This window comes from Pempheris klunzingeri, chromosome 6 (genome assembly GCF_042242105.1).
Source record: "Pempheris klunzingeri isolate RE-2024b chromosome 6, fPemKlu1.hap1, whole genome shotgun sequence".
Taxonomy (NCBI): Eukaryota; Metazoa; Chordata; class Actinopteri; order Acropomatiformes; family Pempheridae; genus Pempheris; species Pempheris klunzingeri.
In genome coordinates this window covers 11,238,922-11,511,942 of record NC_092017.1, presented here as the reverse complement: position 1 = coordinate 11,511,942, position 273,021 = coordinate 11,238,922, and the positions used below count along the sequence as shown (strand labels likewise).

Genomic DNA, 273,021 nt, shown 5'->3' with positions numbered 1-273,021 from the left:
TTTTCCTCTCAGTGCTTTTGATGTTCCGTAACGCTCTCTTTTCATCCAGGCTATGTAGACAATAAACCGTGCATGCAAGTGACGCTTTGATAGTTTATCTTAACCGCCCGCCAAGACTCTGCTGTAGACTTGTGACTTTTTGTGTTACTATTTACCGTAAACCTTGAATAGAATGTGTAATGATGAATGACAATATCCTCATGATTTAAAAGGAAGGATTCTTAAATTAAAAAGCCATTCAATCAATATCTGTGCTGGTTCAAACTGAAGGTATATCACAAGGGATGTGATATGAATTTCAAAACTGTATTGTTTCCTTTTTACTGGTCTGTTTATTTTCAATGAAATGATACTTACATGATGAACATGATGAAATAAAGTGTTTTCATTGTAAATAAATGACAGAGATTTACATGTTTCCTTTCATCTGCACTTAGAAAAGAATGCAAAAATAAAGATGACCAAAATAAAATCAAATAATTGTGGCCAGTATAATAGCAGGACAGATATTTGATAAATCCTAACAAATCCTAAAATATGAATATAAAAGTATGTGGACACCAGAACATTACACTTTTGTTTGGTTGTGTGAACACCTAACTCTGAAACAACAGGCTTTAGTGCACAGCTGTACCAGCTTCTAGTCCTCTGAGAAAGCTTTGCACAAGATTTAGCACACTGGCTGCAGAGATTACTGAGGTCGGCCACTGATGCTGCGCGATAAGGCTCACACTCAGCAGCCAAACTCATCCCAAAGGTGTTCACCGCGGTTGAGATCAGGCTTCTCAAGTTCCTCCACACCAAACTGAGACAAAACATTTCTTTATGCTCCTTGCATTATGTGCACGGGAGCACTGTCATGCTGAAAGGGGAATGGACTGTTACCAAACCTCTGCCACAATGTTGAAAGCCCCCTATTGTCTAAAACACCATTGGGTGCTAAAGCATCAAGGGTCCAATTCTCTGGAGTCTGAGAATTTGCCTCATGTAAATATGAAAAACAGTCCCAGACCAAATGTACATCCACATATGAAGTGCAGATTTTTCACTTTCTTTTCAAAAGTCATTCAAACTTTCAAAATCTTGAATGTGTAATAAGTGTTTCTGTCCACTTGGTGGCAGCATAGTTTTAGCATTTCTTAAACTACCACAATGAGGAGTTTATTGTAGGTGCTCCTGAATGTGCTTTATGTAAAAGGCTGGAATCCAGTTTATCAGATTATGTGATACATCTAGTGTTTAGGCCTCAGAAACAAGTGCTTTTATTCTCACTTTAACCCAATTTCATGTCAGAGAGAGAAGGTTCTCCGATCATAAACATGTAGCTGCTGCGTGTTCATTGTGCTCATTTGAAAAATAATAATGTGGCTTCTCCATGCAACAGAGCTGCATAAAGAAAGAGCTGATGAGGGCAAAATAGTCAAGAAATACATTTACAATATACATCAATCTCAAAGTTTCTTTACGAAGGGGTGACAAATGGTCACAAAAAGCATGACAGATGAGAGCTGCAGCATCAAGTGAAGGCACATGTTGCTGCTGAGAGAACCAGTGAAGGACCTGGAGACAAAAACATGCAGTGAAGTTGTTGAATTTAGAGAAATCTTAGAGTTGTTGAATTAATTTTGGCTGAAAACAAACATCTCAAAAATGAAATGTTGACCTTTGATCAACTACACACCTAACTTGCTTATTATCTGGTATGTATTGTACCATGTTGTCCTTGTTGGCAAGGCTGAATGGTCCTCAACTAGTAGTAGATTTATCTGCAATACAATCTTGTATCATGGCCAGAAAATGGCCGTGTAAATCAATCCCACTTAGAACAAATTACAACACTGTTCATTCTTCTTTCTGCACTTACCTGTAGCAGATATAATCAAGTCAGTTGTGTTCATTTAAAGAGGCTTCTTCTAAAACAAGGAGAAGAAGAAAAGAGAAGAGAATAAAAAATTTAAAAAACTGATAGAAACTCGCTTTGGCTTCTCCTTCGTTGCATCAACAGAACACAAACAGACCAGATACAGTGAATACATAATCAAACACCACAAACCAGGGGCAACACACCAGAGCTTGCAGTGCATGTGTCCAATTAGCATAACATGCTGGCTGGCTGTGTGAGAGACAGACCGACAGAAGGAAATATCAAAACATGCCTCCTTGTTGTCAGCTGTGACACATAATCAAAGGAAAGAAGCTTCTCTACAAGCGGGTGTTACATTACATTACCCTATGATGTTTTGGCAGGACTGAAAAATTTAAAGTGCAGTGTGGAAAGCTGCTGGTCACCGTGTCTGTGAAGGCAGCACGGATACTCTCCATTAACACTGCAGCCTGTGTCGACAGGTGACGACAGCTTTTAGCAAAGTGAAAGGAACCAGAGGAAGTTAAGGGTTTCTTGCTCTCTGGACGACCACAATTGAAATCAATCGGCCTAAACGGGCTCATCCTTAGACTTTTTGTTGTTTTCTCATACCACGTCAGTTCCTCGAGCTGCTGTGTGGGCAGAGGGTGCAGCTCTGTGTCTTTGACATCCTTTGCACCCAGCACACAGGAGGTGCAGGCTGGGTAAGAGCTCTGATTTGTCTGCCATACATTCAGACACTTTAGGTAAAGAGAGAAAAATTGCCCACTGTAGTGCCACTTCAGTAACTTGACCGAGCCGGCCTTCGTTCTGTGTGCAGTGAATGAGTTTGGCAGCAGCTGGGCTCCCATTGATAACAAACTGGAGAGAGAAAGAGAGAGAGGGGTAGGGGGTCTTGTGTGTGTGTGTGTGTGTGTGTGTGTGTGTGTCTTACTGATCTTACTGACATTGTGGAAGAGGAAGAACTAAAAATGAGAAAGAGCAGGAATGGACTGTACTTTTCTCACTGACATTAATGAAAATGTGCCCTGTTGTCTCACTCTTTTCCTCTCTACCACAATCAGACGTTAACTGTTGACGCAGGGAAAGACAAACTGAGACTTTATGGTCCTCGCAGCGTAACTCTCAGGACAACACTCACAAGCTGACATTTATGACCTGATGAGAGCTCTGTCTGCTCTTTACACGCCGTTGGCTTTGGACCATCAAAGAAATCTGGGTTTAAAATAGCTTTCAGCCACCTGAAATGACTGCTGGAAGGAGTCATTTGCACGAGGAAGGTGTTTTGTTTTTCCTGCCACTAAACAGTGGCTCCAAACAGGGCTTGATTTTATAAATCAGTACTGAGGTCACGAATCCATACTCCACCCACAGCCACAAACACGCAGTCGTCTTTAGAAATTCATGACTAGCCATCATTTCCCCATGTGATTATTTAAATACTGGCTCAATACAAAGTAAGAGCAATTTTTACAAGCAGAGGAATAAAAAAAAATCCTCCATCTGAATCTCCCTACGAACCGCCATCATCTAAAATCATCTGTGTGTGATTGTAAATTGAGTGTGAGTGTAAATTCCTCCTCAAAACCACACATTCCCAGAAAGAAAGAAAAAGACACTATGGCTCCCTTTCTGCTCGGCTGATCTTCATCTTTACATGCTGCTGTACATAGAATAACAGCTGCTGCATCTTTCAGCTAATCAGCCCCCTCAAAAAATGTCACTGGGGGCTCATTCAGAAACGGGGTGCACAGCCACAGCACAGCCAGCAACAAGGTCGCCCCCCCTTCACATTGGCTGTCACTCAGCCGATCGCCCACAGGGGGCGCTATGGATCCAGGTTTGAGTGCTGGTGGCCCCATTATTACAATTTAATGGTTTCTGTGAGTGAAGAGGCAATGTTCCTCTCTCTCCCTCCCAGCAGAAAGCTGTGTGCTGCTCTTATCTGGCCAGACCTGCTGCAGGAGCCAACCTGCAGTGCATTAAACAAGCCACCACCACTGACACACACACACACACACACACATAAACAGGCACATACACACAGAGCTGCATGAGCAGAGTGTGTGTGTGTGTGTGTGTGTGTGTGTGTGTGTGTGTGTGTGTGTGTGTGTGTGTGTGACTGACTGTGGAAATGAACAGAATAATGAGAGAGGAGCGACAGTCGGAGACAGTTAAGGAGAGAGAGAGGGAGAGTTCATCAGGGGGATTGATTGGACAGTCTATTGTAGTGTATATTTGTGAATAATTCATCTCAGAGATAACACTTAGAGAGAAAATGATGAAAATGTAATGTGTTCTTGCTCCGCATAACCTGTGCAGGAAAGTGACCTGCAGATGAGAAGTTTATTAAAGCTGCATAAGGAATGATCCTAATGGGAGTGTGCAAATTTGCCTTTAAAAATATCAATATTAAAGACGCCACAGAGTTAAGTTACACTTCAAGTAGATGCATTTATTTCCCACTTAACACTGGAACATACTGGATTCAGTCATTTTTTAAAAGTATTTTTGACAACTTGGCTCAAATGGTTGGTTAGGTGTTTCCCTAATTTGACAAATCCTTAGTGCTGGCAGACCTTTTTTTTTTTTACCCATGTTTTCATTTGTGCACGTGGACAAATAACAGAGGTAGCCAGGCATGAAACCTGTCAACTTTGCAGCCATCTGAAGCACGCCAACTGTGTGTGACAAGTGTCAAGATGAATGTGATTCTGAGTAAGGTCTGTTTTGCCACGGTGAAAAGTTTGGTGGTGTTTTTTTTTCTTTCTTTTATTTCTGCCTTTGGAGGGGAAAATGCTCACACACACTCTCCACCTCTCTCTCTCTCTCTCTCTCTCTGTGTGTCAGTAGCTTTGTTTTCCACACACACATACATATATAGAGATGGAGGGAAACATCCACCATCCACCAGAGCGGACTTGGTTGGAGCACTAACTTTATTTCACCAGCACATCTGTCATGAACCTCCGCTGCGCCTACAACAAAGATTCAATCAGAGCTTTAACAACATGTCAGATCAGAATACCGGACACATTATTCCCTCTCTCCCTCTGTCTCTCTGTGTGTCTCTCGGTCTTTTACAGCCATGCACGTACACGTGGGGAGACAGACGTGTACATACAGCACGGATGCTATCCGGACTATTAAACTCCAAGCTGCCCGACACGCCACTCTCTCCAAACTAGGCGCACAGGCATGAGCGGCCGGTTTCAAGCTGCCCTTTCTGTGAATTGATTCTACTATGAGCCTACACGAACCTCCGCTCTCACAGGCGGGGGTGAGCGCCAGAGAAGAGCGTGTCCAAACTGGGTGAAAACCTCACTGAGCTTCGCACAAGTAGGACTGCGTATTTTAAGAAAGACCTATAAATGTGTTTGTTTGGCTTCAGCAGCGGGACAACTCTCGTTTTTCGAGGGATTCGTGGCATCTCCCGGGTTGCGCCACCCCCGCGCCGGCAAATGGAACATTCCACAATTTATTCCAGGGAAAGACTGACAGTTTTTTGGGTCATGAAGCAGCTGTTCAAGTCAGCGGCCGGTCCCCCCTCCGCTGGAATAAGAAATTAGTCCATTTTAAAGTAAATAACTAAAGCCTCTGGCCGATAAGAAGGAATTATAGAATGGTGTGCAGGCTCAATTTGACGGAGAGAGAGCCCCCAAAACAGTTAAATCCAATAAATATGATTCCCCCCCCCTCCTCCATCAAATTATTAAACACATTGGTGCTAAAGTTAGGCCAAGTTATTATCAACACAAGGGAAGATGGGCGGCTATACGTAAGCAACTTACTCCCATTATGGAAGAATTACATTTGCAATTACATTATTTGTCCTATGTGTGGCTGCTATTATAGCAGCCTGCTTTCAAAGCAGGATAATGTAGATGCACGCATATGGATGTGAAATAAATTTTTTTGGGGGGTGTTTGAATGAATTTTTAGGCCCCTGAGGGTCATACAGATTATCATCTGTGTGAGGTTTGGATTGTCAAAAGTGATGCTGCTGATGATACTGTTTTGCTTATGTTACCGTCATCGCAGGCTCCATTTGTGTCAGTTATCGCTCCACTTAGTTGGAGTTTGACCATAATTTGCTGTATTGGGGGAATGTATGGCAATGGTGGCGTTCCTTCTACTTCTAAAGTCATTTTCCTGCACTCTGATTTATTAGACATCCTTACACAGAATTAATAAAATTGTTGTACAAAACCTCTGTGTGCCATCGATAAGTCACTTATCTTTTTGACCTTTCACAGCAGGTGCTATGTAAGACTTTCTGTGTAATTAATTCTTCTTGTCTTATACAAACGCCACCTAACACTTTGAATCTATTAGTTCAACATATTCCAGATTTTATATGGCTGCACTTAGAGGCCGTGAGTTAAGTCACATCCAAGTATGAGTGGCATTATTAGTTTTCATGAAGCACAGTACATGCTGTATGAGATTAGCAACATTTCATTGTTTTCATCTCATTTCTGTATGCAGGGGAATGTATTACATCCTCCTCGTTTTCAGTACTGTGAGACTTGCGATATGTTGCTGCTAAATCGTATTCAGTGGAATACTGATGACAAAAAAGACGAGTCAGTTGTAATCTCAGGATATTACTGGACTGAATTATATTTTACTGAGAATTCAAATTTATTTTCATTAAACTATACTGCTGTCATGTGTCACTATCGCTGTAATGGGTGCTATGTTTATGTATCCACGAAATAACTATTGAATTAGAGGAGAAATCATTTAGTAAAATAAGTTTAGAGTGACAAAATGTAGGCAGACAAAAAGACAAGTCCGACATTTACAAAATATCAGCAACACCAACAGCATTAATAGCGATGGCTTTTATCTAATAAGTGAACAGATGGTATATGATGTTCATGTGGGAAGATGTAAACTGTAATCTGCATATCTAAAAGAAAATATACATTTCATTAGTGTCATCGACATCTGTTGTGTGGTCAGTGTAAGACCCTGACATCAAACCAAACCACTGAACATGGATTGCAAAAATTCAAAAAAAGTATTTAAAAAATCTGTATTTTTTTCTGTAGAACTTTGTTGGGACAAACTACAAGTAATAAAGTGTATTGTGTGACACAGGCTTAATTATGTACAGGTAAGCATGAAGGAGTCAATGCCTGGCTGCTATTAAACTGCTTTGTATTTACACCAAACCCCATTCACTTGACTCACTTTTTTGATTTCATTAATTTATTTCTTTCATTCTTCCATTTCATCTTCTCTCCTCATCTCGTCCACCTGATCCATTTGTCTCTCCACCACCCCAACCCCCCCACCCCCCACCCCCAACCCCCAACGCCACTCTCCATCTGTTGGCCTTACTCCATCTCTTCTTCCACCCGCCACCTCCCCACCCACCCTCCCCTCTATCCTGTCTACCCAGAGTCACCAGTCATCCACCAGCATGCGTTCCTCGTCTGGTCATAATGGAGATCATATGTTGAAGCCAGCTCTGAAACCCAACACGGGACGTCCACATCAAATAAAACCTGCTGTCAGCAGCGGGGCCTGGCTCTGCCAAGGGGAGTGAAACCATATCTGTGTCGGCCTCACCAACACACTATAAAATGGAAGCCCAGAAGACCGACAGACATACAGACAGACCACACCTCTCTGGGAAACATTCCTTTCTCCCCCTACAGTGTTTGTCACATACTGGTGGAGGTGTGCTCATACCTTTGAGGTGAAGTTTGCAGCCTTTTTTTACTCTCAAAGGCTTGTAGCTGTCAGTCATTCTGAATACTGTGAGATCGACACCAGTCTGATTGTGGAACTGCATGACGATTCAGCTTGTGTCATCTTAAAAATGTGAAAACTGGCTTTGCAGTTCGGTCATTGTAGCGTCATCATAAGTCATCTGATACTCGTTTAATGCATTACCTGCTTTGCCTGAATACATGGATTTTCCATGCTGCACATAGAGTAACACAGAGTTTATCCTGGTGCACTTAGTTGACTTGTGAAATGTGCTCATCTCTTGCCAATGAACAAATCAGCACTGAAACTGATAACCTGAACTAAGAGCTGGAGCTTATTAAAGCTTATTACTGGACATTCAAGCTGCATCACACTGTAAAAAGAATGTCAATACAAAGGATGATTATTAGCTTGATTTGGCTATGATGATTGATTTTCAACTTAATAGAGAGCCGACACTGATCTGCAGAAAATAGGACAGTTACCATTAAGTGCTTCGCCTTCCAACTGAGCCTCAGACCAGTGAGAGCAGGCACAGTTATATGAAAGATGTTTGACTTTTACTTCTATGTGCACTCGGTGCAATTCCTTGCCATATTTGGGATGGTATCCAGTTGAATCCTTACTCAACCATGTCAAACTATCTATTGTTTTGGAAGTACACAGTCTGTTAAAACACAATTTTACATGCTTGTGTCATGTCAATGGTCTTTTCGCAGTCTTCCTTCATGTGTGGGACTTCCCGAGCAGTATTACATACATGTGGCCCATGACCCACGACCCACTGTATGCAGCGGCGGCGGCAGCATCACCATTTCTCAGCAGATATGACTGAGATTGAATTGCCCTTCCAGTCCCCACGTCTGAGCAGTAGAGATAGAGATCCAGAGTAAGAGCTGGAAGATGGATGGAGCATTGGCGGTGATGGCACTGCTGCTGGGGGAAGGTGGAAGCTGGAGTGTCCTGTTGTTCGTCAAGTAGCTGAGAGATCAGATGCTATCGGGCCAGGAGGTGTCTGCTCTGCTCGGCTCCGTTCTACAGTCCGAGCGCTGCACACAGCAGCTAGTTTACGTAAAGGATAAACAGTGACCCGGGGGTTGTAATCCACTAGCAGGCCGAGCAGAAGCTGTGTGGATTACTGGAGTCTAACTGTAGCCTCTCCACTTGTTTTACACCTCAAGAGGATGCTAATTGAGCTAAATCTCATTATTTATGGCTGGCTATGGAGACTGTAATCAGAGAGGCTGGTGTGTCTTTAAACAGATCAGTCAGGAGCTATGTCTGTTAATGCGAGCGTGTGCGCATTTGCCCGCCTAGCACACACACACACACACACACACACACACACACACACATGCGCACAGGTTCAGTTTCCAGGTTGCTCTCATGAGAAGACTTAGCAGTGGGAGGGGAAATGTTCTGTGGTCATTAGAGGCTCCAGTACACTCATCATCACTCTGTGTTGCACATGTGAGAGTGTGTTTGTGTGTGTGTGTGTGTGTGTGTGTGTGTGTGTGTGTGTGCATGTGAGAGAGGGAGAGAAATCATATGAAGGCATTTTTGCTGGAGACAAAACTTACCTGGAGAAATAAACATCACTGTCACATGTAAATTTCAGATTTAATATTGTCATAAAACAATTCTTAACAAGATATTTGCCACTCTTTTATTTCTTCTTATTTAATGAATCTGGCTGATGTGGATCCAAAATATTCATTGCAAGCAGCTACCAGCAATTTCCCGTGTTATTAAAAAGCAGGGCTCGTTGATATGAAGATATGAAGTTTCATTGCTGGCTGATATGAAAATTATGAATGGCGACAGAGGGCAAGAGCTGACCCTGTGTGGAGCCATGGCGCTGAGAGGTCTGCAGCTCCACTGATACACAATAGGGAAGTGAAACTCCAAGAAGGGTTCATATAAATGTCACGCTTTCTCGACTGCTAATAAAAAATTAAAAAAAAGAACAGGGCTCACAATAAAAGCTGAATTGGAAGAGCAAGAGAAAGAGAAATTAAGCAAGAAAAAAGGGAAAGAAAGATGAGGAGGAGAAGAGGAGTTTGTTAATATATTTCAGACAAAAGGGGAAAAAGATATCAGACAAAATAGCAGTGGAGAGATTTTGCACTGATTTTGAGACTGGCTGGTATGACGCGGAGCAGTCTGAAAGAGAGAGAAAGAAAAAGAAAGAAGATAGATGGTGGTTTGGGAGTTTAGAAACCTCTCAACCATACGCATTTCTATGTCTGCAATATACATGCAAATGGCGGCATGCATGAGCGATAGGAAAGCAAGGAACAGATTTTTTTTTTTTTTTTTTCAGAGCCACATTACCCTGAACGATGCCAAGCTCCAGCCTACATCCACCCATCAACACAAAACACACAGCACTGGACATTTAACTCTTTAATTCAGCATTTTCTCCATCGCTGCAAATCCCAATCTGTATTCATGACTAAAGGTGAAGTCAAAAAAAAAATTGGGGATTTTTTGGTTAACACACAAAAAAGGGGAAGAAAAGAGATAAAAGAAGATACAGAGCCGGGGAGGGACAGTAAAGCAGAGAGACAGGCAGACAGAGCCTGGTGCCTGCAGGAAGAGGGGGACCTGGCTTTGATTTTGGCACAACACAGCTACAAAGTAGCTCCGACGCAGACATGGAAAACCCAGGGAGACATTAAGTCCCAAAAGAAGGAGCTCTGTTTGAGGGTGCAGATCTCCCAGCTGGATGGAGGGAGAACCTGTGTCAAGCAGATGTTTTATTGGGACACGTGAATGCTTGAGAGGACATTTTACTGTTCATTTTACATCAGCTTGGCCAGCAACAACAGAAATACAATATGTCCCAATACCTATGTGTGTTTGTGTGCTCCTGTACTTCAGTCTTTGAGGGGACTTGGAACACATTTGGAAAGTGAAGCATTTTAGCCAATATACACTTTTTTTAAAAGGCTTTTCGTTTTGGGGCAAGATTAGATTAGATTGAAGTTAAGGTTAGTGGCAGGGCTGGAGCTTGTAATGCCTGCTGCCATTAATGGTCCCCACAAGTATAGAAATACTAGTGTGTGTGTGTGTGTGTGTGTGTGTGTGTGTGTGCACATTGGCACCTGTTATTTTGCCAGTACAGTGAACAGAAACCATTCAATGATCACTGAGCCAGTGTTTTGACACAACCTGATATATGCAATGCATTAATCTTCCCACACATAATTTATCAGATGTGGAGTGGGTCTCGATGTGTTTGTGTACTAAAGTAATAGACACATTAGTTCACTGCTCCAGGGATGGTAGTAACGTGGGCCAGTCAGTCCACCACTTTGGTCCGGACGGGAATATCACATCAACTGTGGGATGGATTGTCATACAACTTTCATGGTGCATGATGCAAGTCAAATTGAACTGGCAGGAGGAGTGAAGATGGAGCTCATACCAATAAAGGAGATACAGAGATTTAAATGAGAAGAAAGAAAGTTCAAGAATTTTGAAGTTCTGAGATTGTGATTGATGTATCGAGGTTTCAATTTTGCTACTTTCATTATTTAAATTTTCATTCCTTATGTTCAAAATGAAAAATAATGTATGTGATCAGCACTTTTTCCTGCCTTTTTGGACTTTGGACTTTTGGACTTCAAGTAGCCTCTGCACTACCTTTTAAATGTCATTTCTCCCTCTATTCTGCACATTGAAAAATGAAAAAGAAATCTGTATTTCTCCTCTTTGTCTCAACAATAATGTAATGTAAAATAGTAAAATGTTTTGTGATGTCACTTTCAGCATCACAAATGCACACACACACAAACACAAAGAAATGTGTATTGTGGAACGAGAGCTACGTAAATTTTGTGCTCTCAGAATTTGTTGGCATGGCAACATACAGCACAACTTGTGCTATGAGGGTGTAAACTGTTGTGTGGCAGAGTGTGACATGAGTTGTACAGTATATGGAAGGTTTTACATACAGGAGTGTGTGAGCGTGACTCCATAAACACAGGGGTGTTAGGAGTGGGGTTTAAGAGGGTGGAGAGGTGTAGAAGAAGGGGAGCCAGTGTAAATGTTTGTCTGAGAGTGGGAGCTGTAAAAGCATGAATGTATGTCGCACTGACTGAAAGGTGCACATGCATAATGTGGGTGTGCTTGTGTGCGTGTGGTAGGTCACTGGGTGTGTCAACAGTTCTACTGATCATATCAGATTTTTTTTACTGTGGTAACATGCATGTTCTGTTGTCTGCATTTGTACATACCGTACTGAGCCAGCAAAGAGATTTATTACTGCTCGTTGTATGTGTATGTATGTGCACGTGTATTTGGCGTGTGTGTGTGTGTGTGTGTGTGTGTGTGTGTGTGTGTGTGTGCAGGAGCTGGCAGCAGCCTCCTCTCTCCTCTTCTCTCCTGCAGTAATCAGTAAGAGTGGAGGCCTGGCCTTCTCTACCTCTCCCTGCCTGTGGTTTGTTCACATACCGTCTCAGCCGAGCGGGTAGGAATGTGTGTGTGTCTGTGTGCGTGTGTGTGTGCGTGTGTGTGTGCGTGTGTGTGTGTGTGGATGCATTTCTGTGTGTTCTCATGTGTCATACAGATTGTGTGCACAGTAATGTGTGCATCTTTGTGTGTATGAGAGTGTGTGTGTGTGTGTGTGTATGAGAGAGAGAGAGAGAGAGAGAGAGAGAGAGAGAGAGATTTAGTGTGTTTGTGTGTAAGAAAGAATAGGGGGTGGGGGTTGTGGAGGCCCTGTAAGGGAGAAGACAGAAAACGTGAAGGTAGTTAGTTGGCCTTTTCCCTGCAGGAAACAGCACATGATACACACAAATTTGATCCAGCCTATTGTGAAGTGTATGCGCATCATATAAATATGATAAACATTTAATCGAACTGCTCTGATGGTAGCTGGCTGAATGTCACTCATGAAGGTTAACATTATAATCGGAAGGAGAAAAATATTGAACGCAGATCTGAATTTTCCATCAGGGAGCAGGCGTCTCGTACAATATGTTGGTCTGTTGTATCAAAAGAAATACAGCTGGAGAAGTGTTGTCTGTTTTGGCTTTGTGTGTTACAAAGTAAAGCACACACACAAGCCTGTGAGCTGTGCTGTTTTGCAGTCAGATGCGGGCAGAAGAGGACAGAGGAAAGCATTAAAAACACCACTGTTTATGCCTTTTCCCAGACAGTCTGCGGACTTGGTAAGCCTCTCTGCTGGTTCCCAGAAACTGCTATACACGCACAAAGACACCCGCACACAAACACACTTTCACACAAAAACACGCATGAATTTCTCTCGCAATCTGTCACGCCACACACATGGAAACACACATCTTTCTCTCTGTCTTTTGGTTACGCGCACACACAGACACACACGCTCCTACTATCAAGTTCATTAATGAGTTGCGGCTCTCGAACAAGGCACAACGCAAGGTTTATATTACACGGGCTTGGCATGATCCCTCAGCTGATCTAATCATAATGTGATGAGAGGTTGTGATGACACATGAACAGGGAACATTTGGTACCTCTCCAAAATATGTCACTGTTACGATAACCCACTTAGCGCGATGTTATGATGACTTTGCAATCATGACAAAAATACCTAGCATGTTTCAGTAGCATTTATTCTATTCTGTTCTGTCGGATTATGCAATTTAATTAAACTGTGACCTCATTACCTGAAAATGTTTGGCTAAGCTCGCAAGTTTATGGAGTTTGAGTTACAAACGATGGAGTTATGCTGCTTTATTGTACAAGTCCACTGCACTAAAAGAGAAGGCAGTCAGGGCTGCAGTCTGTTATGTTAGCAAGACACACTTCCTGGAGTTGGTCCATCACTTGTTACTAGACACTGTGCCATTTGCCAGGGTGTTTTTCCAGACATGTAACTGGTTTATGTCATCAAAAACTTATACAACTATGGTGAAGATCAGCACAATTTATGGAAATAAGCGAACAAATTGTTTCAGGTATCAGGTATTTACCCTGTAAAAAATGGCTGAATCTTTTGTATTGACCACAACAGAGAAAAGGCAATTCATCATAAATAAGCTGCCTTTAACTAGGGCAGCTTGATCAGTATTAGACATCTCATCAGTCAGTGTGCACTATGTTGAAAGTGTGTATGCTTGGTTGTGAGGATATACTTTTATATATGTAGCCTCAGGTGTTAACCGGTGGTAAAATGGGCAAGTGAAGTCTCAATATAGAGTTTGCTTTTAAAGAAAACAATCATGAGACTCACTGTTACAAAGGCCGATGTGATCAGGCTCTCACACTGGATCTTGGTAAGTTTGGATGAGCTTTCTAATCTTTGCTGATCTCTGCAGCCGTCTCTGGAGCTCTGTTGAGTCATGCATGTACCTACAGAGCACACACAATCAACGAACATACGTAGCTTACCCAATATTATACAATGCATGGAAAAAATCGGCATGCTGTTTCCAGGATTTCCGTTTTATGAATTCATATCAGATTTCACAGGCTGTTATTAAGCTGTCAGTGGACAAATGCCCGAGATCGTGATAACATCACAGATTTGCATATTTTTCTGTCACACCCTAGTAGCTTTTAGAGAGAGTTGTTCATACTCGCACATGTTTGTGTTGGATTCAAAGATTTGCATATTAAATGAGTATTAGTGTCACATTGTCTGTGGTGTAGATACGATGAGAGGGAGATCACTGACTCTCTTGTACAATCCTTATGCAAAAACGATCCAGCAGAAAAGCAGCACTTCTTACTACACATTTGGGGTAGCAGCAGGTCAACTGGAATGTGATGTCAAATCTATAATTCAGTGTAGAGCATGGCTGGGGTCTTAGACAAGAGCTTAAGACAATGAAAGAAACGAGAGCAATGTCAGCAGGGTGAGATTATTATTTAGCCAGAAAACACAAATTATGCATTTGCCCCAAAAAGTTTTAGAATCTGTACAATTTACAACACCCTCAATACTTCATGGGCGGCCCAGCCAAAAAAAATGCGACATTGGTGGACGTGTGTTTCTCCAGGTATTGGCCAGACAATGAAAATAATCCAAGATGTCCAATTTGAGTAAAAGATTAACGTGTCTGAAGGCTTAACATATTCAAAAACACTGCACAGACGTTTATAATTCTATGAAACACGATTATACAACTGTGGAAAGTTATCGGTGTCAATCATTTAGTTATCTGTGGCTACAATGTTCGTAAGGTAAACAGTGGAATACGACATCCTCACAGAACGACACTAAACCAGTTTTAGCATTTTTGCTGGACGACCCTGTGTTGTTTTGCCAGAGCCGTCAGCATTGGCACCCGCATTGTGTCACTGAACATTTTTCTTTTTTGGAAAAGGGCAAAGTACTTGCATTGCAGTGAACACGACAGACTGGGACCAGTTGATAGCATAATAAAATGACTGTACACAAAATTTACCAGAAAAGTGGATTTGGTTGCATTTCGGTAACTAGAAAAGTGCACTCAGTAGAGTGCAGATCTCCACCAGACAATCTTTGCTATGCCTAACCATAACCTCACCTAAACCTAACCCTTACTGCGGAAGGCACCGCCACAGGAAACACTATCTGATGGGGGAACAGACTTCAACACAACATCTGTTGACACCAGCTAACTTACAGTCAAGATGGTGCAGAGGGTAACAGAAACATGGATTTATTTATGTTGTATCGTGCATAACTTTAGTGGATCATAACATATGGTGTATTGAATTAATCTGCATATTTCTGGTTCAAAACAAGACCAACTTTACCACTTTACTATGGATGTCAGTTGTTAAGCAACGACAAAGGCCAAAATCTGGCCTGAAGGGGTGAGGGGTCAGAGGTCAATGATCGTATAAAGCAGCCAATAAAATAGGCATAAACGTGTACAAAAAATGTAAGGCTGATCAGTCAGGTAGTACGAGAGATTATCTACGGACAAACGGATACATATTAACTCACGCATGCAAGCGCACACACCACCAAACCCGTGATTTTATGTAACATTACATGCATTGTATAATGGAAACTTACGTAACCGTCTTTCTATTGTTTTTACTGTTTCTAGTGGTTAATGATTACAGGACCGGCTCAGGTGCTGCTGGGTACATCTGTATGAAGCTGACCACCTGAGCTGAGCCACCTCAACCCGCTGCCATACATAAATGTGAATGTATCTCACAGTAAACAGGACAGAACGACACGCTCCCATCTCTCATGTTTCTCTCCCCTCTTTGAGTTTATCCTAAGCCACCGCCCAGTCTAATTCCAGCCTGCATCTCAGCGCCTGGAAAAAAAGGAAAACACAGAGTCATAAACACGCCAGATTAGGTCAGAGTTGGTTTCATAACCACTCCATGACCTCTTTACTCTCCCCCTCTTTTTCTTTCTCTTTCCCTTTTTGTCTCTCTCACTCTTTCTCTCTTTTCTGTACTCTTCTGTCCTCTCTCTTTCCTTCCTTCTTCCTTCCCATCCTGCTGCTCTCCACTTTCTGCAGACCAATCTGTCCTCTATTTGGCTTTGCTCTCTTTTCCAATCTTCCCTATCCCCCGCTCTCTTTTTATGTGCTCTATCTTCACACTCTTTTCCCCACTTTATAAGGTCCCGCTGTACCTCTAAACTTCACAAGTCCCGCGCTTCTTGTATTTCCCTTTCCCTTTTTCCTTTCTTCAGTCTTTTCTTTTTCGTTTTCCCTTTTCCTCTTGCACAGAATTTATTTGCCATTTTCTGTGCTATGGCCATCTTACTCACCAATTCTCAGAAGCCCGCGGTCTCAATATGGCAAAAAGACATTTCATAACAGCACCTAAAGCCAAGTCAATACATCGAGGACTTTCAGCAACCATAAAAAAGACAGTGAGATTGATGAAAATAGCATTGTGTTGCAGTGTGTCCTGGTGGGTGAGTGAAAGAAACAGTTGTACATGCAATTCACTTGCAGAGTTGAGTTTGTTGCAATTGCAAAACTTTGTGGTATTTTTAGTTAGTTGGCATATATTTCTCTCATTTTCTTCTTTGTGAGAGTGCTGCCATTGCTAAAAAGGTGCTGCGATCAGTACTACTCAACCTGTGAAAAGAGTTGTATAATGTCTTCTGTAGCTTTATGAAGTCTAACAATATAACCCTGATGATGTCATAGTGATGTTAGCGGGGTTATCTCAGCCTCGGTTTAGAGACTAGAAAGTATGAACATAAAGTCTACATGTCAAATGGTGAGTATGGAGAAAAACTCACTGAGGCACGAAGGGTGTAACGAAACACAGAGTTGCACTGTAGGAAATTTAGGATCCAGTGTTTTTGGAACTTGACTCATACAAGTGACTCAAAGTCAAGATATTTGAGGCGATATACAGTATTTTGAATATGGAGATAATGGTGCACATTTTCACGCAGTCTTCAGAGAGGTATTCTTAGTGTTACACTCTGCTGTTCACACGTGTGCAAAGTGTCGCTCTTGGAAAGTTACAGAAGTGGGAAAACATGGCCCCTCGATTCTGAAATTAGAAAGGTGTTGAGGGGGATGGGGGATCCGAATCTATCTGACCACCCCACAAAGAGCTCTGACTGAGTACACTGGCAGCTTCACCCTCTCTCTCTTCAGTTTTGACCAGTTTGTCACTTTGTCTGTCTTCTGCTGCCTTTGTAAAATGTATTGCGACAGAATCGGGGGTCATAGTTGTGAGCTTAGGTAGTAGCAGAGCTGGATCGACGTCTGTGTAAAAAGGGTAAACTGACGGGACGGGACGCCACTAGACGCTGATTCTGTTCTGTTACACGTTGTGGCCAATATGCTTTTTTGTTTCTCTGGAAAATTCTGTCTTAAGTCAGATACAGCGGCACCAATTTGCTAGTGTTGTTTGATTCAATGTAAAAAATGAAAGCTGGCTTAATGGTGAGTTGTCTGTTTGCCAATATTGCAAAATCTCTGTGTAAAAAGGGCTTAAACTATGAGGGAATAAGAGACCACGGGAATAAAACCATACAGTGCAGCGTAAGCTTGGATAAGACAGGTCAACTAATCTATAGCTGGGCCAAAGGACAGCGTGTACAGTATCAATACTCTGAGAAGAGAATATTAAAATACACCCTGTGCTGTTGCTTATTTGATATCTTTAACATGGTCACTATATCTAAATTCCGTTAATAGCACAAGAAGGATGACCAGCACAGAGAAGTATGTATGCAATATTCTTTGCATATTATATTTCTATTTATCATGAGCATGTGAGAAATTTCACAATCTACACCATCAGCACAAAAACATATTGCATCATACAAGCTAACTGGCTGACTACAATGACATACATTTTGTTATTGGGACAAGTATAATTGAGAATTCTCATGTGTATGTTTTGTAAAGCGGCGTTCTTTGGGAATATATCTTGAATGATTTATTGGCCGTAAAATTCATTGATCACATCACATCAACAGAGTTGAAAACTAAAAGCATGGCTGCAGGGCACGTTTGTGGCCAAATATTCTGTAATCTGTTGTGGTAATTAAATTAGTCAAGAAAGAATGTGATTAATCAAATCAATTAGATTGCCCTATGAAAACATAAATCATGTTTCCCCAGTCTCATTATCAACCTCGGGGTGGACGTGTGAGCGTGTGTGCGTGTGTGTGTGCGTGTGTGTGTGTGCGCGCGTGTGTGCGTGAAAACATGTGTGCGTGTCTCAATGTGGCAATGTGTCCGAGTGTGACAGTGAGAAAACGTGGGTCTATCCTTTAGCAGCGACCATTTTATCTACAGAGGGTAGCTGTCTTTGTGCATGTGTGTGTGTGTGTGTGTGTGTGTGTGTGTGTTGGCGTGTACAGCTAGTGTACACTAGAGAGTAGCTGGAGAGGAGAAAGAGAGGGATAAGCATTTGCAGGCTGCAATTATGGGTAATTTTCCAACAGCAGCAAAATTAAAGCTCCCCAAAACAAAACAAAGAGGGCAAATTTACTCCCTGGACGAGTCTGTCACTGATGCACAGAAGAGATAGATAGAGAGAGAGAGAGAGAGAGAGAGAGAGAGAGAGATGACTGTTACATATAAAACTACATAAAGCTTCAGGCAGCATCTCTACTACTGATATTGACAAGTGATGTCTGTCATGTTGTCGAGTCAGTTTGGTTCATGCAGGGACTCAGGCAGCTTCCTCATCTCTTTCCTTTGGGCCCTAACTGGGAAGAGCCAGTTGGTTGCTATGGCATCACCATAACGCACTGCACCACATTAATCTGACCACTCACGTCCTGTATGCTCATGGTTGTATGTTGAGTGAATATCCAGATTAAACCTGTTGTGTGTACCCAGCTCCAACAGAGCGAATATCTTCATTTGTACGCTAGCTAGTTGTTGCTTTTTCCCCAAAAATCCTAGTTGATCTTGCCCTCGATTTATATGTATTTCTGACATACATATTTTAAAGCTGCATTAACTGTTGCTTCTTTAGACACCTGGGTGTTATGGAACAAGCTGAAAACATGACATTAACAGATAGAGAGCCAAAGTGAACCTGTAATCCAAAAATGAGAAAAAAAGATAATAAAATGTAAAAAGATAGACAAAATATAATAAGACAATTTACTGAAAATCAAGATTTGTGCACTATGTCATATATTTCACTCCATATGACAACAAAGGGAGCTAAAAAGAATTTTTTTTAAATACCATTAGAACAGAGCAATAGTAGATATGAAGGAAGCTATTATACGATGACACGAGTACCCGTGCAACCCTGGTAAACTTTCATGTGAGCTGTAGTTTGCAACATGGCTAAAAAAATTATTATTTTTTAACCATGTTGAAAAGGTTTCAACTTCTAACAGCAAGTCTTTATTAGTCAATGTTCATTTATTTCAACAGTAAAACCCAGGAACACCTTTCATTTCCATTTCAAAAATGCTGAATGAGAGAATTGAGAATTGATTGAAATGAGCTACAGAAGATGAACATGAAGTGAAACAGTGGCTCGCTCAGATGTGACACTGACTTAATTAACTAGTTAACTTTATAAAGTTGAGAGAAAGAGTGTTAGCAAACAACTGATGACTTACACAACCAGCAGATATGAAGCAACATTAAAACTGTTTCAGAGTCATGTTTCTGTTGTCAAATCCAATATTCATTGTACTTTTTGCTCTGATTTGGTCTCACTAATTCCTAAGGGAATTATGTAGGTCTTTCTGCTAAATGCTCATGGGTGAATTGAGCAGAAATTGCAGGCGTAAAACCAAAACAATGGTTGAATGAAAGAGGTTGAATGTACAGTCTGCACTGTACATTTGATTGATAATTCTCTGTGGGTTGCTACCGCCGAGTTTTTTTATCCCTGTGAGTATTTGTTGTGTACGACATTGAACATGACAACATTTGCAAACAATGCGCTATAAGGAAACAGTTTGTCTTCCAAATGCAGATAAATTCAGTCTCAAGTTCTCACAAGCCAGCTCTGAGAAAGAGGAGTAATGGAGGGTGAAGTCAGGTAGGTGTGACTCATCCTGTTCTGAGACTCACCAGAGCTGAAATTATAAGCTGGTATGCATATCAATGAGAATTGAGCTACCATGACAACTCCCAATAATATGAATATTTTTCACAACATGTATGCATTTTAACTCATTTAGTTTTCACACTTTGTTTGGTTGGGGGGGGGGCATCAGCATTTTACACAAGCTCTGGATGTGTAGCAGTGAAAAATGTTAGTATTCTTGTAACAGTATTTTCAGTGAAACATCACTTTAATGCTCTGTGTGTCTCCCAGAGAGAGGTGATAGCAGAGAGCAGTCACGGCGCAGAATAGGGGTTAATTAACTAAACCTCAGTGTCACTGCACATCTCCTTTCCTTTCCTTTCCTTTCCTTTCCTCTCCTCTCTTCTCCTCTCCTGCCCTGGGCCACTCTTATAGTTGATGTTTTTTCCAGTGACACCAGAAAGACCATCATTAAAAGCCAGCCAGCATATCGCCCTCAGTAATCCCATCAAAAGGAAGCAGAGTAACAACCTCTGTCTAATTCTTCATTAGCCAGGCTCCTCCCCTCACATCCACCCCCCCCCCCCCCCCCCACATACACACCCCCCACCCCCCAAGTACCAGTAATTAGCTTAGCACTAACGAGTCGCCAGAGGTAGCAATAGTTCATTTCAGCTGCTACAACTCATGTTAAAGTTCAAAAACGCTGCCTGAACATTGGCATCAATCTATGTCTACTACTCAGTATCACACACTCCCCAACCATTCATTGCAATGACAACTGTAACAAAGTACCTTTTCAATTTTTTAGAAATCATTTTAGCAATCAAAACTTTCTCTTGTCAACCTATCTAAAAATGAGGCTGATTCAGGAACTTAAGATAAAAAAATATAATATGCTCATATATATATATGTATGTATGTACATATATATATCAACCCCTTCAAAACATTTTTAAATGCCACACCCATGTTAGTGATTACATGTCTTCTGTCTTTATTTCTCTGGCAGCTTTCTATTGTTCTTTCTCAGTCCAGTTTTCTTATCTTTGCGCAGTTGGTGGTTTCAGCTGTTTCTTGTATTTCTTGTTTCTGCCTCATTGTAGAGCTCTCTCTCCTGATTGGATAAAGAGGGAACAGGGCGCCAATTTTCTGTTTACTGCTCAGTGGACAGATTTGGAGATCCATGTTACTCTCTTTCAGTGCAGTATTTTAACAAAATCAATGAATGAATCAATGAATAAGTAAGGCTTACAGCTTCACAGCGTAGCTGTGGACTGGTCTTGATTGGGTAGAAACGCCTTCCCAGATTTCTGTTTAAAGTTGATCCACACTCAACAACAGTCTCCTGTTGCATCTTCTCAGATGGGTTGGGGAGGATAAATGACATCGTTTTTACTTTTGCTTTTGAAATGTATAAGTTGAATTGCTGCCTTCACTGTATCTGAAGTGAAAGCGTGAAAGTATTTTCACTGATTAATTATGACCAGAGGCAACACATGGCGTCTCCAACACAGATACAGTCAGTGCAGCAGACAATAACGTCTATTGATTTTGGAAGCCTTGTGCTCACGCTGTGACAACATGTTCAGTTTGGCCTCAGCCAAACAGTCTACTGTCTCTGTCGCACACACGTGCAACATATAAAAGATAGACAGTCACACACACAGTGGTGCCTTAAAGAACAGGTTGGACTTGTATCGCGCCCTGAGTGCAGGGAATGGATGTTAGTGTCAGTGCAGATCTGATGAGAATGACTGAAGGGTTGTTCATAAAAAAAGCTGACAGGACTACATTTAAGTGTTTGGTGTGTCAGTATCATTATATGCTGAGCCATGACCATGCATGAAGACGAGATTACGGACACTGAATGACACTTTGATCAAAACAGCCGTGGAAATACGTCTTGTTCAAGTCAACGGCAAACAGGAAGAGTTTTAATGTTTAAAGGCAGAGGGTCATGACAGAGAAAAATAATAATTTACTTTGAAACGTGTGTTATGAGGTTTGATACAATATTTACGGGGCCATCTCACTGAATTACATTACTGTATCTAGAGTATACTCTCAAACTACAAATGTGTTCATTGTGTGAATACATTTGTTTCAAAAATGTGATCAATGTATGTGAGCTGAAGTTTATTCTTGAGTGATATAAACTAATGAACAGCTTTTATGATTTATTTATGCGAAGTACAAATTATTTAGCTGATACAGTATTATTATGACAGGCTTGGTACAATAAACTCAGCAATCAAAGAGCTGCGGCCATGCCCTGATGTTAATAAACGAATAGCAATAGTGAAAAATCACTGTAATCACTGATGTTAAAAGCAAAAATTGCATGTCTTTGTATTTATTATTGAAATCCTTCAAGGCAAGGACAGTAAAAATCTGCATGATGTACTAAAAAGTTGAAAGATTCTGAGAAATTATTACATTATTTGGTAACAAAATGCCTATTTCAGTAAGGGAAACCTTTGCCAGTATCATTTAATTTAATATAATATTATTCAAACATAATCTGGTAAGTTCTGCTTTCAGATCACAAGTGGAGAGTTAAACAAGGAGAAGCCATTTTGACCTGCGAATCACCAAAACGATGCTTCCTGGTATGATAATAGAAGATTTGCATAATAATTCTAATTTCATGGCAAGTTGTTTGGACAGGTAAACTTGGGTTAAACAGGGCTTGTATAAAACCTGTCTGATTGCTTGTATTTGTGATGACTCACAGGCTCTGTTGCAATACTGTGTTGCGTCCCTGCAACCCTTAAATGAGTAATTTAAGCTGGTAAGTAAACTGTTTTCATACACGACCATATTCTTAATTAATGCAGTGTGAATGCACATGCATCTACAGATAAACTGAAGGACTGTATACTGAGTTTTGTAGCATGACAAAGCTTTAAAACAGTTGATTTGCTCTGTACCCATCAAATGAGAAAACATTTTAAAATCCCACTGCAAATACCAAATAGCCTCTGCAGCCCTCTTCTCTCATGATTTTTTTCTGTTTTGCAGCGGTCAGCGTCCTCACAGATAAAATCACATGTGAGCAGGAAAGCAAAATCTCATCAGAATTGGTCACTGGGGACACATTTGAGATGCACTCTGCAGGCCATCTGAAATGGATCTGGACACGAGATATATCTGGATACAAGCTATTAGGTCCAAACAGGGCCATTGTTCAGTTATGGCGGTTATCAGTGTTCATGCTAAATACACATCGTCTATTGTAACAAACACACAACTTCTGTTTGCCATTTTTCCTCCCACAGACACAACATTAATCTGTGGGAGAAGATTTTAAAAGCTGTCATGAGCTGGCTCCTGTGTCACATCCACTGCTGGGAGAACATGCAACACTTGTGACACAGTTGTGAAGCAGACAGTAAATGTTGGGGGGGGGGGGGGGGTATGATAAATGTCCTGGGCCACACTTGAATTAGGGATGTTGCAGTTTATGTGGTCTTAGCCTCCAGGCCAACGTGACATCTCCAAAACACACTTTCAGTAAGATAAAATTGTGTAAGAATCTTTCTTTGTTAAACTTTTCTCACCTTCGTTTCATTATTTGTTTTATTTCCACACCAGAAGCTAAAACCAAATTTGCAAGATGGAGGATTTATTTTTAAGTAACACTACATGGAATCAAGAAAATATTTAGACAAGAGTTCTATTTTTCGATTGATTTTAAGTATAACAATTTAATGTTTAGGCCAAAATAAAACATCTCACATCCGACCTTCTTGCTAGCTAAAGTAGGAATGGATTTGGAATAACTAGTGACTAACAAGAACTATTTTCATCATTGGGGTTTCTCCACAGTGCTGTTCTTTCATTGTTGAGGTGCTTTGGGGTTCCTGATTTGCAATATTTAAAAAATATAAACCTTTGCTGTTCATGTGGTTTTTTACATGTTAAAATGTGTTATTGCTTTTGTCATATGTAATGTCTTCTTTAAGTGTTTTAAGTACATTTAAGTAGATGTTACATATAATGAATATAAACACGTTTGTGACTGATGTGGCTCCCATTAAACACAACGTTGAGTTGTGTCATCAGAAATGTCTCGCCTTAAAACATCTTTAAATTTGCATCTTTGTCTTTGTTCTGACTTCATATTTAGAGACGTGTATGAGAGCTATGAACGGATAGCTTGAAGATACCACAAATGCTTTTTCAATGGCGAAACGTTGCTTGTAGAAAATGTCACATAACTAGAATTACAAGGTCGTTCGAGGTGGGTTTTTTTTGTTTTTTTTTTACATTTTGAATGGTTATGAGAAATCTCCTATTTTACCAATTCTTTTCCTATATTTTGCAGTTTTTGTTTTGTGCTCTGGCATGAATTAACCTCAAACCTTAATCTGTTCCCTTCCATTAAAACAGATCATGACAACATGTTGGCAGAGGGTTTACCGTCACCTTGGCAACCCAACCTTTTACCATGTAAGCGTTCACACTATGATTTACTACTTTGGTGAACGTACAGTAGGAGGACGTCATCCCTGTGTACTGGTAAATCTCTCTCTTCCCGTCTCCCTCTTTCTTTCTGTCTCTTTCACTCTGTCAGGCTGAACTCAGCTGATCTGTTCAATCACCCAGGAGCACTGAGGCAGGACCCCTGTAAAAGGTGATTCACTCCATTTCAGCCCTCCATACACCATTTGTCCTCTCATCTTGTCTTCTCTCTGTTTATAGTTCCCCTCAGTCAGCCATTGTTGACCTAACACTGCCGCGTGACATTAGAGAAAAACTATTTTTCTGGTTTGCATGAATAGTGTGATTTATATTCTTTAGTTTTCTGTCTAAAACAAAGCGTGAGCAGACACTCCCGTACTTATTTTCTAAGGTAAACACTTCTGTTATGCAACTGTCACTTAAACTAGTTTATTCTGGTTTGGTTTTTGAGAGGTTTTTCTGTAACTTTTGTGACATTTTGAAATTTTTGACAGTTTGAAAAGATGTATAGTGCTAACAGGCTCACTTTCTCTGCTACCAGTGTCTTGTTTGGAACCAAATGACAGACATCACGTTATTGATGCGGACCCAGATCCCAGAGGTTTTCAAACTTTTGTATGTGTCATTACTGCACATGAAGAGTTTGACAGCCACATGTATTCAGTGGCTGATAGGTGAGCCAGGAGTAGCCAAGAAACCTGATAAATAGGACAAAGAGCTCCACATAAACTCCTCCTCTCGGTTGACCAAATTGAGATTTTTACTTGAACAAAAATAAATGGAGAAAAACACTGTCTTTGTCCAAAAATATGGTAAACAATTACCCTATGTTCCCTATTGTTTCAGCCACTGACCCGTGAAGGCTAAGAAGTGACTGATGTCTGATTTTATTGTGTTGCAGCCCCTCATCTCCGTTCAGTGTGGCTAGAAAATGTAGGGGAACTGGGCAATTATTTCTGATTTATCTACTTGGACAAATCCTGGCATATTGAGCAGGGCTCCAGAGTCTAGTTGAGGTTTGTGTCCTCATTATCGATACTCTCCATACTGTTGGCTTTCTTCAAGCTTTGCCAAGATGTCCAGTTTGTTCTTGGGGTCTATGGTGCATGACTGATTTTGAGATGCTTGATTTTCAGTCATGTAAATGAGTTCATGGATGAGCAAGTCATTAAAAGAGGAGAAGCTGGCCTGATTTTGTCGTGGAATTAGACGTCATTGTCCTCTGGTACAATGTACAGTGAGTTTATATTATCCAACAAAAGCAAGCCTTTAGCCACAGTTACAATGAGAAAGGGCCTCACAACATTATAAAACATTTTTTAAATAATCTTCTATCACACCCCTGACACACTAAATCCAAACCCTGAGTCCAAAGAGTTACTGTATTGCAGGCTGTGTGACCTCACATCTAGTGTTAAAACTTTAAACACATAGTGAAGGCTTCAGCAATGGCCCGCTGACAACCAAAGTACACGTACGTTCTGCTTCTGTGTGACAGGGAATAATTACTCAGTGATCTGCATTTGTACTCCAGGGAATGAAAAAGGATAAAAATAAATAAGCCTACCATATGCCACTGTTAAAGGGGTACTATGTCAATTTTCTACCAGCTTTGTATGATTACATTGTCGGTAGTGTATGCCCTGCTCATTTGCCGGCAAAAGTCTTCTGGATGATGCAAGACTTTGCTTTAGGGCTGTTATGCGACTACAGATTGTATTTGCCCACTATGAAAAAATTATTTCAATAGTTTAATGCTGGAATCAGACATATGGGGTTACTTAAATGAGTCAGAATACAGTGTGGAGGAATTACTTCATATGGAGAAAGAAGAGGCCGACTCAGCCAAGAGTCAAGCACCACCTCCCTGCTGCCAGCAGGACAGCAGTGCATTGTGGTTGTTGTATTTTTGCTACCTCTTGAGCAAAAGGGAATACCACAGGTCTTTTTCTCTGGTTTAGCACAAAAATATTTGTGTATGTCCAGAAATGACATACTTCATTAATCTGTTTAAACTGTTACAAACTCAGGAAACAAATTGAAAGTATCTCACAAACACAATGAGCAGATGTGAAAAATAAGAAGAAACAATGGATTTGTTTCGGCTGCAGGTTCAATGTGCTCATTTGGCAAAATGTCCATATCAGGGCTGACAGAGGCAAACGGTGCCGGACGCACTGCAAACACTGCGAGTGATGGTGCGACTGTAGCTGCACAATGGTCCACTGGTGATCGCAATGGTGATCCCCTTTAAGTTTCATCATGCAAGCATTATTTAAGAGATGATTAAATGTTAGAACACAAACAAAATCCATGAAATAAGGAGATGTGAAACATTTTGAACTACTACAGTGACACCAATCAATGGAGTCTGTCCATTCAAAATGCTGTCTGCTGACCAACAAATACAGGAAAAAGAGGAGATTGGTCTATTGTAGATGATCAGGTGTAGACGATTGCCTTGGTGGTATGATAAGTTGTCACACAAAATCAAGTCTATAAAGAACAGATGAGCTCCTCAAGCAGGTCGTCTCAAGGTCTGAAGGCACTGAAAACAATAAAATGGTTACATTTACCTCTCTGAACAGCCTGAACTGTCCTGTCTGATGATCTGAGGCTGTATGCAGGGTTGTGTCGAGGTGAAAAGTCTGTAGGACAGCTCAGGGGTCACAACCTCAGAAGTTAATTTGTAATGTTAATAAAAAGATGAATTATTTTAAATTACTAATTTACGTCAGATTAATCAAATACTTCTGGTTGATGTCAGAAATAAGAGCATAAGCAGCTTATGTTGGGGAAATAAAGCAATAATTGGACCTACGTGTGTGGTGGGTTGCTTCATTCTGGTTGTTATTTGAAAGTCTAGCCCACTGTGAAAGAGAATTAGTCAATTTGCATGCTTCAGACAGTGAATGATTCATATCAATAGGTTCAAGTCTTGTGCAGAGCACTATTTATAAACCAGTGTTACAGTCCTCTGACTCACCAATGCCTCTAGTTAAGGTCTTTTTAAGAAATCCTACGCCAACAATGACCACAGTGCTCATTGTGCTGCTTAATCATCAGTGCGCTGGAGGAGCTGCAAGGTGCCTTGACACACACTAATGCCCAGACACTCACACACAAGCAGAGGCAAAATGCAGAGATGTTATATTTAAGTCTGGATTCTGCGTCACTGTGGTGGAGGCTGTTTACAGAGGACGAGAATATGTGTTTGTGTGTGTCATTTGTAAAAATAAAAAAATAAAAAAATGCAAATATGTGTATTCTTTTGAGCCACTTTTTTTTCAGAAATAAATATGCACAGCACATCTACTGTTTGTACTTAGGCAAAATAGATGGCATTGCTGGTGAGCAAAACATCTATCATTTCTGCCTCTGATTAATAGTTGTCCTGGGGATGGCTGCTCTGCAAAGAGAGAGAGAGGGAGAGAGATGAAATGAAGAATGTGAGGGAGAGGGAGGAGAGGGAGAGAAAACAGCAGTGGAGAGAAAACGAGAGAAGAGGAGGTGAGAGAAACTCATCCTGCTCAGGGGTCTGAAACAGTTAAACACAAAACTGAGCTCAGAGATTTCTGAATGTCTCCTGTTGTGTTGCAGTTGTGTTAAAAAAAGGGTTTATGAATAAAGCCTGTCAGGAGGATGGTGTCATTGTTGGTAAAATGGCGAATCACAAACCTTTTCCCAGTTTCCTTTCCTTCTTTCTCTTAAAATATCAATACTGAAAATGATTAGTTTTGCCTTAAATTTACCTTCAACCCTCATTAATGTGTTACTAAAGCGTCACGGTGGTGATCACGTTCACAGCAGTGTGAGAATTATCATGTCAAACTGTCCTGCAACCATTGAAATTGTAGGCCACAGGGTTTCATACACAATTAACAAGTCCTCCAAACAAAACAGCAAGATGGTTTGTCATTACTTCCCAAAACAACAAATATGAGCATTTTATTTATCTGATGCCCCTACTTTAGAAGACACAGCATTACAAAAAAATATTCATTTGGCCATTGTCTGACCTGCCTCAACTACTGTGGTTAAGGTTTGGTTCTATTCAAGCAAAAGCAAGCAGCAAAAACTACTTAGTGAAGCTCAGGGAGCAATTTTGGCCGTGTTTAAAAGAAGCACTCAGGATCGGGAAAAATCACAGTCAGGGTTCAGGGACAAACATCGCTAGTGTGAAAATCGCCAATCCAATCACAGGTTTAACAGCATCACATTGTTTCACCCTCTAAGAATGAACATTCAGTTTTCGGATGGCCACAAGGAAACTAGACATTTGCAATAGCAAAAACAAACAAAATGTGTGCACCATAATGAGGAAAGTTTCATGCTAAATATATCTGCAGCTTATTTCATTTTATTTGCTAGTGGCAGCTACTGCAGGATTGGCAGTTATATGGTTACGTTTTGGGAGCTCAAAGCACTTGGTGAAGGTTGAAGGAATGATCGTGGTCATGGTTAAATGTTGGAGAAATTTGCGCTGACTTGAAATGAGAGGCAGGACTTGTTTGCTTTTTCAATATTTTACCGAAACCACAATAATTTCTTTAACCAAAGTGTTATTGTAGCCTAAACCTAACCACATGCTGGACTTGTTGATAGCAGAAATTCCTCGAATGGGAAAATATTGCCAGTGAACATAGTCCAGGCAGGAATTACTTCTCTTTCAAAACTTTTGTTGGTGTTATACAGTTTATATGAGACATTTTTGGTTACCAGAGAGCCATACATGTCAGTTGATTTGAGGCGTGCAATAAATGACCAGTGTCGTCATTTTTCTGTTTTGGGGACAGTTGGAGGTTGTTTTTATTTTCCGTCATCTTTTTGTCAGTATATTGGTTTAACATGTGGCTCACCTTCGACTCCCTGTGGTGTCATATATTCATCAGTTTTGACAGCCCTGTATGATCGACTCCACTGCAGAGTCAGCTTCATCATGCAAATTGTTTGTCATGCAATCCTCAAAATGGAAATTGTTGGCCACAGGGTTGCTCACACATTTACCTTTTACTATGCGTGTGTGTGTGTGTGTGTGTGTGTGTGTCAGAGTGCCATCTGCCCTGGTGTTGAGATGGTTAAAGGCAAACAAAGGACACAATGCAAATAATGTAAATAGCCTTCTTCTTAGCTGTCTTATCTGGCGTCTGTGTGTGTGCGTGTGTGTGTGTGTGCATGCCAGTGTCTATGGGAAATATGGGTGTATGCTAATAAGAAGCCACATGGATATGTAGGTCACGTCAACCTATTTTCTGCAAGGCTTACACCGCCTTCCATGTAACTTACACACATGTACTGAAGCGTGCACACACACAGAAATAAAGTCACTGCAAAACACAAAATCCCCCCTCACTTCTTAGAACATCCGTTTTTAGTTTGAGCCACTCTGAGTGAAGGTGAGGTAGAGGGAGGGATGCTACATTCCTGACACACACACACACACACACACATAAACGCACACACTCACCAGGATGCTTTTCTCATATAACCCAAAAAGCCCCGGTGAGCATCTTGCCGAGCCTCCACCTCGGTGTGGAGCCTGCGGTGGCATTCCCCAGGCATCCCATGGTGTTGGCTCGGTTTTGATTTTACTCTTCACAGTGGTGCGCACAAGACAAAAGCTTCAGTGTGCCGTCCCCGCCGCCTTCTTATAGACTTCAAGATTTTACAGTGCAATTTAAAGCAGGAGCAGGGTTCATGCAGGAGACAGGCTCCCGTGGGTCTATCTATCGAGATGTTTAAGTGCAAGGAAGACGGGAGGAGGGAGGAGAGGAGAACCAAGCCATACCTCCATCCTACTCTCCTGACAGCACAAGCAGCTCTAAATTCATCATCCCACTGTGGCTATTTTGGGAGCTTAAAAAATTAGGCAAACTTCATACAGAAGTCTCTCCTGATCTTCTTCTCTGTGTTTGTTACTGTTTCTCTGCCTGCCTCCCACCATCTCTATCTGCCAGTCGGCTGGTGTAGGTGTTAAGAACGTTAAGAATGGCTGTTTACTTTCTTTGTGGTATTAATCATATCACTGAGCCCTCCGCCGCCGCCACCCCCTTCCCCCAGCCTCCTCTGTGCACTGACAGGATCACAATCCAGCGTGCCCGCTCACCCCTACATCCACCCTCGCACGACACACACCTCCAGCTATCGTGTCAGCCACTGTCCCCTGCATGACCCTGTCTTTGCATCACCCACAGTTTAGCCAAGATAGTCAAATGTACAGGCAGCTGACAAGTCCGTTGGAACAAAAAGCAGCTGACAACACATTAGTCTCACTCCATTGTCTCCATCAATCCGTCACTACATTTTTACAAACACCAGTCATATCACTTGGTACCTCCATATTGATTTAATTGATTTTTGATGTTTTAATTTCAGACTGAAAAGATCCCACATTTGGAAAAATCTGAATTGCAGGCAGGAGACAGAGTTGACTCGGGAGTGTTGACTCTGAAATAAAGAGACACACTTGATGGCTGTAAAAGTTGCAGGTTTCATTTTCTCCCCTGTTTGATTGGTAGTTTCATCACTGAAGGTTTGTGTTGTGAAGCTCTGGGAGTGAATGATGTTCATAATGGCACCAGTTCTCTCTAGTAGGGCACAGAGGAGCAGACAACTGTCTATCCCTGACTCCCTGGTGTGACAACCCCCATTACCAGTCTGCTTAGACCCATCCCCCGCTGCAACACACACACGCACGCATACATACACACCCACACGTACATGTACACATAGGCCCTCAGGGCAGTTGGAGGTCACAGTGCTCTGTGCTGCCTGGCAGTGGTGCACCAGAGCGCGTGGGAGACATGCAGCAGAGACAAATTGTGATGCAGAATGTATGCACGCGCTAGTACTGGCACGCACGCTGGCCAGGATCCTCATGTGCATGTTTTGGAACAGAGAATTAATAAATGTGTCCGAGCAGAGGGGGAGGGAAATGAGGGACGGTATCAGAGAGAGGGGTTGCTAAATGGAGAGTGAGGATGGTGGTGGAGGAGGAGGAGGAGGAGGAGGAGTGACTTGGCATGGCATGTTTTTGCGGGTTCCACCGAGGCGTGTTTTTGGCGTGGTGGCTGCCTTCACGCTGATGATGCAATTTCACCGCCTGCCTGCCAGTCGCAGGCGGCGCGTGTTCCTCTGCCATCTCCGGGCTGGTCCTTATCAGAGTGTGACCGTGGTTCGCCATGGCCCTCCAGGTCCAGCTTAGGGGATCACGGTACCACAAAGCCTGTTACAGACACAGCTAGCTGCCACTCTCACTTCTCGCTCACTCCAGTCCGGCTGTGGCCCGTCGTCTTCCTCAGCACTGTCATGGTAATTTGACTCTACGTCTGAGGAAGGCAAAGCCAATACATTGTGGTGGTGGGGAAGTAGAGGATGGTGGGGTGGAGCATGGTGGATAATGGAAGGAGAGAGTGAGCAAGCATAGGATGTAACCACATGTTTTAGTGTGGCTCTGTCGGGTTGGGCCTCGCTGTTTGTGGTTCCCATCTAAAACTAAGCAGGAAGCCGCACTGGAAAAATCCAGAGCAATTCTTCCTCACAGTTATCACCAAGAAATAAAGGGGATCTACTGGTAGTGACATTACAGCCATGTTTGTCTGTGTTGTATCAGCTGTGATGAATCAGTCACAAAGGAAATTCCTCTGGTGAAAGCAACACCAATACTTTCACTGCAGTGGGGCATCTGGGGTCTTTCACTCTCTAAAATACAAACTCAGAAAATCCTCCTTTTCTTTCGTCTCTTCAACCACGCTTTCCTTCATTCTGACATGCAAATATTTCACCCAAGTAACCGTCCCCTCCTGTCCGTCTCTCAAGGTCTCACTTCCTCTCTCTCTCTCTCTCTCTCTCTCTCTGCCGTCCCTTCCTTTTCCATGTCTGCAGGGTATGATGGGATCACAGCTATGGAATATGGTCGTCAACATGACTCTTTCTTCCCCGACTGTGTGAGGATAGGGACCCTCACTCACACGCTGAAAAATGTGTTGCCTTCCTGTGCCTGTGTGTGTGTTTGTACATGGGCAAGCGTGTGTTCGTGCATGTGTGTCTCTATGCTGCGGTGGGGCTGTGCCACTTCCCACAGAAAGGAAACACATGAGAACATTATAGCCGCCTCTCTCTCTCTCTCTCTCTCTCTCTCTCTCTACCTCTGCACTTCTCCCCACTCTCTCTCTCTCACCCCCCCTTCCCTCCCTTCTTCTTCTTCTTAAAGGTACAGGGAATAAAAGTGGAGGAGGAGGAGGACATAGTTATCAAAACACATTCTGTTCTCTACGCCTCATCACGCCATGTTAGTTTTTTTTCCCAAGAACCACCACTTTAAAGCAGGCTCATAAAATAAAATCTGATTCTCTGCTATGTTTTGTATATTTACTTAATGTGCTGTATGTCAAAACACACTGTGCCATCACAGCAATCTTACAGGTTCATTGCATGTCACACTCTGTTTTGAGGCATGTCAAATTGTGTGATGAATGCAAGCAGAGGCACGTCATCAGCTCATGTAATTCCTCTCTGCCACTCTCATGTTTTTGTTTTTTGCATCAATTCATAAATGGTGTTTATGGTATTACTTCAGCAGGTTTATTCTGCAACATTTTGTTTCAGATTCTTGCTTTGCAGAGGTTTGTTGTAGAAGTCACTGAAGCCCTAAGTTGGCAGTCAGAGGCCTTACAGTGGACCACCGCTTTGGAATGAGGACCATAGACTGTGTATTAGAAGTGGACTTAGCCACCATGACATCACCCATTGGATTGTAGACTGTGGTTTTCAAGCCTCAAGTTTAGCATTTTCAAAATCTTGGTTTTACGGTGTTCGCCATCTTGATTTTGGAGGAAGAATTGGTGCTAATTGGTTAGGTTTAGGCATGACTCTGACTGGTTAGTCACAAGGTAGGCCCACCCAAAAGCATACCCTGCTTTATCATCCTTTTTACTCCAAATGGTTTATGAGACCATAAACTCACTAGGAAAGTGTTTACTAAGGTAATAAATTAAGTGAGAGGTAGACTAATTTTCTCATAGACGAAGTGGACTTCCCCTCTGTGTCCCGGAGTCTTGCAAACTGTTGGCTAATTGGTTTGTTTGCAAAGCACAACATGTGGTAAAAACTCCAATTGCGATGCATATATTCCAAATGCACTGTAGCCTATACATGTCCAAAGAATGCTCCTAAAACCTGAATAATATTTGCATATCCCGCATGTCTTAATCGGAAAATGTTACATTCGGAATAAGGCCTAATTCATAATATCCCAGTGGAATATGTTGTTTACATGACCGATATCAAATTTGGAATGTTGTCATATTTGGAATAATATCGGTGTGTATGTAAACATTGTCAATGATGTTGAGGTTCGGGGGTTGTATGGCGGCAAAATTAAAAAAAGACAACTTTCTGCCGTGTCTTACTTTCTCTATGATCACATATTTTAGATGACGACGTAGCCGAACACAGCTGTTATCATAAAACTGTATTTATGTTGATTTTTGTCAGATGACGTTGCTACTATAAAATAATGATTTGCGCAGCAGGGCTGTTTGTCTCAAACCAGATGGTGGCTGTGATGTGCAATGTTGTTCTTGTCAAATAAAGATGACAAAAAAGTTAGCTGTTTTTATGTTGTTCAGGTATTTTGTTGTGGACAGAGATCTCTACTTAAACGACCTGGAAACACAAGTTATTTCACATAAAAGCAGTGTTTTAAAAATGAGATCCTGTAGTATAGATGGACTCTCACTCAACTTTTGATGAAATGTCACATCAGTATTTCTGTTTTCTGTTTATCTTGAAATTGTTGCAACTGAGTATATGATTGACATAGTGACAACTTTCCAGAGTTGTAAAATGCTGTCAGAATTATAAAAAGCTGTGCAGTGTTATATCACAAATTCATGGATCTTTTACTCAGACTGGATCATATTTCTACCTCTCACTGGCACCTGAAAGAACATGATCCCGCCGACGCAGCCCCTTGTGTTTTTTTAATACAGTGGTGTTTTAGATCTAAATGCCCAGTAAGGCCTCATCTCCCCTGGCTTCAAGGTTCGATTGATGGTAAGGTGGCTTTTAGCTGCTGGTAAATCTAAAGTAATGGCACATACACGTTAAAAAGAAAGGGAAAATGGAACACAGATGCCTTTTACCCATTAAGGCTTTTGTGTTGTCAACTGCAATATGTGGAGTAGTGTTTTTAAAGTTTGCAATGACTTTGAACATTTTTACGAGGCGGCCTAGAAAGAAAGATATGGGAGATGGATTTTATTATTATTTCTTTCATGTGTGGCTGCAACCTGTATCTGCAGAGGACATGCACAAACGCAACGAGTGCCAAAGCTTGCTTTCTTTCTTTGTCTCTAATTATGGGAGCGCTGAAGAGCGCAGTCTTTCTTCATCACAGCAGAGGCCCGCAGTAGCCGCTGGGTGTCAGATGGATGAAGCGAAGCGAGGGGGGTTGGGGAGGGTGCCGGGTGTTTGGGAATGGCACAGATGAACTTGGTGACCAAGTGGAGTGACGCAAATCTAAACAGACAAACAGACAGGAAGGCAGGCGGACAGACATAACAGTTGGTAGGTAGGCACGCAGACAGACAGACAGACAGACAGACAGACATAAAAGACAGACGGGTTCATATCTGGGATAACAGAGTGCTTGAAGTTATGTAAGCACGGGCTTACAGCTTCAAAAATCCTTCAGCAGCGGTAGATGTTTATCAAGACTGTGCTGTACAGATGGTTTTTTTTACGCCTGTAAACAATTTCCTACATGCTTATTGTTGTCTTTGGCCTTTGTTGAGAGATGTAGTTTGTGCCATTAGGAAGTAATTACCTTAATCTGAGCATTATTCAAACCTAGCAGCAAGACAAAACTTGTGACTTTGTGGAAACGTGATTTTGAGACACTGGTTTCAATTCAGTGGCCGAGTGACAGCTATGAGCTGAATATCTGTTTCATATTAACAGTGGCTGAAGGATTTATTGATTGAAGTCTCTCCGTGGTTTCCTCTGTAAATTTTACACTTACATGTAAAACAGGATAAGCATCAATGATTTTGCCACATGAGCAAGGCCCCCCATTGACTCCTGCTCACTGTAAGATGCAAACATAAGAGCTTCCTCCGACCTGTTGATCCACTCAGTGACATAAAAAGGGTCAGGAGGTATTTGAGTAGAACCAGGCAGCTCCCCTCCTTCAGGAATCTGGTGCGCCATAATGCATTTAAAAGTGCAATTTCTCTTCTGTAAGTCAAGATATCAAGGAGGAGGAGAGGAATGATGGACTGAGAGTGAAGGAGAAGAGAAGAGGCGGATCAAGGGGCCACCGTGAGTCGAGGCTGACTCATAGGGATTGTAGGGCGGAGGTTTCACTGCTGCCTTGCGTTTGGTTGTTTTGGGGTTGTGTGTTTCTCTTTTTACTGGCCCCGGAGAAGCTCCTCCGCCACACATACGAACAAACATAACCTACACACATGCACGCAGGCTCTGGGGACGCTTCCTGAGACAGGTGCCGAGAAAGGGGTTGAGAAAGGAATCCATTCGCTCTGCGCTGAATTATTCAACCTGTGATTAATTATAATTTGGCCTCACAAAGGCAGGGGCTGGGGGAATTCCTCTGTTGGTCTGGACTGCAACTTATTGTGTTTTTCCTTCCCGTGCAGGCTGATGTCAGGGTGGAGCACAGACCTAACAGGGGTACTGGATGCCTGCACGTCTGACTTGGACCCTCACTGCTGGAGCTGTTGCATAACATGAAAGTCTTTAATGGGGAAGGACTGCACTCTGCAGACTGGAACAGAGCAACAAGAGTTTAACACACATTTCAGAGTAAAGAAAGTCAGTGTGGCCAGAGATGGCTTAGTGGTTCCTGGCTTTGCAACCGCTTTGCTTTCTTGAGTGAAAGAGAGGCCACCCGAAAGAGAGAGCGAGAGAAACAGGAAAAAGCTTAGCTCTCGGTTGCCCCCATGATAGTTAAATAGTGGCACATAATCTTTTTTTGTTTTGTTTTCTTCTCTATTTCTCACATTCATTCCTTTGTTGACAAGACCCAGTGTAACTAAATACGAGTGAAATTTATGCTTCTGCAAGGCGTGATCCTTCTCGGTTACTTGAAATCAGACTGTATTACAGTTATCGCACATCATCACTGCTATTACTCTTAACCTTTGACGTCAAACCTGTATCATTTTATCAGATGGATTAACAGTTTTTACCTTTCACCTCAAACATGGTGCCAGCCTGAGGAAGTATCATCGTATCTATCTTTGTTAGTTGTCCTGACAGGTTATCTTCACTGTTGCCATGTTTTCAAATCATTTTATTTGAGCACACTTGTTTTTTTCAAAGCAAGTAACATTTGTGGCCAAATCCTTGAATCTGCGCTGATTCTGTGTTTTCTATTTAACTGTCAACAAAAGCTACACAGTATATAACTTATGTTTCTTTACATTGATCAGTATAATCTCAAAATTAGATCAACTCACAATAAGTTAAACACAATTAAAGAGACACTCCACCAATTTTGCACACGTCAAATCCAGTTTTCTCCTCACAAGGAGTACTATTGAGCCTGCAAAAACAATTGTGATCTTTAACAGATTGCCTACATTAGAAAGTGGAGCAGTAGAGTTTGAAAAAGGTAGGAAGGGTCAAGTAAACAATGCAGTTTAGTTGCATTATGGGAAATGTAGGATCCAGTGTTTTTGGAGCTTACTATCGAACAAATTAAGAATGTGTTTGCCTCTGCCACTTCAATTTTGCTCATTCTTTTTAAAACAGTTTGTAAAAAGTGCAATACAAAACCACTGGAGTACACCTATAACTACAAATGTAAAATCCAAGCTAATTAATTGCATATGTATTAATCACCATAACTCCCATGTATACTTCAGACCTGTCGTGCGTCTCTTTTCTTGTAGCCAGCACAGTATCATGCCCTGTGAGAGCAGTAAACTAGCCTGATAAGTGAACATGCAATAGGATATTAAAAGTTAAAGATCACAACCACATCCTGCCCATAGGCCAAGCTGACAAATACCATAAATGTGTCTCACTTTAAGGATCTAGTAGCTAATCACAGCTGCTATTATACAGAGCTGGTCACATTTGGTGATACGGAACAACCAGTGTGCCACATCCCTACAGCTGCTTTGTAATTGGAGTCAGAGGTGTAAGAGTGCCAGGGAAAGTGGGTTGCCCTCGGGTCACTGGGGTGTCAGGGTTTGAATTAATAATAATAACCAATCCCCTTTCAGCTAACAAGAAATCAGCAAAAGATGTCATCCGGACTGTGGCCTCTTGCGAAATGTGAAATGTACAGAAGAAACTGTGCTGCGACTGTGGGCTGATCGCTCTCTATGCAGAACAGTGAGACTGACTTGGCACTGGAAACTGCTGCTTAAGCCTCCCTTGTGTTAACCAAGAACGCCCTTGATTAACTCATCGCTTCTGGATCCACATCCAACCCATTCATTTTTGATTTTTTAACAGTCTGAATCACAAAAGATCATGTGTCCATTGCACCTTAGAGCGCAGATTAAGTGAAGTAAGCCTCTGTGGTAAATTGTACTCTGACCAGACTACAACAATTATTATTTCTCAGTATGAGTCAAATGATTGTGAACAAAAAAGGCGCATAAACCGTGAGCCAGTCATCATCATGAGGCAAACGCCCACCGATATAAATACAAATCAATGAAAAGTGTTTCAGACAACCAGTTTATTTTGTTCAAAGGCTCAATCCTCATATCAGTTAGACAGTGCTTGCACCAGTGATCTATACTGTAAACGTTTCTCAGGCAGTTTTCAAGTGTCTGCTCCTTTTACTTTAAGCATGGGTCAAGAGTTAGTGACAAAATGTTTTCCAGTGCCCAGTATAGATGACCCACATCAAGATCAGGGTCTGCGCCACGAGTGTAAAATGGGTAGCTTGATAAAAACGTTTGAAAGGCCCAGTGATAACCGACTGAGCAGAGAACCACCTGACACTTGTTGCAGCCCTGTATGTCCTGAGGAAGGGGCTTGTTGCAGGGAAATCATGGAGTATAGCATCGAGTTTGCTATAAAACAGACACTGTGATGGAGGACGAGCCACCTTGGAGTGTAATATAAGCATGTTTAATATCCTACTTAGCTTTGGCAGAAACAGAGGCTGTGCTCAAAGTGTTATCCATATGTTAATCAATATTATTTGTACTGACAGCGAACAGTGTAATAACGTTGCTATGGCTACCTGCAGGTTAATGCATGCTGATTTAGATGAGCGATTGAACCGACCAGGAAATTATATTCAGTATGGCTGCCTACAAATAGTCAAACAAACGTTTGTCAATGAGAAGAGTCTTAGTTGACCAAGTTTTCATTTGTTAACAATGACTGGTCACAGGAGCACAATTTTAAAAAGTGTGAAATGCAAGGGGATTATTACTAGAGGATTAAGTACGACCCGGAGAAGATGTGTTGTGTGTTGGTTTCTGATGGTGTTAAAAGTTAATTAGTTGTATAATAATACATATTTGAATAATTAAATTAATATTCTAAATACGCAATGGCTAGTCAACTAATGGCTTGAGCTAATCACTACTAAGTGACGAGGAAAGTCTTTGGTCAGGGGCAGCCCTAGTGTTGAGACTGTGCACACGACTGGTTTTAGATGCACCATGATTGTATCCTGTATAAAGTCAAATATTCAAGTGTGAGGAAACACAAACAGATGCAGATACAGTCTGGGCAGTACACAAGTTGAAAATGTTAGCAAAACATTCATGAGGAGATTGGACGAAAAGGAGAGAGACTTGGTTAGTTTTCAGATCAGTCCTTGGATGAGCTTTTATTAAAACGCACAACACAAACACTCACGGTGCTCACGGTTGTAGGTGTCTTGATAGCTAACATCTGTACATTTGGCAAATTGGCTGTTTCAAGCCAAGTTGTTTCAAGAAAGGTTGATATTGGACGACTTTGCAAAACCCCACATGAATGCCCACGTTTTTAAAATAATTTATTTCTACAATATTTTAATATGGCAACACCAGTATACTTCAGGTAAGGAAAAGGTTATGGTAAATCAACATAGATAGATAGATAGATAGATAGATAGATAGATAGATAGATAGATAGATAGATAGATAGATAGATAGACAATCTACCACTCAGAATCTTCCTCTCTGGTGTTTGACTTATCGTTGATGTAGCCTTCATCGCCACCTACTGGCTCCGCATGCTTGTTTGAGAAAATTTTGTAAAACAAAGGACGTGTGGACAGAATTAAATTTTTTTTTAATGGAAAGAAAAAATATCCAGGTGCTTGTCGAAAAGATGTTAAAACGACACCTACCACTGAATTAGCGTATTTCCTGTTGCCACAGAGCACTAAGAAATCAGCATGTTGAAAGAGTAATTTCATGAGTTCAAGCAGTAACAAATGTGAGGAATAATACCGCCCATACCAATGTGTGCAAACATGCTAGTGTCCTCATCGGGATGACTCAAAGTCCCAAAATCTGCTTTGAAGCTGAAGTGCTGGAATGTCTTTTTAGGAGAAGGGGGGAAAAAAAACATAAGGAGTATAGCCAGCCTCCCAAAAGGAGCTGGCATTAGTCGCTTAATGCAGAGCCTGTACCCGGCATGCCTTTCCCCATCTTCCTCCCTTCTCTCCTCATGTTTCTGAGGTCAGTAAACAAGAAGTGTGCGTTTCCCTTTAAGGAGCCCCCACCGCTTGCACAGCGGAGGGAGGAGGAGCGGGCCTGCGGAACAGCGGCTGAGGAGGGGAGAAAAAAAAATCCAACAGAGGACGGTTTCAAGTCCCCCCAATAGAAACTGTGCCTGATTTGTGGCCAATGTTGGAGATGTAAAAAAAAAAAAAAAAGAGAGAAGAAGAGAAAGAGAGGGAGGGAGAGGAGAGAGAGAGGGAGGAGGGAGGAGGAGGGGGAGGAGGAGGAGAAGGGGGGAGGAAAAACACTAAAGGGGTAGCTATGGAGATGGAGCGTTTTCCTGGCTGCTTTCTTTGACAGGTGTTGAGTGGGGCAAAAGTCTTAAAACAGAATCCAGCATGTACGCCAAAGGTAAAGGAGCTGTCGTCCCTTCCGATAGCCAAGCGAGAGAAAAGTAAGTGGATTGTGCGCTATATGTAAGAGTTTACCTGCTTATCATGCGGGGCGAGGGGGGCACAGGAGGGGAGTCCAACTTTCTAAACTAGCTACTGTAATTTAAAAGGAGTGTACTGTGCTAAAGTGCGCTCCTCCGTGCGCTTTCCTCCCCTCCTCCTCCTCCTCCTCCTCCTCCTCCGACCACCTTAGAGGTGCGTCTCTTAAACTTTTCTTTTTTTTTTCCTCTTTTTTTTTTTTTTTTTTTAAATTTCACCTCTTGTTTGCACTTTTGCATTCTCTGACACTGTGTGTTTTGCTCAGCCTGCTCCCGGGAGCAGCCGTGTACTTCATGCCGGGATGCGTTGCAGCGTGCAGGACGCTTCTGCAGCGTCTAAAGTAGCGTTTGAAATGTATTTCTGGTGAAACATGTTCGTCCCCTGCACGGACCGACAGGCAGGCTGCCTGCGCGGTCGCCTCTTGCAAACTTTAGGTGTGAAAGCTGCCGGGTGTGTGAATTGTTCTGTGTTTGAGAAGTAGAGATGTAGCTCGGGATATTTTACTGTGTGGTTGGTGTTTTTTAGGGTGGTGTGGTGTGGTGTGGTGTGTGTGTGTGTGGGGGGGGGGGGAGAGAAAAGCCGGGCGCACACAGACCTGGCGATGAAGGGAAAAGTTTTGTCCCATTCAGCAGTCATCCAGCGGTGGTAAACTTTTTCAGCATCCACTCACACGAAGGAGAGCCTTGCTGCCACGAACATGAAGCTGTTATTTGTACAGGAGCAGACTTTTATTATGAGAGCAGCTGATGAATATCTGACCGCGTCTAATTCTTGGTGCTTGTGTTGCAAAAATTACTGTTTTGTGTCTTAAAATACGGTGCAATCCCATCCTGTGTCTTGCAAGATTTAGTCTTCAATTTTCCTTCTTTTTCTTTTTTTTTTTCCTCCACATAAAAGCACATTTGTGAATAAGTGCATGTTCGTGCTTTTGAATAAAAGATAAAATGCCAGTGTAACTTTTAAATGTCCCTCACAGGCTGCTCTGCTCCTCATGCAGATTTTTTCGATGCTGCTTACAATATTTCAGTGTGGGGCTATTCAAAGATTTGGACCTTCCTCGCATCCCGGCACTTCAGATCAGTGCAGTCTTTTATCATCTTTAGCTATTTTTAAGCACTAAACAGTTTTGAGGTTAGAGGAGTGAGTAGGGATCCCCGCTGAGATACAATTGTAATCTAAAAAACACTGTCAAGTCCTGGGAGGCTGTGCTGCTACACAGCACCTCATACATCCGTAATAGAAGCAAAATTTCTTTAGAGACTCTCCTGTATTTTTTGATGCATTGCCGTGTCATATTCAATTGATTAAGCTTTCTAGAGACGTGGCTTGCTCGTGTGCTTAGTGTAAGCTTCCTCGAATGCTACTTTGTGCACTTCTAGTGCCACTAGCGTTTAATTTCCCTCTGAATTCACATCAGATTATTGGAGAATGGAGCAGCTCCGTGTCTCTGTGTGTGTGTGTGTGTGCATGTGTGTGTGTGTGTGTTTGTGTCTGTGTTGAGGTGGAGGAGTGAATCCTAAATGAAAACAGTCCCATGTGGTTTTTATGAACAGCAGGCAGAGTGACCTTTGAACCAGCATATGATGCTTTAATATTGCATACGAACCATCAGCAGACGTTGGGCTGCGTTCACGCCTGTTTGTGTGCCGTAGCTCCTTTTACTTTATTTACAATACATCCAAAGCAATAGATTATTTAAATGCTGTGCGTTTAGACAGGTTTTAGTTGCACTTTGCTGTTCAGCGAGTGTGGATTATGTTCCGTGTGTTATTGGGAGTGAAATCAGTGCAGAGGCAGCATGTATTTCGAATGATAGTGTAGGAGGAGGATTAATAATTTAACTCAATAAGAAATACAAGTCTTTTGAGATCTGGAAATGATGAATGCTGCTGTGTTGAGGCTGCTTGTTAATAACAGAATTCTTGAATTTGTTTATTCTGGTGTGTTTGTTTGCATTTATTCAATATATCAGAAACTCTACAGTAAATGTAATATTCTTTAAACCTGTGTATACATTTAGTTTAGTTCATGTGCGTGTGTGTGTGTCACAGGCCTATAGGTATTGTCCAGACATAATGGACGCCGCTTGCCCTCTCCCCTCACCTGTCTTGTCACCCTAACCTGCCCCGCAGGGCCAACACATGTTACCTTGTAAATGTGGAGCTCACAACAGCTGCCTCAGTGCATCACCGAATTAGCTCATATTCATATTTACATATTCATATGGCACTTTACATATTCAGATACTAAAATGAGGGCGCCCTGGATGGACTTGTATCAGAATAAAGCAGCTTCAGTCACACAGTATGACACGGTGTTACAGCTGTAGCTCTTGCTTAGAGGACTGATTATCAACTCATGCACTCACTTAATTAGATAAACTATAAATTAACTATATGATTCCTCTGTCATTCTCTTGTTTTTTTGTAAAGTAAGGCTGGAATCAGCACTTTTGTTATGAAATACCAAAGAAAATGTAAAATGCCGACATTACTGTATATAAGCTCTAATTAAATGTGTTAGAGATTTATTCTGCTCATGTTCCACAGACTATTTGCATTATATTATCATTCCTTTGATGCAGACTAACACTGTGGCGCAGGTACATCACATGCTCAAAACTTGTTGAAGGAAAAGTAGAGACTGATGGCAGAGTAGTACAGACTTGAGGAAAATGCAATTTGTCCAGAGCAGTGTTTTCCTTGTATAGTTGAAAGCAATCAGACAATACAAGAGTGTGGGCAGGGCATGTGAGTTACAGCGGACCAGGTGGTGCTACAAGGAAGAAGTTGCAGAGGAGAATATGTATCGATGACCGTATTTCGATTTTTGTGAGTTGCCTTGTTTGTGTTGCTCCCGCAGTGACTTTTGATGCTGTGAGTATTTTGGGGCGTGCGTTGTGTCATTAAATTCCTACCATTTTTCACATGCAGTATTTCAGCGTACGGTTGGTTTCGTTAGCAATCTGTCTGTGATTTTGAGTGATGTTCGGCTGCTGGAGCTTTTCAGTTAAATTGTGGATTAACCTCACGCGTGCAGCCAAAAAAAACTTTTTTTTCAACTCAAAGAAAAGAGTGAATCTTAAAGAATAATCAATAACAGCTGTGATAAAGACTTGTAACTTAGTGTATGTGCTGCAGTGTTGGGTGTTTTTATTAGCTCCTTGTGCTGCAATCCTCCCTTATTTTCACAGGTGATGATCGTCTGTTGATTTCAATGAGGAGTTTGTCAGATTTGGCACAGTCGCTCTTTGTAATCTGATGTGTACGGATGTGCAGTGGTAGGTTTGGAAAGCTCAAAAGTTTATATGAGCAAGTGAACGCTCCTCTATAGTGCAGCACATCCTCCTGTGTTTATAGCATTGAATGCTTCAGTTATCAGTCACCTGAATACTGTACAATAGGTCTCAGGTCATTAGGCTACGCAAAATGTTCCAATTTACAAGCTCAAGTGTGCGTTTAAATGTATTCACAGCACCATGCACAAAGCCATGTGTGTACAGTGCGCGTTTTTATTTCCGTCAAAAGCCTTGAAACCAAGGCTCGAATGCAAACAGTACAGACAGAAATACAGCATTAAGAAAAAAATGGTCACATGTACGTTTCACACTTGTGTGGATTCCTTCACACAGACAGCCAAGGTCTCGCCACACAAGAGGAATTCAGTTGCCTGATTTTGCTTGAGATCACAGGTAGCAAGCATGTGGGGGGAATGAAGTGTTTCTTCATGCAGCCTTTGGAGACATTATTGCGATCAGACATTTTGTAAAAAGAAAACATGCTATTAATAATATTACAGGTAGAGGAAGAACTGGTGCCCTTGCGACAAAATAAATTAATTACACTCCACACCGATTTTATAGAGCTTTATTGAATTTAATGTGAACAGCAGTTATACAGCACTTTCTATATTAATGTCACCTTATTATTTAGTAACTGGAACCTCTTTGAAATATGCACTGATGAATCCGGCATCTTAATTAAAGGTGCCATTCACAAAAATATTCAATAGCTTGATCAAACATCTCATTTTTTTTTAAAAGCATGCTCTTGGTTTCTAAAAAAAAAAAAAAAAAAATCTGTTCCCTGTGCTGTTTCCTAATCCTCCGTGTTTGTTTACAGACATTTTTGTGTGATTTCGAGTGTTTCTAGATTTGTTTGGGAAAAGAACTTCAAGAACTTCAAGTTAATCAGTTTGTTTTGAACACGGGGGTTCTTTACATCCTCCACTCCTCCTCTGGCTCCTCCCACGTATTTACATGCCGTTTAATAGGGATCTTCAGGTCTGAATGCATGGTTTTGATTCTACACAGATGGCTCTGCCATCTGCATTTTAGCCTTTTGAAGGAAGCATAAAGAGCTGCGCACTAACATAGGCAGAAACACTGCACTAAAAGTAAAGAAACCCTTGATTTACCCTCGGCACCCTTTGGCTGACGGTGCTTTCATTCAAATATGTCAACAGTCAATTAATGCCGCCTTTAGTCAGCTGCTTTGGATGCATCCGCACAAATTTGTTAGTTTTCTCACTTGCAATAAAGGAGAGAGTATAAATATTGAGTCTACGTGCCTGAAGTTTCTAATCAGTTACAACAGAGCACACAGAAGAGAAGTGTGTACGTCTTTTATGAGCATACAGAGAAAAGCATCTGTCTGAACAGAGAACACGTACACAAGACCTCGTGTTGTTCCTAAAGATAAAGTTACACCTTATTATTGTCCTCATGAGCTGCTGGGGGAGGCTCCTCTGCTGATAACAAACTATGCCCGCCATGTCAATATAATCTCTCATCACAGAACATTATCAACCTCGCTGAAAAGTTGTTTTTGTGAGTCACGACCAAGCTTTGCTGAAAATGAACAAGTCATCAGTTGAACTCTGAGGGCAGAGGGTGTTCACAGGTGAGCCTGTCGATGAGTAACGTCACAGAGTCGAGCGTTCTGCTGGGAGACAGTGAGAGGAATAAATGTTTGTGTGTGTTTGTGTGTGTGTGTGTGGATGTTTGTACACGCATGTGTGTGACAGTGTGTGGATTAACCCATGGCTAAAGCCATGCGTGTTTACACGCCTATTGACACTGATTTGTTTTGACAAAGGAACTGCCATAACAAAGCCAAGCAAATATAAACAGTGTGTGCAGTGGGAATAAGCTTTAGTGGAGCAGCTTCACAGTATCACAGGTGTCTCAAACAGAATCTCTCATTCACCTTCAAGTGATACATCACTACATTCACCACTATAGTGTCAGATCTATACTGCTTTTATGAATATTTAATATGTAAGAAATAATATTTTGGGTCACATTCATAATGAATGAATAATGAATGCTATACATTTTGATTCTTTTCTGAAAGATGTAGATTATTTATGTGAAAGCAGAGGCAGTAACAGGCCCTGCTTAATCCTTCTCCATCACTTCCTCCATGCACACCTTACCTCACCCTGCCCCTGCTCTGCTGCTGAATTATTGAAGGGAAGACATGAAAGTTAATTTGCTAACTGTCTGTGCTTTAGCTGGCTAAACTCAGCTGAGATGGTCCTGTCTCTGGAGGCGAGCGAAGGAAAGGGAAGGCTGGATGGGGCAGCCTGGGGCTAAATGTCAGGTGTGTTTCCTGGGGACGAGGCAGTGGGAGAGATCTCCTTCATGTGTGGACAGGGAGAAAAGAACAAGTTAGGCTGCACAAGGAAAGAAGATCAGAAATGGTGTTGTAGTTTGTTTTTTTTGCCTCTGTCTTTGTCCCACCAACTTGCTATATGGTGGAAAAACAGTTGCGAATGGTCTTGTAGCTTAAGAGGGGGAGCGTGAGACAACAAACAGGAGACCAGCTTCATATCATGAACTTTGATATCCAGTCAGCAGTCAAAGCACAGGCCAAATGTTCTTCCTCCCACTCAGACTGATCTCCTGCCTCTCATCATGTCATTTTCACCATCATCATACTTTATTGTTTTGAATTTCATCTTTCATCTGGCCGATCTCACCCAATGAAGGAGAGAGTGAAATGTGCAGTGGAGGAAATGCGAGATGTGGAGTGGCCTGGGTGGTTGTGGTTTGTCTTGTAAGCGTCTCATCTTTTATTCCTGAGTGACATGTGTAACTAGTGCAGAGTTCACAGGGAAGGAATTCAGGTTTACAGGATCCGCATAGGAAGAAGTTGAGGCCCTGACCTTCATTTTCCCTCTGACACAGCTCTCCTGTTGTACAGTACAACCCCCCCATGTCTCCTTTATCTACCTGGCCTTCCTCGGGCTCTGCTCCACCAGTGCGCAAAAAAGTCTCCTCCTCAGCCGAGTTACACTTACTGCTTCTGACAGAGTAACAAAAGGTGTCCCCTGAAGCCTGGATTGAATGAGTGTTTTTAAATAATGCATTGCAGCCGGAGCAGGTGCCCATCGCTAGGGCATAGAGCCCCTCAGATCACACCGGGCTCTGCCATGAAAATTTCATTGCCGCAGTGCTCATGGGAATGTCTGTTCGATCCTGTACAGAACGGATGGGGTATATAGGACCTGACGCCTGCTGCTGGGTATTTCACACTGCAAAGAGGGCATCATTTTTACATTTTACACCAATGGACTCCTCACTTTACCCAGAACCCGGGAAACTTAAACATCCCCTCAGCTGTTCAGGCTGATGGATCTAAAATGAAGATAGATGGCTCTGTCACTTCAACCATCTATCAGCCATATTCAATTGTGTAATTTCCACTAGAGAAGAAATGTTTATATTCCCATCTGAGTCGGCTTCAATAATTACCATGCACGATTATTATAGCTATTAAGGTTTATGAGCAGCAGTGAGATGTATGTGGATTTCTTTTGCCCTGGGTTTTGCCCAACAGACAAGAGGCTGCCTTACATTATTGTTTAGAGGGTTTGGCATTGGATATAATGGACGTATTAAAGAGAACCGCATACCACGTCGAATGATGGTGCGTCATTCATTCATGAATGTTTCTCTCTGGGCGCATATGCTGAAAAAGCCTCTGTGGGGTTTCTTACGCTTGTGCTTTTTTGAGCACATAGCGCGTCCGCACTTTAGGCTGAATCCAGGACTTCCTGTTGGCTCCCAGGATAAATTAATTGAATAAAATTGTTTAATCATACGGCTCAGCGAGACATTCCAAATGTTATTTTACCAAATGGATCACATTGATCATAAAGAGTTGAGGAGGTTTGTTATCGTTTTACCTTTTGCAATGGTTGTGTATGGGAAAAATGCTTTTTGGGACAGTGTGCATCATGTGATGATCCCATCAGTTTCCATACCACATGTGGTCACTACATCAGAATAGCTTCATAGCCCAGGACTGTGCCTTGAGGCTTTCCGCACACAGCCTGAGAAGACTGTAGTCACTACTTGAAAAAATCAACTCTTTCTTTATTTTATTTACAGTTAATTTCCTCCCTAAAAACACTAAATTTGTGACAGAAATGAACAGTGCTCCTAATATTTTACACATAAATCTTTTTGTTGAACTGCCATTTTTATGAAAAATGTGAAACTAAAATTTAATCATAGTATGCATAATATACTACGCTACTGTTCCCCCAGACATTTGGTGTAAATAGAAGCCTCTGATGTGAACAATTCACAATGCAATTTAGTTTTTTGTTTTTTTTTCCTCACAACGCGTAATTAAACGTGATGGACTTGTTCCTAAACACAACACTGATCAGTTTCACTTAACGATGCCAGGGCAGTTGCTCCATTTGAGATCAATATTAAACATTTACAACAAGCAGTTTGCTCTGTCTTGTGACTCATGCTTCTCACAATCCTTCTCTGCACATGCACTCCTTTCAGTAGTGACGCGTCTTTACAGAAACACTGACCACCCCTCCGTCACCACACCCCCGCCAAACAAACACACACGCTAATGAAAAACTCTGTCGAACTATAAATCATTGTATTTTAAACAGCGTGTTTACAATATGTATCTGAAACGGGTGTTGATACAGTTGTATCTGATGTAAGAGTGAGAAATAGGAGAGGCGATAGCATCAAGTGTCTAATGCTAGTCGAAACTGGTTTGGACCAGCTGTAGCAGATAATTTTGTTTTAGCAGATGGTTGTCAAGACATTGCAGTGAAATTCAGTGATATCTTTGAGAAGATAAAGAGTCTGGTTGTTCAACTCTGGCCCGGCTCATTATTGATTCATTCAGTATCATCCAGCATCAACCCAAACATCATAACTCTGTGTCTGCTCTGGCCTTGATGTATGTGATCAGCATAAAAACAGTCCCAACGCACATTCCCCTCTACTCTATTTCAGACCTGGAGACAAATGCATACATATGATTGCTGGCTGTGATTTAAGTTCAGGCTTGTCTGCATTGTAGTAAAAATAATGAGTTGCTTGTAGGAGGCAAAGGTTACTTGTCCTGAGATGGTCAGGCTGAGAGGTCCATGCATGTCTTTCTGCAGGTTCTGTTGCAGATGCAGAAGTAGACAATATTGTTGTTTTTAGGTTTTTGAGTTTTGAGTCTGGCTCTGCTGCTGCAGTCTTGATCCCTTCTTGTCTCTAAGGGATCAGCGTTTGCAGAGTTAACAAGGCAAAGACAATGACATGTAACAAGGATGTTGAAAGAAAGGCAGCAATGATCCGGTCACACTCTGTTCTATGGAGATAGTTTGTTTTTAATGGATCAGATACAGAACAATCCACAGTCTTCTGTAAACTTTGTCTTTCTGATTCTTCAGTTAAAAACAGGCCTTTGTTCAGTCTGATTGTAGACTGAAGTGTTTAACAAACTAGTTCAACATTAGGGAAATGCACTTATTAGCTTTCGTGCTGAGAGTTAGATGAGAAGATTGGCACCATTCTCATGTCTGTACGTACATTTTGAGCTAAATCCAGGAGACAGTTAGCGTAGCTTAGCATAATACTGGAAACGGGGAAACAGCTAGCAGGACTCTGTCCAAAGATAACAAAAATGTGCCTACCAGAACCTCTCAAGCTCACTGATTAACACATTGAATTTTGTTTGTATAATTCACAATAATAAATGATAATAGTGCTAAGACGACACATTGTGCTTTTACGTGGGATTAAGTGTTGGACTATTTTGTCGCCCGGAGCAGTGACTTTATGGGGTCTTGTCATCTTGTTGCCAGGCAACCAGATTTGCTATGTGAAAACATTAATTTCACTCTTTACATCAAGCCGTCACTCAAACTCAATGACTTTTCCAATTCAGTCATAGTGAAAGTTAAAATGTATTTAATTCTCTATCAGAAGTTGCATGGCATGACATGAAGATCATATAATAGGAAGCCAGTTTCATAGAAATGATTAGTATTACTTTATAGCTAAGTATTTGTTTTTTGTTCCAAGTGTTGCACTCGCTAACAAAGTAATCACCACATTTCTCCTATCAGCTACAGTTTCTATGTTCTATGTTACAACCTGTATTTAGTAACGGTTGTGTCCAGCCATTTCAGGAGGAAAGCGCATATGCCAACATACAAAATATATTGTTTTGCACCAAAAGACTTATTTGGCTTGATTAAGACATATTTTTATTACTCACACTAAACCAAGTGACTCCTTCTAATCTAAAAAGCGTGTTAGTACAACCAAGCCCACTGAGAGTCAACACCAAACTCCTCTGCCCTTTGCTACTTGTAGCAACATTGCTTTTGTGTTGTTTTAGCATATGGTTGACTCCCAGCAGTTCTTGCCATCACCCCTATGTTTGAGCTGTATTTGCGTGTGATGGACAAAGTCAGAGCTAAATGTGAGTTCTGGACTCCACACGTCAGAGTACGAAATTGAACTGCAATGGGATGCTCTTGTTGCTCTGTGTCACCTTGTTATGTTTCATGTTATCTGCACGTGATAAGCCAATAATATTTGAAAGCTATGTTCCCGTGAGTTAGTTTGGGAATCTTTCATCACCAGAAATTAATTACAGTCTGCTATTCGGCCATTATTTCACCCTCAATTCTGATGGATAGATAGGCATCAACATGTGTACCACACTTGGAAATAAATCCAGCAAGCAGCGTGGTGACATCTGAGAGTCCAACTTCAGCCACGTCTGAGGATATTTTTCGTCTCCTCTGTCCATGTTTCTGTGTCTACACAGTTTTGTTTTCAGCCTCTGTGCCTCAACAGCAGAGTTCCTAAAACCACAGGGATGTGGCTGCGTGCCACAGAGGCTCTTTAGCTCAGAGCTGCAGAGCTTTACATCACACATTTACAACCCCTCCACAGTGTATATGCTCTTCATACTGTAAAATCTTGTTTATCCAAGCTCCATCTAAAATGACACAGTGGTGATTTTCTGCCAATTGTGCACATTTGTTGGACTTTAGTTGAGGGGCTACTTGGAATGAAACATAAAGTGTGACACATTTGGGGATGAGGAGAGAGCATGAGCTTGTTTTTTTTAAATTTTGAAATAATCTTTTATATGAGTGCTCTTTTTGAGAGTGAAATGAGGAGCACATACAGTGTAAAAGATGTGATCATCATTACTGACTTCTTTCTCTTTCTCTTTCTCTCTGTTTTCCAGGTTAGCTTTATATGTGTATGAGTATTTGCTGCATGTCGGCGCACAGAAATCAGCACAGACCTTCCTGTCAGAGGTAAGACGTTCTTTCACTTTGACTTCCTGTGCCTGAAGTGTGGCTGTGATTCCCCCTCTATTGTACGACCAGGCATAGAATTCACATTATAAATAGTTCTGGGTTCAACCAGCTGTTGAGCAATCTTACTAAAGGCTCTGGACACTGAAAACTATGACAATATTAATGCATTAGTGAGCCAAGACTTTCTTCGTATTGTTGCTGAACAACAGCAATGTTCTTTTGACCGTTTATTAATTTGGGACAATGTAAACATGGCATTTGTTGGGCTACTTAATACGATTATCCGCCCTTCATTATTAGCTGTAATTTGTAATCATAAACACTGCATAATTAGAGCAGTTTGACATATTGTAATCATGTGTTGTCGCTCACTTTCTGCCATGACATTTAAGGAGAGAAGCCAGTCCCTGCTAAGTTAAATCAAGTGTACCTTTTGATATTTGAAATCTTTCCAAACACAACCATTTGTCCCTGGTCTGTTAGACTTATTAGTCTCATATTTGGCCCCTGAGCTGTTGAAGACGTAAAGTCTGTAATGTGGTGCATCCTCTTCCTTAATGGACATCCTTCCTGCCAATGGTCCCGTGTCCAGGCCGTCTCCTGTACAACACCTCAGCCCACTGGCTTTATTCAGCTTCTCTCAATACAGTGAGAGGGCTTTGATGGCAAGCAACGGCAGGTCTATGTCATTCAACTTTAATACTGACATCTTTTTTCTGTCATTATATCATGCAAACTCAATGTAGTCACATAGAGATACTGTTGCACCCACATTACCTCACGCATGCATGCTGCACACCTAGAGGTCTAATGAGCTGCACAGTCAACGGATCATCTGTACGAGTGCTAGAACAGTGACTTTGACAAAGTAAGAGAGTTGATTTTAAAGTTTAAATGAGCTTTATTACTGATTTTGTAAAAACTCGTGTTATAATACCCCAGCTTTCTTGTCAAGAGTTAGATGAGAAGATTGATACCACTCTCGCATCTGTACAGTAAATATGTTACTGTCAGCTTAGCTCAGCATAAAGACTGGACACTGGGGCAAACAGCTAGCTTGGCTCAGTTTAAATGTAACAAACGCATCTAAAGCTCACAGTTAAACCATTACGTCTTGCTTGTTTGATCTGTACAAAAATGGAAGTGTAAGAAGTTGTGGTTTTACAGGGGTCATGTCCAGGACTATTTCCTCATCAGGCACATTAACGTCCTGGTGTTTTGCTTTCACCTTGTAGTTGTCAGAAAATCAGTGCATGTAGACTCCCAAGTCTTTTCCAGTCTGTATGCTAAGCTGAGCTAATCGGCTGCTGGCTGCAGCTTCATATTTACAGTACAGACTTCAGACTGGTATCGATTTTCTCATGTAACGCTCAGCAAGAGTGAGAATAAGTATGTTTCCTAAAATGTCATGACTATTACTTTAATGGGCCGGATATTCAGAGTAGTGGCAACAGAGTTTCTCTGAGGTTTGCCTGTTTTCAACCACAACTATTTATTTCATGTCTCACTGGGCAATAAAATTTGCTGTAAAAGTACGTTATCAAAACATTATCAACTTTAGTTGTTAAAAAAAAAGTTATATCTCTTCCGGTTGTGTTGAAAATGCTGTTGCTATTTGAAGAAAAAATGCATCAAAAGAAAAAGTAGAGAAAAAATACTCAAAGAAAGAACAGATACTCGCCCCAAATCACCATTGCTGTTACGTGGATGTATCAATCAGACGCAATCAGACAGAAATTGGTTGCCTTATAGTGTGCAGGCAGGCAGGCAGCAGGGCGGGCGGGCAGGGCTGCTGGAGGCCGGCCCAGCTGCCAACAAGCATGAGCGGACGTCTAAAATATGAAGCAAAGATGGGGTAGCAGCTCAGAGAGATTAAGTGGTTGGGCTACAGAGAGCCTCGCTCTTTTCAGAGCCCTCCTGGGTGAATCTCCTCCCAGAGACTGAGTGTTATTGGTGAGCTGCTGGAAAAGGGTGAAGTTCTGGGTCGCAGGCAACCAGAGGCACATGCACACACAGACCCACGCACGCTTACACAGCCTCAAACAGGAATTAAACCAACATCTACACAGACAGGGATTAAAACAACATACACGCAGACACACACAGACAATCCATGTCCGCAAGGCATGCATGCTAAGACTGCTAAGTCAATTTGACGCCAGTTGTCTCAAATGTTGCGCCTGCAACAGTATATTGCTTAATGATTTTGTTTATTGCACCCACAGCATCGTTTGTATTCACTTGTCTTATATGGTCAGAGTCAGTGTATTTGGATTAGACTCACAGTAATGGGTGCATATCCGAGCAAACACGGCAGCTTGACCTTTCACCTTTTCCCCTTCATGTATTTCTAGCAGTAGGCTTTTAAGTGTTGAGGGATTTCTCACGACTATTTGAACACACATGATTTGTTATACTCCTCTACATCAGTCAGTGTTCAGTTACCATGTTAGCATTCATTCCACGTTCTCCAGATCTTGAATCACGCACCACCTGATCACCCTCTCCTTGCTTTGATTTTTCCTGTGTTCCTTTGTTTTGTACCTCTGCCTTTTCTCTTCTGTTCCTCTCTGTGTCCTCCTCTTCAGCCTCCTCGTTTCCTCCTTTTTCTCCTGCTTGTTTCCCCTCACTACAGCGACCGAGAGTGCTCAGTGCACAAAGAAGAAGAAAACACAAACAAATTATAATACAGTCACTGTTATTTAACACATTCGTGCCATTAAGGAAAAAAAAGCTGCAAATAGATTAAATACAAGCAAACTGAGAAATACATTTTAGAAAACATCAACAGGGCATCAAAAATTCAAACTAACATGCTGCAAATTGGAGACATCAGAACGAGGTCTGAAAGTTTGTGACTGGACATTGTGAACTGTACTTCAAAATGAAGAGATGTGGCTATTTTCATCTGCCAATTAGTTCTGATCAATCAATAATCCATTGTGTTCAATAGTAAAAAATGCCCATTATAATGTTGAATAACCAAAGACGATGTATTCAAATAGCTTCTTTTATAGTCTTTGTTAGGCTAATAGTCCAAAACCTCAAAAGATGCAGTTAACTTACACAAATCACAAAAGCATCAAATCTTCACATTTGACAAGCTGAAGCCATAGAATATTTTCATGTAATCAATTACTTGATGAATTACCGCAGCTCAGGTGGAGGGTTGAAAAGCCAATAGTCTTCAGTAACGTATGAACCATAGAATAGAACTTTAAAACTGAAGTAAACTTTGTTTTTATTGTCTTCAGGATGTCACGCTCAGCTCTCCCCATAAGCCTCCACTGGGTTGTGACGTTTTTGTACTTGTGTGTTTTGTACAATTTGCAGCACGTCTCTGTTTGACTCTGTTTTCTGTATCTGCAGTGTGTTTCTTTATGCTGCACATGTGTTGTCAAATTGGTGAATGTGTTTCTCAGTTTGCTTCTGTTTTATTTCTTTACTGGGTTGTTATACTATACGTGTTATTTAAGGGGTGAAGATGTTTTCTTTGCAACGCATTGAAATTTCTCAATCTCTGCAACTATGTACCTCACAGTCTCTTTGTCATGCACACACACACATGCACACACAGGAAAACACACAGCAATGTTTCAATAGATGAGCGGCTTCTATCCTCAAAGGTAGACTGAAGACACACACACACACACACACACACACACACACACCTGTTCAGTGCGGTCTAATGAGAACGCTATCACCTGGACTCTCCTGCCTCAATTAGCCTCTGTTCCCCTTCAGTGAGGAGCACACACACACACACACACACACACACACACACACACACATACATGCACACTCATATTTATAGTATGCACACAATACACTTCTGTCCCCGAGAGGACTTTGCCACTCTATGCTCTCCTGCACAGTGCAGCTCTCAGCTCTTTAGCAGCATTAAATCAACAGGCCCAACCCACATACAACACATCACATCACTATAAACTGCACTTGGGAAATCTATAGAATAGACACCTAAATAGAAATCTGAAGCTTGGATGTATTTTTCTACACACACACACACACACACACACACACACACACACACACACATATGTATATATAGACAAATATTGCTGCTGCCCTCACGGAATTTGGTGAATCATGTATGTATTCTGCGAACGTGTGTGTTTTTGTGTGCGTAGAGTCATGTCAGTGGGAGTGTGTGAAGCAGGCAGAGTCTGTGCTATCTGCCACTGGATCTTATCTCGGTGTCCAGATACAGGCAGGAGCTCTGCTGGTTTGTGAGGGCAGTGGAGAGGGCCGCTGCTTCAAGACAGTCACAGTTTCTTATCCACAAACTCCGCACTGCACTGCACTTCATTGCGTTGCCCGCTGGCCTATTTTTCTGTTTGACTATCGCTCCATCTGTCTAAAGTTGGAAGGACAGTTGAGCAAAATGATTCCATTATGCATAAAACATGCTGCTGTTTCTAATTTTTCATTTCCCTCTTCCATTTTCTCACTCATCTCCTTTACTCCTGTCTTCCTCTCAGATCCGATGGGAGAAGAACATCACACTTGGGGAACCTCCAGGATTTTTACACTCATGGTGGTGGTATGTATACGTTGATCCTCTCGCTCTCTTGACCACACACACACACACACACACACACACACACACACACACACGTTTTTTCAACAGCTCACATTCATACTGTGAAAGTACTCTTGATGGTCTGTAAGAATGTGCAGGGGTGGAGAGGGACAGTAATTGCAGGGAATGCTAAGTGCATCATCTCACACATGTTTAAGTGCTGTACTCCTGGCGTCCCTCTGATTGACAAGTGAGCTAACTTGCTTTGCTCTGTTATTTAAACTGATCAGTTTTTTTTTGTTCAAACCTCACGTTGAAGTGTGAACTGTCTAATCAAGGTCAAAATCAGAGGCAAATCCTCACAAAACAGGAAGTATAATGTTAAGTTATGCTGTGGGCTATCATTTTAGCTTATATTTCTTAACATTTTGGTAAATTTGCACAATTGTAAGTATGCCGAATTAGCTACCAGCAGTTGTGGTTGGAAATGTACCCATGGACATACTGACAGCTATCGCTGGATTACACTGATACTCAAGAAAACTCAAAAACCCAGTGATTCTCAGGCAAGTTTTAAAATTATAAATAGCGTCTTTTATATATATATTTAAATAGCATGGATCTGTGTATAACAATAATGATATCCTAAAAAAGTTGTCTTGACTGAGTCGTGATTCTGAGATGGCGTGCCATTTTTAAGGAAAGGTTGCTACCATCGGGTGCTAAGTAGTTTAAAGTAGTTTAATTGCAGCTACGTGCTGCTGCAGTTGCTAACAGTGTTGGTGAGCAGTCCAAATCCACGAGCCAAACTATAACAACTAACTTCCAGTTGTTTTTAGGACACTGGCACACACCTGTCAGCGCCTTGCAGCATCTGTGCCACGTGTCTGTTCTGCCTCAACTCCCCTTCAACTCTCCCACTCTAAACATTTACTCCATCGTCAAGATTTAAAGACTTTTCTAACCTGACGCTTTTAACAGAACAATGCTCTGACGTGTGTTATTCTCCTTTTCTTTCTGTGCCTTAAAACAAATCTGTCAGATCTCTTAATGCCAGATAAATAGAGGACAGTGTTTTCTGTCTGGCTAGAAGAACAGGGTCAGTGGGCTGAGTGCCCAACGTGCACACTGTTTTTCTCCATGTCTGAGTTAAAGGGAATGGGAACACCCAAATGTAGGATTCCCTCTTTTCAATTGTCAGGCCAAGAGCTAGAAAATCCAACTTTTAAGGCAAAGAGGGGAGCAGACGGGCTCTAAGGGGGAAGCTGGGCAGCTGGAAAGGATGCAGACAAAGAATCAAGCAGGCAAACAGGCAGGGAGGTTGAGAGGCTGAATTCTCTGCAAGGCAGCACGAGAGGCAAAGACAGCCAGGATAAGAGGTCTGACAGGGCCCGCTTTGTTTGTCATTCATGCTATCCTGCTCATCCCCAAAGCCCCCTGGCCGGCCCTGTGTAATAAACCCGGACATGCGGCTTCGTTCATTCATCCTCTGTGGCCCCAGTGTGTGTTGTAATTGTGCAGCCTGTTGACACGGTTCATAATGGTCCTTAAAGAGCCTGGTTTCTCTCAACCTGACAGTTCTCAATTGGACAGCTACCAGTAATACTGACAGAATGACATACACAAACATACAATGCGGCGTAAGTTTGCTCTCGCCTCTGTCCGAACCAATAAGAGGGCTCAGGGAGCCTGGCCAAGTGTGTGTGTGTTTGTGAGAGAGAGTGCGAATAGAAAGGGAAAGTGCTTATAGTGTGTGTTCTGGCTATATTGATACATTTTAGCACAGTGGGAGATGACCGTGTGTGTGTGTGTGTGTGTGTGTGTGTGTGTGTGTTTGTGTGCGCGCAGTCAAAGAGCAGGCTGCTGATTAGCCAGACTGAGCGGGGCAGGGCTCCACTGTAGTATGACCTAGCTGAGGGGCGTCTGTCTGGGCCACGCAGCACGTGGACATTGAGACTCACTGGGGGTGGGGTCCGGGGGTTGGCTGTGGGGGTAGGAGAGGGGCGGAGTCCCCTGTCCACCCCTACGCCACCCCCTCACCCCCCTCCTCCACCCTGCAGCCTCCCCCAAAACAAAAGCTCCAGATGGTAGGAAAGCCACCAACCTCCCTCATCCCTCACCCTTCGCTCCCCCTCCCTCAACCTTTGTCTGGAGGCCTGTCCCTTTGTTTGCGGAAGAGAGACCCCCGAACGGATTAACTCTTTGCATTCCAGCCTCTTTTGTGTTAAACAGCCAAACCTAAGACCCCGACCCCTCCGCCACCCCAGCCCCGCCCCCGCTGTCCCCTCCTCAGCACCTCATTGGATTGTTTTCTTCCCTCCTGTCTCTGCCTCTGTGGCTGTTTCCTGTAGGCCGGCGTTGGTGGGGGGGGCCTTCAGAATAGGGGATGGGGGGCGTTGGGGGAGGAAGAGGGCGACCGATGGTGGGGGTCACTCATCCACATCTGTTGTTATGGGTGGAAGGATAAAGAAAAGGCTCAGCGAGGGCTGCAGGTGTTGATTGTGTCATTAGCTCCCTCTCTATTGGCTGCTGCTAGTTGTCTCCTCCTTATCCCAAAATCGATTGCTTTAACCAGTTTTCACTGGATGGCTGCTGAATCCTCAATACACCCCCCAACACACACAAACACACACACACACACACTCCCCACACCCCAAGACACAAAACATACACACACGCTTAAAAACCTTAGCACAACAGCAGTATGTAGAGGGATCTCTGTGCAATAGCCTCTAGCTGAAATTCTTGTTTGAGAGGGGCAGAGAAAACAATGAGAGTACAGCCGTCCACTGCTCCTTAATGTCTGGACTGCTCTTTATAAACACAGGTATCAGACAGACTTCTCCACCTCTTTCTCCTTCTCCTTCTCCTCCCCTTGCTCAATCTATCCTTTGAAAAATCAGAGCTCGGTCCGAAAAACTGTTCACATCAGCCTTGTATTTGCAGTCGACAGAGGTGGACCATTGCTGGCATTTAAATACAATCCAATATTGACACTAATACAGTCAATTCAACTGATGTAAGAGGAGCTGTGCACTTTTTGCTTGTATGTGGTTTCACTTGTTAAGGAACTGCTGCAGATACTTAAAAAAAAGCTTAATTAAGGCTATTTGTCTGGTGTGCCTACAAGGCTAGCAAGGGAGCAACCATCTTGGAATAGAGCATTAAGCCAGGGAGGTTTTCCTGTTCTTATATCGAAATCCGATCCAAGTGTAGGAGAAACATGCGCATGCAGATATCAGATAATTTCTGAAATGGCAGATTGCCTCCTGATGGATTTCTTGGCTATTCTAAAATATGAAACTGTGTCTCAACTTTTTCAGCAGTTGCAAAACTACTCTTGGAGGTTCACTGTGAAGAAGTAGTGTTTGGTTACACCACCGTTAATGACAGCAGAATTTCAGACCAAAATCGTAGGCTTTGCTCACGGTAGCGAAGCAAACCTTCGATGCTCATCTTCGATGAGTGAATTCGCATTGTTGTCGAATCACAAAGCCTCTTGGCAGCATTGGCATTTAGGAAGAGAGATTCAGAGAGTCCAAAATAGAAGAAGCTATCTTATTAGCAGCGACTCATGGTGCAGTTTTATGTGACCTATAAGGCATGGTTGGCAGCCAGTTGTGACACCGGAGGAGAAGACACAAACACTTTTGTGTTAACTTGCTGTCCTGTTAACGATTAAGAGTGCAAATATTCACTCAATCACTTCAACTTTGGCCGTCCAAATGGTCTCTCAAATGTGTCTGAATGCAGGATTTCCTCCACATGTATGTGTGAATATCTACCAACACACGCACACACAGCTTTGGTTTATCATTGCTTCCTCTTAAGTCGTCTTAAGTCTTAGTGCGATGACAGTTGCTGTAATTATTAGCCCCAGTCCAAAGGGAATGTTCCTGATTTACATGGCACAGTGATGTTGTAGTTTCCCCCTGCACGCTGAGTGTATTGCTGCTACCAGGAGGATAGCTGGTACTTGAGTCAAGGTAATAAAGACAACTGAAAGGGTTGTGTTTCCCCACCTCCACTCTGTGATTGCAGCATTTTGTCCCATTAAGAAGAGCCTGTTCTGATAAGAGGAGGAGACGGCATGGTCGTCTCTCTGTGACTTTATTTTTTTGGACTCTGTTTCTTTCACTCACGCTCTGTCTGCCTCCTTATCTCCATCTGTCTCCATCTCAGTCTTCATTTCTATGTATATTTCTCTTTCTCCTGACTCACTCACTGACTGACTGACTGGCTAAAGACACACACAGGATTATCATGTAGACCTGCCACCAGCAGCCTGTGTCTCTGTCTTTCTGTGTCTTTGTTTACTCTCCTTATTATAATGGAAAAGCACATTGTAACCACCGGCTTTGTCAGACGGAGAATTGCAAATAATTATCGTGATGGCATTTAATTTTAGTAATTGTCTTCTTCTGGACGGCTGGACGCTAATCCCTTCCTCCTCTGTTCTGGATACAAAGTGTGTTTGTGCGTGTGTGCGCCGACGGTGCCAGCTCATATTTTTGTAGCCTTGTTTCTCATTTGAATGAATAAAAAAAGAGTCTGCGTGACCTTAAGCTGCAATTTAAATCTCTCCTGTGACTCTTCAAAGTAAAAGCAGTTAAAGTTTCCCTCTATACAGTTGTGAGTCGCGTGGCTCCACTACCCATAACACCATAAAGAGCTTCCCATGATGAGATGATTAGATTGAAATGATTAGATAATTGGATAGAAAATGTACTATTACAAGGGTGTGTAGAGTACAAGATGTCTTGCAGATTGCGGGTGCTAATTAACCACGAATGTTGACTTCCCAGATAATTTCTGAAGATTAGTGTATCTGAAAATGAAGCGACAACAACTATGACATGGGCTTTCCCTTTCAAATGTGGGTGGGATTGTCGAATCAGAGCGAACAATGGTTCCCATCCAGACTCTGCCTGGAGTCAGACCCAGTGATACATGAGATGGAAGAGTAGATAGGAAGGGATTTTTCTCCCCCGATTTCACCCTGACCACTGAAAATCTTGTGTTCAGAAAGTCTGACTTTCATTAGTGCGATATTAGTCATTCTAACACCTTCTCATACCTACTTTTCTTCCCATTCTAACTCTACACAGAAGAATTTATCCTAAAATAACATCAGAATAATGAAAGTTTTTTTCCTACGTTTGGTCTCATCCATCAGCGATCCTGCTTCAGATTATGCAGAGACACAGAGAATGAGATTTCCCTGCGCGGCTCAGACAGATGCAGGTCAGCTGTTCAAATCGCAATATATTTCAGACTTCACAAGCCACAAGATGTTAGATCACCTTTCCCCTGCTCCTGCGCCTGTACCTGGCTGTGTCTTTTCGGTAACAAACGGTAACCTGCGTCCCATTTCATTTCCCTGAGAGCTGATTGGATTTGCGATGGTCGCGCCTTTCAACCGCGGCTGGCGTCCGACGGAGCAGCAATCTCTTTAACACCAACGGATAGATATGATAATGTACACCGGCTTTATTGTCAAGTGACAGAAGGCCAGCACAACGCACACACACACCATATGTGTTTGCCGCCGTCCCTTTCTGTTTCCTCAGCGGCCTCCTTGTCTAGAGGGGACCCCAATGCTCGCTGAGTGCCTCAGGGCACCGACCCCATCTTTTAATCTTTAAATACTTTAATAACATGTTTCTATTGTAGCTCATATGCTTGAAATGTATTGTTTATCATACTCATGTTTTCTTGATGCCCTCAAATAACAAAAACCAACAGAACATAATGGAAAATGTAGATCGGTGGACAACAGTATTTAAGAGATAATAACACTAAACCATGAAAACCAGACATGAGAAATGATGAACATGTGACAGGGTGCCAGTGAGCGATTCTCTGACAGTTATGGGCGATCAGCTAATATTTTCTGCTCCATTTCGCAGTCTGTCATATCAAGTGTCACAGCTGTTCCTAACATCAGCACAAAGAATGCATGTAACAGTTTATTTGCACTTTTAAATGACAGCAAGAATTTCCTCTCATGAGTTCAGCAGTTTTTTTTTTAATATGCTGTCCATGAAATCAATATCTTGGTGAAGGAGAAGTCCTTAATGTGGACCGGCTTAGCAGGTACTTAATTTCAGTGCAGTAATTAAGGGTCCATTTGGAGTGGGACCTGGTGGCCTTTGCTGCCCTGCAGGAGTGGGATTGGTCTAATTAACTAATATGAGAACGGCTGATTGGGCAGTAAGTAACATAATCACAGCTGATTGGTCAATAACATGCAGGTCGTCAGGGCAGGCTGAGAGGAACATTTGGTGACCCGTCCTTCCAGGATAAAAGGCTTCAGGCTGGACTGTAGGACTGTGTGGTGGCCAAATGAGAGGCTGCATTGTCTGACTGTGTAGGGCTCCTTTTTTACATGGATTTGTAATAGGCCTTGGTATCGAGTGCCCGTATTTTTGACACTTGGTTTAAACTTGGGTTTTGCAAAATTGTGGGTTTTCACTGAACAGTTAATGGAAAAAAAGTTAGATTTATCAATAATGAAAATAACTGTTTCAGAGTTTCAGCTCTATTGTCAGGTATTGAAAGTTAACAACAAATCTAGGTATTTCCTTATTCATGTCATAATGTTTTATACCTGCGCACTGCTCTTATATTCAAGACATTTATTGAATCTGTACATCTAACTTGTGCTCTTCTTCCAGACTGTTTTATTTTCAATATGGCCCATGTTAAGGCGCCTTTTGATACTGCTGCCACAGCTGTACCCGCGATTACATTAATAGAAACTTAACAAATATTATTGTTTCTGTTTATTAAGTTTCTCAGTGTGTGATAATTCACTTTAGCTTTTGCTGCTATATGGTTCTTACCTACATCAGCCCCCAAAAAGGTGCTCTTGTGACTGCTGAGCACAAAGTAATCCTTTTAAACACTGCTGTCTTAGACGTTTGGCTTGCTTTGATAAAGGAACTTAAACATGTGTCTCAAAAAAGGTTTAGAAAGTGTAATTTTAGCACTGTACTGAATCTCATGTATCAAATCACATCTGAAACACCCAAACCAGAACCATAGTGAGTCTTTGGTTCACACAGTGGAGTGTCTAACTGCTGTCGCTCTCTTGTCCTGTGTGCACAGTGTATTCTGGGATCTGTACTGCGCTGCCCCGGACCGGAGGGAGACATGTGAACATTCCAGCGAGGCCAAGGCTTTCCATGACTATGTGAGTGAACTTAACCAACCCTCCAGTTGTGTACGAGGAGCACAAATATACACACATCCGCATACAGGCACACGCAGAGTGTGTATGAGAGAGAAGGGACTATTCTCTCTGTGATAATACTGCTGGTTCTTGTTTTGACATGTCTGCGTGTCTGGTGTGCCTGCTGCAGCCTCTGCTCTAGGTGGGACAGACTCTCAGCCAGACGTCTGAAATAGCAAGATTTTAAAAATGCAGCACCTATGAACACCACTTCTATATTTTATAGGAAAGCCCTTAGACTCCCATCTTTTAATTTTTAGTCAAATTGAGAGTCTTCACGCATTGCACATGATCAGCCTTGATCAGTTTTCATCATCTGCATCTGCATCAGCAGGGTAGCGCTGTAGCTCATCCGCTGGCTGCACTTCCTCAGATGATGACCCCTGACCCCTCAGGTCTTAGCGAAACTGTCGGCCTGAGGTCAAAGGTCACAGCACTGCCTGGCTATTTATTGGTCCACTCAAGGCTTCAGTAAAGGTCAAAGCACATAAAGCAGCTGGCTGATCACACAAGCACATTAACGCACACATTCACAAGCAATGCATACACACATAATGCACATTTAGAGCTGGACCGCCTTTGCTAGTTGTGGCTGCAGGGGATGGACAGGGTGATGAGGGGTCAGGGTCCACGGCCCCCTTGGCCCTCTCATCCTCTGAAGAGTTGGAGCAGTCGATCAGTAACCTATCGAACCCATGCACACACTCATTTCTGAAGCGCTGGCTGATGTGTGAGTGGATCGACTAATACTGAAAGCCTTTGTTGGTCCAGCTCTCATTACCGCAAATTATCATTTTGATGTCCCTCACAGACTTAACCTCACTGTCAGTTTGGCTTTTAAAATGGATTTCTATGCTTTACCTCGACTGTCTCCCTTTTTGGCTTGTCTTCACTATGTTAAATATGTTGCCTGAGACGTATTTGATGAAGGATTACATGGGATGTTGACTGGACAGACTGCTTCAACTGCTAGATTATGGTTCCACCTGGGCAGAAGTGAAACCTGAAATGGATTAGTGGAGCTATTCTTACCGTACACTTTTCATTCAGGCTGTTTTAGCCCATAGCCAGTCACCCATTCAGCTGAACTCTCTTATGAGGTTTGACAGCAAAAGTGTGAGCACTTGTCAGCTGAACAGATTACATTTGTTGTGCATGTACTATGCATGTGTGTGTGGCCACACGTTGGTGTGTGTGCGCGCATGTGTGTGTCTCCGCTCCCGTCTGTGTGTGTGCATGTGTTGGACCACCATAAGATTAATTACATGGTTAATTAAACCTAGTAGTTAATTAAATCTGACAACTGTGTCTAATTAATCTAAATGCAATATAATTTCCTACACCTTTCTCCAGAGGTAGGCCAGCTGGATACCTGCATGTCAGCTCTTTAACGGCTCCGGTTTGACAGGCCTGGTCAATATATGGCTGAACTTCAAGCTTCAAGTTCTGCTGCTGTAAAAGACACATTTTAAAAGTCCATGTGTTTCTGTGACTGGTTAAATAAATCAGTCAGCGGAGAGTCAGGAACGCTAATGCTGCTGTGTGTTTGTTCATAGGGGGAATGAACCAAATGTAATATCAAACTGTTGTGTAGGAGCTAATCTGTCGGAGTAAAGGAGACACTGTGAGGGCTAGTGCAGCGCACACATAGCTTTGTCGTAGCTCAAGGATTCAGACAGCGTTGTGTGACCTTCGACCTGGGTCAAGTTCAGAAGGTCAGAGCAGTCTGACAGAGAGAGCTGATTTGTTGGAGATGTGTTAGAAACACACATGAATTTAAGAATAAGCTGTTTGCTGATTGCCCCTTATGTTGCATTAAGGTTGAAAGAATCATCTTATTCCATTGTCTAAGTAAAATATTCAAATTTAAGACTCCATGATTGCATTGTTTCACAATTACATCAAATGGGAATATTTATGTGCATAATTTTTTTATACATTTCCCCAAAAATTCAGACTCATTTCAAATTGATTACATTTGCTCTCTTTGGAAAAGGTGGGATCTTCGCTAGAATTCAGAATGAAGTTGAGTGTTTGGCTGCACAGTGTGAGTTGGTAATGACTGACCCAGTAGACTGCTGCTTTTCACTGATGCTATTTTATAATACAGGAAAAATACAGATTGTGCTTTTTTTCTTCCTCTTTGATTCGGCCTGTTCCTCGTTGTAGAGGCTGGAACTTGAACCCAAAGTGACAGTCAACAGTAAAGCATGAGAGTAAAGTGTGTGTGCTGGCACGGAGGGTGTGGCTGAGACTCTGACTACAGGAAAATGCCAGAGTAGGTGTGTGTGTGAGCACTCGCGCCTTTGTGACTGTTACCGTGTGTTTGAGTCTTTGTGCGTTTGTGTGACAGAGAGGGAGTGAGAGTGTCAGGGTAGAAGTGTGTGAATCCCCAGGGTGATGAGGGGTCTGTCTGTCTCTGATTAACTCTGGCTCCTTGGTCCCCGCAGACCGACGGCCTGATCAAGTCTCTATCACGGCCCCTTGCTGATAACGGCTCCCTCATTCCCCCTAGTCCCCCTGGATCACAGAGTGAAAAACAACACGGCTCCCAGGAGTCTCACACAGTCCGCTCTGTGTGTCGTCCAGCAGGAATCGTGAAAGAGGAATGTGTGTGAGATAAATTGGTTTGTTTTTATTTATGTTTTTTTTTTTTTCTTAATACTTCATAGTCTTCTCTGGTAGCTACACTGTGCGTTTGTTGTGGATAACAATGAGAAAATATCAGCTGTGTGCTATAAAATTGATATTTAGAAATACAGTTTGCTTATTTGTTTCGTGGAGCTAATCTGGTTGCCAGGCAACATTGAGCCAGAGTACAGTCTTGGTTACAGATTTGGTTTGGCGCAGCTCAGTTTGGCTCAATTTGGCCCAGTTTGAAGGCACCTCTTACTCAGCCCTGTCTCACTCAGCCCTGTCATACTGGTCCCCACTGTGAACGATGATGTAGACTTTGTGGACTCTCCAGTTTGGGAAAGATAATGGAATATAATGTGCTAATCCTCAGATCTGGGGACTGGTTGACAGCTAATCCAGGGGAATGTGGTGGGATTGGAGCCCTGGCCGCACTCCCAGAACTGGAGGCCTCTGACTAGCTGGATCGATGGTTGGCTTCACCCCTGGATGGTGGATCTACAATCATAGCCACTCGAACTCGCGCGTAAACACTTGCGCATGCAGGCACGCTTGTGTGCATCTCACACACCCACACACATATGCAAATGAATGCACACACTCAAAGTGCGGGAGATGATACTGTAGCATAAAGAGCTGGAACAGCCTGAAGTCTTGTACCTCTGTAAAGTAATTTAAGTGGTCTCTCTTGTCGTCTTAATTGTTGGAGTTGTGTTTCTGTCCTTCCTCTTCACATTGCTTTTTAATCATGTTTATTTCTTAAAAGAGATCAGCACATATAATAGTCTTCTTTTCTGCTGGAATTTGGATGTTCCTCAAACGAGCACTTTGTTGAGGAAATGTGTTTGATTATAAGAACATGGCATGTCTTTAGTAACTCAATATGAATGATTAAAGGACAAGAGCTTTGTGATGAAGAAAGCATACATATTGACGAGTGAGTTGTTCGCGCGCACACACACACACACACACATTCTTGCTCACATTAAAGCAGGCAGAAGAATGAGTCTCTGTTTTCTCCGACTCTGACACACACACACACACACACGCACTTGCAATCACAGACAAACAGTCTTTCACAAAGTGATACACTCGGTCTTGTTGTTTCAGACATTTTGCTTTGCCCCAGCCAGAGGTCGCAACCCCGAACATCTGCGATTCATGCCAGTCCGGGTTCATTGCCCGCGGAGTGTCACAGATTTAGTGCCACAAGTGCGTCACTCACATGGTAGTGCTTCACTGACTCTGCTCAGCTCTCGGCTTATTGACGAGAACTGTCATGATGATGATTGAGATGGAGGAGTCAAATATGGACATTGCAGAATTTTCTTTTAAACGTCACACCTTGTCCAAAAATAGACTGCAGTAGGAAAAACTTGTATGAATATATTTGTGAAGCCGATCTATTTCTGAAATTATCAGTCAAACACTCATGATAATCATTTAATGATGTAAATTTTATGTCAAGAAAAAAAAAGCCAAACATTCACTGGCTCCAGTTTCTCAAATCTGAGAATTTCCAGTTTTTCTCTTTTCTGTTTTCTATAATTCAAGAAACAGGAGTCTTCAGATCATTTTCTCTATTAATCGCTACGTCTACAAAGCGTCAGAAAATAGTGACACATGACAGTGAGGCACTTTCTACAAATGTCTTGTTTTGTTTGACCAACAGGCCAAAACCCAAAGACATTCAGTTTACTATCACATAAGATAACAAAAAGACCAAATCCTCACATTTGAGAAGCTGGAACATGGAAATGTTTGGGATTTTTGCTTTAAAAAAATGACACTAATGATTAATAAATATTCTAAATTGTTGGAGATTCATTTTCTGTCAGTCGACTAAGCGATTAAACAACAAATTATTTTGGCTCTAAATCAGTAAATCTTAATAAAAAGAAAATGAAAATAAGTGTTACAGCCAGGATCCGTTTCCCAGCATGCAGCGTGCAGACAGTAGATAGATGGAGGTGCTCTGTTGGCTGTTGCCTGGGGATTCTTTGAGAGGGTTAAACATTTGTTAGGCTGGACCACAGTAACAGGTGGCACAAGGGGAGGAGCAGCACTCTGTAAACAACCGTTGATGGCCGAGCCTTTGTCTGGACTCTGTGCATGATTTCTTGTGTGTTTTCCGTCCCCACAACTCCCTGTGTTGCCGTACCAGGTGCTTACCCACCTAATTTTAACGCCACGTGTCTGCTGAAACCCTTCCTTCCCTTTCATAGCTGTCTTTGTCTCTGTCCTTTTTGTGGAAGACAGAATTTACTCATCCTGCACCGTTTTTCCTGCTTCAATTCCTCTCAGGTCTTTTTCACCGCCAACACTCCCCCCCCTTCACCATCCTCCACCCCCCCCACCACCCTCCCCTGCTCTTTCTTTCCCTTCCTCTGTGTTCCATGCTCTCTTTTTTTTTATTCCTCCCCCTCTCTCTTTTTGCCTCCCTCCTCCCGCTGCCCTCCCCCTCTCTCAGAGGAGATTGATTGGGTAATCTGGCTGGGTGCCAGTAGTGCCCGCTTTCTTGCTCGGGGGAAGGAGAGAAGCGGGGGCGACATGACGACATGCAGGAATAATAATAACATCCATAATATAGGCAGAGTAGGTATGGATGGAGGGATGGAGAGTAGAAAGGGAGACCGAAGGAATGGAGCCGACGTTGGCAGCGATGTCTTCTTTATACAGATTCTTCTGACCGTTTTCAGTTTAAATATAGCCCACACACAAACGGCATGCCACAACATTGTGTCTCCATTTCTGTCCGTCTTTATCTGTCTTTCTATCTTTCCCTCCACCCCCCACCCCCACCCCTCGCCTCCTCCGTTTGCGCCTGTGTCGTCTTTTAATATCAAACAGTGCGTGGAGTGCAGGCTGCAGGCAGACGGGCGTTGAGCGAGAGGACGCTGTCTTTGTGTGCCGTTGTTTACCTTTGTTACCGTCTAAATGAAAAAGGCCAGTTGGCTCCTCTGTCTGTGTATACCTTTCCCTATCTGAAGGAAGCAACAAAGCCTGAAAGTGCTGCCCTCAAGCTGTGTGTGTGTTCGGCTGGAGGTCTGGAAGTGACAGAAGCAGAAGATCAAATATTGTTTATGATTCCCTTCCTCGCAGGTTCATTCTGGGCAAGCTTAAAATGTACTGTGGTTTAGCATTTGATCTGTACTCTGCAAGCATGGGCTCCCGGATCTGTGTTTGAAAGAGACGGACATGAAGACAGACATATGGAGACGACAAACCAGGGACAGAGACAGAAAGACGAGCAACAGAGGGGAGACGAGGAGGAGAGACGGAAAGCAGGAGGGAGTTGGGGAAGGAGGGAGGGAGATGTGTCAGTGTGCAGGAAGAAAGAGGTGTCTGAAGACACTCGGGACTCTTTTTGAAGTCTGCATTTTTCATAGTTTATCTGAGTTTTGGTACCAGCGATGCATTACATCTTGCAAGCCAGAGCAGCGTAAATGCCATGAATCCGCCCGAGCAAAGTTATTGTAGAAACCAAACACTGCAGCGTTTACTTTCCCTCCTTGCGTGCAGATTTCCAACCCAGTCCCATTTAATTTCCCTAACCCAGTTACCCATGAATGCCCTCTTAGTTGCTACATCATCATCCATAAAATTTAAACGAATGCTTTAAATGAATACTACATTCTGGGAAATAGTGGAAACTCCTCAGGGCATTTGTTTATCTCTCCCAGTGAAACTAGGGTGAAAGCTGCCAATTCTGTTTCAGTGTAGTCATTTTCAGGAAATAAATTATGCTTCAATAATTAAAAAAAGCAACATTCATCACTTTACTGTGGAGAATTGAAGTGAGCAATTTGTCAGGGGGGTTGAAAGTTTGAGGGCGACCTTCCATGCCGGAGGTGTTTGTGTCTGTGGCATCGTGTCTGTGGTGTTTTCTCCTGCCAAGCCTGCATCTCCTGACAGTGCTCAGACATTAACACACACACACACACACACACACACACCCTCTCTCTCACTGTCTTTGAAGTTCCCCAACACTGGTGACTCCCGACCACATCCACTTACAGTATCCATTTATCCATTGTGCACAAAATGGCATAAATTACTGCAATTATGATGCTTCTGCTCAGTTTGAACTTTCCTTTGGCAACCTGCAGTGACTTTGTGCTTTCATAACTTTGTGTCCTAAGTGTGTGAGGAGAGGGCAGAACAACCTGGTTTAATGCTCCAACACGCCAAAGTGACACTGTTGATTTTTTTCGTGAGCATTTTACTGTTTTACCAAGTAAATTTCAAGGAAGGTTTTTCCTCAAAGAGATGCAACGGCGTTCATCTACAGTCGACTTTTCCAGCTGTGGAGCTCCCAGTTCTCTCTTCTTAGAGCAAAGCTTGGAGCTGCACTCCATCACTGCCGTTTCTCATTAGGTTTAAAACACTGACGATGGTTACACGGATTGTCAGGTGGGTCCCAGGGAGCGAAACCTATCTTTAAATATACAGTCCTGTCGGTTAACTCGGGGAGTTGGGAAGTCATTTCGCTCTTTTACGCCAAGTCCCCAAATTAAATCAGCTCACACTGGGGCTGCTGTGGTGGACATAATATGAGAAACATTTGATTTTTTTAAATCAAGCTTGATTGCTTGCTGTTGTACAGGTCCAGGAGCGCACGTTAAGTGTCCGCTGAGGAATTTAATGTTTGGCAAACTGTGCAAGTGGAGAACATGAAGAACTGGTTTGTGAAAGTGTGTGCGGACACCTTAAAGGCTGCAGGATTGTAGATTAAACAGGACTCACGACATTTGAGAACAAGAGTTTCACACACGATTCCTAGACAGTAAAAACCACTGCATATGTATGTCACTCTTTTACATGGCATGAAATGTGTGCTTATCATTCCATAAATATAAAATATGACCCATTATACAAAATATATGTATGTATGTTAAGTTGCGTCAAGTAGAGGGACACATTAAAGCAGATCTGGAGGTAGGCAGGTCGGTTTGGGGTCGAAAGCGTGTGTGTAGATTTCAGAGCGTCCTCACACACCGGCGCTGCTTTGTGTCGCTGCTGCCATCACAAAAGACAAAAGACAGCATTTAGTTTGTGTCCTCATTACCATCACTAACCAGGCTTTGATGACTTGTTTTCATCAAACATTCATGTCATAGATGTCACAACATGAAGTTAGTTTGCAGCTCGTACTCCAGCTCGTACTCCCGCTCTCTTCTGTCACTTCACATGGTCTGCGTGATTATTCTACATGTTGCATGCTTTCGTTTACGTGTCACAATAGTACTTGCCACAGCGAGCTCAGTGGGCATTGCTTTTTTTAATGACCAATGCAAATGCAGCAGATTTGAATTGCTTTGAGAAATGAATCTATATGTTAATTAATAACTAACTTCAGCTTCACTTCCTCCCTCCAGTCAGAGCACTCGGGAGTTTGAGTTTCATCCTTTTAAACACACTAACGATTCTTTTTTTCTAAAAGTCAGTCACTCCTTTCTCTTTTCTTCCTCATGTCTTTGTCCACTCGTACGATCTTTCTCCCTCTCACACACACTCGTACACACTTTGTCCTGCCCTTTCTCCTTTGCCTCTGCCTCTCTTTGTGGCAGTGGGCAGGCTTGTAGTTGGCAAACGTTGCAGCCTGGCACAGTGTGTCCCTGGCACAGCGTGTGTGTGTCTGACTGTGTGTGTGTCTGGTGTCTGCTGCACAGCTCTGCCAGTCCACCAGTCTCAAGTACCAGCTGGGCACCCAAACTCACAACCAAAATAAACTGGCCGCACTATCAATGAGCCCATGTGTTGAAGCGTGTGTGCAGAAGTGTGTTGCTTGTCTTTGTGAGTGCATGTGAATGTTCATGTCTGTGTGTGTGTGTGTGTGTGTGTGTGTGCATGTGCGTGCTTGTGTGCGTGCGTGCTTGTGTGTGTGTGTGTGTGTGTGTGTGTGTGTGTGTGTGTGTGTGTGTGTGTGTGAGGTGCTGATCAGACACCCTGCTTATTAAGTCTCATTGAACCGAGTGGTGAAACAAACACAGTCCTTCCTCAGATGAATGCCTGAGATGTTCGCCTGTCTCAACTTTGCATTACACTGAGGCCCTCCCTGCTAGGATTAAAGACTAAAACAATTACAAAGCCTTATTTGCAATTCAAATTCTCCTAAATGCAGACTTAATCCCCATTTTCCAAAGGCAGCAATACTGAGAGGCAGAAAAAAATGTGTGAGAGAGATCCAGTTCAAGCCTCTGTCGGGGTTTCTGTTGCTAAAATAACACTTATAAGTTATAGGGGGGATAATGAATGTGCTTTGAGCTGGTTGAGTTATATTTGGAGAACAGTTTGTTTCTGTTAAAAGCTTGTCTTTATAATGACAGGATAAATGCACAGAATCGACAGGGGAGTCGCTGATTTTCACGCCGCTTGTGCACTCACATTCTCAGAAATATTTGCATTTTATTTTACGTGCATGAACGTGTATTTTTATATTCATATATGTGTGCATTAAGGTGTGCAAGTGTCTTGATGACGGGGGCCACAGCGAGTGTGCTTTACTGCTGCCCAGGGTATATTTACAGACAGTGACTTTAATGCAGTGTAATGATTATTTTTATTCCGGGTACTTCGGCAGCCCGTTGGCTCTGAGTGGAATGACTCCCCATTGGCCCACTGATTACCTCTGTGGCTGCTGCCACACCTGGCTCCTTCAACTCTCCTCTCTCCACCATTACACCTTCAGAGCCTTCCCCCTTTTATTACAGTACCATCATCTGTTCATTCCTCTACCCATCGTCTACGTTCGACAGTGGGCTACTCCTCTTAGGTCTTTTTCTCTGCTGCAACACCTGCATCAGCGCCTCATCTCCTCTTTCCCTCCTTTCCTTCAATCATTACACCTTTACTCCTCCAACTTTCCCAATTTAACACTATGATTTCAACCTGCTGACTGCATCTACCTCCGCGCCTTCATAGCTTTTCTTTTGCTCCCACTGCTTTAACACGTTAAAGCATGAAATCGTGCTCTTACTTTTGCAAGTCTGTGCAGTTGTCTGCAGAGTTGCGCACAGATGTTGGCCAATATACTTCTATGTAAAGTGTACTAGAGGGCTTATGTCAACTATTTCAAAGCAAAATAGACTTTGTATAGCAAAAAAAATATTTAAAAGTAATTAAAGGCAGCTGCCTGAGTGTGTTTGCAATTTATGTTTTGGACAGTTAGTCATTTGTGAGATGCGAAGAGATCAAATACACACACTGCAACAGTAACCCTGAAAACCTGTTGGTGGTGTGTCTTTTGGTGAGATCCTGCTGCTGCTCTCCTTCTAGACTTATGTGCCTTGTTTGTTTTTTACACCTTCTACATCTGCCCACTATCAGGGTTTTGTCTTCTTGGTTAAAAAGTGACCATCACAAGAGGACACACAGCTACGTTAATGATTACTTTGGGGATAATAAAGGCCATTAAAACAGAAGAACATGGAAATGCATTGTGATGTATTTGAAGGGAAGATGACAGAGGGGTCTGCCAAGCCTGCTTTCCGTTTTACAGAGTCTTTCTCACGGCTCTCACCTCTCACTCTGCTCTACCTCCTTCTTCATGTCCTGTTCCCTTGGTTCTCCTGTTATCCACCCTCAAACTTTTTCCTTTGTAGCTTTCCCTCTGTTTCACTCAGGAGGAAAGCACCTTCAGCAGTTATCATAACATTGCCTTTGGATCACTTCTAACTGGAGCTAGGTTTTAAACTCGCACTCTTACATTGAGTACAAGTTGAAAGTCTGATTTTTCAGACTTAATTAAGAGCAATGTGTCTAATGAGGTCTGTCATTCATAGTAACCTTCGAAAGGCATCTCAAAACTGCTGGCTAATGACAACCTTGAACTTATTTGGAAGGACTAATGAGTTAATGTTTCCTTTGGGTGGAAGAAAACGGCACTTGAGCTTGAGTTGCATATTTCCTTCCACCTCCAACATTTACACATCGACATAGCTGAGCACTTTCAAGCACATCTTTATCCGCCTTTCAGAGACATACCGAAGAATGCTCAGTGTTATGACTTTTTAATTGATTGTTAGCTCAAAAATTGTCATGTGGATATGAAGGGAAAAAAAACATACTCTCCCCGTAAGCTAATCCTTTACAAAGCCAACAGCCAGGCGCAACACTTTGACGCAAATATGTAAGACATGTAGCGTCACAGTGAGTGTCCACATTAGCCTGCGCTCACTATTTTAAACGTGTGCTGTGGAGAACCTGTTAATGGGTCGGACTCTGGGTAGTTGGACAGTGTTACACTAAAAATAAGAGATAAGAATGGACTGGAGTCGCTGCTGTTGTTTGTTTATACTGGACATTAATAATCTCCAATACAGGACAATCATTATCTAGAACAGATGTTGATATACCAACAGATCGATCGACGTATGGAAAGAAAATGTAACACCTTTTCTGTGCAGTGCCTGTCATGCTTCTGTGTGTGGTTTGTCTTTTCCAGAGTAAAGATAATAGAGCTAGATAGAAGTGTTTATATATTAAATATATGTGTGCGCACATATGAGTGTGATGTTTTTGCCCTGAGTGAGCGACACCAAAGCTGTTAGCCGGCCTAAAGTTCAGCGCAGGGTCAGAGGCTGTCTCCGCCGCCATTTAGGGTTTATTCCGCAGAGAGGGCCGGAAAAATCCAAAAACCCCACATCATGCACTTAGTAACAAGTGCAACGTGTGAACTTCCAACCTCGACTCTGCTGTCTGGATGTAAGCCTTCAGATCAGTTATTTATATCTCTCATGATTAAGTTCAGGGGATAAATAGGGCAGCGCATCTGTTTCGTTACTGGCTGAATATTTGGACTTATTTAAGCTTCACTGTGTGATCATGTATGTCTGTGTGCATCCATAAAAAAAAAGAAGGAAAATGACTAAAAGTTCTCCTGTGTATGTGCACATGCTCACATACTGTACATGAGTTCTTCCTCTTGTGTGTCCCGTCTGCGCCGTCTGATCTGTTTTTACCACATCAGATCTCTTCTGTAAAAAGTGACATTTGGAATAGAGAGATTCACAACACCGCACTACACTCTGTTGCACTCTGAAAAGGTCAGCTTTCTCTGAAGGAGTGTGCGCGACCAGCCGACGCTCTGCGAGTGTGAGGGAGAAGAGAGCGTGGTTTCTTCTGGACAGTTGGCTTGGCCAGCTCGGTGTGATTGGATATACTGTAGATTCCTGCTTTGTGTTTACTTTAGTTTGGACGATCGCTTGAGATTCTTCCTCTGTGCTGTGCTCCATCTGAGCTGCTCTCTTCTGTGCTGAACTGTTCTGCTGGATGCTGTAATCTCTTCAGCGCATGGCCAGATTACTGTCTGCTCCATATTGTCTGGTGGTGGGCTGCAGGATGGAGAGATGGCAGGAGGAGGGGAGAGAGGGAGGGATGGAGGAGGCTCTGATTTGCTGCTACATAAGGAAGATTACCTTTTTATTAATGTATCCATCTGGACGTTTGCTATATTTGGTTGTTTGTCCAGTCTGTCTGTTTGTGTATAAGCCTTATGACATTTCACTCTAGATAAATCAAAGCTGAGATTAGACATATGTGTTATTTCCCAAGAGTTGTCAACCAAATGACTAAATCACAATGTAATATAATTATCATTAGCTAGCATTAAAATGTGTGTAGAATCTCCTTTGTGACTAATACTGTAGATGCATTGTACTTTTTATCCAGAACATGAAATTATTATTATTTTTTTAATTGAATGATTCTCGGTAAAGAAAAATAAGGAAATCTGAGTATTCTTTGTAGGCCCCCACCACCACCTCCACCCCCCTCCTCCATGCGTCTTCCTCTCCATCTCTTTCTGTCTCCTGTGCACTCCGTGCAGAAATGATTTCCATTCCTGCTGAATTAATGAGGTTCTGCTGAACTGAGAAAAGGCAAGGGGAGTGTGTATACACACACATACACACACACACACACACACAGAGGCAGGGACACACACACAGATGCTGGCAGGGACGCACACACACAGACACACACACATTCTCACAGGCACATATCTACTACAGCCATATTTAAGTCCATAGTCACACACACACACACACACACACACACACACACAGTGATTCACTGAAGCTTGGCCACTTTTTGCCGTTTGAAAGCACAAACAGTATTTTTTTATAGTACATTTGAGGAAATGTAGACAGAGATAAAGAGATGGACAACAACTACAAATGAAACTGAATCTTAGGCCCAACAAAATCTACATGCAACTGGTGCATTTTCAAGTGGTGGTTTTATAGTGCACACACACACACACACGCACACACACACACACACACACACACACACACACACACACACACACACGCACATAACATAACACACAAACGTGCAGCCTCATGACTTGGGCCCCATAGCTGGGCGCAGTCACCATGGTAACACACTAGTGTGTGTATCAAACACTACAGCGGTTAGAGACTGTTGTGGTTGGGTAGTTGTTAAACACCCCCAACCCTTATCCCATCCTCTCTCTCACACACACACACACACACACACTTACACACAGATAAATGTCAGTGCAGGTTTCCTCCTGTCCTTCCACGACAGTCTCTGTCTTTGCTTGGACTGAGTAGACCTTAAGAAGAATCAACCTTCACTCTGCTCCTGATGCCCATTTTCATTAACTAATGATCTCACACAACACTCGGGTGAACAGCCAAACAGCCACAAAGCTTTCTCTCAATCAAAGGCCTGATGAGCTGAAGGGTGACTCAGGTCTGGTTCGTGCATTGTAAACACAGACAGTCGAAACACACACGTGAAGGAGCACACAGTCAAAAGGATGTAATTGCGGTGCAAGCGGTTGTTGTTATATGCCAGCTTGTGCGCCACTTGAAAGCTCCGTCAAGGCTTGGCTGAACAAAGAGGAGCAGAGAGCACCGGCTAATTCTGCTGAGGTTCTTCCTTGTTGAGCTGATTTTTCCTAAAACACGACTAATGTGTGGAGTTTTCAGGTGTGCGAGAAGCGTGAACACAGAGGTGCACAGACCACATCTGGTCACATGTGACGCTTGAAACAAGTGAGAGAGCCTTTAGATAACGCAAACCGTATGCAGACTGAGCTGTCTGTCTTTCATTCATTCATTCTGGCTTCTTTTTTGTGTGTCTCTGTCTTGCTTCCTTCATTAAATGCAGATGATCATGCACATTCAGCTGCGCACACAAAAAAATGCAACCTCTCTCCTTCTCCCCGCTCTCTGCTGTCTCAGTGTTTTTCTTTCCCATTTATCATCACTGAAGCAAAGGAACCGATTCCAATTTCATGTGTTTTCATTCCATTCCTCTATTTGCTTATTTCTTCATCCCCCCGTCTCTATTTTGATCTCAGGCAACCAGTCAGCAGTCAATAATCTGTTAAATAGCATTGATCGCCACCATTTAGTTTCCTGGCCAGCTACTTAGGTTGTAAAGCTGATCAATGGCTTTGAATGGGAACCACCTAGATAGGGGATTGACTGCTGGGACGCGCACTGCAATCATATCATTTGTCTTCATTTGCTGTTCAATTATTTGTTGTAATGGCTGCTGTCAAAAACAGCCCCATGCTGGCTCACAATGGCACACAGAGCCTAAAACCGGAGAGTGCACACTGCGCCCGTGTGCCCGACTCACTCCGCTCACCTTGACTCTGTGCCCCCCCTCCCTCTTCTTCTGCCTCTGCCTCTCACACTGCTGCTAGAGGAAAGAGATTATATAGTAAACAGCAAGAGAGGAACAGTATCACATGTTGAAATGAGTATAGGAGTGTGTTCCTGTGTGTGTGTGTGGGGGGGGTGGACTTATAGAGTGTGTGTGACTTACGAGTGCATGCAGATGGTGCTCATGCCTGGATGTGTCGATGAAGTCTGACCCAGACTGGACTTCCTCTGCCCAAGAGCCCCTTCCTGAAACCATCAATCACCCCTTGTAGGACACATTTATGTGAGAGAGACCTGTGGTGTGTCTGTGGGATTTTTGGCTTGCTTTGAGTTTCATGTACGGCTGCAACGTTATTTGAATCATCAATAGATAAGACTCATCATAAGAAATCAGGGAATGTATTGGAGTTTATTATGAATATTAAGAGCGGGTGAAAAAAATATAATTGTCCAAACAAAAACAGGATTTTAGAAATACGATTATATATACCGATCTTGTTTTCTTTGATCATTTTCAGGGACTCTGGTGCATGTGGCACATTTTCTCCAGATCTTAACTTTCACTCAGCAGAAGCATTTTCTGAGCTGTGGTGGTGCAAAAGCACCATGTTTACAGTGAACGGCAGCAGTCAGCAGGAACCACAGCCACATTTGGATGCATTTAGAAAAATCGGATGAAAATGACCCCTAAAAAAGGAAACACAAACTAATCTTAGTGTTCGTGAACCCCTGACCAGAAAGAAGTGTTTGGCGTTTTTTCCCTTGATAACTGACTGTTATCAAATGAAACAACAATCAATCTTCTCTCCTACTCATTCACTTGCGATCAGGCCTCATTTCTACATCACAGATGCCCTCCTGACGATTGTTGTCTATAGGGAGTTATAAGGCCTGCTCACCCTTTTCTACTTTTGGGGGTTTTATTGTGTTTTATTGTGTGTGCTATAGTGGGGACATCCTACTCTCATTTCCATTGATCCACTGCTGCTCATCTGGCACCAACTTCCCTCTGACTTTCCTCATTCCTACTGTACCTCCCTCTTTAAATCTCTGCCTCTCTCTCTGACTCCTTTCTTCTCCTCCTTCTACCTCCTCTGGTTTTATTGGAGAAGGAGCGTCCCCCTCCCCCTGCTTGTTTGAAGTGGCCTGCTCATATATCACAGCCTTTCCTCGCAGGATATCCTCCCTCTTCCTGCCTCTCCCTCTCTTTCTCCCTCAATTCCTCCCTCTCACCTCCCCCCCTTTCTGATAGCTGGGGGGTGGAGGAGGGGAATACCTGTTAACTCTATTTCTTTTCCACACTTTAACACTCTTCCTATGTACTCAGTGGACATGCCCCCCCCCACCCACAATAATACTCCAATGAAAAGTTTTAGATATTAAATTAGTATGAATGAATGAATCAGAATGAAACCTGGTCTCGTCTTCAACTTGATAAGTGCATTTTGCTTTATAACTAGACTCAACTGGACTGTAAGTAGAGGATGACAGTACTCTGATTATCCAAACTGTCGTGTACACAGTTTATTATTTTTTTTGTTTATCTTATTTGCATTAAGTTCATAATTGCAGCATAACTTCATTAACAGGGCTGAGATGCTCATCGAACTGCTCAGTGTTTCACATCACTCGTCGTGTGCACAGCTTCGTCTGTTTTCTGTTGTGGGTTTGACTCTGCACACAGTTTGATGAAGAGCATTGTGGCCTGTGGTTGTTCAAGGATAAAACTTTTTGTAGAAACAGTGATTTAGCCTTTATGTGAGTTAACATCTCAAGTCATTTTCCTGATTGTGCTCTGTAAGTTAAGATTGATAGAGTCACTTTAACACTTTCTTCCAGACATTAACATGACTATGAAACAGCTGAAGTAGGCTCACTGGACACTATCTTCTCTGAATAAAGAGTGTTGATCATTTGCTAAAAAAACTAAAACAACTGATGTTTACACTCGCTCGACAAGGTGCCCGTGTGGTCATTCAGATCATGACAGATGCATTTTTTACTGAAACAAAGGGAGAAGTAGACATTGATATAGAACCACAAGCCCACTAAAGGAGGAGAAGAGGTTTGAATGAGTAGACAAAGTGCGCGATTATGATACAGAGCTTTAATAATGACAGTCTGTTGAATAACGACGTGAAACAAGGTGACGCGAAAGGGGTCACTCGCAGTGACGAACCTACAGAGAATCTTCGTCCAAATCAGCGCCTCTCCTCGGCTTTATGCTGGTTCCACACTAGAGGATAATTAGACAGATTTTTGGTTCCGATGCGTCACTCTCGACAACCAAGGGAGCGTTCCAGATTCGAGAGTATCTGCCCAAACGATCCTGTCGTGTGAGGCCTTTACGTAATCTTAATATTACCGGCTGGATCAGAGTCTCCCAGATTTTGAATCCTAAATATGAAACGTTTGAAATCCTGTAGTGTGAACAGAACAGAACAGATTGAAATATTAAGTATCAGTTAAATTTGTTGTTATGTCTATGATCTCCCGTGTCTTTAAAATCAGATAAACTTTGAAAGTCCTCTACGGTGCACCGGGCATTATAGCACAACGTTAATGTTTTGGTTCACTCTCATGGCTCTCATAGTGTTGTTTTTGGCCTCACCAGGCAGCTGTTCACAGCGACAAAGCTCTAAAAATCCACTGCACACTACTTAGTCATCATCAAGCAGCAGGCAGACGCAAATAGTGTGTCGCAGGTGAACAGAGTGGAGCATTTAGAGAACCAGAACCAGATACTTCCTTCAAAAGCAGCTGGAGTGCAAAAACAGAACCGAAATGAGTGCCAGTTAGCTAGAAACACGACTCCAAAGGAATGATAATGTGAATTTGTGTTAGCTGGATGTGTAAATTAGGAAGTCTTTTCTAACAAGTTTGCCATATCAATTTAAACGCGTGGTTTTCAAAACTTGTTTATGCTGCTCCCAAGTGGCCAAAAGAATTAGCAGGTTTGAGCCAGGACGTACACTGCAATGCTAGCACTGCATGAAGATCAAACCAGATAGAAGGAGTCGGTCTAACTAGAGAACATCAACATAACAGAAATGTTTTCTACAGAGCAGAAGTCATTCATCATTATACATGTGGATGAATTAGCCATGCTAGCACAGATCATGCATGCTCTATTAAGGAGCCATGAAAGATCAGACAGTACAATCTATAATCTTTCACATTCAACAGGAGCCAGCTTCATCTGCAACATTTACAACAACACTGCTCATTCATTCACTCATTTTGTCCTTCATGTTTGATCTCTCCGACACCGCTGATGAGATTTGAACGAAACTTGAGGGGGTGGCATATTTCACCACAGATCTCCAGCGCTTTTATTATTACAGTAGTTGGCCCAAGGGGAGTGGGGGGGTACACCACAAGTCCATGTCAGAACGAGATGGCGGGAAGGATTGGTTACTGATTGACCATGAGGGGGGCTGTGTCATTTCCTACAAATTTCATACAAAACAAATTTCGTCATTCCACATTACAATACGAGGGCGTACTTCAACATAGTTTCCTGTTTGGTTCATTATATTCACCACAGAAGCTCTGCTACCAGGATTACCCCACTGTCCTTCATCACTCCCGCTCTTAACACAGTTTATTTGACTCTTATTCGTCCTTAATATCTTTTCTTTATGAGATTCATTATTCACTTCCTCCTTTTCATACTCCTTTAATTCAGCCCTGTACTGCCTCTCTCTCTGCTTTTCTCTCTTTCTGCAGCTTTATCTCATTTTTTTTTCTACTCCTTGTTTTTCTCTCTCCATGCCCTTGTTGTCATTTAGCTACTTCCCCCAGCTCTGCCCTCCCCCTTCATCCTCCTCTCTTTTCTCTCCCTCCCCTCCCTCCGTCTCTCTTCCTTTGCTATCTTACATTTTCTCTCTCCATCTCTGCTTCTCTCTCCATCCCTCTGCCCTTTTACTCCTCCACCCACCCCTCCTCTCTCCCTCTCCATCCCTCCATCAATCTCTCTCTCCGCCTCTCTCTCTCTCCGGCTGAGGACAAGGAGGTGAAAGCCAAGCGGATTACAGTGGCAGTTTAATCTGGCTGACCCACCAAGGGATTGCTCTCTACTTTGCTGTGAGGCTGCAGGGCTGGAGGGCAGTGGGGCTGGGTGGGGTGAGGAGGAGGGGGAGGAGAGGGGGAGTGGGAGTAGGGGAGGAAAGAGGAAGGAGACCAGGTTGTGGAGGGAGGGGTGGGTGGGTCGGGGAAGCAGAGAAGGAGGGAAAGGAAGGAGAGGAGGAGGAGGAGGGATGAGGAGGATGGGAGCTTTTGAATTTGCAGAATTCTCCCTTGTTTGTCTCGGCCTGAGCCGAAATGCTCTCCAGGACAGGACTGTTTGTACACACACAAGCACGTGTGTGTGTGTGTGTGTGTGTGTGTGTGTGTGTGTGTGTGTGTGTGTGTGTTAGTGTGTGTTAGTGTGTGTGCGTGTGTGTTTGGGTGTGACTGTGTGATGCCAGAGGTGGGGGAAGGGCTTTCGTTGTTATTAAGAGATGGAATATTAATGCTACTTTGCCTCTAATTTCTTTCCATCTGTCATCAAGTTGTCCTCTGTGTGTGCGCCTGTCTTAGTCTATGAATAGATACTCTTCAGATATTAACAGACAATTAGTCTGTTCTGTGTTTCAAAGACAAAATGCAAAAACGTCCTTGGTTTGATTTTTCTTTTTCTTTATTCTGAAAACATCAAAATCTCATTTTACTCCATCTTGTCAAAGTCATTCAAACTCACGCGGCTTTCATCCACAGTTAACGCCCAGACTGAGGCCTCGCCAAGTTTATCAGTTCATCGAGTGCCGCAGTAGTTTCTGTCTTTGTCGGCTCCAGGTCATTTGTGTTTGTTTTTTATTGCTATTTTTAATCTCTTGAAATTTGAACATGAAGAGTGAGGATAATGTTGCGATTAACAGTAGGGGTGCACGCAAGGGTTTTGGTTTGGTTTCAGTAGTGAGTGGGTTGGGGGAAGGTGGATGGGGGGTGTTGTTACATGAAGCTAAAAAGCTAAAAAAGAAGAACTATGTGGCCTCCGTTTCCGCTATTTACGTAGATATAACATACAACACATTATGATTATATTATAGAGCTCTCCAAATCAATGATCTTAAGTTCGTCATGGTAGAAAAAACAAAAAAAAAACAATTTGCATCCTTACTAAACACCGTCCTGTCTGTCAATTCAAGCACTGTTTTTCATGAAATATTTATTGTAAAAAAAAAAAAACACCCAAAAAAAAATGTGCGCATGAGTTTGCAGATGTTTTTCAGCCCTGAGTATTTCATGTGGTCTACCTTTCAGGCTGCATTACAATCTCCACCAATTAGAGGCAAGAGCAGTAGCCTGACAGGCAAAATCCAGGGCAAAAAATGTCACACAAGATTCTCATCATCAGTTCATCTCTTCTCTCGTCTGGGTTTTAGCAGCTGGACAGTAAGACGCTATTGTTTAGAGAGACTGTCATGAGTAAACCAAACTGAAACTATATTTGGAAAGGGAGGCAAAAACTTTTGAAACTTGAAGGGGACATTTAGTGGAAATTTCGCTCTTGGGTGCATACACGCACAATCCCACCAGTTTTTTAGTTTTTTCTATTTTGCAGACACCTTTTCAAATAAAAAATGAAGTACTTTTACCTCTTATTTCATTTTTACTGTTAGGGCAGTTGTACTAAAAGATAATTTAGGATGGCCTCGAGGCTTTTCCCTCACATTGGCTTTTTACTCCAATAGAAGCTAATTTTGTTGCGGCACTTCATTGACTGTGAGCGAAATGTAATGTTCCTGTCAAGAGGTTCGGCCTTGAACAAACAGGATGTTAATAGTTGTTAGAGTGCAGTGTGAACACAGTTTAGACTTCAAGAGCTTTAACCTGTGCTTCAAGTGGCACCAGAGTAGAACCGTCCAGCTAAAAGAAGTTGGATGCCAGCCTTGAGCTTGAATAGCGAAATGACTGTGACGATATTGTGCTGTTTTAATGTCCTAAATGGCTTGTTGTACAGTGCTGAACGCAGCGCGGGGGTCTGAGGCAGGCTGTGTCTTCAGCTCTGTTTGCCTCTACAATGCCTTTCATGTCCCTCATATCAGCCTTCCTTTCATCAGTTCACCCCCGCTGTGCCGTTTCGGAGGAGGGGTCCAGTCGGCGAGCCGGATTAGCTTCCAACTGGTGCTTGTCCAGATTCTGATTCTGAAGGGGGGCTTAACCAACCTCGCCTCAGAAAAGACAAGAGGAAGGAACAGGAGGGAGGGAGGAGAGGAGAGGAGAGGAGAGGAAAAGAGCTCCTGTGGGGTTGATGCTCCTCTTCAGTTGTTTACCTTGCAATTAACGTGTTGGATTGTCCTGTGAAAAGGAAGAAGAAGTCAAGTGTGTAGACTATAGAGCAATAGGCCACCACTCGTACAGATACAGGGGCTGACGGGGTTCATAATATAGCAGGAAAGGCCTGGGGTGCTGCTCAACACCTGCTCCATTGGAATAGTTGTGTATCTACACACACACACACACACACACACACACTGTACAGCATTAAAATGTGTGAAAGCAAACCCCCATACTGTGAGTGTCATGGTCAGGGCACAGACGATGGCACCGACCAATCAGCAACAGATGCCCCCTGGAGATAAATGATCTAGACTGTGTGTGTGTGTGTTCAGTGGTCAACACAGACCCTCCACACTGCTGTCATCGTTGCGCCACCCTGCGACATGGCTGCCTGGGGACCTTATTTTGGGCCACACCAGGTGCAAGTGTTTTGGGTTGGTTACATGATCTTGGATGAATGTGTGTGTGTGTGTGTGTGTGTGTGTGTGTGTTTGTGCTCTGAATGTATGTGTGATTGTGTGCTGGGTCAGGCCCGTATGTGTCTGCGTGCTGGAGTCCAGGAAAGGTCAGAGATTGGGTGGAGGTGCCAGGAATAGGGGTGTGAGATGCCTTGGTGTCTACAGGGCCATGTGAGGCACACACACACACGCACACACACGCACACACACACACACGCACACACACACACACGCACATAAACACACACACACACAAGGCCTTCAAACCCAAAGACATAGCAGAACAAAAGCTGGTCAAAGTGGGGCAGTTTTCTCTCCCTCCCTCCACAATCTCCACCTCCTCCTTTTCCTCCTCCTCCTCTCTTTCCCTCACGTCTATCCCCATCACTGTTTTCCTCTCTCCTCCCTCTTCCTCCCAACCCCCTCGTTTTCTCTCCTCTCCTCTCCTCTCCTCTCCTCTCCTCTCCTCTCCTCTCCTCTCTTCTCCTCTCTCACGTAAACACGATGCTGCTTTCTGAATCTGGGATGCCTGAGGGACAGAGCACAGACAGGAGCCCCGTCACCATGACAACAGCTTCTCTGAGCTGCCTGACACCCAGACACCATTGGCTGAGGGCTGTTGGGGGAGGGGGAAGTGGAGAGAGAGAGAGAGAAAGAAGAGTGTGATAGAGAGAAGCGGGACTAAGTTAAGCAAGGAAAGAGAAAAGGGGATGTGGGGGGGTTGTTGTAGAGAAAAGGAGATGACGGAGGCGAACGACCACATTTCACTTCATGGGGGCTGTTCGGCCCGTTCGTGTTCATGTGCAGGTTTGACATAAAGAGGGAGAAAGCAGAGGGAGAGGGGAGAAGGAGGTGGGAGAGACGGGCAGGAGCAGGAGACCAGTGCGTGGTAAAGGGTGTGGAAGCATGTGTGTAAATGATCTTCTCAGGGTCGTATAATTAAGCTGCTGGTCCAGGTTTGTGTGTGAATGTGTGTGCAGCTTATGTGCATACATGTTGTGTGTGTGTATGTATGTATGTTTGTCACACCGCACAGCTCACATTAGTGTTCTCTGACCTGTTTTATATCATGTTAAAATGGCTTGTAACGAGACACCCTCACACACTGAACTCCTTCCCTTAATACCATGTTGAGCCCTAGTGGAAATTTAGGTTTCGACACAAGTACAAATATTGTTGAATAGTTTATCATTTACTACCATACTGTGTTCATTGGGAAGAGTCAGCTCTGTAGCTCTGTAGTGTCAGCATGCTAATGCTCACAGTGACAATGCTAAGTACGTATGTTCAGTACCTTAGTTTAGTGTAGTAGCATGCTAACATTTGCTTATTAGCTTTTGCATAAACCAGAAACAAATTCAAACTTAAATCGGATGATCGCAATTAATGAAAATTCACTGCATCACCAAAGTTGGCCCACTTTATCCTGAGGGGAACATCAATGTCTGTAGAGAATTTCATTGCAATCCATCCAATAATTATCAAGTCTTTTCACTAAAAAACAAAAATGGAAACCTGCTGGTGGTGCTAGAGGGAAAATTGGGGGATCACCATCAGCGTGGGCTCGTGAATGTCTGTACAAAATTTCATTGCTATCCATCAAAAGTTGCTGAGATACTTTACTGTCTCTTCGGGACCACAGAGGTGTGGCTATAAAGCATACTTTTAGCACACAGAGCTGCTGTGACGTAAAAATTCTTGAGTTTTAGTCTTGCAAAAGGGAAGTGACTCTAATTTGACATGAACCTCTGCTGGAGCAGAGATGCTGCAGACTCTGTATGCAGAGGAGAAAATAGTAAGTTAAGTAAAAACTTGTGTTGGTAGAATTCACTTTGCTCATTTATGCACCAAGTGTTCCTGTTTGTGGATCACAGGAGCAAATGATGAAAACGAGTGAAAATATTTGGACCAATGTCACGGCTAGAAAATGCAAGTTTCTATTAACGTCTCTTGTGAACATGGAGGACTGAGAGCGTGTAGATTTACAATGACATCACTTACCCAGTATGCCTTTCCTGTTCAAGTTGAGTTAATCAGTAAAATCATCTGATGTTGTGGTTGGTTTTAGTAAAAACCTGCAGGCTGGTTGCCTTTTCAGCATCCTGCATGGACCTGACAGAGTCACTAAATTGGAATAAACAGAGCACAGGCTGAGTGCTTTCTCTGAACGTGATCATTTTTTCCTTTTCTTAAATTTTTTAAGTAAAACTAAAAAATAAATCCTACAGGAAGAGCTCCTAGGAAGTAGAAAACAGTTTAAGGCTTGTCGTGGTGTCAGGTTTGATTTGAGTTGATCCTGAATGGACTTCCCGATCTACATATTTGTTGAAAGTAAATGGCTGCACCTGTTTAACAAATTTGTAGCTGGTTTTGTGGAGTGCATGAGCTCAGACTGTTATCTCAGCGGATGTATGGCTTCCTCGGCCAGACAAGGAGAAAGCTACAAAGATGTAACAGAGAAGCTGACGGAGAAAAGTTTTATGCAGACAGATTAACAAATAGAAGATGGAGAAGAAGACAGAATCTAGGACAGCGAAGGAGTAAAGTCATCAAGATCTTCACCCAAACAAAACAAATAATGAATATAAAATATATAACAAAGACTAAATGCTTTGCCTCAAACGCTGCAGCAATCTCCAGCTAACAAGCTAACATGTAAGAGAAAACCATTAACATATTTTATCAACTCCCAACGTATTAATAATGAAATATAATCTGGTTCTAGTAGCAGAAGGACACAGAACAGCCGCCAATGTTTTTTCTTCCTTGCTGGTGCGATTTGATGGTAAAAGCATCAGAGTTTCTTGGTTCTGACAGAGAACGAGCTGGCCGCTGATGTGGCTTAAATATTTTCCAGTGTTTGCATTACTGTACCTGCAGAAAGGCTGTGAAATGCAATGCACCATGTTTATGTGTAGCTTGGCAGCCTGCCGGCACTGCTCAGAGGGAAAACAGCAAATGAAAAGTGTGTGTGTTTTGGAGCAGAGAGAGGGAATTGTGTGTGTGTGTGTGTGTGTGTGTGTGTGTGTGGCTCCATGTGTACTGGGTCTTCCTGCCGTTCTGTGATCACTGGCATATTTAGACTAATCATTGAAGAGGGGGAGCATGTGTCTCCATGAATATGATCTTGGGTGCTGCATGCTGTTTGTGTGTACATTGTGTGTGTGTGTGTGTGCGCATACGTGCACATGAGAGTAAAACTCTGTCTCCTGCAAATGGATACACCAACACGTGTGCAAGCACAGCCTGAGACATTTATGCCCCCTGTGTGAGTTGTGGTTACACACACACACACACACACACGGTGTGAGAGAGAGAGAGAGAGAGAGAGAGAGAGAGAGAGAGAGAGGCCAATGAATTGAGGAGACGAAGGGAGAGCGGTGAACGAGAGGAGGTTGTTTCTAAATCAGAACCAGAAGTTGAGACAGAGTGACGGATCAGAGGCTCAGATGGGGGTGTCGTTATGTGTGTTTCCGGAGTGTGTGTCTGTGTGTGTGTGTCTGTGTGTGCAGTGCCACACATCCCGGTCTGGTCCGTCTATCTGTTGGGGAGTGGAGGTGAGGGGGTGAGGGGCGGGGAAAGAAGCAGTCTGACTTGGGCGGGGCGCGATGTGGGGCATTCAGTGTGTGAGAAAATATAATCCCCATCTTCCTGCAAACAGGAGTGAACAGTAAGCATGTTTTACCTCAGCTGTTAATCCTTTCTACTGAATGGAGACCCAGACCAAACAAAAAGAACAGAAGCATCTTCTTTCTCTCCGCTTTGCCTCTCTTCTTCTTCTCCTTGTTTCTGTGTGCTTCTCTTTTCCTCGCTCTGTTTCACTCCTTCTTGTTCTCTTCTCTCTGTTGCTATCTCGCAGAGCCTTTATCTTCACGTCTGTGTGTGTGTGTGTGTGTGTGTGTGTGTGTGTGTGTGTGTGTGTGTGTGTGTGTGTGCGCGTGTGCGTGTGCCTGTCGTCCCCTCTCTGGTTCTCTCTGTGCGTGCCAGTGCTGTGCTACACTGGCTGAGACTATGCTGGGGATATTTCTGTCAGCCTCTATTTATTTATTGATGGCGATGCTGGTGAGAGTTCGCCTGCCTACATGCGTGCTTCTGTTAACGGAAAGTGAGGTGCTCCCTGGAAATCGTTACCTTCTCTTCCTGTTCTTCATCTTCTCTTCTCCATGACTCCTCTAGAGTAAATATTTGTCAATCTCCGTCCTAAAGGCAGTTGCAGGGGCGACCCAGGAAGTGTTGGCTCTTTGACCTCTGAATGGCTGGACGGGAACTAGCTGCTCTGAGCTCTCCGTCTTGTCTCGTGTGGAGGATGAAAGGCCGGTGACACTGAAATGGAGGTTTAAATCATCCCTGATAGAGCACCTCCCTGACGCCGCTGTCTCTGACAACAAGCTATGGCAAGCTGCGGGCCACGCTGCCTGGCAACCAAAATAGTTCCTGGAAGCAAGAATGCAAATAGAGCACATTAATGTCAGATCTCATTGTATGTCGGGGCCTGCTGAACTCTGGGAGCCTGTCGACTGGTGGTCCGGAGGTCACCAGGTCCTACCAAGGCCGTTTATCTCCAAGTGTCTTCCAGGGAAAGACGGAAGGAGGAGATAGTGGAGGTGGGATAGCAGGGAGGGAGGAAGCAGACAGGTTGGTTGGGAGGGTGACGTCTTGTTGTTGGGTGAGCCTGCATCTGCCATCCTCTTGTTCGACTTGGCGGCATGGTGTCTGCTACCTAATGTTGGCCAATCACAGGTCTTCGTCGCGTGGTATTTCGGTAGCTGTCGTGACCTTGACATTTAGTGAGCATTTCAGCTGTGGTGTGGTCTACGCTATAATCCCTTAACATGGAGCAATAAATCAGTCTTAAACGCACACCATGTATTTTCTGCTGCGAGAGTTTCTCATTACAAACAATAATAAAAGATGTAGTTTCATGATGTTGTGAAGTAGCGTGGAAGTTCCGTTCCGTTTCCCCGGAAGTTGTAGCAGCTAGACATAGACTCATAACATGGGTCTAGTCGTTTTTGAAACACAACATAGACATTATTCCAAGATGGTTACCCATTTTCTAGCAACGTAATCGCACCAGATTAAAGGAATGTAGCCTAAATTGGCTATTTTTGACACATTACATACAGTATTTGAAACAATTCACATACAAGTTAAACAAGGCAGCTCTGTTGTAATTAGCTGACTCGACTGTATTAGTGTCAGTTTTAGATTGTATTTCCCATTACTTTGCTGCTTGTTTGGCACTAGTTTTTTGGACTTTGGACTTATTTTTGCCAAGTGGGAGATATCGTAACTGCCAGAAAATCTCCATATCTCCTACTCATGATTACAGCCACAGCAGTGTTTCACAGTGGAGGCGGAACAGCACACCTGAAAAAGAGATAGCCTTCACTACAAGATTAATTCACTTGTATGAAACAAAACACGAACCTTCAGGTGAAAAAAGAGCAGTGGTGTGGTTTTGGGCGTCATCCACTGAGGAATTTGAGTAGCAGACGAGATGTGACAGGATTTGGGTGGCTTACTGCCTTTCTTAAAAAATTTCCTGGGGGAAACCCTGGACTAGGAGGTTGACGTACATGTTTTCCCCAGACGGCTGCTCATATTTATGGTTTGTGGGACGGGACATGAATAAGTTGAAACACAAATACCGACTGAACTTAGTGCTCGTAGGTAAACTAAAGTAATAGCAATAACAGTCAAGTTTTTGTTTCATCTTTTCTCTGTCTTGCTCTCTCCCTGCATAACTGAAAGCAGCACCCCCCCTTATCCCACTTTGTCCTTATCGGTTCGCTACCACTGTGCCAGCACTCCCTTTCTCTCACACCTCCTCCTTATTTGGCAACTCACTCCCTTCATTTTTCCTCCCCATTATTTACTTCTTTCCTCCTTGTCTGACCTCTTGTCTTACACTTCTCAGCACCTTTCTCTCTTTCTTTCTGCCCTTCTCCCTCAATTTTTCCCTCCTTCCTCAACATGCCCCAGGGCCCTCAGAGTCTCAGCAAGTCCCACAGACCGTCCATTGTCTTGGGAATGCGGTTTGCTGTCTCCCCTCACCTCCTCCTCCTCCTGTCTGGCAGGAGACGGGGTTAGGTGGTGTTAGGAGGCTCCTGGGTCCTCAAGGCCACTGGGTTTAAAGACTGGGACCTGACTAACCCCAGTAACCGGACCAGGACAGCTGACCAGGCTAAACTTGGCATTAGACGTGGAAATCCGAATGCAGTTTAGAGAGGATAGGTGATATTTGACATGTCTATTTGTCTGTTGTTACAAGCCTGTAAGTCCAGAGACGTGCACCCTGATCAGCTTTGAACACTGGGTTGTTTAACTGATCATTAAGTGAATCAAAGTGAAGCTCAAATGCTCAGACATAAAAAAGTAGGACATGGGACGAAAAGCTCAAAGAAGTAAAAGTTAGCACAAATGTGTCACAGCAACTAAATGTTGCCAAAGATTGTGGGCTGAACTGACAGCTCAATGTTTGGTCTTTATGTTATGTCAGTGATTTTTACCATGTATGCATTAGTGTAGCTGAGGAGATGATGCAATACGTCACATGAGAATCCCTGTGAGTGCCTCATGTGAATTTCTATATTTATCAAAACATTTGAATCTGATCTCATTGTTTGTGACTTTTGAGGTGGAGGTGGTCCACATGGTGGTGCCTCCGGTAAAGGAAATGGAAATTGGCAGCACGTCTGTATGTGTGTGTGTTTTCGTGTGTGCGTGTGTCTTACACACCCAACCCCCCAGTGTCTGGCGCTCAGGAGGACTGGTCCTATGGGACTGCCTCTTCCTGCCTGGTTCAACACACACACCGACACACACATGCACAGTCTCACGTTCACTCTAAAATTGAAATGGGGTGAGTGGATCAGACTGGTGTGAGATAGATTTAAATGTCTGGTCTGTTTCTGCCGGTTGCTAAAGCTAAGTGTTGGACAGACTGACTCCGAGAATTTAGACCGAAAGTCAAATGTGCAGGCGTGGATCTATTGTTAGAGTAGAACAGAATAAAACTCAGTCGTAGGCTGTGACTGGGCTTTTTTTCCTCAGTATTTCTCTCCTGCTGTCTCCCCAGCACAGTGTTTACTCAGCTCATTTTCACTATTACCACATTATGCAGGATAATATATGGTAATTCTTTAACTGTTTCGAGGTAAAGACGTCTGACTTCAGCTTTGAGGTCCATCATGTTGCTTTAGGCACTAAGGAATGTGTACAGCCCGACTGTAACTCCCTGGCTGCTCTCTCTCCCTTTTCATTTTCTATGTTCACAGTATACAGTACTACCACTTCTCTCTCCTTTTCATCTTGCACCTCTTCAGCTCTGCAGAAGTAAAATCCAGTTGTGTGAGCATAACATGGCAGAGAGAGAGAGAGAGAGAGAGAGAGAAAGAGAGAGAGAGACAGCGAGAGAGACAGAAGAATATGAAAGAATGCCAAAGAATAAGGAGGAGGTAGATATTGCTAACAAGGTTGCCAGAGACTCTTTTCATTTTTAATAGTCCCGTAGGAGGTCTGGCTGATAAAGTGTTATGTTATATTATTAAATCTTGGCAAAGTTTGAGCTGCAACAGATTCCAACAGTAGCAAGTGTGAAAGTAAGTCTGTAGGTTAGATAAACTGCAGCAAACGTAATGGACACAATCATTCAGCCTACAAAGACGCATGTGTGCTTGGAGGTTTTCTATATAGAGGACATTTTAAAGAATGTGTTTCTTTAAAGCTCTACATTTCAGCAATGAATTCATATAAATAAATCAGAATTAATCTGCATCGTTTTCACAAATGCAAGTTTTCATTTTGCAAACCTCCTCTGCTTAAAACCATATTAGTGATTCATTTGGCCACTCTGGAAAGCTTTTTTCACTCATTTGATAACTATGAGAGGTTCTTCCTTTGCTGTAAACATGCGTAAGACCCAACACATATGAACAGGCGGACATGGTCAGCGTCTCAGCAGATGTTCACCAACAATGATGATTCTCAGCATTAGCATTTTCTGCAAAATAGAAGACAAAAAGGTGATTCAGATCGACCCAAAGTGTTTTTGACTGATGCATGTGTGGACAGTGCCCTTATTGTTTTTTTTCGAAAGGTGTTGCAATGAGAACAATTTGCCGATTATCATTCTCCTCTGTTGTCCCTACATGCCATGTAAGTTTTAAAACATTCCTAATTGTTTTATTTTATTGTTATAATAAAGTTATAGTCTTTCCCCCCGTTACAATTTCAGTCTAATCAGATCCTTCGAGAAACATGGCTTAATATGTAATGTTGTTAATGCAGAATACATAGGAGACAGAAAACTATCAAATATTTAAATATATAGAACGTAATCAGTGGAAAATGTGTAAAACATCAGTGGTTTCTGCTATCAACAGTTTGTAGGATGTAGGAATATGAATGCAGATGTCTGAACGTACAGAAAATAAATATTTGCAGATATGTAAATGTCACTTGGTGTTGCTCGCTAAATGTCATTGTGTGTAGCACACACCTATATGTGCTTGTGTGTGTGTGCCTTCATGTATTTGAGTATTTGTGTGTGTTGCATGTGTGATGTGCAGTATGTGTTAAAGGAAAATTCCACCGTTGGATCTAAAGGTGTTATTTGTCATCAGTCTGAGATGTTCAGTGCATTCCTGGAGTCTTTTTTGGTGATGAATCCTTTATAATTTACATACCTTTTGTGGTACCAGCTTTCCCTCAACGCTTCCTAGAATTATATTCTACAAACCCCAGACAGCGGCCGTGGAACTGTTGATTTTCTGCTGTGGTTTTTTATACATGTAGGTGGAAAGAGTAAAAAGTGAGAATGAAAGCGGTGACGGAGGTTGAGGTTTTGTAGCTGAAAATAGTGAGCATTTCGGCTGGCTCGCAAAATGTGACATGTCTTTTGGCTGCATTGCATTTTGGTCTACGGAGGCAGAGCATAAGTTCTCTCTGCCTCTTTTATGATGGATTTCCCTCTGTATGATTGTTGAACGTTGGTGTAAAAGGGCAGCTGATGAAAGACACTCTGGCTCTTTGATTCTGAGGCACTGACACGAGAACCTGCCACTTACCACAGATGTTTTACACTGAGGAATTTTTATTTACATTTGTCCCAGACGGGAAAAAAACAATGAAATGAAGCGCACATAATCGCATACAGTTTTTTTTGACAGTGTCAGAAGTGTCTTAGCGTGCCTGTATGTGTTTATGTGGGTCATCACCTGTGAAGTGGCCTTTCAGGGGATGATCTACCTGCTCTGCCCTGATCTGCAGCCCTCTCTGACCTGCAGAGCTGAAAGGTGACTGAAGCCCCGCTGACTCCACGTCTGGACTCGGTGAATAAGAGCTTTGGTAGCGTGACACCAGCCAGTTATTTCAGAGGACAGGAGGGAGATAGAGCATGATAAAATCATTCTCCCTAACTTTGTCTCTCCTGCCCAGCCTCATCTCTCTCAGATAAACGCTCACACACCTTTCATTCTTCTGTGGTATTCTACACATTAGGTTTTGTCTCCAAGCTCCAAGCATTCTATTATTCCCTAATTAGCAGCATTAATAATCTTCAATTAGGCATATAGCTTTGAGTGCATGTGGAAGTCTGTCTCTTTCAGTCAGTATTTGTGTGTGTGTGTGTGTGTGTGTATGTGTGTATGGAGGAGCGTCATCATGACACCCTGTCCTCTGTTTCTCTTGTGGCTTTCCACCCAACACCAACTGCCTAATGAGGGAGTGAAAGGCCACGGGCGGAGGGGGTGGGGGCTACGTATCAGTGTGTGTGTGTGTGTGTGTGTGTGTGTGTGTGTGTAATTAAAGAGCAGTGCCAGCAGGGGGGACCTGTGTTAGAAAGGGTCACCAGAGCGAGCAGCAGGCCATCGCCAACCTTTGGTCATTATCTACCGACACCGCCAATAAAGGCTTTTGTGTGTGTGTGTGTGTGTGTGCGTGTGTGTGTGCGTGCGTGCGTGCGTGCGTGCGTGCGTGCGTGTGTGCGTGTGTCAGGAGGCCAGCTACTAAATTACTTTACATCAATACTGTATGTGCTTATGCATGTTTGTGTCACTTTCGTTTAGCTTATAGTTAACTGCTGAAGCCCCAAGTAGTTAAACCCTTCCTGCTAACGCCTCCCATTCATTAGTCTTTGTCTTAGTCATGTGATGCTGCAACCAAGCATTTTTTCACAATCGATTAATGCATTGGTTATTTTTCCAATTATTCCAACTAATCGATTCGTCTGTAAACTTTCAGAAAATGATGAAAAAGTGTCCATCACAATTTCCGAAAACCCAAAGGAATAATTTTGATATATGCCTTAAACGATTAACTGATCAACAGAATAGTTGCCAACTAATTGTTTTAGCTCTGCTCTGAACCAATATGGTGATGTGTCACTTGGGTCTTATTTTGGAAGTTTTCCATCATTTTTATTGGTTATGATCGTTTCTCTTGGTTATGATGATGATGGCTGCAGTCACTGAGCTCTGGAAAATCAGAAACGCTGTTACAACAAGTCCAATGGGGCGTGAAATGATCGGTCAGATGATCAGAAAGGTTTTTTACAAGCCAACTGGTTTGTCGGAGCTACAGCAAGTACACTAGGGCAGTGCTGAACCAGGGAGTCAAGGTGAAGAAACACTTTGGGTAAAAGTATTAATGTTTGCCTTTATGTTTTCTCTAAAAAAATGATCGTAGTTAACCTGGAGGTTTGTTTAAATCCTGCCTGCCGCTTCGTGATTCTGAAGATTCCCAGATCTCAGCAATGAACTCTGTTCAATGTCATGATTTTAAATAGGAACAATGACCAAAGATATGAACATAAGACCCAAGTTGTAATAAACCAGAATTGACATTGCTCTCACGTGCACATTAAAAGTGAGATCTTACTTTTAATCGCGGTAAAACGATTTCTCAGTGTTTTTGTTTGCTCGTTTTTCTTTATTTATTTCGGGTTGCTTTGCCTGTCATGTGGTATGGATCCCTTCATTCTGTCAGCTTCCATCCAGCCCACAGAGAATCACCACATCAATATCATGTTTACAGGAGGAAGGAATTGACAGTTGTCTGTGTTTCTGCATTTGTTTGTTTCTCCTCAGAGTTTTTTTTTTCTTCTTTTTTTCGGGCTGTCTGTGTGCACAAACATATATGTGTATATTCCGTCTGAGTGTGTTGTCTTTCCTGTCAGGTAGTATGAGCGAATTGCCATTGATTGGTTAGCCTGAGAGGCAGCAGTGGGAGTAAAGGCAGGTGCTCCAGGGCAGCAGGGGGAGAGCCACAGCGCCTTCCCCCTGGGCTTCAAGCTCCGAGCAGTGCCTAGGTAGCTGGGAGGCAGCTCCAGGCTCCTGGGGCCCTGATACTGGGAGGAGATGCTTGGGAGGCAGAGGCGGTGGGGGGAGGGATCTGTGTATGTGTATGTTTGGTTGTGTTTGTGTGTGTTCTGTGGGGGGATCCCAAGCAGATTTGTTTACCGGTAATTAATTCACCTGATTGACATAACAGCTGCCAGAGCTATGGGAAGGCAATGGCAAATGTGTGTGTGTGTAATATATACAGTATGCTCCCATGCATAGTCACCGTGTGCGCGCGTGTGAGCATATTTGGCTGCATACCTGTTGTGTCTGTGTATGTACGCCTGTGCAGGGAAAGCCTCCTGCCATCGAGGGCATTTCCATGTCGCAGGGTTGGGAGTCGGGTTCCTGGCAGAGCCGCGCACCAGCTCTCCGTCTTCCATCGATTAGACCCGTCTGTCGGCCGGCGGCCCTGCTCACACACTCTTGCCTCTCCGCTAATCTTTATAGAGTTGACTACACTGACAGAGTTATTGGAGCACTTGAAACTGAGGAGAGAGGAGGAGAAGGAGGGCTGTGACACAAGGACGGATGGGGGAGGCTGATGGTGATGACAGTGAAGAGCACTGTGGAGACGTAGCTCTGGTTTGGTCACGGAGATTATAAAGATGCACAAGGCCAGATGAAACCAGCAGTTTGTCTGCAAGCCACAGAAACTACATGCATGGAGTATTCATTCATGCGTGAATCCAATCATATGTACACATCCCTGTTTATGCCCGTGCAGAGACTTTTAACTGAAGTATCAGACTTTTTTCTGATTAAGCTTCACGCTTTCTTTGCAGCGTTCTCTCACCAAGGACAAGTTCTTTACATTAGCAGCTTCAACCTGTCTGCGTATTCAGTTTGTGCTGTGTTGGAGCAGACAAAGAATGAGAGAGAGAGAGAAAGAATGAGAGAGAAAAACAGAATGTAGCAGACATAAACAGGAGAATGAGAGAGACGTAGGGAGCCCTTGAGTGAATAAAGCTCATAGAAAAGTTTACAGTGTGTGTGTTAGTGCATGTGAAAACTTCAGAGCCTTAGGGTGGCTGCATGGCCTTTTAACATTTTTATGTGTTTGCGAGCATGTTACAGTGTCTCTGTGTGTGTTTGAGATATAGACAGCGTGCGTCGGGGGTTGCTGAAGACTCCACAGTCAGTCCAGGCAGGTCAGACTGAGCCTTTGCAATCTGAGAAAGACACAGTGCACACACGCACATATTCACAGACACACTCTCACAAGCACTAACAGGTCAGTATCAGTGTTGTTGTGGCCAGCAGGTAGCAGTGTGTTGGCCTGCTTGTCTGGACCCTGATAACAGCAGATCCATTACCCCCTGGAAGCTGAGGTCTGATCGCCGGACAGATAGAGCCTCTCACTCACTGTCTGTGGGCCATCCAGCCAGCCGGCTAGCCAGCCAACCTCCACTGTGGAGCTAAAGAGGATCACAACCAGGGGCAAAAGGAGAGCAGACCCCTTCTGTTAGAGGAAATGATCAAATACTTGCCTGATGATTACTACAAAAGGGATACTTCTGCTCAAAGCGAAAACACTCATAGATGCCTTTTTAACGTCCCTGCTGACAGTTCAAATACATGTTGACATGTGAGATTAAGGCCTACGAGCTCCGTTACTGGAACAGGATCAAATCTAAAATAATAAATAGAAGTGTCTATCTTTGGTGTAAACTACATATATTTAAAACTTTTGACATCGTTAAGTGCTCCCTTTGTTATCTACATTTTATATTTAACACATGAAAAAGAACAATGTCTTGAGCTCTTTATCAGGTACAATATGTATGGAAGCAAAATTATGTATGTCATGTAATTAATTAATCTTTGTCCTAACCATGGCTGTGGCTGGCTGCTGTCAATGATGCTGATTATTAAGTCAGCCTTCCCTTTTGCATCTTCTTCTTTGAAGAGGAAACATTTAGAATAAAACAGCGACATTACATTACGTTACATTAATGATTTTTATTACAGTAGAAAAAAATATTCCATCCGTTAAAGGAGTAGTTCTAAGTATTCACTTTTTTGCCAAACGTTGGATGAGAGGATTGATACCACTTTCATGTCTGTATGGTAAATGTGTAGCTGAAGTTAGCTTAGCTTAGCTTAGCATAATGACTGTAAACAGGGGAACGCAGCTAGCCTTGGTCTGTCCAAAGAAACTAATACATAGTTTCAGACATCCATGAGCTTTTACCTTTCAACGTGGCTTCAAATTGCCAACAGACACATGAAAAAAAGCATCAAGTAGGAAGAGTGTATGTTTCCCACCAAAAACAAAAACCTCTTTTGAATATAATCTCAAATAGCCACAGATCACAGAACACGTAAGAGAGAACAGAGAATAAATGAACAGAGAGCTTTAGATTTAGAAAATATTGAATACTAAATTGATCTAGAATCCCTTTTTCCAATATGGAGGAGGAGGAGGTATGGATGGATGCGAAATTAAGACTGAAGATGTTTTATAGCGAACAAGCGGGATCATTAGTTAAGATTGGATGCTGAAGGAAGATAGCTTGTATGAAAATGTATTTGAGAGGAATGGAGATAATGTCATGAAGCGCAGCTCTGATTTTAGTGGATGGTTTTATGGAGGTGGAGGGAGAGTGAGACAGAGCAGTGTGGTGTGTGTGAGGAGGTAACAGTGTTCAGGTATTGTGTTTTGGGTTTGTTTGTGTGCAGAGAGAAAAAGAGGGAGATAGTGGCAAACAGGGCAGCTATCAAAAGCCACAGGCTGCTTTAAACTCCATCTCTGTTTTTTCTTCTCTCTCTTTCTTTTCTCTTTTTTGCCTCTTCTCTCTCTCTCTCTCTCTCTCTCTTTCTGTCTCTGTCTCTCTTTCTATCTCTCTCTCTCTCTCTGCTCCCTGGCCATGCTGATGATTGACGGCCTGAGGGTTTTAATGGGCACTGGAGAGCAGGAGCTGAGGTCGGGGTTGTCATGGCAACTAGGAGAAGGGGCCTTTTGCTGCTGCTTCACCTGAGTACTGTGGAGCCTCGTTGGCTGGTTGAGGCAGGCAGCCACACACACACACACATACACATACACACACACACACACACACACACACACACACCTCGCACACTCACATGCCAGCACCACGTCCATTCACTCTTCCTCCTCTCTGTGAGATGCCCTGCCGTTCATCCAACTACCCTCTCTCTTCCTTTTCTCCTTTTCATTTTCATCCTCCCTTTCTCCTTTTCTCTCTTCCTTTGTCTCCCTGAGAAGATAATGCGCCCTGATACGTTACAGCTGGTTAACTGGTGTGTGTGTGTGTGTGTGTGAGATATACAGCTTTAGCTTCTTTTGCCGTCCAATTGTTCAATAACTGCTCACTATTATACACTTTAAAGGGCCCAGCTGAGGTCAGGAGGGTCTTAGATCCCTCTGTGTTTTTGAAGCAGATCCTGCAAAGTTGCTCCATCCATCACACGAATGTCACACACTGTTATTCTGTTACGTCTGCTGCAGGGGTCTCCAGGTGAAAATCATCCGGGACAAACCCATCCATACCTGATGCGCATGTATACATGTTTTAAAAAGAGATCTCATTCGCAATCACCATCCAAATATACACCAGGGGAATTAGTGCCCGACCCAAGCAGAGAGAACACCATCTATTAAGCAGCAGACATTGAAAAGGGGGGCAAGTTCACAGGTCACACTGTCCATCTTGACTCAAGAAACACATTTTTATCTTGCAATGATCATTGATTGTGATCAGAGCTGATAATGGGTCTGCTGTGGTAATACATATTAAAACACACTGACCTGAGACAAGCAACAGTGCAATGGTACAACTGGGCCTGGGCTGGGTCTCAGTTATAGGAATAGAGAGGATGCCGACTGGGAAGTCTATTTCTATTTTTTTCCCAAATTCCATAGTTACCAGTTGAGATAAAAAAAAAACACGGAGAGAGGTAAAGAGGTAAAGGTGTATCATGAATGTTGTCCCCAGACCACCGGACCACCAGGACACAAAGACCCTTTAGAGGTTTTAAAAAGTGAAAGTGAAAACTGTGCATACCTCTCTTATCAGCTGGGTTAATGTCCATCTAATAGCCAGAAACCTTCAGGTTAACCCAAATCAAAGTCCGCCTCTGCTGTCAGTAGAGAAAATAAATTATCATCAATAACTTTGTGATGCTGGGGATTTGCTGGCTAGTTAGCCGTACGCTTCATTACTCTCTGGTGTGCTTGATACTCTGGACTTCTTCCTCTTCATGCTTGTCTTCTGTTGAGGCTCCGAGGAACAATTTATGCACATACACACACACACACCCACACACACACACACAGATTTCAGGATGCTACAGAAGCGTCTTTAGCAGACTGTTCTCCACTGTCTGACCTCTCATCACCCTTTGAGAGATCCCTCTGTCTCTTCTTCTCTCTTCCTCCATCTTCTCTCTTGTATTCCAGCTCGTCTGTTTAAATGCCCCCCCCCCGCCTCTCTCTCTCTGTCTCCTTCCACTCTCTGCTTGCGTCTGACTCCTGTGGATATGTCCATGTCCACACTCTGTAAGTCTCTTATGATTTGTTCAGAGTCCCACAGATTCACACCCTCTTACCAGCGCATTGTGTTTCTCTGTGTACGTGTGTGTGCATGTGTGTGCTTGTCCTGCCTCTTGGCCCCGGGGCCTGTTAGTTAGCGTCTGGGCCGTGTGGGTCAGCCGAGGGATGGAGGGATTGTTTGCTCTGGAAGTGAGTGAAGCTCTAGTTACAGCGGGGGAGGGGCCGGAGGAGAACACTATGTGTGAGTGTGTGTTTGTAGATTTTGTGGAGCATCTATAATTGTTCAGTTCAACGGACTTTGTGAAATTAAAAAAGCTATATTAACGTTCCTGTGCAACAGGTCTTCCAACCAAATCAACAAAATGATTTAAATGAGCAATCCATCGATCTGCCACTTCTGTGTTTTAGGTGTGTTTACAGCTAAAAGGCAGGTAAAACTACATCATTAACGTTAGGGAAAGACTGTGGTCACATAGTGTGCTGTTTTCTCTTATGAAGACAATGTGCTCGTATGGAAGAAGGGCAGTTCTCAGCTTTATAATCCCTCATCCACAGTGTTGGAGTGCTGTAACACACAAACTGGCATTGTGTCTGAAAATTTGTCTCTGGGTAACTTTATTTTGTTTCCTCCTCTCATCGCACTGGCCATGTGTGAGCGTGGAGCCCAGACAATGCAGTCATGACCAAACATTGACTGTCAGCCTCACAGCATCAGTAGAAAACCAGAGCAGCGAGAGTCACATCTGTCTTCTCCCCGATGTTGAAAATCATTATGACGGAGAGGAAAGATGAAGGAAATATTGCCAGAAATATATCTGGAGGCCATATTCAAACTGAGGTTGCATGCAGGAATAAAGGCAGCCTTGTATAAATCAAGATTGCTGTACTGATTTACATTTTTACCTCATTCATCAATATCAAATAGGACCAAAAACACTGTTGGGGAACTTCACAGAATCCACTAAAGCTTGGGTGGGCTGATTAATGAACCTCAGCATTTTGATCAATGAAATGTGACTGTAGCATTGAGTATTAATGAGTGAGTGAATAAACAAGTGTTGAAAACTGGCAAGAAAAGCTTGATTCTTATTCTTGCAAATTATTCTTTAATCTGACATTTCCCAACCTAAAGAAATTTTGGATACTTCAATAAATGTAAAAAGAGTTTTGTGGAAAATCATGTCAAATGAAGATACTGAAAATGTTGCTATTGTTTTGGGGTATCTGCATCAAAGATCAGGGACTTGTACTAAAAACTCAATCACTACTCTTACATGGAGGTGACTCTGGAGGGCTTTAAATTTGAGGCAGTTGCAGTAAGTGTTGAGTTTTGACATTGAGGGATATTGTTGTTCAGTTAGAGATTGTGTGAATGTAAATATGGCACTTTTTCCCATAGTTTTTGTTGTCAGTTTGGAACTTTGATAGGGAGACATTGACTTTTCTACAGTTGGGAGCCGATCTGAACGTAGTTTGTGTTTGGGAAAGAAACAGTAGATATGCTTTTGTATGACTTTTCCCATTTAAAACTCTTCCCCTCTCTGCAAATGACAGCTTTTTGCCACATGTTCGAGTACATCTGGTTCTGAAAAGGTACAACTGATTTGGTTGTCTGCTGCAGTCAGGCAGTGCATCGTACAAACAGGGAAAGGACACCGAAGCCTTAATGTTCCTCCTAAACTATCTGCATCTTGATAAGGCAGTTTTGTGTTCTTCATCAAATAATCTATCACTGTGACTAAATATTCATATCTTCATCAGTTATCTGTAATTGCTCCATTTGTGTCCAGAAATCCAGTGAGTTTAATCAGGGTTGGAAGTTTTGTGACAAATAATTTCTTCGCACCATATCTCTCTTGCCATTATTCTCAGTGAACATGATTATTTTAACACCTCACTGATTACCATTTTGTCTGTTGCTCCATCAAACATGCATACTAAGAGTGCACTTTTTTTTTTCTTTCTTCTCCAGAGTGCGGCCGCTGCTCCCAGTCCAGTGATGGGCAATATGCCACCCAACGATGGCATGCCGGGAGGACCCATGCCTCCGGGCTTCTTTCAAGTAAGAAAAAGAACTTTCCCGCTGAGTTCATCCCTCACCCACCCCACAGTCACCCGTCACACACCCCCGACAGCGCCTCTGCCCCTCCCATAGCCATCGCTAAGCCTATCCTTCTGTCTCCTCCTCCTTTTTTAGCCTCTTTAGCTGTCCTAATCCCTGTCCAGATGTGTTCCCTTCTCTGTCTCTCTGCCTCCGTCCCATATGTCCATGCTCGGGTTGTTAACTCCTGGTGCTCTGTCTGACGCTGCACATACTCACTGACTTCTGAAGAGTTTTTTGATGCATTGTATCCGTCCAAATATGAAATGTTGCTTAAATGCGCAAATGAAAGTGCTGGTGGATTTTTTTTTTTTGAGGAGAGGACAGGACAGGAGAGGAGAGGAGAGGAGGCTATTCTCTCTGGTTTGTGTTGCTTCACTAATTCCTCCTGTCATCACTGTTCTCTAAAGGCTGTCTCAGAGGCTGACGGGGTCACACACACTCTCTCTCTGTTTCTCTCTCCTTTCTCTCTCATACACAGACATGCACACACGCAAGCTTTATTTGACGCACATTAGACTAGTAACACTTCAAAAATTGAGGTTTTAAAATATCTGCACCCCCAAAGATATTCACTGGATTGACAGAGGTGAAAAGAACTGAAAAATTGTATTCACTACTTTAAACCTTAATGTGGAATATTACTATCAAGACAATTGTTAAAGTGAAGAAGTAGTTGCGCATATCGCACAAATATTGTGTGAAGGAATAAATCTGGCTGTGTGACAAGCAGAAGGTTTTCTGATTGTGGAACATCAGAGTTCACAAGTTTAACCCCTGCTGCTCATCCTGCTTTTGTGTCCTTGAGCAAGATGTCTGTGACACTCGTCTTTCTGTGGAAAAGAGCTTTTAAAGGAATAGTTCACATTTTGAGAAATATGCTTATTTAGTGTTGCTGAGAGTTAGAGGAGTAGATTGATACCTCACTCATGTTTGTACAGTGAATATGAAGCTACTGCCAGCAGCAGGTTAGCTTAGCTTAGCTTAGTGCAAAGACTGGAAACAAGGAGCTGGTTCTGTCCTGCTCTACTAGCATTTCTAAAGCTCACTAATTAAACCGTCTATGTCGTGTTTGATTATGCCATACAAAAACTGAAGTGTGGAAGTCAACATTGTATTTTTTTTTAACACTGTAGCTAAGCTAAGTGAGATATAACGTGTTAATTAGTGATGTTTAGAGGTGCTAGTAGGCAGATTAATTGATAATGAAAGTTACCAGTAGTTGTAGATCTAATAATTGTACACGTGTGTTTTTCTATTATTTTCAATGTAAAATAAAAACAAAATGTGCAGTATTCTATAAAGCTCTACACATTATTAAAGATTAAACATGTTTTACAAATGTGCTCCCATTGGTTAGTATGATGCTGTAACCTGATATGTAAATACATAGAGTGTGGAACTGTACAGCCATGTGCTGGTTGATTGGCAGCGTGTCATGTGCAGTGTAGCCTGTGTGTGTGTGTGTGTGTGTGTGTGTGTGTGTGTGTGTGTGTGTGTGTGTGTGTGTGTGTGTGTGTGTGTGTGTGTGTGTGTGTGCGTGTGAGTGCGTGCGTGTGTGAGTGCGTGTGTGTGTGCGTGCATACTGGGGCTGTGGAGAATGTTAATGATGTATGAGCAGTGAACAGGACAGGGAGAAAGCTATCTGATGGCTTTGCATGAGTGACATTGTTTTCCATAAATAGACCCTGTGTGCATGACAGGCAGACAGACAGACAGACAGACAGACAGACAGACAGACAGACAGGCAGACAGAAAGACAGATGGGCAGACAGGATGGGCAGAGGACAGACAGGAAGAAGAAAAAAGGGATGGATAGTTCCTTTCCAACGCCGCAATATTCACTCTCATCTCTCTCTCTCTTCTCTTTGCTTAGCTCAGCTAATCTGAAAAGCTATACAGGCAAAGGTAAAGAAAACAAAAAATAAAAGCGTGAACGGGGCGCCTGCATAATGCACAAGAACATAGACAAAATGTTCTCTGCACCTCTCTAAACTTTGCATCAGATTTCCCTAAATCCAGCAGACACTGTTGCCCGAACAGCAGCATATTTAAATGTGTTATAGCATGTCCATATGGCATCTTTCAACTCCAGCTACAGCTAAAACCACAGACACTGCTTAGGTAGCTGACATTCGCTCCCTGGTGAACTAATGGTTGCGGTCTGCACTGAAAGTGCAGGCTACTGAGTTTTCTGCAGCTCATTTATTCATTCAGGTGAAGGGGAAGCAAATGTTTTTTTTTTTTTACTTTCTCTCCTACATATTGTTCAGATTTTACTCATATTCTCATCTCACCACTCTCACTTACACTGGAGGTAAGGTCAGTCAATCGACAGCGCGACATGTCCACGTTTGTAGTGTTTGAGTGCAGATTCAAAACTCAAAAAATGCTTATTATGTTTTTGATGTGGAGTTGTGAATGGATTGTATCTACTAAAAGAGATTTTTTTTTCTCTGTGCTTTTGTAATTTCTCATCTCACATCACAGTCAGCTTCCTCTCAGCACTTTCTCCCTCTCCTCTCTTCTTCGTACTCCTGGCATCCTTCTCCATGACATTTCCTCACTCTCTCCATTTCCCTTGTCTTTGAAACTATTATTTTCTCGCTCTCACACAGACTGCTTCAGTGACACATGCTTACTCACTGACTCTGTTGTGTGTGAACTGTGCATGTGCACTGTGTGTGTGTGTGTTGCAGAAATTTCTCCTAGTTGCACTAGCGGGGTAATTAACATAGGTGACCCCAACACTGTTATTGGCTACGGTCTTGGGAGAGAGGGATGAGGGGCAAAGGAGGGACAGTGGAGGAAAATGGAGGTGGAAAGGAGGAGGAGGAGGGTGTTTGCCCTCATGCTCCCCTAATCTGTAGCTGACAGGACAAGCTGGGCATGAGAGACATGCTTTAGGTGGGAAGACAGAGGAAGGTGGAGAAAATTGGCAAAAATATCAGAGACAGATACTGTGTTGATGAGAGGATCTCTATACATTTGGTATATAATCCTCCTCTCCTCTCAGCGAGTCCATCGCTGCTGCATCATGGCCCTCTGGGGAGGACAAGCGAAGGGGGAGATAAAGGGGGGAGGAGAACGGGAGGGGAGGCTGCGAGGAGAGACAGAGTAATGACAGGGAGGAGGAGAAGAATGCAGCAGAGAGTGGAGGAGAGGAATGGAGAGGACACTGAGACGTCAGGAAAGTCTTTCAGAAATGTTTCTAACTGGCTCGTGATCACAAAGACAACAGCTGATGACAGTAGTGGACAGTTGATGGATTCACCTCCCATCTGCTGCGCCATAGTTAGAAATGAAGTATATCAGGAAAATGTTCAGATTTACTGTGCATGCGTGCATAGACCTGATTTAGAGACAATTGGACTGAATAATGAGACAAGGAGACAAAATCTGGAAGAAACCAAAAAATAAGAGCGTTAGGCCTCTTTCCAGGGAGAAGCAAATTAGATAAAATGTGCTGTTTAGAGATTTGTATGGTCCATCTGTCAAATAATACCCCAAAAATCCCTCTTTGTTGACCTTATTCTCTGATCTACACGTGGTACGTCAGGTACTCGCAAACTTAATGTGCTCCATTAAGTCTGTCAACCAGTTAGGGTGGGGCAGCCTCTTTCTACTAAACCGGAAAGGCTCCTCTTGCCAAAAAAGGGATCCAAAGTCAAGGGTAGTGTGTTTTACGACAGGTAATTGTGACTCTTCAGGGACAGCACCAAAAAGCACAACAAGAGGATTAGGTTTGATTACACATTTAAGAAGAGGCGACCCAGGTATCAAAGACAAATTTAAGAACCTGTTCAAAGCTGACACATGGCAGGCACATGGTGAATTAGGGAGACATCTGCTCTCAGTAATTTTTAAAAAAAATTTTTATCAAAGGTAAGATTGATCTCTGGGTTCATTCTGGTCAGTTTTATTACAAAGATGCAGATAATTAAGGTGAAGTGCTTTTAAAAAATGAATGGGAGACTGAAAGTTGCACAGTGATCATTGAAGAGTGGTGGCTCAGGTATTGTTTATTATCTGCAGGGTCAAATGTCAAATCTCAGTGTTTAGTCGGGGTCAGTGTCGGTCCTTCACTGGAGGATATAAACTGTTGGTTGAGATCTTGAGTGACTGAGAAACAGAAAGTTAATTAAAACGCTGAACGGTGTCTTTTCTTGGACACAAAACAGCGCACATATTGCACAAACTGTATGAAACTAAGAAAGTGTTTGACTTCTTTGACCAATGGACAAAAGACGCCAACAGATTGCGTATAAAAAGCCCTGTGAAACATTGACATCTCTTTTTCTACCATACCTGAAATAGCACTGAATAGAAGATTGAAAAAGACAAGATGCTAAAAGACCCAGATGAGAGTGTGCAGGTAAAAGTTTTCACTTCAGCTTCAACTAAACCCATTGAGCAGAGGAACTGTCTTTGACTCTTATCGTCACTGCTTATCCTTGAGAGGACAGCATCAAAAATGATACCTAACAGTTCTCCTTGAATGACAGACTCTTAGAAATGAGAGGCAGTCCTCGGCAAATGTCTTCTCTGTCCATTGTCTGCCGGTAGCTACTGTTAGATTTGGTTCAAACACGTTGATAACAGTCACCACAGTTAAACACTGATTTCAATGTAGCCTTTGTCTCCTACTGTGCATGCTTCATCCCTATCAGCAGCACGTTTCCGATACGGTATGTTTTATCTGTTTAGAGACAGACGTGAGAACTCCCTCCAAACACACACACACACACACGCACACACACACACACACACACACACACACACACACACACACACACACAACTTCAGCTGTAAGCTCTGAACGTTCCTCTCTACTAAGGAGGGGATCGCAGATATATATAAATCATTTGGTGCCATCCTAACATGTTTAAATGGCTGTCAGTGTTTCATGGCCGTCCTATGGGAGAAAACACCCCTGATAGCGCATTCCCATCTCTGAGCTGACGTGTTGCCATGCTATATACCATGAGCTAGCAGGAGACCCACTGCTGCCACCGCCGCTGGAATGTTAGCAAGGAATGACAATGAGTGTGCATTCAGAGTGTGTGTGTGTGTGTGTGTGTGTGTGTGTGTGTGTGCGGTGCTGTTCCTCCTGGCTTTGTTTGTTGTGTTCAGTGATGCAGGCTGCTTTGTGTTCCTGCTCTCTATTTGTGTGTGTGTGTGTGTGTGTGTGCGTGCGTGTCCAGTAACTTGACAGCAGTTACACACTGCCCTCTAGTGTTAGCAGCTTTAAACAGGAAAAGAAAACTCAGATGACTAATACTCTTCCATCTCTTTTTCCTTCCCTTTCTCTCTCTCTCTCTCACTCTCTGTGTCTCTCTCTCTCTCTCTCTCTCTCTCTCTGTTAGTGGCCCATCAGGGGCAGCGTTGTGGGTCTTCCTTAAGCTGCAGTGAGTGGTGGGGAGGCGAGGGGGTTGTGTTGATGGGTTTGTGGTACTGTGCCAAGCTGTTATCTCCTTAGCCGGGTAGAAAATGATTTTATTAATTGCTTCATTTAACGCTCCCCGTGTCCCCCTCCTCCTTCCCCTCTCCTACCCATATACACAAACAACGCCATGCAAACACACTAACTCGCACACAGTCCAAGCAAGCTACTTCTCAAGCTCGCCCTGCATACACCTCTGTGACAAGTGAAACGCTCTCTCTCTCCCTCTCTCTGCAGGGACCTGTAGAGAGAACAGTGCGGCCATAAAGGCCATATGCTGGCCCATTCAGATGTAATAGCAGGAAGGCCCAGGGAGGCCCAGCCAGAGGAGCTGTGCTCCATTATGGCACATTATAGAGAGGAACAAGAGAGGAGCTGTGCGTCTGTGTGTGTGTGTGTGTGTGTGTGTGTATGTGTGTGTGTGTATGAATGAGATCGTGTATTGTGTATTACCTACTTTGCATGGACAAAATGTGTTCACACAGCCACGTTATGGTGACTCAACTGCCGTTTGGAGACAAACAGCTAGTCCCACAAAATAAACCGTTGAATTTTAGAGGTAAGACTTTTGGTTAAACTAGTCTTAGTATCCAGTTATGGTTACCTTAAGGGTTGGCGTTTGGCATATAGCAGCTATGGTTATGGTTTGGGTAAGACTTCAAAAAATGAATGAAGTCAATAGGTGTCCTCCTAAGTGACGAAAACTGGGTTATGTGTGTGTGTGTCTGTGTATAGAAGAGAAGCAGACTGCTGCAGCTGGATCAGTGCAGCCAGTCCCCGCAGGGGTGTCTTGTTAGACATACACACACACACATACACACACATACACACACACACACAAAATCAGGCTGGCACGTCAACAACAATAACCTCTGAGGTCAGACAGAGCTAGCGCTGCATTAGCCCCAGTGTGAACCTGCTGAGAGACAGCGCGAGCCAGTACAGCTGGTGTTAACCACCCAAAACATACACACACAGAGTGGCAGAACAACCACAGTGGCAACGGTACAAACGTCATAACTGTGCCAACACAGCCAGAGTACACTGTATGGACAACTAAATAAACATTTCCAGATTGTTGAATAGATTATTGACCGGCTGTATGTCGTGTAGCTGGTTAATAATTGGCTTGAGCCGGTCTCGTGACAATGAGATGAATAGAATCAATGCGGCAAGAAAAAGTAAACTGCCATGTTTCAAAAGGATACGAAGCACCTGTCGTGAGAGCCCTGCTGCTGTTGAGCTCAGTGTTTGTGCCTTTTTTGAAAGGGTTGTGAGTCCATGAATAAGTGCTTCTGCTTATGAGCAGTATTGTTTTCACGTGTATGTACAAGCTCATCTCTCCTGCCAAAAGCTGCACTATTATACAGCAGCGCTGTATCTATGCCTGTGGGAACGCACTTGTTTCAAGCTGTCAGTCAGCCGTGTTTATTTTCCCACTATGGCAGCGCCCACAGGTTCCTGGTGCTCAGCTCTGTCGGCACTCCACCATCCCAGCCATGCCAACAGAGCACTCGCACAGGTAGGGCGGCTCAGTGGGCAGTATGTGAAAGTGAAGCAGAGGCAGAGGCAGAGGCAGAGGGGGGTGGGGAGGAAGAGAGAAAGAGGGAAGGAAAGGTTTAAAGAGAGCATGTTTGCAAGTATTTGCGTGAAGCGAGAGAGATGCAGGTACACGCGCAGCTGCCTCCTCGAGGAAGAAATAAGCACACAGGTGAAGAGAGTCTAGACAGTGATGTGTGTTAGTGCAGAAATAATTAGTTGATTAGTCAAAGTTGTTCAGCAGAAAATTAAGACAACAATTATGAAAAATAGTGAACTGTTCAAGACAGCACGTGTAGTATTCGCCAGTAATAACATCAGCTCATGCTGATCCAACCAATTTTTACCGGGACTGTCGCTGTTTTCTCCAAACAGAACTTATGCTGTCAGTGTTTAAGATGTTGTCGTCACATGTGGCTCATAAAATGCCAAGCATGTGTTTTGAAGTAAACAGCTATTCTGCAAATAATTGCTGGATTAATCAAGTCTAGCAAATTAATTCATAAAGAACATGTTAAATAACAAATGCTAAGTCAATAAAGGAACAGTACTAGCTGTATTGCGTGTACATGCATCTTTACCGGCATATTTGCATGAAAAAGTTGATATGAAATGATCTAAATATGTCAGAGCATGTGTGTGTGTGTGTGTGTGAGAGAGAGGGAGAGAGGTTATATTGCACATGGGTAATCCTCTAATCCTTCAGCTTTTCACTGTGTTGTTAGATACACACCTGTTGAAGTAGCACCCCTCTCCCACCCCATCAGCAGGCCCCCTTTTTAATACATATACTGTTCATGCACACACATATTCAAGCCGGCACACACTCCACACACACTGAGCACCTGAGAGAACAAGATCCTGCTTTCACCTGTGAGAAAGAGGAAGATCTCATATTCGCACTCATCACCAGCACAACTCACACACACACACACACACACACACACACACACACACACACCTGTAATGTTACCTGATAGCAGAGTGCTTGACGGAGGCTCTGGCAGACTAGTAGATAAGCCTGATCTGGCAGTGGGTGGTCCTCTCTCTCAGTTTTGATGTTCAGGTAGTAACAGTTCTCTGCTAGAGCGGCTGCTGCTGGAGTCAGATGAGGTTACTGTAGGAAGAGGCAACAAGGTCAAAGTTTATACTGTATTCACTTTGATGTACCCAACACAGTGTCTGCTCTGAGAGATTAACTCGAGAAATGATTCATTCGCTCTCCAAATGCAAAGTGAAACTGCAGTTCACATACCAGCCATTGAGTGATCAGAATAATTTCAGTTACTGTCAATCTGGGACTCATTTCTCTCTGTTTTGCCTTAACAATGTTTGATTGAGTTCAAATTTCTCTACTTCTCTGTGGAGTGAAAGTGAGCACCAAAATTAAAGCTTGCTTTGACCGTGCACCGGACAGCAATATTTCTCTGGAACTGGATTAAGCTTCATCATGGTAAAATTTTGAAGAATATGATTGTGTTTGAAAATACCTGACTGTAGATGATTGTAATTCAAAGTTGATTGAAGTCCACCTCATGAATCTATCCGACCTCATCCTGGCAATTAGCAATTCCTCTACATGAAAATCAATGTGGCTCTCTGCAAATGTCGTTGACAAATCCTGTTACCTGCATTCCTTGTTGATGAAGCAGAACAGATATGCTGTAATTATGCACACTTAATTTGGACATGCTGTAATTACTTTCTGATTGTAATGGCAATTAAAGCTGCACTAGGCGATCTTGACCACTAGGGCAACAGAAATAATACAGCAAGTTTTTCCATTGTATTTTAGCTTATCAGGTTCTTAATGGGCAGCATGTTTGCTAACAGTTACCTGCTTACACGCTGAGCTGACAAAGAGCAGCGTTATCGTCTCACTGAAGTTGGGTTTCTAGCCATCTGATGCGTATAAGTCAAATATTTACTTGTCTTGTTGCTCTGATTTGGTTCAACAAATCCTGAGGAAAACATTACATCTACCTGCATGCCTCTCAGCAGCCTCTCTTTTATTCTGTCTCTCCACCATGCCGTGCTGGCCAGGTATCACACCATTACTATCTTGTCTGAGGTTCAGTGTTTGTAGCGTGTTTCATTGTTTTTTAAGTTGGCTTGACGAAATTCAAATGCACAGACAAGAAAACCAAAACAATGAGCCAAAAGACACTAAAATGAAACTTGATCTTGTTTGATGTTGATTCTCAGTGAGTTTGGCCGTAGTCATTTTGTTTAGTAATAATGTGAGAAACTTTGCCAAATGTAGACTTGAAACACACACTAACTAAAATGCACCCCAATCAATTTATGATGTTTATGCATGTGCATATGATAATTAGTTATGGAAAATGCCACTACAACAATAGGAGAACTAAGTTAAATTCCAACTTTTTTCAAATGGTCAGTTTACCTCCCATAAAATATTTTTTTCATATTTGATCATATGTTTTAACATCTCTGGATTGACATCTTTAGATCTTAAAACCCAGATTTTAAGATATTCATTTGCATGGATAAATAAAGCCAGAGGAAAGTTAGAAAATGTTTCTTTTGTGGAATTTTGATGAGGGTTTGTTTTTTTTTCCCAAGCAGGTTTGAATATCAGCTAAACATCACTGTAGCACTTTATTTACATGGTTTTTGAATTTTCTTCACCAGGGTCCTCCAGGATCTCAGCCTTCCCCTCACACGCAGCCTCCTCCACACAACCCCAGTAATCCCATGATGGGACCTCACGGACAGGTAAGACAGAAACATTCATGTCCTTCTCTCAGCTGCTGTGTTGTAGTTTCTAATCTAAGCTATGCTATGCTCTCACTGTCTCACAATCACTCACTCACTTGCTCACTCACTTGCTCACACAACAACAGTGTGCAAACAGCACACAGGTCCCTTGTTGTGCTAAAAGACAGGACAGGCCGCATCCACGATGGTGGGTTGGATGAATAATTTAGCTGTGTTGGCTCAGCTGTAAGGAGCGGAGGGGCATCTGGAGGGCCTTCTCTCTCCCTCAGCCCAGCACTCACCATCCCACAGTCCATCAATAGACCATTAATATTGCAGCAGAGCCTGACACAGTGCGGCTCTTCGTGCACAAACCCACCACAACATGGTCGAGAGAGGAGAGGAGAGGAGAGGAGAGGAGAGGAGAGGAGAGGAGAGGAGAGGAGGAAAAGGTAGACAGGATAGAAAAAAGGAGTGGGAGAGGAGGAAGGAGGGAATAGGGTAGAAATGAAACAGTAGTAAGTCAGCCCTTGCCTCAAGGGCTAACTGGGATTATATAACTCGTCCTCCAATTGCCCCAAACGCACACACACATACCCCGACACACAAGACATACACCACATAATTACCACTGAAAGCCAGTCTCCTGTTGTATTTGTGTTGTCTGTGCTTATCTGTGTGTGAAGATGATGATATGAACATTATTCTGCTGTTCATGCTCCATGACCAAAACACACACACTCTTACCTCATCTGCATTCAAATCAGCATGTTTCCCCTTGATACTAAAATAGTTGGGTTGAGTGTGCAAGTAATTCTTATCATCTGACAGTGAAATATGGCTCACTGGATGTGGATGTTTGTAGTTGCAGCAGCGTACTCTCATAGGTAATTCTGAAAACCATCTGTCTGGGGTGCTTTACATTATTCACTAGTTGTGCGCTGGCTCTGTATGTGCGTCTCGGCCAGCCAGCTCTTGTCCCCTCTCTGCTGAAACATCTGTGTGAATGCTGTCTTCAGTTTCTGTTATCAATCACACTATTCAGGCTGCACAAAACAGGCAAACATTAACATGTAGAACACCTTGCACGACTTCATCCTGCCACGCCATATTTCTGGTCTCTTCTGATCCCCCTCCCTCTCTCCTATATTCTTTCAATCCAAGTTTGTATCCTGCATGTTTTCTTCCTCTCTGTTATCTGTCCTCTTTTACCTTTATCCTAATGGATTTTACCACCTGAGGTCTTACTTTACAAAACTTAAAGGCAGGCCCCTCCTTAAAGGTAAATGTAACCAAACTGCTACCTTACATTATTCTTCAACACAATAGCTCCCCCTGCTGACTAGCAAAGATAACACCTCAAAGCCGGGCAAGTGAGATGCAGCGACTCAGGTTTACCGAGCCCCTTGAACCTTGTTTCACTGCCCAAAAGCATGAGTATTATTTATGGAACACGTCATTTGAGGCAACCCTTAATCAGCTTTATATGGAAACATTTCTGCTCCTGAAGAACAGATCTGCACAGATATACTAAGGGAAGAGACGTTTAATTTAAGCTGATTATGATAATATTGTTAACACAACGATAGTGTGATTAGCATTCTGTAGAGATAAGCGCTTAATTAGTTCAAAACCCCAAAATGACACCATCTCAGAAGAAGAGATGAAATGAACAAACATAAAAAAACCAGCACAATAATTGTTCATCTAAAAATGCCAAACAACCAGCGGACTGAGATTTATAGATGTTTGGTTATTACGTTTGAATTTGAAGTTGAATTTGATGTTCACAGAGCTGATAATGACAGTGGCACGCTGAGACATGTACACTGTGGTGGTTTGTGTATTTTATAATGCATGCATTGGCTAATATCACCTAATTTCTATTCATGTCCTTAGAAATCTGTTAAATTATTTAAGCTGCACTTAACTTTTATATAAACATATATTCTTAATATAACTTAATGAGTATCTGACCCTAATTCTATTTAATTGTTTCACATAAGATCAGCAAATAAATTCTTCATAATCGGTATCTTTAGAGAAAATCCAAACATTATTACCGTACCGTATTACTGTTATTGGATTTATTGATTTTAGCTGCTGTTTTCATGCTAATTCAAAGAAATGTACAGAACACGTTTTGCTTTGTGTGATTTCTTGTGCACAATCCTTGCTGAAACAGCTGGAATTGCACCCGATTAAAACGAGGTCAACAGGCAAACTTATTTTTGATGTTTCAAAGCCCGTCTGTCAAAGAATTATAACAAGCATTTGGCTCGTGATCATCCTGAAATAAAACAATCATTGTCCTTCTCGTGTCCTTCCTGCAGCCATTCATGTCTCCGCGGTACCCAGGTGGCCCAAGGCCCGCCCTCCGTATGCCAAATCAGCCTCCTGGGAGCATCCCTGGGTCACAGCCTCTCTTGCCAAACAGCCTGGACCCCACCAGACCTCAAGGTATTGACAAACGTGTGGCGTTATCTCCGAGGCTGCGCTTTCACTCTTTGCGGAGTAATCTCATATTGACTTCTGAACGAGAACGCTTTCTCCTCATTTATGGAATTATTATTGATCTAAACGGTGCTGCTATTCTAACAAGCTGCACTCTCTGTGTAACACCACAGGACATCCAAACATGGGAGGTCCAATGAGAATGAATCCCCCTCGAGGCATGGGAGGCATGGGCCCACAGGTAGGTCTCACTTTTACCACTCAAACAGTCACGCAGGTTAGAATACAAATGAGTGTGTGGGTAAAGTCATGACTGTGGATGTTGTCCTTCAGCACTACCAGCCCACTGCACTCCTACTCTGCAGCTGCTACACAGCCAGATTTGATGCTTGGTCCGCCAGTTTATGAACAAACCCAATGTTTGGTTGCCCTTCATTAAGAGCTACCATAAAAACAGCTATAATGTCAAACCAACCGCCTATAAACTGCATGCAGATAATCCTTCTTCTTCACTGGAGAGAAATTTTGGTTCTGCCAGCCTCGTAACTTTGCCTTTAAATGTCAGAAGCGCTCTGATGATTAGCTTGGCTCTGACCACAGCTCACCCACCGCCAACGGCAGTTCTACATGTTAAATCCTACTTGCCGACTCCCACTTAGGGAGACAAACAGAGGCGGAATGATCAGGCTGCTCTGAGCAAGCCGCCACCAACACATTTTGACCAAAAATGGTGCCAATTTTGGCACTGTTGGTTTCCTTTGATCACTTTAATTTTTGTCAATGTGACTCAGTGTAATACATAAGATGCTTAAACAACAGCATCCTTTTGAATTACCATTACCAGACAGCTGCTTCATTCTGCACCCAACCACCTCCTGCTCTAACATCACCTCACACTAAGACACACACAGACAGACACTCTCCCTGTGCCCCTCGGCCCCTCTCTGTGCCACCCTGGCTCGGTGACTTTGGCAGTGAGCGCACCAGCAGCTGGTGTGGCATCTGCTCGACAAGTGTAATCGTCTGCTGAACAAAACTCTTCCTCTGAGTGGAGCTGCTCTCTGGCCTGCCCCCATAGTCTTACTCTCTATATCTGTCTCATTCACACACACACACACACACATACATGCACTCGTACACACACGTAGTGCCAGCCAAACACGCCTGCTGGGCAGCCATGAAAACATACACGCAAACACACAGAGGGGAGCATGGGCACGTAGAGATGCGTAAACGCAGAGACACAACACATGGACATAAACACACACGCTCACACACAGCTGTCGGCTTTCACTCACGAGTCATACATCACACAATTAAACACTAGTTAGAGGGAGACATGATCATCTCTGACCTTCATTAAGATTCAAACTTTTAGACGGAGCAGGTGTGAGACGCCGTGCTGACTGTGTTCTCCTCTCTTTGTGCAGAACTACGGCGGAGGGATGAGGCCTCCTCCAAACTCCATGGGCCCAGGGATGCCCGGCATGAACATGTTAGTAGAGTGAAGAATTGTTTGTGAAGTCTGCTGCCATAGAAAAGCCTTATTTCTGTCATTTTTACCAAAGTTTCTAGTGGTAACGTTGTTCTCACCAGGTCAATTGCTGAGATGTGGGGACATTAAGTTTGGTTTGTCAATCTTGAACCAGGAACTTGGTCTGCAAAATCAAATGGCCATTTACAAGCGACAGATTGGTTTATAGCTGCAGCATTTGCTTTTGTTATCTCCTCTTTAAATACTGCTCACGTTTCCACCTTTTTGGACTCATTTGTCTCCAGATCTCAGCCTAATGTAGGTGAGAAAATAACATTAATCACCAACAGGTTGTGGAAATTTTAAATTTCCTTTGAGAAAACCCTTGATGTCTTTGAAATTAGAACATATCACAATAGAAAAATGTTCCTGGATTATATCATAAATAGGAATTACTGTACTGGGGATGTTTGTGAAAGTGTCTTCTACAGTGTTTCGTTGCCACACTTAATAATGTACATTTTATTATGTAAACTAATTAGAAATCATGTGTATGTGTAGTCATGAGCATCTCCTGTGATGCAAGCTGCTTTGTTGTGTGCCAGAAATCTCCTCTTAAATGTCTTTCTCTCTATTTTCTTCCCCAGGGGTCCTGGTGGAAGAGGTCCATGGCCGAACCCCAACACCAACTCAGTGAGTAGTGTTCTCTTACATCTTTATCTCCTACATGACTGAGTGTGTTTACCATAACTGTGTCTCATGTTATGTTTCACCTCGGGTCTATTCTCTCCGCAGATAGCTTATTCATCTTCATCTCCAGGCAACTATGTGGTAAGTGTCCCGTCATGGACTCGTGTTCGACCACGGGCCATAAATTACCTGTCATGCTGTGATATCTAACAGGCACGCCGCCATCTAGATGCACTCAGCACTCATTTCTCTTCTCTCTCTCTCTCTCTCCCGCTTCTTCACCCCTCAGGGCCCTCCAGGGGGAGGCGGCCCACCAGGAACTCCCATCATGCCTAGCCCCGGAGGTGAGTTATACCCTTCTGATTTCTACTTTTATTCAGTGTTCACTGAACAAGGGCTCTGTCTAAGAAACATCAAACTAGTTCTCTGTAAGATATACATCTCTCTTTGGGAGAGACAGGCAGTGATATCTAAATACTTTATTTTGTGGGTGTAAAATGTTAGAAATTGGTAAATTATTGCACCAAGCCTTATTTCGTATGATATGCGACACATATATGTAAATAAAATCGGTTTGGTTTCACATTTGTTGTCAACATTTTCAATATTGGGCACATTCTGGAAGATATTCTAGTGTTGTTTTTTTCATTGTTGAGACAGCTGTATAAAAGGGAAGCAGAGGCATGTCAGTCTGCAATCAAATGAGTGATGCATCTCAGCTTTGACCCATCAATCTAGTGTCTCTGTGGAGGATTAGCCGAGAACAAAACACTGTTGGCTGATATCCTGTAGATGTTCTGTTTCTGTTGGCCTGCGGAGAGTTTCTTTTTGTGTCCACTATTTATTATTTATATACATACCTCTATTGTGATGCATTGCCGCGGCAACCTTTGCACAAAACACTCCTGCTCACACGTACACCGGGAGGGAAAACATATTTCCACTGCATTCGCCAAGACTGTGCACACGCACACACGCGCTCGCACACACAACCCTCCCACAAAAAAGCACACCTCCCACTCAGTATTACCCCCCTCCTCCAGTCACGACAACACAAGCTAGATTCAGGGACACTAACAGGCAAGATCTCTCCACCACTTTGCACACACTGTATCCATCTCCTCCCTGTCCTTCAACCTGTTATTCTTATTTTTTTCCTGCTTTTCTCAGTCCTCTTCCACTCACAACTTTCTGCCTGCAATGTCAGATCAAGGTCACCTCATCCTTCTGAATCTTTTCAGGAGAGACAGACAGACACATGAGGAGCGACACAGCATGCGCTGGTTGTTGCCAGGGTGTCCATAAGAAAAACTTCTAATCTCCTGATTGTAGGAATAAGAGATAATGGGTTTCTTTTATAGCACATTGCAGAGAGTAGTGTGTAGATTGATTGACAGACAGATTCACTGACATTTTGTACCAGCACATAAAATAACACTCAGGTAGTCATTGTCCTGTGTAGCTGAAATAAGAACATGTCTGAGCTGTAGCTGAATGTATTGTACAAATGGCAAAATTAAACCGAAACAGTGTCAAATACAGTAAAAGACGATGCCACTCCAGTCATGTCTGTGCAGCTTAGCTCGTTATTTTCCATTCATTACCTCATTCCATACCCCAAATCCACCTCATTTTTTGACATTTCCTAGAACAAATGGATATTGGATATGAAAATAGATGAGATAATGGTGCTAAGGCTATCCAAAAGTGTTTCTGTGAGTCTAGCAGGCACAAAATGCTTCACAGTATTCTGATTTTAATATCCTATATATTTATCTTTTTACTCATAGATTCAACAAATTCAAGTGAAAACATCTACACAATGATGAACCCCATCGGTCCTGGTGGAAATAGACCTAATGTAAGTAGCGTCATTTTGTTTGTCTTAAAAACATAAAAAGCCTTAGTGATTTATTCTTATTTATCGTTTAATCTACTACACTGATATGCTACCCAAGCATGCAAATGGCAGAATAAAAAACAAAAAGACCTTTGTGCATTTTGCTGTTGTTTTTCTTCAGTTCCCAATGGGACCGGGTCCTGATGGGCCCATGGGTGGAATGGGTGCTATGGAGCAGCATCATATGAACGGATCACTAGGTGAGTAACCAAAGACGATGTACAGTGTATGGAGCAGGAACTCTGTAATATTAAGTGAAACCTGTTACTGTGAATGAACACAGGCCTTTAGAAGTAAGATTCTGCCCTCTTATGGCTTGTGAAGGAAGTGTTCTTCCTGCTCCTGGTATCGAACAAAGCTAAAACAGATTAGTGGGGCAGTGAGTAGGCCAATTGATCCTGTAGATGGGTGAGACATGATCAGTGAAGCCAGTGAGTTGGTGCTCATCTGTATCTGAAACAAATAGCTTAATTAAAGGCTATTACGTGTGAGAGGGCAGGCTGTTTCTACTTGCACTAGACATCCTGAACTGATGTTGAATTAGCAGTGGGACGCTGTGGATCACTTAACAGTTACCTCATAATGATTCAGGTTTCTCCTTTTTCCGTTCCTGATCACAGGCTCCGGTGACATGGATGGGTTGCCAAAGGTAAGACTGAATGAATTTCCATCTAACTGTCCATCTGTCTGTTTGTCTGTCTGTAAGGAGTTCTGTATATATTTTTTTAAATTAACATTTTTATTAGCGTTTTGAAATAGCAAACATTAACAACCATACATGTGACAAATATCTAGTGATGGGACAACCTGCAGGATTAATGTCAGCACTTACACATGTAAAGTATGAAAACTGAAATCAGAAGTTCTGTTTTCTTACTGTTTCTTTGCATCTGTGCTGTAGAATTCTCCCAACAACATGGCAGGCATGAACAATCCTCCCGGCACTCCGCGGGACGACGGCGAGATGGCAGGCAACTTTTTAAACCCATTCCAAAGTGAAAGTGTGAGTACCAAAGGAGACAGCATAGCGCTTAAGCTGGGAACAAACTAGAAGACTCCAGACAGTCCTACTCATCTGCAGCAGACATGTTTAACCACATCTGCAGATTACAGTCATATCTGCACATAAATCAATCAAACAGCAGGACCACATTTAGATTTGTCTAGTCACAAACAAAAAAACATGTTTGATACAATTGTAATTGCTCCATTTGGTCTAAGACTCAATTGCAGGGAAAGAAAGTTAAATCCTTAACCCCTGCACACTAGATGATAGTGAGTCCATGCAGACCAAGGGCCGGTTTCACAAAAATAGACTTTGACTACGGCTTGGATCAAACTAATAGTCAGTCTTTGTCTAAAATCATCTGTTGCACAAAGCTGTCAGTTTGCCAGGAATTCTGGGTAAATGAAGACAATTTGAAACTAAAAAAACATGGCTGAGTGAGCAACCACGTCAAACCACTCAGCTGTGTTCACAAATGTTTGCCTTCTGGAAAAAAAATCTATTTTATTTTTACAATTTTACAGAGAAAGTTCAGGGATGACTGTACAGTTCATGGTTCAGACCTGTGGCAGAGCTCAGATGTTTCTGAATGTGACAGGACTCATCAGTCAGGCTCAGGGTAGCGTCTTTAAACAAATAGCTGAGGATGTCCTCACTGCTTTATATTTCCAACACGTTACTCTGAGGTCTGTATAAACTTTTCTTTCTCATTTCCCCTCGACACTGTTAACAAATTATGACCCATGTTTTCCTCTTTTTTTTGGTCGTTTGGTGCCACCGGTTAGCAACCAGTAACTCATTGTTCCCATGGAAACATGAGTCTTAAACTTTTATAGGCTCCAAATATGTCAGCCTTTATTTTTGTGAACCTGTCTAACTGTCATTAGCCTAATCCTAGCGCAAAGTTAGGACTGACTTAACAATACTGACCAGTCTTTGTGGAACCGGCCCCTGCTCTATTTAGCATACGCTACCAACAAATCTCTGTGCCCTTGGAACCAGGCCTCATGGCTCAATCGTGCTGACGATCAGTCCTTTATATTGTGTCCCAGCTTTACTCGACTCAAACACAAACACAGCATGTACAAACAAAAGCATGGGAACGTAATATGCTTTCTCTGACGCATGGAGAGATTGTCATATAGTGATTAATGTGAGACTGACAATGACATTTTGCTACAGTACCTCCACTGTGACCTGAAATTCTCTAACATTTTCTCCTTGGGCTGGACTCTGCTTTGCTTGCTGCTGGTTTACTGACATAGACAGGCAATTAGAAAGGGTTAATTGTTATGTGTGACGTATGCTGCAAAAGGCCGGTGTACTGGACATGCATGTAGTTTAGTTAGCTGTATTGCCTTCATCTTGAACTGGGTAGTGAAAGAAGTTTAATATAGTTTTGGCTTATCTTTTTTCCCTCTTTCTCTTTTTTTCTCTCTTTACAGTATTCACCCAACATGACGATGAGTGTGTGATTTTTTTTTTCTATCTTTTATTTTGTTTTATTTCTTTTTCATCTCCCCTTATCCCAATCTCCTACTCCCATCCACCCTGGTGCATCTTGCATTACCCTCCTCCCTCCCTTCTTATCTCCTCCTCCTCCTCCTCCTCCTCGCGGACGGTGTGCTGTGCCACACAGCCCCTGGGGATGCCCCTGGACAGCAGGACGCCCCTCAAGGGCCCCCATCCCAATGCCTGTAAAATGGGTGTAAGAACATGAAAAGGCCTCCAAGCAACAAAAGGGTCTCTTCTTCGCCTCTCCTCGCCTGCCGGGCCTCGACACGGGGCCGTGGACAGTAAGAGCCCGAAAATGCTCCAAACCTGTCTCTCCCAAACCCAAAACCTGCCCTCATGGGAGGCATTCAAGCCCAATCACGACGACCCTCTGCATCTACCACCACTCCATTATACCATGCTGATCATAACTTATGAGTGCACGCAGTTGTTGGCTGACAGGAGCCGAAAACTCTCATTCATAAACTCTGCTCCTGTGGCGGGAATGATTGAAAAATTTTTAAAAAAGAAAAAAAAAAGATGAACTGATAATGTTATTTTAGGGCAAGAATGGTTTTCATTAAATGTTTGTATTTTTTGTTGTTGATGGTAATATTATTGTTATAATTTTCATAATTGATATTATTCTACTAATGTAGTTATGATTTCCTGTAAAGGGCACATTTTATCTCAGCAGCAGCATCAACAATGACAGAATAAGCACACACTCGAAAAATGCACAATGATTTTCTGTTTACATGATCTTAGGTTATTTGATGTTTGTTTTGTTTTGGGGTTTTTTTTGTCACAGGCGGTCTCACTTCACATACCTCTCCTCAAAACTTCCTCTGAACTTGTAGCTCGAGTCTTTGCCATCTAAATGTCAGTAGCACCATTTGCATAAACTTTCAAAGTAAAAGTGATCAGGATAATTGACTGTGTTCACCTAATTAATTTTTTTTTTCATAGCATTTCTGTTTTCTGGTACAAAGTGTCTGCTGATGCACCTGAATGGTCGTCTGTCTAGCTATCTTGTCTTAATAAGCACCCTTCCACACAATTTCCTGTGTTTTTACTGCATGGGAAAGGCTCTGACGAGATCCTGAGATGATTGTCAGGACGCGTGCCAGTTCTCATTCAGTAACAGACAGAGCGAGAGAGCGTCTCTTCTATGGATGTGGTCTTGTCTGTAAATACGACATATTTAGCTTGTATTGTGGTTGTTTTATTATTTGTTATTTACAAGTTGTCTGTGAATCCTACAAGGTGGTTCCCTCCCCTTCATAACTTTGTTTGAGTTCAACCTCATTGTGGACTCCAGGCGGCACTGCTTCCCTTCCAGGATTCACTCCGGTCTCCCTTTGGATCCTGTGAGACCTCAGATACACTCATGAAGCCTGCTTTCTTGCTTTGAGTTTGGGTTGAACTCCCAGATCCTGTATGATCCACTGTTTTAACTCAGACAAGACGGGCTAAATAGCTGTCACCTTGGAGCTTCCATCGACCAGTTCCCTCAGCGAGTCCCGTGTGTACCTGCTAACATATGTACCTGCTAATGGATGCAGAGTATCGGGAGGCTGTAGCAGCGCAGCAGAGTGATGCGCCGTGGGGTTGACAGCCCATGCAGCCACATCAGTCGAAAGAGGAGGAACAATAATGGGGATACTTTTGTAATGGATATATTTCCATTTTTGTGGATTGTTTTCAGCAGATTGTTTTTATTTTAAGTGTATTCAGCTGAAATGAAAGCCCATAGAATCTGCACACCAAGAAAAGCATAGTTACATATCACGCTATTTAATTTGTGTCTTTCTGTATGTTACGCTCTCTTGGCCTGATCAACTCTCTGTCACTGTTTCAAAGGGATAAACGATCTCTCATAGCATCGCACTTGCATCACGGCTGTGTTCAAACCAACAATAACAACCACTGTAGCCTCTATGGGTGATGGTGATGTTCTTATCAATTTTCTGATATCAATGTGAACAGATTGTACCCTGAGTTCAACAGGGACATCTCCAGGATTCGGCTATCGGTGGCCTGGGAAACACTCTGTCCGGTGTTCCTTCAATGTAGTGACACACACCTCCCTTCTTTCCTCCAATCCCATCCCTCACCCCCCCCCAAAACCTCTCCCCCTCTTCCCTTTAATTTTCTTTTTTTGTAAATACTGTATAATGCATTTTGATATCATTGACATGTTTTGATATGTCAGTCACTACCAATGAATACAGCTGAAAGTAAATTATAAATAAAACTGTCCATGTTTTTCATAGAGAACGGATGCGCTGACTATTTGGCTCATGTGGCTAAATTTCCGTAAAAATGTATAGAATACAGTAACACAATAAATGCAGACTGTATGCTAAAGATTTGTATGGTGGGGAGGATAGGACAGAGAGAGGACAGGACAGAGAGAAGCAAACAAGCTGTGGCGTCCTCACTCTGCCCTTGTCTCCTTATGTTTCTGTTAAATGTTACTACTATTGGCTTTGAATGACCATTTGAATCATTTTTTTCCAAAGGGCATCTTCTCACAAAAAAACATGTGACCTCTTATTGCAGTTTTTAATATGAAGGATTTTTATCAATTTAAGAAAACTTTTAAAAAGGTAAAAATACTTAAGAGAACCTCATTTTAAATTAAGAATAGATCAAAAAGTAACTGTGTCCTTTGCTATCCGCTCCTGTTATAGCGTTGTATAGATTGAAGCTCTCTCACTGATCCTCTCTCAGTCCTCTGTGTATATCGATCGTTGGCCATCTCTGTACTTCTATTGTGATGTATAATACTGTACCATTAGGAAGATTTGCTGGTCGGGTCGGGCGGGGTGGTTATGTTGAGACGGGGAGGGGTGGGGATTCAAGGGAAGGGGATATGAATGATTCTCCTGTACCGTTCATGGTCCTTTCTGATGACACGGCAGTATTCAATATGAAGCAGTCTGTCTCTTGGGTTTGCTTTGTATTTACATGGTAGGATAGTTCAGAATCTTGTCTTAGGGACTTAGGTGTCTTGTGTAGGTAATAAAGATGTTCTTTGTATGTTTCTTTATATTGTAAAGTTTCTTTAGACTGAAAGAAAAACAGATAATTTGCTTATCAAAAAAGAAACAATGCATCAATAATAAATGTCATTTGATTTTTCTTTGTTGTTTGAATCTCTTCCTCTTAAGCTCTCATTTAGCTTTCAACCCCTCATCATGCAGTACACAAGAGAAGTTATATTAAGTGTAAGAAAAAATCACTTCTAATAAATAAAGTGGTAGGCAAACACATATGGAGGGTATGGGTGAATTTAAAACCCACCTAAACGGCAGGTGTATTTAACAGCTTTGTCATAAGCGTTGGTGTATTGATGTTTGGGCCTTAGACGAGCACACACAATGTGAAAAGATAAATTATGAATGTTTGGTTTGGGTTAAACCCACACTCCATGATTCTGCCACCAATTGTGAATTTGCTCGTGCCTTATCGCAGCTCCAAAGAAGCACAAAACCAGAAAACTGTGAACTAGAAAGTCCTGCTGTGCACATCATTGGCAGTTTTGTGACATGAGGGTAACTGAATGCTCTTCATTTGGCTACTTATTGGTGCTTTTAAATGACCTTAAGAAATATACAGTTATATTTTTGTGCTATTTCTAAATTATCAATTGACACTCATGAACTCTCATATAGTTACAATCTGGCAAATAAATACCCCAGAGGTATTATAGTTTTTTATTTTCATTTTATTTTTGTTTTCAGTTCAGTTTAGTGTCAATTCCTTTCCATTAGTTTTAGTTTGAGTCTCCATTAATTTACTTGCTTCCATTAAGTTTTTATTGTGTAGAAATGTTGACTTTTACTTTAGATTTTATTATTTCATATTATTATTATATGGGGAGCGTATGTCAAGAGCAAGATTTAAGATGTTCAGAACTGGTATTGACTCCCAGTCATGTAGAAATCCCATTAAGATACACAAATGCCTTCCCAATGCCTTCTCATGCTTTTTTCCCTGTATATTCTTATTTTATTTATTTCGTTAGTTTTTTCCTAAAGTCTCTAAAAGTTTTTTATTTTTATTTCAGTTAAGTAAAATGTTTTTCACACCTAGTGTTATTTTTTATGTTCAGTTTTAGTTAACTATAATAACCTAGCTGGCTACTTACCCTCTGTAGCTAGAAGACTACCACAGAGACGGACACATTTTTCTATTTTTAATACCAAAGTGGCAGTCCTCGGGCCGTCTATGAGGTCAAACATTAATATGCAGGTAAAGGTTCAGTAGAGGTTCAGCAGCTCAAGGTGACCAGGAAGCAGCTTGGTGATGAGCCAGAGACCGGGACGAAGTCAGTTTCACGTTGAATAGTCAGCAACACACAAGGGCCCCCTCATGGTCGATGTCTACCAACATCAAACTGACTTCCTTACAATAAACTGGAGGGGGGTTGTTCAGGACCAAAACAAGTCTCTGACTAGATACTGTTGGAAGGTAAGGCTCCGTTTACCTTTATAAATGGGTTTATCACACATGACACTGGCTGACTCACTTTATTCTGTCTGAAGTCAGCATAAGCAGTGGTTCATTGGTGGAGAAGATATAAAAACAGTGACTTGATGCTCACTAGCACTGGCTAGCTTGACACCTAGCCAGATTACAGCTAGCTTAGCGCTAGTTTGCTATTGTCGATTTACTGGGCTAACGTCTGTTAGCACTAGCCTGCTAGCCGCTTGACAACTTGTCAGAAACTTCTGGAAACGTGAGGCTTGCTTGGCTGCTGTTTATTTAAGTATCGGCATACGGTTGTAGCGAAACAGATAGCGTTACAGGTGAGTTGTAATTGTGACCATGTTTAAATGTATTAATTTATTTAGTCCTAGCTTGTTTTGGTTGGCAGTCGTTTTTTTATTGGAGATGCTATGTTAGCATAATAAGCTCACTGATATGATACTATTGTAGCGGATGTATCTTCAAACATTTTAATTGGAACTCCTGTTTTGGGATAAACAGCTACAGAATTGTTGTTGATTGCATGTTTTAAAATTGTAAACCTTTCTTTCTCAGAGCATTCAACTAATGGCTGAAAAAGAGGAGACTGTGGACGCCACTGACAGCCATGACAGTGCGCTGTCTGCGAAGAAAAATGGACGAACCTCGTTGCTGGACAGTGGGGAGGACTTCGAGGTTTTAGATGAAGAGGACATTGACGACGACCCCCCTCCTCTGGAAGATGCTGGGGGCGGGAAGGGGAAAAACACCGATGAGACTGAAAAGAAAAATGCAAACACAGATCCAGACCCTGTAGGTCCAGTGGAAGAGTGGCTGGATGTATTAGGTACATAATGCGATGTTAATATTGTAGAAGTATACACAGAGCCCAAGGGCCTGTGATTCCCTTGAATGGGGCTTCTGACACGTGGTGGTCACTTGATCAGTGCTGTAACTGACTGAAACTAATGTGACTATTTGTATCCAGGCAATGACCAGCTCAAGAAAAAAGTGCTGGAGGCGGGGGAAGGGCGAGACAGTCGGCCACAGAAAGGACAGAATGTAAAGATTCACCTAAAAACGTACCTGAAGGACGGGACAGTTGTAGAGGAGCTGCCAGACCTCTCGTTCACTCTTGGAGATGGAGATGTCATTCAGGTAAAAATGAACAATTTTAGATACTTATCAAAGTAGTTACTGATTAAATGGGGAAGCCCATATAGAGAATTTCACAGTCTCACATCGAGGTATGTATCATTTGCTCTATGCCACTGACAATAGGTAGTGTTACATGGTCCATATCAATGTCTTGTTGCAATGAAATTGCTCTCCTTTCAGGCTCTGGATCTCACAGTGCAGCTCATGGAAATGAGAGAGAAGGCCCTCATCCAGACTTATGCAAAATATGCATATGGTGCCCGGGGGAGGTATGAATGTGCTAAAAAATTCCCTCTCTTTAATTTGAATGGAAAAGCATAGCTTTACTAGATCCTGAGGCTTTGTTCTTGGCTTCTTGGATGTTCTGAATGTGAGCGTTGATATTTCTTGTGTGTAGTCTAGTCATTGATGTCTTTTGGACCATCTCAGACAAGTAGACATGGTAAAAACAAGTGTAAATGACTAAGATCAAGACAATTATTATTATCCAGTCATTCAAACCACTTGCCAGGGTAGTCTGGGATGCATTTGACCACACATCGTTTGTAGTGTAAACACTAATTCATCTCTGGACGCAACAAGACTTGGTTGGACATGGTGGTTATTTTGGTGGCAGCCCACAAACGCTCAAAAGATTTACCATTGCTTTTGTAACGTTCCTTCTTTTTTGTCTTTGGCTCTTTTGCAAATCACTAATAACTTTCTCCTGACAATCTCAACAGTTGGAAAAGCCCATGCATGTATTTTACTTCTTAGTTCTTTCTTAGCTAGCGAGCAGAAACCAGTCTGGTGTTTATCAGACATCAGACTAACATATTAACTGTGTGCAGGGTCCTTTGGCGTAGACGGTAACAAAACCTGTACACAAGTGGTCTGTTGGACACCTTGGAGAGCATGATAGACAAGTGTGAACAGCAATGTGTCTCAGCTGTGCAATGCATTACAAAACAAGTGTAAACAGGGTCCTATTTCCATGACACCTTACTGTGTTTGTACATCTTTCCAGTATTGAACCTGAGGTTCCCCCTGATGCTGAGCTGTCCCTAGAAGTGGAACTGCTGGAAGCTAATGATGCCCCAGACCTGGAGCTGCTGCCCCCTGCAGAAAAGATTGCACTGGCCAGCCTTAAGAGAGAGAGAGGAAACGTTCATTATCAACGAGGGGACTACGCTTTTGCTGTCAACTCGTATAGCATTGCCCTGCAGATAACAGAGTCAAGTTCTAAAGGTGAGCTGCAGGCCAGGGAGTCAGGACTTGATGAAAGCTTTATTACAGCAGGGGTGTATCAGGGTTCTGCCACTCAGGATTAGGTCTAGGGGGTGTCTAACAGGTCAGGGAGCATAGTACGCAAAAAGTTGATGCCTAGTTTGATTGTGTTTTCTTGGTAGCTTTTGAATTGACCTGAAAATCAAAGGAGGCCATTTCCACTAAATGTCTTACACGGTTAAAAAAAAAATACCACATCGCCCACCTTAGATGGTCATAGACAATAAATGAATGAGGAATCAATTCAAGGACTGATCACTGATTATGATTATTCATTTAATTTTTGAATTCTGTTGCTGTGATCTTTTTTCGACTATTTTTAAAAAATCCTTGTTTATGTTGTGGTTTCTTTTGCTGCAGTTGACATCAGTCCAGAGGAGGAGAATGAGCTGATGGATGTGAAAGTAAAATGTTTAAACAACATGGCCGCTTCTCAGCTGAAACTGGACCACTATGATGCAGCTCTTAAATCTTGTGTCTCAGCATTGGAACACCAGCCAGACAACATAAAAGCACTTTTCCGCATGGGCAAGGTACACGGCGCCCTTGTTCATTTCACTTTCTCACTTGGTCTGCTGTACATTAATTTATGAAAATTATGTGTTTTCTCTTAAGGTACTAGCCTTGCAAGGCGAGTACACAGAAGCCATTCAAACACTAAGGAAGGCACTGAAGTTGGAGCCAAGCAACAAGGTACTTTTGACCTCTAGATATACATTTTTAGTGAGACGCTGCTTTTAGTATATTGAAATTGCAATTATTTTATATGGCCAGTAGATGGCGACATATGGTCAAATATCAAATCGCTTACTTTGGATTGCAAGGTCAGGTGGACTGCTGATTCATCATTTCAGAGGATCTGTTTTCATGTTGTTGCTGTAAATAGGTTTGCCCTGCACCCCAGCTATATCTAATACCTAGCCACTGTTCCTGTCCTCCTGCTTATGCAGTCGGGTATAAGTGGTTCCTTGGCTACAGAGGGCCATTTGACTGAGCTCAGCTCAGTGCGTGGGCTCCTTGGATCAGCTGTGCATTGCAGCAGCACGGTGCTCATGCCCAGAGTCCCCCACTTGAGTCCTACACCAATCTGTCAAACCACACATGGCCTGGCCGCTGTTCATCCAACTCATGCAGTGCAGTGTAAATATGATGTACAATTAGATTTTGCAACAGCACTTCTTAGGTGGGTTGCTGTTTTAATGGTTTCCTTTGTGTACTTTGGAATCTTTTCATATCTTAAGTAGAAAGATGCATGTTGTGGTAGATGCACACTAGCTGACCCCAGAGTTGTGTCAGTACATAGCTGCCAGCCTTGTATATGTTTGCAATGACATACGTGTGTCAACACGCAATGATAAACTGCTGTGAGATGAGCTGTTTTTAATATTAAAATGGACTTTCCTCTTGGTGCTATAATAATGAAAAGACTCCCTAAATAACCTCATGTTCTAACAGCAAGAACAGTGGGTGTGCTTCAGTGACAGTACCAGAATGCTACCATTATAATCAATGAGGCGGTCTTACACAGGCGCAGGCGTCATGGAGTGACAGGATGATGTGCTGTCGCTCTCTCCTTCCGAAACTGACAGGCACACTGTCTACATTTTTTACACTCGTGTCAGTTATTAACGCCCTCTGTCTTTTATTCAAATGGATGAGAGGAGATTTATTTGTCTGTGGTTTGTTTACTTTTTGACATGACACGCAGACTTGACAGTTCCAGTTTAGACAGCCTCAAACAGCCTCAGCACAGTATATGGACACACAGATGCTGTTAGGACAGGAATGTTACATGTTTGTTTAGCCTACTTTTTCCTTGCCCTGGGGACATGTTGGTGTCATTTTTGTCATTTTGGTGGGTAACTGTTTGCACAAGAGTGTTGCTAACTTGCCAAGAGTGCCCTGCTCAAACACTGCTGGAAACGTATCTGCTCACTTATACTAGGTAGGAACATGCAAATCCTTGGGGTAGAGACTTGTACAGACACCCACATTGACTCTCCCGACAAACGTCTGTAAAGCTGGAAAAAATTGCTGCTCAAAAATAAAATTACTATCAAGTACAAGTACATTGCTGTAAACTCTATCTAATGAAAGGCCTTCAGGCTTTCTGAAGCATATTTACCAGTCATAAACATTTTCGCTGTCTCTGAAAGCTTTGGTTTGCTTAGTCACTCACCAGCTTTAAGAGCACTAAAAGTGACTCAGATGTGAGACAGTGCTGGAACAATACGTGAAGCCATATCCTGGAATTGTGTGGACATGCGGGCTAAAGGGACAGCTAATTTTGTGATGCAAGCCTGTGATTTCTTGTAAGACAACAAAGAAAAGCATAAACAGTGTTTCCAGTATTTATTTATAGAAGTGTCAAATCCACAATTCATTCATCCATCCATCATGGTTGGAGAAAAATGATCAGTCAGATTCCTTTTGAAAATCCTCTTGACATCATTTTCAAAGCTTTCCAGACGTGGTGAACACTTGTGTCTGTTGATGTAAGGGTATTGTCACCCTGACACATTCCCATTAACAGGGAAATCAGTCTTGGCCTGTCACACAGTAGCAGGACTTAGTTTCCCTCATAGTGGGATAGCTGGGTTGGTAAAGAGGGACTTGGGTGTTGAGCTGGAGCCTGCAGCGCTTATTTGTTATGTCTCCTCTGTACAGACTATCCACGCAGAGCTCTCTAAGCTGGTGAAGAAGAACTCAGAGCAGAGAGGAGCAGAGCAGGCCATGTACAAGAAGATGCTGGGTAATCCCAGCAGCAGCAGCAGCAGCAGCAGCACAAAGAAACACCGGGCCAAGTCCTCATGGGTGAGACCGTCATTCCCAGAGAAAACAAATGTGTTAAAGTGTCCAAAAGTTTGGCTTAGAATACAATGTGAATCTCTGTGTGTGATCACATGATGCTCATGCACTTTGATTAGTTCTTCCAGAGTGATATGTATGTAATTATAAAGAGAACCTTTGTGTGGAAATAAACAAGGAGCATCAATTATGTATCAATAGTTAAAGACACATGAATATCTCGCTTTCAGCTTTTCACTTTGTCATCATATTATTCAACCTACTTAACATCTACTCTCTACTCTTGTGTTCCTTTTTATTTCCCCAGGGTCTCAGCTGGAAATGGCTATTCGGTGCCACTGCAGTAGCCATTGGCGGTGTAGCATTATCTGTTGTCATAGCTGCTAGGAATTGAACCAAGCCTGCAAGGATGGCCTGACCAAGCCACTGCAATGTGAGGTCTAAACACAGCAGCACATCTGGCAGTGCCTTCTGACCTCTGGTCAAAGCGGGTGGAAATGTCAGTTGGTCAGTTGCCTCTTCACTGTCACTCTCCTTTCTCTGCTATGTTTGAGAAATATATGTGACAAATAATAAAAGAAAAGATCAATATTAGCGAATGGGAACGATGCTTCCACCCTTATTAATGTGTAGGTTTATGCATATCTGTCACGTTGCCAGACACTGTTTTCTTTTGCTGCCATTGTTTTTGTCTTGTAGTCATTGTTGTAAATTTAATTATTTCAGCGTTGATATAAAAAATAATTACTGTAGATTGAGATAGGAGCCATTTAAAAATATGTTTCCCATTTAAAGCTAGCTATTGTGATATGGTCCTCTGTTATGCTATAGTTTTAAAGCATCAGATTGTGCAGTTCTGTTAATAGTTCCTATCAATAGAGAATGTGCAATTTCTCTTCGTTTTGATAACGATACAGTGTTTCATGTCGACTGGTATGGTGCACATGCTCTGTTATTTGAGGTCCACGCAATGACAAGGTACCTGGATTGTGTGCTAGCTCTCACACCCTCTCTGTAGACTTTGCTCATACATTGAATGACCAGAAAAATAGAAACGCCAGGACATCGTAATGCAGTACAACAGACAGATTTTGTTGTTGTAATTGTGATGTTACGCTAGAAGGTTTTCTTACTGTAAAAATCCACCTCATTAACACACACATGGAGGAGCAAATATACAAGACATGCCTTACAAAATAATGAAGCCTGAAAATGTACCATGGAAGTGAATGAACACCTATCAAACACGGTGTCAGCAGCAACAAACAAAGATAATAGGATTCCACAAAGGTGGTTCATACATATACATCGCTGTCCGTTGGATTGTAATTCAACGATGGGGAGGTTTCTATATTCCTGGTCAACTGTGTGTACACATTAAAGCAACAGCTAGAGTAGATGTACTGTACTGTACTGTCTTCTCAATGTTTATTAAATCATCTCTTGTCATAGGGGTGCAGTTGTTACCTTTGAAACAAGGACAGAGCGTGGTACTTGGAGCTTCTCTGTGATGTGGCTATGAATAATGCTGAAGGAGAGTTTATATTTATTATTCAATTTCACTCAATTATACCTCAATTTTTGATGATTAAGACCAAATGTTGAAGGATGACCCTTTTGGTACAATGTTGAGTGTTTGTTTGTGTGTGTGTGTTTTTTCTTTTCCCCATTCTTTGCCTGTGAAGTTTTCCTTTTAATTCCGTTCCTTTGAGTGTTTTCTTTATTCCACTGTTTTTGATCATTGCTTTCTCACATACAGTCAATGCGACACCACCGAATCTGTGGCTTCTCCAGAGAACATGGAAGGCCCGCAGAGCCAAAAATTGCATAAACTCATGTGACAAAGGAAGCGGTCGCAAAAGTTCCCGACACTCCCTGCATTTGTTAATTTTATATTCATCACAATAAAATGTATGTGTTCTCAAAATAATTTCCTGTTTGTACAGTATCACAATTTATGCCGGTGCATCTTCCAAGCAGCCACTTGAGGACTGATTCCACGTGGTGTTCCTTACAGGGTGTTGTGCTGCAGTTAAGCCTTATAAAACTGGCTTTGGAGGATTAAGAATCATCAGTGCTCATTAGTAATGTCTGTACAGCACAGACACATCTACCATTAAAACATTAATACAGTCTATGCCTAAAACCCATGCAATCATTTCTACACCAACCATTCAAACAATATTGTTTTTAAGACACAGTAGAGTCCCTTACATCCCCTGTTTTAATTGTTTACAGCCAGGTTTTCTGGATGTGCCCAAAATGGGTTTTTTTTTCCATAAGTGTTTTTTTTTTTTTTCAGCCATTGACGTTTCGCTGACGTAATTAGGTGACCTATCGTTTCCCTCCTCCTGCGCATTACTGATGTGAAATACTGCGAGGAAAATATATATACTGTCACCCTTTAATAACTACAATATATAGTAATAATAAAATAGAATAGTATGGCAAACATTAATTGATTGACGTGTTGGCTGCGAAGTTGTAAGTGAAGTAAAAGTGTAAATAGATTTTAAAAAATAAAGTATTGACAATTAGACAGTATTTTATTTTACCGCTATGAATTCTAAGTGTAAGTTACTAATGTAAAATATGTTTTAATTGCATGAGAAGTGTGGCCGTGCAGGGTCCTGATGACTGCTGGGTGACTTCATCGCCGGTGAGCGCTCATTGAATATTCATTGAAAAGCAACGGGAGTTCTCCGTTTACGACACAGTGCGTCCGTGCGCGTGGTGGGAACGGTAGCAAGATGGCGGCGCTGAAGGAGGAGCAGTGCTACGGACTGTCCTGTGGAAGAGTGAGCAACGGCAGCAATGTCTCCGTCTTTCACGTCAAACTCACTGACAGCGCGCTGAGAGCGTTTGAGGGCTACCAGAGCAGCAAGGTAAGCGGCCCTTTTCGCCACCCTGGCGTGTTTGTCGGCGTTTGAAGTGTGACAGGCGGCTGTGAGGTCAGTCCCCGCTGTGTCTGCCCGCTGCTGCCGCCTTCATGCTGCGATGCGCGGCCACAGCAGGTTGCCCCAGGCTCCCTAATTTGGCTTTATAAGTGTCTAATTTAGCGGTCAGCAGCTCTCAGCCGGACGGGCTGACCGATGTCCGGTGTCGGGCAGCGTTTTATCGCTAACGTTGCACCCAGACTGACTCCACACCGTACTGGGTCATTAATGCTGCTGGAGACTGAGCCCCGGTAGTTATTTCACTGTGTTTTGTTTTAGTTGGTTAACAGTTTTAACTCGGTCGTTGTTGTTAACCTGCCTCAGAATAACGTTTTTAACAACCGTTGACAATTTTAATTGTAAACATAAAGCAACTTCTGTCGCGTACACAGATGTTGCCAGAAAGTTTGTTAAGCTGTCAAAAAAACCTGGCAAGCGTCGCTAGCTAAACTAGCCAGCAGCTGCCCACACATAATGGTAACAAGGCACAGATGGATATAAAAGCCTCATCTTCTCCTTGACTTTTTTTTCAGTTAACTCAAGGAAAGCGTTGCCTTAGATGAATATCCAATGACAACATGGTGAATAATTTGGAAAAGTACCCAGGATTCAGGCGAAAGATGGCCATCTCCTTCTCCCAACCCCCTCACTGCCACACACAGCCTCATGCTCACTAGATACCTTTTTTTTTTTTTAAGAGGTGCGTCGAAGTTATTAAACAGTAGATTCAATACAGTTTCTTGTCACTAGTGGTATTTAAAATATCTGATCACTGGAGCGGCTCTGCTGCTGCTGCTGCTTGGCTCCTTGTGTACAGAGCTGTATAGGTCTGATGGTGGCTATCTAATGTTTCAGCTTCTATAAATATTTGACAGGGAGAACCTGGCAGGCCAGGAGGAAAGGGCCTTATCTCCAGCCTCAGCGGCTGTGTACAGCAGGACTGCAGCTGATAAGCCAGAACAATGAAACTGTGACAGGCAATTGGGGGAATGCTAGTTGTAAGAAGAGTGTTTTATTAAATTAATGTGTGACACGGTGAATGAGTTGTCATTGTAGGGTCGCCTCTAGTCTTTAAGGTATTCTAATTGTAACTACAATAGTTGTGTTGGCAAATTTAATGTCTGTAAAGGGCTTTTGTTATTTAGAGATGCAGAACATACTGACATTTGGGTGATTGCATATTTTATATTTAAGCAGTGACTTTTATGCTGATTTGTGCTTTTGACGTACAAAAAAAGTAGGTAATTTTTTGGCAGAAACACGAAGCATGCAACCACAGAGATATTTGTACATCTGCATCCAACTTGCATTGCTGACGATGCTGGATAGCTTTTTCTACTTTCTACAAACTTGGAAATGAAAAACTAGAAAATGTACCCAGCTGTTAAAGTGGTTGTATGGCAGGTACAATATGTTTTACTGGCTTTGTCAGCTTCCAAGGCTAATGGTAGGAGTTATTTTGACTAAAATATGGAGAAGCATGCGTACCCACAAAGAATTGTACTGTCTTTCATTTCTAGTGCTCGTGATTCAAAGTAGATTTTTGTTTTCCTTAAGGAGGCAGGACTGTACATGTGTGATTGTCTTGGGCTCTCCGTAGTGAACTTTGGCAGGACTTTCCTTGAGGATTCGAATGGAGCCCCATTCTAAGCACTGCTGTTTCACATCCACAAAGTCGTGTTAAATGCACATTCTCATGCAATCTATGCTGGAATACACATTTTAAAATGTTTGGGTGCACGATAAGCAGGAATTCTGTCTGTTTTGGCTTTTTATTGCTGGTTTCAGCTTATACATAGTTGACCGAAGAGGGAAGTCTGGATCCTCTTATACAGTTAAGATGCAGCTTTAATGAAAACTGGCTCCTGTACAGACTTGCAGACTTGCCACCCACCGGTTTGTTCACTGTATGCATACTGCCTCACCTTCTCCCTTCTGTTTGAGTTAAAACCCTTACCCGCACTTAGTCCAGATCGAGGCCGTTGAGTGATCAAATGTCTGCACGGTATAGTAGTGGGTGCTTGGCTGTGATACAAGTGTGTCTGCTGCACCATTTTGGGGATGCTGCACAAATGTTTGCATAATTGTTCTGAAAACAACATACCTTCCCGTTTATTAGACACACATGAGGTCCACACAGGCATATAAGCACTGTTATCGTGACTGTCAACAGCTTTTGTTGCAGCCCAGTCACAGTAGCTTTCCACGATCACAGATGATTTGCATGCATCAAACCACCCATATGACACACAGTACTCATGCATAGGCATGCAGGTATGCCACATGTCTACATTAATTACATTATATGTGTGTATACATCGCATTATGTCAGTATGCAAACAGAAGTCTCCACAGTTAACCACATATAAACACAAACACACACACACGAGTGCTCAGAGCCATGCATATTTAAAGTAGCGTATCAAAGTTCAAAGGATGCATTTAAAGCCCAACAATACGACTATGGAGCAGTGCAAATCTATTAAGGCCCTCAGCTAATACAGACCTCGTGTGTGTGCTAATACAGATGGAGGAAAGATATCGTCTCTGAATTCTCAATAGAAAGCCCACAGAAATAAAAACTGAAATATAAAGCTCGTCTCAAATGTAAAATGAACATTCATAGGCAGTTCAGGAAAGCTTGCAAATGAAGTGACAGTAAGTCTTGTGTGCTAGCACTGCTGGATTACACCGTTGAGAGGTGAGTAGTCCCATTTGAATGTTAAAACCTTTTGTTGGCACACCTCTTGTCATGTGGTGAGGTGATGGATTGGTGATTATAAGCTGGGGATAAAAGTTTTATATTTTTAAGGGCATGCATCATAGTAGTGGTGGTGATGATGTTTACAAAGAGAAAAAAAGCAGTCAGATGTTCATCAGCTTTGTTAGATGATGGATTCACATCAATACATGCTTTGGGCCTCTTACTTGTGTTAGTTCTTTCTCTGTTTTCACATTAGGTCATGAAATACAGGAATGATCTACCCCACACTAAATAAAAAGTGAAGCTATACACAGTGTTCCTGTTACTTTCAAAGTTCAGACCAACTTAGGTTAGTTTGTCTTCTTAAATTAGTCATTGTAGAGGAATTGTCACCTTGTGAATAAATTGAAGTGCTAATTATTATCACACAGACCAACAGCCCAAACTTGAGCTTCTGTTGCTTGTAGTGTGGCTCTGGTATCTTTCAGGGGAGCTCAGCCCCTCTGGCTTCCTCAAAATTCAAACACTGGCCGGCACCCAACAGCAGGGGTGAGCTGGGAACTCGGTAAAGGAAGAGGAAGAGCTTCAGAACGACACGCCTTTCGATGTAAAACTTGTGGCGTGTTCAAGGATGTAATTACATAAAGCTGCAAATGTTTATGACCCCAGTTTTGCTATTGTTTGACTGGAAAATGCGTAAACTCTGGCAGGCTCCTGCTTTTATAAGGAAGCTCAAATCCAGGCTGTTCCAGGCCAGTGTGCTGCGTAACAGCTTTGCGAAATCGAAGACCCTAGCTGGCAACAAAGATGTATATTTAAAAAGGGAAAAAAAGTCACTGCATTCCTCTACATTATAGGAGAACAATAAATTCTTTCAGGCTTGTTGATTCCAATGAAAGCTAACCAACTGCAGAACGTTGGCCCAGATTCAAAGCTGATTGAGTTGTCCAGTTGTCAGTGATACTCTAGTTAGTGTTATGAAAAACTATGGGTATTTCTTTTTGCGTTTCTGTAAGCACATTATGCAACACAGCAGCAATCAAGTGGCAGTAGCTGAGTGTATTGACTGCTTCCTGTAAGAGACGTGACTGTCAGCTGGTTCCTCTGTCTGTGCGTCTGAGGACAGAGTGAACTGGAGCTCCTGTTGTGGGACTGGCAGCCCAGAGACTAATTTTTCCTTATTTTACCAGCTGTGACATAAGCAAGGAAATGAGTAAGGCTACTTGAGCGTCATCAAGTTGAAGGTTATGGAGAGTGCAGAGAAAAGTTTATAATTATGTAGCAGAATAACTGCTGCTACAGCTCAGTACTGAAAAACCCAGGGTTTAAATAGTCAGATTCAGTGGTATTCGGACCTTTCATTTTCTTTATTGTGAAAGATGCAGCTGTTTCAAAAATCTCAAAAGAGAGAAGGCCTACAAAAACAAAAAGCGTTGAATTGAAATATTAAGCTTGTCTCAAACATAAAATGAGCATTCACAGGCAGTCCAGGAAAGCTTGCATATAAAGTGACAATAAATCTTGTGTGCTGGTGCTGCTGTAGTACACTGGTGAAAGGTGAGTAGTCCTATTTGAATGTTAAAACCTTTTGTTGGCACATCTCTTTGTTTTGTAGTGAGGTAATAGGTTGGTGATTATAAGCAGGAAGTATGAGTTTTGGACCTGCATCACCGTAGTGACACCCATCTTGTGGTTGCCAATTTATCGGCATTTACATTTTAAGCCCTGCAGTCAACATAGTGATGCATTTAATAATGTAGACTTTAATCCAGTTCTTTTTTAATAATAAGCTGTTATTGATGGGTTGGTGACAGATGAGCTACCTCCTGTGGTGCGTATGTTATGACAGGACCAGGTAAACAAGGCAACAATAAACATGTCATGCACGTCAAATTATGGTGTGCATGCCAGACTGGAGGATTGTTGGGATGCTCAGAAGTGTTCTCAGGGAAACTAATTTGTGCTCATGTGAAAGAGATGTGAAATACTTCGATTAGGTTGTTTGCCATTGGACTGCGTCTTTGTGTGGAGGATATCCTCAGTATTATTGGATGAGCTTTTCACCTTGTCGCCACAGAAACTGGGACTGACTGTATTATGATAAGCAGGTCTTCTGATCCACTCAGCCTGCCTCTCCTTTTTTCACCTTAGATTGCTGGAGTTTGTCTGTTTTCATGGATGAAACACAGACTCCCCCTCCTTGATCAATTTTCAGGTAATTGATCCCTTCAGATTTTAAAGCACAGTGAATTTAAGAAAATAAAATGCAAGAGATTCTTGTCAAGGTCATCAATCCCTGGTTAAGCATTTGTGGTGACAGGCTATAGGCTTCACTCAGGAGGTAAGTTTACACTAAGTCAGTTTTGCTCGTGTGCTTGGCTGCCATCCACCTCCTGTTTCGACCCCTATGGGAGTGGTATGGGAAGTAATGGACCCTGGGTGGGGATTTCGTTGCTTGACACTGGTCAGTCTGCCTGTGCCAGTGCTATGGTTATTTAAGGAATGCTGACTCCCCAGTTTCAGCAGATCACGGGACACTGCTAGAGATGACCATAACCACTAAGGCCAAATATGACTCCAAATGTCATGGTGTGCCACAAGTGACCATGTCAACCTGGTGTCAGTGCACACACAGAGCAGACTCCCTGACCTACTATGTCTTTTTCAAGAGATCAGACAGTGCAATCTGTGGTCTTTGGCTCACAAACATGCTTTGTTCTTGTGCTTTCTGGCCAATGTTGCAGCAGTACGGCGCTTAAAACTGGGTACAAGTGTAAAATTTTGAGAGGATTCAGAGGAGCAAGGTTATGCTTATACAAACTTTGTATGCTTGTAGCCTTTAAGGATGTTATGTCAGTGTGTAGGGGAGTAACGATAATGAAACAATTCCCAGACTGAATGTCTCAAAGGTTGCTGCATCAATTCAGAAAACTTGAATTAGGCCAAACCTTGAAGGAATCTCTGCTAAAACCAGTGCAGGCTTCTCCATATTTGAAAAGAAGGATTGTAAAAGGAGATTCCTCTTTATTTTCTGATAATGCCACTTGTCCTTGTGTGCCTTTCTCCCTCAGAGTCCATGTGTTTATCTTTCAGTGTTGTCAGCCCAGTGACAGTTAATGTTATGTGGTTCATCGCACTAAGAAAACAAAATTTCTCATGGTTATCTTTCAGCAGACTGAGACAACAAACCATACACCTGTAAATGAAAGAGATATAATCTTTAGTTAGATGATTTAGTAGGAAAGGTAAAAGCGAGGCAAGCTGGAAAAAAAGCAAAGTCCTCCAGCAATGAAATATTCACGTAGCAGTTCTAAGGTAATGACCCAGAGATACCATTGCCTGTCTTCACCTGAAGCCAGTGGTAACATCAGAAATTAAAATGTCTTAGATTTAATGCAGCCATTTGCTATCAAAATGTCTGTTCTTAAAGCAAGGGTTTTTTTAATCAGCACTGGCCTGTTGATTGAAGATTATTTTGAACTGATTGTGGAAACATCTTTTTTTTTTTTACTAATTTTCTGGTATTACAAAATGAAAATCAGTCATTAAAATGGGAAACCGGTTTTGCCATGTACATCTTTGGTTAGCACACATATTTATTTCTCATCATCACTGGGAGGTACAGAAGACAGAAAGTGGCATTTTTTTAGCAACAAGATCTATTCAGTTAAAACAGATTTAAACTCCAATCACACTATTCAGATTTATCTTCAGTCCGGTTGGTCGCACATTTTTGTATCAAGATGTGTATCAAATTGCCCTCAAAAGGAGAGAGATACATTGCTATCTGGTGCTGGTTGCATAAGCATAAGTTTTTTTTCATCTGTTAATTGAAATCAAAACATCCATGCTTTCCTTCTCAGTACTTGTGTCAAGTGTCTGTGTTTACTGGTGTTAGAAGCCGGTCTTAATGTGAGATACCAGCATCTCAACTAATAAATAGATTGTTGGATTATTATTGGAATGTAAAACATGATGTAAAAATTGGTTTGCAATCAAGTGCCAATCTAGCATACCACAAAACCCCAGTGAGTTTAAAGGATGGCTCCTGTACTTTTAGACCTGTGTCCTATTTTTACATGTTTTGGGTCCCAGGTTTAAAAATACTAGAGGTATCCTGTAAATCAGATTTAAAGGTTTAAGATTGTCAGGGGCTCATGGCAAATTTTAGATTCTTTTAAGTGACTTTAAAGTTTTCTCTTTTTAAGTCTGCTATGAATGTCTGCTGACACACATTGACATTCACATACACATCACTTTTGTCAAGGCCAGCAGATTACTAGAAGAACTGTAGACAGCTGTCTGAAACACTTTTAGTAAGATCTTAAAGGTGTTGGTTAATAAGTTGGGTAAAACATGATCACTACAGTCTGCTAGATGTCACCTTTGTGATGAGGCTTGTCTAAATTTATGAAATATCTAAATTTTGTGCTTTTTTTTTTTTTTTTTAAATAGTATTGGAGCTAGTGGTAAAGAGGTTCACAAGTGAAAGTATAATGCTATGCTCACCCCAAACTTAGCTATCCATTTGTCTATATTTTTGTATAGACGGAAAACATTTTGGAACTTCAAACTTCAAAATTTGCTACTGACTGTTTGAAACGATGGTGTAGTATATGTAAAGTGAGCGTGTCGGACTCTACTTGTGCTGGTTCTACCCCTACAACAAAGAAATGGTGCACACAAGATCAAAGGTAGCTCAGCATTCATGAGATGGAGAACACTAAAAGCTTCAAAGGGTTTTTTCCTTCCAGTGAAGAGCCTGTTACAGTAAATACTAGGGGGTGACTGATTTTTTTTTTTTTTTTTTTTTTTAAAAGCCTGATATAATAATGATAGTTTGGAGCAGGAAAAAGCTGATAGGCTTTTCCTGCTCCAATCGGCCACTAATACAGGGGCACACCATGCCACACACACACAGACAGGGTCAGAAAATTACCACCCATTAACATATACAAAGTATAAAGTATTTCAAATATATATAAAAAAAAATTACAGTAGAGTATACATATCCCATACAATGCCATACAAAAATGGCTGGTGAAAACAAAACCAAGTGATGCCTCTTGCTACAATAAACAAGCTTAGCAAAGCTCTGTGAGAAGAAGAGTAGTTGAGTCTGTGCAGCCAAAGGTCACTATTGGAGCCAAGTTCTGCCATGTAATGATAGTATGTAAAATGTCGTATTGGAGTGGATTAATTTGCCAAACTGATAAATCGGTCGACCTCTAGTAAACACACCAACAAGTAGTGCTAGTGTGTCACTTTAGACACTCCTCTGACACCCCTCTGTCACAGATATTTTAGAGTAGACTATAGCACCATATTATTATACACAGGACACACTCAGTAATGATGCATGCACACTGACTATTGAGAGTAGGGACACCCAGTACCATTTCATCCTACTCTGAAATCCTAGACAAGTGGAACATCTCATCAGTGCGACAGTGATGCAACTAAGCACCTGACAATTTGGGTGCCACAGCCATGCCCATAGGGATTTAGACATTTCTATTCCTGTGTGCATCTACCACAAAACAAAGAAATCCTTTGGCTTTGCAACCTAAGAGACAGAGTAGAGAGTTATGCTTGTTTATGAGGGCCAAAACAATTGCACTCAGCAAGTCCATGTAAGTGTGTATGAGGCAGGTAGTTTTCCATGAAACGCACCAAGTTTCTTGTATGAATAAATTCCTAGCTTGTATAGTTTGAATTTTGAAAATTGACTTAATTGACCATTTGAGAGCATTGAGCTTGTTTTCAATAAGGTTTCAAGGAGACTGAGACCTGTCTGGCAAATCTGTTGGCCAAGGACATTTACAAGCTCAATTAAAGCTTTGCCTGTTTATTCTCAAATCTCTTAAGAATGTATTGGAGAAATTTTGGAAAACCATTCTGAGCATGTCAAGAACCTCTCGTTGATTTTAGAAAAAAAAAGAAAATTCAACATCTACAATACCCTGACAACTGACCAAACTTCATCTGCTGAGGAAGATCCTGTACCATTATCAAAAGCTCCAGAAGCTATTAAATGGACCTTGTGGTGAGATTGTTAATTGCCAACAACTGCATCCAAGGTTAGGAGTAGGAGGAGAACTTTAGACACCTGATTCCTGATTTAAAACCTTTTTTTTTTTTTTCTTCCTAAAAACAGATCAAACTCAGTATCAGACTCTGACCTGCATTATTGGCAGTATGTTATGCAGTGAAGCAAACATGCTGATTTTAAAGTAGCTTTTCATATAAAATTGTGGCAACTAATGAGTTTGTGTACTACTGTTGAAATGTTGAAGCAAGGACTTTTGCACCTAGAGTAATTTTGAAAACTGGAAAAAATGTGAAAACTGGATGCTGTAATTTTTATTGACATTTGCTTTGTTAATATTGCAGAGAAATGTACAGTCTGAAGGTTTATGTTGTAGCAGGAAACAGACGTGAAAAACAGTGTCATCAGTTCAGTTTTATCACGGGCCACTTGGCTCAAAGTCTGTGTAATGTCCAGCTGATCCCCATTCTGTTGTTGGTTGGCAGCGTGTGGGAACATCCACAGCCTTGTCATCGATCCATGGTCAGGACCCGTACTCTGTCCCTAAGGTTAGCTCTGTGGAACATTCTGGGCTCAGGTCCCAGAGAATAGTGACATGTCAGCAGCCCATTCAAATGAACAGGCTGAGGGTAGCACTATGTTAGCTGTGCTGGGATGGGGGAGGGGGAGGGCATGGGGTGGGAGTGCTAAAACTGGTGCTGTGTTAAACATTGCAGGGGTAGACCAGAGAGCGTGTCTCCATGAAAGGTCTGGTGTTCCTGGATAGGCTCTGAGTGTTCAGAGCTCAGGGTGAAGTGACACAATATAATACTGATAAATGAGACTGTTGAGGCTCTCTGTTTTATCTGAATATTTATTTTATTTGTTTAGGCCAGACAGGGTTAGGTAACTTGCTCTTTCAGAGTTCACTGTGTCTTGAATCTCTGATATTATGCTCGGCATGGTAGTTGGTAATGTCTTCGTATAAGACTAAAGGCACAGATGCTGGTCACCAGTAAACGTATTGAATGTGCAGTCTTGCGCATCGAGGGGGCGATATAGAGCTGCATTTCCAGGACCATCGTACAAGCATGAAACTTTATATTGTTGTACGTATTGTACAGAAGGAAGAAAAAAATTAAATGGAAACCCAATGGAAAATTGAATGTGTGTCTGAAAGAAGTGGAACGAATGAGTGTAAGTGAGTCCAAACTGAAGGGCTCAGCTTTCTCTTGTTTCATGCTTCAGCGTCTGCTAGGTGCAATCCTCAGACTGCAGCTTGCGCTTGTGTTGGTTTATGGGAGCACTGGGAGCATGCCAGTGACAATTAGAGATGCACCTGTTGCAAATGTTTTGGCCAATTTCAACTTTTTTAAAAGCCTGACTTGTCGATTCTTTCTGAAGACTATAATTGACAGTATACACAAACTTTTTTGTAGCTGTTCTGTTAATGTATGTTCATAAAATATTGACTTATTGAATAACTTTTCAGTTTTCTCCAAAATTGCGCCAGGTTAGAGGACCTTCACCCACACTCACTCAGAACAAATCTAATAGATAAAAAAAGTTCTCCAGGTAACTGGTCAGAGTAGATGAATGTTTTAATGTTTGTTTTTCCACAGTTTATTTTGTACTTACAGGTATTACAGTCTCATTCAAAGGCAATACTGCAGAGCCTCAACAGTTAAGACCTTCATCATTAGATGGAAATCATGTAACTTGTTGTTATTTGTAGGGTAAAAGTGAAAGATTGATGGGCATGGTTCACCGTGAACGGCATTCAACTGACGGCATTATCATCTGAACAATTAACACTCACCCTCCCTCAGCTAATCTGTCGATCAGCTCCTCTTTCCTGTCATGGGAAGTCCCTAGCACTTCATCCATCTTTTTAAATTGTACTCCACTGTGACAATCAATTTACAAATTTAGCTCCTGGAGTTTTTAATAGACTGTTGGTCGTAGATTGGTACACAGTATTCAGAGTTCCACATTGCTAATAGAGGCACAAAGTCACTAGTGACATTGCCGTTGTGGTATGCCGTTGTGAGCTTTGTCTGTTTTACTCATGGTGAAGAACTCCCACACAACAGGCATGGGTGTGACTATAGTCAGTTAGCATGGGCACCAATGAACACTGGTGTGGCACATGCTCATAAATTGGCATATTTGAGTTAAGGCCAACAAGCTGAAAATCATACGATTCCGGTGACCAGCTAATTGATTGGTGCATTCCTACAGATAATGCTATCATGCAGGTAAAAAGTCTTTTGCGTACCTTTATTTAGAATGCTTGCATGCCAACATTTTGCAATTTGGCATGAACACAATGTACAGCTGAGGCTGAATGGAATGTTATTAGTTTTTCAGGTATTTAGTCATAAAACAAAGTGTTAGACAAATGAAAATATTGACATGATGATGGTGCCAAACATCATCATAATTTATCCTCAGGGGGACGTGAATGTCTGAACCAAATTTTTTTGCATCCATCCAGTGGTTGTTGCGACATTTCATTAAGGAAAAAAATCAACGTCCTGGTTGAACTAGAGCAAAAGTCAGGGATCTCAAAAGTTTGTAGGCTTCATTCTCTGGGGACCATGAATATTTGTGAAGAGTGTCATTTCAGTCTGGCCTAAGTGGTTACATCTCTGTAGAATCTATGCTGAGGGGAATGAAAGTGCTGCTGTCTCTTTGATTTACTCTATTTGAGAAGGTGAAACTGAAACTAAATGCGGGGTTATAGGAAATCAGATGATAACTTGATGGCATAGAAAAACCCCCCAGGACATGGATCAGATACAAAAATGGCTGAATATAATAGAAAGTGAAATGGAAACCCTGTTCAGCTTTTCCTCTTTTGCTGCATCCCCAAAACTGACATGCAGTAACTGGCAAGGGGTCATTACTCTGCATATTGTAATTTAATATATTAAATAGGCCATCTTACCTCGCAAATTCACTATCCTCAGTATAACAAAAGTTACTCCTGCTTGGAGGTTTGTCATACTTTTATCATTTTACAACTTTAGTCACACTGGATTAAACATTTTTGGATAGAAACAACTGTACCTTGTCAAAACAAAAACAAATCCCTACAGATGAGCGTTATGTAAGAGAGCGCTGCAACTAATGATTATTATCATCGATTATTCAAAAATATTGAAAGTGAAAAATGCCCATGACAATAAGTCGAAGGTGACATTGTCAAATGACACACTTTGTGCAAAACTCAACGATATTCAGTTTACTCTCACACAAGACAAAGAACATCTGCAAATCTGATTTGAATTTGAGAAGCTGGAACTGGACATATAGAATTTTTCACATAAACAACTTCAATTAATAACCGATTCTTGTTCTGTTGATCGCCTTGTCAATTAATTGACAAGTAATTTCAGATTTTAAGGCATGTTAACCATTAATAAGTTTGGTCATAACGACTTTGTCACTGCATGTCCTTCACATGATGAGCAGACTTGTCTGAGCCTTATTTGGGTGTCTGTCCCTGGAAATATTTGAAAAATGCCAGTGTTGAACTCCAGCTAGTGGGCGACTGGCTGACCAGACAACAACACACATTCACAGTCATTTCTGTCTCAGTTTTTCAGCCTCCCTGTTTTTGTCTGACAAGGTGCGAGCAGACGTACCAGCTCTTTCGGTTTGAAGAGGAAATTAATAGAAGTTAATGGGTGCGCATTGCTGTCCTTAAAGTTTAAGAAGAATTTAATGGGTAAAAAGGGCAAGCTTGATGATAAAAGAATGATAAAAGCAAATAGTTCTAAGTAGTAAACTCGGTCTGTAGAAGTAGCCGGTACACAGTCTAAAACAAGGGGGTGTCTGGTCTTCATGGTGTGAATTCAGTTCATGCAAATGTGAAATGGTAATCTCATGTAATGATATTAAAATTGTTGTTTCTCTGTGAATAACGTCTCCTTAAAACAAAGGTTTTATGTAAATCTTCCTCAGTCAGTGTACAGATGAGTATTGTGTAAGATACGTAGTAAAAATACCCGGTCTTTATAGTATCTAAAAAAATAAAAGAAAAAAAGAAACGGTGGAGAATGGTGCAGTTTTCCTGTGACCACTTATGAATTGATATTGCAGCACTTGGTGCATGCATTAAAAGCTAATGTAGTACTTCCAGAAATAATTTCTATTACCTTGTCTTTTTTTTCTTTCTTAAACACCCTGTATAGGGGAACCTATACAATCTTGTCTGGAAATTTGGCTGAAAGAAATCTTTTAATATGCTTACCATGAAAGTTATTAAACAATGCTGTTATCTGTCTTTTACAGGTCCTGTCATCACGACCATTGATCAGGTTTAATGGAAACCAAGGGGTAAGAACATATTTCACTCTCTCCCCCTCACTGTCTCCTCTAATCCAATGTGTTCAGTTTTTTCTATGTTAATAGAACTGATGAAAATAAAGGACAGGGATTTTTTTCATACAGTTGGCCTGCTGAATCACCATGGTTAGCAGCTAACACACACACACACACACACATATATATCTTTTCAAACGAGACATATAATTATGCTAACGCTGCAAGCCAGCTATTTTTTCCCCAACATGACACTTCAGTGTCAAGTCTTAAAGTGGCTGCCTTAGAGAGCAGCAAGAAACATGCTGGCATCGCTGCTCCAAATTTAATGGTGCACTTTTTGCCATATGTGTCATGTGCTGTGTCAACCTTGCTTGATTTTAATGTACTACTGTCACTGAGACCCCATTAGGCAAATGCTTCCCAGCCTCTCTCGCTAGTGGCCACAAGATTTGGTTTATTTCGCTTTGGCTCTTTCATGTGCCAAACTTGTCAACTTGTTCAACATCTCTTGCGTGGCAGAAAAAAACATCTAAGCCTCTTAACATGTCATGTACGCTGCCTTTTCCTCATAACCTCTCCCTTGTTCTGTCAGTGTGTCTTTCCCACTATGTGGTGTGGGTGTCAGATGTAGTACAGACAGATAAAGTAAAGATCACATTTGTTTGTGTTCTTTGTAAAGCCGTTGTTTGTTTGTTTTTGTCAGTTTCTGCCCATAACAGGAACATCGGCTGATGATGGAATTTGACCTTAATGCACCAGTCTCTCTGAGATCTATCTAGGATACTATAGAATGATTTGAAGGACTGATGCTTTTCAAGGAAACAAAGTGGGCTTGAGACAGCAGACTGAAAGCTGCAGGTGTTTGTAGCTGCTAATATTCACCACCACAGCAAAGCTGAAGTTATGTATGTCTGCCTGCTTTGCCTCTTTGTTGCAAAAGGGGCAAGTAAATAAATGCACAATGTAGGGTTAGCGAAGAAACAACAGAAGAAGAAGAAAGAACTCATTGATCGTTTTCTTTTTCTTTTTTTTGTTTTTTTTTAGAATGCAAGAAACTGTCTTTCTGCAACTGGTACCTGCCTGTTTATGACAATGGCAAAACTCTCACTAGTGTGCCAGTGCTCTCTATATGAGGCATTAACTGTCCTCATGAAGACAATAAACATCCTGGTGCTCACAAGTATTCTCCGCACAAGCAGCTGATTCCTGCATGGGGAAAAAGCAGGGTTTGGTATTTTTTAAACATCGCCACAATGTCTGCCAATAGCAGGATTTCTATGATATGTATATGACATTGGTCATATACATAATTATAATCCTCCCCTCCTACAGCCCTTGTCTGTGGGAAGGAATTGACACCAGGTTATCGCAGGTCATCAAATGTGATATTAAATGCTCCAGCACAGGTTGGCACCATATTGAGAAATGCAGGTTGTATGTGGGCCTGTGGTGTAGAGGGGTGATTCATTATTAAATAGTTGCCTGCTACATTGGTCTTACACAAAGCAGCAGCACCTAAACTTCTGCAAATGTCTCTGTTTGCTGAGTAGGATCATTGTGTTGTTAAACCCAATGTGCTTCCGCCTCAGAGCTACCACATCCCCAGATCTCAGCAGTGACATCGGGAAAATATTATTACTCACTAATAGCATGATGGTCAAAACTATGAGAAGAAGTTTGGCTGAAAATTGATGAAACGGCTGAAAAGTTGTTTTTTTCATTATAATGCAGTAAGAACATGTCCCCCCCCCCCCATGCCAATTCTAAAGTTCAACATCGAGTTCAACATTTGCACACTGTGCAAATTCCCACTCATGGAAAAAGGTAGAAGTTTGGAATATAGGAGGAAATAAGTAGAGCAGTGGCTTGTTTACATTGTGACCTATAGGTACACACATAATTTATCCTTTAAGTTGACACTCATGTCTAAGGAATACAGATAACAAGCAAAAACCGTCTCCAGCTGCACTGTCACATTACAACACAATACCTGCAAGACCTCATTCTGCCAAAACTGCAGTGTAATATACAGACAGCTTGCAAGCTCTCAATATGCTAGCTTCCAAACTCTCATAGTTTGAGTAGCAGCAGCTGAGCAAATTTGTTCAGCAGTCATTGTTTGATGTGCATGTTGTCTTGAGGTATTTGGCTGTTAGATATTTGATTGTTGATGAAGCCCATGACTATGTATTTTTCGTTATGGTTTATGATTTACTTATACTATTGAAAGTAATTATTTAAGCTACACAGTCTAACTTTGCATCAAGTCATTATCGCCGTCAATATTTTAGAGTAAAATTGGGAAGAGTGCAGTGCAGAACACTGTAATCCTGCATTCAGCCAGAATCCATCTTTTATACTCTTTGCCTTTGTGCTTAATCATCAAGTAAAATCCATTTCAAGTATCGATTTTACCTGTACCAACAAGTTGACTTGATTCAATGAGATACTTGCCTATAGTGTTGCATATTGTAGGGAGAGCCCCTATTAACTGGCTTTAAATCTTCTTTTTAGCAGGCATTGAGATGTGTTGAACACATGCAGATGTAATACATGCAGGTTACATGAGGCTATTGAAATATTAAAGTAAGGCATGTATTTTACTGATGCAGCAGGCTCATCAGGGAGGAAAATCTGTTACTGTTGAGATCAGAATGCTAGTCAGAAGTGTGAAAGTGGCTAAATTACAGAGCAGATGGCCTGGCTGTCACAATGAGATCCCATATTCATTCACTCACATTCATTCATCTTGTACAGCTCTCCTTGAGCTCTAACAAAGTGTAGACGCGCATAACAAGTTTCTTGCACTTTCTTAGAAAGAAAAAAAAAAAGACAAAAATTGTATAAAAACATGCAAGTTGTTTTTCTATACAGGTCTGGGTTCAGATTTTAAGTGGCCAAAGAAAACACACGTGGGCTACATAAAGCATGTGTGACAGAAAAGCTTCAACATGGTGATGGACCTGTGTTCACTCTCTGATGCAGTTTCTCCTGTCTTACACTCCTCCCTCCTCGTCTGTCTCCCTGAATAGCCATCTGTTTCTGACATTTTGCATTTTCTGACAAACCAGGGCGACACCTGGCCGGGACCATCGTTGGGCGTGTGCTGTGTTTGCAGTGTATCCGCCACCACTGACATAAGTCGACCCTTACCCACAGCTGCTTGGCCATTTAGCATGTTTAATTGGTGGCAGAGGCAGTCAGAGACATAGTGAGTTCTCTAAATGGCTTTTCAGCCCAGCAGATCAGGAGTGTCACCCGTTTAGTTTGGTTGTCCTCTGGGTTTAGGAAGACAAAAAAAGGAAAGTCAAAGACCACAGATGGACAAGGCCAATTCAAAGGAAAGCAAAACCTCTCAGAGATATCAGATAGGAGAGAGATTTTCTTAATCCATACTATGAACATGTGATATTGGGTTTATTTTTCAATGTACAGTCATTTTAGGATTAATACAGACTGCTGACTAGTTATCTCATCTCATGTAGGAGCAGATCACGCTACATTGTCAAGGATTAGCTGGCTATTGGTCTTCGCAGAATTTACAGTGGATTCTGCTTTTAACAGAAAAGATTAGGTGAGGTGAGGTAACGTGGACCACTTGAACCACTTTTCTTCATCTTTCATGTTTTGTGCGTGTGTCGGGCCTCTATCTCTGTCTCTATGCTCCTTATCTGTCCCCTGGCCTTGGAGAGAGGACAAAACGAAGTGCGTGGGGGTCGCTCGTCTCCAACAACCCGAGCCTGAAAAGAGGCATTGTTTGCTAGATGCCATGCAGAATGAGAAGATGAGGCTAGCTGTAGGAGGGGGGGTGTTTGGACAGCCAACTTCCACCGTCTGAAACACACCATCTCTACACGTTTTCTCTGTCAGTCACAGCCCTTCATCCAGTGTCTTATGTGTTGCTCCTCTGCTTTTCTCCATTGCTTTGTTTTGTCTAGGTTTTGTGGCATCAGCAGGCTAAAGCGCTCGAGGCTTTGATAAAGACTGCAACAAATGCTCTTCCATGCAAGGTTTTTAATTAGCAAGTTGAACTGATTTAACAGATTTTTAGCTTCTCCTGAGAGGATGAAGCAATTAAGTTCACAAAGGAGTGTTATCTTGAAGTTATCCACAGATAGATTATCCCTGTTGTGTTTCAGGATGGAGCAGTTGATTATCATCATCATCACCGTTTTATTTATTCAAAGCTTCAAAACACTGAGGGAGATCCCTCATTTTTAATGGTGCAGAGGTACATGCAAGAAAAGCAATTGCAACTAAAATCAAATAGCAATAAAAGAGAAATAAATGGCTATAAAAAACAATAAGAATAATATGAATAAGGACAATTATAAATGAAAAGCAATGACAGTTACACTTGATAAGGTTAGCACTTAAGCGTTGGAACTGTCTCAGTGGAACTGATGAGGACAGCTTTGTTGAAGCATTTCAAAGTATGTGGGGGCACAATAACAAAAAGCAGGTCCCCCTAATTCTGTACAAATGTTTGGCACCAACGTCCCAGAAAATCAGGTCTGAGAAATGGAGGGGGGGCTTATGTAAACCAGCTTTATAAATAAATAAAAACAAATGCTGGTTCCTCCTCACTGAAAGAGCAGCTGAGCCAGTCTTTTTTGGTAAAGTAGGCAGTGGTGTGTCCCATAACCATCTCCAGTGATGAATCGAAAGGCGGAGTGATATGCTGCACCTAACGGTTCGAGATAAGAACTGGCTGCCTGCCCATGAATAACATCCCTGTAGTACAATACAGAGAGGAAAACTGTGTCAATGATTCTTTTTCTTGTTTTAAAAAAAGAGAAATGAAAACCTGGTTTCTGCTTTGACAGCAACATGTCTGTATGGACAGTATGAATGAAAAGTTTTTCATCGGTGTAGTTAAAAGTAGAGCCGGTGCTTGGTGTTATATTCTGGCCAAAGACGCCCAAGTAACTTTTTCTTTTCAACTGTTGGAAAGTTGAGAGATCCAATATATTCTGTTGATTTGACTTCACACTGTGTCCCCATTATTTCTTTCAAATTCATTTTATTTCAATTGTTAATTTCACAATAAACTTTTTGAGATGCACCATCTAATTTTCAAGCGGGCCCTCGGACACACAAACATGGGCGTAAACATGGATGTCACTACAGAATCAACCGTCAATCAACCTAGAGGAAAGCCACTCTCTAACGACAAGCACAGGAGTGTCTGCTTTCATCTTAATGATGACCCATTTTCTTTAGAAACTGTATGCACATCGTGGTTGCGACACTCACTGGAGCCATTTGGTGTGGAGGAGCGTCTTTTTCTTCTCACTCTTTTATCCTCTACAGTACAATGTGAGTCAGTGAGTCAACTGAGTCACTCCCCTGTGCCTTGACTTTCAGTCTGTTCCTCTGTCTCATAATCATCTCTGGATTCACACACTCAATCTATCTCCTCTGTGTTCCTGCAAGAACATGAGTATGTACGATAATAAGATTGTACCAGCTGTAGAATCGGATGCTTTTCGACACCATGGTGTAGTACAGCTTGTATCACTGTTAATCCTCTTCCCACAAGCATATGGTTGATGTATTCAAACTGCTTCATGTTATTTCTTTCTAGAACATGGCTTTCGCCTTTTGAGGTGTGTGTGTGTCAGGAGTTTTCTTTGTTTATAGTAATTCACATTTTAAAGCATATATGCAAGCGAATACATGGGTAATTGTGTCATGACATTCCTACCCAGAAGTGTTTTCCTGTTTCTAGCAGTAGCAGCACACTCTGCTTGATGTCCATTGCTTCGACGTAGCTTCAAACATAATAAAGGGCAAAGTGAAGAATGCTGTTTAGGTGTAGTAGCGCCAGCTGGACAAGAAACAGGGAAGCAACAGAGAAAAAAAAATTACAAGAAAAAGATGATTATGATGTTACTCAGAGGCAGATCAGCACATCACAGATGACTCAGATGGTTCAGACCGTCCTTTGTGATTGGCTAAAGGTTTAACTGCCATAAATGCCTCCACCTCCTATTATGTTGTCCAGTCTACATTCTTATGGTGTATTCTTTGTTAATTAGTGGTAATTCTGATGAGGGCAATAATAAAAAGCTAGATTATAATACAATAATTTGTTTTTAAATTCCATCGATTGATTTATCTTTGAGGTAGACTGCAGCAGAGGCACTGTATTATGTTATAGTGGAGGGGAGCGTTATGGATAAGTGAGAGCACAGGAGGGCAGATAAAGGACATTGTATTTATTTATAGTGGGCCACCTGCAGCCTTTGCACGCGTTGAGACCTTTGGTAAACAGAGCTGAGCTACCTACAGCCTGACCTCACGTCAGTCCCAGCGCTGATGAAGGAGCCAGTGAGTCACAGGCTGAGCCTCTGACCCGGGCTGGGTAATTGACGATGAGCTGCTCACTGGTCAAGAGGAACTGTTCCAGTGTACTAATCTAATTGGTAACTTCAGCTATCTTTTGTTGCCCTGGCTCAGTGCGATGCACAGTCCTTGGCTGTGACACCACTTGAATTCATGCTCCGGAAAACAGATCTGAGCAGGGGGTCAGCCTGGAAACACAACCCTCTACCTGGTTGTACTGTTGATCTCAGACCTTTTTTTTTCTTCCGGAGTTGTCAAATGAATTCACATCCTAATGATGGGGTGGTAACACTGTTTTGAGGTGGAATCAGGTTTCAGTGTCACCCTGTGCTTTCTCTGCTCTCTATTTCACAGTTCACTCTAAGAAGATTACAGACATGCTTGTGTGCGCTGCCTTCAAAATGTTCACCGTTTTCACCCAGTGCCTAACTGTATGAGCACAAGATGTATTTAAAAGCAAAAATGCAGCATCCCAGCTGTCTCCTGTCAAATTATCTCCTCCATTTAAAGAAAGTGTCCTGCAGCTTGCTGATGATAAGAGGTTTGCAGAGATTATGAGCATGAGTTCACATTTGTTAACACTACTTCCTCTGCAGTTCTCTAAAAGTAACACCTGTAGTGTGGGAGGAACGTAATTCTGAGGAAGGAATAGGATGTGCATAACTGTGTCAAAGGCCAGAGACTGCAGAAATACCTATCATAGATCTTCTGTTATAGTAATTTACCTGCTGTTCCTCCAATCACACGTTTGGGAACACAGTTAGGAACACTCTGCAGTGCACAGACGATACTCGCAGGAATAAGCCGCTAGACAAAAAGGCTGTGGATTTTAAGCTGCATTCTGTGAGGTTTTCAGTGTTTTTTGAAGCCAGCAAGAAAATGCCTGAGGCTTATTCACAGCTTTGCCGAGTCTGGGCCAGGTTTTCAAGGTATACAGCATTTGTTTATAGTACTGAATACATCAAAAAGAAAAATGAGTGGTTCCGTCTAAAATAGGGTATGCAGTGGAGTTAGTCATCATTTTTTATTGCTCGTCTAAAAAGCATCTTTGAAAAGATTTTATTAAGAATAGTTTGGAGCTTGTTCTGACACCAAAGTGTCTCATGTTTATTTAATGTGTTGTTCGTTCTTGTTTTTATTCTTTTCTTGCTTGTCTTCAACAGAAAATTTCAATACCACGGTCAGAAAATTCCAGTGAACTGCAAACATTTACTTTCTACCTGTCAAATGTGGGCAGAGACAACCCCCAGGGCAGCTTCGACTGCATCCAGCAGTACATCACCAGGTGAAAGCAAACACTCACTTTCACGCTTCTCTCTTTCATCAAATGCACAACTAAATCTTCTTTTTCCAAAACACAAACTGTGTCAAATTTATATAAACCGAGGGTGAGCATTTAAATCTTGACCTTACTGTCTTTGAACTCTGTGTCAATAATCAACAGTCTGGGACAGAGTTACCTAATGAGTCTTTCCAGGCAGACGATCTGTTTGTTCAACACAGTTGGGGCCTGAGAGTGTGATGCTCAACAGACACCCCTGATGAACACAGTTGGGACACAGTAGCAGCTACTAAATGGAAAGCTACAGCCCTGAGGTTTATTGGTGCTACGCTGGTAAATTAGACACTTGCCCTATTTATTTTAAATAGTGTTAAAAGGTTATAGAGGCAAGTGACAAGCTGTGTTGAATTGAAATCCAATCAAAACTGATTGAATACTCTCCCAATTATGAAACAAAATATTTTGAAGAAGAATAAAATAGTTGAAAATTAAAACAGGTCATGCATTTTAGTTTTGCTTCGACTATGTTGCATTGTGTTTAAATACATCTTGACTGTAATATGTATAGTATAGTAGTAGTAGTTATGACTATTCATCAAGCCCATTTAAACGATTCTTCACATTCTTCTAGCTTGGCCTGTGAAAAAATGTGTAGACTGAGTCACATGAATAGGACCAGATGTATGTGTTGAAGGGGAAAGAAATAGAAGACCAGAATAGGGAACAACAAGAATCTTCTGCTTCTCTGAGTTTCTGACCCATTTATTCTGAAAATATTTTTAACAAGTGGGTCAGGTGGAGTTCACCCACAGCTCTGACTGGATCCTAATCAGCCTTGAGTTCCAATCTAAAACCCAAATGACAGAGCTCAGCTTCCACTGACTGCGCCAGCGCCATCTCATTTTCTGCCAAATCCTCATCTAAGTGGAGGGGGAATCAAAGAGAGCCGGAAAGTCAGGAAAGAATGGGATTTAATGCGGCAGTGAGTCGAACTGTGGGAACCCACACTTGGATGGAAATTGAAAAAATAATAGTTGTGCCCTCAGGGTGCTTAATGAATCTCATCTGGTCAGGAATTCGCAGTGAAGAGATGGGTTACTGCAAATCATCAGAGCTTTAAGGTTAATGCTGAGAACTGGCGTGTAGTGGTGGATATATGTTCAGTATTTTAAGCATCCCCTTGAATATAACATTTTCTGTTTACTGTCTACCCCCCTCTCCCCCTGTATCCCCGTCTTCCTCTATCAACATCTCTTTGTTTTGGCAGTGAAGGGAATATTCAGCTGGATTGTTTGGGTGGAATCCAGGACAAGATTACAGTATGTGCCACAGACGACTCCTACCAGAAGGCCAGGGAAAGCATGGCCCAGGTCGAGGAGGAGACTCGCAGTCGGAGTGCCATCGTCATCAAGCCCGGGGGGAGATACGTAGGTGAGGGGACATGGTACAGTCTCACGCAGACCACCACATGTTCAGTAGTGTTCTGACTGGTATTTAATAACTCCCAAGAGAGCTTTCCATTTAAACACGACTGGAAGAATCTCTGTCCCTGCAAACATCCAAATGGCCTTTTTGTGTAGCCTTTTTCTACTGGTGAATGAGTTCACATTGCACCAGACAGGTTGTTTGGGTCCAGGCCTGAATGGCAAAGGGCCAGCACACTGCCAGCATGCCTCATCTGTAACCAGGACTTTATTTAGTTTGATGGTGGTTGCTTCCTCAGTGGTCAAACGTATAATGTGCCACATGCACACTGATCCCCTTTCTCCTTAACCCCTTGGAAGTAATTTAAACACACAGAGGCAGAAATGTCCCCAGGCATCATGCATCAGCTTTCTGACTTGTTTCTGTTTCTGACCTCCTCTGTGAAACACATTGTGTTATAGTGGCAGTAGAGAACCACAGCAGGCCTACCCCCTTGCCTGCAAAGAAATAAATCCAGTGTGAGCTTATTCACTGTTCAGCAGTGACTCAAAAATGTTTAAACCATGTGTGCTGTGGAGCCAAACAGTGTTTCAGTGTCAGTAGGAGGCAACACAAGATCCACCTGAATCTGAATCACCTGAAAAATGGTCTCAGTGAGAGAAGGTGGTAATAGCTGATGTTTATAATGGAAGGTGAGTTCTGGGGGACGTGGCAGCAGCAAAGATCAGTGCATGATACATGTTTTGCGAGTCATCTGCAAGCTCTCTCAGCCATTATCACTCTTTGTTAAAAGATGTTGACAGAAATAAATACATTTCTTGCTGAGATTATGGTTATTTTCTGTCCTAAAGAAAACAAGCAAGTGGTGGTTTCCAGCCAAAATGTCACTTCAGTTCTTTTTTATATAAGCTCTTGTGTCTCAGTGGTAGATTGTAGAACTTAACTCTTCCTGTGATTTTAAAACTTTATAGATTTTAATTCTAATCACAATTTAGTACAATTTACTTTCCAGTTAATTTTTTCATTACACTAGTTGAGATTTTCTAGGACCATCTCAGTCTCTGCCTCTTTTAGATAGATAATCCGTGTTTGAGGAAAATACTGTGTCTGCATCTTATTTGTTTAGAAGTCTATGACTATTTCATGTCCAGCTTCTCTAATGTCAAATTCTTCCTTCACTTCTGCAACTCCTCCACACCTCAGGTAAGAAGGTTCAGATCCGGAAACCGGCACCTGGCCTGTCAGACATCGCCCCGTTACGCAGGACACCTCGGCCTGTCATCATCTCTAGCAGTACGCTAAAGAAGACCACAACACAGCACAGGCCGCTCCGAGAGCGTCTCACACACCTGCTGGCCCTCAAGCCTTACAAGAAGCCCGAACTGATCCTGAGGTTGCAGAAAGATGGCCTCTCGCAATTGGACAAGGACTCCCTGGACAGCCACCTGCAACAGGTTACTCACACACACATTTAGTGCCTCTGTGTTTTCACCTTGAGTCACTTAGACCTCACAGTGAAGCCATCCACTGTGATTATCCTCAACTACAGAAGCAAGGAGACTCACTCAGGCCTCTTTCCCTTCTCTCCTAGGTGGCGAACCTGAATGGGAGAGACAACACCTTCACATTGAAGGACTTTTTGTTTAAAGAAATTCAGAAGGACTGGCCAGGCTACACCGAAGGAGACCAGCAACTTCTCAAGAGAATTCTGTTCAAGTACGCCTCACTTGATACCCACACATCAGCCTATTCTGATAATTATTCTCATCAGCCGTAAGTTTAGAGCAGCTAACAGCTACTTTACAGATAGTTAGGTTGTTGGAAGATAAGATATTCCTTTATTAGTCCCACAACGGGGAAATTTGCAAATTTTGTAGCCATGAATATATAAGTCTACTGTTCTCTAAATGGTCAGTTTTTTTCCTCAACACTGAGATGTTGAGGAGTCACTGTTGGGGGAGTCCATTTTGCAATGGTTGTGAATAAGTCTTTTAGGTGACGTTGCATACCAGCAGCCAGACCCCCCTTTAGTGCTTGTGAGTTTTACAATAGCTGATACAGACTTTTTTGTAACCTTGGTATATCTGATACATTTCCATTAAATTAGTGTTAACTGTGTAGATTTTCCTCAAGTTGCAAGTCAGAGTCTTGTGGAGCACGGACGGATTTGTGGCACTGCAAACTACATAGCACCTTGTTTTGTCGTTTATGTTTACCCTCTATGGCCAGAGAGAGACCACAGGGTGATGCCTCTGGTATGCAAGAATTATAGCTCTGCCTAACGTCGTAGAGAAACGTCCTTGTATAAAGGCACGATATGTATGCATGCAAAATATCTCCCTTTTTGACATCTTAGGACATAACTTATTATGTTGAGGATACATAAGGAAGGATATCTTGGACTGACTTCTGTGAACTTGAAATTACATAACTTTGAAATGCCTGTGAGTCCAAAGGAAGATTTCTGTGTGCTCCACTGAATTTTGTCTAAGTGTTGTATTTGTTGACAGCATGAGCTGCTGGCCTTCTTCCCAGTGGAAAAATCTCGTTTCTCAGGATCTGGGACACTAAGGAAAAGCAAGCTCCCAGCTAGCTATTTATAGATCAGGCAGCAATGCTCGGTTCTCAGTTTGTGTTTACGTAGAGGACTCAAGAATAGCTCCTTATTCACGATGAGCTTAGTTTTACCTGTGGTGCAAGTCTAAAGAGAGCTAGATTGTTAACACAGAGTGACCAGAAGAATACAGATACCTAATTGGTATATGGTGTAATGCAGTGCAATAACCCTGCAACATATACTGCCTTATTTAGCTGAAGTGCCCAGCTTTTGCAGAGACTGTTACAGACATAGTTTTATGATATGTTTTTTTGTGTTGTTCTTGAATGTATTTAAATCATTTACACACATGGAGAACACAATGACCTCCCAATATCATCATTATAATAAATCAAACTACTGCCTTTCTGGCACAGTGCCGTTAAAAAGAACATTTTAACAACATGTCATGGTGTTGTTGTATTATAGTATAGTGTGCATTGATTTATGGCCACTCAGTGTGCATTACACATGCTTGTATTTTGTATGTAAAGGCAAACATACTAGTACCCTGTGTGTGTGTGTGTGTGTGTGTGTGTGTGTGTGTGTGTGTGTGTGTGTGTGTGTGTGTGTGTGTGTGTGTGTGTGTGTGTGTGTGTGTGTGTGTGTGTGTGTGTGTGTGTGTGTGTGTGTGTGTGTGTGTGTGTCTTTTTTATTGTACTTTGAACTCCATTTGTGAGTTTATCAGCTGACTAACAACCACAACCTCCCATCTAACCCCCCCCCCTGCCCCAGCTCCTCTGCAGTTTTGAGCTAATGCAGTCAGTCACGCAGGAGTAGCACAGCAACATGATTGGGTCGCACATGATGCAACAGTGTTCCAGCACATGCTGATCTGTGTGTGGGGTGGCATCGGTCCAAGGTTCAGCCATGTTGGTTGGCCCGCTGTCTCACTCATAGCTCCTGCCTGTCTCCACCCCCCACCCCCCCACCCCACCCCACCCCCCCCCCCCCACACACACAAATTGAACTAGGGTGGGACATTGACAAGACTTGGTGTACCCAACTGCCCCCTTCTGATAATGGCATCTGCCGTGGCAGCAGCATTTCTGCATGTGCAAAGTGCTCTTTTACATTTGAGTTCATTGCCATGTGTGTAGCAGGGGCTTCCTTGTTTGTATCGATGAATCCTAAAAGCAGAGCTACAACTGTCTGTTTAAGCAAAATTCAGCTTTGATAATGAATTCATTGCTACGTGTGAATATGTTGTGTTTTAAAACACAGCTGGATCAATGGCTGGTTGCCACACTGAGAAATTAAATTTGTCTTGGCCCAGTTGTTTAGGCCCTGTTTATCTCAGTTGGGGAGCTGTATATGGCCACAGCTCTTCTGTTTTGACACTTCTGCTCTGTGAGAGATTAATCTGGTACACAGTGAGGTCAGAGTTCAGTGCATCATAATCAGTTTGAGTCTCTATTCACACCTGGCACAAAGATGGTTCTTGGCTGATGTTATCACAACTCTAAATACAGGTGTGAATACTGCACAGTTACTCAAGCCTCTTGTGGAGGTGGTCAGGCATAGTGGTACATCCCCGATCGCACTGAATGACCATGTTGTCAACTCGGGGAACTTTGTTGCGTGCATATTGTCTGACAAACAGCATTCATACCCAAAGTTAGCTGCACCATATTGTTTCTCTCTCTCTTTCTCTCCATCACTGTAGTTGTGTAATTGTTAGCCATTAGATAAACATACAGCAATGTCTGTGAGATTATACATATTCCTCTGTAGAGAACACACCAGAATTATGTATTAAATTGTAATTTTAAAAAAAACATAAGACTGAATGTGAACAGATTCAATTATCAAACTTTTGCCTTTTCCCTATATTGAAATTAAGTGTGTGGTTATGATAAAATGTTGGCGTATTTTCAAGCTAGCTCTAAGGGCATAAGCATTTTATCTCTTTGAGAAACTTTGATGGTTTGTCCCCAAGTGTCTGGTCAAACCAGTTAGCAACAGTCACACAGGTGACACAGCAGTAATGCAGCAATGTTCGAAGCTTCAGCTAGATCTGATGTTTTCCCAAACAGGTAGTTGGATAGATAAAGTAGTGTTCTCTGGTGCTGGTATGCAGTTTACATTTTGATATCAGGCTTTCATGCGTGTGTGTCTGTGTGCTCGCTCTCTTAGGAAACAGGGCCAGCCCCCGAACAGCTCTGCCCCTCCTCTGGAGAGTCCGCCTAAAGAGCTAGCCAGCAGCTCGCCATCCCAGGTGAGCTTCCTGTTCCCTCTTCTACATGTCTCTCACTTCCACACACTTCCCCGTCCTCAAGCTGCCACTCTGCCTTCACTTTTCCCCCCACTCCCCTTCCTCCTGTGGCTCGTGATGAATGATGATCATGATAATTCTGAAAAGTGATATACCGTGATATCGTTAACCTTTTCTGATTTTTGTCTTTTGAAAATAAAATAAGCCTGGATGCCTGTTTTGTTTAATTTGGATTTTAATAGTGCTCTTTGTTATAATGAATATTTAGGCCTTTAAACTGCCTGGTGATAATTCATTAGAGTGTAAATACACTCTGCATACCTGATCTTAAACCAGCGTTTATTGATAATGATGATTTTCACCGAAGGTGTGTTGCATTTTTTTTACATTTGTCAGTTTACCAAACACTACAGGCAGCTGACTGGGTTGCACTGCAGTCTGCTGGTGTCTGGTATTTCCCATAGAGGGATTTTTCTAAATTCTCTGGCTTCCCCCGAACACAGTTGTTTCCTCAGTGAATTTCAAAAGTGACTGTCCAATACATATTTTCTGAACTGGTTCCACTTGAATGATTACTCACTCACATTGTTTGTACTAAAGCTTTGTTATTAAACCAAAAAACACCCCATTGTACATTTCATTTAAGTGAAAGCTAGTTATCCGTCTTCATTTGCAAAATTCTGTTGTTGTTTTTTTTTTCAAATACCTTGTCCTGCTACTCTCTTCTTTTTGGGTCACCCATTGTTTACACTTCCATTAGGTAGAGGGTGGAGGAGCTGCTCTGTTTATAAATATAGTTCCTTCCTCTCAGGTTCTTCTCACCTCAGACACCTACTGTATGCCTCTTCCTTTCCACTCCCTCCCTCAGTAAACGCAGTACACAAACACACAAGAAAACAGTACCCCAGGCTCTTTTTTTTTTTTTCGAATTAATTCGTAGAAAAAGAGCACCACAGCAGGTGAAGCTCTGTGTTGAGCTGAAATAGGTGAGGGGTTTATCAGGGACAGCAGCAAGGCAAACAGGGTGAGGCCATGTCCACACAACTATGGATAAGTTTGAAAAGAACTTCTGTCCCCGTCAGTGTTTCATTTTCAGACATTTTCAGAAAGGTTACCCTTCACACTGGAATACACAAAAGGTAAAATCTTTTGGTAGAGAGAAAAAATTAAATTGCCCATCACAGCCATGATCTGAAGTGTGACTGTGGATCTCGGCGCCACTTTGTTCTGTAGCCTCATGCACTCCATGATCACAGAAATTTGTCTTCCTGACATTAGGCAAGGCCATGTTTTCCGAGTCCACACTACAACATTACAGCATTGTTTTATCCCCTCTGCAGAGTGTTCTCATATAGCAGTTTGGGAGGGGAAAAGTGTAACAAAAATGACAGCATAGCATGGACAGAGGGTCAAAAGGAAGAGGAAAAAATACTTTCAAAACTGCTTAGTGTGGAAATGATCCAAAGAGACTTGCAGGCCCAACCGGAGCTCCTCGCTGGTTTTCATTGTTGTTTCAGGACCCCAAAGTATTCCTGTTGGGACAGCCAACACACAGTGATCGGGTCAGCCACTCCCAAAGACATTAGTGTGGGCTGGGTTAAAAGGGCCCGTCTGTAATGTAATCCCTGGTATTGTGAAAAGACAGCACAGTCATCACAGTCTGAGTGCTACTGAGAATACAGATCCTCTAATACTCTTTCTTTGTACTCTTTCGTCTTTCTCTGTGTTGCTTCCTCCGTCTATCTGCTTGTACTAGATCCTCTCCTCTGTACACTCCTTTTTCCTCCACAGCTCAGACCTTTTTTTTGTTTGCGCTAACCTGTAGTGTAGGTTTCCTCTCACTCACTCTGAGGTGCATTGAATTCACATTGAACCTTATTTTCTGCCACTAAAACTGCTATTTTTCTGCCAGAAACGGCCTGCTTCTGACTTCATCGACCCTCTTGTCAACAAAAAGCCCAGGATATCGCACCTCGTCAGCAAGGCTGCAACAGCCCCAGTTAATGGCAAGCTCAGCTCCTCCAATGGAGGTGGAGCGCAGGCAGGAGTGGCGGTTTCTATGTCGGACGGCGGCACAACTTCCAGCTCCCAGCAGCTCCCTGTGCTGGACATCCCCCGTCCTTTTGAAGCACTGTCAGATGTCAGCAACGACTCCAGCCACAACGGGAGGGATTGTGACTCTCAGGAAACAGCGGTGTCAGAGAGGCTCAGCCAACCTCCTTCGCTTTTCTCGGGCTCAACGATGCTCACAGCGCCCAGCATCGGAACATCATCCTCTGGACACGCAGCCCCGGAGGGCCCCCGGGACAAGAGTCCTTCAACCTTCAGCAAGTCCAGGAAGAAGTCAAAAAAGCATAAAGACAAGGAGAAGAGCAAAGACAGGGAGAGGGTGCGAGAGGGGGTGCAGGAGAAGGAGAAGGAGAGGAAGAGTCGTGAGGAGCATGTGCCTGAGCCTAACAGAGCCTGTGAGATGAGCCCAGGAAACCTCAAAAGCAACAGTATTCCACACAAAAGCACAGGTGAGAGCATAACAGATGCACACATCTTTTTTTCCTCTGCACAAGATGACTCATTTACTAAACTCAGTTTCATAGCTCTTGCCTCAGATAAGGCATTTCTGAATAGAAGTGGTACTTCATATGTGAATGGGCACCAGTTAGTCATCAGTAGGTGATGCATCATGGATCCATTACAGGACTCGCTGATTAAACTGAGACCCCTGCTGTTCAACTTTATGCCCTCAGCAGCTTCAAATACACACCTTTGAATTCAACTGGCAGATGGCATCTTTAGAGGATTACACGTCTAAGAGATGAATGATATAAACAATAACTAATTATAAATAATGATCTTTTTGTGGTGTTGCCTTTCCAGTTGTACCACGGCAGGTTTTACATGGAGACAAAGAGCAAAGACAACAATCAGATTAATGCCTTTTCTTGCTGTGTGACCTTGTTTCAGATCTGAATGGAATGTGCAACAGTACCAGTATTCCTTCGTCATCACCTGAGGTGGCAGACTATTTATTGTGAGTATTTAACAATTTTAGGTTTCAATCGATTATACAGCTTTGCTGCTTGCAGAGAGAGCTTGAATTCTCGTTACATTTATTGTAATAAATCAGAGGTTTTCAAACTGTGAGGCATTTATAGGTGGGAGAGGTGTGAGGCACAGCTCATGGAGGAAAGTACAGTACTTTAATCTAAACACACAGGCATGATACACATATTTTTAGATATAGTGTGACTTACACTTTCAGAGGAAATAAACATTCAGAATTATGCTTAGAAGGAGCGCATCCTATTCTGTGATTTCAGACACCAGAGTTGGCTTGTTTTCAGGATCAAAGTAATCCAGTGTTAGTTGTCTGTTCATTCACGGGCTCATTGCACAGAGACACTGCTGGTAATTAAGTCAGCATGCTTTTAATTCACTAATGAATACTTACTGATTATAATACTAATAGAATACTTTTAATTAGCCAAAATGTAAATATAGGCAAAAAATGTATTGTGTTGTCGTCCACAACAGCCCACACAGCAGGGTTGGGCAAAGGGAGTTATTGAAAACCCCTGTAATAAATTAATTTCACTGGTTTGTGTTGGTACCTCACATTAAGTCTTCAACATCGTTGGTCTCACTTGAGCTAAACATTTGAGGAGACTTTCTCTCAAAATCTCCTTTCAGTGACGTTTTCTCTTATTTCCCTCCTAGGAAGTACACGGTGATCGGCTCTCCGGAGCAGCGCCAGAGGTATAAAAACGATTTCAATGCCGAGTACAGTGAGTACCGGGGTCTGCATGCTCGCATCGAGGGCATCACCCGGCAGTTCACTGTGCTTGACAATGAGCTCAAACAGCTCCAACAAGGCACAGACAAGTACAAGGTAGATCCCCTTTTCTGTTGTTGTTTTCTGTAATATCATGAGAAACTAAAGAAGTGCTCCAATTTATTTTATTGGTTCATTACACGTTGCATCAGTTTTATTCATAACCCTTATCCTTTTTTGTTTGGTCTCTTCACAGACAATCCACAATCAGATACTTCAAGAGTATCATAAAATAAAAAAGGTACGTTTAAGTCCCACTTTATCAGATTTTAATGGCACAAAGTATTTAAGTAGATAATCAGATTGTGACTCTGTGCTTTTTCATATCCCCTGCAGACTAATCCAAACTATAGTCAAGAGAAGAACCGCTGTGAATATCTACACAACAAACTGGCACATATAAAGAGACTTATTGCTGAGTTCGATCAACAGCAACTTTAAAAGTAGTTATTAGACATTGTTTCCCTGTTATCTCTGGAAACCAAGCAGATAAAGGAAACCTCTGGATTCCGCTTGTGCTAAAAATGTTCTCATGAAAGATGCCATGAAGGGAGTATTGAAGGGAGTATTGCTCCTGTGAGGACTAAGCCGGACACAATCTTTTTCTCTCTTTCCTTTTGTCTCTCTCTCTCTTTCTCTCTTTCTCTCTCTCTCTCTCTCTCTCTCTCTCTCTCTCTCTCTCTCTCTCTCTCTCTCTCTCTCTCTCTCTCTCTCTCTCTCTCTCTCTCTCTCTCTCTCTTTCTTTCTTTGGAAGATGGGGTTGTGCCTGGTGTGGCCAGGTCCATCTGTGTAGTTAAAATGCATCCAGAAAAAAAGGTTCTGTGTGGCTTTGTTTTTCTCTACAGCCCGCCATGCTTACAGAGCACTGAGGTCTGAAAGAGTCAAACGTGGAAGATTTCCCACTTTCTCGGGAGATATCCTACTAATCTTTCCTGGGACACTGAGATGAAAACTGCAGATTGTACGCCAAATGCAACAAATTTTTCTTTTCTTTCCTTTTTTTTTTTTTTTTTAGAAAAATTAAGTGAATTTCCCCATATACTGAATTGAATGGTTGTTGAATTTATCTCTCTGTTTTTCTTTTTATTTATTTTTGACACTTAACTGGGGGGACTGAGTCTGTTTTACACTCCTCAATATCAGTACTTAAAAGCTGTGTCTCTTATTTCCTGTCCTCGCATCTTGAATGTCAGCCAGTATTTTATTCAGAAGCTGCCTTGCCCATTTAATCGTCAATCTGTTGGCGTTAATTTCGTTCTCTCTTTTAAAGAGATGCAGATATCGCTATTGATTAAATCAAAACAACCCCTCTAAATGCACACATTCATATGCGTATTTGTGCGCTTGGCTCTTCCCTTCTAAAATCATGTGCAGATGTCTTAACGGAGGGTAAATGTGTGCAGTCACTCATGAGCTGCAGTGCTTGTTCATCGGTTACAGCAGCGGTCCTTGTTTATGGTTCATCTTATTGTACCAATGGAAAACTAGATTTAGCTCTCAATTGGTTGTCTTTCCAGTTTAGGTTATGATGGCTTTTGTAGCAATAGGATGATTCGAACTTCGGTGAAGAGCTGATTGCCAGTTCTACTCCTCATCATGCTTCAGAGGATCCTCTAATTGTAAGATTGTGCAGATGGGACGCAGATCTGGAAGCTTTTTCTTTTCATCTTCAAAATGATCAAAAGTTAGGTTGAGCCACAGATCTGACATCTCCTAAGATACCATCATCGTCGCCTTTTTAGTTCATGTTCAAAGAGTGTTTACAGTGTCTTTAAAAAGATCAAATATTTCGTTTTGTCTGCTCATCGACCCACATGACAGTCGAGATGACTGTTAAGATGAAGCCATCCCTGATCATATTCCAGGCGGAGGCCTCTCAGAGGAGGGAGGCTCACCTGCGACCAGTTTTTGCCTTTTCAAATGTGATGTCAAATACTTGCAGAGGTTGACCTGAAGTCTGTTTCCTGGATCAGCTCTCCTCTCAGAGAAGCGCCGCGTCGAGACGGATCCCCTAGACGGATCCGTTGACAAATTAGAAATGCTGTATCAGAACTTAACCTGATGAACGAGTGAGTCGAGTTTAGTCAGCGAATGCATTTCTTATAACGATCTTTTTATGTGAATATGAAAAATCAGCACTTTTTTCTCCTGATCTTGCTGTTACCTGGGGGTTTTGTCTTCGACTTTTCTCTTTGTCCATCAGAGTGCATGCTTTATGAATGTGTTACAATGAACAGTCTTTGTATCTTTACTTGAAGAAAAAAAAAAACTGCCCAAGGATATCAAAATCCAAGCGAAGGCCTAGTCCAACTGAATTAGTAGGTAATCAATTCGACATGGCTCTGACCAGCATGTATACCAAAGTGCTTACCGAGTGGGATGAAACAAAACACTCTACCAAATGTTGGCAAAGGAACATGTCTCAGTATTCTCTGCTGCTTCCAGTTATCATGTCTTCTGTCATAATTTATCATCCAGTGGAAACTTTCTCACTGTTTTCTCGTGAAAAGTTAGAGGAGGCTCCTTTGCTCCAGATTGGATTTGCACGACTGGGCTCCAAGTGTTTCAGTGTAGCGCCCTGTTTCAGATTATGTCATTCTCTTAATGCAAACACTACATCAAGGCCGAGGCTCATCACAGCAACGCTGCTGGGTCTAGACTGAGGCTGGATCTGGGACTTGATGTCTGGGCGAGGGGCGTAGAGTTAAAGGTGATCGTCCTTTTACCAGAGAGGACACTCGGCATCGCCCAGTACTGCAACCTTTAACAAGACAGACACTTTTCACCATTCTTACTGCATCACGTTTTCTAGAAGCATTCTGACATGATTACTGTATTACGCCTGTGTTAGGGTCAAAATCCATTGTGAATGAGTTCATCAGTAAGCGCATTTTGCTCCGATGACGAGCAAACTGTTTGAAAGTAACGATATGCCAGCACAGGAGTACCGTCATGAGTTGATTGTGCCAAAATGACCTGTTGTATAGGTTTTTTTTTTTTTTTTTTTTTTTCTTTTCTCTGAGTATATACATGCTGCTGTATAAGCAAAGAGGGCTTTGGAGAAGAGTCATGAATTGTTGGCGCTAAAACCCAAAGCACGCTTTTTGAAAACCATAAGGGACTGGGACTGAAATTGATCTTTGTTTCAATAAAATTCTTCAAAATACATATTTGTGAAATTCTGAACCAGTTGTTGCTGTCCATTATTATAATGAAGTTTTAGTTAATCACAGAAGAAATTAAGATTTTGGTTTGTTTAGCATTTTTAAAACATTTTGATGCTGTACTCTAATAACAAACAATGATTTGACATCCTACACTGTTGTGGAGAATAATTTTTGTGTTAAACATGGATAGTGATGCCATGAATATAACGTTCACTGATGGTGTTTGGTTTGTCAGATGGATTTATGATCCGAAACACTTTTCCTGTGGAAAGGACATTAAGCATCTATTTCTAGCCACCAAAACAGGTTTTTGGAAGCACTGAGACACCAAGTCTGGACTCTCTGCTCTGTAAAACTATTATAAATGAGAAACTGATGTATTTTATAGAGCTTTCTTTTTTCCCCCTGTTTAATGGACTTGTAAGTATTCTAACATTTGTTTACAATTACTGAGGCCTGTAAGGCAGAAGATGTCCTGTAGATGGCAGCAGGTTCACACGGATGATTTCTAAAGCCTCCTCACAGTGCTGGCACAGCTTGTTATTGTTATACCAAAAAGAAACACATTTAATAGAAACATTTGGATCCCTCTGGTCTCCCCAGTTTCATTGTTTCTCCTGAGACTGTAGCTGTTATGTACAGTCAATGATGTTCCCAGGAAAAGGTGGAAAAGGTTGGCTAAACCATCCGTTTTGCATTCAGGCTGTTATACAGAATACTATATACTGCACTATGTTGCCTGTACATGCTTTTATAACCCATGACTGTGTGTTATTTACTACTCTTTTTTTACTGAAAGGTGGATCCAAAAAAAGTGCCCGGGCATGGCAGCGTGGGCAGAAGATGCTCCAGCAAGGCAACAGAGAGGACAGGGCTCGCTGTAATCTGACACACTGCGAAAGATCCCAGAAATCTACATAGCGACTGTGTTCCAGTTGGCCGGGCTGAGCTGTGCCTGAGCCGCGCTATGCTGCTACTGGCTCTCATCCCAAAGTTGGCCTCAGCGCTGCTCAGGGTAGCTGGAGAGGCGGAGGGGGGGGGGCTCGGTCAGTGAGTTCACTGTGGCAAGCTGCCATGTCTCCCTCTCCCCAACATACAGCAGGGTATACACTGACATGTTTACACACACACAGCAGAGAGCTCTCCTCCTCCACCTCCGTGTTTTAAAGGTTTTACTAGTCACACAGGATTTCATTCGTCTGGGATTTCTGTGCCAAAATGAAGAGATGGGGTCTACATCTATTTAGATCCTCTGCTAACAGAGCGGGTCAGTGTTTTAATGTGAAAATGTAGGCCATGGTTGAAATAAAGGTCAGACGATTATTTGAGGTAATATAGACATGGGGGCATTTCATCATAGATTCAAGGGAAATGGTCCACTGCACATCTCTACATCCAACCACTGAAACAGCTAACACTGTCCTCATACATGTTGGTCGATATGCTGAGAGACAAACAATTCTGACTCCTGGCACCTAACCTGTGGGGAGCTCAGCAACCTGCGATGAGCATGTAAAAGACCAAACCACAAGGACACGCATTTGTGTGGAAAAACAGCTTTTATATGGTCAAAAATGTGATCAGGAACATTAAGTGTGAGTGTAATTTCTCCAACAAAGCCAACAGTGTAGCTCTGTTAAGAAATATAATGAATGTGAGGACATCACTGAAGCTATGGCACCTGATTTCAGATGAAATTATTAAACATAGTAGACATTTTGTCACTTGTGTTTAAGAGCCAACGACTGTGCAATACAACAAGACTTGCTACTCTGCCGTCTGTGGCTTTCTCTGAATTTTATTAATTTTGTACTCGTGTTGTGGAGAATTGAACACACAACAGTAGCCAGCAGTCGTCCTGTGGGGAGGTGAGCACAGAGCAATAACCACGTCTGCTCATTTACAGCCAAAGCCAGCAAGTAATCAGAGATTACTGGCTGCTCCGTCTGCAGTGTCTCTGTATCTACGTGTGAGACAGTGAGTGACTCAACTCCACAGTGACCGTTATGACCTTCAGGGTCGCTTTCAACAAAAGGAGGATGAACAACACTTATACATAAAACAAGCCCAGATTCTGTGGCCAGTCAGGTGGTGACTGGGCTGCTCATACAGTTTGACCAAACTGGTATACAGTTTTAATTAATTAATGGTCAAGTTTTGCAGCTACAATCTCAGGCCACCATTCAGGCTAACCCTTCCTCTAAACAATGCTGGCTCTGTTGTGGATTGCCACGCTGAATCAGCCAACCTTTCTGTGAATGAGCTGAGCACATTTGCCTGTCGACTCTAACTGAACTGTAAACACACCATTCTGTCCTCTGTGATGAATCAACTCATCCTTACAATTGAATTCTTGATGTGTCAGTAAAAATGCAATCTAAATAACAAGAAGAAGAAGAACTACTTGTGCTACTTGTGTTTTGATGCATGAAATTGTTTTGCAATTGTGGAAGACGCCATATCATACACAACACATGCATGTGGTGCTATTCTACCCATGTATGTCTGCATGAATTGTATGACGTGTGTGTGTGTGTGTGTGCGCTTATATCAAAGGTTAGCTACATGTCTGTGTTACGAGGTTCATTTGTTTGTGTTCTCTTCTTTCAGTCATAAATCATCTTTATGTGAACATGCTCATAATCAATACATCTCGTCTTTGAGCTTTTCCAGCACCGTTCAGCCCGATTTCTTTAGATGCAACACATTTCAGCTCGCAGCTCTTTGAAGCATCGCTTTTTATGTTCCAAAGTGTTCAGCAACGCAGATCATCTGTCTGATATTAGTATGAGGCATTTCTCCCTTCAGCATTCAAGTCAGTTCCTTTCAACATCCAGCTTAAACCAATGCACTTTCCAGCTTTTCCAGTGATGCTTGGCAATTTATATCTGCTGTCAAGAAATGCGTTTTCAAGTGTAAGCAGGGATGTTTCAATCTGGGTTCAGTACTTATTGCTCTGTCTTCTTCTGACGGCAGATGATGACAAAAAAAAACAGCAAGACACCTCACATTTTGAAGTCTTTCTTTACTGATCTGATACAGGTAGAAACCTGTATACAGCACCTGTCTCATGCTTTCACTTATCACAAGCATGTGTAACCAACATTAATTCAGCATGTGTATTCCATACAGGCCGGCCAGTTTTAGGACCCAGATGTCGCGCTCACTCTGCTCACTCTGCTCTCTGCTGCATGACTAGAACTGTGCTGTGGAGGAGAGACAGAGAGAGAGGGAAACTGAAAGAGGAATTATTGAACGTGCAATCAATATTGAAATCCTCTCTACAGATGTTTAGGAAGCGTGAAAACATCTGCAAACACCAGGTTTACACATTTGCTCCATGTTCTGATCATATGATATGTTCCATAGGTGCTATGTGCAATATACTACATCTACTTAGCCAGGGGCTGGTGATTTTGTTAATAATACACCATATTATGATCAATACATACCACACGATTAAAGTGCCTAAAAATTAGCATGCTATGCCCTGATTTGTGCCTGCCTCTAACTTGCTATCTTCCCCAGAGCCTTTCTGTGCTTTCTCATCTCTCAGGTTCCTGTGGATCCTGTGGATCCTGGTCCTGGCCCTGCTGATGTGGTTCTCTGGTTCCTGTGGATCCTGGTCCTAGTCCTGCTGATGTGGTTCTCCATCAGCCAATGGATGTGTGTCTGTCCAAGGCTACAGCCTGTCCGTCCTTGGGAGCTGGATCTCTCCTTCACTGTGGTGCTCCCGGAGGTTTCTCTTTTCCCACTGGGTTTTTTGAGTTTTTCCTTCCCGAAGAAGGAGGGTCATAAAGGGCAGGTGATGCCTCGGACTGATCCATCGGACTGATCCACTGGCCTCATCGACTGCTGGACTCTTTATTAGATTGTTTGTTCGCTTACACTTCTTGTTTATTTCAGTGAACTTTGTAAAACACTGTGAGACAACTCTGTTGTGATATTGGGCTATACAAAATAAATTGAATTGAATTTAATTGAATTGAATTTAATTTAATTTAAAAACTATATTAAAGTAAAAGTGCCCTCATGATGAACAGCCTTAATGATGTTTAATAATAATAATGAAATGTTCATGCTAGCCTGAGTACATATCATATCATATCATATCATATCATATCATATCATATCATATCATATAGTCATATTTATTAAAGTGACTATTTAGATCAGGCAGATAATTGGGTTACTTGAATTCATCAAGGCTGAAAACAGAGCTTTCATATACTTCGCGTTATCATCCAGCCCTAAAAGTCTTACACACATGTATACGTGTAGGAAAGAGTGGTGATGCTACCTGTGCTCGTGCTCTGGGTGCTGAGCTCACGGGTCCGTCGGTGACGTCTGTGTCCCCTTTGCCTCCAGTGGCCCCCTGCCATACATATATATTCATGCCGGGCAAGATGGCGGCGGTACGGACGAGGTGTTATTGCCAGTGGACATAAACAGGCATTTTATTCAAAATACAAAACCGAGGCGGATACGTTCACACACGTGGCCGTATCGTGTGTGTATTTACCGCGCAACGAGTGTCGACGTCTTTTTTTATTCCACGCGTTTCACCGGTTTTTTTCCTTACAAAATGTTCACGTTGTAGCTCGCTCGCTAACCGACCAGCTGGCTAACAGAGAGCAGTTACTAGCTAGCTAGCTACCTATCACAGCCAAGCCGCCGTGGAGTGTAATATGGGAGAAAAGCTGGAGCTCAAGCTCAAATCGCCGGTTGGAGCTGAACCTGCAGGCTATCCGTGGCCATTACCAGTATACGTGAGTGTTCAACCTTTAAACTCGCCGGCTGCAGATTTAGATTTTGTCTCTTGTTTTTGTCTTTGTTAGCTAGCTCTCTGCTAGCAGTGGCTAGCCGAAGGAGCCATGGCACGCTCGTCAGGGGAATCGGGTCATACTTGTCGGGACGGTGACAGACGTGGTGTGTCAGTCAGCTACCATGGCTGACCACATATTTAGTTCGTGTTTCTTCATTAATTATTACGCTATTATAAAATAGCACCGTACAGTCTACGGTACATTTGAGCAGAGTAACGTTAGCGTTACCCGGTAGCGCCCAGTACAACTAACTCTGACTTGACAGTCAGGAATAACATGGTGCTTTGATATTTGAGTGACTTAGACAGACCCTTCACATCCAGCATCGTGTTAGTCTCACTGTAACATAGTTTTTGCTCAAAGTGTCTTAGTCATGACCCTTCGTGCTCCTACTGATACATGTTAGTTGTACATAAATGGGTTGTGCCTCGTTTTCCTCCATTTGATACCAGCTGACCATCACACACACACACACATATGCAGATTATGTACAAAGTGTGTATCTGTGTGTAAATTGTATTTCTCGGTGCTGCATACACGTGAATGGCCTTATCATATTCCTCGAGTGCTTCCTGTGTTTTGATACCTCATGGCATCCTTCAGATTGAGCCCAGCTGGTTGTGTTTGGTAGGTTGAACTCTATATATCCACGTGATCCCCGATTTGTCACTTATGCAGGCAGCAACAGACCCGATCACCAGCAAATACACATCTTTTCTCCTAGTTGTGTTTCCATGTAGCCTGCTGTCAACACGTCAGTGGCTGATTGCAGTTGACTCATTGAAGAGAAGCGGAAAGGGAAGCGGTTGAAAGTTCTGTGGTGTTTCAGTGGCGTATTTAGTTACTTTAAACTGTGTTTCTCATTTATAGTAATTGTGGTGAGACAGTCAGTGCTGACAGAAAAAAGGCTCAGTTTCTCAGAATGTCTGAGTGGGGTCTTTTTGTACATCTTGTCTCCACCCACACTGTACCTCGTCTGGCCGTGTGGTTATTTCAGTTCCACCGACTACTTTGTTTATCCCATCGCCACACTGTGAACTGAATGACTGTCAAGTCACTGAGTCAGAGTTAGCTGTTGATGTAATCAGCCGCCCCTCTCTGTTTTGGCTGACAGAGTTGACCTTCCCACTACGCCAAGCCAGAGTCTGATAACACTCACAGTTACACCCTTCTGGATTTACTGCCTCGTGCATTTCCTCATGCTATGCTCTGTAAAAGATAAACACGAGAGCAAGCATTTCAGGAATTTATACTGTTAACCTGCGTGACTGCTAGTCATACTGTGCCTGGCTGTTTTGCATTGAATTAGAAACAGCTGATGGTCCTGCATGTGGAGCTCTGCAATATGGAGCCTATTCATGCAGCGCTGTCCTCCTGTTTTCAAAGGGGAAATACTTCCTCTCTTTCCTTCCCTCCTCTCATGTCCATATGGTCAACTCTACAGGGAGTGGGATAGAGGAGACTGCTCCTATTCAGCAATGCTATATTAATAGAATTCCAAAACACATGCCAGTGTCTGTACTCGAGTGTTTCTATGACCAGTTTTTACCCTCGTTGAGCTGCTTGCTGCCTGCTTCATGTAGATTCATTCCTCACTCCCACTGAGCATTAAGATTGCTTATCTCACCCACAGAGCATGAACACAGTGCTGTCTGTATTTTGATACACACAACATGGCTGTTGTGCAGACTGTTGTAATATAAGGTGTGCTGTTCCTCTAATCCAGCACCCAGAATGAAGCCCATAAAAATACTCTTCTTTCTTTTGCTCTGTGTTTCTCCCCATCTCCCACTAAATCCCCACATCTGTGCATCTGTAAATGCTTCCATATGAAGAGCACCTCTGGTGTGGTGCAGCTCTTTGTCCATCTGGTTCTGGGTGTGGGCACTAACCAGGCCAACATAGCATTTATGACACATTGCTGCTGAAGTACTGCTGGCAGTCATTGGTTCGGTGCTCACCTGTGTACTTCACCTTTTATTTCATAAGGCTGTAATAACTGTATTAAATTCACTGATGTCTGAACGTAGCTCTTAAGATTCACATGTCGTTGCGGCACTGAAATTGAAAAACAAAAGGCAGCTGTCATATTTGCAGTCTTGCTATTGTGGTTATGGAAGTCACTTGAATGCACAGTGTTCCTATGTTGGAGCCATGCAGCCAGTCAGTGCAGGCCAGTTGAATTGTAGGCACTCAGCATGTGACCAGATGTGCTTATCTGTTAAGATAAATAAAAAAGACGTGTCAATACAGCTCCTCTGGAGCAATATGTTTGTAATCCTCAGTACACACAATCATTTTCACAAAAGTTCTCTGCATAAAAGAGAGAAAAAAGAAGGCAACGGCAGTACCTTGTTTTAGATGTTAGTTAATTTGTAAGGGTGTAAGCGGCCCGCCTGCCTGAGTCATTTGTTCACGTAGGCTGCTGAGGTATAAGTAGTGGAGCGGGGTTGTAGCGTAAAACCCCTACGCCCATGATTCGTCACACTAATGTCAGGAGAGATTGACTGAAGAGGTGCTGTAGAGAGGAGGAGTCGTACATGCGTCAGTATACCCACAGTGGGTAGGGAGGAGGGTCTCCTGTTCTTTTTGTCTGACTCTGGCTTTCAGATGGTGTTTATTTTTAGCAGCAGCCCTGTGCTGGTGTTGCTGTGTGCCGTCTTTGTGTGAGCAGGCGATCTCCCCCCTTTAGCATACTGTTTGCTCGCTCGAACAGTGTCTCTCTCATACACTCGCACACTTTGTCCACCTTCCCTATTTAGTGGAACACAGCGTGTCAAATCTGTTGTGTTGAAGAGGATTTGTAGCTCATGCTGTGTATTAGCATCACAGCTAGTGGTTAGCTTTGATAGGATAGCTGAAACAGGAACACGCTGCTAACAGAAATAGTAGATTTCCGGTGTTGCTATGCATATTTGAGTGTGGTGTGCGCGCATGCATGTTTGAGCTTTGGCGGAAGTTTGCGTAGTAGTGGCGGGCAGTATTGAGCGGGAAGCCGGGAGCTCCAGGCTGTGAGCTGTTAGCTGCGGCTGCTGTGCCAGGCCTCAAACAGCTGACAAATACCAGGCTTCCCCTCCTCTCTTCGGCCCCCTCACTCTTTCCAGTTTCTAGATCCTCTTGCTTTCACTTTCTTTCCTTTTATCCTCCGATTTCTCCTCCTCTCTTACTTTCCCCCTACTTTTCTCTCCCTCCACCAGAGGCTCTCCTTGGCAATGCGCTGGAGCGGGAGACAGAAAGTGGGTCAGTGGGTCAGCTCAGGCAACAGGCTCAGGCTCGCTGCGCTCTGGGTGTAACTTGAGTCGCATTACTCCCACAGTAATCTAGCTAGAGTGTGCCGAGCAGCTCTAACTATAGATTCCCTGCATGAGATGAATAAAATTCATCTTATTTTATTCTATTAGCTTTTTTTTTTCTAGACTAACGTGCCATTTTGTACCATATTAGCTTAGATTGTCTTTCTCAGACATAGTTGGTAATTGAGCCAAATCTTCAATTAACTGAACGGATTTACTGAAGGAAGGTTACTCCTGATGAAATTAAGATTTAAATTAAGTCTATAAGGAGGCAGGTTTAACCTCAGATTAATGCTGCCTGTTGCCAGAGACACAGGGAATAAACAATCACTACAGGCAGCCTTGCGTCATTGTCATAAAGAGGGACTATTCTTAAGATTCGACCACACTATAGACTGAGTGTGTGTTTCTAAACTGACTCCATGGTTAAGAATTAACCAATCCTAATTTAAGATGTCTCTCATAAATCCATTTTGAAAGCATATTCTAGATTAAGGCATGGTTTATTTGCACCCTTTTTGGGAAACCTGCACTAAAACATTAGAATGCACTCATTTTATACATAAATTCAGGTATATCCGAGTGCTGTGTCTACACACCGCTGCCTTGATGCTGAGACTGACACTTCTGGATGTCCGGACTTATATATCTATAGACTGCTAAAGAGTCTGCTTCATTCAGAGTGTGCAACATGTGTTGTAAACATAGACAACATTGGTGTTACTACTGAGAGGGTGAATCAGACATAATAGATGTTGTGGTCATTTCACTGTTGTCACATGAAGATGTAATTACATTGTTACAGTGTGCATTTGCTTTTAATTAATGCATACTTTACATTTGAGTCTGCTTACCATTAATTACATAATATAGTAAAAGTCAGGAAATGGTTATTAAAACTCTTATTTGGTTGACAATATGATATCCTGCATTATCATATTAATATTCATTTGGGACATTGCTGTTAGCCATGATTGCAGTAATTTCATGATACCTTTCACGCTAACATTTGTTTATTAAAAATGCTGAAGTTTAAGGAAATGGTAAGATCAAACTTGCCATGCGGAACCGTTGTCTCCCTTCGGGCAGCGAGAGTAATAACACAAACACTGCCGATTTTATTACTTTTTAAATTTAATGTATTTTGAGTTTCTTCTTTATCTGGAGCATCAGAAACTTCTTAGGTTTTTCCACCATTCTCCTTGTTTCTGTAGATGGCTACGTCGTTACGATTGCGCCCCCCTTCAGTACTGTTAAACCAATCATTGCTAGTTGGCAGAAAACTGAAAACTGAACTCGTTTGGTGAGGGCGTTCATTTATATGTAAAAGTCCTGCACTCCAGCTTTAAAAGACTCATACCTAAAAATAGATGCAGCTACTTTAACTCTTACTGCTACTGGTGTTCTTTATTTTATGTGCTGTGTTAGCCGTCTTTTAGAGTTTTTATTGTATTTTAAGAGAAAATTTACAGTTTGAGCTTTCCAAGAGTTGCCAGTTTCATAGGTACACATACCTTAAACCAATAAAACACGTCTGCAATATATTCCACCATCATGAAGGCTATAATGTTCAGTGTTTGTTGAGACTGCTTTTGAGAGGTGCTCATTAAATTTTATAGCCATTTTGGAGGCTGTATTTTGTGGTGCTGTTGAATTTAATGGATCATACTGAGAGATGTCTAATATGTTGCCCCCCCATCTTCTGTTGTCAGGATAAACACCATGACGCTGCTCATGAAATCATCGAGACCATTCGGTAAGCGACCTTTTCCCCCCTCTGACTCAGCTCCCACATATACACTCCCACGTTCACACAGACGGCGTGACTGTCATGTGGTTGATCTAGTGATGATTTTATGTGTGTGTGCTTTCTCTAGGTGGGTGTGTGAGGAGATCCCAGACCTCAAACTGGCAATGGAAAACTATGTACTCATTGATTACGACACCAAGAGGTGAGCCAAGGGTCATGTCCAGATGTCTTTGTGACGCTGAAAAAACAAACTAGAATTCAAAATAAAATCATATGTCAAAAATGTGTGAAGATAAGAGGAAAGAAAATCTGTCTGTCAACAGGTTTCATCCAGTCGCACTAACTGCTTGTATGTTTAAATACAAATCTTTGTTTCTAATTTGTCTGGTTGTTTTCACTCAGACAAAAGTGCTATAAGTATTTTTTTCCTTGTCCCCTATCTAAGCCACAATTAACTAAATTTTAAAGTTACATTAAAGGGATTCTTTGTCAATTTCCACTGTCTTTGTATCACTACAATGTTGGTAGTATATATAATGAACAGTGTTTGACTTCCCTCTGTCTCGCCTGCACTGAGAGCTCACTGGACACCCCACTCTCAAAGGGCTGTTGTTCAATTGAGTAGCTGTCTTAGAAAAAATTATTACTGCTATTTTACTATTAAGTCAGTTATTCAGTCAAAGAGCCGACAAAAGTCGCCCTGCAGAATTTGTGAGCAGGGAACTCCTGCGAGCTCTCAGTGCAGGAGACAGGGAGACATTGTGGATTTGCACATATGACTCAAAGTTTGATTATACAAAGCCAGTTGAAAATCGGTAGATTTTCCTTTTTTAAGATGAAAATTGTCCTTATGAAGTCAACATTAAAATGGGTGACACAAATAGATGTACAAAATGATGGTATAGACGTTGTGTCTTGCTCTCCTCACAGCTTTGAGAGTATGCAGAGACTTTGTGACAAGTACAACAGGGCCATCGACAGCATTCACCAGCTGGTGAGTTTGTATGTGTATGTGAGTGTTTTAGTGCCGTGTAGATTAGCAGTGTTCACTAAAAGTGAACAACACCATATGTGTGAGCCTATTCCAGGTTTACTTTGAATCTATCCCCCGCTTTAGCTAACACTGTCTCACAAGAATGAGTTCAATATATGCATCTATAATTAATTATTTTGTTTTGTAAGATGTTTCATGAGAACAATTCTCAATTATTTATGGGTTTTGTTTTTAAATCTCTTTGTAAATGTCTTGATTTGAGTGTGTGTGTGTGTGTGTGTGTGTGTGTGTGTGTTTTTTTTAATGTGTAAATAAATATATAATCCCATTTTATAGTGGAAGGGGACCACTCAGCCCATGAAGCTGAACAAGCGTCCCTCCAATGGGCTGCTGAGACACATCCTTCAGCAGGTCTACAACCACTCAGTGACCGACCCGGAGAAGCTGAACAACTATGAGCCCTTCTCTCCTGAGGTGTACGGAGAGACCTCCTTCGACCTGGTGTCTCAGATTATCGATGAGATGGAAATGATGGAAGATGACACCTTTGTTGACCTCGGCAGTGGTTAGTCTGCTGTCATTTTGGGGCTTTATGGTCTCAGAAATAATTAATGCAACATAACTTTTACATAACACCATTTCTGCCATACAAAGCTATGCCACTGAGTAGACAACTAGGGGGATATATAGATATAGATATATATTTTAATTAGTTGACATGAATGTAGTGGGAATAGTTTTTGATGAAAGAAAAATAATATATATTAAATATGATAATGTAATTCTTGCCAGCGTAGGTGAAAAATATTTTTTCAAGTATAAACCTAGATTGCTAGATTAACAATCCCAGGGTCTTTGTCTGTGTGGTGTAAATCACGAACCTATTGTTTGTTCTTTGCAGGAGTGGGGCAGGTAGTGCTGCAGGTTGCAGCAGCAACCAATTGTAAACACTACTACGGGGTAGAGAAAGCAGACATTCCAGCTACCTATGCAGAGGTAACTACATAAATATGTCCCATGATCAGAGGGGTATTCCAAAAAGGGAGCAGAGGAAAGTGAGACTATATCCATTTGGACAGACAGACGGCAGCACTGTGTCAAAGATCACTGCTTCCTCTGTCATTGTGGTGAAATGACGCAGTATTGGTGCAGCATGATTGCCACTGCTGATAGATCTGGCAAAATAGATTCCCGCTGTGCTGTGTCTTAATGGCCTATGGTCTTCAAATTGGGTTTCCTGGTTCACATTTCATCCTCTCACGAACCCCTGCACTGTTGTGCCAAGGGGCTATTCTTGGTCTAATGTGACCTGACTTCAGTTAACCTGTCCAGCTGCAAATCAACGAAAGCTCAGCGTTGGTTATGCTGGTAAAAGACACAGGCTTTCAGTCATACTCGTGTCAGAAACTCAGGAGCTTTTCTGTGAACCGTGAACATAATACCCAGGATTTCAGTGAAGGGCTCTTGTTAACTCGCTAATCCTCCTCTCTAGAACACGCACAGCCTGTGCTGATTGTTTTTTGTTTGTTTGGAAAAATATACATTTATTGTCATTTTGTTTGGATATTAATCATATCTTTTCTTTCAGTCCATGGATAAAGAGTTTAAAAAGTGGATGAAATGGTATGGGAAGAAGCACGGGGAGTACACAGTAAGTTGACTCTTAGTGTGGCATTTAAATCATAATGCACACACAATCTTTAAATACTGGGTGTTTCTTTCAGCTGGAGAGAGGTGACTTTCTGTCTGAAGAATGGAAGGAAAGGATCGCCAACACAAGGTGGTAACACAAGAACCAAACCTGGTCACAGCAACAGTCCGAAAACTTTTATAAATCATATTTCTCTCTCAAAATGTGACTTTCATGATAAATGCTTTTTAACTGCCAACTATAGATCTAAAATTTGTCTTTTTTTGTCTGTCTTCCAGTATTATTTTTGTGAATAACTTTGCCTTTGGTCCAGAGGTAGATCATCAGCTGAAGGAGCGTTTTGCTAACATGAAGGAAGGTTAGTATTTTTCAGCTAACCACTAAATCGTTTTTATGATCACTACATGTGAATTATAGTCGTGGATAGACCGAGTGCTCCTAAAAAGAGAGGAAGATATGAGATTCTTTTGCTATCTGAGCCTCTTATTTAATTTTCTAGTGGGAAATCTGTCCAGTATCCTTCTAGCAGTGCATTCTGTCAGCCTCAAGAGCAGTCAATAAAAACTTGGTTGATTTGAGGCTATTTATCTCAGAAGTGGTTATACATATAAATTTAGGAAGCTACTTGAAGGCTGATCATGAATCATCAATGCCTTTTCAAATACTTTTGGTAGCGTTAACATTAGTTCTCTAAATGATACAATGAGATACAAATATGGGATTCTCACTCCACTACTTTTATCTTCACGTGTTCATTTGTTAATTTAAATGTCACACTTTGGTTATTAGGATAGCTGATACTTCAGCAGCCTTTTCTCATGACCAGGCCTTTTTAGTATGTGAAGAAAACATCAAAGCCTTCTGTTGGTAGCACACACGGCCTTTGCTCACTGGGAAAAATATTTTTTCAACTGTTCTCATTACTGATTTAAAATTTTATGGGCTTTTGGTATCTGTTTACCACTGTGCCAACTTCTGGCCCTTGACCTTTGACCTCTCACCCCCACTGTACCACCTGACTCCCAGTTTGACTCCCAGTTAATACTTAATATGGCAAATTGATGATTTGTCAAATGATTACTGTCTCTAATTGGGGAAGTGATTGTGTTTCATATCGTGTTTGCTGTATGTTGTGAGCCATAGCAGCCACTGTATGTGTCCACTGTACAGCATCTAGAATTTATCAGAAGAAAACATATTTAATGATTTTGTCTTTTTGTTGTTGTCTTTGTGCAGGTGGAAAAATAGTATCCTCCAAACCTTTTGCACCTTTAAATTTTAGAATAAACAGTCGAAACTTGAGTGGTAAGTACCACAACTTGTGGATAATCAGATTTCAGCGTCTCATGCTCCTTTGATTTGTTATCTGACTTGCAGTGTTTCTCCTCTCTTTCCTGCAGACATTGGCACAATAATGCGTGTGGTGGAGCTTTCTCCACTCAGGGGCTCCGTATCCTGGACTGGAAAACCAGTTTCCTACTACCTGCATACCATAGACCGCACCATAGTAAGCAACAAAACTCTTGGAGGAAAGCCCAAGTGTAGAGACTAGAATTTCTATCAGAGAGCCTGACAGACCAACAAAACACTAAATGACAGCAGAAGCAGTATAGCACATTATGCATAAGAGACAGAGAGTAATCAGAGACAAAGAGGAAGCTAAACTGGAGAGAGAGGCAGCCATAATAACAGCTGGTATTGTCTAAATGAGTAGTTTGGAGTCCCAGGAGTAAGCTATCTGAGAGGAGAACACGGGAGGTTATACAGGGTAACACGAGTGCTTTAGATAGCATTAGATAGCTTTGTGTCACTCTAGCAGTTGATTAAAGTAATCCCTGGTTAACAGTGAAAAAAAGTGCTCACAGCCCCCTTTTGTGTAACCATCAGAAGCAGATGTGAGCTCAACAGTGTGAGGTGTAACTTCTTGAATACTATCACAGTAGACATAGTGCCTCAGTATATATTTGGCTGTATTGTTTGTATCTTTAGACAGGTGGATTTTGATGGTTAAGCACGGGTAAATGCGTAAAGGCAAAACAACCTCACAGAACTGGCAAAGGGTGACTGATCGACAGCTCTGCGTCATCTCAGGTCCTCCGTCGAAAGTTGTACAAACACAACAGCCTGCTGATGTCATGTGTGTAGGTTTTGTGCCTACATTAAATCAAATGAATGCTTATCTGCATTCATAATCCAAAAGATGTCACAGAAAGACAAATACAGCTAACTAACCAAAAAGGAGGCCTCTGACATGCTCAGGATTTGATTTAAACTGGTGTTGCCATTAATATCATAATATAATCAGGATTTTAACCACAAGTTACTCTCAACCACTGCACTGTTGTCTTCTTGTTTACAGTTTTCATGATTTTTTTTATAGGTATTCTTATTTATATGTATAAATATTTATATCTGTACATTATACAGTAGTTCAATATTTGTTTACCTTTGTTCAGCCTGGTCTTTGTTGTTTTAGCTGTTTAGTCCCCGTAAAGATGATTCTGAATGTGAACACTTAAACGTTATTCAATTAATATTTCCTTGTCCTGTCTTTCAGCTTGAAAACTATTTTGCTAGTCTCAAAAATCCTAAACTCAGGGTAAGTCATGTTCTACACTAAGGATAGTGTATTGACAATGTCTGTGGACTCGCCATATTTTCTGTATCAAACAATTAAATTGGTTCATCCTCTATCAGGAGGAGCAAGAGGCAGCTAGGCGACGCCAGCAGAAGGATACGAAGGACAATAAAAGCAATAGCACCACGCCCACAAAACCTAAAGAACAAAATAAGGTAGGACATGCATGGATTTACAAGACTTTATGTGGGAATGACAAGTTAGATGGAGATTTGGTATAAATCAACTTTCGGTGCAGGACCTTTTACTATGTTGTGTGCCATTTTGTCCCTGAAATGTTTTTTTCAAATCTCAACACTTGTATCAACACAGAAAGGTAAACTCATATGCTCACTATATGAATACGAATGTCTGTGTGTGGTTTTTATTTCAATGTGTATTACAGCAGGACTCTTGTGGTGAAGAGGAGCGTCCGAGCTTGGTGACAGTGGTCAAGCCTTCTGCCAAACCCCGGAGAGCCCGACTCTTGTCCAAAGGCCGCAAGCTGAACAACAAGAAGCGAGGTCGACCCAAGAAAGCCGCTCCGGCTGCTGAGAAGAAAAACAAGAAGAATCAGAGCGCTTTGGACTTGCTGCATGCAAAGACCCTTTCTGCGGCACCCCCTCAGGGTCAGAGAGCACACACGCACACACACACACACACACACACACACACACACACGCGCGCAAACATAAAAAGCTCTATGTTAATTTTTTTAAGACTTTCTAACAGTACACATTTGCTTTTAGATGCCTCTTATATAAGAAATGGCTCTTTTAATCTACACTGTATGACTTGGAGATCTTATTTTAATATAAATATACTCCTGATGTGTGCAGATGCATACCGGCCACCTCAGAGTCCCTTCTACCAGCTACCTCCCAAGGTCCAGCACTATCCCTCTAGTCAACTGCTGCTGAGCCCGACTCCTCCTGGTCTGCAACAACTGCTAGGTGAGCTGATAAAGCCTCGCACTCAAAACTGCTGTCAAGTCATACAATATTATACCATGTCTACTTCGTACAAATCTGTATACAAAATACAGTTGACTTTAATTGATAATGTTATTGTTTTAATACAGTTACAGCTTGGTCAACATGGTTTTGGAAGTGTGGTGTCATTTTTAAAGAATTAATATTAAAGAATTATCCGTATTTGATCTTATTGAAAGCTTATTGCATAAGTCTACACTCTTCAATCATATTTAAGTATCTAAGATATCGAGAGGAGCAGACTTTACAAATGAGAGGTCAAATGATCAGAGGCAGATGCTCATTAATTTCAGTTTGTTCTTAAATACTAGATGTGGTGTAAGACTGTGTTTGTGTGTTTGTTGCTGAACAACCTAATCATGTTTGCTCTGTTTTTGCCCTCTTGCTCCCTCTGTGTTCCCAACCTACATTTTGTTACAGATAACATCAAAGTTCAATACCTCCAGTTTATGACCTACATGAAGACTCCTCAGTACCGCTCCAACCTGCAGCAGCTTCTAGAACAGGAGAAGGTAAATAATGATTCCTTCACAAACATTACTGATTTAGATATATCATATATAGTACATTAACCCTTGTATGGTGTTCGGGTTTGTGGGACCCGATTTCATCCGTTTTCATGTTCTTTGTCAAAAGAAAAATTATACGATTAATCATTTTTTCAAACTCAGATTCATCAATATGAGCCAAGGCCAATGAGTCGTATCATTTTTCTCTTGATAAAAAAATGAAAACGGGTCCCACAGACTCGAACACCATGCAAGGGTTAAGTGGCATTTATTCAAACATGTGCTGTCTACCTAGAAATATAATTTCATTATGCAACTGGCATCATTTTTCCCCTTGACCTGTATTCATGTTTTCCTCTCTGTCTAGCAAAAACACAGGGACCTGTCAGGGCAGGCGGAGCAGCTCCACTCTGTCTGTCAGTCACACAAGGACAAGATCAAAGGTCTCTTTCAGACCAAACTAGATGAGGTGGGAGCTGCTGCTTTATTGCTCCTCATATCACAGCTGTCCGCAATGTTCCCGCTAACGTTCTTTTAGCGTGCTTATAAATAAAGTGATTTTATGATGTCATTTATTAAATTAAGTGTGCATAGAAATACACATTTATCTGTATCGCCAAGTACATCATGTTTAATAATGATTAGTTCGGAAAAACAATGATGTGAAATAGCTCTTTAGGCATGATGTAATTCTAACTGATTTATGACGTCTTCTATGTCTGTGTGTGTGATCAGCTGGGAGTGAAAGCCTTGACTGTGGAGGACCTGCTGCAGGCCCAGAAGGAGATATCGGCCCACAATCGTCAGCTGAAGGAGCAGACGAAGCAGCTTGAGAGAGACATGGCCTTGCTTAGGGACCACAGCCTGCTTCTGGTGAGACCTCAGGGCTTGATCCTATGTCGTCATGATGTCCTACAAACTCCTCCTACTGCAGCATCATCCCCACTCGTTCACACCTGTTGTCACTCCCGAAATCCTAGTTTGGCTCCCGCTTGTACAGTGTTGTACTTTATGTTAATATTGCTAGAGTATTCTCCAAGCAAACAAATAACTTCAAGTGTGTGTCTCTGTTGTTTTCCAGCTGAAGTCTCGATGTGAGGAGCTAAAGCTAGATTGGGGCTCTTTGTGTCTGGAGAGTTTGTTGAAGGAGAAGCAGGCGCTACGCAGGCAAATCTCTGAAAAACAGAGACACTGCTTGGAGCTGCAGGTACACAGTCGAGCTCCTTCATTTCTTGGATTCATTTCCAAATGGTTGTATCTTTCTCTTCCACCTCTTGTACACTCCTCCATGCTTGCTGTGTTCTCTGGCCTCTTCTTCCATCCTGTCATCTGTCCCACTTGCTCGGAGAGATATTAAAAGGAATTAGCCTTGTCACCTAAACTATGAACAAAATGTAGCTTTCAGGAAGAGCTGATGAATTGTTGTCACAAACATTTTCCTAGACATGTCAGCATTGTTGCAGAACGTCTGTTTTCCAGTGTAATGGCTCCCCCTGGTGTCTCTCTGTAGATCAGCATTGTGGAGCTGGAGAAAAGTCAAAGGCAGCAGGAGCTGCTTCAGCTCAAATCTTACAGCCCCCGTGAGGGCTCTCCATACAGAAAGAGTCTGGAATCACGCTCTTCCACAGACATGGACTCCTCTAAGCTTGGCCTGTCTTCAGCCCCAGCCCTCAATGGTGTAAGCCCAGAGCTGTCCATCAATGGCACCAGCTCACCCTGTTTTGATCGGACCAACACCAAAGGAGAGCTGCTTTCTCGCTACCTGCCCATCTCTCCAGACCACGAGATTGTACCTGCCACCCCTGATGCCCGGCAGAGGCAGCAAAGTTCCTCCTACGCCCTACCTGATTACACACGCTTCTCCCCTGCCAAGATCGCCTTGCGGAGGCACCTTAATCAGGACCCCAATGCCTCTGCTCACCTGAGAGGTCCAGGACTGACCACACATAGGTTGGTTGTAACAAAAAGCTGCTAATTTTCAATAAGGAATGTTTTTATTTTCAAGGTCTCCAGTTTGCTCCCCGAGGCAATGTACACCTAACTAGTTGAAGCTGAATGTGTCTGTTTGTTTTTCCAGGGAATTGGGTGGCGTTAACTCTCCACTTGGAGCCAAACAGAACTGCCCCTCTCCCAGTGCATCTGATGCCCAGAATACTCCTAAAAGTTCTGACAGGGTTAATAATCTTTCTTTGCCGTCTTTGCATTCACGCCGTTCATCTCTCTGTAAGCATACAATTTTCTACTGTTCCTTCATTATTTGGCTCACACATTGATTTTCCCTTTGCTCTCTTATATAGGGTGGTAAGGAGAGGAGTCCATCTGTTCAGGGTGACAACAGCATCACAAGCCTTCCAATAAGTATCCCTCTGAGCACTGTCCACCCAAGTAAACTACCAGTCAGCATCCCCCTGGCCAGCGTGGTGCTCCCCAGTCGTGCTGAGAGACTGGTCAGTACATTAACGACAGTATCTACATTACAGTACCACACTGAAGTACTACACGTATTAATCCAGATGTAATAACAGTCACTTGTGAAGAATTTGATTGGTGTGTACATGTATGTTATGATCGAATCCTGGTCAATTGACCTTGATAATTATAGCATTAAGTTTTTAAAACACTAGATATTTTTTGATTTCTGAAATGGTTTCTTTGGATTTCATATAGTGATATATTTTCTGTATTCATAATTTCAGAGAAGTACTCCAAGCCCTGTATCTCAGGCAGGTCAGACCAATGGTAAGGATTACCTTTCAACATTAATGAATTAAATACGTTGTGTTTTATATTTGACTGTTCTTCCTGTGCATCCTGAAACATTAACTGTGGGGTCTCCATGTAGGATATTCATCCAGCTCCGGGCTGATGAATGGAGGTCCCCATCCTGAGGACCATAATGGTGCTTCTTCATCACCTCCTCCGCACACCAACACTCTCTTGACAGGCCCAATGGGCCGAGGAGGTCCCATCCAGAGCCCTCCGCTCAGCACTGGAGGGGTGCTACAGTATGCAGATGGACCCCCGAGGATTCTTCCAGAGGATGGACAGGATCACCAGGGAGGTGAATCTGACACGGAGCCCCAGGACAGTGAACTGCGGAGGAGAATCTTCTTCTCTTCCTCCTCTTCCTCCTCGTCTACTTCATCGTCAGGCAGTGGAGGCAGCATGGCCGGAGGATCACGCCTCCACCATCATCCTGGCAACTCAGCCAAGCAGGGATACCACAGTAACCATGGAAACCACCACCACCAGTCCCCCGGCACACAGCACACTCACCCCACCACACATATGTCATCATCGCACTCCTCTCACAGTCTTGGCTCTCAAGAGGGTCGTAAGCGGGGGAGAAGGAAACGCACCTCTAATGTGGCTGTCACGGCCAGCGGATCCCCCAAGAGGAGGTCATTTCCTGGTCTCAGCTCCAACAACCACTCCTCAGGGTCGCCACTCAACATTAACTCCATGGTGAGTCACCAGAAACATGAATAGAGAAAACTGACAAGACCCTGATATGATATCATATAGATTTTCATGGTTTCATTTTGTTATATTTTGTGATTTAATGAAGTTAACTAGTTGAACAATCGGACCTTACAGACACATTTCTGGTGTCTGATGAGCGCAGCTTGTCAACAGTGCATCTGTGGTGCATTTACACCCATATTTCTCAGTGGACAAATGCTTTGAGATTGTTATAACAGGCTTATTGTTATTCCCAGGCGTCCACTGGATGTAATCAGCATGTCCTTTGTCCCAACAGGTGAACAACATCAACCAGCCTCTGGAGATCTCTGCCATCTCCTCCCCAGAACAATCCAGCCGCAGCCCCAGCGGGCCTGACTTGGACCAGCCTCCCATCTTGAAGAGAGAGCGCCCCCTGGAGATCAATGGCACAGGTCGATACTCCTCAGCCCCCAGCTCCGACGATGAGGACTCAGGATACCCCGCTGACAGCTCCAGTTCACGGTAATGGAGTCATAATGATGCGAATATAAGAGTAACTACTATGTACCTGCTGAGCTGCCCTTTATGCTCGATGACTCAGCTGGTCTCCACTACAGCTGCAAGCTATTGTCCTTTTTTTCTGAATACTTCTAGGTTGTTGCTTGGTAACCAGGTGCATCTCCCCTATTTTAATCTGAAGTTAATGATGACTTTCCTTGCGATTGTGTGTTTATTTTTATTATTCTTTGTGTTGCATTCTTTAGAATTGAAAGGAAAATTGCCACTATATCCCTGGAGAGCAGAGATGGACCCGGTAGACTAGGGGATGGTGAAAGAGGTAAGAAAAGAAAATATCACTTTTTAAAGTAAAAACTTAATTTTGCACTTCTGCTTCTTTGTGCTAACCCGTCTTTCTTTTTTCCACCACCAGGCCGGAAATCTGGTAGCAGCAGTGGTAACAGCACAGGCAGTGAGGCCTCCTCTTCATCCTCCTTGTCCTCTACCAGCAAGTGGAAGTCCACCTTTTCACCCATTTCTGACCCCAAGCAACCCAACTCTGACCTGAGACAAGGGGGCTCTCCGTTCGGCATGGGGGGGTCGAGCCGGGGCACAGACTCAGATTCAGACCACAAACAGCAGCATCAGCAGGTGAGGAAAGGGAGTGATGGAGAGTCGTCCAGCTACATGACTCCCAACCCTTTCCTCAGTCAGGAGGCAGGAACCCGGGGTGGCAGCAGCAGCAGTGGTGGTGGTGCCCAGGGAGGCAGTGGTTCAGACCAACGGCAGGCCCTCCAGAAGCAGAAGGCCCCTCGTGACTGGGACCTGAAGGCGAGCAGCAGCCTGGCCAGTCAAAACCTCTTTATATCTGCCGCTGCCAGCAGTGGAGGGGGCATTCTTAGTGGGAAAGTGGGAGGCAGTCCTGTAGCAGTTTCCTCAACCGCAGGTTCATCTGTGGGACAGTACCTGGGGTCTCAGTTCCCACTTGGAGGGACCTCAGTCTTACAGTCTTTGTTCGGGGCCCAGACTGGTGGATCCACAGTGAGTGGGACCCCACGGCTCGTCAACGGGCACTCTGCCCTGGGAAGCTTCTCCAGCGCTGGGCTGGCAGGGGGAGCGGCTGGAGGTGAGCATTACTAACAGCAAACTGATCATTTAAAGTTCTACCTCAGGATCATTGAGCAGTCAAGAGTGAGGTCATAGTCTTAGCCTTGGGTCATCTTGATAAAGAATAGCGTGAGTCGGAGGGAATGGGCCTGAAGTAGAGCCAGGTAAGTGGAGGTCCAATGCTGCTGCCTTGCTGACAGTTTGACTCTCTGTGCTGCCTCGCTTTGACTGGCTGCTTGAGTGTTACAGTTGGAAACACCCTTGGAAAATGTTGCATTTCTAGCACAATCAATGGTAAGAAAAATGTTAAATAGAAAAATCTGAACTAATGATTTGCCTCAAAATCTGTGATTGACCATGAATTTACATGTTTCACAAAACTATGTTGTCGTTTTCTGTGGGTGTATCTGTTGGAGTTGTATGTCAGAGTCATTTCACTTGTAATTAAAAATCAACTCAAAAATCAGTGTTTTAGTGCAGTCCTGAATTGGCCAGACTGATTTGTTTTACTTAGAGACACAGTGGACTGACTCTGTCTGCTTTCTGTGTGCTTGTCGAAGACTTGCTTGCTGCTATGCACAACCTGGCTCAGTCCTTGCTTCTCTCTTTGTCCCCCTCCCTCTCGCTCTCTTGCCACTTTTATCTGCTCTCTCTTCCCTCTGTCTCCACTCTCTCGCCCCCTCCCCTCCTTCCCTCCCTCCGTTTCTGCTGTGTGATTTGCAGGTATATTTCACCACGTGGTTCCCACAGTGTCCTCCCATCAGTTTGGGGCGACGCTGCCCACCTCTGGAGGCCTCAGCTCTCTGCTCAGTCCCTCATCCTCTTCCTCTACCTCCTCCCAAACCCAGCAGCACATCACTCCCCAACCAGCCTCCACGCGCCTGGCCTCCGTGTCTTCACCTCTCCCCCTGTCCTTGTCCCAGGCCCAGCACAGCCGCATCCAGTCGGTCCTGCATAGCCCTTCTCCTCCCACGCTCTCCCTCCCCCCTCCCCCACCCCTGCACAGCGTCTCCTCCTCCTCAACACCCACGCACTCTGACGCCCTGCCATCCTCTCGATTAGACTCCCTCCACCCCTCCCGTCTGTCCCACTCCTCTCTCCACCACCAGCGAGCACAGTCATCCCTCTCTCTCTCCATCTCGTCCTCCACCTCTGCCTCCTCTGCCTCTGTCTCTGCTGCCGCCGCAACTGCTTCCCTGTCCTCTGCCTCTCTGTCAACCTCCTCGTCTCGTCCATTCGCAGTGCACTACTCCCCTCGGCAGCCCCCACCACCACCAGCCAGCAGCTCAGGTGGTGGCGGGAGCATGTGGAGGACTCAGGGCATGCATGGTACCTACAACACCTCCCAGCTCCCCAGCTCCCGACCTAGATAGGGTTTGGGGGGGTGAGGGGAAGTGGGGGAGGATGGAGATGGGAAGGGCAATCACAGAGTGGAAAGAGGGAGAGAATGAGAGAGCGAGAGAGAGAGAGAGAGAGAGACTGATAGGGAGGGAGACAGACAGGATACCTGTTTTCTCTGTGCTCCCACATGCTGTTGTTCTGATTGAACAAGGTAAGACAGTTCTTAGATTTTAAGTATAAAAACCATGTTGGATAATAAGTTTTGGATTTTGAAAGTGACTGAATTTAATGCTGCTATGGCTCATTTGTTTATTGCTGTGTAGAATCCGACTAAGGGTCACTCATGGTGTCTTTTTCTTCTCTCTTCTTTGATGTTTCAGGTAATTGAATAAAACTACCTCAATATTAAATAAACTATGCAAATGTCCAGGTGTGGACCAAGGCACTCTCCTCACTCACTGGTGCTTCAAAAACGTCTGCACTACCCAACCGCCTCCAAGACCGGCTTCTGTACTGGGATCTCCGACACAAACGTGTACATATACACACACACACACACACACACACAAACCAAACCACCACTATGGTCACCTTGAGCAGAATTCATAAGCACTGGTCATGTTTATGTGTGGAGTGTGACAATGTTGAAGATTTTACAATATGGACATCAGTACTGGCTGCTGCCCAGCGCTGACTGAACTATCAAGATGTCTGGTTTAACACCAGGGTGCTCAATAGTATGATAGTGTGTCTTATTTTTGTCCTAGTCACTATTATAGCAACTAGTGTTCAGCAAAAGAATCTGTTTTCATTGGTTTAATGTAACCTTCAACATGATCGATTGAAGCACACAAGTCCGCCTGTTTGAGCCGAGTCTCATCACGTCACGTTCCTTTCAAAGTTTCATGTGCACATGTGTTTGCACACACACACACACACACACACACACACACACACACACACACACACACACACACAGACCAGTTCACTGAACTCTGCTCAGACATCATGCAGGTTCGCCTCTCTGCATGCACGCTCTTTTATCTTTATTTTTCACCTTCAACCCTAAATCTAACCCTCACCTTCAATGTTTCTTGCAACAAGTTAGAATATGAAACAAGATGAGGAACTTTTGAACTGATTTCACACTGGATAGAAAGACGCAGCTACTCATGTAGCAGAAGATGTACAAGTCCTGGCTGGTTTGTTGACACCCCTTAAATTCTTTTTTGTTTTTTTGATGATTTACAATAATTTCAAAGTGGAGAAAATGAAAAAATGTGCGGTACTTAATCTCAAGGCCCTTTTCTTAAAAGCAAAGTGGTACATAATTGAAACATAATTGTTTTATAATTGTAAAATGTTCTTCTGGTTGCCCTTTTTGGCACACAAAACTAACATTTTCTTTCTTTGCTGCTATCTGGAGCAAAACGGATTAGGTTCACAATTGGAGTGATTGAAATAATTTTTCAGGTATTTAGTGTTTCTCTTCTAATTTCAGATGTTTAACATATCAGTGAAAGTTTCTTTGTTTACTTCAGAAAGGAGCTTTTTTTTTAGTATTTTGTGACACTAATCAGACTTATAACTTTCTTGAATGAACAGTGAAGAATATGCGAGAACATCAATGTATGTTTGAACACAGCAATGTTCTTTCTAATTTCAGCCTGATTCTAAAAAAAAACAAAAAACAAATGGTGAGTAAGCAACATATCAAGGGGTGCCAATAATGCTGAGCAGAACCGAGTACATTTTTGATTTTTAAAAAGACCCCATGCAATTCATTTAATGGGATGGTTCTCTGTGTAGACGTCGTCAGTCACTCTTTAGTTGAGACTCAAAGCGCTGTGGCTACACTGTTTAGTAAGTTTAGTAAAACTGCATCCAGGTGTAAAGAATTACAGTAAAACCACAGAACATTCAACTAATTTCTGTATTTATTAACATTTTCTTCAGTCAATTAGGTGAATCACACTACCACGTGGGACCGCAGCAGATTTATTCTTACAGCAGGAATTTTTAACTCTTAAGCTAAGCGTGTTTGTATTTATCTCTGCTGTTGGGAAATGCAGGTTTAAGCAAATGTTTAGGACTCACATGTGGACACATGTATGTGGAATTATACTGCGATTAGTTCACACAAACACACGTACACACTCATGCACGCAAATCCTCACACACTGAGAAAATGATAAACCATAACCACAGCAAACTACTGGACTGTCTTCACACCTTTTTGTTTGCTTTTTTTAATTGTGTAATTTGTTTTTTGTAAACAATGTTTGTACTGTGAATGTGATTCATTCTCCGACTGTATAGTTGTGCATAATTTAGATTATTATATTTATGCTGTCAGTCTCTCCATTTGCCTTGTATTTGTTTTTCTCCTTTTTTTTTTAAAATCCTGAAATGTGTTGACATTGTAGAATGCAATAGTGTGTGTACTTGACTCACAGTCTGAAAACAATGGTGCTACATTTGGACTGTACCTGATTTTATTTATTCTATAGTGAAAACATCAAAAACAAATCAAATACTTGGTGCTGTACACAGGGACATTTGTAAAGCCATTTTTTGGCATTTCCTTTCTTATATTTAATATGCTATTGTCTGGTTCTTTGAATGCCTAGTGTACAACTGTAGACACCACCTTTTTAGATAAAACTATTCTGCAACAGCTGGCTCAGAGTCTGAGTAAACAGGTATGAGGACCTCCGTTCATGTTTCTCACGCCACAGTTTCAAACATAAGTCAGCCCCCTTTGCTCTCAAAAGCGAGCTGCTTATCTGTTTATGAACAAGACACACTGTTTTTGTACATAACTTTTTGTTTTTCCTCGCAAGTCCATCATAAACAGAAAGGTATATAAAAATGTATCTATATACAGTCTATATATGAGTATATATACATAATTATATATATATATATAAAAATATATATATATATATATATGAGTGAATAGGGGTGTTTTGGTGCTGGCATTGTGACCTTAAACTCAACCTGTAAAACAGGAGGCTTGAAGCCACGGAGAGTGAAGCATTGCCACCACATGATCTTAGCAGATGGTGCCTAACAACACGCAGCAGCACCTGAGTCCTGGTGATACACACACACACACACACAAACACACACACACCCCACAGAACTAGAAACTCAAAAGCTGTGTGTATTGACACAGACAAGCAAAGGTGCTGTGGCTTGAACACAACTAGATTCCAGCACTAGAACTCTCATCACTTTTATCACATTTTCACCTCTTTGTTTCTTTTTTTTTTTTTTTTTTTACCAACCCAGATTCTGCAGGAAAAATGGTGCTTCTGTTCCCAAACAATGGCAATTCTGAATTTTACAAACTAGATATTTAATGGTGCATACAAACCTACATGTCAACCTCTTACACTGTCTGTCTTTATATGTCTTACTGACGAGGCCCGACCTTGTAACGTGAGCATATTTGTGTAATTGACATGCTGATGTAAAACAGTTGTTTCACGGTGTATGTGTGCATCACTTTGTTGGGAGTGAGAGCAGCCAAGATTCCTTTTCCTAGTATAGTGGGAATACACTTAAGCTCCATTTGTGTGCGTGTGTGCATTTCTTTTTTTTTCCACTTGCCAGTGCATATCTAAGGGAAGATTAGACTAATAATGAAAGCTTTATTGTAAACTCCTGTCCTGCGCACTCGCTCTGTGAACACAAATGTGTTGCTCACTGGCGAGTGTTCAAGTGAAAAGAAGAAAGTCATTTTAGAGCATAATTAGAGACTATAGTCCATTTGTTACCAGCACTGAGAGGTATTTTGTAATTATTGTTGATGCTGTTTTGATTTTCTTATTCTTGGTGTTTGATACAATTGCAGTTACATGTTATGCTTTTAATTGTGTCTTCAGATTCCTGTCAGTTTTTAATACTACTAGTCAGACAGACAGCACGGTGCTCTCCTTCACTTAAAACAAGGAAAATTGCAGCTATTGATAAATACTACTCTTGTCCTGTTGTGCTGCAGGGTTTTATGGTTTAATAATCTTCAACACAAGCTTGTCTGCCGGCTTTCTTACTGTCCAGTCTAACGTGCAGAAGTTTCTCTAATCTGGAAGGAGCTCAGTGGTGTATGTGCATGTGAGAATAGTTTGCGGGCAGAAATTGCATTTATTACAGATTTCAACCAGTTTTGTAGCTACTTGTACAATCAATCGAAGGGGTGAGGTGCTGTTATTCAAGTCCTTTGGTGCATGAACATGGTTTGAATTGAAACTTCTGTGCAGTTCTCTAGCAGGCTCCATCCTGGTACATTGTTGGTAATCTGTAAGAGCTTTGCTACTGAGGCTGTTTACTCCAAATCCTGCCAAAGGTCTTAACTCAGGAACTTCCCAGATTGCTTGAAATTATGTAATGATGTTAACAATTTTCTTTCGACTACTGCATGTCACAACCTTAAGCCACCATCCTGTGGCATGATGAAGTCCCTCTCTAACGCAACTCAGGACCAAGACAACCCCTCAGTACATACATTACAAGGTAATATTAGCCAGCTGTCTTGTCAGATCTCCTCAGATTCATTCTCACTGTCACATACATCCGGCCTCTCCAGGGAAATGCAGCTTTATAAAGCTTTATGAGTCGGTCTGATCTCCAGAAGCTGTGAAATGGCTACGACTCTCTGCATCTTCCTCATCTCACAAATGCCTCTGTCTAGGTTTGCATCTCTAAGAAGGAGGCTCACTGTCCTTTGCTGGTATTCTTCTCATTATTTTGGGAGGTAAATCCACTCAGGACACAAGTGACCTGCAGTATGTGTATAGTGATCCATAATCGGTGAAGCCAGGGCAGGTTGGAGGTGCAATAACAGCAAACCTACTTTCCAAAAGGCCCTGAACTTTCATGATAAAATTGTTACTGTTCGGTGTTGGTGCTTTTATCCTAAGATGTTATAATGAAACAAATGGAATTAATGTTTTTTTTTCTTGCGTTTTATGATTATTAATAAAAATGTTTCATATAATATTTGAATTAATGTTGCTGTGTGTATTGGCATTCATTCTGTTTTCCCTGAGGGAAGACCAGTAGATCATGCTGAGGTTAGCACATCATAACTTTGACCAAAATTACCTTGATGCGTTTTGAACTGGTAATACCTGGAATACCTGTGGTGCAGAGGAAGCAGAAGGACAGCATTACATGGTGATCATAATGAGCTTTTGTAGGTTTAAAACAGCCAAATATTTCCTCTATGTTGATGTTCTTTTTAACGATGTCAACCTTAACTGAGTTGCACATTTTGAACATGTGCGCTTGTTTTTGGGCCAGGGTGCCTGCAGTATCTCAGCAACAAGCCTGTGTGGTGAATCTTCCCACCTGGACTCAACACTAAAAAGGCACTGGTGGGGTCCAAATAGCCCGACATTGTGACCGTCAGTATGTAGATGGCACACAAAGTACAAATATGTTGAGACGTCCAAAGATGTGTGATTATAGGTGTATATTTTCATCAAAATGCTGTTGAATACAAGCTACGATTCCCACACACAGAAATAACCTCAGGTCGAAGAAATGGGATTACCTGCCAAACTACATTCTGCAGTCACTGTGTTGATGACATGTTACAGCCAGTAGAGAGTAATGAACATTTCATTCCTCGCTGAAGATTTGTGATGAACAAGAATGAACCTTGGCTTTATCTCTTGGGTTACACAAACAGCTCCGAGACCTTGACTGTCTGCAAAACAAGGCGGCAGCTGTGAGAGCAGTGGCGGACCAGATCTCATGTCCTTTCTGAGAGCAGGAGTTTGCTCACTGTTGAGAGCAGGTACGTTTGTCAGGTTAACCTGCTCTGAATGGTATTGGTTCATGATAATTAGGGGCGAACTAGAGGAGAATACTTCATTCACAACAAAGAGCTGTTCAAAAGAACAATATCAGAGAGCTCTATGTTAAAGAAATAGTTTAACAATCATTCACTTTCTGTCCAGGACTTAGATGAGAAATCTCATATAACTGTTGGCAAGAAAGTGAACAAGTGTACTTAATAGTTAGTTCTGACTTTCTACTGCATATTTTATATGCAGTACATTTATAATTTTTATTTTTCACTACCATTGAAGCGCATCAGCTTCCAGCCTGGGGCATCGTTTGTTTCAGGCAGAGAAAGGATCACTAGAAATTAACAAGCAGTGAGCCCTGTAGCCTTGAAACCTCCCTTCATGTGTCTCCACACCTCAGAAAGTCTCAGTCTACAGACAGGGAGGTCAAATGTGTGTCCAAATCAGCAGAACTGCCTTCTATTTGCCTTTCATTCACTTCACGTTATCTGAGTTTACTCCCTCCTGGAGGTGAAGAAAGCTTCTTATGAAAGCCGTCTTTGTGTGGCAAACATCTCAATTTGGATCCGCGGACTAAATAATCAAGGACACAGGATATTCCCATTTTGGCAGCGCGTTCCCCAGTTAGTGAGAAGGGAAGGTGGGAGGATGTAACTCCCATTCACATGAGCTTGACCCCTTCAAAACAACAGATTGAGAAAGGTCTGACCACAGATGCACACAGACGGTGAATTATGTTGGTTGTGGATTTCCTCTGCTGTGCAGCGCTGATGCTCTGCTGGAGCAGACTCTGTGTGGCCCTGCAGGTCTCACATGGACAGCAAATGATGCCGGCGCACGACCCCACAGCGACAGGTCAGACTCTAGATGTGCACATTAATATGAATGTAATTTGGTGCAATGCCTTCACATTGTGTGCCATGGAGGTTTTTTTTTTTTTGCAGCCTGTCAATTAGTGCGCTTTGAGCAAATAAATTGGATTGTTTTCAAGTGTGTCGTGTAATTTGTTCTTTTTCCTAATTCAGTCAAAGGAGACCACCACACGAAGAGCTCCACAGAGACCAGGGAGGGTTTGGAAATTAAAAACCCAGAGCACACCGTCCCATTGACGCAGACCTCGTCGGCCGTCTCTGACATCCAACACGTCCCCCGACATGCGCCATGCTTTGTGGATGACATACATGCAGCGTTGCGTGAGAGCGTGGGGAGCGACGGTGAAGTCACAAACCGCAGTCTGACTCTGTTTGGAATCTGCACAGCATCTGATAATTCATCAGCCGCGGTCTTATTAGAGCTTTCTAAGGAGACAAGCAGAAACCAGAGGAGTGGACTGGATGTTCTGCATCCAGCCGGAGGTAACAGTGCTCTCTGATTGTGCTCATTTTTGTTTGAATGTTTTTCTTTATCCTACTGCATTTCTTTACTCCATCAGCGGTCTTGGGAGAGGAAGATGAGAAAGGAACACTCAAGCTGACCTTTGACCTCCCACCGTCTTCTTTGCTAAAGCAGAACCCTGTGCTGCTCGTGGCATTTGAAAGTCCCCTCACAGGGGGAAACCTGGACGCCACTTTCACAAGTCAGTCGCTGCACCCGAACACGCAGGTAAAGGAAGCTCTGGCTGCTCGAGTTCCTAAATGGGTTTAACATTAATTTGTCACAGATATATCTCTCATTTTCCTGTTGCTGTCTTTTCCAGTCTGTGTGCATTTCAGGAGAAACACAGTACATACTGCTGACAGGAAAAGCTTCAGAGGGCAAAGTTCACCAGACATGGAGGATTTTTGTTGAGACAAACTCCACTGATATGAGTAAGACATGATATGAGTAAGATGTCTGCACATCTCTTGTTTCATGTGCACTCTCCTCACATTTCCTCCCTTTGCAGGCCAACGTCTGAACGACCTCCTTATCGGTGGAAAATCAGGAAGTAACAGCGTGACTCCACTTCTGCTTTTCTCAGGGGAAAGAGGAACCGATACAAGGTTTCCTGAGCTTTCATGTGCGTTGAAATTTGACCAGACTGCTGTCAGAGTGGTGCTCAGTGACGTATTTTATTGTCTTTCTCAGACATACACAGGTTTCAGGTTCCTCCCCGGCCTCATCACTGACCTCCTTCCTCTGTGAGCTGAAGCGGTTCCTTGGTGATGTCCTGACTCAGGACCACCCCGAGTCTCCTCCGTTCCAGCTGGACTCCTTACAGTCCCTGCCTCCCCTGGCGCTGGGCTTATCCTCCAGCGAGACCCTGCTGGCGGGACTGATCAACTCCTCGGCCCCCACCATTTTCTCCTTCACTCGCTGGAGCTCTGTGTCTCAGGTGCATCATGGGGAGCTGTCCCTGTCTCCAGCTCTGTTGGAGGAGCTCAGGCAGAGGTTGGAGCAGACTGTGATGCAGATAGTGGAGGTGATAAGGGAGGAGGAGATGGGCCACACAGCCACGCTGAGGCTGGGGAGGCTCAAAGAACTCAGTGCATTTCCAAAAAAGGAACGAGCAGCAGGTGATGTGTACAAGACAAGAGTCTCCTGAAGCAGCCGTTCCAACTTCAGCTGTGTATTTAAACTGTTTATCCATTACTTTTAACTGACTATTTCAGCTGCTTATCCACTGCTCTTCAACTGTATAGACATTACTTATAGAAGTCAACTGTTTTTCTTGCAGTCTTGCACACAACATGTGACATTTTGGTCAAAGCATAACTTCTATCAATAGTTAGATTAGTTTAAGATGCTCAGATTTCTTTGGGGTCATCCTGTATTACCGCTTTTTAACTGATGCTTCTGTCTCCTGCATAGAGCAGGAGAGAGCCAGTATCGAGCGTTTCTTCTGCTGAAGGCCCTGCAGACGGTGGCCCGTGAGTATGAGGTGCAGAGAGGACTGCGGGCTACCAGAGCCGGCCCCAACAACCCAGAGGGGGGCCACGCATGTAAACTGAGGAGCCTCACAGTGTCCCTTGAAAGGCGCCTCATCGGTCCAAGCACCGCCAACATCAACAACTGCCACGGCTCTTGTGCTTTCCCCATTTTCAATGCCAACAACCACGTTGTCCTGCTCAACTCCCACATTGAGAGTGAGAATACGGACGAGCGGGCGCCGTGCTGCGTGCCTGTGGCCTATGAAAGCTTGGAGGTGGTGGACTTCAGCCAACATGGGACCTACCTCTCCATTAAACCAGATATGGTGGCGAAAGAGTGCAGATGCCGCTAAAGCTGTTTTCTTCTCAGACTGTACTTGTGACAGAGAAGATATTTTACCTGTTTGGTTTAACAGTCACTGACCACTGAGACTGTTTATTCACACAGTATTGATACACAGGTAATAAATGCACATATTGCTTCACACTTTAGGCTTTATACTTTCACATATATTCACAATGTATTATTTGCAGCAGACATGCACACCTCAGTCTTTCTCACACTTGGAAATAATCAAGTGTGTTAGAACCAAAGAAGATCAAACTTGCTGACTGCTGCTGGTTAGTCTATGACTATGTTACAAGGTGGTGGTAAGTGACATTTCTAAATCTAAATATGTGTTAAATGTGATAAACATTTCTTGATGTCCTGCCAGACAGATTAAATGGTGTTCTCTACAATACAAACAAAATGTATTAACATCTGTATCTTTCGATTATTAAATTCAGTGTAATGAAAACTGTTGCTGTCATTTTTTCAGAAACCCGACAGTCGTTTCTTGACCCTTCACTCGTCTTCAGACACTCGTTCACAAATCATTCTTTAATTTTGGGTTTCATGATTATTTTGCTGCCAATCGGCTTTTTTCTTCTTCTTATTGCTCCAAGTTCTTCAGATCCCCACCACCACATGAAACTGTCCCATATGGAAATCTGGAGGAAACATCACAGACTGGTTCACAAATTATACAACCATGTGGATATGGAAAAAAGGAAAGTATATTTATAAATTCACATGCTTATCACTTCATGCATTAGATTTTACTTCATCTGGTTCTGATCCCAATGCTCATATGATCAAGTACAAGTTTTGCACACATGTTGGTAATGTACCTTTACCAGTGCCGAAGCCCAAAGAGGTAATTTCCAAATGTGCAGTAAAGTGATGGACTCATAAAATAACAAAGAAATGAGGGTGGAGCACGGTGTTGGGGCTCATCCCTGTACAGAGCCGGTTGTAAGCAGGTACTCGTACAGCAGCCAAACGAATGAATACGTCAGGCTCCTTATTCCCATATGTACTGGCAACAGGATATTCACTTAGACCTGAATAGTGCAGCTACCACATCCGGCAAATATTCTCACCAGTTGACACACAGTATGTTTAAATTGCACACTGAGACATAAACAAAGGCCTCCATTGATTTCATCAATCGTAACCTAAATCAGCCTAGCCTTTTAAATGAGGCTTGGGCCTGCAAGCGTTCCAGAGATAGACAGTACCTGATATATTGAACCATCCTGCACACTTGCAATGAAAGACCTTATCCCCGTCTCCTCAACAAAAGAATCCACAGCATCTAGAAAACAAAGTAATATGAAAGACACTGAAGGGTTGTTGTCTTCAACAGAGCAGTAAGAGTTTACACAGTTTTACACAGAAACTATCAGCTAGCGAGTGTGGTACTGAGAATAATAAGATAATACACATAAATAATCACAGCAAATAATGCAATAAAGTAGAAAGTACTGTTAGAAGCACAATACAGTATATCTCTCTCTCTCTCTCTCTCTTGATATGCTGCAATGATGCAGAAACAAACTCAATGAGCAGCTTATTTGCCTTTCTGACTCAAGGATTTTCATGTGAGGTGTGTTTCCTCCCCGTAGGCCATGTGACATGGTAACAGTACTCACCATGCAGTTCGTTGACGCTTGAGCTCACCAGCAGTACGACCAGTGCCAGCACTAAGCAGCGGTTCATAGTGAATCCCTTCCATGGATTTGGAACATCACTCAGATTTTCAATGGACAGGATCCGGTCGTAAGACACTGTGAAGAGATACAAACGAGTCAGATGCATGAAGAAGCAGCCATAGAGTTGATTTAGTGAGATTGGACTTATTTCTTACTTTTGATGTTTTCAGGTGTTGTAGCTGTGGCTCCCTAAATCCTGCTGATTGACGTTTAAGGTTAAATCCAAAGCTGTAAGATAAGATCAAAAATTCTGTTTTTTTCCTCTACATAAAACCTTTTACTTTACGTTTCTATAAGTTTTTAATGTCTGCCTGTACTGCTTCTTACACAGTCTTCAGACTGTATGTGTATGTCATAGACTAACATAAGACAGCTTAAAATAGGCACCTGCAGCCAGCTGAAAAAGACAAATGTGATTTAAAGGAGTTTAGTTTTATACAAATCTCTGCACAGAAAAAGAGAAACGTACCTGATTTGACCCTTTAGTTGCGTCTCTCCATTGAACTGAAGGTTAATACAGTTATGTTGATGGTGATTTCTGTTCTGCAGGCACCGGCAACAGAGTCAAACACACCCTGCACCATTCACCGAGTTCTCTGACTGACAGGCACAGATGGACGTTGTTGAAAAAAGGAAAATGACCGTCATGGTGTGTACTGATACTGTTGATATTTACCAGCAGTTGGGCTGTAGGTGAACAGGTGTTACAAGTAAAAAGTCTATATTCAATGGGATAAAATATTAAAATGCTGACTAATTCACTATTAATCCTGCCCTGTTGGAGAGGAGAAAAACAGAACTATTTTTTCCCACATATTACCAGCGTGTTTAGTGCCCATAGTGGAAAGTACATTTACTCATGCACTGTATTTTTTTTTTTACTGCTCCAAGTAATCAATTGCTTAATAAATGCCATTTAAGAGCTAAGACAAGTCCAGGATGACCTGAAACATAATGGTGAAAAAGATAATCATAATATAATATGTTATGATTCAGTGTGCTTATACATGGACTGGCCATAAGTTTAAAAGACAAAAGACAAAAAATTAGAGAAGGTGGACTCCACCAACTACAACAGTAAATTGAAGCTGCAAGCAGCGTTGGAGGGCCCTCGCACCTCCGTGCACGTCGGGGCGTGCGGCGGCTTCGTCCCGTTGCCGGACTCCGACCCTCCCACGCGGCTCAGAATTTTCATGTAGTTTGGACAGTGCGTGAAGGAGTTACACGTCACTTCCTGTTTCCCCTATGTGGCGCCGGAGAACAGCCACTAATCACGTCCTATATTCCAGTATATGAAGTGTTGACTACACTGAAAATGTTGTGCAAATCAAATGATCATTGCCATAGACGTGTTACTTCCTGTTGCCACCAGGTGGCGCAATGACTGTGGTCACTAATTGGCATCTAGGTGTCTTCAGGCCGGGACTCTTATTAAGCGTGACAAGTTTGAAACAGATTGGATAATGTACACTGAAGTTACAGCAATTTCCTGTTCCATGGCGAACAGCGTTGCCATGGTGACAGCGTCTGACAAAACGCCATCAGCTTCATAACTTTGTATCATCCATGTCTTGGGAATGTTTGGATCAAATTTGAGGTGGCTGTGATCAACCTGCTGAGAGAGAAACATCCGAGAATAAAACATGCACTTCCTCTTGCCACTAGGTGGCGCTATGACTATGGTTCAAAATTGGCATGTACATGTCTTCAGAGCCGGACAGTCATCAAACGGTATAAATTTGGTGAAGATAGGACCTTGTACAGTGGAGTTACAACACTTTTAATTCTGATGGCGTAGGAAAATGTATTATCGAAATTTGCCACGTCGTCACGGCAACAGCTTTTGATGGAGACTCACAGTTTTCACTGCAGACCAACATCAACGTCTTGAGTCTTTCCTGACCAAATTTGAAGTGGATCTGATCAACTGGCTGGTCTTGAGCCATCATAATGTAAAACATAGCACTTCCTGTCGCCACCAGGTGGCGCTATGACTGTGAGTGAATATTGACATGTAGACATGTTCAGGGCGGGACTCTCATCAAACATGTCAAGTTTGGTGCTGATTGGATCACGTACAGTCAAGTTATTAACAACTTCCTGTTTGACTGCCAATCATGGCGAGACACTGAACTTTGACAGCTCGTCACGCTCAAACCGTTCAAAATCTGTAGAGACTTTTAATAACTTTTCATCGTTGAGGCCTTCTCTACCAGCTGACCAAGTTTGAAGTCGATCGCTTGAACCCCCTCGGACTAGTTCGTTCATTTACGTCCACTGTAAATCGCCAAAAATGCGTGAAAAATCCAATATGGCCGACTTCCTGTTGGGTTGAGGTCATCGCTCCAAGAGACTTTTTTTGTTAGTCTTGAAGAGATACATGAACCCACCGAATTTCGGAAATGTACATAAAACGCAGTTCCGGGGCTGAGTTTGGGGGCGCTATAGAGCCATTTTGCCATGGCCATTTGCGAAACCAATGAAATATGTAATTTTTCACCACGACTGAATTTTCTGCAAACTTTCATGAGTTTTCGTGCATGTTTAGGCCCCCCAAAATGCAATTCATTGGGTAAAAGGAGAAGAAGAAGAAGAATCGCACCGCTTGGTGCTCGGGCCCTAAATAGTGCTTGGACACCAATTTATCAGTAGTGATAATAAGAGAATAAAGAATAATAAAAGCTATAGCAGTACACACAGGGGGCATTTTCCTTTTTGATACTTTAATTACATTTTGTTGTTGAATCATATAATTTCACATTGTCATTGTTTTTTCCCCTGTTGTGGCCCTTGATTGTGATGAAGTAGTCCGTGCTTATCATGCTCAGAGACAAACAGTGAGTCCGTGCTCGATAACTTTGATTGATTTTACTAATAATGTCGGAGTGAGACGTCACGGTGAACAGACCCTCCCCTGACAGCCTGTGTGCTCTGAGCCCAGCTTCAGGCAGAGAGCAGCGGACAGAGCGAGCAGCTGGTGTGGACGCTGGCCGGATGGTTAAATCTAACCTACAGACGATTTTGAATAGTCATTGTTTTGTTAGAGAAAAAGAGAGAAACTTATCCGAGATGCCTGTTATTGAGCAATCCAGTAATAAACCTGAAAGTGAAAGGTATGTCGTAGTCGTTGTGAATTGTTGTAAGCTAACGTAGCGAGTTAGCTTTAAGCTAAGTTTAAAAACCGCGGCCTAGCTAAGAGATGCGGTCTATTTCCTGGCGTGGCTAACACTATTCACCGTGTTTCTTGTTTACATAACAGCGCTAATTTTATCAGTTGACATTTCCGACACCTATTAACAATCTCATTTGGTCAGATACCTTTTCCGTAAACGTCTTTGCTAAGTGTCCCTACATTGCCGAGCTGTATCTCGATCGTATAACATTTACTAAACGTTGGCGTCAGCAAATAGACAAAATCAAAGTCAATCCTGCTGTTGTTATCCCTGCTCAGGCTAGCTAAGCTAACGCACAAGCTAATCAGTGAAACGCCACAGAAATTAGCTAAATGAGGCGATATGTAGCTAACGTTATGGTGACTACTTCTTCAGCGATATGTCATCTAGTTTTTTATTAATTAGAATTACCTTGTTTAAAGTGCTGAATAACTGTTTTGTTCAGACAGTGAGTGCGTTGCCTTTTACTGTCATACAGTTAGCAGCGTTAGCTCAGGGCTAGCGCCGAGGCTTCGTTATGTCACGGTTGTTTATGTATTTTCTGCTTTGCTGCAATTAGAAATAATTACACCAACGTATTTAATTATATTTCACATTTAATTTCACCTCGCTGTTAGACTACATTGGACGTTAAAATATCCACATATAGTTATGTACAGTTAGCTTGTTGCTAACCAACGTAGTTGAAATGACGACTGAATTGATCATTTGTGGCTTCACGTCTTGTTTTTTTTTTCTATTTCGCCATCAGGCATCATGTAACTTGTCGGGATGAATAAGATGTACCATTTTGATTTACAGGACAATCAGTCAAGATAGTGATGCGTTTTAAATAACCTTTGATGCGTGCTTTAATCTACCTCAGTGTTATATTAACCATTGTGGGGGCGGCTTGCTTGCTGGTTAATTTCCAGTTAAATGTGGTGATTTACTGAAAATTAGAAAACGGTGAGGCTTGACGCCTGGAAATGTGGATCACAATTTTACAAGCGATAAGCAATTTGCCCCGGGATTTTATTTTTTATTACCTCAGTCGTGTCCCGACAAGATTGTGGTGGAGGCTGTTTGCCCAGCTCTACAGTGTTGTGAAGGACTCGTAGGAAATTTCCACTGCACTGCGAAGGGGGGTGGCATGGGGCATGCTGAGTCCGATGATGACACATTGTACACAGCAGCTACTCCTTGTTCAATACATGTATTATTGTTGTCAGACCTCTCTGTTTACCCTGGCGATTTTGGGCATTTATAGCTACATGCACGCTGTTATGCAACATGACAAAGATGGTTTTTATTATGTAAAGTAATCCATCTGAAGCACCTACACTTTTCGCCAATAATACTTACATTATCATATCCTTCCAAAGACGAGCTGACCTTTAGGTGATATATATATACACATACATAAACATACATACATATATATATATATATATATATATATATATATATATATATATATATATGGCAAAGGTACTCTTACGCAAGCAGAAGCCTGAGAGATCATGGCTCATGTGACGAAGGCGTGAATGTGCGTTGCTGGCCGTCATAGACATGGGGATTTCAAAGAATGCTGTCACTGAATGGAGAAGGTGATTGAAAGCCCCGTGCTTTGTCTTAGTTTTAGTGTAGAGAAAGCATTGAAGGTTTTGTGTAAAGATGGTAATTAGCTGTTTTACATAATCTCATAATGGGATTTAAAAAGGACCTGTGCTAGTTTGCAATCTCCAGTGACTTGCAAGATCAGGCAATGAGCTTAGTATTACAAACTGACTTGGTTAGCCTGAGCTGTGGGAGTGACAATGGTTTTCATTTGGTTTTCACACATCTGCTCCACATATAGCACAGCAGTGGCATTTACGTAAGAGAGCATCTGTGAGTGTCGGAGAGCACTTGTGCATCGCTGTGGCAGCGCTGCTGCTGCTAATGGGTTGTGTTCCCGATAGGAGCTCTGAGAATAGGCTTACTCTAACCACTGTGAATGTATGCAGCCGGGATAAAGTATCTATCTATCTATCTATCTATCTATCTATCTATCTGTAAGCAAGCCAAGCTAATTCTATAGGGCGCCATGACTGGCCTTTGAATTGAAATGTCTGGTTTCACTTGCTAACCTGGTGTTTGTTCCTATCAGTTGTAAACTGAAGTGACGCGGTTAGTGTGGCATTAAAGTAGGCTAATGGTTAGACAAACTGAGCCTATTCATGTGGCAGCCTTCCCTTAAGAATCATGTGACAAGCTTAAAGTTATCCCACAGAACCCAAGGCAGACAGATCTGTTGTTCTTAAGTTACATGTCACTCCTCCTGTACAAACAAGTAAGTGAGGATCACGTCTCTGCTTAACATGAGGACAGTTACTGATTGAACGGTCACTCACTTAGTAACTGTTTTACTGTAATTTCAGAGATGAATCACCCAACAGTGTAATATATGAAAAGCCTATGGTGGCAAGTTGGTTTGTTTTTAGTATCAGAACCTCCAGTGAATACTCGACTCATAATGGCTCCATCTGTGTGCCTGTTTGTTTCACCTTCCAGTATCTCCAATCCCAGGAGGTGCTCCCGCTGTTGCAGTAACCCGTGTCCGGGGCCTCTGTGGTGCTCCTGATGCCCCTCTCCCACCCCTGAAGATCCCAGGTGGGCGAGGGAATGACCAGCGGGATCGCAATCTTTCAGCTAAGCTATTCTATTCGGTAAGTTAAACCACTTTTTACATCAGTTTGTCTCATCTGAAGCCATTTTTTCATATTAACTCCAGACAGTGTTCACATAATCTAGTTAAATATTGTCAGATAGTTGCTCTTTCACACAGTACCACACAACAGGAGATTGCCTGTGTTAGATGTGTTTCCACCTACTGGAAATGCTCCGTCTGGTTTGGGCGAGGGTTGGAGCCAGGGTAGAGTGTGTATGATGCAGGACATGACACAATTGCATTGCATTAATATCAACACTACATGTATTTAGACATATCTGCAATATCAGTGAACGAGAGGAGACCAATGTACAGGCAAGCAGAAAAAAACGAAATAAACGGCTACACTCTATTACACAGAATATTTGTAGTCTCCCAGCTTTGCACCAGTCTCTTAATAGAAACCTCATGAACACTCCCACTCAGTTGTTGCGAGTTCCCTTGACAATGATCTGCTCTATTGTCACATGGGCTCAGTCCGACCTTACAAAGACTTTTCTCTAAGGAGCTGGAATGGTACCGTCCGTTAAGTGTCCAGTCCAGCTGATCTGGACATTTAATACTGATAACGATACCAGAGCTGTTTTTTCTTGAATACTGTTAGCGGTTATCATTGTTGTTGTAGATATGATGTGTACCTTTACATGAGACTGTAGTAAACCAAACAGCATTTCTTTTTAAAAGTGCAAAAAATTTTGCGAGTGGTCACAGTACACGTCACATGACCGTGTGGTCGTAACCACTGCTGGTTTGATTTAAGCCGGCGATTGTTGTTGCATGTCATACCCCTCTCTCTGCATCTACCTTCACTACCCCCTTTCACTCTGCCTTTTCAAAACGGGAACCGTTAATTCACCTCTTCGTCTGTGTGAAGTGTACTTAAACACATGAGAGGGGGCCGTGGTCATTGTTTTTCCACCTGTGAGCCAGCAGCAGAGGTAGTAACAGGGTTGTGTAGACGCCTGTATAGAGAGTGAGGTGGCACGCCACTAGACACTGACGCTGTTGTGTAATACGTAACACCTCTTTTGCTTCCATTTAGCCAGAATGCTATCCAAAATCACACAATGGGGCACCCATTTGCCACTGTTGTTTTGATTAGTGTAAACAATCATAGCTGCCTTAATGGCGAGTTGTCTTTATGGCGATATTGCTTGACCTCTGTAATAAGGGATACTGTCTTTATACGCTAAAGGCAAAAAATATACAAAAATGCATTAAAGTTAAATGTGTAAAGCTCAATGTAAAAATTGCAGGCAGGTAACCATGGGGATGCAGTCCAAAGCGGGTGGTAAACATCATCAAAGGCTAAATATGAATAATTAAAATGGCATGACTCAATATTTATAATTCATAAGAAAACATCAGAATATGGAAATAAAGCATCAGTGCGGTAGCAGATGAGTGAAGTAGGTCAGCATTGGCACCCATTGGCAGGAGGGTATGCAGTGGGGACATATATTGGGTGAACAGCCCTGAGAGGCAAGCTTATCGATTGGGAGAGACAAACACAAAGGAGGTTGTCACAGTTTGACCTCAACCAAACTAATGCTGTCATTGTTCTGTTGTGATGTTCTGCTGCTGCTGATAATCGCATGGTATCTCTTTGTGATATTTGATTGTGACTGTAAGATGCATAACTTCCATCGTACTGTTGGTCAGAGTGACAAATCAGCTGGTCAAACCACAAGTTTGATTACGACCAGACTTTATGTGTGCTTGACCTAAAACTCATCCTCTCAGTCAGAGGCACACAAACTACTGTATGTCCACGTTGCTGAACCTGATACACTTGGTTTTTATCTTTATTGCTTCACACGTTCAGGCATTTGGCACAGCTGCTGTTGTTTGTCACCCAAGTCCCAACACTTGCCTCAGACAGCACTGAATTGTTTTTAAATTGTCGTCATACTTTCCTATTCAATAATGAGTGAATTTGAATAGTCACAAAAAAAAAATCTGAACTGAATGTGTTCCTCCTGTGTCACACTTTGCCTCTCTGTCCTGTAGGATACTCAGTTGCTGGTTCTTGAGGAGCCTCCCCCTGCCAACAGCAGAGTGCGCTTCCTGCTCTTTGAGCCCCGTCGCTCTGAAGGCAAACACTGTGTCTGGAGGGCGGCGCTGAAAGGAGGGAACCTTTATGTTGAAATCCCCCCTGGAGCTTTGCCTGAGGGCAGCAAAGACAGGTCAGTGATTCAACGAAAAAGGTTTTGTTCAAACATTTTCACTATATTTTCACGATTGACATTAAACAAAAGGCAACATATTGATCAACTGCAAATAAAATTAATGATTTGTTAAATGCCAAAGTGAAAAGAGACACTCGGGTTCTTTAAATTTGTACAGAAAGTGAGCCTGAGCTAAATGTAAGTGTTTGAGCTAAGTGGCTCAAGATAAGTTAGAAGCCTCAAACTCTTGGGTCACATTTTAACATCTGATTTTATGCTGTAGGATTGCTCAGAAATATACTAACTAGAGGCCAAAACATCAGTTTACTTAGGTATTGCAATTTTTTTGACAGTTCCATAATCGTTTTTAATGCCTGAACTGATATTTTAGCCTATGCTGAGGTGGAAAGAAGTTATTGCTGTTATTGTTGACATCTATGAGTAGCGTCATATCCAACAAAGCCAAGGTGCAAAAGCAGACCGTAGCTGACGCTCATCAGGGATACGACTCTCACACTTTAAATCCTTAAAAGTATGTGGATGTGACACACAAACGCTGCCCTCCCTCTCTGCACTCACAGCAGAGACATAATGTGGACAAATCTGTCCCAGCTCATGGTAGCAGGACGAAGCTAATGCTAATGAGGGACCTCAGGGCGAGTTTCTTTCTTTCCCTTTATTCTTTTTCCCCTTTATTTCTCTCCCTTCAGCCACAGCTGTGCTTCACTGGGTATTTTCATGTTTACCGTTCTTAATGATGTTGTTGACCACTCAACATACAACGCTAGCGTGATGAGCAGGGGCAGTTAATGTAGCGGGTTGAGTTTACTTCAAAAGATTATATTTTTTACAGTACTGATACAGTAGTGATGCTGCTGAAATTAAAGTCACAGACTGACATGATGTTCATTGTTTGAGTTGCTCATTGAACACAGCTGAAAGTTTGTACATTTTGCCAGTTACAGTTGAGTAATTTTAGGTGCATCTGTATGCCTCATTTTTCCCATGGTCCTGTGTTCAAGAAGTTAACAAAAATCACAATAAATTATGGTATTATAGAGAAAAACATACGAGTTGCCATCCACTTCAAATCAAGAGAAAGGCATATGGTCCCAGTCTGAGTACTTGGACCTTATTTACTTCTGAAATTCATTAACACCCCTCCAAAGACACATTAACACTTGTTTACTTTGTTTCGTTACAGTTTTGCCCTTCTGCTGGAATTTGCGGAAGAGCAGCTGCAGGTTGATCACGTCTTCATCTGTTTTCACAAGAACCGTGACGACAGAGGTGAGACTGGGTTTCTTTCACTGTTCGTGCTTAATATAAGAACTCTGGCAAAGTATCGGCAATTCACTTTTAAACCTTGTCAATAGATGAGTCTTGTGGAAAAATACCGAAACTTCGTAGCCACTGTAAAAAAAGAAAAATGTCTGATTTTAAGGGTTTTCTGTCATTGACATTTTACATTAAAGATGATTGTTTTTTATTTGCGAATTAAGGTAGGATAATCAGTATTGAATTGTACAACCATTTTTCTAATACAGGTCTTTTTCTTTGGAATTACTGATGTGTTGAGCTTCAAAAGCAAAACCTGAACCAAAACTTAACTTTGGCAGCCGGTGTAGGACAGATGATACAGTCACTGCTTTAGTTTCATACAGTGTGTTACACCCGACTGTGTGACTGTGAGCGTTTTCAGTCCCCCGTCTGCAGTCAGGCGTAACACGCTGTATGAAGTAACACTAGAGTCAGAAGTCAACTACTAAAAGACCTACTCATAGCTGCCTTTCAGGAATCAGCTGAAAATAGATAGTTTCCCACACCAGACCTTAAATGTGGCTGATGAACTTGGCAGATAAGATGCTGGTATCTGCGTACTCTGTTGCTATTAGCTACTGTCAGACATGAAGGTATTTACAATACTTAGATAAATTAACAAATTGGAGGTGTTTCAGATTGTTTTCTCAATTTTTGACTCTCAAAGTAATTGTGTTTTTATACTTATTTGTCAACATACTTAAATCTGTAGTGTACTGTATACTGTGCATGCACTAGTACTTAGTTGCTCACACAGTACCACACAACAGGAGACCGACCAGCTTTGACCGACCTACGCTTTGGAAGGTGTAGTTTCTGTGTCGAGATCACAAAATCAGTCTTGGACATTTTGACATATGTGCACATCTTGTCTCTCCTCAGCATCCCTGCTGCGTACATTCAGTTTCCTGGGCTTTGAGATTGTGAGACCGGGTCATCCCCTCGTCCCCACCCGCCCCGACGCTTTCTTCATGGCTTACAGCATCGAGCGAGACTCCTCTGATGATGATTAAATGACGCTGAGCAGTTGCAAATGTTTGTTGTTATTTTCAATCCGTACCCCCACATCTTCATAATTTTTTCAGAAATGAATATATTATCCCAGCTAAGTATGGTGGAGGTTCCCTTGTGTTTGTTTTACCTTTACCTACCACGTGCTGTGTTTCAGTGATATTTGCACTAGGGTAAGATGTTAATATATCAGGAATGTAAAGCAAACGCCCACATTATATCCGGGCAATGTGTCCTCACCACTGTATTACTTTCCATGATGTGTAGTGCTGACTTCCTGTTCACCCTCCCCGACGATCATCTCTACAGCGTAATATTTATGATCAATTTAAATTCATCTTACTCATGTAAGTAGTCGTGTTTTCATAGTAATTACCATTTGATTCTCCTGTTTATATAGATTTTTTTTTTTTTTAATGTGTGCATGATTTTCATTTGTTGCTTTGATTCACTTGATAGAAATCTGCATGTTGTAACTACTAAATAAAAGTGCTCACCTTAGCGGGTGGAATCTGTGGTCGTCTGAAGTTTTACAGACATTGGGGTCACCGCATGCTTCAGTAGAACTAGGCCATTCGATGTGTTGCAAGAGTGGTCTGCTGTCAGGATGTTGCACTCATTTGTTCAGAAAAGGTGGAGGTGGGTTGAGAGGAGTTCAAACCTGGCAGTACTTTCACACCTTCGTACACCTGTCAGTACGCTGTGGAGAGTGGGGCTCGCTGTTTAACATTTGTTCCTAGATGTTAAATGGTCTGACGAGCACTTGTTTTGACGCAGACAGAGACCTTTGGTGGCTCACTATGGTGCTCATCTTCATGAGTTAATATAATGAAGTACATGAGAACAAGCGATTTATTTGAATGATGGGGGACTTACAGCCCCTGAAAATGTGGTTTTAAAGTATGTATAACTATTTGTGAAAAGTAAGCAACAACCAGTTAGGTATTATTTTTATATTAAGAGTTTGCACACTTCAAACCAGTGTGAGGAACACAGACAGACAGACACAATATGTGAAATGCATTTTTTGCTTTATTGTGATGAGACAGTGAAAGATGGGAAATATGGAGGAGAGAGAAGGAATGATATGCAGCAAAGGGCCAGATACAGAAGCAAATGTTCAGTCATTCAAAGTGCATTTTAGCAAATCATCTGCTATTACATGAGTAGTATGTGAACATCCTGATTGTTAAAAGCAAGGGTTAAAATGGCGCACACATTCTTAGTGTATTTTTGATCAGTGGACATGATTCAGACTGACGGTACACTGTGATATTGTGTTGGACTAAAACAACCCATCAAAGGAACAATTTCACTTCCAAGATGGGCTCTGACTGTTCACATATTTACTAAGAGTAAATACAGTCAGACAGTCAGATTGAGCCATAGCTGACTCGTCATGCTCACAACTGACCCAGGGTCTGTAAATGACAGGTATTGCAGACACATACAGTCGTCCCAGTCCAGGGCGGACTGATCCTGGACCAGCCCTCTCTCTGCCAGCTTCATCACCAGCAGGGCTCTCTTGATTGTCAGCCAGTTGTGTACCGTGGCGGTCGAAGCTCCTCTGTGGTTGAAGAGTGGGACACGTGGCCCCCAGAGGAGCACCTGAAGCAACACCACCATGTCCGCCATCTGCAGGCAGCTGCTGTCACTCTGGAGCAGAGAGGCCAGATAGAGGAGCCCCCTTCGGTAGGAGGATTTGGACAGAGCTGGAACTGAGCCCAGAGGTGCCCGGCTCTCTTGTGAGCCGAGGCAGTATTGAATCAGGGCCCCAGTCTGGGCTTTGATGTAGGTGAGGGGCTGAGGTACAGAGAGAGCAAATGATAGCGGGGTTATCACCACACGAGGGGAGCCATGTGCCCTCCATAACATCTGGATCTTTCCTTTTTTCTCCGTCTTTTCCCACTCAACTTCTTCTTGCAGTCTGCTGGTCTTGAATCCTCTCCTCATTTCAGAGGCCTCCCACTCTTGCTCATTTTCTCCCTTTTTCTCCTCTCTGTTGGGCCACACTAAGAAGATCTCCCGAGGTCTGAGCTCAGCTGCAGAGGCACTGATGCTGTACAGATGTTGTGAGCCCATTAAAATCTGCAGCATCAGAACACATACCTGTCTGTCATAATCCAAACAGTCTGTGCTCTGCAGTGAACTGCTATCCTGAACAAAGTCCTCTAGGGTGGCGTGTGGCAGGTCTCTCTCCACGCTCACTGAGTGGCCTCTCTGGAGGAAAGACTCCACTGAGAGCTGGTTAACGCTTAAACCATCTGTGGTGCGCTCAGCGCTGGCTCCACCTGGTGGTTTAGCAGCAGTGCAGTCTGACTTAAAAGGAAGAGAGGGCTCGTGACTTTGTGATATGCTGGAGTCACTCCTCGGGGTGCTGCTTTGCTGGAATCGAGCAACAACATCTTGCACATTGACATGCAGTGGCTGGTGTTGGGTGTGAACCTCATCAGTCTGTTTGTGTACCTGCACAGAAAGACAAGAAAACAGACACACTCACAAAAGTACAGTCGTAACCAGGAAACTATTGCAGTGCATCAGTTTTTAGTGTTAAATACAAAAACCACCATCTTTTCTGGCCTTCCTGTTGTAGTTATGACACCTGATGGCTGTTTAGAGGAAGTGTTTCTGGTACCGCAAGTCTGTGTCACAGTTACCAATGTTGATAAAGATCATGTCTGCATTACTGGTTGCCGTGTGTGCATGCCTATTTGTTTTTCACACAGTTTCAAGAGCAATGTGACTGCAGCTGAATGAACATTTTTACACAGTGTTTTACCATACATAACACGCTGTGAACTAGATGGAGTGATTAAAAGAGCTGTAACATTACCCTCAAGCCAAGCAGCCTCCCTGGGAGCTTGGGGCTGCGCAGGCTGTAGTAAACAGCGTCTCCGACCTGCTTTGGCTCGCTGTCCTCACACAGCAGGAAGTCCTGAGGCTGGTATGAGCCGACGTCCCTCTCTGTGGCCTCCAACTGCAGCAGGGTTCCAGCCTCCACGCTCTGCGCCATGCTTCTCAGAAAGAGAAGATGGCGATGCTGGATCCCCTGACAAACAACCCTCTGGTCGTCCAAGCTGCTGAACAGGTAGGGCAGATGTTCGTCTGGGGTGTCAAAAGACAGCTGGGAGAAGGACAGTGAGGGGACAGGACTCCCTCTGACTGGTTTCACCTCTTCTGGCTCCTCCTGGAAACAGGTGTCGGGTATGGCTGCCAGCATGTACAGGGGGTTGTCAAAGTTGTGAGGGTGTCTTTGCAGTGCAGACAGGGGAGACAGGGGGGGCAGGGGGGAGAGTGGGGAGAGTGGAGGTGCGTTGGTGCCAGGGAGTGAGAGGGTGCGAGCTAACCTCTTCTTTGGAACAGGCGGCGGGGTGCCATCAGAGAAAAATCTCACTTGGTGTCGGGAGGGATCTGAGCAACACAGCGAGAGGGATTTAGGTCAGACTTGAGCAGTGAGCAAGAACAATGAAGGTGCAACAGTTTGGACACACCATCTCTGGAATCACAAAGGGGAGTCTGCATCCACAGAGGCAGAAAGGCTATTCTCCAAGTCACTGAAACGCGTCTGAATATCTCATGCATGTTATTGAAAGTAAAAGTTTCACCTGGCTACTTCCTCTCTTTCAGTTCTCATGGGAAAGACGAACTGAGAGTTCACTCCACAGTATGTTACGTCTTTCCCCTGCACAGTGAGCTCCATACACAAGCTGTAGATTTGTTTTTACAATTGCATTTCGTATATGTGTCTCCTTCGCCTCACCTGAACTCATCTCATCATTTTGTAAACCTACCGTAGCGCTGGTGTATGGGGCACTGGGCTGCATGACAATCAGTGGGCTCGGGAAAGACGTCGTTGCATACATAGTTTTGATGCTGGAACCCAACAGGGCTGAGCATAACACAGTCGGAGTCCACACTGGAGCGTCTGAAGGGATGAAGGAATCACAAAAACCTTTACCCTTCTACCATGAATATATCTTCAGTGCATAAACAGACATCAACGATTCTCCAGTGGAAAGTTTGTGCCTGCAAACAGTATCTCTGAAAGTTGGGGGAAATAAAGATCTCTAGTGTGTTTTCTGGTACATGACATTTTCAAATACAGGATATTAACATGAAATATCTGTGAAATCCACTTACTTACATTCAGTTTTATGTGATCATGATATCAAGACAATATATAAAATAATCATAAACCTTTAAAAATATCTATAAGAGGCAGTCAAAATATTTAGTTTGTCTGTCTTACCTGTGCTGTTTGACAGGCAGCGCCGGCGGCTGTTCCTCCGCTCTGCTGCCTGGTCCAGACGCCATGAGGAATCTACAAAGTGACAACACCTAACCTGCTCCTCCACCTCTCTCATGCTGCTGTCGCTCAATGCAGCGTATGAGAAGCTTACAGGTGGCTAACTCAGTGCCTCTCCGAAGGACTTCCTTTCCATATCAGTTACTCTTTCTGTCACTTTTTCTCTGCCTTTTCCTCGCTCATCTGTGTGTCTGCTCTTGTTATCTTTTGAGCTGATCGGTTTCAGTGTGAGCTTGAGGTTGGTACCGGAAAAGTAGTGCCTGCATTGAGGGCAAAACTGTTCTCTGAAACCAGTAACCACAACGTGACAGAATGGGGAAGAGCAGCTGTGGCAAAGCCCCTGAATTTTGCACTCTTGTCTCTTTGCTCAGTTGCAGTAGATCTACATTCGCCATGTGAAGCCTCAGCATGAACTTGTCTCTTCTGGATGATGCAGTTTGAGCTCATACACATGCAATGCCCTTTTCAGAGCTTGGTGCCAGCATGTAGGAGCTTTGGCTTTTACTGATGCTAAAATAAAATTTGACTTACCATGTCCGTATCTTGCACAACTGGGACATTTTGCACAAATATCTAGAGTTGGACAACTTCATTAAGTGCATATAGATTCTGTATGTCCTATGAAAGATGACATGGAAGGAACACAATGAAAAATATAAAAGCCATCTACTTGTGTGGGAAGCTGTGCTGTGGACTTTAAGTTAGTAACTTGGTTTGTAACAATGATACTTTTCATTGATCTCTGGACAGACAGCTGTTTTGCTGGAGGTCAGAGGCCAGTCTTGCTCAAAGATACTTCAGCAAAGGATGTTTGCTTAGAAACAATTTGCAATATGACTAGATTAATTCAATGTGAATTGGGTCTGATAATTCAGGCTTAAAATTTTATATTCCTTATCTTTAATCGAGTTTAAAATTTTAGTTCTTGCATTTTTCAAAACCCAAAGGCCTGTATGAGATGTTTTGATGTTGTTTTGATACCAAAAATTGGATGTTCGGGTTTTAATGACATGAAGACTGTTGATATAAACAAACCAGACTAAGAGTCTACAGCCATGCTGGTGGCTCTGTGTACCATGTTCACCGTGTTAGATTAGTGTGTTAGCATGCTAACAGTTGCTTATTAGCGCTAAACATAAAGTACAGCTGAGGCTGATGGGAATGTCGTCAGTGTGGATCATAAACCAGAGTATCAGAGAGATTGAAAATTTGACGGAATGATGAAAAGTCAGTGAGAGTGAAAAGGTTGTCTGTCTCTGTCTCTGTATGTGGCCCTGCGATTGGCTGGCGACCAGTCCAGGGTGTACCCCGCCTCTCGCCCGAAGTCAGCTGGGATAGGCTCCAGCTCCCCCCGTGACCCTGACGGATAAGCGGTAAAGAAAATGGATGGATGGATGGATGAAAAGTCAAGAGATCACCAATGTTACGATGAAGTTGGACAGATTTAATGCAGTTCATCCAATAGATGTTGAGACATTTCAGAAAAACTTTGATCTGCAGGTGGTGTAAGAGGAAAAGTCAGGGGAACAACATTGGGCTTTAACCTCTGAGGATCATGAATGTCTGTGCGAAATTTAGCTGTCGAGATATTTCAGCCTGGATCAACATGGTGGACTGACAGACAGATCAACATTTCCACCCCAGGAGCATGCTGCTAACAAGGCTGAAAATGGTACTGGAAATGGAGAGAATGTGAGGAAATGAAGCCTATGATGCATCTTAAATATAGATACACAATGAATATTAATATAATCATCAGAGAATCAAGTGTCGTGTAATTTTGGACATCCTAGTAAGTCCAATAATGCCTGTGTGATGTCAGTGATACACAAAAAAAACTCCCACACATGCTTTTCTATGATATTATACTCTAACCTCTGAGTGCAGCCATTATTTGTGCTGTCGTGCTACCTAGAGTGTATTCTTGAGGTGGAGTGTGTGCTGCTGAAGTGCTTCCATCCTTGAATGACTCACACGTCCAAACGGTTTTTCAGTATCAGTTGTGTTACATTCAGATCATAACAGTCACCATCTCCTTGAAAAACATGATGACAATGTGTGTACATGTTGTGACTTACAAATGACCTGAACTACCAAATATAACACACAGCCTAATAAGGAGCTGAAGAGGAGCTTTAGTGACCCATCAGAACGTCAGTGTTGAATGCTTCTCCCGCCATGGGGCAAAATGTCTACTGCAGTAAAGGTCCATGAATCTGATTCATTATTAAATTAAAACAAATTTCTGCAAGGCGATCTCTTCTACACCTCGCCATGATCACTGATGAAAATAAGCGTTACTGTAATTTCATAACTTGTGGTAGTAACTACTAATGTAACTAATTATTTTATCAAATTGAATAATTACATTACTGAAATTTAAATGGGCTCGTTACTCCTTACTTTCTGGTTTATGATCTAACGCCATAAATGTGCACAGAAAATATGAGGCTGATTGGTCCAGTAGTTTTAGAGATTAGTTGTGGACATACAGACAGATTCACACACATACACACACACACACACACACACACAACCAAACACATGATACCCCCCCGGCTTACACCAGACAGGAATGAATAAAACAAAACAACAAACCAGCAGGAAACAGCTCATGATTGGCCCAGAGGGAGAGGCCCTTTACAACCTTTGGTCATCCTGGCATGTTTGTCATTGTAGCCTCAAGCTGAATACACTTATATACTGACACTGTTTCAATAAAGTTGTTAAAACAGAAGTGAGGCTTTATTTGTGCCAAAGGCCTATTGTGCATAACTTCAGTGCATCATAACATATTGGAATATTGAATTCATCTGCAGATGCTCCTGATCAAAACAAGACCAGCTTTTCTATGGACGTCAGTTTCTGAGCCACGACAAAGGCCCCAATGTGGCAACAGACAAGCTAAGGCTTGTTTTTAGCCCAGCCGATGCTGGAAATACCTTTTGCTCTGTCAAACTGAAGCAGTTAAAGCAGCAATGGAGCAAGAGAAGTCAGCAGTCAGTGCTGGAGTAAAACAGTTAATATGTTTTTCGAATGGTGGAAGTTATTCAGCATACTGACAGAAATGTGGACAAACGATAGCAGGCTGATTGGTCCAGTATTTTTTAAGATTAGCTGTGGGCAGACTGACAGATACACACACACACACACACACACACACACACACACGCTGGTGGGGACCAGTGGTAAATGAGGTCTGAATCTGTTTTTCATGCATAGTCCAGTAATTAGTAAAAAGAAATATACAGTACACTTATTAACCAGTTTATTAGGTGTGCCCCCAGCTAAAACTGATGCAGCCCTGCGATAAATCATCATAATATTCCGTTTTAGAGAACCTTTTAGACCTTTAGAAGCTTTTAGAGAGGTGTTGAGAAATATTTCTGATATTTTGTTCAGCATTTCATTGGGTTACGGTCACTGAGGGTAAATCAAATAATAGAAACGCCTCCAAGTATAAGACAATGCAGTTAGATGCGTGGGCTATAGCATGGCACATTGGAGAGAAGTTATGCAACTTCCTTTATTTCAGTGGGCTTGTAACTGATGCAACGCTGTCTCTATTTGGTTACGCTCTTTCTTTTTCTTTTCCTTTCTTTTTTTTAATGCTTTTAAGTAACTTAAAGCAGAAACCCTTATTTGCCTTAAAGCTCTGATGTAAAATCACTCCCATCACATCCATACTATAAACAAACAACATGGCGATTCATTATAAATTTAGATCACCTTAATCTATTCTTGTATTCTCTTCTATTCTCCTCGCCCTCCACTTAGAGCAGAGCAATCTGCGTCACACTTACATTTAGTTGCTAAATTTCAGGGTGTATTGAGGATGCAGGCTACGAGGGTGCATTAGTCGACCATCATTAAGGGCCTCTTCACTGAAGCTCTTCATATGCTAAAGAGCAAGGAGGACTGCTTGGTTTCTCTGCCTGAGGGACGCATTAGCGCACATCCACTTCTGCAGGATGTGCACTTCAGGCTGTTCAGCCGTGGAAACTATACAGACGTATTCAACAGGGGGCTGAATAGGAGTGGGCACAGGGAGTGACATTTAAGATCATGAAAGCAAAGGAATTCATTAACCTTAAACACTGATGTGAAGTATTCACTCTGCCTGTTATGAGAATCTTAAAGGTGACCCTCCATGCTGCTCAACTCAAGAAACAGGAATTTTGAAATGAGATATGACTACGAGAGACTCAAAAATAATGCACACAATATGGCAGCAGTCTGTTGATAATGGTTTATTTTTTTTAAGTGACAACAACTGGTAGAATTTTCATGAGTTTCAAACCATACTGACATTTGGAGATTGAGGGCGATCAGCATTTTTTTATATGGACAGATGCACAATTTTAAACCAAGTTACATTGCATTAAAGCATTTCTTGTTGCAAATCAGTCCCATGTTTTCCTCCCTAATGGCAGGAGAAATGTTTCCTTATAACCTCGTAGAAACGTTGTTTACATTTGCCATCTGGCTGTCTGGGTGTATAAGAGGATGAAGCTGTAGCGCTGATGGAAGAGGCAGGAGAAGCTTTATACTCTCCTTTCACTTGCTTTCCTTTATTCTGTGAGAGACCTGAGTCTTTAGACAGTCTTTTCTTGTCTCCCGGCAGGTGAGAGGAGTTGCCTCTCTTGTCTTCTGTCCTCGTCCCTGGAGCTTTGCTAAGACAGGATGCCGTCTCTTCGTCCTTGTTTAAACGCCGTAGCCCAGCTTGGCAGAGAAGTGCCTCCTCGCTTGCCATCTGCGGGCTCTGGCTCAAGGTGACGAAGCCGTACGGGGTGGTGACTTTGGTTAGGTGTGGCAGGGAGAGGGCGGCTCTGCTGGCAGGGTCCAGGCAGTGCTGGGCCTCGGTGTAGGAGCAGGGACGGGAAGCCTCCCTCTGAAGAAGAGATCTCCTGTGGGTGAGGGGGTCTGAGACACTCCGCTCAGCCCTGCGGTCTGACAGAGCCACACTCAAGCCTGGAGATGATGTGGAGGATGAGAGCAGGGAGTTGGCCAGAGAAGAGGAAAAAGATGACTCCGCGTCAGTCCCAGAACTCCCTAAGCCTTCTTCTGACCCTGCTTCAGCCTCCTCCGTCTCTTTGTCCAATGATCTTAAGCTGTTTTGCACAGACAGACTTGGTATGGTGAACTGTGGGATGCTGCCAGGTGTCAGGATATTTGGGAAAATGTTCTCCCGACTTGTCTGGAAGTCCGATCCTTGGGAACACCCAAGGGACTTTGCACTGCTGGTAGCCCACAAGAGTGCACGGATCCCTGCGCTGCTGTGCCTGCGTGCTGCGTACAAATCATCTGAAGATTTGTTTCCACTACAAATAGCTCCAATGCTGAAAGTCCGTGTGACTTTGTTCTTATCCATCACTGAATGTCTTTCACTGTCTTTGCACACAGGCTTGGCTGTAGGTTATCTGACTTGTAGAGATGACAGGCAGCTTTTATACCTCTCTACTTTTGTCCTCCACCAAATGCATTGACAGATGCGTAAATGTGACGAAAGCCGCGGCGGAAACGATTTCCCATTAGGGAGCTTGTGAAGTATGCAAGCATAATGATGGGCCTCTCTCTTAAAGCTCTTCACATGCTAAGGAGCACGCAGAGATGCAGCAGCCTCCTGCCTCTCACAGTGTCTGCTGGCTACATGAGGGAAGCAGCTACATGACATTCAGCTATACGGTAGTCAATTTGGGGAAATAAACATTTCACTTTTATGGTTAAATGGTTTCTGGCTGCTTTGTTGTGTGCAGCAGGGCAGCAACTATTGACTAATTATCGACGAGTCCACTGACTATTTTTTTCAATTTATTGTTTGATTTAAAAAATGTCAGGAAATGGTGAGCAATGTCCATCACACCTTCCTGAAGCCCAAGATGGTGCAATAAAATTGTTTGTTTTGTCTGACCAAACGTCCAAAGATAATCAATATAATCTATAGATATTATTAATTTACTGTCACATACGCTGGCATTATTGCTTTGAAACATTACTTAAAATAGTCTCTGTTTACACTTACTGTTAATCTCTTACTTGACTGCTTAACTCTATCGTGCTGCAAGACACACATTGCTGTGTGTAACTCTGCACGACACAGCAGCAGAAAAAAATCAGACTTGAATGGACTCAAGTTTTCATAACGTTATAGACTAAATTTGAACAACTGTTACTGCTTATCAGTGTCAAACAGAGAGCGAATGCTGTACAGTATGTGCAGTTCTTTGATCAGCCCCCGGGGTGATTGTGTTGCCTACACTACTAGAGCACATTTCATGTTTTTCGACCAGTGACCAGCAGGTTTAGCTGTTGTGTAGCTAATTGAACCACCTGACCAACACAAATAATGCTAACATTAGCATAATCTGATATTTTCTCTGAAACACACACTCCTCTTGTCCACAGACATAAATAACACAAAGAAATATCTACTTTACAAAAGATGCATCTTTTGCAACTGTAAAACTGTGAACTTTTTGAAAGTTATGCTGGCATGTGACGCTACAATTACTTCCTGTTTACCTAGTTGATTGCTCCTGATTGGACAACAAATGTTTCCTAGCAACTGACTTACACATTGCTAAAGTCTTTACTGGTGAAGACATTTGACTTCAGAAGGGACTTTATGTGTAAACTTAGTAATGGTCATTAATTTATCAACAGATGGTGCATCCCAAAGAAAGATGAAATGGACATTTATTACAACACTGAACATTTTTGATTAATTCTGGATTTGGGAGCCAGATGAAATACTCTCATTGTATTTCTTGTTTTATAGGCCTACTGTATGAGTGAAGGTGTGTACCCATTAATGTTCCTGAACAGTGACGACCAGCTTTGATGAGAATACAAAGTACAGGGGTACTGCAGGTTAACTTTAGAATTAGAAATATTTGTAAAACACTGATGTAAATCACAAGGACTAGTTCATCCATAATCATTCAAAATATATCATTAAAAAGTAATGTGGGCTGTCTTTTGAAATGTTTTATCGTGCACAATTTTTAATTTTGCTTTCATGTTTTAAAAATTCAGCTGTTTGGATCGTTTTTAAATCATTATATATATTATATATATATTATAAGTTCAGTAGTTTTACTTTGTTGAAAGAAGAAATGCTACATAAGTAAAGTAAAAATCTAGATTTGATGTCAAGCAGAACCACCTCGAAACATGTATTTTCTGGGTATGTCAGGATTTCCGCTACCTGTCCAAGCCTGTCACGTGACCAGCATGTCTTGGGTTAATTGGCGGGGTTTGCTCATTGGTCCGCTCTGATTGCACCAGGTGCATGTGTCCCTGTCGATTGGCTACACAGCGGTGCCTTCAGGGTACATTTCCCCCTCCAAACTCCACACACACTGTAGCCCTTCAGCCTCTCCTCCTCCTCCTCCTCCTCAGCGCAGGCCGGCAGGTTTTTACTCGGAGCAGGATGACTCCCGACACCCGCAAACACTCTTCGGAGGAGGCCGAAAACACTGAGGTAATGGCGGACAGCCAGTTCAAAGCCAGCGCCAAAATGAAGGCATGTGTCAGGTGTTTGTGGTAGTTGTCACGTGTGTTGTCTCCTCGCCTGCAGGACAGACTTGTGAGGAGGGACGGTGTGTTTCGCTCCATGCTGCAGGTCCTCACCTGGCCGTTCGGCATCGTGGTACGAGCAGCAGCAGCAGCTCATGTGTGTGTGCACTGCCCCGGTGAACTTCCCCCACACGACTTAACATGGCTCTCGCTCACAGGTCCGTGCATACCGCGGGTTTTGGTGGGTGCTGGGCTACCGGAAGCCCCAAGAGAGAGTCCTCGCCAGCCCTGCGGTCTCCAGTCCGGCGCGCCACAGCCTCGCCGGCCGCCGCCGCCTGCGCAGGGTCACCCGCCTGCTGCTGTCCATCCTGCCCCGCTGGGTGCAGGGCGCCCTGGGCTACCCGGTGTCCAGCAGCATCGGGCGCTCCCTCTCACCGGGTATAATGGCTCTTCAGTACGCTGTGGCCTCTTCACTTAGGTCCCGCTAAAACAAGTGACCAGAACAAGAAATCAACCACTTTCTAGAGATCAGTATTTGGAGCTGAGTGACTTAACTTAATCAAGCTTGTGTTGCAGTTTTTAACATTAATGTGTAGTTATTTAAGTCATTCCTCTGTTTAGTGGACTACAGAAGCTAGTCAAGGACGTTACCTTGAGCTCTGGGAAACTCTTTCACTTTCGTAATCAGAATTTTAAAAGTAATGCATTTAACTCTAAATTCTTAAAATGATGCTTACCTGCAGCTATGTGAGGTCGGTGTTCCCAGGTGTAAAAGGGAGCAAGTATGAGAAAGTTGAGTACTTGATTTAAAAAATATCCTGTGGAAAATCAGGTGCCAGGTTTTGTCCCCACTCCAAACAAGACACTTGTTAAGCAGCCCATGGGGTAACTTTGCAGATTTCATTCATCTGTGTCCTTGGTATCAAAGTATCCATGAACTTCAGATAACTCAAATGCATGTGTAGCTCATTGGAGGAGTGTAATGCTTCTGTTTCCCCAACAGAAATCCGAGTCTCTCCGACTAAACCCTGTGAAAAGGGCAGCAAGAGAAAGCAGGATGAGTTGGATGACGACGATGAGGATGAAGAGGAGCATCAGACCTGGGTGGAGGCGCTCACTCAGGAGCTTGCTGACGATGACGGCCCAGAGGAGGATCCTGACTACGAGGTTGGTGTTCAGGGAGACTGTGCTGGAAACTGCATTTTTAGAAATCCACCAGGATGTCGTTTTGTCCACTTGATGTAAAGGAGAAATGAAGGCATCGGACGTACTGGAAGTGCTTTACTGCCTTTTGTTCTCTACGTTACCACATGTGCCTCATGGCAATGTACACACTTAAATACAATACAAACTTAAAAGCCTCTGACAGAAAACATGACAAATTATCTTGATGCTGCTGACGTTTCTCAGCCCAGTACCATCGAGACGGAGAGTGACGAGTACCGCTCACACAACAACACAGAAAGCGACATTGAGGTTCAGGGGAAAGGGGTGGTCATCGAGGATGTGAACACGGTAAGACCTGATGTGCAGGTTTTAAAAATGCGTTGTGTGGAGATTAACATGATGCACTTCTTGTTTTTAGGGTGAGCTGCCCAGTCCATCAGGGGTCTCTGTGCCTGCTGTTTAATGTGTCATATTGTCAATGTTGTATTGTAGGCATTTTTGTATGTTTATATTCAATAAAACTCTGTCCTCTTGCCTTGACATTGCTGTGGTTTTCCACTAGATGGCAGTAACAATATTTCTATTTAACTGTGAGTCACACAATGTTAGGAAATGACTGGTAAAATGCCATCAGTTTGTATAAACTCTAAATGTAGCAGGGACTGGTGACAGACACTGCATCTTAAAGCCCTCCAGTTGGTATTGCAATATTCAACTTGGTGTCTATAATGGGTGGTTGTAAAATGTTAGTGGGGTTTCTACAGCTTGGTCCAACTAACGTCATTACAGAAATGTTCACATGCTAAACCACAGGTGGATGTGGGCCCAACTTTTCCAGTTTTGCAATTTGTTGCAGCTTTATATAATATCAGGGGTTCAGTCTTATAGCACTCATTAGTGTCCTTTAGTAAATGTGGATGACTTATCAAGCAAAGCAGACCCTCATTAAGCAAGTCAATCTCAAGGTTTTTAGTAAAATGCTGAATTTCCTACTCCTTTATCTGACAAAGGAATGGAAGCAGCTGACTTTACCAAGCCATTAGGAGCCTTTAATCATCACACTACAGGCTAAAAATATCAGGTTTTCATGACAGCAATTTGCTTTAAACGATAAGCTATGGGTCATTTCCCCGTCTGCATTGCTGTGAAGAAGCTCTAACGATGAGGCTGAGTCAAAGCAGATGACCTCTGAAAGCAGTGTTGGCAAGAACTGTGTGAACCACTTGAGGTGTGTTTGTGATGCAGACTTAAAAGTTCCTCAGAGTTGTCTAATGTACATAAGCTTGTCTTATATTTTGGCTCCAGAGAGCATTAGTCATATAGGTAACGTGACAACTTTTGAATATTCACATTTTTGTACAGCTGAAGAAATATTGAATGTTTGCAGTTCTGTAGCCTACAGTCCAAAAGATGGTTAAGGATGCAGGATGAGGTGGATCCTTGCATGGACTGTGTTTTGTAAAGTTTCCTGTTCCATGTTCACCAGAGGTGTTTAAGTTCTCTGGTGCCACCTTTGGGCCCAATTGTTGATCATTTACTCCACTATAAGTTGTAGTAGTCTTTGTTTTGCCCTTTTCCAACAAATGTTATAAATTTACTTAAGGTTTTTTTGTGACTGCCACTTTTGTCACATGACTGGTTGGTGATAGATGAAACTCTTAATGGATGACCTGCACATGTTTGCTTTGAACCACATGAGTGTCAAAGCGGAAAACCAGTGCTATTTTTGACTGAAAGCATGTGACTTTCAGTTGTTGGACTCAAGTTCATCCAAGCAGAAAATGAGTGTTATCTCCACGCTCACCATCCCACTGGCTCTCTGCTGCAGGTGAGGGGGAAGCTGCACCATGTGGCCCTCTTATGAGTCGCACCAGGAGAGGATGTTCAGTGTAATTCTGTGCTGCCCACGCAGCCGTACCACTTCTGTCCATCCGCATGCACACACAGGCTCTCCGTTCGCTGCTGAGGGTGAGCTGTGTTTATTGGAGTAGGTGGCAGGCTACCGTGAAGAGCCCCACAAACCTCTTGAAAGTACCTGAATGAGTACTCATCCTTGTCCAACAATCAGCTCCCACACTGTGGACGAGGCTCGCTCCTTGTCCCTCACTAAAGGTGGAGCAGAGCAGACCCTGGCTAGAGATGCGCGAATGTTTGTCCTTTGTTTCCTCTTGCATCAATCTCTCCAGTGCACAAGTTGTTTTTACCAGCACATCTGGTTTACAAACAAACTAGCTTCAGCGTGAATGTGAGAGAGGCTGGAGGAAGCACTTCTCAAAGTACTGCTGCATTAGGAAGCTGGGAGCTCATCTCCACTGATGATATGCACAAAGGTCAGTTTACTAGTCATGAGGAGTATTCAGCCTGTGACTACTTCTGTATAATGTGTTTTTATGGCTCTGGAGCAGCAAAGTTCACCAGAAAACAAAGGTCTAATAAAAAGATGCAGCTGAGTTGCATTATGGGAAATTAAGGATCCAGTTTTTTCAGGACTAAAGGGATATTTTGGGCCCATGACAATAAACAAACACTTTGTTTACTGCAGCCCTGTTGTGCTTTATGGTGTCTTTGTTAATTTGTTGGTGATGACAGTTTGGACGCCACAGTTGTAAAAGAGATCAAATCCAGTGTGAATGGGATGTGAGTCAGTCTGTTGACACAAAGATCCAGCTGCCTCCAATTAATTCCTGAAAACACTTGAAGTTGTTTTGACAGTGAACTTTGTGACTTCCCCTTTTTCTTTTCCTCTCAGATGTTTTTCACCCCCTGATGCTCAGCTGTAAAGGCAGCCACCACCTCACTGAAGCAGCAGAGTGCATGTTGGTATGAATTAAATGCTTGAATGTTTGCGTGTGTGTGTGACTGTGGGGAGGGCAGCAGCAGTGAGAGCTGGATACAGAACAGGAGCTGATGGTCTCTGGGGGTTCTCATGGCTGTCTGAACGTTTGAAGGGTAGACTGCTCAGCGGAGGCAGCGATAGAGAACATTGACCTCTATCTCTGGTGTTTGTTGCCAGCTGGAGACCGCTTTTAAACCAGAAGCTCTGTCTTTGCCTTTCAACTCTGAGGTGAAAACATGGCGCCTGGAAGGGGCTATAAATTTCATTCACAGTCCCAGGTGTGCTACAGAACAAAGGCTGCCTTCCTCACGCTGTGAGTGTACCGGTGGTCTCATTGCTGCGTAATGGATGGCTGCATGCAGAGTGATTCGTTGAGGTGATCAGTTTAGTTGCAGGGTGGTTATGTTGCAAGCAGCAGGTGCTTTTTTTATATTATGTCTCAGCTTCTTTTTAATCACATTTTAACAGATTCGGATGAGCATCTCTAGTGTTGATGCAGCACAGATTGTTCTAAACTTTTCTGACAAGCAAACACACACACACACCCAGAAGGGCGACACACTGCAGAGCCACTACTACGACTCTGTGACATCAGCTTATTGTCACCTTGAATGAATGGCAGCAGGTGCCGGCTGCTCCCCAGGCCCCCGGTCCGACCTACAGGCTATTATCTGCTGCATTACAATGTGACTCTGTAATGTCAGCCAACAGAAGCGCTCAAAGTCGTTCTCTTGCCTCTTACTTTTTTCCACTGCAACCTTCTTAACTGTCCCTCTGCACCCACCTTAACTCAGTCATGCAGCGTGCTTCGCTTTACCTCCAGACTAATGACCAGCTGTCCCCGTAGATTTCAAGAGCATCCATCATCTTCAGAGAAGTAGAGCAGGAAAAGAGGCATGAAAAATGAAGCAGACAGATGGAGCCTTCAGTTAGTCATACACTTTGATGCTGAGGAAAGTGAGTCCTCTCAAAAAGTTTCAGAGACAAGGAAACCTGCGCGAAAGTCAGATTTTGTGTAATCGATGTTGATCTCAGCGCTCTGGAGGACCAACTGTTGGTGGATGAGCAACTTCTACCTCAGGGCACCGTCCCTCAAAATCAAGTGAAGCTTTCAGAACAAAACAGAATTGAGTAAATTTGTTTTATAGATATTTGACAGAGTTTTTAGCAGAGTTTTTCATTTCCTTAATGTTGGCTTTATCCCCTCAAATAGTTTAACATGATAATCTGATGTGCTGAACTATGACAGACCAGCTTATCCCTAAACTCCATCTGAGCTACTGGGCAGCATCACTTCAGCTTCTCATCTGATTGAGTGTATTTTTTACGTCTCACTGCACTCCTTCATCAATCCAGCAGGATTTCGAGTTTTTGCTTCTATCTGAGATTGTAATGTCCTTTCCTGTCCGAAGGTCGCCGACACCTTTGACTCACAGCAAACTGAGGAGGGCCCTCAAAATGTGCGAAGTCAGCCCCTGCTGATGCCGGTAAGCAAATACATTCACACATCTATGATGCTATTCTGAGACACGGCACACAGACCAGCGAGATGCGTAACAACTGGAGGAGCCAAGGCATGCAGACAAACAGAGAGAGACATGGTGAGGCTCTCTGCGTGTCGGACAGCTTGTAAATTTTTATTCACATCAGAAGCTGCAGTGCAGATGGATTCCTCACCCGATTTCTCTGACCTTTGACTCTCTTTTATTCAATTAGTTCACCCCAGCTGCAGGAATTCTGACACTTTATGTTCACAACAAGCCAGTCTGAATGTGTTTGACTTGGAGAGGTCAATGTCCACCTTGTAGGTCTAAAAAAAAAAAAGCTGTGTGGCTTAAAAGCTCTTTTCGTGTGGTTCATAGTCATCTTGCTACTACTTTTCACAAATTGTTGCACTCTGGTGTTGTGGAAGATTTTTTGGGAGCCTCATGTTTCTTTGAATGAACAATTAGAAATCTCGAGTAAAGTTTCAGTAAAATATGACTGGCTGTTGCCTGGTTCCACACTGCTAAAACCTAAAATCACTGAGGTCAAACAAATTGGCAGTTTAGTCTGGTTATTAGGCTGAAACTGCTGGGTTTATGCTGCTGATTTCAGTGTTTGCAAATGCAGACATAGGACAGACAATATTCTTAATGGGTAGAGTGTGTAGAACCAGAATAAATGTGCTGTGTTTGCTGCTCCACCATGCAGACGGACAACATTTTTTTGCACAGGAGAATTGCTTAAAGGTTATTAGTTCGGTGCATAAGTTTAATTCTTGAAGCAGCTTTTTCATTTGAATGAAACTAATCAACTCAGATGACTCATGTTCATTTGGTGACTTAATCATGAATACTGAGCAGCACTGTAAGCTGCTTCGGGAGAGATTGTCGGCCAAATTCTGCAAACGTAAATGTGAAATACCTAACATTCTAATTTATGTTGAACACTTTCAGATACAGCAGAAGCTTTATTTCATAGAATATATTGTATATGTAAGATTTACAATTCTCTCTCCGTTTATCTCTTGGAATGCACCTGTTTTTTGTCATAAACTCTGATTTACCCTGAAAGAAAAACTAGTTTTACTGATGGGGTTGCTCTGTAGGAGTATACACATAAGTACTATGTTTATCAAATGTATTGATAGATTTATTGATGCGAGAAACTGTGACAGGAGATTTAATATAGGCTGTCCAAACATTCCTTTAAACAGTACTATGAAGTACTTTAAAGTATAAAATGCATGTCACAAGTAAGACTGGGATAAAGTGTCAGAGTCGGAGCTTAAAGTATCAAATTTTTTAAACCTGGTAAAAAGAAATCCAAGTGTCAGCACCTCAAAACTGCACTGACAGTAGGAACAGCTCTTGAATAAAGACACTTTGGCAGTTTGTCTTCGACTGCAGCAGAGTTCGTGCCTGCAGACGCTGAGCTCCTAGCTTCAAGTTTCCACCCCTCAGCAGGTTTTAATCCTGAACAATTACAATCAGACCATGTGTTTAAGAAGAGCGAAGTCAGTTTACACTCAGACGTCCCTTATTCATTTTCGAATGGAAAAATTATTTAATTTCAAGTTTTAGGCAGTGAAGCAAGTGGATCCTCTTTAGCCAAATGTGAGATACTTACATGCAGCTTTACTGGTTTCAAGAAACCGATGCCGGGGGTTTGTGTTCCTCGTGTGGCCGACAGGATGGCAGCTGCTCACTCTGACCCTGTCAACAGGGCTCCCACCTGTTCGTACGCCGTGCACACAGATGATTTTAGTTGTCACTATTAGCTAGATTTACAAAACCAATATGATTCTCCCAACGCAAATCATCCACAAACATGAAACAGTAGCAAAGTTTGTATTCACGAGCAGCAGTTAGCTGCTATTCAAATGTTTCTCTTTTCAGAACAAGATATGAATAAATGCTTTAGATCATTAAAACTGCTGGAACAAATGTTAGATTTTTCAGATTTAAACTCTCTAAATGCCTGTTTCCTGATGATACATTGAGCTGAATGAATTAGGAGACGAAAGCAATAAATAGCAACAGATGACTCAATACATCTTGACTTACATTTTCTATTTATTATTCTCCATAGATGAAAAACTGAGATAGTATTGAGACAGTCAGCTAAGTGAAAGTAGCAATACTAAACATTTTTACACGTATATTAAGCAAATAAGTGGCATAATATATAATGTTAAGTATCAGTCCTCATTATGCAGTGTTGTATGTTTATCATTGATTTGTGACTACTAAAGCAAGTAGCATTTTAATGAGAGCAAAGTCTAACAACTTATTATCCAGCTAAACAGATAATGCAATATGTTTAATGTAATTTATCATATAAGTTGATTGCACATTTTGTATGTTAACTCTTAATCAGGACATTGTGGCGAACACAAACAACCTGCTGGATTTTCCCCTCATGCACCTATAGACTTTTTCATTGCAGGAAAAGCTGAGGTGTGATAGACAACATTAAGAACGACTGCAGTCCATTTAGGGGAGCTGGTTTCACGGCTCACTGGGACACTTGATGCAAATGAGACATTGCTAGCTAACTTTGTTTCACCCGTGCTTTTCTTTCTGTGACAAGTCAAAATGTCTGCTGAGGAAAACACTCTGTTGGGGTTGGAAAACTTGGAAAACCTGATATCATTCTCATTAGTACATAGCGTTTAGTGAAATAGTACCACCCAACTTACACCTGACTCAAGGACTAATCAGTCAGAGTAATTGAGAACAGCTCTGCAGACGTGCAGAGTCTTACATTTGCAAAGTAACTATCCGTGTTGCCCAATAATTTACACATAGTTTAGTGTGGATGATTACAATTTGATTGGTATCAGATTTGTGTCCAATCAGCGTGTCTCTGGAGTGTTAGCTTGCTGCACTTGCTGAGTGGGTCAGTGACTTACCTTAAAGGGGAATGGCCCAGAACACAAACAGCTGATCCCCTTTCCTGAACTCTGCTGAACTACTCACATGCACATGCAGAGCTCGCACCAGCCATAATGTGTTAAACCTTTGGAGGTGGGTGACAAACTGAAAGCCCCACCCTGGGACATCTGTTGGCTGACTCCGCCACCTTAGGCACAGAGGCTGGATTGTGGCTTTGTGAGCCCCGGGGCAAACTGCAAGTAGGCAGGTCGTGTGGACAAAGCCTGTAAGTCACTCACACACTTTTCTTTGGTTGAAGCAAAGCACAATACTGTTTTAAGTGAAACATAGGAGGCCCTTGCACTCTGAATGGTGTCAGTGACCTGCACTTCAAACTTGCAGGTTCCACCTTTCCGGGCCAAGCACTGTGCGTTCCTGCTGGTAGATCTCCCTGTCCCTGCATACTGGGAGAGGCCAGAGCTCGCCTGCCAGAAGCTGTATTATTTCCATTACCGAATGCTTGGATGACCACTGCGGTCAGGATTAGTGACAAGTCTTGCTCTCTCACCATGGCTACAGTGGGGGATATCAGGCTCTGAGGGAAATGCATGGAGCAGCACATTTTGCCATTGGTGGGCCAGAGCATCCACAACCAGAGGTGCATTTATGTCAGAGAGGAAGGGAAACAGCAGATACTGAGCATTTTCCTGCGAGGCAAAGAGATCTACAGCTGTCTGGCCGTATTTCTACCAAACTTGCTCCACCATCTGCTGGTGGAGAGTCCACTCTTTGTACTGGGTTTCTCTCGGGACAGAGGATCTATACCCTTGTTCAAAATGCATCGCACTTGTGTTGCTTGAAGGGGCAAGAACCTGGTGCTGCTCTAAATGATCTTTTTTCGAAACTAACTTGGGCAACTGCATTGAGCGAGTTCCACACTGTTACTTGTTGAAGCACACTGCCGCAGTGGAGTTGTTTTTATCATTTTAATGTCCTGAAACGTCTGCCAGAAGGTAACAGTTCCAAAAGTGAGTTTCCAGGATGGGTTGGATCCCTGAGGATGTGCTGTGCCCTCCTGAGGCAGTGGGAACTGTAGAGCTCCTCCAGAGAAGGAAGGGGGCAGCCGGTGATCTTCTGGGCCGTGGTGACAACCCTTTGGAGTGCTTTTCTGTCTGCAGCTGTGCAGCTGGAAAACCACACGCAGATACAGTATGTGAGGATGCTCTCTATGGAGCATCGGTAGAAGGACACAAGCAGTTTCTGTGTGAGGTGGTTGTTCCTAAGTATTCTTAGAAAATAGTCTCTGCTGTGCCTGTCAACCTTGGAGAAATTACTGAGAATGGTTCAGTGCTTGATGACACCGCCCTCAGCGGGACACCTCATGTGAGAGTCCCCCCCACAGGCAGAGAGCCGTCATGCATGCCTGTATTATTTTCATGTTGTGGCTGAGTTGGCGGTGTGGGCACATGTGCAATGCTGTTACTCAGTGCTGAAAATCCCTCGTCATTAAAAGCCTCAAATGTTCAACAGATATCAATGTGGCCATGAGGCCGAGCAGACACAGGTATAGTCTGAACAATACGACTTTTCCCAGCAGGAAGAGGGAGAGACACTGTGTGAGAGAGTTAGCTACCTTGCTGTTTGTCCGATTATATTTAATCCAAGTTCCTTGAGATGATTTATCACCATAGCAAAATCTTTGACTGCCTATTCCCATGAGCAGGAGTATATCAGATCGACATCTGTGTATGACAATATTCTGATGTCGCTTTTGCTTTATTGGAGATAAATCTGCCTCCACCTTCCGGGCTAATGACGGCCCAAATTGGATGGCCTGGTATTCGTAGGCTCCGTCCTGATTGGCAAACCTGAGAAACTTCCTATGTGAGTAAATGGTGATGTGGAAATATGCGTCCAAGAGATGAATTGATTGTTACGAACCAATCACCTGCACAGATTGAATGTCCGAGTACTTTGTGGGTTAACATCCTGAACATGAAATTTTGTTGGTGTCTGCTTAACACACAGAGACCTTAAATGGGCCAAGGGATGAGCTCCCTTTCTTTGGTATTAGGATATAGGAATAGCTAGCAAACAGGCTGGCTTACTGTGTACCTTAAGAGTCTGCTCGTCGTGACACTTAAGTTGATCTCCAGGTACTAGGCTCAGCTAATTAGCAAATGCTAACTGAACCCTGGAACCCTGGTACTCGCCATAACATGTTTGCCAGAGGGTATAATGTTACACAGTCACAGGACAAACCGGTAAGCAAACACACTGCTCAGAATTAACTTATGTAAAGGCAAAATACATTACGTTTGTAGGACTTACTCAGCAAATCCAGATTCAAGCCAGGAACTCTAAAGTATTCCAAGCAAGCCTAGATGAACTGAGGCAGTTTTGTATCGTGTCTCCACAGGAAGAAAGCACAAATGATTTGGGAAGGATTGGTTGACTGTGGTTATGTGAGGGGACGAGGCCCTGACCGCAGTTTGACCCGTCTGTGACTGACAGACATGGTGTCACTGGATCTTCCATAGTTGGATACGATAAGGTGATTCTCCATATTGAAACACTGAATGACATTTAGAAAAAGAACCCATTGTTTTGGGGACCAGCACTAAAAAGTTTCTGTGAGGTATGTAAGGCCTCATGTAGAGTTTAAACAGTGAAATAATGGGATCCCGCGACAACCTTGGAGGAACATTCAGAGGTGTAAAAAATGCTTGTCCCTGTTGCCTCTGATGTTAAAATCAGTTTGACAATATGGTAAAGTCCACCACGGGACCAGCTGGTCCTTTGATATGATTTTTGGATTGTGGTATTGCGGCCTCAGTTTTGAAGGCCACACTTCCTCCATATTTTACTGTTAATCACACTGAAGTGTTTTTAGGCCATGAACAGCCTGAGATTCTCCCAAATCCCCCCACATTCCCGTTCCCTCTGAATGCTGTCTGTGGCAGCAGAGAGACTAATACGCTCCAATTACCAGCTGTCCAATTAACCCATATTTTTGCTGTTTCTTGTTCTTGTGGTGAAACCACTTCTGTTGCATGAGTAGAGTTTATATTGGTGATGCTGGTTGCAGAATGTAGGACAGATGAATAAAAGGATCAGGAGGCTGTGATGGTAAAGACTTCTGTTCAGGGGAAGCTGAACATCCACTGCAGAGGATTTTGCTGGTGCTTCAGATTTTCTAGCTTAGAAAAACAGTATTTATTTTTTTGGTTAGATAACCAGATGTATCTTGCAGGTATTACATACTTTTTGTTGCTCTGCATCTCCTAGATGTCGAAGTTGTTTCAGTATGTTGTTCTCTGTGGCTCACTGTCTGCTGTCGTTTTGTTTGTCATTATTTTTCCCCCGCAACACTGTGTAGTCCTGTGTTTTTTGAGAATGTGCCAGGCACAGCTGAGTGACGGTAGTGATAACATGCAGAGTGAATGTTAAGCTTCCTCTTAGTCACAAGGAGACCTCACACACACACACACACACACACACACACACAGACACACACACACACAGCGAGAGAGTGACTCAAATCCTAAACCTGCATCTTTGATGTGCCCACTGGCACTAATGAGATTTGTCATCTATTCTGACAGGATAACTACAGTCCTTGTTCAGTCTTTGCATGTAGCTCCACACACACACACACACACACACACACACACACACACACACACACACACACAGGAGGTAAAAGTACATTGCTCCCTGGCTGCAGCCAGAGTGACTGTAGTTTGTTGGATGACTTCCTATCAGTAATTCAGCTCATTTCAAATATGGATTTCCCTTGTGGCTGCAGAACAAACAGTGACACAGTACAAACTTAGCAGCACAGACTTGATTTTGAACTGAATGGATAGATGGTGACATGTAGACAGAAAGGTACAAAAAATGTCCGCACCTGTGTGTCTGTGTGTTATCGATTGAAGTGGTATATTAATGTTTCCCTCAGACGTCCTCAGGCTCCTGTCGGTGTTGACGATATCTGTGATTGGTGAGCCAACAGGAAATTAAACCAGGAGGTAACACCTCGTAGCCTCAACAGCACATTGAGATTGAGACAACTCAAAGGGCCTTAGGCTACAGAAAATAACATTTCCACACTGGCGTGCTGTTTTTGTGACATACTGTCTACTGTCTGGAGACCTCAGCGTTTAATACGTTTTCATTTCTCCTCACCTTGGCTGTCTGGCTACTGGTTATTGGCCACAGTGAGTTTATACCGCCGATGCTTCAAAAAGGTTTTTCAGCTATGTGATTGATTTAACCGTGAAAGGCCATGAAGGGCAATAGCCCATTTGGCCTCCTTACTGCCTGTGCACCCACACTGATGGAGCTTTAGAAAAGTGTTTATTATTTGAATTTGAAATGAGGACAGAAGTGTGGCATGACACACAAAAAAGACTGAAGCATTCAAAGTGAACAGAGACATGTTTTGGGGGGGGGGGTGCTTTTAAATACTGGTCCGCAGAGAGACGGGGGGAGAAAGAGAGAGAGAGAGATGTGGCGGTGGAGTGTGGCGTCAGAGTGGCTTTGTAGCATTAGTAGCAGGAATACAACCTGGCAACAGTAGATGCACTACTTGGCTCCAGCCTCCTTACATAACATAAAAATGAAGAGTAGCCAGAGGCATGTGAGCAGGACTGATGAACTGCTGGGCAGGGAGTGCTCCTCTGATACCTGGAGGCACCAAAGCCGAGGCCATTTGACAGGTCTAAAAATAAGCAGGAGATCAGAACAATGTGGTGACAGAGAGAGTGGGAGAACAACTGGAACTCTTTTTTTTTTTTTTTTTTTTGTCCTTACTCCCTTCTCTGTTGAATGTATTCAGGAGCCAAGAGAAGCCTTTTGTGTGGCTTTGATAGTAGCTGCAAATAATCTTAACCCAAACCAGCTGCAGTTGACTCATCAAGCTGAGTTTAGTTTGTTGCAGTGTCCTGCTGCAATGCCATCTATTGTACATTTAGTGGTTGCATAAGTTTTGATTTATAAAGGTGGACTTACATATTTTTCCACACTGTAATCCCCCCTCCCACACACACACACACACACACACACACACACACACACTGCCCCTCTGCACGCACTCCATCTCTCCCGCTTGCTTGCTGACATTTGTGGTGATGTTTATGTGAACTGTGTGCATTGCAGCACTCAGCTTAACTCAACAGGCCACCCATCCTAATCGGCTCGCCTGGCCTGAGCACTAACAAGCTTAAAGCAAAACGGTGCAGTGGTCAGCAAGAAAAATCAGCCACTCACAGATATTTTCACCCTGCAGTTGACCATCGGTGCTTTAACTTGTGTGTGGTATGCAAATGACAAGTTCCGTGTTCTCCATTGTGTGCTTACGACGGCTTCTCCTATGGTACAAGACGTGCTGCATATAAATAGAGCCGTATATATGTGTGTAAGTTATGAGTAGAGCATCAGAGGCCAAAGAGAGAACATGATCTCTCTACTCTCCAAAAGTAATTTTAACAAAATCCCATTTCTGAAACTTATACTTACTGTTAACATTTTTTTTCCACATCAGCAAAGCCAGACCATGGAAAATGTCTCCTTTTGTGTCCATCTAATTGGTTTTTATTGTATCTACACTGTATCATCTGCAGCGATTTGGATTCCTCTTGTCTGAGCTGTTAAAACCGACTGGAAACCACAGAAAAGAGAAACATAACCCCAGAGCTTTCTAATCCACCCACTATCCTCTGCTCTGCCTCGATCTGCATACGATGTGGGAGGCTATTGTGTGAACTCAGTGATCTGATGCCACATTAAATATGGGCAGCACACACACACATAACCACTTATCATTTAATAAAGGTACCAGAACTGTAATCAAGGCGCCAAATGTAGTGGAGAGATTTTTACTGAGTAACATGTTTTTGCACAACCTACAATATGTTTTTAGTGCCTGCAGTTCGTTGATGTCAAAGCAGATCTGCATTCAAATGTTTCCTAACAAACAGGAAACAACAGGCGTTTCTTGTTATTACACATGTGATGCAAATATGGCCGAAAGCTGATGATACTCTGGCAATGATGATGTACTGTAACATAGTTTGGAGACAATATTTCTTCCTGCCTTGACACAGCTTGCTTTCCTAAATATGCCTTAATGGATATGATAGAAAGCTCAAAGCAATGACCAATTTTTTCCTCTTGTTGCGTGCAAGCTCTACACTGTCTGATTTTGTATGTGCATTTATATATCATGCTTGACCTCACTTATTCAAATATCCGCCACAAAAATGCTGAGAGGACAGATGAAAATTCGTGACAAAAATGCTGCCTTTCCCTCCAACTTTCACAGTTTTTTTTCCCCCCTCACTAAGCACTCTGATGATTTCTAACTTACTGCTCAATATCACTATGACCAAGCTCCCATAATCCCCCCTGACACGTTCCACAGGCTGAATATTTTACACCCCAGTTGAAGTTATTTTTGTCTTGGCTAAGAGGTTGCAGAGGGTGACATCACATCACATCTGCAGCTGATTCTCTGCGAGAGGAAACGCAGATGCACAAGCATGAAAAGATGCTGGGTTCTCCTCCTAATAATCCACATTTAGCTCATAAGTTCTCATCATGATGCATTTAGAATTTTCTGCACCCGATCCATATTATTTTTTTTTTTGGCTTATCCTTCCTCCTGCTGACTTTAAGCAGTTTAAAGTCTCTCACTCCTTGGGTTTTTTGTAGTAAAGGTGGAAATGAGCTGCAGCAGAGCGGGGCTCAGTAATCCTGCCCTGTATGCCTTCCAGCCTCACACTCCTTATTTACTCCTGACAACTTCAAATTGAAACTGTGATCACATTTTCCACACCGTTCCTCTGCCACGCTCGCTTTTAGAGTCGACCAGCCATACACAGTGAATTGGGTTTTTTCCCCCTGCTTGTTTCTCTCCCTGCCTCTCCCTCCAGATATATCTCTTTTCCCCCATCTCTCTGCAGCCCAGGCCTTAGGGATTCATCAATAGCTGACCTTGACATTGTTTTTGTTCAGTCTGAGTCCTCCAGTCTCTCTCTCTCTCTCTCTCTCTCTCTCTCTCTCTCTCTCTCTCTCTCTCTGTATCTCTCTCTCTCTCTCTGTATCTCTGTATCTCTCTCTCTCTCTCTGTATCTCTCTCTCTCTGTATCTCTGTGGATTGGACAGTCCATTTGTTAAGATTGAAGGAAAAAAAGACAGTAGACTTTAGATTGGATTAGCAGAACAGAGAAGGGGAAGAGATGGATTAATCAAGGCCAGTGTGTTTCTGTGGGTGACAGCTACAGACAGTTCTGTCATTAACGCCTGATCAGATGTGAGCAAAGACTCCTGCCTGGCAAGTAAATATGGACTGTTTGTCTGAACACTTTCCCTCTGACAAAGTTCTTATTTGCACTTAAGCAGTGTAGATTTATCTGAGGATTGCCTCCAGGAAGAACCACATGCAGATTTTTAAGAGTCATTTCCTAAGACTTGGCTAATATCTACACATACACTCTCTCAGTTCAACCTATTAAATTTAATTCAGTTAGTTTTACTGGCACGACTGCACATAATTTAACTTGTAGATGAATCACTTGTAGGTGAGAATCCACTGTTTACAGTAAGAGTGGATAATACATTAAATCTATAGACTGGAACAGATGGCTCTCCCACACATTCAAATGGCACCAATATTTTAATCCAAAACTGAGATAAAAAGTGATCAATATTAACTTCACTTGTTTACATGCACAACAGATTGCCTCAGTAAACTCAACGCACACATTCAAGCTTAAACTCGCAAACGCCACAAATGTCACCGGTGTCTGTTGACATCGTCGCTCTTAAAGGGATGACAGAAGGCCCACCTATAGCCTGCAGCCAGAGCGTTTATACACAGGGTGGCTGTGACAGACAGCCACTTTGTTTGAATCCTGGCTTTGTGCCCAGACTTGCTCCACCATGATGTTGTGGGCAGCAGATCGAGTGCTTGGCTGGACTTCACATTGCTCATTAGCTGCCCCAGTGGCACCCAGGCTGGCAAACGGGGCTGAACATGGGAGCCCATGCTCAGGCCTGAAGCGACAGAAAGACTCCTCTTCTGCACATGTGCTCACATGTACTAATACATGTAATATATGATAAAAGCATCCTTAAAATTAGACAAACAAAATACTGTATGTCAAGATTCAGGGATACAAATAGAATTAAAAACAAAAAAAGAAAAAAACGTTTTTCAAAAGATTAGTTAGGGATTATAATTTGATAAGGGAGGCAGACCGGACACATCAAAGCAGAGATAAAGTTGTATGTGAATAAGAATTCAGCTTCTTTGTTTGCATGATTTTTAGCTATTGAAAAAAATGCCCATTTACTTGACATGACACAGTGTCTCTTGACAGCAGGTAGACTGGACCCAGAGTCTTTGGGGGATAGAAACGGCGAGTGTAATTACAGAGTGTGTATTTAACTGGAGAGGTGGAGTGTAAATCTCAGTGGACGGCCTGTATGCCTCATGGATCAGCAAGAGCAGATGGTGCAAATAACAATACAGTGATGAGTTGTTTGAATTTGTGTTGGCAGAGGCCAAGCGTCTCAATTTGGCATTTTAAAAGATGTGAGATCATCAAGTCAGATGTATAGGAGCGCTATGTAGAAGATGAATCTATGACTAACGTTTAATTTGCATGAAACATAAGGGGTTTTTTCACCTGCCATCTTCAACTTTTAACATTCAATCACCGCAGGCAGCGGCAAACAGAGGCTGCACTGTTTAAGCAGAATGTCAAGCTTGTTGCTTTAATGATGGCGGAGGCTTGTGTTGCTCCGAGCAAAATAACCACTGTGTCGTGCATTCACTGCAAAATGTGCATGTCAAATAAAGAAAGCTGCTATTAAAGGTGACTCCCGGTGGGTATACCTCATTTAAACCTAATAAGGATTTTGTTGTCATTTCCCCTGTCTAGAGGTAACATGCCGTCCTCTCTATACAGCTGTGCTTTGTGGATCCAAGAGCTCTGAATCTTGGCGGGATTAAAAATGAAAGCTCCCTCCTTTTGATTTAATATGATCCATGATTTCATGTAGGGCAGAAATAAACATCCAGCTGTGCATTGTTGGTGAGTTAAAGCAGATCATTTATCTTATTTGTCTTTCATAGCTGTGCAGTAATCGGAGCCATTTTTAATACACGTAAATGCCACGGCTGTCTGCTCAGACTTGTTGTGTGAGTGTTTGTGTGTGAGTGTGTGAGAGAGAGAGAGAGAGAAGGATGATGATGACCTGGAGCTGCTAGTCTGTTAAAGCACTGGACAAATAGTTTTTGACATGGCAGTGACATTGTGTGATTAAATATAATCTTGTTTGCTCTTTACTCAGGCTGTTTATGCTGTTGCATCCATGATCTTAACGTTCGTGCAGCTTACTGTACGCGGCTCGATCTTCCTTCTTTGCAGCCGCTCACCTCAGTCACTTCATTTCTGCCAACCTCATCTTTATTCGGGCACGAACCCGTGACTGATTTTCACCTGCACCTTCATTTGCTGCCTCAGCTCATTCAGGGCTAAAAGCTTTACATGATGGATAATCTCAGCTGTTGTGTGTTATCCTGGAGCTGCAGCCATGTTTTGTGTACTCTTTTATTTATGTTTCCATCTTACACACAGATCAAACCTTCACTGGTCATTTTTTGGTCATGTTTTTTTTCTCTTTGATATGATAGCAACTGTATACATAATGTGATGTAATTTAAAGTAAATATTTCCCTGTCTCTCTTCTTACACACATACACCCCTCCCTTCTTATGGTTTGAAATTAAACATTAATTTAACTTTATGACTGTGTTATAAATAATTGCTGTGATTTAATTAACCAACCTAGCAGGGGAATTTGCTCTCATCTACAGGGTTTGGTTTAGTCCTGAAGCCTTGATTTAATTAATGAATTCATACGCTGCCTGAGCCAAAGTCATATATTCTATAACAGCATTCACACACACACACACACACACCTGCTACTTTCTTATTGCCAGGCAACAATCAATTATTTACCATTTCATTGAAGCTGTCTGGCTCTGCATCTGTTGAGCTCAGCTCACTGTCCCACTGTCAGCTGCACAGACTTATGCAGGGAAAAAAATTCAATACTATATTTGTATGTCTGAGTTTAATCAGAGATCTGTCACAAATGTGTCCCCGGGTCTCTCTTGGCTCCCCTCCCTGCTGTCGCTGTGGGTCTTTATATGCCCTGTGTGTCCCTGACATTGGCAGGAAGCTGCTGGGGTTATTCAAGTGACGCAGTGATGTGTGCAGGGTTGGGGAAATATTCCATGTCCCCTCTGGGAGACATTGACCCTCAACACTAAAGGCTGGGACCATCTCTCAAGTGCAGCGCCAACCTCTCACTCTAACAGCACTGATATTGGCCCAGAAACACGCAGTCCACAGTCTGTTTTATTTCACTATTTTGAGTCGTAACGTGAGTCGTGTCGTAGTAAAAAAAAAAAAAAAAAAAAAAGTTTGTTCAGGTTCTTGAAGGACATTTTTGTGTTCCATCGTTGCAGGCTTAATTGTAGCTGTGACAAGTGATGTGATGGACAGAAAATCTGAAAGAACAGATGTCTAAGCTCCAATAAAATGGAGCAACCGAAAACCTGCCTCAGAGAAATTAATTTGCATGCCTTTCAGTGGGGTGGAGTTTCATAGAAGGATATAAACATTATTTTACTGGAAATTTCAACTCTACATCGTAAACAGTTATTTTTTCTCTTGAATAGACTGATGAGATATCGTCTTTTCCATCATAAGTGAAACTTTAAGAAAGTTTTAATAAACAATAGATGGTATTCACTGAATTGCCGAGGGACTGGTTGATCTGTATCAAATTATAACGGCCAGGAGGTCAAATTGGTCCATTCAGAGATTACATGAAAAATAACCGTCTGATCCTACTTTTATTGTAGAAAATGTAGATGTTTGCATTGATTTCATTGTTTGAATGTAGAATTTTCATTCATTCATTTTACTTATTGTTAGTTGCTTATTAGTAGTATTGTCTTTTGTTCGAAACCAGGAAGTATCCCTGCTCCATGTTAGGAAGGGATCGCTTTGATTTTTGCAATAACTCTTTCAGCTTACATATGGCTGTGAGAGTATTTCACTCTCATTATTACTAAACCATGTTTTTATGTGTTCTGTTCATTTTTTACTTTGGCATCTGATCTTTCCTCCTCTTCCTCTTCTTGTAAATCACTGTTGATACACACTTCCCTCAGAGATCCACTCATCAAAATGTTGCTTTACAGTGAAGCACCGCCAGAGGTCAAAACTCCGCAGGGTGCCTTCCGTAAGAAGAAGATTTTTCCAAGACCGTCTGTTTAATCATCTGGCTAATCCCAGCAGAAACCGTTTCATACCTTTCTAGTTCTGACTGCAATGATTTTGGAAAGGAGTCTGACATAATGCAAGAAGTCAAAGGCAGCTCGAGGCCCACATTCACTGCAGTCTCCGGTTCCTGTTTATGTAAACACTGTTGTAAGAAAAGAAAGAGTGTAATCATGTGCGCGTGCACACACACACACACACACACACACACACACACACACACACACACACGCACGCACACGCACGCACACGCACACGCACACACTCTTCCACTTGTCACTGTATTTACTCGAGCAAATATGGTCTCAAGCCCACATTTGTGTGTGTGTGTGTCTTAATTCTCCAGAGTTGCTCCAAGCTGTCTCCTCTCTTCCTACTTGCTGCTTCCCTCAGAGTCCCTGTGGGTGCTGCTCGGCCTCCCCTTTTGGTCTCTCCCTTCTTTATTTACTTCGTCCTTCTCTCACTCCCCATAGATCAGTCTTCAGGGGGAGGCAGAAGGCTCCTCTTTGCCTCCTCCTCCTCCTCCTCACTCATTTCTCTCCTCCCTTTGGGTCTTTAGGCTCCCTGTAGACCTCCATCCCTTCATCCTTTCCCATTTTCCTCTCCTCCACTCTTCTCCTCTTACGGTCACCACTAATTCAGTCCCATTCCTTCTCCATATCACTCTGTTTTTCTTCCTGCTTCAACTGAGCTCTGGTGAGGCACTAACCTTTGTCCAGGCCTGCGGGTGTGGGACTGTCCAACCTACACACAAACGCACAATAATACGCCACTCAAACACCAAAGCACCAGCATATTACTCATCCTGCCTCTGCCTGGCTACAGCCCGGAAATCCTCACTTCAAGTCACGGTATCATATTAAGAGAGAAAAGTCTTAAGCCCATTCTCACACATTAGCTGTCACCTACAGAGCCGTGTAACTGAGGAGACATTGTAGTGATCGGTAGGAGGACATGGTAAATGAAACATTTGCTTGTAGCCACCATATTTGATTGCATCATGTTTTCTGGCTTGTACATAAAAATTCTACAATGTTTCATCGGATCTTGGCTTGTATTCTGATTAATCGTTATGCGTTACACATGCAGCATTGTCACTTCATTTCTGTCCTCACCATGTTTGCGCTAATCACTCCACAGAGGAGAGATCAGCAGCTCACAACACCAGCAGAGACAGATGCCTTTTGCACCTCTTTGTGCATGTTTGTGAACATTCATGCTTGTGGTGTGATTAACGTACTTGCTGCTTGAATATGTTTGCACTGTTTGTGAAGTACATGTGCCACCTCTGAGCTGGCCTCACCCGCAGGGTGTCCAAAGCAGGGAGACGAGCTGAGCAGCAGCGATTACTCACGCAGCCTTTTTCACGGCTGAAGATCTAACACTGCGCTTGCATGCCTACTCACACACACGCACACACTCACTCACACACAGATCTTGTGAGTAGTGTGGTTGCTCCTCTTACAGGCTCGGCTCCCTGTCTGGCCGGTCCAACAGCAGCCAAAGGCCAGATGGGCTCAGCACGGCACTTGCTGTAAGGCTGCAGGACACAACGCTGAGCACACACTGGTGTGCATGCAGAGCAGGTATGATACAGATGGATGCACAAGCATGTGATGCCTCATTCACGCCCATTAATGTCTCATGCACTATAATATGATATAATTTTATCCCTGTATCTTTATTTTTTATATTTTATTGTAATATGCTGTATCATAACTAGTATTCCATGTCATCCAGTGTGTTTCTGTACTATATGTTGTTGTTATCCACAGAGTGAGAATATTACTTCCCGAGGGAGTCAAAAGATGCATCTGAGGGTTTCCGAGATGATTAACTAGATAGGAAATATTTTCTGCTACACAAATTATGTTAGTTTTTTAGGCTGTCTCTAATGTTTGTTTTTAGCTACTGTGTCAGCCATGCTAATCAGGCGATGCACCACTTGGCTCCGACTGAAGGACTGTCTGCCATGAAATTTGGTACAAATATACACGGTTCCCAGATGAAGAATGCTAATGACTCTGGTGACCTCTTGATTTTTACCTCTTGTGCCACCAGCAGGTTTACTTTTGGGATCTTAAGTGAAACATCTCAACACTTCTGAAGAGATTCCCATGAAATATAATGCACACGTTCATGTTCCCTCAGGATGAACTGTAATAACTTTGGTGATCCTCAGACCTTTTCTCTTACACCACCGTAAAGTCAATGTTTTAATACCTGCAAAACTAATGAGCCTCACTGTTACTTTGTGTTTAGGGCTAATTAGCAAATGTTGGCGCGCTAACACACTGAATTACAATGTTAAACATTATACCTGCTTAACAACAGCATGTCAGCATGGGGATTTTAACATTTAGCACAAAGAACAGCTGTCTTAGTGTTGTTTATTGTGAAATGAACAATGCACAATAATATTTCCCTTTTTTTTTTTAATACTGTCAAACTTACCCAGCTCCCTGGTAGAATTACTTTTCAGGAAATGTAAAGTAGGCATGTGCCACATCCCACTGCTGTGCTTCTCTTTGTCCTCCATTCACTAAAAATCTGCACCTTTCTTCTTTGTTAAGTGTTTTGTTTTGAGTGAGTAGGTGCTTAAACTGCTTTGAATTGCCCAAGGCCATTAGCTTGTTGTTTTTCTGTATGAGTGGGTGAGTCTTAGAGATATAAAACTGACAGAAGGGTTTGGTGAGTCTCTGCTAATGGCCTTCAGTGAGGGGAGCTGTGGTTGTAGATGATTAAAGCCTAATGTAATGACGGTGTAGTAAATTAACTGTCTTGCGGAGCTCTTTGTGTTTGTTTTTCTGTTTAGACTTTGTTGTTAAAGGTGCAAACATGTAAGATTTGGCCACCGGCTCCAAAATAAAATAGCGGTAGCATTTCACCTCCTCCTCCCTTAATGAGCATTGCAATGCCTCATTTCATCCAAGGGTCAAGGCTCATTCATTTGCACAATGAAATTAAAGTTTAGCCCCCTCATGCTGCACACACTGAAAACATATGGTATACAGATAATTAAATTTATCATCCAACAGGATCAAATGTAAAACAAAAATATGATATACAAGTAAATTCGTAAATAAACAAACACAGAAACAACAACACACAGAGGAATAAGTCTGAATTGGTTTTTTTTTTATTTCCTTCTGGAGAAAATTTTAACAGCAGCAACAGGACGGTGGTTATAATATGGTATTGATCTTCACATCTGGGAAACAATGTCCATCAACTTTGACTGTATTTGAGCATCAAGCATCATTGATGTCTGCCTCCCCTCTTCTTAGAGGAGTCCTGGACTCTGACTTCTTAGACCACGGTTCACCCCATTGACAGCAGCAGCTTGATCTGTGGCATTAAGATGAAGCCAGGTCTCTGTAAAGATGTGGCCACAAACAGTCCCTGATTTCATGTTGCTTAGCTAGCCTGAGCCCCATATCTTCCACTCCACCTTCCAGCAATCAGCAGCCAGGTCCAAGCATAGACTGGAAAAGAAGTGGACGTAGCTCGCAGGTCTGAAAAGTCTGAAAGAAGTCTATGAGAAAACTACCCTACTTCTCACTATAGGTGCTACAGTGACTTCCTATCACCCCTTATGTACAAAGTGATATTACAAGACAGGACTGCCCGGGGCTAGCTGGTTACCTTGCTTACTTCAGTATATATCTGAATATATGTTTCTATTCTTAGTTAAAAAGATAAATTTTTTGAATGTTTTAAGCTAAAATTCTCTCCAAAACCTACAAATTGTACCTTTTTATGTGATGATATAGCCTGATGGTAATCTTTTGTGGCTGTGATGCTTTTAAGTGAATATGCTGTTAAATGTCTTTTAATTGAGTGCTGATTAAGTTCTACTTGTGAGCCATTTTTCTTCCTTTAAATGCAGATTTTTGAGACCCACTTTAATAGGCTAGTTGTTTATTGAAGCTGACACATACAGTACTGCTGATTGTTAATCAGCTTATTATGACTCACTTTTTTAGCTACCTTTACAATTGTGATTTACTGCACAAGTTGCAAACACTGCAAGATTAACGCTGTAAAAAGAAGATATTTGCCTAACACTACAAACTGCTGTGGACTGAAAAATAATCATTTCATGGAGACAGCAGTGTATTTCTGCAAAGCTGGCATGTTCTACATATTGTTACATATATTACCATCCATTCATATGTCTGCCTGTACACTCAGCAGACATCAAAACTAAATCAGAAAGTCCAGTAAAATCACTATATCCAGTATAGCCTACATAACATGCACACATATTACACATATGGAGCCCTCCTTGTCATTTGCTTCTTTGATCAGTTAGTGTAAGGTCCTGCTAAAGCACAGAGAGTTTGTGTTCATATTAGAAATGTTTGTGGCTTCCTACAGATGTGAAAAAAACATATTCATCGAGACTTGCGTTCAATTACATACATGTTGATATTCATGGCAAACTAGAGAAAAATCTGCTTTTTACAGTATTCCCCTTCAGGTACCATGCAGTAATTATCGTTAAGGTGACAAGGGACCCATATAAGGTCAAATTCATAATGTCAGGGAGCATAATATATATTAATGTGAATGAGGTTTGCCAGATGACAGTCTGATGACTGAAATGCTATTAATAAGATGTGATCAAGGGTGGATATTTCATTTCCTGAAGGGGACATCAAAGGTTCTGTAACTATTATCATGATAAATCATTTGTAAGTCACATTAGTAAGTCACCCGTTCACGCCCACACACTTACCGATGCACCTGCCTGCCCGTCTATAACAATCTGGTCGTCAGTGACAATTCGACATGTGGACAGGATCAAACCACCAACCCTGTGATCAGTAGCTGACCCGCTGTATGCTCCTTTATCTACAGTCGCCCTTGAAGCTCCTAAAAGTTTCATAACAAGAAACATAAGGTCTGACACGACCTTTGTTTTAAGTTAACCTTTCTGAAGTAGCTACATACCGGAGGCCACCAGTGACACACTTTCAGAGCTTCTTCGTTCTGCAGACACTCGTACTGAGGGCTAATGCGTGGGGATGGTAAGCAGTGGACCAAACCACTGTGAGGCATGTGAGAGGAAGGAGGAGGGGGGGCAAAGCCTTTTCAGAGCACATTATTATCCCCCCTGTAAATTTCACCCATGGATGTGATCATCCATGAGCTGAATATTTTGGTTTCTTCACAGTATTTCCCTCTGAAATGATGTGGGCTAGAAGCAGTAAACTTCACAAAGTAAGTACCATTAATTCAAGGCTGTACTTAATGATCATAGTCATATAAATGCACTAAATTGCTTTAGACCTCTGTCTTTTTTTTTAGGTAACTCAGCCCCTCACACCCACACAGAGAAAGCGAGGGTAAGCAGTACTTTCAATTTGACAAATGACTACAGAGTCCTAGAGTTGATGTACAGCCTTTTCAACCTGCACAGTAGGCAGGTACATTGCCTTCATGTTTTATGTATAACGTATTTATCAAACCCACCCCCTCAGTGCTTCTGCAGAAACCCTTAAAAATATTCAGCCAGAAAAGCCCCTGGAACGCAGAGTGGACTTGATTTCACTACTGGCTTCAGCTGAGACACATGGAGGGAGACATGGTGATTATTACTGTGCTGTGGTGTTATTGTGAAGTTGTTACAGAGCTTCTACCTTAAGCCGGCCAAGGAAATGGTTGAAGGGAGAATGACATTCATGAAGGTCACTACAGCCTATTGCAGTACAACAGTTTGGGCTAAACAATGTAACAACCAGTGGCGATGTTCAGATTCTGCCACAAAAATAATTGAATTCCCTCCACAGTGTGGAGAGTGACACTGTAGCACTCAGGGACCACACATGCACAGAGGCAGCAGCACAGATAAAAGCAGCAAAGGAAAGCTCCATTGTGTCTTTTGAGGACGGCGACGCAGACTGCAGATAGGATGAAACATGGCACAGCCTCCATTTTCACCTGGATATGACACTCCTGCACTGCCTCAGGCTCCGATTTATGCTCTGTTAAGAAGCGGCAGTGAAATGTAAAAGATGTGTGAGAATGCCTGAAGGAGGGGTGCAAGTCTTCCCTTCCTTGTCGGCATCCGTGCCCATTAAAGAGTAAAATGGGACTCCTAGCACTTTAGTTAGGAATGAGTGGAGTGGTCAGTCTGCTTAAAACTATAAATATATCTCTACATATTTTTAGTTCAGACCTTCTCACCATGGTAATGTGAGAATGTAGACTGTTCCTGTTTGCTCTGATGTATTTTCTGGGCTCATCAGTTACATCAATAAACAAGCATATCCTTACACTGTAACCCACACATGCACAAGTTTGTTTACTACTAGTTTGTTTTTTGGTTTTTACTTATTTGAACCAACTACACACGTTGCACCATATTTCCCAGTGCAGCTAAAGTTCGCTGGAGTTTCAATGGTAATTTTCAGTGATGTAAAACATCAGTGGTAAACATTATCTTTTGGCATCAGGCCCATAGAGATTTAAAGGCCAAGAGCTTCTTTCTACACTCTCCATGTTCTGAAATACAATCTACCACTCTACACTTCATAATAGTTTATAATAGCTGCTCTCCCTCCTCTCTAACTGCACTAACAGCAGCTGTCGCTCAGTTGGTATTTGCTAGAGTTGGGCGTTTGATCTACTAAACCGAAAATTGCTTCCCATGTGTGTGTACACAGATTCAAAAAAGTCCCATGAATGAATTTAATATAATATAATATTTGGGGAATACAGGAAACAGAATCGGATCGGGTAGGTGGAAGAGAAAGTGGGTTCAACACTTACTCTCTTGGACTGTAATAAATAAGTGATGGCATCCAACAGGGTAAGAACGTCGGAGGAGGATGTTTTCTTAAAATAGCAATCTTAATGTGTGATGAAAGAGCACATAATAGACCATTTTCATGGCAGACATTGCAACTTGTCAAAGCAGCAAAAGAAAAGCACAAATGTGAATAATAACATTTCCCAAAACCTTGGAACTTCCACATCTAAATGGGATGCAGCCATAAACAATATTATCAATCACGCCTACTGTACTGTAGAGTCTCACGTGTCATGTGTCACATGCATGTTTTGTTGGAGTTACTCTGTGTGCAGCCAGAGGAAGCATGTTCATGTAAGCCTCCAAGTAAACATGTGAGACAGAACAAATCACAGAAGTGTTCAAAACACTGCAACATGTTCCCTATTTTGAACTATGGAGCTCGGTGTGGGCCAAAATGAAAGAGACATTATACAATTAATAATTGTACTAATAAATACAGTAAAAAGAATTAAGCTGCCCTTCAGCTGAAATAAGTGTTTGGTTTCTTTCAGCTCGCTGTTTTGGTTTTATGGCCCTCAGCTTTTCTATTTTGGCAGCAGACAACTGTTTTCAGAGAAAAAAGCTCTAAAGACCAACTGCACCAACAGCAGACAACAGTTCACAATACTAGTGAACAAATATCTGGCTATTCAGCTGTTAATTAGCCAGATATTTCCCCCAGTTTGTGGAGATAAACACAGACAAACAGAAGAGTGAATGTAGAACATCTAACAACTTGACATGAATGCAACAGATGCTCTGAGTCTGTTAGATGTGCAAACAGGCAACAGTTTGCTCACGTTCACCACATTGATTTAAGTGATAACATGACGGGGTTGTGTTTATAGCTGACAGAATGGGTTTAAATAAATCAGAAAATCCTGAAGTGATTTCATAAATGATTTAGCAGGAGTTAGCTGGCTACATCCAAGAGCAGCTGCCAACCATGTTAGCATCTGATTGGCTGAGGGGCGTGTGGGCGGGGATTAGGGTCAATAACTAAGTGAGAATATGATAAAACTATATAGACTTTTAAAAAGCACATTTTGAGATAAAACTTTCCATTTAGAGCTAAAATAAATACATCAACAAAGAGTAAGGAATTAAAAAAAACTGAAATAGCAATTCATAATACCCTGTTTGAACAGTGGTGTAGAGTAAGAAAGTAAATTAACTCAAGTACCGTATTTAAGTACAGTATTTGACGTACTGGTACTTCACTTGAGAATTTCCATTTAATGCGTCTTTCTTCACCACATTTTGGAGACAAATATTGTACTTTGTAAATCACTACATATATTTGACAGCTTTAGCTACTAATTATTTTTCAGATTTTAATTAGTATATAATATATTTATTAGTTATATCACATTATGAATATATGTTAAGCTACCTGACAGTATATAAAACATTAAAGTAGTGAAAATAATCAATAATAATCATCTAGTTATTCTGAAATGGCCCATTCTGGATAATACATTTTATTCAGTATTCAGTATTTCTACACAGTGGTAATGCTTTTACTTAAGTAGAAGATCTGAGTACTTCTTACACCACTGTGTTTAAATAATATAGAATTATTCCCAGACTCAAATGGTATTGTATTGTATTTATACATTTCTCTCTATTTATTCACGTTTATTGTATGCGGACCTATTACATACATTTTGTCCCACATGGGTTTCCATACAGTGTATGGCTGCAGAGTGCTGTGAGTATACCCACCACTTGAAAGCCAAAGTGAGCTGAATTTATAAGTAGGAAACTCGTCTTCCGTTTTCCCCCACAGGACGTGAATGCAGCACAAACAGCCCGAGTACGAGAGAGAGAGAGAGAGAAAGAGAAAGAGAAAGAGAGAGAGAGAGAGAGAGAGAGCGGCAACAGCGCAGATGAGCCCCAATGAACAGCAGCCGGGTCCTCTTTCACACACACACTCACACACACACACATGCCAGGACACTCATACACATGCAATCCAATAACGGGAGCACCATCAGTCCGAGCTGCCTGCCGCCGCCGGTGGCAGCCCTCACCGCTTCTCCGAGACACAAAGCTGGGAGCCCGCTGGGAGAGGAGCTCCTGCTGCCTCCATAGCTGCCACAAAGGAGAAGGGAGCGGAGGAGCCTGGGACTCCATCGGGAAGGCGGTAGATAATTCAAGAGCAGTGCTGGGAAAGACAGCAGACAGAGAGGAGGGAAGGTGAGTGGATGCAGTCCAGTCCAGCTGCTGTTGTTGCCGCTGCTGCTGCTGCTGCTGGAGGAGGAGGAAGAGGAGGAGGAGGAGGAGGAGGAAGCTCAGTGTCTGGAGAGGCTGGAGGAGCAACATCATCCTGCACAGACCCAGCCAGAGCAGACGGCCAGCAGTGATCAGAGCACCTCCAGGCTTGCAGATGTGGAAGGAGTGCTGTACAAGTTCGACTCCTGGGTGAGCCAACTTCTCATCTTTCCCTGCACACACACACACACACACACATTCATTTGGTAGTCCACTTGATCTGCTGTAGGACACAACGAGGTGTTTTAATGTCAAGATCCACGAGAAGAGATCAGAGCTGAGAAATCACCCACATGACATGGGGTTTGTCTTTGCTGTCCCATTCACTTGCCTCCTTTCAATCCAGTTTGCTGTGTGTGTCAGGATTCACCCAAACGGATGACCTGATGAGCGCGAGATTCACTCTGTGATCATCCTGACAACAGTTCATCCCCTCAGTCTCCTCTCACACCGCTGTGGTGCAGTCCCGGCTGATCGATTTGCTCCCTAACTCAGATGGACATCGGGTCTCATTATCTCTCACGCTGGCTGTGCCTTTCTGTTGTCATCCTTGAGATGGTTCGCTTGTGTATCCATACAAGCGTAGCCTCTCACACTGTCTGTGTGTGTGTGCGCGTATGCTTGTGCCTTTGGTTACCAGTTCTCAATTAGGTTTTAATGATCTAAACGTGGAGCTGAAAGGGGAGGGCAGCCTTTGATCGATCCCTGCAGTCATCACAGTGTGAGAGGTTCGGTGCCTGTCGCCGGTGTGACACATCTAAGCCTCTGCCTGTGTTTGCTCAGCCCTCTCCCGCCTCTGTTCCCGTCTTTACTGTGGCTCTGCTCAGTTCTCTGTGCAGTTCTAGAAATAAGCTGTTTTTTTTATGAGTAAGGTCTGAATACAGCTTTGCTTTCATCTCGTTCCTTGCCTGTAAGGAGCTATGATTTACCACTGCCCCGTCAATCCTTGCATACATTATAATTGAGATTGCACAGCCGAGTTTCTGTTTCTAAGACATAAAAAATAGAAACACGCTTGCTGTGCATTTGATGATGCCCACAACCGTGCAAGTATTTTGGGGGGCATTTTATGCCTTTAGTAGAAAGTTATGAGTGAAATGGGAAAATAGGAGAGAGAGTAATGAAGACATGACATGCAACAAAGGTCCCTGGCCGGACTCGAACTGGGAACGTTACAATTTATGGTCAATGCCTTAAACCCTGAAGAAGGGTTTCTATCCTGATTTTCATCTCTTGATTCACAGACAGTGCTTTTAGTGTGTCTCTTCATGGGTCTCTGCTCCTCTCAGTGATTTTCACTAATGCCATCGCTCTGTCCAACTGGTCGGTCAGTTAAACCAATCCCAGAAGTCTTTACATTTTTCACCACTGTCACTGTGTGGCCCGCTTCTGAGGCATTAGCAGGATCAATTACCATCAAATAAAACATCTCAATCTCATCTGTCCATTTGAACCTTTTGGGGATCTCGATCTAGTTTTTGGGCAGATGTTTGTCAGGAAGCTGAAGTGTCCTTAGAGTAATTGAATGCCATATTGTTTGCATGTCAGCCATTGATGTGTAAGATAACAAAAGCACTATGTAAATGCAGTTCATTTGCCACTTTTGTCTCACCAGATTGATATCATGCATGTTCTTATATAGTTCTTGTCTTCTTACATCACATGCCATCGTGGTCTCATGGACTTCCACCTGCTTGCTGAGAGCCACAGTAGCTGTTACAGTCTAAAAATCAAGAGGAAAACACCAGCGTCAAAGTGAATACAATTATACAACAGCACTTAATGGTACCCAAGGTACCACTTAGCCTCCCTATTTGGCAGATTTATGTGTCAGTAATGAAATGTCTGCTGACAAGTCTACGTGGCCCTCAGAGTGCATTGTTGAATCAGACCTGTTAGTCTTGTCCATTACTACGCCTACACTCACCTTCTCATTTTGATCCTCTCTGTCGCACATAAAGCTGTCAGTCGCGCTCAATAGTGACATTACCTCAGCTTAACACTGCCGGTGCCCAGCATCATTGTTTTCAACTCTGGAGTATTTATGAGGGCAGTAAAGCAGAGATGCATCCGTTGTCAGCAAGATGAGGGCACTGCTGCTCTTACGGAGAGGGCATTGCGGAGCGAGGAAGGAGCAAAGGAAGGCGGCAGTAAGTGGTGGAGGAGTGCAGGAGGAGAAGGAGAGAGTGGCCCTGTGAGAGGCTGTCAGATACCTGCAGGCACGCTGACATGTCAGCTGTCGCAGTTAAGATGTCCAGCTGGAACGATCATGGGTCTGCGTGTGCTGGCCGCCCTCCCACTCCCAGAGTACTGCAGTGCCGTCATAGATGTTCAGATTGGGCTGTAACCTTAATGCAGAGCTCAGAGAGCATCTGGGCCGTACAAGTCATTCATATACAAACACGATCACCTCATTTGACATTTGTTGGTGACGATTGAGGCCGGCGGACCTCGTCACCTTAAATCAGTGGTTTTCAGAGTTGTTTTGTCAGAGGAAGAGACACGGGCCTTTCAGATGATGTCAAGTTCCTCTCCATCAACTCCACGCTACGTTCAAATGTATTCACTTTAACTGGGCTTTATTTAACTATTACTGATAAAAAAAAAAAGTGGATATAAAAGTGAATGTTACAATATTTTTTTATACAATTTAACTGTCAAAGTTAAGGTTGTTATATGTTTGCATTTGTGTTACTACGGCTTTCATCCATTACTTTTAACTTCTTTCAGCTGTTACAGCTCACTCAAAATGTGAATATATACTTTTTATTCACATCATAATTTCCATTTAGTCAAAGTAGTTGGACTACTTCACAGTCTTATCAATTGCCCTCTGGCAACTGCAGTTGTACAAATATCTCTCACTGGCAATCGCAGCCTTTGCTGCTTGACATTTAAAATCGACCTCAATCTATAAAAGACGTTTAGTGAAATTAGACTTAAATATGTTTTGTTTTTAAAATAGGCCAAGGCTGTAGACAAATTAGTAAGGCAATGCAGTAATGAACCGCTGCATACTGCAGTTTATCATCGTAGTGCCATTAATTTAGATGACTCTAATGGAGCCTCTTGTACCTACACAGTTTTTGTTATGTTTTTTTTTTTGTAGCGAACAGGATTAAAGCCAAGGCAATACATCAACCCAGTACAATACAGCAGAGTAATAAAAGTGATCTGATGTTGACGAGTCAATTTATCCTCACTGAATGTGTTTTTGCTTTTTGAAGATGATACAGTTTATGCCGGTGCCACTCAGACAATGTATTTGTCTATAATTTAAAACTGTATTAGCTTACATAAATTTCTTCTTGCAGAACCTATTTATAAACTGTACGACGGAGTACACACACACACACACACACACACACACACATTGCCATAGCACTACGGTATGATCCAGCACAAGCACCAGGATGACTGCCACACACTTTTCTAATCTACTTCTTGCATGTCTGAGTGCCTTCCCCCACTTTACTCTGTCTCTATGTTTTAGTAGAAGGAATCTCTAAACAAAATTGGCTCATTTAAGCGGATGATAGGTCCTGTGTGACTTTACTGGACCAGCTCATAAGGACTGGAGTCACAGCACAGATGAGATACAGAGAGGAAGCGGACGGGTGAGAAACAGGGTTTGTGCTCTTTGGATGCTGCATATTTTATATTTTCTGAGGTCTCTGGATGAAAGAATGTGCGGGGAGAAGGCAGTAGCATTACATAAGTACTAAAAGGGAAGCCAGGAAGTCTCATGAGTGTAGGTAGGCAGTGCTCACACACTTAAAGAGGAGCTCAGAGACGACACTACATGTTGTGCTTCTTGTAGTAAGTCATTTTGTTGGCCCATTGTTCCTCAGGAGACGGTGGTTTTCAACTATGTGAAGCAACACAGACAGTCCGGTTTGTGTCGATTTAAGCTCAAGCCAACAGAAAGATCAACAATTAAACACATTGGTGTGAGCGAGCTGGTATTTGAAAGCATGTGTTTTGTGAGTGAAAGAGAGAGCAGAGTGTCTCCAGCACGGGATGAAGTGCCGGGTATTTGAGGAGTTTATATACTTGTCGCTCTCACCGGCTCATTTCATTTTATGTATTTCTATTGCTGCTGGCAGCTTGAAGTGCTGCGACCGACCAGCCATAAAACAATATTCTCCTGTACGGATCGACCATCATGACCGAGATTGCCAGAGAAAATGGAGTTCCTGTGCTCTCTTCAAGAATGTACCATCTTTACCAGCCTAGGACATGATTTAAACGGGAGTCCAAGGATTACATACTGAGTAGCATTGTCAGTGCTGACACAAGCAGATGATTGACTGAAGTGGGCTATAGCTTCTCATAAATAATCTCCTTCAATCAACACAAACACAGCAAGACAGCAAAATACCAAATTTCTCCCTCTGGGGGGAAGTGGGGGGGAGGCACATCTCTGCTTGCACATGTTACTCGGTTATTGTTACACTCCTTAACTGTCCACATAAAACAACAGGGTAGGAACTAAAATGACTCTTGAGTAACTTAAATATTTATATACAATCACGCAACATAAATGAGTAGGATAAACTGAACCAAAGATGTAAAAAAGATGTATAGTAGCGAGGTTACAGTTACAGTGCTTGCTGCTCTTAAAATTAGTACTTGGTGTTTGTTTTGACAGCTAGACAGATTCATCATCCTGAATGCGTCATTTAGGAATCATTATCTATGGAAATAATTAATGAAAAGAATAACTGACACTGACAACAATCAATTTCAAAATGATGTTAAGCTTTGAAAAAGTTCTTTAAAAACGCTAAAACACTGTATTTTAAAAAACCTACTGGGAAAGTTCCTGCCTGTCACTTTTCTTCACTTTTTCAGCCGAAGATATGACATTCATGCATCGCTAGCAGTAATGATCTAATGAACTGCATGTTCGAGGAGGCAGATAACCAGAGTAAAGGGCATTTGTGCTGTATCTGTTACATACGGCCTGTCAGCTTTGGTGATCCCTGCTGCATCCAGCATTATCTTGCCTGACACACCACATAAACCTATACCACAACAACACCTGATCCATAACAAAACTGCCCTCCGTCACTGCACTGCAGCTGCATCAGCAAATCTATATGATATGAGTCAATTAGATATCACCTTACCTCTCTTCAGTACTTTAAATAGTGTACACACTTGGCACTGAAGGGCACCTGGTGGTTTCAGAGATTGTTTGTCTCCTTCTCCAAATTGTTTGGAGTTACGCTTTTCTGCTTCAATTAAATAAAGCAGACAGCTTTCTGAGCACAGTTTGGTTTAAAACTATGCTTTTTGTCTGTGTCACCCAAAATTCTCACACCATTAAATGCAGTTACATTTTCTCAAACATATAGTCCATATTTTTAAATCTATTGCCAAAGTTTTCCCTCTAAATGGCTCAAGCTTAAATGTTAAACATTCAATCACAAAAAACTACCTTTGCTTTATATAAACCAAGATGATAGATTCCAGAGATATTACTGCTTTATGCTTGAGAGCGTATCAGTCCTTCCAGCTCTGTTATTAATCACATTTGTAACAGCTTAGCCAGGCTGACTCTATTCTGAACCACTGTAAAGAACCAGCTGTGTCCTGTGGGTTTGACTCACACATCTTTCACACCGTCTCTCCACGGACCCTGCACATGAGATAGCTCTTTAATCAACTCTCTTCAATTATGTAATTATGACGAAGATTAGATTAGAACATGCAGTGTGTTTTTGTTGTAAGACTGATTCCAAGGTCTGAGCTACAGCCCGCACATTCCCCATTTTCTGTTTCTTTCGTCTTTGCCTCTGCCCTGAGTCGTCACACGCCTTTGTGGCATTTAGATAAAAAACATCCTGCGATTGATTGGATTGAATTACCTAATTAAATTCAGACGCCTGTGGCTGCACCTCCATGCACACACACACACACACACACACACACACACACACACACACACACATAAACACGCTCATCACGTCACCAGCCTCTCTTAATTGATTTGTAAGCGCTTGACAATCAAAAGTTGTTTTTTTTTTTTGTCATAATGTCCCATCAGTCCTGAACCTACTAATGACTGTGGCTCTAATGAGAACCTTACGTGTTGTGGTCAGATGCACTTAACTCTGTGCAAGCGTATTAAACACTGGATTAATTAATCATTCTTCAAATGGGTCCCGTCGTCTGCAACAGTTAACAGAGTGTTCGATTCAGCGGAGCTCTGAAGCATCCAGTCGGCCTTTTGTGGGCTGATGATGAAGCACTTAGATCAAGATTAATGTGATTAGTTGTGCAAAAATAAATACTCCTGCACACGAGATCTGTGTCAGTGGTGTTGTTTACGCAGCTCTCCCAAGTATTGTCACTCTTCCTCCACTCATCCTCATTATGAAATTGGTCTTTGAACCTAGTGAACCTATTTTAAATATCCCAGTGAGCCGTCGGTATAAATGAAGATTAAAGATTTATGCCTCTTTGCATCTTCATATCAGCCCATAACCCCCAATGCTCCCCTCTCTCTGCTCTCTGTCAGAACTAAAGCCGACTTTTATCTTCTTTTCAGGCGGTGAACATAAATCAGATAATCAGTTGATCGAATCATTTTCCTGAAGCGGAGATCAGTGGAACTGAGGGATGAGAGTGAACTGCTCAGTGAGACTGTTCTCGCCGTTTTTCTACGCTTGAGTTACCCTCCGTGTGTTTGTTGCTTTAGGTGTGGCTCTTTGGTTCTTAATACTTTTGCCAGGCTGCATGTGTGCTTGGTCGCTTCTTTGCCTCCTAGAAGAGGGACATGAAATGGGAGATTTGAACCCTACCCCTAGCCTTAAATGAGTAGTTCACCATTTTGGGAAACACGTTAGATGATGTCTTTGCAGTAAATAATAGGCTCCAACCAGCAGCCAGTTAGCTTAGCTTAGCATGAAGACAGAATCCGCCTACCAGCACCCCTAAAGCTCACCAATTAAAACATGTAAAAGTGACAATTTGCAGTTGCATGGGGTTTATGTGCTGGACAGTTTCTTGTTTAAGTCACACATGTGTTCAAGATACTGTTGCACACAAGCAGGAACAAAACTCTCTGCAGCACCAGTTAACAGGCTCCCTAAGCACCACCAGCTACTCGCAAAATGCCTACAAGAGTTAATTTTGCATCATCATTTGAGATTTTGATCACCAGAGGGATTACATTTTATTCCTCCTTAACATACGTCTGAATAATGTGGAGTTTGCACCGAGGTCAGACGTGTCCTGTTGTACTTACTGTCTTCATTAGTGCTTTTGAGCTTGTAGCCTGAAGGTGTTAAGACCATCTGCCCGCTGACAAAAAGTGTAACACATTACTTCATTATGGAGATGTTAATTTGAGCTGGGTTGCTATTTTCAAGTGACCTTTGTAGTTTGATGAGAAACAGAAGTGTTTTCATTCTGGATATTTCGCTCTGTAGAATATGTGTAGCTATTCAAATTGGCAGCTTTGAACACTGATTAAAGATGATGTTGGAAATTAGTTTAATTACAGAGCGTGCCTTATTAATACCAGTCCAGTATGAAGAGACAATAAGTGGTTGATGGCAAGCTAACAAAGGAGCTTAAATAGCATATATATATGTATATTCTTTATTGCAGGACTAAAATCATCAGGCATTTTTGTTGCACATGTTTGTGTTAGTGCTGTGTGAGAAGCGAGGCAGCGTCTTCATGCAGCCCCAGAGAGGCGGCAACGGGCAAAAGCCTTTTTCCAGGCTTATATTTGAAAAGGATGTGAAAGCCTGGAAGAAAATCTCTCCCATGCTTTGTTTCTGCATCATTTGAGCTAATAAATCTGCAGCTGTATATGTCCATGTGTAACCGTGACAGATGGGTGTGATGAGATTGAGCTTAACAGACTGTGGTTCCTCTTCCTCGCTCACCATCTTCCTCTCGCCTTCCTCTCTGTGTCTCTTAAGGAACATACAGATTCAGTTTGCCTGTCAGATGTGTTTTATCAGAAGTGGTCTGCTGAGGATTTTGGCTTTGAACTGACTCACATCTGTGGCGAGTTTCTGTTCTGTTGTTTGGGGCATTATAGAGGCTATACTGTGCTTGTGAAATAGCTGGAACACTCTGTCTACTCTGTTCATTTTTATATGTGGAGGTGGGTTGCATGCTGCGTTTGTCAGGTTAGATCACAGTCTGGGTCTGTGTGTCTATGAATATCTCCGCATGCCACTGCGCACATGCATATGTATATAAAATCATCTGTGTCTATTTAATGCCCTCCTGTCACATTCCCTCAGTTTGACAGGTGTACTTCCTGATCTGTGCAGTGTGCCGCACTTTGAGGTGAAGAGGACAAGCTGCTTCTGGACATCAGGGGAATGTTATGAATTTATCATGGGAGCCAGTAGAAACGGAGAGAGTGGGCCGGCGCTCCTCTCGTCCTCACAAGACTGTCATTGGTTAGGGATGAATAATTCATCTTTTTTTATTTTTTTTCATAGAAAAACATTGATCACAGATTCAGCGATCAACCTGATGATGTGACAGTGGGCCTGTGTGACAGCACGCTGTCAGAACCCACCTCATCTCTTTCAAAGACAACCCTGTTTTCCTTTCCCTCTGTCCCATATAGTACACACCCAGAGCTTTCTGTCAAAGAATTTTCCTTTCACCCTCCCACTGCCTCTGGCTTTTGTCTCACGTTGAAACGTCTCATCAGAACCACTTTCAACGGATCTCTCGACTGTCTCAGCGTCTGCGTGTCAGAGTAAACACTTTCAAAAGGGCCAGTGAATAATTTGTATGTCAGGATGTAGCTGCGGTTGTTCCTGTTTGCATGGACGCGGCTTTTTCAGCTTTTGGTGCGTTGCAGTTTGTGTTTCTAACTCTATCCAGCATGCTGTTTCATCCCAGTACATCCAATGCTGAGTTCCTGTGTGATGTCAGAACGGATCTATGTTTAATGCGCAGGCAGGGCCCAATTACTTGGTGCCCATAGCGGTACCTAGAGACTTTAAAGAGGCCCCATCGCATGCCTGATAACAGGCCATGATGTCATAGGCTTGGTTGGTGAGATGGCGTGGCAGGGTGATCCCCTTTAAGGACACTGATTGCTCATCCCTTACTCTGGCATCGTGGACATTTGCTGTTTGCTTTGGGGTATATTTCACTCTGAGGAGTTATTTGAGGCCCCCGTCTTGGTTTCTCTTTTAATTCAGACTGAAAATTTGAGATGACACCGAGAAGAGCAGAAGGAGCATCAACACCCCTCCTTTTTGGTGCCTCTCCATCCCTCTCTTCCTTCCCTTTCCTCTTTGAGGCCTTCAGGGCCTTTAGAGCAGCTGAGTCACCATCTCCTCCCTCTCTTCATCCTCAATCTGCTCTTGCTCCTCCTTCCTCCACCTTCCTTCTGTTTTCTCTCACTAAGCCTTCGTCACTTGAGCTGACAACCTGTGTCATGTGCCAAGGTTCCCTTTTAACTCCCCACAGAGCCTGAGCTGAGAGCGTGTATGTGTGTCAATTTTAGCGCTGAGCAGAATTTATGCGTGCGTATTTGTGATTTCTTCCTGTCAGCATGCACTTCTCCTATTAGGCGCTCCTATTAGTCAGAGTTGTAGCATGGACAGCAGCAGCAGAAACACACTCATTGATGGAATCGCTCTCCAGTTGAGATTTACGCCAGAAAGATAAGAGAGCGCGGCTGTCAACCACCCAATCGAGGACTAACACACACACACACACACACACACACACACACACGGTTGCAGTCTATGTTCCTCTGAAGTGCCTCACTTTCGACAAATCCACTTTTGAGGCTCTCCTTTGACGCTCTTCCTTCCATGGCTCTGTCAAAATTTATAATCCCTCATCACCTTCCCTAAGCCATCTTACATCTCTGCTTTCTGTTTTCATCTGTCATTCTCCAAAAAGTCTCTCTGTACTTTTATCGCCTCTATTTCTAATTTTATTTTTGCGTTGTCCCCTGTTTTCTTGTGTCTAATTTCCATTCCCCTTCTCTTCTTTTTTTTCTTGATTTTCCTTATTTTGTTGACTCCATTGTTTTTTACATGGTCAGTCCTCTTCGCTGCCATCCCTTCCGCTATTCAAATGCTTGACTTCTTGCCTTCTTTAAAAAGGAGCTCATTGTTCCATTAGCTAATCTCTCAGAAGACATGGCACAGATACAGGATCTACTACTCCTTCTACTTCAGCTCTCAGCTATGAACAGGCACTGCTTTCCAGACAAACATCTCTTTATTATTTAACCAGCACAAAACGGAAAAAGGAGGGGGGTCAAACAAATTTGTGATTCAACAAATGAACGATGAGCTCCAAAGATTTTGTGCAATCATTTCTGTGAATACAGAGCATTTAATATGATACTGATGTTTGAAGATTAATCAACAATTAGCTGTGATGTGCCGTGAGACTCTTTCAGTGTCTGTGTGCTGTGAGAGCAGATTCACAGTGCCAGCGTTGTTGCTTGAGATCCTGTAATTGCCTCAGAATTCTTCCTGTAATTAACACTCTACTCTTGGATAAGTACACCAGAATCTCAGACCTCGTTATTCTCACATTTTAGCGTTAGCGCAGCAGGAAGGACAACATGCACTCAAGTATGCAGACATATACATCACGCTGCAAGATTAGATTATTAACTGCTATTTTCATTCATGTTAAGATTGTAAAGTGGGTACAAAATAAAGAGATTTAATTTCGATGTTTCCGTTTGTTCCACCAGTTCGTTTCTTACAAATGCGCTCACATTTTAGCCGAGGCTGTTTTCAACAGTCAGCCGCCCCCAATTCAGAGCTGGCTGTCTTGGCTGCAGCGAGATTAAAGCCGAGTGGAGGAGAGATGGGAAGTGGACCGGGCAGTGTGGCAGTTCCCAACGGCACAGGATTAGAGGGTGGGACAGTGAAGTAGGCCATACAAACAGGCTCAGCTGAAATATGGACAACAGACCATAACATAGACAGAGCTGGACGGCCCAGTACATTTCATCAGCATGTCATTATGCTGTAATCCCAAGCCAGCCACTGTGCTGGCTGCATGTGTGTCAGACAGGGATAGTTATTGCTCAGGGACACTTGTGGATATTGCTATTTTCACCTTGATGCAGAATCAAAAGAATTTGATCACAGATGTGCCCTATTTTATCAGAAATTGTATTTTTGGAGCAAGATTGCTTTCTGTCAGATGTGTGATTCAGAAATGTCAAAGTCAAATGTAATGTTTGTCCTCATTTTCGGAAAGAAAGACAGAACAAATCTGTGAGGAATCTAGATGTACTCTTCCTCTTTTAAAAGCAGGTTGGTAATCTGAATTTCTTTGGCCTTGCTTTATGTAGTTTAGATTCGTTATGGCAACACAAGAGTACTGTGATTTAGTTTGAGGCTTTGTTGCCAAGTGTTAATTGTGGAGAAAAGTTTTGTCTTTGAAGGAGCAAAACTGACAGAACTTTTCAGCTGGTGAAAAGTGAAATATTAATATATTACTTAATATTTAAAACTTCCCTCTTGTAGCTTTTTCTGGCCATTTTCAGGACAATCTTCCACAATACACTATAACGTACAATATAGAGCCGCTGACAACTGAATTGTGATGACAGCTAACTACATGAAATGACATGACACATGATAACAACACAGCACTATTCGATTTAATCCCTCACTTTTCAGTACAAATGATCAGGCTGTGCAGTTCGGAGTCAGTGAAGACTCTGACGAAAATCTGAGGGGCGATGGGGAGGTCAGACATGCCAGTCTGAATCATATTACAGCAGAGAGGCACAGAAAAAGCCAGCTTCAGATTTAAAATGTATGTTCACGATGGGCTTTTTTTTTTCTGCATTATGCTATTTCAGCCTGATGACTAAGTGACACAAAATGTAATTAGCATATCAGCAAGGAGCTGACAAGGCACATGTTGCAGTGAGTGCTAATAAGCACTCTGGAGGTAAAATACTGTATCTGTATAGTTATGCCTTCACTTGTTCTGTCTACCTCTAACACACTTCACTGACTCCTTTCCATCATATTTTTGCCCTTATTTTAAATCTGCCTAAAAAAACGTTTTTTTTGTCACCCAACTTGGTTTTTAAGATGTGACTTCCACGAGAAGATTGATGCCACCTTCGTGTGTGATAAATATGGCACTGACGACAGAAGCAAGTTAGCTTAGCTCAGCATAAAGACTAGAGACAGGCTTTCATTAGCTTCTTATTTACCACACAGGCATGAGAGCAGCATTAAAACATTAAAAACAACCATTAATCCTCTCAGTTAATCGCAGCAAGAAATGCGAATTAGCACATTTCCCAAAATGTCCAGCTATTCTTTTAAATCCTTACCCCTGCTGGCATTTATGCTGGTATATCCCAGCTGACCTTGCCTCATCCTCCTTGGGCTCCATCCCGTACACATCTTCCACTTCCACCTTCCTCACTGTCACTGTTGGGTGTGCTCCTCACCTTCAGAGCACTCTGGTGTCATAACCATGGGTGGCCACTCTGTTGCAGGGCCAGCCAGCACCCCTGACAACCAAAGTCACCTCTACAGCGTACAGTATGTGTTGTCACTAGACAAGCTGTGCGCGTTTCTGTATGGACATTTCAGTGAGCTTGTGTACTTGTGAGCATGTGCTTTGAAGGTGAAAAGCCTCCGCAGACTCTCCTTGAATGTGTCCACTTCTTGTGTGTGAAGTTTTGTCTTCTTTCGTGAACTTGGTTTTAACTTTCAGGAGTCACTTCTCATAATGTTGGCTATTTCTGTCGATCTGAGCTTTGTGAGTGTGCCCCGTGAGCTGTCTGTCTGTCATCTTGTCTGTCATCACCAGTCATCTTGACTGACTGTAGCTGTCCCCCAAAACTGTCAGCGTCAACCTGCTAAATGCATGCTGTGGCCCATGTTTGACAAATAATGATTTCTTCTAATCTTTGTCTCATTAAATTTGTCACAGATGCAGCCAAAGCCAAAGTCATATTTCGTGGATATTATTGAGGGTTATTACAAGGGTAAATGTGATGTTATAAAGCGGCTATTGTATAATTGATATTTTTACAATAACTACAGATCAAATGACTAACATGCAAGACAGTTATCACTTGATTCTGCAGTTACCTTGAGGCTGGAACTTTTCAGCCTCTTTTTTTAGCTCATTGTTTTGTTTTTTGGGGGCTCAGCTTTACTGTTCAGGTTCACTCTCACTGCTCTCTTTGCGCCATTTCTAGTCACAGCTGGAAAAAAATCCCTAAAAACCCACTTTATGCTACCTGCCCAGCACTAAACAACAGTTAGATAACATAGTTTAGCATTTAGTATTTAGCAGCTAAAGTGCCAGACATCCCTCAGGAGTTGGTAGAAATTAAAAGATCTAAAAGAGAATACATTCATCAGGCAGCCAGGAACATAACTGATACATGATAGTGTTGCTCCATGGATGTGTTAATTAGCAAATGTTTGCTAACAGGTTTTCCATATCGAAAGGTGAAAATATGTCAATGTTGTGTCCACAGCTTGTTGCAGTTGCCCCAAGTGGCCAGAAAAGTAGGGTTCATTGCTGCAGGTTCAAGCTCCAGTAGTTATGCCTTCTCTTCTGTTTGGTTTGATGAATGCACGCGCTAACAGCTCTGCGCAGTTTGACTCCCTTGTGGTCATGCGGGTAAAGGCTTAAATGTCTCCAGCTGGAGAAAAACTGGTGTGTCAGTTATAAAGGTCTTTGCTGGCCATAATAAGACGCTGTCTAATTAGGCTTTTGACAGTTCACGTTAGACAGACAGCAGCACAGTCAGCTAATCTCCTCTTGAACTTTGTGGATGGACAGCTGTAGGATCTAATACGATGTGAAATACACACACTCCAAGCTATCTGCTCCATCTGTCTTCCTGCTTATAACAAGTGCCATTCTCACCTGGGACCTTCAGCAGTACAGAGGCTGATCTGCCTGATTCCATCAGAGCCTTTCAAAGATGTCTCTTCCTGGTTTATTACATGGACAGAACTTTCTCCACCTCACTGCTGTCGAGTGATGAATTATGAATAGATGTGAATCCAGCAGCACTGCCGGCCAGGCCTGAGGATTACTTTCAATTTGCACACCGCTCCCCTTGCTGCTTCACTGGCTTGCAACGCTAGTCAGACTTCTTTCTCAAGGGACCTCGAGGGCAGTATTAGATTGCCGCCTGAAACGCTAACCCTGCCAATCATGTTAGAAAAAAGTTAGAGATATGATTCTCCATGGATGCTCAATGCCCTGTATATAGTTACACAATAAGCGTTCCTGTTGCTGCCCCAATGTTTGACTCCTACATGAGCGGCGCTGCTTCTTACAAGTACTGTAGCCTAGATAACATTTCTCACTTTCCTTTGGAAGGAAGTGCATGTGTGACCCCTCTCAGATACTCTGACTCCAGATAACTGGTTGTAATTGGCCTGGTTGATGAGCAGGCAGCAGGCAGTGAAAGGGAAGTAGAAAGGACAGGGATCCTTTTAATGAAGCCAATGAGAAGGACACGGAGAGCCTGCAGGCTTCAAGAAGGATTAGAACAGGCTCCAGCAGATTTAGGCTTATGATGCGTCCACAAGTCTCTCAACCTTGAGGGGCTGAAAAGGGACAAGGAAAGTGTTGGAGTCAGAATACAGAATGAGAGTTTACATCTTTCAGACAGTATGTGATATTCAATACTCTATTTATCCCCTCTACCATCATACCTTGATCTTTTGCTGCTCTCTACCCACAGATGTTGGTAAACAAAAGGATTTTTCTAAAGGTCAGTGTCCCCAAGACACTAACCTTTTAATATACAAGTCACACACATTCCTCTGCAGATTGAGGACAATAAGTGTGTGTGTGTGTGTGTGTGTGTGTGTGTGTGAATATGCATGCCTGTCTGTTTGCTTCTGTATCTCTGTGCATTCATTCGTTTTCATGTGTAAATTGAAACACATAAATCTGTGCACGCATGTGTGTGTATATGATGATGTGACGCGTGTGTGATGTGTGATGCCGGCCTGATATGTCCCGTCTCTGCCTCTCTGGATGTGGCAGGCAGTGTGAGAGCGACGGCGAGTCGAGCCAACTGGCATGGAAAGAGCCTGGGTTGAAGTGATGGCTGGTGAAACGGCAGACAGGCCAGCCAGGCAGGAAATAGATGCCAGCAGAGATACTGATCACACTCACCTCCACCTCGTGATGACTTTGTCTTTCTGGCCCTTGTCTCTTTGCCATTTATCCAAGTGAAAAGTGTTTTCTGTTATAGATTAACAGATGTAGTTGAGTATTTACAGGGGAAATTTGTTTGGGTCACGTATATTCTGGACTTCCTAAAAATGATTTTATTAACCTTTGATGTGAGGTTGTATCAGATTATTAGGTAGAAAATAAATTCTCTTAGGGTAATTTCGTTTGAGACTGGAGATTGCTTCTTGATTTATTACTTCATACTCACCTTTACATGAGATAGATGTGCTGAAATCACCCTTTTTTTCTTTTTTTATGTCGCTGTAAGCACTGAAGCCAGGTGATGAATTGTCATTATTTGTACATATTTACAACCGCAGGGGTCTACTGTGTCTGAACTAATTGGGAAGGAGGGAAAACAACAGAAGTGCTCTGTGTTAAATTGCCCCCAGTTCTCTACTTCGTCAGCGTAATGGACATAAAAGAGAGTATTACACTGTTTTAGGCTGAACAGGTGCCATGCTTACTGAAGCAATCAAGACCAGGAATTGACAACCTAAAGTTATGAGAGTCACAGAGTAATGGATGTTTCCAAGTCACTACATTTAGTATTTTGATCTGGGTGCTTTCAAGGACACAAATCTGATAGTTAAATGGTGGATGGATTGTGTTATTCTGTCAATTTATCAGTAATTGCCAGACACAATCAGGGCAGTGGCCTAATAACAAAGTCTATTTTATTTCCCTTCCCTTTTAAAAACAACCCCAAAAGATTTGGACAAGGATAAAATTAATGTTTTGATCTGTTCACTTAGCACAAACAATCCATCCATTCTACCAGTTCCCCCAATTATGTCCTCTGTTTCCCGGTGGTCTGTCACTTCTCATCCCTGCTGAAGTCGTGTAAGTATCCTGGGAGGCTGCCTGGGGAAGAGGACTGCTGGTTGACTGACACACTCTGATCACAGGGGCTTAAAGAGAGGATGGTCATTTAATAGGCTAGCTGCCAGTGGCAGCCTGTCCACATGGCAAGCTGGCTGAAAAGACAGACGGGAGGCCGGCCGGTGTCGCCGTTCCACTGTGACACCCATTTTGTCGCGTCCATAAGCAAAGGACAGCAAAGCGACAAGTGTTCCAGATTATGCCATATTGCCGTTAATGTTTTCAGATTTGGGCCAAAATGACACGGCTGACATTTAAAAGAACTGACACACGACTGATTTTGTAAAATAGAAATGAAATTACTGCTTTACAAAGCGGCTATAGTCAACTTTAAGGAATTGTTTGACATTTTGAAAAATATGCTTGCTTCACTTGCTTGACGACAGTTAGATGAAAAGATCGATATTAATCTCAAGTCTGTCTGTTACATATAGGACCAAGAGACAGATATCTTAGCTTAGCATAAAGACTGGAAACGGGGGAAACAGCTTACCTAGCTCTGTGCAAAGATGCGGAACTGTGCTTACTTTTGAAGCATAAGCGTCTTTATGCTAAATTAAAATAATCTTCTTCATATTTAGCGTAATGACATGAGAGTCATATGGAACTCTTGGTGAAAAGCAAATAAGCGTGCTTTCCAAAATGCTGAACTATTCCTTTAAGTTACCTGCCTAACAGGTTACAGGATCCATTCAAGTAGATTTAATTCTGAACTCAATTTCCCAAATCCTTTCTGTAATGTTTTCTCTCATTTCAAAAGAGAAATGCCTGTTGATCTAAAGGAAAACATTCAGTGCTAAAATATCACGTTTAACATGAATCATTAATGACTTTAATTGGATTTTTTAATCATCATTATTCACTGTGAGATCCTACGTATCAGGAGGTCTTGAAACAAATAAGCACAGGATAAATAAGTCAGCCACCCGCGTAATAGGCCTAAATTGATGGAGCACAGTAATGAAAAACTGTTGCAAAACGTTGCTAATGAAAATGTGTTGTTGTCATGTGTCGATACGATAACACCACTGAGGGCTCTATAGGCCTCGACTGGCATCACTGCGCGTGTATATGCAGCCGGCGGAGACGTGTCACCCTGCATTACAGTGACGGCCTGTGGCCCCTCAAAGACCGCCATCGTACTTTGTGTTAACCCAAACTGACTGTGCTTGGATTGGATTCTTTGTGTAGGAACCCAAATATTTGTCTTAACCTTCAGCTGTGAACATGTCCCAGTGCAAACTGATAAAAAGAGAAGCCGAGTCAGACCCTGTCGTCATAGTGAGTTCGCAAAGCATTACAGCCCCACCTGTTCTCTCACTTTACTCACATTGGATGCTTGCAATGAAAAAACCTGAATAAAAACAGTGGTATAATCTGTAGCGTAGTCTTTATTCAGAATGCATGGACAGAAAATATAAAATTTGACAAAAAGCTTATTTTATTTAAGTTCCAGCCACAGTATACTTGCATTAGAAAGAGAGGTTAGGAAGTGTTTTAATTTCCTTTTGATTGTTCCACCTTTCACCTCGGCCATATGCCATGTGAGCATTTTAGTGAATGTTACAAAGCCGTAACATGTGCAGGTGGTTTTGATTCATTTTGAGGTTTTGAACTTTAGATGAATGCTATAGTGTCAGGGGAACTGGTCCCGTAATACTTTATTTGATTAGTTTTATTCGAAAGAAATAAACAAAGAAAATACACTACGGACTGTTCTGGCATATATCTTAATTATTTGATTCTGAACACAGCAACTCAACAACTATTCATCCCTGGATTCCCCCTGAAGGCCAGGCGATCTGATTAGATTTTTGGAGCACCTTGCTGAATAAAACCTGTATGTTAATGAGGAAAAGAATATTCTTTAAAAACCTGTCATGACTCTTATGTACAGATGAGAAACTGATATCGACATTGCCCTCACAGTACACTTTCACTTGAATTAGCATGATGAATGGCCTCATTAGCATAGATGTTATTTTAGAATATCATGCAGATTATTGTGAGACGTTTGGCAGCTCATTTGCCTCCTGTTTAATCGGTTTTTCCTGCAGTTTGTGTTTTTTTTTGTTTGTTTTTAAGATGGATATATTGCAAGCTGTCATTTATTATGTCTGAAAAGATGGAGGAATTGCAACCCACAGGTCTGTGTAGTAGCTTGAATAATTGGACTAAGAGCAGCATGATGTTATCAATTTCCTATCACATTAATCTTTATTTTTAAGACCTTGGCTGAAAGTAATATGTAAAAAGTTTAGTTTTATGCATAATAATTTTATGGCACCTCAAGTGGAAAATCTGTAAGACTGAGGTGTTCTGTCTCATTGGTAAGAGGGTATCGTGTGTTTGTTCCTCTGTCTTTGGATACGTGGCTTTTTCAGCTTCAGGTAAGGTCAAAGTCTTCATGTCAGTGGGACATGACCATGCAGCATAACATCTTCAATTATTTAGCTCCTGCTCGGAGAAGCCTTTACGTCCATAAGCCCTGAAACAGTTCTGTCTTATTAAAGATTTATGGCACATGGCAAGACACATTCTTAATCACCCCTTTGTGTCCTTTGGTTTCACTGTTCATGCTTTGCATAGGACAGAAGTGCAATTTAAGAATCTCACTGTAACCCATTATTATAATTAAAATACCATTTGGCACCCTTAAACTAGTATTTCATATCAATCTGGGTGCCGAGCTAAGGTGTAATGGAAATTTCCGACATATCTGATCAGTTCACTGCAACAGTTTTTTTTATCCAGAGGACAAAGCCACATTAAATATGTGGACCGTTAGCACATGATGCCTCTAATCCATCTCCTTCTGACTTCTCCTGTCACCCCACTGTCCATAGCTGCTGGTCGAACCCGTGTGTGGTCAAACACACATATGTAAATACACACGAATGCTTCTTCCTCACACACTCACGCATTCACACAGTACAGGAGCTCATGCTCCACACCAACACCCCCAGCTTTCTATTCTCCACCCAGTGACTGAGTGTCCTTGCCTGTGGGGGGTGGCATGTTCCTGCCAGTAATAACGATCCATCACCAGACTGCAAGGTGGAAGTTACAGGGTCATAAAAGGGAACAAGCAACTCGGCCTTTTCCCTCTCCCCCTCTCTCTGTCTCTCACCGCATTTGGTTCTCATCAGGTGTGTGTGTGTGTGTAATGGCCTGTGTGAGTATGTATGTGTTCCCTGGACCATGCACTGCCAGGGGCTTCAGGGTCTCCCTACACGGATTGATGGGCATGATGGCTTCCCTCAGTGTAAATGAGTAATGTGTTTTCTCTGGTGGACACACACATCACACACACACAAACACACAAAGTATGTGCTTATGTAAAGCCCAATGAGTGGGCATGGTAGAAATGAGTATGAGCACAGCCATTTGAGGAGCTTTTGTGGATGTTATGCCTGTGTGCCTTTCTGGAGAGCGCTTGACTACACCCACACACTCTCAAACACGTTTCCTGCTCATTTGTCAGCTGTGTCCTACACCTGCAGCATGATTATTGGTCTGGCAGTCTCACCCTCTGTTCTGCTGCTGTTGATTCTTCCAGGCCCTTTCTAGCTATAGATAACTCACATACTGACATAAATATATATCGACATACTGTACATAAGCTTCCATTCGGAGGCTCTTAAATCAAGCTGCACCAGGATCGAGATGCTTGTGAACAACACTATACATCATGGTGAATTTTTAGATAATGTCTCTGTCAGTGATGTTAAAGGATACATGTGGTGATATTCTATATTTTTCTTATTGTCAACAAAGAACAAAACAAACAACCGAGAATTTTCTGTGTATTAAATTCCTGATATTGATACTTCCTGTGTGCCATAGAGCTCCATTGTGGCCCAAAGACGATTAAAAACACACGAATGAGCCACACCATTGTACTGACTGACATGTTTCTTCAACATGATTTACATGGGCACTGTAGTTTATTTTGAGTCAATCCCACGTAAACTGTCCTGCTCTGGGAGATACTTACTCAAATACCAAATGTGTGTTGATCTGTGGCTGAAAATAGTCTCCAACCAATGCACTGCGTTCTTCTGTTTGTGCAACTTTTGTTAAAAACCACAGTGCCCACTTGCTTTTCATTTTTGAAAATAAAAGTAGATATCTGTGTCCAGTTTTTAAAGTTTTACGTCTTCAGTAGAAGCAAATGGACACAGTGGCGACTTTGGAAAGTACTGACAGACAAACTAATGTACTGTTGGTTCTCTGGGATTTTATTTTTAATAACTAAAATATAGAATATCACCTTATCCTTTAACATGTCACACATGTATTTGCATTCACACACACTTGGCCAGCCCACTAGCTTTTGGGCTGCATTCAAATCTCTTGTCCCTCCACTTACACACATACACGCACACTTTTTGGCTTATTAGAGAGGCTTTATGCATACGTTAATGGGATGTGTGCATGCTTAATACGATTGAGGCAAGCAGTGCCCTCTATGTGATCCCAGCCTAATGTCCTCATGTTGAAGCATGTAGGGGCCTGACGATCTATTATTTTGAATAGCTGAGAATGACAGCGTTTGCATAAGGGCTATTAACTTAATTTGCTGTCTTTCGAGCCCTAATGGCTTCTCCTTACACAAAAGGAGGCTGCAAGGCTGGAGTAAAGGTTGTTTAAGAAATAAATGATGTAGCAGTTTATACAGGAAGAGGTGGTGAGAGGAGGGGGTAGAGAGGTGGCAGAACATCTCACTGAGCCTCCTGCCCCTGCAGCCTCTCCGCTGTCTAAATCTGGCACTGTTGCTATCTAACCTGCACTTGGCTTTTTTTTTTTTGGTTAAAAGCCACACTGTGTCCCTAACTCACTGGATATCTGCAGTGTTTGCATGGTAATTGGGCTGCGGTCAGAGAGCACATGAATTCCAGGTCACCCACC

General features: G+C 42.5%; 8 protein-coding genes and 1 long non-coding RNA gene across 11 annotated transcripts; 7 read left to right on the top strand and 2 right to left on the bottom strand.

Annotated features, from left to right (window-relative positions):
* Positions 1-40,456: 40,456 nt before the first annotated feature.
* Positions 40,457-120,874, top strand: ssbp4 (single stranded DNA binding protein 4). Its single transcript, XM_070831705.1, has 17 exons — positions 40,457-40,582; positions 51,143-51,215; positions 55,718-55,779; positions 62,869-62,953; positions 101,884-101,973; positions 111,650-111,733; positions 114,049-114,175; positions 114,343-114,410; positions 115,600-115,664; positions 116,291-116,336; positions 116,439-116,474; positions 116,623-116,677; positions 118,124-118,194; positions 118,355-118,433; positions 118,854-118,882; positions 119,135-119,236; positions 120,685-120,874. The coding sequence occupies exons 1-17, from the start codon at positions 40,527-40,529 to the stop codon at positions 120,712-120,714; spliced, it is 1,158 nt and encodes a 385-aa protein (XP_070687806.1). The 5' UTR covers positions 40,457-40,526; the 3' UTR covers positions 120,715-120,874.
* A 4,389-nt stretch (positions 120,875-125,263) lies between these two features.
* Positions 125,264-132,371, top strand: fkbp8 (FKBP prolyl isomerase 8). 2 transcript variants are annotated; one of them, XR_011584375.1, is made up of 10 exons: positions 125,264-125,550; positions 125,786-126,056; positions 126,198-126,367; positions 126,548-126,636; positions 127,374-127,594; positions 127,994-128,166; positions 128,249-128,326; positions 130,301-130,447; positions 130,749-130,948; positions 131,894-132,371. XR_011584375.1 is itself a non-coding variant. In XM_070832884.1 (9 exons), the coding sequence occupies exons 2-9, from the start codon at positions 125,798-125,800 to the stop codon at positions 130,833-130,835; spliced, it is 1,224 nt and encodes a 407-aa protein (XP_070688985.1). In that variant the 5' UTR covers positions 125,264-125,550; positions 125,786-125,797; the 3' UTR covers positions 130,836-132,371. The 2 variants fall into 2 exon arrangements, 1 of the variants encoding a protein (XP_070688985.1); XM_070832884.1 differs by having other exon boundaries at positions 130,749-132,371.
* An 810-nt stretch (positions 132,372-133,181) lies between these two features.
* ell (elongation factor RNA polymerase II) lies at positions 133,182-167,302 on the top strand. Its single transcript, XM_070832460.1, has 12 exons — positions 133,182-133,326; positions 146,409-146,453; positions 153,953-154,074; positions 155,339-155,502; positions 156,700-156,950; positions 157,088-157,212; positions 160,229-160,310; positions 162,220-162,826; positions 163,269-163,335; positions 164,022-164,193; positions 164,333-164,377; positions 164,473-167,302. Exons 1-12 carry the CDS (start codon positions 133,192-133,194, stop codon positions 164,575-164,577), a joined length of 1,920 nt encoding a protein of 639 aa, XP_070688561.1. The 5' UTR covers positions 133,182-133,191; the 3' UTR covers positions 164,578-167,302.
* Positions 167,303-171,717: 4,415 nt separating this feature from the next.
* On the top strand, positions 171,718-191,223 carry dot1l (DOT1-like histone H3K79 methyltransferase). Of its 2 annotated transcripts, none has more exons than XM_070832704.1 (28): positions 171,718-172,072; positions 177,135-177,178; positions 177,300-177,374; positions 178,103-178,166; positions 178,503-178,731; positions 179,068-179,162; positions 179,755-179,817; positions 179,891-179,946; positions 180,096-180,175; positions 181,054-181,122; positions 181,218-181,324; positions 182,375-182,416; positions 182,515-182,610; positions 182,841-183,063; positions 183,274-183,387; positions 183,847-183,938; positions 184,303-184,404; positions 184,671-184,808; positions 185,017-185,142; positions 185,446-185,885; positions 186,013-186,109; positions 186,233-186,382; positions 186,632-186,674; positions 186,778-187,400; positions 187,696-187,901; positions 188,144-188,217; positions 188,311-189,003; positions 190,706-191,223. In XM_070832704.1, exons 1-28 carry the CDS (start codon positions 171,992-171,994, stop codon positions 190,711-190,713), a joined length of 4,230 nt encoding a protein of 1,409 aa, XP_070688805.1. In that variant the 5' UTR covers positions 171,718-171,991; the 3' UTR covers positions 190,714-191,223. The 2 variants fall into 2 exon arrangements, with proteins under 2 accessions (XP_070688805.1, XP_070688804.1); XM_070832703.1 differs by lacking the exon at positions 190,706-191,223 and adding an exon at positions 189,708-190,595.
* A 5,655-nt stretch (positions 191,224-196,878) lies between these two features.
* amh (anti-Mullerian hormone) lies at positions 196,879-199,347 on the top strand. Its single transcript, XM_070832945.1, is given in 8 exon segments — positions 196,879-196,999; positions 197,176-197,499; positions 197,577-197,746; positions 197,841-197,952; positions 198,030-198,126; positions 198,212-198,608; positions 198,611-198,639; positions 198,935-199,347. Coding segments are annotated over 8 exon segments (1,662 nt in total). The 3' UTR covers position 199,347.
* A 129-nt stretch (positions 199,348-199,476) lies between these two features.
* Positions 199,477-205,395, bottom strand: LOC139203256 (uncharacterized). The gene is made up of 7 exons (XR_011584378.1): positions 205,232-205,395; positions 201,500-201,630; positions 201,186-201,258; positions 200,971-201,105; positions 200,557-200,633; positions 199,584-199,986; positions 199,477-199,540 (listed from the first exon to the last, which is right to left on the bottom strand). It is a non-coding gene; the product is annotated as an uncharacterized lncRNA (long non-coding RNA).
* On the top strand, positions 203,957-211,910 carry oaz1a (ornithine decarboxylase antizyme 1a). Its single transcript, XM_070832946.1, is given in 6 exon segments — positions 203,957-204,143; positions 206,739-206,805; positions 206,807-206,893; positions 208,906-209,081; positions 210,268-210,353; positions 211,266-211,910. Coding segments are annotated over 6 exon segments (666 nt in total). The 5' UTR covers positions 203,957-204,024; the 3' UTR covers positions 211,397-211,910.
* Positions 211,911-212,408: 498 nt separating this feature from the next.
* Positions 212,409-215,857, bottom strand: LOC139202940 (inactive tyrosine-protein kinase PEAK1-like). The gene is made up of 4 exons (XM_070832552.1): positions 215,644-215,857; positions 215,186-215,319; positions 214,228-214,805; positions 212,409-213,860 (listed from the first exon to the last, which is right to left on the bottom strand). Exons 1-4 carry the CDS (start codon positions 215,706-215,708, stop codon positions 212,760-212,762), a joined length of 1,878 nt encoding a protein of 625 aa, XP_070688653.1. The 5' UTR covers positions 215,709-215,857; the 3' UTR covers positions 212,409-212,759.
* A 7,244-nt stretch (positions 215,858-223,101) lies between these two features.
* org (oogenesis-related gene) lies at positions 223,102-224,926 on the top strand. Its single transcript, XM_070832901.1, has 6 exons — positions 223,102-223,183; positions 223,280-223,351; positions 223,437-223,656; positions 224,222-224,385; positions 224,629-224,733; positions 224,804-224,926. Exons 1-6 carry the CDS (start codon positions 223,133-223,135, stop codon positions 224,846-224,848), a joined length of 657 nt encoding a protein of 218 aa, XP_070689002.1. The 5' UTR covers positions 223,102-223,132; the 3' UTR covers positions 224,849-224,926.
* Positions 224,927-273,021: the final 48,095 nt, after the last annotated feature.

What these genes read in the sequence shown, in the direction of transcription:
- ssbp4 (XM_070831705.1), top strand. Translation starts at nt 40,527, where the DNA reads ATGTACGCCAAAGGTAAAGGAGCTGTCGTCCCTTCCGATAGCCAAGCG. An exon ending in TCATATGAACGGATCACTAG is followed by an intron (nt 118,434 to 118,853) that starts GTGAGTAACCAA and finishes TCCTGATCACAG; the next exon opens with GCTCCGGTGACATGGATGGG. An exon ending in ACCCATTCCAAAGTGAAAGT is followed by an intron (nt 119,237 to 120,684) that starts GTGAGTACCAAA and finishes CTCTCTTTACAG; the next exon opens with TATTCACCCAACATGACGAT.
- fkbp8 (XM_070832884.1), top strand. Translation starts at nt 125,798, where the DNA reads ATGGCTGAAAAAGAGGAGACTGTGGACGCCACTGACAGCCATGACAGT. An exon ending in GAGATGGAGATGTCATTCAG is followed by an intron (nt 126,368 to 126,547) that starts GTAAAAATGAAC and finishes CTCTCCTTTCAG; the next exon opens with GCTCTGGATCTCACAGTGCA. An exon ending in AACAGAGTCAAGTTCTAAAG is followed by an intron (nt 127,595 to 127,993) that starts GTGAGCTGCAGG and finishes CTTTTGCTGCAG; the next exon opens with TTGACATCAGTCCAGAGGAG.
- ell (XM_070832460.1), top strand. Translation starts at nt 133,192, where the DNA reads ATGGCGGCGCTGAAGGAGGAGCAGTGCTACGGACTGTCCTGTGGAAGA. An exon ending in CTCAAGAGAATTCTGTTCAA is followed by an intron (nt 157,213 to 160,228) that starts GTACGCCTCACT and finishes TCGCTCTCTTAG; the next exon opens with GAAACAGGGCCAGCCCCCGA. An exon ending in GAGGTGGCAGACTATTTATT is followed by an intron (nt 163,336 to 164,021) that starts GTGAGTATTTAA and finishes TTTCCCTCCTAG; the next exon opens with GAAGTACACGGTGATCGGCT.
- dot1l (XM_070832703.1), top strand. Translation starts at nt 171,992, where the DNA reads ATGGGAGAAAAGCTGGAGCTCAAGCTCAAATCGCCGGTTGGAGCTGAA. An exon ending in ATACCATAGACCGCACCATA is followed by an intron (nt 181,325 to 182,374) that starts GTAAGCAACAAA and finishes CCTGTCTTTCAG; the next exon opens with CTTGAAAACTATTTTGCTAG. An exon ending in CTCCTAAAAGTTCTGACAGG is followed by an intron (nt 186,110 to 186,232) that starts GTTAATAATCTT and finishes TCTCTTATATAG; the next exon opens with GGTGGTAAGGAGAGGAGTCC.
- LOC139202940 (XM_070832552.1), bottom strand. Translation starts at nt 215,708, where the DNA reads ATGGCGTCTGGACCAGGCAGCAGAGCGGAGGAACAGCCGCCGGCGCTG. An exon ending in CCCCATACACCAGCGCTACG is followed by an intron (nt 214,806 to 215,185) that starts GTAGGTTTACAA and finishes TGTGTTGCTCAG; the next exon opens with ATCCCTCCCGACACCAAGTG. An exon ending in GGAGGCTGCTTGGCTTGAGG is followed by an intron (nt 213,861 to 214,227) that starts GTAATGTTACAG and finishes CTTTCTGTGCAG; the next exon opens with GTACACAAACAGACTGATGA.
- org (XM_070832901.1), top strand. Translation starts at nt 223,133, where the DNA reads ATGACTCCCGACACCCGCAAACACTCTTCGGAGGAGGCCGAAAACACT. An exon ending in AGGAGGCCGAAAACACTGAG is followed by an intron (nt 223,184 to 223,279) that starts GTAATGGCGGAC and finishes CCTCGCCTGCAG; the next exon opens with GACAGACTTGTGAGGAGGGA. An exon ending in TCATCGAGGATGTGAACACG is followed by an intron (nt 224,734 to 224,803) that starts GTAAGACCTGAT and finishes TCTTGTTTTTAG; the next exon opens with GGTGAGCTGCCCAGTCCATC.